The following is a 288,358-nucleotide window of genomic DNA, read 5'->3' on the forward strand; positions in this document are numbered from 1 at the left end:
TTGGACAAACTAAATTGTCTCTAAAAGGTGTAAGATTGATCCGTCTCTACCTACCCAGGATTTGTATAAAACTCAGGGGAGGTAGAAGGTGACCTCAATAAGCAAACAGCCTCATCAAAAAAACACGTAAAATAAAACACATCAAAAGATGAGTTTTCTGGGTAGGTAGAGATAGATCAATCTTACATCTTTAGAGACAATTTAGTTTGCCCAAGTCTACTGTAAATAGTGATGTTTCCTTACAGGTGCAATTAAGGGGTATATGTCCCCTCTGAGATATACTAATACTTTGCAAGAGACTGTCCACTTGGGGTTCTGGTAGTTCTTTGGAGCGGTGTTTGCAGTCTGGGTGAGCGTACATTTATCAAATGACCTATAATTAATTGTATGTATATATATATATATATATATATATATATATATATATATATGTGTGTGTGTGTTTTCTGTATATCTTTAATAGACCTTTATGTTCCTTATAAATTGGGTATTCTATGCTGTTGAATATACTTAATGTTTTTCTCTCTATTTGTATAAAGTGATATTGTACACACGGTTTATAATAAGCTCCCGAGAAAGCTATGCTGATGGCAAACCTGTAGAGCTGAAAATACCATGTACTATGACTGTATGAATGCTGATTTTTCATTTTTTGTTAATGTTTATTTAATAAAATTTAGTTCATTTTTGATTTTGTTTCAATTGATTAATTTGGCATCTTAAAACTCCAATTTTTGCACTTTATTACTACAGTTAATTTCACTGATGTGGGCTGATGAGGCTGTACTGATGGGCACTGATCAGTGGCAACCGCTCATAAGGGGTGCAGGGGAGCTGCCCTAATCCACGTGCTCGGCCCCTAATCTTCATGCAGGGTCCAAAAAGTCCAAAAGACTTAGCGATCACAAAGCATGCCATCCATATGCTGCAAGGGGCGTGCGGGAAGCGTGATCACAAGATGATGTCCAGGTACGCCCTTCCCCACAGGAGAAGCCCACGCTGTAGCCGTCTTTTAGCTATAGCGCGTGCAGGAAGTGGTTAAAATGGTTTTAAACCTCAGACAGGAAATATAAACAAAACATATCTATGTATTGTTTGTGCTTGTCTCAATCCAGAGCAGCAAGTGTAATTTCTGTCTGCTGCTTCATTGTTCTGCTATCTGTATGCATCACTTATGACACCAGGAGAAAAATGGTGATGGGGTGGGTACAACCTGTGATTGACAGCCTCAACCATGTACCTGTGTGCTGTGTGAAAGGTGTGTTCCTTCCCTCCAATCAGCTCTTAGAGCTCACCTCAACTGATGTAACGTCAGCTCTCTGTCCACTGCTTTTAAGAGCTAAGAGATCCTGTGTGAATTCTGCACTTTGAATGGATTTAAGGGAAGGACGCCTGTAGTTACACAGGTACAACTTACTGGATGTAGGAGGATTTGTTTAATCTCTGTGCATCACCCGAGGCCAGTCACTTCACTGGGTATATGTGTGCCCTGAATTCCACTGAAAGCAGTTGTAAAGCCTCAAAGTCAGCAATCCAGGTATCAGGAATGGTTCAAAGGATAAACAGGTAAACCCATGGTATGAGAAGCAGGATCTGTAGATTCCAACAAAGGAAGGGACATTTCAATGTAGAGAAATGTGATTACTGTAGATCTTAGGGAGATAGGTATAGTATAATATTAATTAATTAAAAAAGCAGCACGACAAATAGAACTTACATTGTAACTCTAAACAGAACACAGACACGTATTTAGTAGCAGTTAGTAAAGGTGCACTGTTGAGATTTTGGTTAAAGCGTTCAAAAACGGAAAGTGCATTGTATTGTCCTAGACTGGTGATGGTGAACCTTGGCACCCCAGATGTTTTGGAACTACAATTCCCATGATGCTCATGCAGTGTAGTTGAGCCAGAGTCACCATCACTAGACTGATGACTCTGGCTTTGACCCGGTCCTGAGCTCCGTGACCTTGGCCGCGGGACCAGCTGACCCGCCACTGGTGTCCCATGATTGGGTTACAGAGCTGAAGAATGAGGAGAGGTCTGTGTAAACAAACCTCTCCCCTTGCTTCCTACTGAGCCTGTCACCGATCGTCTGTTCCCTGTTATAGGGAAAGACGATCAGTGACGTCACATGCCAGGCCACACCCCCTACAATAAAAAAAAACACATAACGTCACACATAACCCCTCCCCGTCCCCTAGTGGTTAACTCCTTCACTGCCAGTGTCATTTACACAGGAATCAGTGCATTTAAATAGCACTGATTGCTGTATAAGTGACAATGGTCCCAAAAATGTCCAATGTGTCCGCCATAATGTAGCAGTCACAATAAAAATCACTAATTGCTGCCATTACTAGTAAAAAAAAAAAAAAAAAAAAAAAATTATAAAAATGCTATAAAACTATCCTCTATTTTGTAAACGCTATAACTTTTGCGCAAACCAATCAATAAATCGCTAATTGCGTTTTTTTTCACCAAAAATATGTAGAAGAATACGCATCGGCCTAAACTGAGGAAAAAAATGTTTTTTTTATATATTTTTTGGGGATATTTATTATAGCAAAAAGTAAAAAATATTACATTTTTTTTCAAAATTGTCGCTCTATTTTTGTTTATAGCGCAAAAAATAAAAACCGCAGAGGTGATCAAATACGAATCACAAAAAGGGGCCTGGTCCTTTGGCTGCAAATTGGTCCGGGGCTTAAGTGGTTAATACGCCTAATTTTGATTTCTCTCTCTTTATAACACCGATCAGCTATAACATTATGACCACTGACAAGTAAAGTGAATAATATTATTTCATTACAATGGCAACCTGAAATGGGTGAGATATATTAGGCAGCAAGTGAACATGTCCCTGAAGTTGAAAGCAGAAAAATCAGGCAAGAGTAAGGATATGAGTGCCAAACGGTAATGTCTAGGCGACAAAACTGCAGCTCTTGTGGGATGTTCCCGGTCTGCAGTAGTCGGAACCTACCAGGAGGGGTCCAAGGAAGATAAACTGGTGACAGTCATAGGCAGCCAAGGCTCATTGATGGATGTGGAGTAAAGGGCTAGCCCTTGTAACCCTATCCTAAAATGGAGCTACTGTGGCTCAAATTGTTAAAGAAGTTAAAGTGATCGTAAACCTTTGATTGTTATTTTTATTTAAAAATAAATAAATGTGTCTATATTTACCAGCTCTGGGCAATGGTTTTCACACAGAGCAGCCCCAATTCTCCTCTTCGGAGGTCCCTTGTCGGCGCTTCTGGCTCCTCTTCATCAGGTACCCGCTTTCCAGGGGGGCACCCGACTCCAGCTGCTGTGTCCATTGACAGACAGCAGGACTTAGCCCCGCCTCCCCACATCACAGCTTTTGATTGATGGCAGCAGGAGTCATTAGCAATCTGTCCAATGAGGCTGGTTAACTTTCCTTTCCAGGCAGATTGCTGAATGGAAGGGTCAGCCTTCATTATAACCACCTGAGAAAATCTGTGTACTAATGAGGAAAGCTACAAAATCTGCATCCTTTTATAAGTGTAGGTAAGCCATATCAAACTCTGACAGGGGGGGGGGGGATCTAAAAATGGACTTCAATCATAGGGTAGACATCTGGTGAATCCAGTAAGCCAATCACACAAGCAATAAATGACATTTCTGATGGAAATGCCCCAAGGTTGTCATATACCAGTAATGGCACACTTTGGCACCCCAGATGTTTTGGAACTAATTTCCCATGATGCTCCTGCACTCTGCAGTGCAGCTAAGCATCATGGGAAATGTAATTCCAAAACATCTGGGGTGTCAAGGTTCGCCATCACTGTATACTAAAGAATCGACATTTGACAATTTCAGAAAATGACAGCAGCTGTAAACTGAAATGGAAAGTACATTTTTAATAAAATACAAAATGGATTATGTAGCAATTATATAATGCATCTTTTAATGAAAGTGGAGTTTTCCCATTAAGCCCTTTCTTCCTTTTCGCACTGGAGTCTGCAGAGCATTTAGCAGGCATGAATGAAGGCTTGATAACCCCATTGCAGATGCCTCTGCCTATGGAGCCTAACGTGGAAACTTATACAGATTTCTTGGTGCAGCCAGAACTTAACTATTGTTCAGAATGAGCAATTACCGGATAAAAGCAAAAATATTAAAATTTTAATTATGAACAAATAACAAAATACTAGCTTGTTTACTCCTTTCTGATGTAAAATGAATTGTGTATTATAATTAAAAATGAAAGCAATCCAAAATTTCCATTTCAAATTCAGCCAGCAAAGCAGGGAATAAACAGTGATATCTTGGTTACAGTGAATTATTGACAATATTTATACATGTTGCACAGCACACATTCATTTAAGAAAATGCATGTTATCAGAAGTTTGTTGTTTACATTGCACTAATCCATTCCACCTGCTCAAATATTAGTGCAAATAATTATATAATATTTGTAATGCATCATTGCAGTCTGCCATTGAACATCGAAGGGTATCTTGAATGGTTCTGTACCCCGTTTGTTTGCCGTTATAAGTAAAACGTTATGAATTCATGCTTAGATTGCCGTAGTGGATCAGAAAGTGAAACACACAACCTTCACAAGCCACTTGACTAAGACTTTTGCAATTTATTTTAATTAACTTTGTGCAGTCATTGAGATAGACCTGTAAAATTAATCATGGAGGCACTTTGCTTTATGGCAAATTAACAGTACCAATTTCAGAGTCTAGATTTTTCTCATTAAAAAGAACCTTGTCAAAACATGATATGTTAAATAAAAGTCATGGGTCATGAAAAACACAGTATATTAATATTAAAGCCCAATTCCTATTGTTTTCATTTTCAATTTGTTTATCAAACCATCGCCAAGCTTTTTGCATAAAAACAAGTTTCACTGCAATACTTACCTCTTCTCCACACTGTCCCTTGCAGACAATGGTCTTCTTTAGGGTTTAATGATGCTCAGCATCATTCAACCCACTTCTTGTGATTCCAGGAGGTCCAGGATATGCCCCCTAGGAATATGTAATGAAGTCACCCTGGACTCATAGGAGAATGCTGTAGGGCAGTGTTTCTCAACTCCAGTCCTCAAGGCGCCCCAACAGGTCATGTTTTCAGGCTTACCATTATTTTGCACAGGTGATTTGATCAGTTTCACTGCCTTAGTAATTACCACAGCCGTGAAAACATGACCTGTTGGGGCGCCTTGAGGACTGGAGTTGAGAAACACTGCTGTAGGGAGCATTAATTACATCACAACATAAACAAGGTAAAAAAAGGATGCATCAGTAAAAAAGGAAGCTGGGCGGGCGTGGAAGGTTAGAGGGTCCAACTCTAATATATACTTAGGAATCCTGACGGAGAAACCGCAATTCCAGGTGAGTGAATTAGTGCGATCCGGATATGCTGGGTGCAAGCCATGGCTCACTAACCGATATCAATAGGAAAAGAAGAAAAGGCTGTACGCCACCAAAAACAATGCAACATAGTTCATTATCCCAACAAAAAAATACCTCCAAAACATAAAAATACCTCTCCTGGGTCCTGTGTCTTAGTGGCTGTCAATTGACTTTTTGTTGGAATAATAAACTACATTGGATCATTTCTGGCGGTGTGCTGCCTTTTCTTGTTTTCCTTCTAACAAATACTTGTTAAATGATTTGTGGGTGAATTTTTGGACCAAAAATGGCTAAATGGTTCCAATAGTTGCTAACTGTATTAAAGGGTTGGTCCACCCAAAAGTCATATTTAGTTACAAGTATAATTAGTCTCGTGTTGACTTAGTCAACCTCTCATTCCTTGTTCCTTAGGCTACAAGCAAGGAAGTAAAAGGTAAATCTTTTGAAAGGGACAGATGGAAAAAAAATTATATAATAATAATAAAAAAAGCCTTCCCTATTTTAACCAATATGGAAAATATGGCTTTAGATATACTGTAACATTGTAAGCCATTAAACTTTCTAAAGACAAAAAACGCATTCCACGCCCAACTAGAGAACGTAGAGGAAATTTGTTTATTGACAGAAAATGTTGCAAGTCATAAATGTGACAGGTATTTTACTGTTTTGCTAGCATTCTTTCAGTGGGCAAAGGAAAATATTGCACAAAAATACATGTGACAAAAAACAACAGAACAGCTAAATACTGTGTGTGTGTGTGTGTGTGTGTGTGTGTGTGTGTGTGTGTGTGTGTGTGTGTGTGTGTATATATATATATATATATATATATATATATATATATATATATATATATATATAGTAATAATAAAGTGATCAACACAATTTATACAACATTAAAATTAGTCAAAACAAATAAGGGTAGCAAATATAAAACATTCAAGCACTTTTGTGAGATACAGTCTTCAACAACCTTTACATTAATTCATTAGAAGTTTCAATATTACAGAAAAGGGATGGTATGGAAATTATTAGCAATTGGACAGAATCCCTCTCTGCCAATTGACTCTGCCCATGAGGACGCTTGTAAAGGGGATGACTGCTGTGGGTAATGACCATTACCATACAGATAGGGCAATATTCCCTTTTGTCTGTAGCCTTTTGTTAGTACTCTGTTTAGTAACAACAAAGCCTGAGGAATGCCCAGGAAAAAACACAAGCCTACTTGCCAACCAGCTCGCAGACAACCGAATTAACCTGTCTAGCAGTATGCGTTAAAAATAGGGGTTTAGTCCGCACTCATTTGCAAATGCATGCGTAAGCCACAGAGCCTCGTCACGGCACCCTGTTATCTGTGGTTCTAACACTAAAATATAAGTGTCCCCGCAGCGGAGGCACATGCATTCTGATGCAAAGGTGTTGGTGTATTGCTGGACCAATACAAACACAAACGTGATAACAAATGCATACGGACTAAACTGGTTTTTAACGCATACTGTTAGACAGGTTAATTCGGTTGTCTGTGAGCTGGTTGGTAAGTAGGCTTGTTTTTTTTTTCGTGGGCATTCCCAAGGCTTTGTTGTTACCTGTTTTAGCCTTCCAATGCCGCTTACTGCGATAGGCAGCTATAGATGAGGGCAGTGGCAAGTTTTTTGTTATCACGTTTCTGTTTATATTGGTCCAGCAACACACCAACACCTTTGCAGCCATTGTGCGATTTGCTGGGTGTTTGGTGTGCTCCGGTACCTTTAAGAAGGGGTGGGCTCTCCCTCAATCCACCTGTCCTCATTTATCCATCAGAATGCATGTTCCTCCACTGTGGGGACACTCATATTTTAATGTTAGGACCACTGATACCAGGGTGCCGTGACGAGGCTCTGTGGCTTACGCATGCGTTTGCAAATGCATGCGGACTAAACCCTTGATTTTAACGCTTACCGTTAGACCGGTTAATTCAGTTGTCTGCAAGCTGGTTTGTAAGTAGGCTTGGGTTTTTTTCTGGGCATTCCCCAGGCTTTGTTGTTACCTGTTTTAGCATTCCAATGCTGCTTACTGCGATAGCAAGCTATAGATGAGGGTGGTTGTAAGTTTTTTACTCTGTTTAGTAATTTATAGTACTAAAATATGACCAATAAAAAAGGTGCAGTCTGTTTTTAGTAACAAGCCAATTACAATTGCTTGTGTACTTGTGTAGCCCCAATGTTGTACGGTCATGTCTAGATTGAAAAAAAAAAAATTGTAACAATTTACTTATCAAAACTTGCCACACACAGAGTTAATAATATCATATGTTTCAAGGTACTACAGAAGGGAGAATAAGGGTCACATCAACATATAAATATATAACATATATATTTTTACACTGATGATCTGTGAACTTGTTAAGCAAAGGCAAGGGATCAAGCAAAACAGCCAAGCAAAAAGAATTTTAGGACCATATTCGGCAATAAAATGTTATGCATTTCTGATTTCTTGTTTTGTAAAAAACCAAAATAAAAATAAAATAACAAAAATTGTACATTTGCAAATATTAAAATCATGTCCAAAGATGGGGCAGGGGTAGGCAACCTTGGCTCGCCAGCTGTGGTGAAACTACAAATCCCCATCATGCATGTGCCTCTAGGAGTCATGCCTGTGATTGTTAGGGTCTTGCAATGTCTCATGGGACTTGTCGTTTCAAAACAGCTGGAGGGTTGAGGTTGCCTACCCCTGTGTTATAATGTCCATCATGTCCAGAGATGTGTTTCTCCCAATTGCAGTCACATTTTTGTTTATATGCTGCCACTGCTTCCTGAAAATACTGGTTACCTGACTGTCACGCTGACTCATTGGCTTCATTACTTTCCAAGTCCCCCACAGGTATGCAAATCAATAGACCCGATTTAACTAATAATCTTGATCCACATCAACGAATCTGAAAATACTAATGCCAACAATAGTCAGACAACTATCATTTCTTAAATAGGATTGCCTGTGACATGTTTCGCCTCATGACAGGTGCTCTTAAAGAAAAATGAGCAATACAGGGTCCAGTTAATAGTGGATTGCACATTGCCTGTTAATTCAGTCTCCATTTAATGCATTATAACGTGTTGCAGAAAATCCAACAAAAAAATTAATAAAAATGCATCATTCTCCCTGGACTCACAAATGTAATCTTCACTCCTGGCATAACAGTGTCAGTGACTGAGATAACACCCAAGGATTCAAAAGCAGATACACTATAACTTGTTCCAACCCATGTATAATGATTTGTATAAATAGTAGGCACAAAAGGCAATGCTATCTATAACTTCTAAAGTGATTTGTTTTTAAAGCAGAGCTAAACTCAAAACTTGGTTTGATAGGGTGGTTATGGCAATTAAAATATGCATAAACTAACCCTTCTATTGCATAGAGGACTATGCCAAGCTCTGTTTCCAGATCTCAGATCTAATCTTAACATGAGGTTGGATAGATCTAGTGCACCATCATAGATGGGGACGAAAACTCTGCTGTCAACAGTGTTTCAATATACAACTGCTCTGGCATTAGGACCTGTAAGCAGAACACCTTGGGGCCACCTGGTTAAGAAAAACAAAACCATCCCAGAAAAATTCAACCTGGCCAATCAATGCTCTTCTAAAGCTGGCCAGACTGTTTAAAAATTGGCCAGTTTGCCAGGGCCCAGCCGTGATTCGAACCATGTATGGGCAGGCTGATAGTACTCAAGTTGGTCAATGAATTCGGGTACAATCAGCCTGTTGGGTTTTTCATGTGATTATTGCCAGCAGGTATAGATGCTAGCAATCATCACTTTGTGTTCTTCTGGCTGGGATGGCTCTCCCCACTGGGAGAACACAATAGTACAGTCGTAGGGATTCACCCATGAACACTGACTGTGTTGATTCCCCCCATCAATGCAGACTGTGTTGATGAGGGAAACAAGTGATTTTCTTTATTGCAACCCATGGTTGCAGTAAAGAAAATCACTCCATCTATGGCCGGCTTAAGAAACCTGCAGCAGAGAAATTTCTGCCACAGTCAGGAAGAGTCCAAAAACATTCTGAATTTTCTCTGATGTTTGTACGCATCAGGATGGCTGCATTCAGATAAGTGCTCAGAATTTAGCCAATTCTTGACTTCCATGTTCAAATAATGAGTTTGAACTTATATAGCAGTATGTAGGTCCCCACCCTGAGAAAAGCAATTGTTACATGAGCAATCTGACATGCTGTGTTTTCTAAAAGCTACAGAGAAAAAGGGAAGGTGAGGAAAAAGGACCAAAAAAAGAGGGGAAGGAGAGGAAAAGGACCAAAAAAAGAGGGGAAGGAGAGGAAAAGGACCAAAAAAAGAGGGGAAGGAGAGGAAAAGGACCAAAAAGAGGGGAAGGAGAGGAAAAGAACCAAAAAGAGGGGAAGGAGAGGAAAAGAACCAAAAAGAGGGTAAGGAGAGGAAAAGGACCAAAAAGAAGGTAAGGAGAGGAAAAGGACCAAAAAGAGGGGAAGGACAGGAAAAGGACCAAAAAGAAGGGAAGGAGAGGAAAAGGACCAAAAAGAGGAGAAGGAGGAAAAGGACCAAGAAGAGGGGAAGGAGATGAAAAGGACCAAGAAGAGGGGAAGGAGGAGAGGAAAAAGGACCAAGAAGAGGGGAAGGAGAGGAAAAGGACTAAGAAGAGGGGAAGGAGAGGAAAAGGACTAAGAAGAGGGGAAGGAGAGGAAAAGGACTAAGAAGGGGGGAAGGAGAGGAAAAGGACTAAGAAGGGGGGAAGGAGAGGAAAAGGACAAATAAGAGGGGAAGGAGAGGAAAAGGACCAAGAAGTGGGGAAGGAGGAGAGGAAAAAGGACCAAGAAGAGGGGAAGGAGAGGAAAAGGACCAAGAAGTGGGGAAGGAGGAGAGGAAAAAGGACCAAGAAGAGGGGAAGGAGAGGAAAAGGACCAAGAAGAGGGGAAGGATAGGAAAAGGACCAAGAAGTGGGGAAGGAGGAGAGGAAAAGGGACCAAGAAGAGGGGAAGGAGAGGAAAAAGGACCAAGAAGAGGGGAAGTAGAGGAAAAGGGTCCGATTTGAGGGGAAGGCAAGAAAAAAGACCAAAGAGAGCAAGTCAGACAATTGTGTAGATCCTCCCACCTGGAAAACTGAACTGTGAGAAATATGGAGGTTGCCATTGTGGATCCAGATTTGCAACTATAGTTGCCTAGATGTATCGATCTCTTGGCTTCAATATTCTGAGGCCCTGACTAGGTCATGAAGTCAGAACTCCTAATCTACATTCTTGTTCTGGATGGGATGCTTCTTGAAACTCAAACTCTGCCATTTGATTGAAGTGTCATCTGACTAACAATTGATTTAAAATTAGAGGACTTAACAAGAGAAAACTGCTCATTAACATCTGTTCCTGAAGAGCTAGTGGCATTTTGAGTATTCTAAAATCTATATTCTGCTCCGCGACTGTGCTGAAAAAAAATACCACCCACCCAGTGAAAGATTCAATAAACAGTTTTTAAGCTACTAAAATGTATGAATCCCATAGCTGCCTGTTGGAAACTCTATTGGCTAAGGTTTTACACATTTTCTCAGTGATCTCCTAATAAACATGCCTTCATTCGGTTCAAAACCAGATAAAGGGGGTTATTTAAAGAGATTAATCAGTGGTTATGTTTAGAACGAGAATCTGTATATACAGCAAGTTTAATTGGAGAATACCCTTTTCAGGTCACATCTGGATAATTACAATATGGCCTAGGTGGAGGTTTCTGCTAATGTCAGAAGGCCACAGGTGTCTGAATAGGGAAGGTCTGTAAAAATGGGGCCGTGGGTAAGCATAAACCGAAAAACCTTATACCATCAATGTGTATTTAAAGTAGTCATAAATTGTAACTGCTGCTACTGATTGTAACTGCCGATACGTAAAGTGGTATTAAACCCAAAACCAAAAATGTAATATATTGCAGCTTACCAATCATTATATGTAGAGGCTACATTAGTTATTTTATTTAGCCCCCCACCCCCAGCAGATTTAGATACAACAACATTTAAGCCACACTCCAGCTCACACTTTATAAGCAGTTACAGCAAAGTTTTTTCCTTTTGGGATGAAAGTTTTACATAAAAGCTGAGCATTGTAAGCCCCTCTTGCCAGTGTTAAATGGTTGTTCCATCTCTAAACTGAAAACGGGAGAAAGCCTAAAAAAGGAAATGAATGTAGCCATAACATCTAAGAATTGTAAAACTACAAAATAATAAAAGGTTTGATTTGGGGTTTACCACTTTAAACCCACAAAATGGACCTTCTACTTAGCAACACCTCTCCAGATATGGCCCTGCTGTAGGTCTGGACTTTAGCTACAGCAGTGGAACCATGTAAGCACTGTTAAAATCCCGGAAGCTTCTTTAGGGAGAGCCAGTGATTGGATGGTGACCGCTAGGGGTGCTGAAATTAAATCGCTGCATCACGATTCTGGTGCCCCCGATGCAAACAACCGGAAAAAATTGGTTGCCGGGTGACGTCATGCCCACTTGCTCCGCCCCTCCTGGGAGAGCGCTCCGAGCATAAAGTTGTTAAAATGACTGTTTTAATAAATCACATCATAATAAACTGCCCAGCCCACCTCACACGTTTCTCCTGACGTCAGCGGAGAACCCTCAGCCCTGCGCGCTGACTGTAGCTATCAGAAGAGAGGTGGACGGGGCTGAAAATTCTCCGCTGACATCAGTGAGAGGAGAGAGGTGGGCCAGGCAGTCACTTGAGCGGTATGTATTATACACAAACTGAGAAATTAGGTATGAAGTTGAATATTTAAAAAAAAGCACATACAGCGGAGCACTTAATTGATTGTAACACAGGATTTATTAAAACAGTTATTTTAACAACAGTAAGTAGAGAGCAAACGTGTTTTACACCTCATGCACGATCCATGCTGACAGTTCCCTGGCTTCCCCTTTGCACAGTCCACTGTGTTAACTCCTAGTGTGCTGGAAGGTGCAAACAAGAAAGCCAGGGAACTGTCAGCACAGAGACAGTACCGGGTACTTCACAGGGCTGTTTGCCAGCTGTGGACTGTAATCCCTCCTGACATCCCAGCAACAGTGTGTGTGAGAATGTCTGTACCCTGTAGTGTGCCAGATTAGTGCACTTTTTAAGGGAGTGAGGGTATTTTTAATTCAAAGTAGAGTTTCAGTCAATTCTTTATTAAAAGTCAGCAGCTACAAAAAAAAAAAAAAAGTAACTTCTGACTTTAAATAAAGATACTCACCTGTCCCACAATCCAGCGACATGGCCACCCAAACCCTCCCTTCTCTCCCCCGCCTGTCTACAGTGCTGGCAATACTACTGTGGGCATCCGGTGGTGACAGCTTGCAGCTTCGCAGCCGGGTCTCACTGCCTTGTCCTGCACAGCCGAGCAATCTTCTGGGAACTGTGATGTGTCCTAGAAGATTGCAGAGAGGAGGGGTCGCCTATGCAGCCCAAGCGGAAATGGGAGCTCATCAGTAATCGTGATGCATCGCGGAATCGAAGACCAGATAATTGTAATCAAATTGAGACCAGTGAAGATGTGCACCTCTAGTGATCGCACTTGCATGCCCGACCCAGATGCAAGATCTGCAGCTGGACTGAGCCAGGGATGTTTTTTTTTAGAGAGGATACAAATCATATATTTGCAAATGAAAGCATATCCAAACATAGAAGCAAAAAATCAAACAAATTGCAGTTTGCCAATCCTTAAATGTGATGGTTGTATTCACTTGTTTTTTAGGCCTTTTCCCATTTATCTTCACGTGGTGATACTGCCAGCCAGTTGTTTTTTTCAACTTTAACAGACCAACCTGTGTAGCAAAAGTGGCAGTTGTATGGTTGAAACATACCGTTTAACCACGACAAGGCTCTTTGGAAGCACTTACAGTTGGAAGGAACTGCATAGCATGTAATAGTTAACTTGTTACCCAAAACCACAGATAGAAGAGTCTCTCTGGGGCAGGTCCAAAAGTAAATGTAAGATTTTTTTTTTCTGCATTAGCATACCCAGGTAGGTAGGCATTTGTAATAGGGAACCTGGTATACTCCTCTAATCCCCTCCTCTTACTTTCAAGAAATTTAAATTAAGTTGAAAAAGCTAAAACAGATCAAGGTAACTTATCACCAGCCATTTATATAGAAGTGATCGTGGAAAGAAGTCTTGTTCCTTTCAGTGGTTTTTGCAAGTGAAAGCTGGTTGAAATTAATAAAAATACAGTGTGACTGACCAGCAAAAAATCTATTTTTAAGTGCATTTAGTACGCGGGACGTTTTTACAACCTCTCCTGACCGATTTAACTTGACAGATAGTAATCCACGTTTAAAACGCCCATTTTGCCACGTTTACATGCCGCGTTTAGCCACGTTAGCGTTTAGAAACTTTTTTTTTTTAAATAGCCAAAAATCTCCTGTAAACGAAATGCGGCTAAATGTGAGTTACTGCATTTAGATGCGTTTGGCACTTGAAATGTCTCTAAACTCAGCGTCTGAACACATTTTTTTGCTTTACAAAGAAGGTCTCTAAACTCAACTGCCTAGAAACTACCCTGTTTACATGTACTGATAAGATAACAGAGGAGAGTTCAGAAGTAGTTGAAAAAAAATTGCCAACTGCTCCAAAACGTCAGTTTACCAGCAGAAATGTACATGAGGCCTTATGGTTCATGCACACTAGGCTTAAAAATCGCTGCTCCTATAGGAGCTTTGCGCTTTGCCTGTAGAAGCAGCTCAATGTTATCCTATGTGTCCACACACAAAAGGATGTTTAGCGGCATTGGTTTAGAGACAGAAAAAAAAACCCTGCTGGTTTGCGTTTTTTGAGAGGAGTTTTCTAGCACAAAGAAACAAAAAATAATAGCTAAATGCTCCTAAACGCTTGTACGAAAATGCTCTATATGAGATTTTTTTTTTTTCCTGGCAAAAGAACAAGCGTTTTTTCTAAGCCCAGTGTGCATAGACCCAAAATCCTTAAAAAGTATGTCTGGGTAAAAAAAAAATAGAAACTTATGCAGTGCATCTCTGCAATAACTTCTCAGTTTTAGGCAAGCACAGAAAAATATCTGTTGATGTACCAGAGTGGTGTGGTTCCTGCCCAGTGCATTTTGATAAACTATTCAACCAACCCTACTCTCACATCTCTACAAGAAAAAGGCCAAGTCCACATGCACACAGGATGTTCAAGCAAATCTTTCTGAACGTCAGGTTGTTGGCAGGCAAACGCGGCTTTAAAAACGGGCTAGTGCCAGCTTTTTTTTTTTTAATCATGTTAAAGTGCGTTTTTAAGATTTCAGCATTTTTTGTCATCAGAAAAACGGCTCTTGAACGTAATTTTTGGGCGTTCTGACAACAGCCCAACAACTACCCTGCTGATAAACGTCAAAAAAACGTCCATGTGTGCATGTACACATAAAATAACCGAGGGGAGTTTAAGGGCTGTTAAAAAAAAAAAAAAAAAAACCACGCCCAAATTTACAAAAACGTGAGTTTATCAGCTTCAGTGTGCACGAGGCGTAATTATTATATATATTATGTTATAATATAACACAGGACAAGCTCTGAAATTCTGACAGGTTTTTGTTTGCACGCAACAAAACAGATGTAACAAAGTCCTTCCAATGATATATTAAATAGACCAAAAAAGGAAGCACATCGGAGAACTTTATTGTTCAGGTTTACATACACTTTAGGTGCTGGAAGTTCCAAAGCATGTGATTAATGACTTCATACTCCCACCATACCCTCTGCACCCAATGTATAGGAATATGTGTACCTGACAGAAACTGATTTTCTAGGAAGCCAGACAAGATCTTTACAGCTGCTCTGGTGATCTTAATTTACCCTTTTCTTCTAAAAATTACTGGATGTAAACTTGTGGAACTTTATTGAAAGTCTTCAATCGCAAGACGGGCATGTGTGAGGTGTGCAGCTCTTTAATGTGTATATTATCAACCACGATAGTATGGGATAAACCTGGTATCTGCTGGCAGTGGACAAGAGGACTTACTTTGCTTCAAATGATAAAGTTGGAAGCAACATTTACTTTTTTCTATAAAGTCCAAACTGAGAGCAGACACCACAATGTGGCTGTTATATTATTTATTAGCCAAAAAGTATCTTTAGTGCCCCTCTCTAATACAGATTCTCTTTTCTAATTGGACCCAATTACATGGCTATGCTTTGCTAAAGCCAGTTCTCTGCCCCAGGGGTGATAGTGTAATGCCAAATGGAGGGGCCGGGGCTTAAAATGGTAAAGCGGAACTTCATCCAGAATGGGAAGTTCCAGTTTTTTGCATCCCCCCCCCCCCCCACCACATTTGGCACTTTTTTTTGGGGGGGGGGGGGGGGTACCTGGTTTCGACAGTTACCTGCTCCCATTTCCTCAGCAATCTCTGCGGACGTCCGGTTCCTCCAGCCTGCTGGGACATATCACAGGTCCCAGAAGACCACGGGAACATTCACAAAGCACAGCTCGACTAATGCATGCGCAGTAGGAACCAGCTGGGAAGCCACAAGGCTTCCCTTACTTAAGATGCCGACGCCTGAGACTGAAGAATCCGCTCAGGTGAGGACAACGCTAGATCCCTGGACAGCCAAGTGTCCTTATAGTAAAAGTTAGCAGCTACAGTATTTGTAGCTGACTTTATTTTTTCAGGGGAGCCTGGAACTCCTCTTTAAAGTGATATTAAACACGTTATACTTACCTGCCCTGTGCAATGGTTTTGCATAGAGCATCCCCGATCCCACTCTTCCTTTTCTTGGAGAACCCATATAGAAAGGCACTTTCTATGGAGGCAAGTGTGCGGGCTTCCAGCTGAGCTGTCCTGACTCTGTCTTTTGATGTAAAGTGTCTCAGCATCACCATCACAGGATTGGATTGACAGCAGCAGAAGCCAATGGCCGCTGCTCACATACACAGCATTAGATCCAGAATGGGCTGAATGATGCAAAAATATTTTTTTTCAAAATTGTCAGGGTTTTATTTTTGTTTCTAGCGCGAAAAATAAAAACCATGGAGATGATCAAATACCACCCACAGAAAGCTCTATTTGTGGTGGTGGGGGGGTTTGAGGACACAAAATTGTCAGTTAAAGTGACGTAGTGGCGCATCGCAAAAAAATGGCCTGGTCATTGAGAAGCCAAATCCTCCGGGGCTGAAGTAGTTAAGGTGAAACACCTTTGGGGTTTGGAACCACCTTAAGTCAGGTAGGGCACAGAAGAGGCTTTCTGGGTAATGAAAGGTAATCTAAGCATCTTGTAGTGGATCCTCTTAAATGGGATACTTTTAAATAGTATACAGGTTCCCTTCAAGCACAGTGTGTTTCATGTGGTACCTTCTTTGGGATCCTGGAACAGAAGCAGAGATCACAATGAAAACATCTAGCAATATCCTCTTCTTTCTGCTTTCCTGCATTTTGCACAAACCCACTGCATTCAATGGGTAGCCTGTAACAGCCAGACAGGTGTAAAGAGGTTACATTTTGCCTTCATTCTGCCTCCAACACACTTACTAACAAACAGATTTACTTAGAAGTACTATTTGGTCGCATCCAGCTGGACTTGTTCTGTAATGTTGAAAATGTTTCATCGCTCATTCACGCAACTTCCACTTGGACAAGTGAAAAAAGAAAACATGTTCAACATTACAGAACAAGCCTAGCTGACTGCAACTTACTACTACTTGATAATTAAATTACCTCGTTACAAAATACAATTCACAGCTATATGTGAAGGTTTTTTGTTATAATAAAGTGAAAGTTCATTCTATAATTACCATGAACATTAACCACTTGACCACTGGGCACTTAAACACCCTTAATAACCAGACCAATTTTCAGCTTTCGGTGCTCTCACATTTTGAATGACAATTACTCAGTCATGCAACACTGGACCTATATGAAATTTTTGTCCTTTTTTTCACACAAATGGAGCTTTCTTTTGGTGGTATTTAATCACCGCTGGGTTTTTTATTTTTTGTGCTATAAAAGAAAAAATACAGAAAATTCTGTAAAAAAATGAATTTTTCTTCATTTCTGTTATAAAATTTAGCAGATTAGTAATTTTTTATTCATAAATTTTGGCCAAAATTTATACCACTACATATCTTTGGTAAAAATAAGTACAAATTGGTGGATATTATTTGGTCTTTGTGAAAGTTATAGAGTCCACAAGCTATGGTGCCAATATCTGAAAATTGATCACACCTGAAGTACTGATGGCCTATTTCAATTCTTGAGACCCTAACATGCCAGAAAAGTACAAATACCCCCCAAATGACCCCTTTTTGGAAAGAAGACATTCCAAGGTATTTAGTAAGAGGCATGATGAGTTTTTTGAAGTTGTCATTTTTTCCCACAATTCTTTGCAAAATCAAGATTTTTTTTACTTTTTTTTTTTTTTTTTCACAAAATTGTCATATTATCAGTTTATTTCTCACACAGCATATGCATACCACAAATTACACCCCAAAACACATTCTGCTATTACTCCCGTGTACGGCGATACTACATGTGTGAGACTTTTACACAGTGTGGCCACATACAGAGGCCTAACATGCAGGGAGCGCCATCAGGCGTTCTGGAGCACCCGGGACAATTCTGACATTTCTCTCCTACATGTAAAAATCATCATTTATTTGCTAGAAAATTACATCGAATCCCAAAACATTATATATGTTTTTTTAGCAAACACCCTGGAGAATACAATGGTGGTCGTTGCAACTTTTTATCTCGCACGGTATTTGCGCAGCAATTTTTCGAATGCTTTTTTTTGGAAAAAAAACTGTTTTGTGCTTAAAAAAAAAACCACAGTAAAGTTAGCCCAATTTTTGCATAATGTGAAAGATGAAGTTACACCGAGTAAATCAATACCTAACATGTCACTCTTCAAAATTGCACAGGCTCGTGGAATGGCGCCAAACGTCGCTACTTAAAAATCCCCATAGGCGACGATTTTTTTTTTTTTTACTGGTTATATGTTTTGAGTTACAGAGGAGGTCTAGGGCTAGAATTATTGCTCTCGCTCCAACGTACGCAGCGATACCTCACATGTGTGGTTTGAACACCGTTTTCATATGTGGGCGGGACTTACGTATGCGTTCGCTTCTGCATGCGAGCACATGGGGACAGGGGCGCTTTAAAAAAAAAAAAAATGTTATTGTTCATTTTACTTTATTTATTTTAGTTTGACATTTTTTTCCCCAAAAATAAATTTTTTGATCACTTTTATTCCTATTACAAGGAATGTAAACATCCCTTGTAATAGGAATATGGCATGACAGGTCCTCTTTACAGTGAGATGTGGGGTCAATAAGACCCCGCATCTCACCTCTAAGCTGGGAAGCCTGAAAAAAAAAAAAAAAAAAAGAAGATTCTGGATTTGATAGTATTGGCGAGTCGGTAGAAGCACCGGAGGGCGGCGGGGGGGGGGGGTGTCTATGGCTGGGTATTGCAGGGTATCACCGACTATGGCTGGGTATATCAGAGTATGGCTGGGTATCTCAGAGTATTGCGTTGCAGAGCATTGCAGGATATTGGAGGGTGTTGCAGAGCATTGCAGAGTGTTGCACGGTATTGGCGGGTGTTGCAGAGCATTGCAGAGTGTTGCAGGGTATTGGTGGGTGTTGCAGAGCATTGCAGAGTGTTGCAGGGTATTGGCGGGTGTTGCAGAGCGTTGCAGGGTATTGGCGGGTGTTGCAGAGCGTTGCAGGGTAATGCAGGGTAATGCAGAGTAATGCAGAGTAATGGCAGGGTAATGCAGAGTATTGCAGTGTAATGCAGACTATTGCAGGGTATTGCAGGGTAATGCAGAGTATTTGCAGGGAATTGAGGGGTTAATTTTCGGTGAGCAGCAATGTGGGCACTGCAGATGCAGCCCACATCGCTGCTGACACCGATCTCTTCCCCCTCCGCTGTTCCGATCGGTACAGAGAGGGGGAGGGAGGAACCGGCGTCATAACATGACGCCGGTTTGTTTACAAGTGATCACTCCGTCATTTGACGGAGTGATCACGTGGTAAACGGCCGCGACGAGTGGCCGTTTACCGTGATCCGTGATGCGCCGGGTCCTGTGGACCCGGCGGTCACGGATGCTCTCGAGTGCGCGCCCCAGGGCGGAATTCTGGGAGGACGTCATATGACGGCCTCCCACAGTTAAGAAACCGCCCTGAAGCCGTCATTCGGCTATAGGGCGGTTATTAAGTGGTTAAAGACAGCAATAAAACATATGTACTTTGATAAATCAAATTTGACAACTGTCCACATACTGGTTGTCCCGCAATCAGCACAGGAAACCGCCATCCATTTACCAGCCCTTGATGCGATCTACGACTTGTGATTGTAACCTGGAAACATTTCCTCTGTGCCCATTAAGTGGTCAAAAGACATACAAGAGGCCCTGGCATCCACCTGGGCACTCAGGACCTTGTTGGGTCCCCTATTATTTTAAGCTAGGAAGGAAACAGTACTATGACAGAAGGTAGATACAGCCCTTACTCTAGCCCGGGGGGCAGCGTTCAGTAGATCACGGCCAGGTGACTGGTAGATCACGGTCTGGTCTTGACGATCTGCCATTCCAGAGCATCAGAGTGCAAAGCAGAGACACTACTTGTAAAATTTGAACTGTAGTAGGGAGCATGAGCCGCATAAGCCAATGCCTCCTCTGTAGCGCCGGCTCCTGTCCCATGTGTAGTGATACCAACTGCTCTCCACCTCTTATCCTAGAGGTCTCCACAGTGGTGCCAGCAGAAAGAAAGTCATCTTCAGATCAGTATGAAGCAGATTTAAACCCATGATTGCCGTGCAATGCATGTGATTGCAACACGGTAGTATGGCAATTAGAGGTTTAAGTCAGATGTGAGGAGGAGACACTGTGCCTGGTGATCTTTGACCCCCCCGTGTTGTTGAGGTAGATCTCCACCTCTATAAGGTTGCCTACCCCTGCTTTAGACTATAGAAAAACTCTTATCAATTCAGCGATCCCCTTGTGTAAAGACACATACTACTGTTTGGGTTGTCCAAAGAAATTCTCCAAGATATATGGTTAGACGCCACTGCTACCGTTACTTCATGGACTTCCTTGAAGTATACTTCACTCCTTTTATATCTGAGGTTGTCTGGCTATTTGTTTTATTGTGATGAGGATTCTGGCCTCCCCATTGTTAGGCGCTATAACATTCTACACTAGATCTGTGTGTTCCCTGTATTTTATTGTGATGGACATGTTTTACTCCACTTGCTGGACTTTGTGAACTCTAAAACACGTTTTGATGCCTTATGGGTAGACTTCAAATAGTTTGTTTCCTTCTTTTTTTTTTCCTTGTACTGATGTACAGTGGGGACGGAAAGTATAACCCTCTTAAATTTTTCACTCTTATATTGCAGCCATTTGCTAAAATCATTTAGGTACATTTTTTTGTCCTCATTAAATGTACACACAGCACTGCATATTGACAGAAAAAACACAGAATTGTTGACATTTTTGCAGATTTATTAAAAAAAGAAAAACTGAAATATCACATGGTCCTAAGTATTCAGACTCTTTGCTGTGACACTCATATTTAACTCAGGTGCGGTCCATTTTTTCTGATAATCCTGGTTCTGGGATGGTTCTACACCTTCATTTGAGTCCAGCTGTGTTTGATTATACTGACTGGACTTGATTAGTAAAGCCACACAACTGTCTATATAAAACCTTACAGCTCACAGTGCATGTCAGAGCAAATGAGAATCATGAGGTCAAAAGGAACCAGGAACTGCTCATCACATGCCCAATACAGTCCCAACAGTGAAGCATGGTGGTGGCAGCATCATGCTGTGGGAGTGTTTTTCAGCTGCAGGGACAGGATGACTGGTTGCAATTGAGGGAAAGATGAATGCGGCCAAGTACAGGGATATCCTGGATGGAAACCTTCTCCGGTGTACTCAGGACCTCAGACTGGGCCGAAGGTTTACCTTCCAAGACAATGACCCTAAGCACACAGCTAAAATAACAAAGGAGTGGCTTCACAACAACTCTGTGACTGTTCTTGAATGGTCCAGCCAGAGCCCTGACTTAAACCCAATTGAGCATCGCTGGAGAGACCAAAAAATGGCTGTCCGCCAATGTTTACTATTCAACCTGACAGAACTGGAGAGGATCTGCTAGGAGGAATGGCAGAGGATCCACAAATGCAGGTGTGAAAAACTTGTTGCATCTTTCCCAAAAAGACTCATGGCTGTATTAGATCAAAGGGGTGCTTCTACTTGTCAGGGCTGGCTTAGCCCTTCCTTCTCTGGGCTGGCTGCTCAGCTGTCAGCCAATTGCCAGCTCTCATCTCTCTCCACAGTTACCAGCTGTTCCTGATCATGCTCGTTTGACCTGCCTACTTAAAACTGTCCAGCTCACTTCATATCTGCCTTCGCCTTGGTCACATCACAAGAAACCATCTCCTGCGGTTCTGTTCAAAGACTGGATTGCTGACATCCCTTCTGGCTCCTTATCCTGCTTGCTGTTGCTCTACTTGGATCCCTGACTTCTGGCCTGACTGATTACCCGATCTGGTTATTGAACTCTGGACTGGCTGACTACTCGATCCGGTTACTGGACTCTGGCTATGCTTTGACTACGCTTTCTCTATTTACCTTTTTATTTAACCACTTTCCAGATCATTTTGCTGGCTTAAGACCAGACCACTTTTTGCGATTCAGCACTGCGTCGCTTTAACTGGCAATTGCACGGTCATGCGACATGGCTCCCAAACAAAGTTGATATCCTTTTTTCCCCACAAATAGAGCTTTCTTTTGGTGGTATTTGATCACCACTGCGTTTATTTTTTGCGCTATCAACAAAAATAGAGCGACAATTTTGAAAAAAAAACGCATTATTTTTTACTTTTTGTTATATCCCCCAAAAATATATATAAAAATTTTTTTCCCCTCAGTTTAGGTCGATACGTATTCTACATATTTTTGGTAAAAAAAAAAAAAAAAAAAAAAAAATAAAAAATAAAAAATAAAAATCGCAATAACCAATTATTGGTTTGCACAAAAGTTATTGCGTTTACAAAATAGGGGATAGTTTTATGGCATTTTTATTAATAATTTGTTTTTTTACTAGTAATGGCGGCGATCAGTGATTTTTTTATTTTTATTGTGACTGCGACATTACGGCGGACACATCGGACATTTTTGGGACCAGTCATTTATACAGCAATCACTGCTATACAAATGCAGTGATTCCTGTGTAAATGACACTGGCAGTGAATGGGTTAACCAGTGGGTGGCAGTATAGGGGTTAAGTGTTCCTAGGGGCGTGTTACTAACTGTGGGGGGCTGGGCTTTGTTTTAGTGAACACTGATCTCTGCTCCAATCACATGGAGCAGAGATCAGCGTCACTTGTTGCTAGGCAGAACGGGGAGATGCTGTTTATAACGGCATCTCCTCGTTCAGCCGCCCCGTGAGACGACCACGGGTATGCCCACAGCGATCGAGTCCCGACCGGCACGCTAACTCGCGATAGCAGGGCGGCATTTAAAACTGGACGTACTTGTACGCCAATATGCCTGCCCGTGCCATTCTGCCGACATACAACGGCGTGTGCCGGTCGGGAAGTGGTTAAAGTGGTTGTAAACCCTTACAAACCACTTTGACCTACAGGTAAGCCTAGATTAAGGCTTACCTGTAGGTCCAAGCAATATCTCCTAAACCTATATGGTTTAGGAGATATTTGCCTGAAAACGGGCACCGCTGTCTACGGCGCACTGAGCGCGGCATTTCGAAGAATGGAGCTGCCGCGCGTGTCGACTCCCGTGCGCATGCGCGGGAGTGACGTCATCGCAGCTTCGCCGAATGACAGCGGCGGAGCTGCGAGACGCCACCAGCAAGATGGATGCGGCGGACTACAGGGGACAGCGGCGACTTCGCTGGCTCCTGTGTCAGGTAAGTGACACATAATGGGCTACTATGCGATGCATAGTAGTCCATTATGCTTTGCCTTTGCAGGGAAAAAAAGAGGAAGTAAACCCATCAGGGTTTACTTCCTCTTTAATAAACAAGTGTGATTTAATTGTACTTCTGTCTCGGTCTGATTCATGGTTTCTGACACTACTAAATACTGAGCAAAGGGTCTGAATACTTAGGACCATGTGATATTTCAGTTTTTCTTTTTTTTCATAAATCTGCAAAAATGTCAACAATTCTGTGTTTTTCTGGCAATATAGGGTGCTGTGTGTACATTAATGAGGAAAAAAAATGAACTTAAATGATTTTAGAAAATGGCTGCAATATAACAAAGAAAAATTTAAGGGGGTCTGAATAATTTCCGTGTACGTACTTCGAGCCAAGGTATGTCCCGAAGGCTGTTTTGTAACTTTCTTCATTACAAACCAATAAAAAATAAATAACTAAATAAATAACTAGATAGCTAGATAATAATAGCACAGCGTCACTGGTAAACAGCTAGTAGTTTCTATTGCATACAGAATTACTAAAGCGCTGCTATGTGTGGTACATTAGAATGTGTTGGAGACACCCAGAACAGCTGCACCATTTAAAAAGTGATCTTGCGCTACTAAAGAAAGATTTGGCATATCCCTCGAAGAAGTCACGTGATCTGTGACATCAGTTCAGGTGTTGCAGTTAACCGGTAGTAGTGGTGAGGAGGATAGCCTTCGTAATCACTCTTGACAATTTTTATAAGCCTGCTATATACAAGATGATGTTTTTGTGAGTGGGCTACTGTTACTTTTAACTAAATCCACTTGTTTTATGCAATCTTGCGCTATGAAAGCATTTCTTTTGCTCCGAGTCCCTCCAGAGAAGAGCGGGTGTTTTTTGTCCAAGAAAATATAAAGAGACCAAACATAGCAACGCGGTCCTGCCAGGAATATCGATGATCAATTATCTTAAAGGCACGACTAGACCCAGTGGAGTCGCCCCCTAAGGTGAGCGGGCAATTCACCCGGTGGTGGAGGTGGTGTCATGCAACACTGAAGTTCATGATTTATCGTGAAGAAACACTTTATGAAATATTAAGTTTACATAAGGACTTAGACCATTTAATATTATTAATCATATATCATGGTTGGTAGGTCACATGTGTTGGCTTCATGTTGCTTATGCATATATGAATTATTGTCACAGCAGTTTCTATTGCGGATTGCTAGACAACCAGAGCATGGACAGATGTCAAACATGGTGTTATACATTTATCAAGGTACATGTGTAATATGGCTGTCCAATGTTCATAAAAATAATTCTGGAATGAACTTTTACTTGAAATATTTATTATGGTTTTTCCTCTCACGCACATTATAGAACAGAAAAAAAAATGTAGATCAGTTTGTTAAAAATTACTGTGCAATTCAGTTATATTAATGGCCAAATCATTCTGAAAACCACAGTCAACTACTTTTGAAAAAAAAAGGTAATCCACAAATAAAACTTTTAAAATATCTGATTATTATGTGATAACACCAGGTTTTGCCCACCAACAAACATACATACATACAAAAAAGAAAGCATCATTCATACAAGATACTAAGCTTCTGAGCATCTCCAGGACCGGAAAAACGTATAACAATTAGCTGTACAAATAAGTTAAATGTAGGGAAAAATACAAAGTGGCATGGGTATACTTTGTATTGGCTAAGAAAATACAATGCAAGTAAAATAATTTGAAGGATAAATTACATAGGACTGGATACTTTTCTTGCTTATGTTGTCAAAAAAGCAGTGGTAATCTGCAGTTATCAATGCAAAATTAGCTACAAAGCAAAACTGCAGCCAAACAGCTAAAATACACATGAAATAAGCACATATGGGCATCCCAAAAGTTTTAAAGATAGATAAATCCAAGAACAAAAAATTGAATATACTGTATTTTATCCAACCTTAGATGTAGTGGCTGTATTAGATATCATTTTCATTAAGTACAGAAAATACCTATTGATTTTTCCAGAAATGCAGTTTCCTTGTCACTCAGGCTCGGTTCACACAGTAGGCGGCACAACTTGCAGCGCCGCGACCTCAGTGGCGACTTGCAAAACGACTTCTGTATAGAAGTCAATGCAAGTCGCCCGAAGTCGCCGCAAAAGTAGTAAGGAACCTTTTTTCTAAGTCAGAGCGACTTGAGTCGCTCCTATTAGAACGGTTCCGTAGTACAGAACGGGGCGCGACTTGTCAGGCGGCGAAGTCGCCTGGACAAGTCGCCCCTGTGTGAACCGAGCCTTACTGTGAACTGAAAGCAAACATTTGATCTTTTCTGAGTAAAATACCAATCTCGTGTAAAGGAGATAAAGTAGACATGTTTGAAGTCCAGTCTGGATGACAACATGGATTCCTCCATAGATACAGTGGAGGAATAAGTGTAGCCTTCCAGTGACAGGAAGAGTATTATTTACAGGATTGGATCACCAGGTGTAACCAAACAGGGAAAACCTGAATACTTATGCAGCCACCACTCGTTGTAAGCTGCAATATGTAACTTTCTTGTGGTTGGGAGGTAGATTTGCTTTAGTCATGTTTTGCCACAAAGCACAGCCCTGCAGGTAACAGTCCCATTTCCCATTATACCTTTGCTGTATCATAAGTCACCCACTAGGGCACTAGACAATGATTCAGCATCATCACATTCATGATTTACTGTCAAATCTGCAGGCCGGTGACACAGGAAGCTGCGCATGATAAGAAAACTGTGGGGCCAATTTCCTAGCAATGTAGTGAGGCATGTTTGTGAATCACAAGACAGACTGCTGACCAAGATGATGACTAGTTGTGAAAAAAAAAGCATTTACAAACCCATACATTTCAAGCGTGTATTCAGCTGTTTGTCTGGAAGATCACTTTAATTGTAGCTAGTCTACAGTGCTGAAAAAAGGCAGCATTTGACAGACTGCTGTAGATTGTGGTATACTTCTGTTACTAAACATGCATAGGAAAATAATAATGCAACAAAACTGAGATCTTAGAACCCAACTCCACCCAAAAGAAGCATTTCAGATGCAGGAATCACATGCCTGCTCCTTACACTTCTCAGATGTTTCAAGGCAAAAACACCTTCATCTGAATGTTCAGGTGAATGTAACCATTACAAGTTTAAAAGGAGAAGTATAGCCAAAGCTATTTTGGCTATACTTCTCCTGTAGGCCACAGGAGTCCAGTTCGTCCTGCACTCCTGTGACCAATTTTCAGCCAATAGCAGGCTAAGGTCAGCTGCCGGCTGATGCCACTGAGCCGGTCCAGGCTCTGGAAAGATTCTGATCATATGGTCAAGAGCCACACAGAAACCTGGACCAGCACCTGGCTCAGCCTCTCAGCAATCTGCCTAGAGCCTGAAACAGCTGCCCCCACCACATCCACAGCCCAGTACTCCAGTGAGTGCTGGAGGTGAAAGCAGAGCTGCTGACAGTCACGGCTCTCTTCTCAGAGTGGAGGTTGAGAACTGAGTGATCAGCTGTGTTTGATCACTCAGTTCTCACTACATAGTGGGGATCGATGCTGCCCAGGTGAGTATACATTTTGTAATTTTTTTTGTTAACCCCATACTTCGCTTTTACACAAAATATACACAAAAAGAAAGTCGCACTCTCAGATACAAATAGCTGCTGGCAAAAAACAATTATAATCAATGAGAGTCTACATTACCACGCTAAAAAAAATTAAGAAAATAATATATGTGAAACATATAAATCTAAGTACACAGCTGTATTGCCAATGTCTCTAATGTAATGTATTCTTGCTGCTTTTAAGAAAAGACTGTAAATTGTAAAAAATAAATAAAATAAATCTAAGTACACAGTCCATATTCCCATCACATACATTCCTAGAATGAGCGCTAAAAGTACCTGGTGCTGTAGTGACTGCCAGAACCTGCGCAATAATGTAATAATGATTAAGAAAGATCACATCACAAAATAAAGTTTCTGCCTGACGAAGGGGACCTGCGTGCCTCCGAAACGTTGCACTACACTATTTTGTGATGTGATCTTTCTTGGATTAAAAACAGTTTGGACGAAATTGAAGATCCTTGGTGGGCTGGCAAATATCCACACTACAATACAAATCTAAATCACACCCCAATGACATCAGATGACAAAACGGGTACGGAGGAGTCATCAATCGGAGAAGTCATCAATCGTGAAGTTGTAATCCGGAAGTGACCAGTACGAATCCAGAGACCTGGTATTTTACTATGATAAGCTCTTGTTGTTTTTAATCATGTAAGTGGTTAGTACTTTTTAAATAAAATTGGATATACAGTTATTATGTTGGTGTTCTTTGTTCTCCTTACACTTTGTGGCTGAATACCTTTCCTTACTGGATGTGATGTTTTGGTGACCTTATGTGGAGACCTGGAGGTGGTACATGTTTCCCAACAAACCCTTTTACCCATACACAAGCCTAAGTGACTCTTTATGTACAAAAATTATTTACCAGAGTGAGTCCACTCACTCCGGTAAAAGTTCTATATATTTATGTGGTGGTACAACTTGGGGTTTGAAGCACATGGCTAATAGAATTTCGTTCACCATATTGCTCACAGGTTTAGACTTTTTTTCCCCATCTGCTTGGGACTGATACTCTTAAATTTAGATTTATAGGTTTCACATGTTATTCACTTTCATTTTATAGCGTGGCAATGTAGACTGGCATACTTATTTTAAATGAAAAGGTGCTACAATCCTGCAATGAATGGTCCACACTGTAGAAAAAAACCTAGGCTGCAGACGTGTGATACTTGAGGGAGAGGTCGGAGGCAAAACAAATGCCAGAAAACCTTCCCCACTAGGAAGAGAAATACAAGAAGCTTTAGGGTGCTTTACTTCTGGGTGTCCACCCAAAACTGAAAAATTGGTTTTGCATGGAAGCAGCCTTTAGAGCACAGAAAAAGTCAATAAAAAGTTTATTCTGAAAGAGAACATAACTAAATAAGAGTAGTCAATAAGCAGAGAACCCTCCCAGGCCCAGCTAGGAATGAGATTGATTACACTCAGCAGTCCATTTCTCAGACCACATACCACAGTCTGAAACTAAAAGGCGTCACAATACACAAAAACCTTTTTGTAAAAGTACTGCCATGTTAAAGGCAAATGTTCCAGCCACTCGAAAAATGAGTGTGTCTCACCGCTATAACAATCCGTTTTATAAGAACACAAAGAAAGTGAGGAGTGGTGACCATAAAGTTTTACCAATTTGTATCTTCCTGGGGAAAAAAAAAAAAAAAAAAAGCAACAAAGCAAAATCCCTTTTGCTGAAAGAGGCAGAGCCAGCAGCAAGTTAAATACGGCTGCACTACTGTTCTAAAGCCAGAGTAACTGAGCTGCAGAATTTAGAGCAACCTCTATATAGGAAGAATGTCCTGTGCTATTTTCAAGCCACACATTGGCATAGAATTTAATACAATCTCAGTATGCAGTTAGCTTCTCAGCTGAAGTGTCGAGCAAGGCGTGAAGATCTGTAGTCTGCTCTTAGCTGCACAAAGGAGTGAAGGATATTCTTGTCCAGGCAGGCCAGCTGCTCTCCAGAACACATTTGCTTTAAATTATCTGGGGCAACTACTAGAAGGTTGCAGAGGGAGTGCAGAGTGTCAAAAAGTTGCAGCACCACGGTAATCTGCAGGGTAAAGGTGGGAGAGTTTCTATTAATATACAAATGCCATGCACAGATCGGATCTAAAATACAAAAAGTCATTACAGGTGTAAAATGCAAGATCAGCATTTTTTTTTTGCATATGCTACATTAGATTGTCTCTTTATCCTGAGCCTGGACTTGATTCAGTTGAAAAATAATTTCCATTGTATTTTTCAAATAAACTCCCTTATATCTTTAAAGTGACTTTAAAGTTTCATTCAAAAACAAACAAAAAACATGTCATACTTACTTACACTATGCAGTGTTTTTTGCACAGAGCAGAATGATCCTCCTCTTTTCGGTTTCCCCGCCAGTGCTCCTGGCTCCTCCTCTTCAGCCTGTGCCCCAATAGCAAGCCACATGCTCTGGGGGCACCGGTGTGTGCTCTCTCCATGTCCCGCTCTGTGTCCACAAGACACAAACAGAGCTGCAGCTCGGCCCTGTCTCCTGCTCTCTCGTTGACTCACTGGCTGCGATTAACTCCCATCTAAATTGGCCTTAGCATGTGTATGCTTGAATGTGTGTTATGGAGCTTAGATTGTAAGCTCCTTAATGGCAGGGACTCATGTGAATATTCAAAATATATGTAAAAAAAAAAGTCAGTGCTATATAAATATCTGCAATAAATATCCAACCTACTCAACAGGACCCTAAAAACAAGCTATGTGATCTATGATCCATGTCTAGACACATTACTGTACAGAAACTGAAGCAAACCTTAAATTCCTTGGCACACTTCCTATACTCTGCAACATCGCAGATGGCAAGCATGCCTCCCATAGAGCTGTATGAGAACTGCTGGAGATGTTCGTAGATAAGGCGATGGAAGCGGACGCCCAACTCCATCAGCACTGTGTCCACATTCTTCCCATCCAAAGAGCTGCGTATCTTCTCTACTTGCTTCCGAAGATAAATGCAAACTTTGGCACAAGCCTGTTTGTAAATAAGAATTGCAGGGGCTTTGAGAACAGACAGGCAAACAGGATATACTAATTATATTCAAAAATATAAAAGATTATTTGCATTTTGTGAGGCTTTCCTGTAGGTAAAATTAATATCTCTAAATGGGCACCCTTTAGGAGATATTCACACTGGATGCAGCCGGTAAAGTCACTGGAGCATGTGCTCTCAAGGTCCGGCATAAGAAGTGACAGTGTCCCGCTGGAGGGCTTTGTTCTAAGGTAAGTATTTCATAATGTGCTAGTATGCAATGCATACTTGAACAAGGAGGTGCACCCTTACACCCCCGTGGCTTGTCACTCTGCCTGGAGGAGACACCGCTACCACCTCAGACTTCCTCTGCAGCTTCATAAGTCCATACATGACAGCCAGTTATGCCAGCCAGATGGCCACAGAAGCCTTCTCACCTGACACACCCATCTGCTTACCTAGATGCAAGTTATTTTATTATTGTTTTAAATAAATGACTTCCTACTTGTTTTGAGCTGGGCTGGTAAATATACATTTTTCTAACCATAGCACCTCGAAGCACTTAGCAGTTATAAATTAGTATCAGCGGATAATCCCTTTTTAGACTCAAAAGATGTGCAGTTCGTTGAGTAAAAACTTTTTCGCCTACTCTTCTGGCATCCTACTATTTGGAAGAGACGGGAAAATGCAATATCAGGTGTATGACTGCAAAACCAGCTGGGAGCTGTTGCTTACAGACATTTATATGGTTGCTTTAGTGGTTCATGAAGGAATCGGATTCATATTACTTTTTCAGACTTTCGAAGACCCAACACGCTTGTATGGTCAACCCTTTATTTAAAGTGGCTTTTTTTTTGTAAAATTCCAGATATAAAAAACTCACAGTAGTGTATTGTATGAATACATTATTTTCATCCTCTGGTTTGAAGTCCGTCTTTTTCTGTTCAGCAGCCAAGATCTGTTTCATCTGGCCAGCCATGCAATTTAGTGTCCTGTAAGTAAAATTTGGTATATAGAAACTTTTATATGGGAGAAAAAAAAAAGAAGACGTGTCTAACCTATAACATTTACATTATTCTACAGTTGTTAGCCTTCATAAAACCAAAAATGCAAAAGGGGAGGGTCCATCACAGTATCACAGGGAATGTTTTCATCTAGTGTCGTGTAGTTAGGATACAGGCTAATTTCACTTAAAAATATTGCATGCGATATTTAGGTTGCGACCACCACTGTTGGGCTCCATTCACACCTTGGCGCTGAGTTTTGCGGGCAGAATCACCGTGATTTGGAAACGTCTCAAATTGCGGGATGCCTTTGAGATCCTCACTATTTAGAATGGCACCAATTGTGGTAACACCCACAAACAGAATCACTGAACGCCCGACGCCCAAAAGAAATTCTTGCACTTTTTGGGCGTCGGGCATTCCGCGATTCTGCCTGCACATTTTTACCGCGATTCGTTGGGCGCAATCGCGGCAAAATCACGTCCCGGTTTTGGTGCCATTCAAAAATAGCACAGATCACAAGGGCATCCGGCGTTTCTGAATCGTGGCACTCAATCGTGTAACACCCATGTGTATCAGAGTCCATGTGCAAGTACACTGATATGCTGATAAAGTTCTCAAAGAAAAAGGAGAGTTTGTGCAAGATTGAGACAAATCCTCTTCACGCATATTCAAATGGGGATAGAAAGCATAAAATCACCAATACCTAAAATAATATGCGTTCTTACCAGCTTTAGTGAAGCCCAGGGCTCTCCCGCAAGGTCCACTTCAGAATAAGAATGTGGGCTGTAATTCAGTGCGGAAAATTGCTGCAGCCTGCCAGTGTGTTTGTTCCGGGGTCCTCCTATGACCGGCAGCCCCCCTGTACTAGAGTAGGTCCCCTAGAAATTTTTCACACGGAATTAGAGGGTGTGTGGCCAAATTCCTCCGGTGTCACATTTGACACCTTTCAGGGGAGGGGGGGGGTGCAGATACCTAAGACGGGTATTTGCACCCACTTTCAGGCATAGACTCCTGCAGACTATTCTCATTGCGATGCGTGACTAACGCAGTAGGGAACCGGAAAGTGAAGCCGCAACGCTTCACTTCCTGATTCCCTCACCGAGAATGGCGCCGGCAGCAGCCGAGAGTTGGCTCAGCTTCGGATGCCGACATCGCTGGACTCCAGGAAAGGTAAGTGTCCATTTATTAAAAGTCAGCAGCTGCAGTATTTGTAGCTGCTGGCTTTTAATACTTTTTCTTTTAGGTGGACTCCCTCTTTAAAGCGGAGGTCCACCCTAAAGTGGACCTTCCGCTCATCGGAACCCTCCCCCCCTCCGGTGCCACAATCAGCACCTTTCAGGGGGGAGGGGGGTGCAGTTACCTGGATAATCCAGGTAACTGCACCCACTTCCGGGATAGCTCTCTGCGGAAAGGGGCGTAACTTACGCCCCTTTCCGCAAGTGCCCGCCCCTTCCCGCAAGTGCCCCGCTGCCTGCGGGGAAACACACAGATCCCAGAGGCAGCGGGGAGCGTCCTTATTCCGCAAGCGCGATTCGCGCATGCGCAGTAGGGAACCGGGAAATGAAGCCGAAAGGCTCCATTTCCTGATTCTCATACCCAAGATGGCGGCGGCAGGACCCGACAGACGACCTAGAGATCGGCTTCGGGTGCCGACATCGCGGGCGCGCTGGACAGGTAAGTGTCACTATTTTAAAAGTCAGCAGCTGCAGTATTTGTAGCTGCTGGCTTTTAAAAAAAAAAAAAAAACAACGCGGAGTCCCGGCGGACTCCCGCTTTAAGGTGGTGGCGGCACGATCTGGAGACCCTATTGCTGATTTCATGCTTTCTATCTCCATTTGAATACGCAAGACGATTTGTCTCAATCTTGCACAATCTCTTTTTTCTTGGAGAACTTTATCAGCATATCAGTGTACTTGCACATGGACTTTGATACACATGGGTGTAACACCATTGTTCACATCCTATATATATGTGGTTATTAAAATAATCTTTATATTTTTTGATATATGCATATTTCATATGACTTGTTTTTAGTGTGACTTTTGTTCCTTTGATTTACTAGTTTTGGTCTGTGAAAATTTCTTGTACTACACAATCTTTTCACTGCCATTTGTTGTATTCCAAGTGCAGTTTTTGTATTGAGGCAGTGTGATTTATTTTTAACAAGCGTTTCCTCAGATCTGAAAAATAATTTTAAGGGTTTCTCAGGTGTAAAGAGATTGAGAAAGACTTGTCTAACCTGTCAATTCCGGTGTCCAGTTTCACTTCCATCTGCTCGATGATATCCTTCTTCTTCTGCAGACATTCGGTAAGCTTTGGAGAGGAGCTGTAAACACAAGAAGAATCACAGAATTAGTCTGATACAACAATCCATTTTAATTAATTTGGTAAAGAAAAAAAAAATAACTCCTACCTTATTAAAGGCATTAAATGATCATTAAATTGTTTATCAAACAAATGGAAAATAGTGTTGGCCTGATGTACCACATCAAAGAAATACAGGTTGGCATTCTTTGATTCGGGAGAAGGGATTGCTGGGGGAAAAAAAAAAAAAAAATCTTACTGATTGACGAAAAGTGAAATCTAATACACACTTGTCTAAATCTATTAATATAGCAAATTATTTTATAAAGTTGCAGATTTGAGCCTGACTGATGGCTCCATCACAATGTAGACAGTTTTTTTTTTTAAGGTACGATCATAAATAAGGCCTTTTTTTTGTGCTGTAACATACAGAAAGTGCCTACTTTTCTAGGGCATCTTGGGTAATTTTCCTGCTAGTGTCTATGAAAAGACACTGCAGTCAATCAACTTTCCCCAGACAGGGAGTGACTGGATAGGGCAAATATTCACCAATGTCTGCATGCATCTTTAGATCTGTTTGAAAGACTGAAACATCTGTCAATCAGATTGAACCTCATACGGGTACCTTACCCTCTATTGTAATACACCGCTGTTGCACTACCACACCAAGAAGTATAGGGAGGCAACTGACTGGAAAAGGTCTTCCACATGACAATCCCATTCTAAAATAAGTCTTTCAACTGTGAAAGTAGTAAATATATGGTCTACCACAACTGCCTTCCTTTTTACAACACCATTTACCACTAAATGACATGTCCATTTATTATTAAACTTTATTGGATGAAGCAGCTGCATGTGTAGGAGAGGAGCTGGAGGTCAGTTGAGCATATCTCTCTATAGCAGGGATATGCAATTAGCAGACCTCCAGCTGTTGCAAAACTACAAGTCCCATCATGCCTCTGCCTCTCATGCTTGTGGCTGTCAGAGTCTTGCTATGCCTCATGGGAGTTGTAGTTCTGCAACAGCTGGAGGTCCACTAATTGCATATCCCTGCTCTATAGTGTGCACTTGTCTCAATTAAGAGTACTAAGTATATTTAAGTGTAATTTCAGTCTGCTGCTTCGTTCCTCTGCTATTAGCATAAATCACTCCTAACAAGTTTTCCTGACACCAAGAGAAAAATGGTGACGTGAGGGGCCCTCAGCAGATTGAGAGCCTCAGCTCTATTTCTGTGTGCTGTGTGTGTGTGTGGGCAGGGTGATGTCATCACTTTCCTCAATCAGCTGCCAGAGTTCTCCTCACTGAGCTCTGCAGAGTGCAACTTCAACTCTCCGCCCACTTTTTCTGAACTCTCAGACATTCTTTAAAATTCAGCACTTTGAACAGATGCAGAGAAGAAAGGGCTGCAGATAGACAGGTACAACTTATGTAGGAGGATTTTTTTTCATCTCTACGTATCACCTGAGGCCAGTCATTTCATTGGGTACATGTAAAGGTTTACAACCAATTTAAAAAGGCAGCCTATAGAGGAGTTTTTTTTTCCAACCAGCGGGTTGAACAAAAAAAAAAAAAAAAAAAAAAAAAAAAAAAAAAGCTAACCCAACTCCTTCATCCACACATTCAACTTGGATGGGGAATCTTCCCCGCCGTGTCATTGTCTTATGATAGCGGGGAGACTTCCCTGCCATCAGAATACACTGATCAGCATTGCAGGCTATAGCCCGCAGCACTGATCAAATGGGAAAAATCTGACAGGGCAGTTGTACAAAAGCCAATCGGTAGACCAACTGCTGTACAACCACAGTGCCAACACATGGATCAAAATTTGGCCTGTCCCTGCTGAACAGATCAGAATTCAGTCGAATTTCAATCCAATATATGACCAGTTTTAGAGACAGTTGTCTCAGGCTATAGACAGGCAAAACTTTATGGACACAATGACAATGGCTGACACTCTTCAATGTAAAAGATCCTATTTTATATATACAAGTACGGCATATAGGATAGCATGGCTGGCTGAAACGTAGAATAGTTCTCCAGTAATTTTTTTCTGAATGGCTTACCCAGTGGTTTAATTAAAAAATGAATGCAGCTGCAATAACCACCTTATTTCCAGAACTGCCCCCACTGAAGTGGCACTGATGTCATAACATTGTTGTAAAAAGAATAGTATTCATGAGTATAACAAAAAAGAAGAAGAAGATTGGGGTACAGAGAGCAGGGGGTAGAGGGGGTAGGCATGTACAATTTGTTAGAGCAGCACAGCTCTAGCTTTTAACAAGAGCCCATGCTTTGTCTCTGTGGGACACGGCAACCAGCTCACTATAAACAGCATCCCCATCTGCTGCACAGTCACATTTCTTTCACTCCCCTGCCCCTCCCTTCACCCTGCAGAGAGAAAGCCCCGTGTAATCTCCAAGTTATAGCCCCCTGTACCCACGTGACTGTACAGATTGCCTACTAGCACAAGGCAGGATTGGGAGAGAATCACATGCTTCCCATAGATAGAAATACTGAGTATTTCTTTGCTTTAAATCTCCTAATGGACCTGAACCTATTGCATTGGTCTATACACTAAAATGAAATGATAGATCTTACCTGCCAAACCTATTTCCAAGGCGTAGTCAATGTGCTCAATGCATAAGTAGTCAACAAGAACTGAAAATATTCTAAAGGCATTTTTTGGAAGATCAGACGGATCTGAAAGCTAAATAAAAAATAAATAAAATACACATACCTGCATCAACCATTAACTTAAATTATCATTCCCCTGTGCACCTATTGCAGGGCTTTCTTGTCACTAGTCCTGAAAGTCGTGAGTGGGAAATATCTGTGGTAGTAGGCACAGAGAGCAATGCAAATCTGACCGTCTCTAAACCCTTCCCCACTCTATTCAAAACAAAATGAAGACAAACCAATTTGGCTGGTGTTGAGCTTTAAGATGCATAAAAGAAAATTACACCAGCGGTCTCCAAACTTTTTGGCACCAGGGCCCGGATTCAGGGCAGCCAATGTTCCCAGGGACTTGTGTGGGTTGATATTTCCGGAGTCTGACCTCAGTTCACCTTCACACTACAACCCCCCTTTATATCAGTGTCCACATTGCAGCGATGCGGGAACGCCGCAAATCCGGTGGGTTCCCGCATCGCATGCCTCCCGCCGGCAGTTCACACTGCCCTATGCGAACTGCTGGGAGTGTCAGTGAAACGTTGACACCCCCAGAACAGTTTGCATATCGCAGTGCGATCTGCAAACTCGGACAGGAATCGGATCGCATGGTGTGAACACCCATGTGATACGATTCTGCTGCGGACCAAAAAAAGGGTCCTGTGCGAGTTTGGAGCGGGTGCGATGCGAATTCACCCATACTATCTGTATGGCTGAACTCACATCGCACAGAGATCGGATGTGATTTGCACTGCAGTGCGGTGCGAATCACATCCGGTTCTCGCTGCCGCAGCAGTGTGAACCCAGCCTTAAAGTAGTCCAACAGTGTACAATTTTTCCAGGGACTGAAGGAGGTAGCGCTTGGGATATTCACACACTATATCGGTAGCCACAGTTCCCCTTCACATTACAATGTCCCTTTACAGTGCAGTCCCCTTCAGTGCCCCTTTACATTAATGTAACAGACTGCACTGTGATATAAAAGGGGACAGGACTGCACTGCAAAGGGGGCATTGTCATATAAAGGGAACTGCACTGTAATGATTTCAGTTTTAAAGGTGCAGTCCCCTTTATATCAATGTCCCCCTTTACATTATTGTACAGTGCCCCTTGCAGAATACCCCCCCCCACCCCTTCCTCTCCAACATCACACTGCTCCATTTCCCCCACCCCTTCCTCTCTAACATCACACCACCCCATTCCAACCTGTGCCTCCCCTGCACATTCCTACCTTTTTTGCGGGTAGCGGCAGTTTTCATCCTATCAGCAGGGCAGGTGGAGCTGTGGATCTGGACAGAGGGTGGGACCTGCCCAACTTATGTTACCAAGAGGGTGATTACTCCCTCTCTGTGCAGATCTGCAGCTATCAGAAGGGGACACAGAGGTTGAGTGGCACCTCCACACAGCAGCAGTTGAGCGGCGACCACGATCTGTAATAGTCCGGTCCAAGCCGTGGTTGCTGTTTACCTCCTGCTGTCCTGCCTGGTCATTAAAAGGCCACAGACTGGAACCGGTCTGCGGCTCAGGGGGTAGGGGACCCGCGCTTCACACTACTAGTTACAAATGACTGTCAATATTATGGTTTTACTAAAATATACCTTATGACATCTTTCAAAGGCATGCTTGGTTTCTTGCAATAGGTTTACCACCACTTCTTGCGCTAAAAATGTCTCGCCGTGTGTTTCTATACTCGATCCCAAAGGAAAAATTGAGCGCTGACGAAATTTCTCTTTCAGGTCTTGAATGCTGTTGCACAAGTTTACAAAGAATAGTTTTTAATAATGAGAAGATTTTGTAATCCAGTTATTTATATCACCTAGTAATTTATACTTTTTTTTTTTTTATCCAGCAGACAATAAGTAGTTGTCACAGTATAGCTGTCCATCAATAGAACAAATGTATATTTATAAACAGGGCACTCAATTCTTTCTATTATAAGATGTAAAAAAAATTGTTACAATTGTTTTGCTTTTAATACAGATTTCTGTTACTTTTTGGATGGATCCCGTCTGTAACATTAAATCTACCATAACAAAGCTCTTGTATAATTATTAAAGTGGAACTTTAGTCCTGCTAGATCAATTCAGGCTGGCCCCTTTTGCAGGTATAGCTATGTAAAACATTAAACATTGTTTATACTGTTTCAATTCCAGTAATACACTGGCTCACCCTGCTCTGCACATGCTCAGTTCTCCATTTTTAGGCACTGTGCCAAATATGTAGAGGCTGATCTGCTGACAGCCTAAAGATTACTGCTGTTCAGGGACTCTGGGCTTCAGCAAAATGGCTGCCTCCAGCAAGAAGAAACAGGAGCAATGCTGGAGGCAATTTACAGCACACACTCATTTTGGTAGCATAATTATTAACGTGGAATGTGTGTTCCTTGCTAAAAAAAAAAAAAAAAAAAAAAAAAAAAACATTTTTAAAGTTCTTATGGGTAAAGTTTCACTTTAAATAATTTCTTGATTCTACTGATGTATGTTTGTTTGTTACCTACCCTCCAGTTCCAATAGGCCTTTTTTGATGGTTCTTGGAATCATAATAGCGCTGTAAGATCATTGCACTTCGACTTCGCAAATAAGCAATTTCTACATCAACATAGTTTTCCAAATATGAGATGAAAATTGATTTGATCAACTTGGACAAAAAAGTCTGTTTGTCTGTTCCTAAATTGAATTCCATTAGCTTGCTAGAGAGACTTGTAGTTCTGTATAACAGGAGAAACAGAAAGGCATTAAAAAATATTGTACAAATCTGTACAGTACATTTAGTATTAGACGCTGAAGCACTAGAGAAACCCCCAGTGGTTTAGTAAAATATTGAGTTCCTTCTTACTACAGCCAAAGGATTGGCACAGTATGTTAACATACTGAGGAGTTGCCTTATACTACAGCTCAGTGATATGTCTGGTGAGTTAGCATTCCGACAAGTTATTTCCTGCTACAGCCATCGGTTTCAAGAACTCATGCAGCTGCAATTATAGATTTTGTCCCCAACACCACCTGTTGGTGAAAAATAGCATAGCACCACAACTACAAACATAAATCTTACTGACACTAAGCGCTAGTTTAAAAATAAATTATATTCAAATATGTACGTATGTTTACTCAGTATGTATACACTATATACAAGTAGTAATACACAGAGAAGTACCTTCTTTTTTTGAATCAAGTAATTTTTATCTTATTTTTTATTATTAAATTAAACATACATACAAATGTCACATTAATCCACGAAATATCCAAAAAATAGGAAAACACGTAAAAAATAAATAAACCTGGCACCTCGCTCCTTCGCCCTTCCTACCATGGACAACGCAAATTTACTCCATGTTTTACTCAGTTGTCTAAATTTGACAATGAGAGGGAGTACATTCCTGTCTGTGTATTCTGTGATATCTGATGTAATTACCACTCCCAAATATTTAAATGATGTAACCAGGACTATCCGATGAACCTGGCACGGGTGCTCAAAACGCACATCCAAGAGCAACATTACAGATTTGTCCCAGTTAATATTACATCCTGAAAAGGATCCATATAATTCTATTAAGGACATAAATACAGACAGGGATGGGCCTGTATCCCCCAGAAACACTAAGGTGTCATCCGCATAAAGGGCTATCTTATCTTCACCTGTTGATCTACGAAATCCAACAATATTTGTGGAGGACCGGATAGCCTCAGCCAATGGCTCAATGGCCAGAGCAAAGAGAAACTGGGATAAAGGACATCCCTGCCTTGTCCCTCTGGTCAATGGAAAAGAGTCCGAAACGCATCCGTTCACCTGTACCCTTGCACTTAGGGAGTCATACAAAAGTTGTATCCATTTGATAAATCTGGGACCAAACCCATATCATTTTAGACAATTCCACAAAAAGACCCAATCTATTCTGTTGAATGCTTTATGAAGTGATAGTATAGCTCTATTTCCCATATTATCTGTTGGGAGTTGTAGATTTAAAAATAGATGAGGATATTGTTTGCTGTGGATCTGTTAGGGATAAAACCTGATTGGTCACAATGGATTCAATTTGAATTGCATTTTGATAATCTTATCACCAATGCCTTTGCCAGCAATTTGATATCCGTTGATAACAACGATATTGGGCGATATGAGTCAGGATTACTCGGATCCTTACCAGGTTTCAGCAAAACAAATGATTACTGCTTCAGTCATAGAGGGGGGTAATGAGCCAACTTCCATGGCATAATTAAAGACATCAAGCAACTCAGGTAACAAAATATCCCCATACTTTCTATGCAGGCCATAGATTATGCTTTCCTTCCACCTGAAAGAAAAATGATTGATGCCCCTATCAACACAGACAGTGATGGTGGGGGAATCCCTCCTGCAGCGCTATTGTGTTCTGCTGGCTGATCGATAGATTGACTTGTGTACAAACAGGGTGCCCATACATGGATCGAAAATCAGCTGGTCCCTGCTGAACCAGACAAATGTCAATCCATGTATGTCCGGCTTTACTCTCCAGCCTCCTCCAAATATCCTAATTCTTTTTTTCCTGCTGTGATCTGACTAGGATGCCTACACTCATTCTTCCAAGGTCACATCTTATGAATGAATGTAACCATCCTCTCCTGCTTGTTCCCGAGCTAGACTAATTTGTTGTGCACTGCTCATTCCTAACAAATAGAAGTAGGGGGGAAATGGACAAAGGACATTACAAGGAGGCAGAAAAACACAGTAAGAAACAACTTCAAGAAAAATAGATCACATGGCCATTAAGCAGTGAATTTGAATGAATTGTTTTTGGAGAAGAAGGATATTGTTTAGAATCACTTTAAGGTACATTTATAGCCAAATCTTACTTTTTAATTTTGAAAACGATAAAGGAGGGTTTAAACTGCTGTCAGCTTTCTTCTTTTTCCATCTATGTTTTTTTTTTCCTTTCGCTTCCCGTCCCATACATTCAGCAGGAAGTGACAGGATTTTGCATCTATTTCTGTTCTAGAGGTGAGTGTTAGATTTACCTTTACTTTTCTGGTGCCATTGGTGATCAGGACAATTAAGAAAAGGGACTCTCCCTAATGAAGGCATAGAAACCAAAAAAAAAAAAAACCTTACAGTACTCATCCCCATGCCACCGATACCCAATATAGGCCAGAATTCTCCCCACTGACACCAATAAAGTGGCTCTATTCTTCCCAACACCACCAATGATGGGAAATCAATGATGAGCCACCATTCCTCCCAATGACACCAATGATGGGGCACAATTTCTGCCACTAGAATAATGGGGCATTCCCCCCGCCCCACTGATGTCAGGACTTTTTCTACTCCCAATGGCCACTGGCTGGCCCCTCTAAAGTCTGAAGGACTGTAAACTGCCCCCCCCCTTTTTTTTTTTTAGAAAGTAAATAGACTCCAGCTTTAAGGCATTATATATGGATGAGGGTCTTCTAAGTCAAAGCTTAGCAAAAAGACCATTTTAATGGATTGGAATACTGTTCAGATTTAACTTAATTGTTCCATCTTTTGAGAACATGCTGCACTAGAAAACTCACTTATGTTTTGCGGTGCTTGGTATAGAGCCCTGGTGCCCAACCTGTGGCCCTATGATGTGCGGCACTCGGACCTCACCAGTTTGTAGTGGAAGCATTACTTTGTACCAGAATCAGGTAACATGTTCCCAGTTTCATATTGTCTTCTGTAGCATATCTCCAACCGAAAATATAGCCAATGAATACAATAAGGATGAGGATACACTCTTGACATTACCACATTTACTGGTTTCATTAAAAAAAGTAAAAGAAAAAAATCTAATGCAAAATAAGAAATGAAGTCTTGAGTAAAATGATTAAGTGCATAATTAAAAAAAAAAGCTCAATTAGCTCAATTAGAAGTCCCAGCATGACCCTTAAATCTCTAATAGTATCACTTACAAGCCCGACTACTACACATAACTAATCAGAACACTTGGACCTTATAAAAGGCATAAAACAATTAATCAGACGAATCATTTGACATGTTGTTGCAGAATTATGTAAAGCTGAACTGCGGCAAACTAAATATACAGTGAGGAGAAGGAGTCATCCCTGTGCTCTACCCGCAAGTAAGCATGTTCAAAAAGGGAAGACTGATTACATTGTGCAAAGCCATAAACCCATGACACTTTCCTGACCCATTGTGCCCTTTCTTCTGCCAGTCTGACTGTTGCTGGGAATTCAGGTGCTGCCAACAAAACACTTTAATGAACACATACATGGCTTAAATTGTGTTTTTAATATTAGCCTTAAAAGATAAGTTCACTTTTTTTTTTTTTTAAAGAATGTGCATTTATATATTTTTTTTTACTAGGAGCTTGGAAAGCATTGCACCCGCAATCAGCAGATCACCATGCACGACTCCAGCAGACTTGTCAGTGTCTGCTAGAACTTCGTATGGTCAGGCAGATGCACAATGACAGGAAGAGACGATGAACTACCAGAGAACTCAACAGCACCTTGGTATTTCATTGTAAACAGTCGCAAAGGCTGATGGTACTTGTAGTTTCCCATTCACAGGACTGTGAATGAGTGACATGACCAGGTGGACAGAGGTATTAAAAAAAATAAAATAAGTGACAGTGAGATCAGGGAGAAGATGCCCGGCTCGGTGTCACTAGATGCAGCAGATTAGGGAGATGCTGCAGTAGTGGAAACAGGTTACATTTCCCACCCTAAAAACGGGTGGAACATAACATGTTACCAAAGGTGAACTTGTCCTTTAAAGTGATCCTGCCACTATAGTAAAAACCTTCCTAGCAAAGCTGTCGCTGTGCCCTCCTGAATACTACTCTAATCATGGACAATGATTCCTTGAATTTTAAGGGGAAGCCGTCACTTTCAGGAGTGTCAATCCTCTTGGTACATCACAGCTCTCACTGGTTCTTCCTGCTGACTTCCATGTCATTACAGGGGATAGCAGTGATGGGGAGGTCAACAAGAGGAACCACTGAAAGCTGCACAGGTGCAAAGAGACTGACACTCACAGAGAAGTCAGGTTTCCTGTTGGACTTTGAGAAATCATTCTCCATGAACAGAGAGGTGTTTGGTGGAGCAGACAGCAGAAAAGGTTTACATTCTACTTTTACTGGTACAGTATGGATGGGGAAAGTTTACTATAGTAACAAGGTCATTTTATATTCCACTTAGGGCCGGTTCACACAGCGAGGCGAGGCGAGGCGACACGGCTCGCCTCGCCTCGCTCCCGCAAGTCGCCCCCATTCAGTACTATGGAACCGTTCTGAGAGGAGCGACTCGAGTCGCTCCGACTCAGAAAAAAGGTTCCTGTACTACTTCGGGGGCGACTTGCATTGACTTCTATACAGAAGTCCTCTGCAAGTCGCCGCTGAGCTCCCCGCAGGTCGTGGCGAGGTAAGTCGGAGACGCCTCGCCGCGCCTCGCTGTGTGAACCGGCCCTTACACACTGAAGGGTGACATTCAGTGAATTACTATGCATATTAAAGGAAACCTGTGGTGCAAGATAAAAGCATACATACAGTGTAATCAAACTCTATTGGCTGCCGTCAATGCTCGAGACTGACATGTAATAACAATGAGTGACCACACACTATTGAAGTTTACAAATTGGTCCTGAAGGAGTTAATCATAAGATAGCAGCATATGCGCAAAATTTCCTCACCCAGTTATTTGAGAGTTCATTCATTCAGGAATAATTCACTGACTGATGTCAGCCTTGAGCAGTGGCAACAGCCAATAGGGTACTTTTATACTGTATGTATGTAAAAACGTTGCACAAAGTTACATGCTTACAGTTTACAAGCCTCATTTTACACAGGATCCTGCTACTATCATGATCCTGTTTAAAGATAAATGAATGGCCCTTAATGTTAGTGGTGCACCGAAATGAAAATTCTGGACCGAAACCGAAAATTCAGGATGCATTTGGCCAAAAAACGAAATATATAATTTATTTATAATTTTATTATATTTTTAATTAACATAATGAATTTAAATGAATATGAATTCATTTTCAGCCATTATCTGCACCTTTTTTTTTCTATTTTCAGTCAATGATTTTCCGCACTTTTGTTTCTATCAGCAAAAAACGCAGTATGATTTTCTGCACTTTTGTTTCTATCAGCAAAAAACGCAGATAACCCTATTTTCGGCCAAGAATTTTCGGCAACCGATATATCGCTACATCCCTACTAATGTGCTGAGTGATGAAAATCGCTCGACAGTCTCTTTATGGTAATATTCATTTTTCGAGAAACTCTGTTTCGGTACACTGCCTGCTGTCTCCATTACAGAACAATACAAAATATTGCAATCCACAACCACTTTTTTTTTTTTTTAATAAATGGTACGACAGTGTCCGCCCCTACCACTGTGTAAATGGAGGTAGAAAACAAAGTGTTCTCTTGAACACAGAGCGAGGGACTCTGGAATATTCATTCTGATTGGATAAAGGTGATTTTTCAGCTTTCCTGTGGTATTGTACTTCCTGAATTGTGGTCTGGAGATTGGAGACTTCAAAGAGCTTTGGGAAGAAATAAGCCTCCAACTCAGTGTCCAGGTCTTACTGGGGACCAGCAGGCTATGAGAATGTGTGCACAGCCTTTGAAATCATATGTTTAATAATAGACTAGGGCTCCAAGTAGGGCCGAAACAACTAATCGATTAATGGACAACTAATTGATTATGAAATTAATCGATTACCATTTTCATAATCGATTAATCGGCCAGTAACATAATGGGGTTAAAAAAATAAAAATAAAATGAGCCCTTTATAGTACAAAAAGAGCGAATAATCACTACTGTAAATATTACTTTCACTGTTCCACAGTAAAAAAAAAAATAAAAAATTAGATGTGTACCACAGCTCAAAGCAGTTCCTGAGAACACTGGGGTGATTGCTCCAGGTGAAGAGATCCGGGTGCGAGCCCCAACATGCAAGCAATGTAAGTAATTAGGAAACTCTGGACGGCCGCACTTCAAAGCTAAAACGGTGCCTTTATTCAAAAATTATCAGGAACACAGCAAGTGACATCACAGCAAAAAGGTAGTGACAGCTGACGCGTTTCACACTATGACAAGTGCTTACTCATAGCTTGTGAAGCAATGAACCCCTTACGGTAGAGATTTGTTCTTTTTGTACTATAAAGGGTTCATTTTCGTTTTTTTTAACCCCATTATTTTATTAAATGTCCTAGGCCTGGTTCACACTATGTTTTTTTTGGTGTGTTTTTTTTCAGAAACACACGACTGTTCATTTAACATGGTTTCCTATGGGACACGTTCAGATGCTTTTTTTTTCAGCCGCTGCGTATTTGGAAAGGGTCGAGGACTTTTTTCAATGCAAAACAGTGCTTTTTTTGGTTTAATATACTTTAACGGACAAACTGCAGAAAAGAATGTAGTGCATTTTTGCAGAAATTTGTATTTTTTTTATCAGCTCAACAACAAATTGGCCAAAAAAAAAAAAAAAATGCAAACATGCAAATCGCAAACAAAATCACATTTGAAAAAATCAAAACGCACAGAAGAAACAGATCAAAAGCAAACTGCATAGGGGTGCACCAACTGCACGGATCAATATTCATAGAGCAACAATTAGAAAATTGAATGAACGTTCTTAAAATTTAATTTTTTTTGAAGGAAGACATTGTTTTTGTATGGCCAGCATATAGTATATTACAGTTATGTTTAAAAATCTAACAAAAACAGCTTAACTCAAAAATTTGATCTCTGGGTCTGATGATATTTACCAGCTTCAGCCTTTAATAGTATATACAGTATATCTCTTCTAATAGTATACAGTTCATCTCTTCTGTATGTTATTCTCAGAGTGGATTCGAGATTTTGCTCCCTAACCATGTAGTTATATTAGGAGATATTTAAGAATAAATTGCCTATTTTTTTTTAACTTATTAGCTAAATTATACACCAAACATTAAAGAGGAGCTGCACAAAAAAAAAAAAAATATTAAAAGCCAGCAGCTACTAATATTGCAGCTGCTGACTTTTAATAATATCACACTTACCTGTCCCAGGTTCCAGCGATGTCGGCAGCAGATGACGAGCGATCGCTCGTCTCGCTGCAGCCACCGCCGCCATCCTCTGTCAGGGAATCGGGAAGTGAAGCAAGAGGGCTTCACTGCCCGGTTCCCTACTGCGCATGCGCGAGTCGCGCTGCGCTGGTTCCCCGCTGTGTCTCTGGGAACTGTGTGTTTCCCAGAACACAACGGGGGGGCGGAGCCATGCGGCGTTGGGCGGAGCCATGCGGCGGTCTGGCCGGAAGTGGGTGCAGTTACCTGGATTATCCAGGTAACTGCACCCCCCTCCCCCCGAAAGGTGCCGATTGTGGCACCGGAGGGGGGGAGGGATAATACTAGCGGAACTTCCCCTTTAGGGTGAAGAACCGCTTTAAGGTTATTAACCGATCAAAACAATAAAATCGACCAACTACTCGATTATGAAAATAAGCGTTATTTGCAGCCCTAGCTCCAAGTGGGAGACAGGAGGAGAATGCTGTGTTTGCTTTAAATGTCAAGTGAAGCTGAACCCCTGTGTGGAATGGTTTATTTTGTAACAAACTTTGCGTTATTTTGAATAAAAGTGGGAAAATCAGGCTGTAAAAATGCACTTTCTAGTTGGTTCTGAATTCTATAACAAGCTCTACACCATGGAGTTAAATTCCCCATTATCACAATGAATAAAAGCTTTCCGGATACCTTCGCTCAAGTATACACATTCATTTGCTTTCTTAAGTGCTTGCTGACAAAATGCTTTTATGTTTTTGGTAAATTGATACTAAAGCTTTATTATTTTAATGAACAAAAAAAAAAAAAAAAGAAAATCAAACATGCTATACTTTTGTACAAAGCAGCTTTGATCCTTCTTTTCTGGAGTCCCCTGCCGATGCCCCTGGCTCCACCCCTTTGGTGATTGTCCCCATAGAAAGCAACTTAGAATGCATTAAGGTAAAAAATCTTAGCCTTTACATCCACTTTATGAACTCTGTGTTTTGTAGGCCCCATTCACACTTATCGATTTGGAATAGCCACAATTCTGCCGGCGATCTCGAACTGCATGGCAATCGGTGTGTGGGTGGCATTCATTATAAATGGTACCTCAAACACCGTGCAATTTTACTGCAATTGTTGCGCAGCAGGAGCTTCTTCATGGTCGAAAACCATGCATAGGGCAGTCTATTGAAGTGAATGCGTGACACACGGAATCGCGTGAAAAATCATCCACACAAAACGTTGACATGCGAACGGGGCTTAAAGGAATGCCTAGTACACACGAATGTCGGGGAAACATCGGACGGTTCAATAAAAACTGGCCAACATTTGGTCAGTGTGCATGTCAGCCAGTCTGACAGAAGCCATCCATTTGGCTGGCTTCTGCCAGACGAGCATGCTGGGAAACCAGTAGCCGACCGGTTACTGATCAGCACTCTCAGCCAATGTTAGAATACAACAGCTCAGTGGGGGAGATCGTTGTACTAACGTTGGATTGTTAGTACAGCGGCTCCGACCAGAGCGGTCAGATTTTTTTTTTCATTCAACCCGCTGGGCTGAATGATATAGTAACTATAAGTGTGTACCAGGCTTAAAAGGATAAGTTCACCTTTAGGCCTCATGTACACTGCTGCTGGTAAACGGATGTTCAGAGGCAGTTGGATGCTTTTTTTCAGCTGCCCCTGAACTCATCCAAGGTTATCTTATGTGTACATGTACACAGATAATGTCATTTCTAGGCAGTTGCGTTTAGAGGCCTTGTTTTGGAAAGCAAAAAAATGAGTTCAGACGCTGAGTTTAGAGGCATTTCAAACTCCAAATGCTTCTAAACGCGGCAACTTGCGCTTTGTTTACAGGTGTTTTTCGTTCTTGGCTATTTTGGAGAAATAAAAATTCAAACGTGGTTAAACGCGGGATTGTAAACGCGGCAAAAGACGTTTTAAGTGTGGGTTACTATCTGTCAAGGTAAATCGTTCAGGAGAGGTTGTAAAAACGTCCCGTGTACATTAAGCCTTAGAAACAGGTTACAATATTTAGGGTGTAACAAGTAACATGCTCCTATAGGCCCACCTACTGCTGCCAGCAACCCCTGCCTCTGTGACCGTGAGTAGGGGATTATCTCCCTGCATCCGCTGTCACTTTCTGAAAACAGTGAGGCTATTTCGGCTCTGCTCACAGTGTCGTGTCATTCATTTATAGATTCCTGTGAATAAATCAATGAACTACAAGTACCCTCGGCTGCCAAGGCAGACAGCTTATAGTTCTCAATGAACTGTGAGGGCTCTGGTGAGCGCTCTTCTAGTTCATGGATTCTTCCTGGACTTCAGCGACTGTCTGCCCATATGGGAGATACAGACAGACAGCTAAGAGTCTGCATGCAAGATCTTGGCATTGCACCCATTAACTGCTGAATGCGGGTGAAATGCTTTACAGGCTACTTTTTTTTTTAAAGGTGAATTTATCTTTTAATGTGGTACTTTAGAAACACAAGGTGTGTTTTACATGTGTTGTTAACCCCCCCCCCCCCCCCCCATTTCTACCCTGCACATGTGAAACACTGACATATGTCATAGCACAGTAAATAAAATGCATATTGCATTTTTAGCTAATTTTTAACGCACGACGATTGACTAACTGAAAGTGACATTTATGTTTTGTTTTTTAAATGCATGTCACGCTTACCTGCTCTGTGCAATGGTTTTGCACAGAGCAGCCCTGATCCTTTTCTCAGGTCCCCTTCTGGTGCATCTGGCCCCTTCCTCCTGACAAAAAGCTTGCTATGGGGGCATCCAAGCCACTGCTCTGTGTGTCCATTCACACATGGAGTGAGGCTTGGCCCTGCCCTCTACTCACTGGCTTTACTGGCTGTGACTGACAGTAGCGGGGAGCCAATCAGGAGGGAGAGACCTGGGAGAGCTGAGGCTTTTGTACACATAGCTGGATTAAGATGGGGGGGGGGGCTGCTGCACACAGAAGGTTAGATGCCTTTGTGCACAGAATGCATGAAGGTAAAAACCTTGAGCCTTTACAAAACACTTTAATGCAGGTTTTTCAAGAAATCGCACAAAACATGGAACAGGCTGAATTCTTCAAAAATGTAACAATGCACTAATATGATGAGCTTCATAGATTATTAAGGGGACAATATTCCCTGTGGTTTTAGCATGCTGTGTAGTGCACAGTGCAGTTAGAACGCAATGGTGTGAATAGGTCCTTAGGCCTGAATAATCCAAGTGCTGAATCTGAACAGCTGGCTAACCAATCTGCGTTGAATCTGCACGATGAGCTTCCACTTTAAGAAGCAACAGAAAGTGGCAAAGCAACAAATCAGCAATGCAAACACCACCCATGTTATTACATATTCCAAGACAGCAACTTCAGATGTATTGCGCCTGCAGCCATTACCTTGATATACACAACCCCTCCCTTCCTCACCCCTTCATTCTGCAGTCAGATAAATTTACCAAACAAATCGATTTTTACCTTGTGTACAGATCATAGAGATTCTTAAGATACTGCTCGGCATCCGATTTTCTACATTCTTCCAGCTGCTCTTTAACAAAATTCTGGAGTAATAGTGGAGACATTTAAAGAAAAATCTTAAGACAACTTCAAGAAAACAACATTATCTGTGACCTGTAAAATTAGTCACAGGATGTGTAAACAAAATTATAAATGGTTATGTTTTCTTTTCATCTTAATGTAAATAAGCTATTCCTAATCTCATGCTTTTATCAAGCTGCCAGACAAACGACTAGCGATGAAGTCAATCAGAAATGAGAAATATTTCAAAACAGGTAAAATATGTACAAGGGATTAATGGAAGGCGCCCCAGGCATCCAGAATGGTGAATGTTTTGTAAAATATTACCAAATTCATCTGCTTAAAAGGCAAATAAAGCCCAATTACCACTTCAGTGTAAATCAGCGAAATACAATCTAGGTGCATCAAAACAAAGGCGTTCATTGTCTTGCAGTTTATTTTCTATATAAAAGCAGCCGAGTAGAAAAGCCTGTACCCTGCCAAGCATGCTGCAGAGAAGGACCCTTGTTTTGTGTGGAAGCAGTGATCTCTCTGCAAAGGTGTTGCATATTCCAACTAGTGAGCCAAACCTATAGAGCTGCAAATCAGCAGAGCTTATACACCCTGCTGATTAAAGAGGTTGTAAACCGCCGATGGTCAAAAACCCCAAAAAAACATTGCAAGGCAATGGCATAATGTGCTAGTATGCATTGCAGCTATGCGATTGGCCGGAGCTGCAATAAGATCACTCCCGCGCATGTGAGCGAGGAGTCCTCGGTTCGGGCACGAAGCTCCAGCAAGGTATGCCGGACAGTGACAGTGATGTCATTGGCTGTATGCAAGGTGAATATCTCCTAAATGGTGCACATTTAGGAGCTATTCATTTTATCTATAGGTAAAAATTACCAAGCGGTTTTATAACCACTTTAAAAGTCGGACCTCTGTATTGAGAGCACTGCTTCCCCACAAACAGCAAGGTCTTTCTCTTCAGCATGCTGGTAGGGTACAGACAATTCTACTCAAGGCTGTGGCTAATTATTAAATGAGTTTTAGGGGCACAGCATACACCTTCATTGTATAACATCAACATTGTAACAATACAATACAAATAGTTAGACAATCCAAAATCAGCCTACTTTAACAAAAAAAAAAAAAAATTTCACGTTCTGAGTTCTGCCCGTTTACTGGCCATCTAGTTCCACAACTTCCTGGATTCCCAGCATTCTTTGCCCTTTACTTTCAATTTCTAAAGACTACATACAGGGCCGCAGATATGGGGGTAGAATCAGTCCTACTGTACCAGTGTCGGACCAGCAGGGGGAACAGGATGTGGGCGGGAGAAGGGGTGATCGGTGGGTCGGTGGCAATTACAAGAACTGATCTATGATGTGTCTCTTACTGCAACAGCTAAAAGCTGGCTGTTTCTCCTCTCCCTCCCACCAGCTTTGAGCTGCTGCAGTGACACACACACACACACACACTAGATCAGTTCTTGTAATTGCCGCCTCCCCCTGCCTCACCTATCACCCTCCACGTCCCCCCTTTCCCAATCCTCAGAATGGAAAATGGGGGAAGGTGGCAGTAAATATGCCATTTACCAGTCCCTTCCTATTCTGAGTGAACACAATGAGTGATCGATACTGATTACTCACTGTGTTCATTAGGGTTGCACCGATAATCGTATCTGTGCAAATAATGAGCATTTGCAGGAGTAATTGTACTCATGCAAATTCTCTGATGCCTAATCTGATACCTCTGAATGAAGAAGTGTCCCTCCCGGAAGTCAGTGGGTGGAGAGTGAGTCAACAACTCACTGCTGGCAGCTAAGCTGGTCGGGGCAGGAACACGGGGCACAGCCGCTATGTTCCCAATGCCAGGTGTTCTGTCAGAATTGATGATCCATCACATTCGGTAACGGAAGGGATGTTATGTCAGAACACTGCGATGCCCACCTTGGTACACCCTGCACTCGGCCGCAGTAATCCTGCAGTCAGAAGGGTAACATCTTGTTACACCCGGCCCATATAGTTAGTGAAGCATCTGACTGCAGGCTTACTGCGGCCAAGTGCAGGGTGTACCAGGATGGGCGTCAAGGTGTTCTGACTAAATGGCACTTCCATTACAAAATCTGAAGGGTCGCCGATTCTGACAGAACATGCATTGAGCTTGGGTTCACACTGATGCAAATTTACAGCGGTTTTGATGCATTTAGGAACACACAAATCATGTAAAAAGCATAGTATTCAATAGCTTTGGTTCAAATCTAGGCGTTGCGAATTTGGTGCGAGAAAAAAAAAAAAAAAAAGGGTCCCGTGTCTGTAGACTGCGGGTGTGATGCAAATTCCTATGGTGCAGTGCGAATTTTTTTAGCTTCATAGGCTTTAATTGAACTTGCAGTAAACTTGCAGCACACAATTCACATGTCTGCAAATTGTTCACCGTCTGCCTCCTGAAATTCGCTGTAAAATCGCATGGCAGTAGTGTGAACCTAGGCTAAATCCTTCTTTGAATATTAGTGGTCTTATTATGCCAATTGCCCATAGTGCTGCCTTGCAGTGCCAGCCCATCAGTGCTGCCCATCAGTTCTGCATATTATTGTAAGTATTGTAATCAGTATCAGCAAGTACTTGAAAAAAAGTATTGGTACTTGTACTAAAAAAAAAGTGGTATCGGTGCAACGCTAGTCTTCATTCATAACTGAAGCATAGTAAATGGTTTACTATATTTCAGTTTGTAAATGAACAGGAGCCTCCGTACAGATTGTTTTCTGTTCAATCACTATCCAGTGCAGTGGAGGCTGCAGAGAAAGACTGGGGAATTTACACCCTCAGTCCCTTTCTTTGCCTCCGTTTAGACCCCTGATATTTCCCCAAAGCATTCCCCCTCCCCCCTCCCAACGGCATTGCAAAAAAAAAAAATAAAATGAAGGGCTCATTCACATGGTCTCTCTGGCCCATACAGTGTGAATAAGCAGTTAGTTTGTGCGGCTGAAGCCACCAGTTACACTATGGGAAGCAGCGGCTGCACGAACACAGTCGCAGGTCCTAATTTGATGGGTGTGAAGGTGCGGGTGAGTGGCCCTCAAATGTGCACTGTCTGTGTTTGGGACCATACACTTGCATCTACATGCCTGTCAAATTAGGACCTGCAGCAGGGATCGTACAAGCTGCTGCGTCCTCATAGCGTAACATAGGCTGCCTACACACAGCTCCAACCACATAAAAAATAAAACTTGGGAAAAAAAAAACCACACACACACACACACACACACACACACACACACACACACACACACACACACACACACATCACCCATGTGAATGAGCCACAAAACATCATTCACAGAGCTTTATTTATTAATTCAGTAGAGTTTTATCTTTTAGATTTAGCAGGGAAGTTTTTGTGTGCTTGTGTTCACTAATAATGATTTTAGAATATTTTTAGTGCAAATATCGTTTTAATATTTGGAAGTGGGGGTACTCATGGATACTCCTGGGACTGCGCACTGAGTAGAGCATTTTACATAATTTTAATAAGTATATAGGTACTCTTGCAGACAGCACAGCCAGGTTAGTGGTGACCTCTTTCTTTTTTGTGTTGGGGGCGGGGGTCGCCACCCATCAATTCAGTGCCTCCCCATAAAAAAAGACTGACCTTTTTGACTGAAAACACATACTGTAGGTTACACATACACTAGCCTACCCTGAAACCACAAAACAAAATTTTTGCTGTGTTTTGTGTTTACTTGCGGCAGGCGGTTAAAGGTTTAACCTCACCTAAAACGCGGCAGTTCTTCTGTACAGTGACACATGGGCTTATATGGAGTTGAGTTTAGAAGCTTTGGCAAAAAAACACCAAAAACTCCTAAACTTAAGTTTAGGAGATGCTAGTATACATGAAGCCTAAGGTGAATTTTTAATGCAGATTTTCTCTTGTCAGCAAAAAACAGCAATATACCATCTGTATGAAGCCTAAGTCGCCCTTAGACACATGCTGTCCCCCCCCCCCCAATTTACTGCTGCTATTTAAAAACATCTAAAAAGCAATAAAAAAAAACTGTTACATGTGTGGAGTGCAGCTTTAAATAAACCCAATTTTATCAAAATCCTTCTACAGGTCTATAATCTATAGGAAGTTTATAAATTCAGAAGAGTAGTTTCAACTATCAGCAAAAGTTAGATAAACATTGTGCAATTGTCTCCATTATCGGACTAGCTGGATCCTCGCCTTGTTGGAGGGGACAGGAAAAGGTAGTATGTCTGGGGATTGGAGAGTGGAGAGTGTGACATTTTATACAGTTCACATTTTACAGTTCCAACCTGAATATGTTCCCCATCAGTTAAGAAATATACCTGAATTTTCACTTCAAAAATGTTTTGTATCAGCTTGGCCAGGATAATTTCTGGATTGCTGAAAATGTTTCCAACTTCTTTGTTCACCCGCTGGCATAAGATCGCAGAGTCCTCAAAAATATCATTCTTCATGTACGCTCCCTAAAATACACACAGACTTTCCATAAGATAGCTATAATGACATAGGACTCCTCCAGTAAAATCTCCAGGTTTTCACCTTACCTCTTGACATTGGTTAATGTACACATCAACACAGTGAGAATAGCCCTAGAGGAAAGACAATAGAATAAACATGAGAAAAAAACAAACAAAAAAAAAAAAAAATAACCATGTTCAGACCTATTTAGGTTAGAAAAATGTTCTCTCGCCAAGAACGTGATTTTTGTATTTACTGTAAAACCCTTTATTTGGAGTTCATTAAGGGATGCAAGAAGCTTAGAATTCAGGAACATTGGGATACACTGCTGACTTTAGAAGGATCTGTATAGTGAAGAAAAAAAAAATAAAGAAAAGAATCCTCTAGTCGGCCAAATAACACTCATCCTGTGACTACGGCACCCTCATCGTCACAGTATGCAGAGATTTTCCAGCTAGGAACAACAAGCACAGCAGACAGAGTGATTATTACTGGGGTGAAATAACTCTGCAGGTCACCCTTTACACACACACAAACCGTAGCCAACACCATTGAACAAACACACACCTACAACACGCAGTATCTGTTTTGGATGGATGAATGAATGGATTAGAATTCTCGTCAGTTTGTATTGCTGTCTGTTCCCCCGTTAAGGAGATTCATCCCATTTGTCCTCTTTGAAAGTAAAAGAAAACCCCAAATTTTAGGTTGTCCCCTTAAAAGTAATAAAGGGGAAATCTTCCAATGGGGACACTAGTTCTGGTGACTGGGGGGATGCCATAAAGGAATTCCCTTAGGATGCGGGGGTCTCCTCACTTTCTGTTTGGCTATGGGACAGGAAGTAAAGAGAAAGCTCTGCACGGGACATAGATGTTGGGAAAAAAAAATAAAAAATCTGACAGAGGTTTTAAACCGGCCCCCTGCTTATAGCTCTGCTTTAAAGTTCTTATTTAGAGCATTTAGAGAATCAGCTTAACAATTTTTAAATATCTTTTTAATGAAGAATGGATAAGCAATGCAAGAAAAACATTTACCAAAAACAATATTAATAAAAACACAACAGCAATACACCAATAAGCAAGATTTTAAAAAAAAGTGGAAACTAGTTGAGTTTGCCTGGTCTTTGGTTTTGGAGTCCAATTCGCAGTAGAGCAAGTCTGATAATAACACTCACTGGCCCTCAGTACTGGCTCTTGTCATAAATGCAGTTTTGAAAATTAAGAGCTCTGAGCTGCAGATGCAAGTTTTTGTTGACACACCTGAGGGTGTCCCTAAGCAATTCTCACCCAATCCAGGAAGCTGAGGGATGGGGGGCAGGAGTGCCAAAATGTTAATGATAGTTCAGTGGCCACTCCCTCCCTCAATACCACTTCCCTAAATATAGCCATATTCCCAGATTACCATGTTTTTAGGGCTCTTTCACACAGGTGGATCCCCCACTGAGTCCTCTATGCACGGTCAGATGGAAACAAATCGCCAGTCCGGCTTCATGCAACACATGTCCGTTTACATCCGCCACTCCATAGAGAGCAAAGGATGGTTCGATCGGGTCTGCCTAAAAATACTGACAGGCTGACCTGATTGGTCTGCCCGGGTGAAAGGGGCCTTACAACCTGACAGTACTTCTGTACATTACACAGCAAAGTCATATTTGGCCTTGAGCAGATTGCTATTATCCTCTACACGTGTGTAAACACTTATCACCTTAGCTCAGAGAGAGCATTATTTAAGGAAATGGTATTATAATTAACTCTACATAGCTCATCTGTAGGTTAGTATAGGTCACTAACCCAAGACAGACGGATGTGTATTGTGGAACGCAGACAGGCATTTTACAATATTTAGCAGGCCTGGATTAAGAGACATCTTGCAAATGGCTCTTTCAGTGTAAAAATTTGCCATTTATGACAGGGCTCATTAAAGAGGAAGTAAACCCTGATGGGTTTACTTCCTCTTTAATTCCCTGCAAAGGTAAAGCATAATGGACTACTATGCATCGTATAGTAGTCCATTATGTGTCACTTACCTGACACAGGAGCCAGCGAAGTCACCGCTGTCCCCTGTAGTCCGGAGCCTCCATCTTCTTGGTGGATCTCGCTGCTCCGGGGCGGTCATTCGTTGGAGCCGCGATGACGTCACTCCCGCATATGCGCATGGGAGCCGCCACTCGCAGCATATCGCCATTAACTGTGGCGCGCTCAGTGTGCCTGCGCGCCGCTGTCTACAGTGCATGCGCCGTAGACAGCGGTGCCTGGTTTACAACCACTTTAACAGGCTGTATAGATGGTGGCTAAGCAGGATTCATGATCCTGGCAGAATTTTTAATGACCTTAAACTGCGAAAGGATTTATTATAGCCCGCTTGTCTCCAGCTGAACCGTGTTCTGGGGTAGATGTTACAGTAAATATGTCTTATACACAATATTGGATCCAAATCTTTTGTTGCCGACTTGTGCATCTCAGAGAAAATTTGAGAATTCAGCTTTAAAGAGCTGCCTGCAGAACTTTGCAAATCTAGGAGACGCATGTGCAACGCCTACAGACCCAGGAAGCACTCACAGTTCTGGTGGAGAGTGCTTCAACTAGAAAGGGTAGTAGAAATCTATCCTTAAAGTGGTACTAGATCCACATTTAAGGTGGTTGTAAAGTCAGAAGGTTTTTTATCCTACTAAATTCTATGCATTAAGATAAAAAGCCTTCTGTGTGCAGCAGCCCCTCCCAACACTTGCCTGAGCTGCCTCTCTATCCAGCGATGTCCAAGAGTGTGTCAGCCATCCGAGATTCTCCCTCCTGTTTGGCTGAGAGACAGGTGTGGTGCCATTGGCTGCTGCTGCTGTCAAAGTCAGCTAGCCTATCAGGGGAGAGAGGGGCGGGGCCAGGAATCCGTGTCTGAATGGACACAGGGAGCTGCGACTCTGCTCAGGTGCCCCCATAGCAAGCTGCTTGCTGTGGGGGCACTGTACAGGAGGGAGGGGCAAGGATTACAGAAAAGGGACCCAAGAAGAGGAAGATCAAGGCTTCCATCTATCAATCAATAGATGTGGTGGCTGCATTAGTTTTTTATTTTATTTATTTTTTTAGGTTATTTTCCCCCTCTGTTTTCACCTAGTGACATACCTCCTGTATTACAGTGCCCCATCGGCCACAAGGGACGATATTTAAAAACTGGAACAGAGAAGATTAAAGCTTTTGTACATTGCAGCCAATCAGCTTCCATGTTTATTTTTAGCGTAGGACAGAAAGTGAAAGCAACACACCAATTAGCTTAAAGTTCCTCTGTTTAGTGAAGTACCTTAAAGTGAAGCAACACTGCAGCCACCTCCCTCATCCGAGAGATCTCTCCTCTCCTCTGAGCACCAGTAAACTCCTGGATTAACTGGTGCTCCAGATCATGGTATTTACCTGGAAAATGATAGACTCATCATCAGCCCTGAATCAAACTCACAGGACATAACACACAGATTAAATCAGAAATACAAAACATACTTGCTATTTTTGACTTTACTTCTGCAAACCTGAAGGACAGAAGACATGATAAAAAAGAAGACCATTAAAACAGGAACGAAACATACAAATACAGGTCGTAGAATGTTTATGAGTCAAAACTACCCTTTTTACACTTTTTTTCTTTATTTTTTTTTTTTTTTTTTTACTTACACATTTACTTATTCTACATCCATAGGTTTTGATAACCAATGTACACTTATCAATAGAGGGCAATGGAAAAGGTTCACTTCCTCTCTTCAGTCTCAAGTGACAGCACAAGGTGCCTAATGATTGGCTTAAATTGGATTACATGGATCCACAGCCATGTGTAAGATACAACGAGCGAGTTTGGAGTTTACATGGGGCTCCCTTTCCCCCCATCCCAGCAGCTGATGAGCAGTGCAGAAGTGAGAAAAAGAGAAAAAAAAAAAAAAACACACACTTAACCACTTTCAGACCGGACCATTTTGCTGGTAAATGACCAGAGGTCTTTTTACACTTTGGCACTGCGCTGCTTTAACTGGTAATTGCGCGGTCATGCAATGTTGTACCCAAACAAAATTTGCGTCCTTTTCTTCCCACAAATAGAGCTTTCTTTTGATGGTATTTGATTGCCTCTGCGATTTTTATTTTTTGCGATATAAACGTAAAAAGACCGCAAATTTTGAAAAAAAATGATATTTTCTACTTTTTGTTATTAGAAAAATCCAATAAACTCAATTTTAGTCATACATTTAGGCCAAAATGTATTCAGCCACATGTCTTTGGTAAAAAAAAAAGTCAATAATTGTATATTTATTGGTTTGCGCAAAAGTTGTCACATCTACAAACTAAGGTACGTTTTCTGGAATTTACGCAGCTTTTAGTTTACGACTGCCTATCTCATTTCTTGAGGTGCTAAAATGGCAGGGCAGTACAAAACCCCCCAAATGACCCCATTTTGGAAAGTAGACCCCCTAAGGAAATTGATAAGAGGCATGTTGAGCCCATTGAATATTTAATTTTTTTGCCTCAAGCGATTGAATAATGACAAAAAAAAAATTTTTTTTTTTTTTTACACAAAGTTGTCACTAAATGATATATTGCTCACACATGCTATGGGCATATGTGAAATGACACCCCAAAATAAATTCTGCTGCTTCTCCTGAGTACGGGGATACCACATATGTGGGACTTTTTGGGAGCCTAGCCGCGTACGGGGCCCCGAAAACCAAGCACCGCCTTCAGGCTTTCTAAGGGCGTAAATTTTTGAGTTCACTTCTCACTACCTATTACAGTTTTGAAGGCCATAAAATGCCAAGATGGCACAAAACCCCCACAAATGACCCCATTTTAGAAAGTAGACACCCCAAGCTATTTGCTGAGAGGCATGTTGAGTCCATGGAATATTTTATATTTAGCCACAAGTTGCGGGAAAATTACAAACTTTTTTTTTTTTTTTTTTTTCACAAAGTTGTCACTAAATGATATATTGCTCACGCATGCCATGGGCATATGTGAAATGACACCCCAAAATAAATTCTGCTGCTGCTCCTGAGTACGGGGATACCACATATGTGGGACTTTTTGGGAGTCTAGCCGCGTACGGGGCCCCGAAAACCAAGCACCGCCTTCAGGCTTTCTAAGGGCGTTACAGTTTTGAAGGCCATAAAATGCCAAGATGGCACAAACCCCCCCCAAATTACCCCATTTTGGAAAGTAGACACCCCTAAATTTAGGGGTACACTAGTGAGACTAGGTAATAAATGGCGGGTGCCCTGAAACTATAAAAAAATAACTAACCAACCAGCGTCACCTGTAACAGTTATATGGTGATCACTGGTGAAAGGGTTAACTAGGGGGCAATCAGGGGGCTTTATGCGGTAGTATATGGGGGTCCCTGGCGCTATAAAAAGCTGCAGCGAACCTAAATACCTACCTGCCTAACTAGCGTCACCTGTGACACTAATACAGCGATCAGAAAAACGATCGCTTATTAGGCTGGGTTCACACTGGAGCGATGCGGGAACGCCACGAATGCGCGGCGGGTTCCCGCATCGCATGCCTCCCGGCGGCAGTTCACACTGCCCTATGCGAACTGCTGGGAGTGTCAGTGAAATGCTACTGACACCCCCAGATCAGTTCGCATATCGCAGTGCGATCTGCAAACTCGGATCGCATGGTGTGAACACCCATGCGATCCGATTCTGCTGCGGGCCAAAAAAAGGGTCCCGTGCGAATTTGCGGCGGGTGCGGCGAATGGCTGAACTCGAATCGCACAGAGATCGGATGTGATTTGCACTGCAGTGCGGTGCGAATCACATTCGTTCTCATAAACCGCTGCAATGTGAACCCAGCCTTAGTGACACTGGCGACGGGGGGTGATCACGGGGTTAAACCTTTATTGGGGGGGTTAGGGGGTACATTAGAACTAAAGGAGGCTAACTCTAACTGCCCTAACAGTTATTACAGTCACAAATGACACCAATGCAAAAAAAAATAAAAATGACATTGGTGTCACTGTGACTGGGGGGCAGGGGTGATTGGGGGGGTGATCGGTGGGTAAAGGGGGGGTGTGAGTGTGCCTGGCATGTTCTACTGTGTGTGTAGAGTGTTGGTGCAACTCACCGATCCGCTCTCCTCCGTGTCGGAATGAAAAATACCGACACGGAGGAGAGAATACATCACTTCCTCTCCTGTGTTTACATTACAGGAGAGGAAGTGATGTCACGGGGGATTTCTATTCGTCGGGAGCGATCGCGAGGGGGTGGCCATGAATGAATGGCCGCCCCCTCGTCCCGGATCGCTCCCGGACGAAAACCGACCGCCGCAGGCACCGGGCGGGGGCCCGATCGGGCCCCCGACCCGCGGGAGGCAAGGGACGTACATGTAAGCCCTTATGCCTGCCCGTGCCATTCTGCCGACGTACATCGGCGTGCGGCGGTCGGCAACTGGTTAAGGACACAGCGGCATTCTACAGCCACAGTGTGTAGAAAAACACTGTGGGGATCTTTGGAAAGCAGATAGTAATATTTGCCATCTGTTATAAATGGGACCCCAAAATATTTACATGCAACAGTTAATGGAAAACTTTTTTTTTCAGTTTCATTTTATTAGTCCAGACCATAATAATAAATACAGAAAGAATATCACTACAATTGCCTTTTAAATAGACAACTAATAACTCATGATAGACCTTCTTTGCCCTATTACAGCGAGAAAGGAGTCCTCAATGTTAGGTTTTGGCTATAGTGCTGGGAACAGCATTTACAGAAAAAAATGACTTACCGATCAAATGGCAGCTCTTGAGCAATTAAATGCAACTTCTGAATAATATCAGCTGCCTCTTTAATCTGCCAACAGAATACAAAAAAGTAGGAGGATTAAAGCGGTTTTGTACAGAAAATTGCAAGTTCATCTTATTCAAATGGCTTTGGAACATAGATGCAGTTATGACCATTGAAATAAAATAATATGCAGTATTTACCTTTTATTTTTAATGTTTATGCCGACTTCCGGGCTCTCCTCCCGTGGGAGTAGGCGTGTTTATCGGCTTCGCAATGGTCCCTGGGAAATTTCCCAGGAATCAGTGGGGGACACAGTCATGCCAAAATCTCGTGAGATTTCGGAAGGAGGACGCCGGTCACGTGACGAGGGCATGTCCGAAATTGCCATTTTGAAAGTGGGCAGGCAGCTCTATCTGCCATTACCACTATAGCACACGAGGCAAGAGGAAGGAAAACAAAGAGGACACTCAATGAGCATGTGCGAGATGGAGCGGTGGATGCTGGGAGCTCAGCATCATCACATCCAGGAAGTAAATGCCTGTGGGCTTCAAACGCCCACAGTGAAAATGGAAACCGCCGGACTGCTTTTTTAAAAGTTTTCCTTAGCAATGAAATCGTCACGCTGGGGGTTAAAAAGACGCCGATCGTGACTGCAAAGACACCGTAGGAATCGCCCACCAGTGACACAGGTAAAAAAAAATAAAAAAAAAATAAAACGGCAGCGGAATCCCGCTTTAAGTATTTCTGCACTCAGAAAACTGGATATATGACTAATAATAGGTGTCTTCAGTGCTCTTTGGATATGAATAGCTACCTAAATATATTCCAGCCATTCACTTTATACCATTACAGATGCTTTTTCTTTACCCGTCCCCTTTCTGCCTCCAAGAACCCAAGTCTGACCACATGCTGCAATCACTACAATCATGGCGGTTCTCTGTTATATTTTAGCTTTCTTTTTTTTAATACAGAGACTACAGTGCCAGAAGCAATGTGGAGTGCCAGTGTTTTGTCAGATTTGGCGACCCGTCAGATTTTGTAACGGAAGTGACGTTAAGTTGCCGCCATCTTGCTACAACCCACACTCCTCCAAAGTAAGGCTACAGAGAGAAGGGAAAAAACGGACATCTTGTTACACCCACCGGAGTTTTGCATTTTACACTTATTTTTAACAGTAAAGCAAGTTTATATCGAAATATATATATTTCGATATAAACTTACTTTATTGTTAAAAATAAATATACACACACACACACACACACACACACACACACAGTACTTAGAACTCTGACTGGTTAAAAGCAACGACAAGCTTGCTCATCTCATAGGTTTGCTAATCTGACACGAGTTCACCGCTTTTAAAATTCATCATCTAACTAATCAGACGGAGTTCCAAGTACTGGATAAGTTCTAAGTATGATATAAACTCGTTTTACTGTTAAAAATAAGTGAGAAATTTAAAACTCCAGTGGGTGTAACAAGATGCCTGCTTTCCCCCTTCTCAGAGTATCCTTGCTGTAGAGGAATGCGGGGTGTAGCAAGATGGTGGCAACTAAACGTCACTTCCGTTACACATTCTGACGGGTCGCCTAATTTGATGAAACGCCAGTAAGCCATCCAGGATAATATCTTTTATTTAGGTTTCTAATAACAGTTTTAGGTAGACAAATCCTGTTACTATGTGATATACAAGTTCAAAGTAAACAAAACATTTTCTTTTACCTTCCCTGATTGGGCCAAATCCTCCTTCATTTGTGTCTCGTATGACCCCCAGGCACTGCAGCACACAAACAGTGCTGTCAATCCAGAAATCAGTGGGCAGGACTATTTGTGACCAAGCACTGATCGACAACCTGCAGACAATGCTGATAGCCACGGCCCCTTCAAAACTCTCTCATCCCACTGTAGTGCAAGAGGGCACAGCCTACATGAGAGCGGTAACTATGCTCTGAATTCAGGAGCAGTGCAGCGTCGTTGCCACACCATCAAAGGAACCTGGACCACACTAATAGGCTCAATGGGTATTTAAGGCGCTTTGTAGAGGGAAGGGAAACCTATCAGTGCACTTATAATTAATGTGGTTGTTAAACCACCAATATATAATTACAGTATCCTCTCTGTTTATTCATGCAATGTCCCCCTGTGTCTGTGCCTTATAAAAAGAATGCAGTATATACCCGTTTACAGAGTGGCGATTGGCGCTCAGGTGACCCGCAATCTTTCTCCTCTCTCAGCCTGACAGCTGCAGAGGGTGGGGCCAAGGATCCCCCGTTAATGTCGGGAGGGGAGGAGGGGGGGGGGGGGGTCATACTGCAGGACGAAGGAGAGGACAGAGTGGATGACGGAGGCACATAAACTGACCATTGTGTCAGAGATCAACAGCCATCGTGGTCAGTTTACAGAGATGGCAGGATCAGCCAGGTATTTCAGCTGTTACAGGGGGGCAAATGACACAGCACAAGCACTGTGCTGTATAACATGCTTTAAAAAGGAACAGGATTTTTTTTTTAAGGTTAAAAAATACTTCAAGTGTCGTGGAACATTTTTTTTTTCAAATGGAAAACCAAAGTTCTACTTAAGCCCCAATGCAAACTTCATTTTTCAGCTAGTTTGCAGCTATGCCTAATTACATATAATCCCAATCTTTCTGGATTGTCCCTGTTAACATTTGTATGATCAGTTGCCCTTTTCTGCTACACTCAAAAGGACATGAGCTATACTTCTAAAGCTTGATACATGTGCAAATACACCTGTAAACCAACTGCTTCTATCTAAAAGCACTCAGCTTAAACTGTGATTCTAACATACACTATATTACCAAAAGTATTGGGACGCCTGCCTTTATGCACACATCAACTTTAATGGCATCCTAGTCTTAGTCTGTAGGGTTCAATATTGAGTTGGCCCACCTTTTACAGCTATAACAGCTTCATCTCTTCTGGGAAGGCTGCCCACAAGGTTTAGGAGTGTGTCTATGGGAATGTTTGATCATTCTTCCAGAAGTGCATTTGTGAGCTCAGGCACTGATGTTGGACGAGAAGGCCTGGCTTGCAGACTCCGCTCTAATTCATTCCAAAGATGTTCTAATCGGGTTGAAGTCAGGACTGTGTGCAGGCCAGTCAATTTCCTCCATCCCAAACGCGCTTATCCATGTCTTTATGGACCTTGCTTTGTGTACTGATGCACAGTTATGTTGGAACAGGAAGGGGCCTTCCCCAAACTGTTCCCACAAAGTTGGGAGCATGAAATTGTCCAAAATGTCTTGGTAAAGTGACGCCTTAAGAGTTCCCTTCACTGGAACTAAGGGACCAAGCCCAACCACTGAAAAACAACCCCACACCATAATTCCCCCTCCACCAAAATGATTTTCCTTAAAGTGGTTGTAAACCCTTACAAACCACTTGGACCTACAGGTAAGCCTTAATCTAGGCTTACCTGTAGTTCAAAGAAATATCTCCTAAACCTATATGGTTTAGGAGATATTTGCCCGAAAACAGGCACTGCTGTCTACGGCGCATGCACCATAGACAGCGGCGCGCAGGCGCACTGAGCGCGGCATTCTCAACGACGGAGCTGCCGCGCGTGTCGGCTCCTGTGCGCATGCGCGGGAGTGACGTCATCACAGCTTCGCCGAATGACAGTGGCGGAGCTGCGAGACCCCACCAAGAAGATGGATGCGGCGGACTACAGGGGACAGCGGCGACTTCGCTGGCTCCTGTGCCAGGTAAGTGACACATAATGGACTACTATGCGATGCACATTAGTCCATTATGCTTTACCTTTGCAGGGAATGAAAGAGGAAGTAAACTCATCAGGGTTTACTTCCTCTTTAAGCATTATGGGAAATGTAGTTCCAAAACATCTGGGGTGCCAAGGTTCGCCATCACTGCACTATAGTATTCTAATGATGCTCATTTGGTATTACATGATATAATGTGTGCCAAGTAACCACTGTGCACACAATCAACCACCAGCTTCAACTACTAACCAAAGACTGGATGGCTCTAGGCATCCATGTTCAGTATGCCAAATTCTGACCCTACTGTCTGATCACAATAAGGTTGCAATCACGCATGGGAGTTTTTAATCGCAGGCAGATTTGCCATGATTCTGCCCACGATTTCAAAACACCCAGGTGTGAATGACATATCGCAACATTTCAAATGTTACAATGACAAAATTGTTACAAAGTTTATACTTAAGTTCAACTGATAAATAATGTTGTACTTCTTGGCAGACTGGGTTTTTCTCTTCCTTTCTTTTGAGGGCTGTGGCTCCAGAAGAGCAGAGAGAATTCTTTGCATAGAAAGAATTGTGAAACACTTTAGTCAAGATTGCGATAACGATTCTTGACGGTTAATTGTGCAGGTCTAATTATAACCAAATGTTATTTTTTTAACACATACATATAGGATTACTTACAATAAGCTAGTCATTATCACGTATGGGGAAAAAAAAAAAAATAAAAACTAAAAAAAAAAAAAAAAAAAAAAAAAAAAAGAGCTTTCCTATAACTAGCTGCACAGGAAAGAAAAAAAAAAAAAAAAAAAAAGTGTTCTTTATTTGTATTATTGCAATTATTTTTTATTAAACGTCTTTCGTTTGTGAACAGAAATATAAATAAAGGTAAGCCTCTTTCAGTTTTAACGCACGGAGCCAACACGCCAAAAATCTTCTATAACGTTAATGTGCCATATGGGCTTGTTGAATTAAACATAATACCAGCTAGACAGCAAATCAAACATAAAAAAAAAAAAAAAAACACAAGTTAACAGCATTTTAAAGCATAAATAAATCTGTAAGCGCTCGGCGGGATAATATTGTAAACGCACACTTGTGAACAATTAAACTTTAACAAGTCAGTCTCTCAACGGCTGCGAGTGCGACCAGCACAAGGCAAAGCAATTAGGGCAACGCTGCTTGTCGCTTGCAATCACTTCACGCCCTGCTGGCAGCCCTTACCTTTTCAGGGTTGTTAAACACATCAGACTTCAGATTGCCATCCAGAAACTCATTAAAATAGGTCATCAGTTTTTGGGCCTCCACAGCTCGCTGCCGCGGAGTGTTCACCCCCTCCAACAGGTCGCCAAGATGACACACCTTTGTGGCCACATAGCTGATGTGCTCATCCAGTTCTTGAAAATGCTGAAATGCTATCTGAAAAGACAAAGATAATGCCATCAGGCTATCCTGCTGTGAAAATCATAAATAAAAGAGAGGCTCAATTAGAGTAACAATCAAAAGACTTTCTCATATTACCCGGGAAACATTGCAACTGGGCTAAAGTCCACTTAGCTTGCACTTACTGTCTGCATGAGCTCATTCCTGACAGGTCACAATAGACAACAGGATCGTTTTTTTGTTTTGTTTTGTTTTATTTTTTTAAAGAAAAGTTCTACCCTTTATTAAAAAAGCGGTCCCTGAGCTCTAGACAAGTGAGTTTGCAGAGGCTGGGAGGAGGTCATCAGTTTGCTGCAGGCAGAGGAATTCACTTTCTAAAGCTGGCTACACATATCATTTTCTTGTATAAATTGTTCTTTGGGCCTCATGCACACAGAGCATAAAAAAAAAAAAAAAAAAAAAAAAACCTAGCACAGTAGTCCATGCACACAAGGTGAGTAAATGGATAGCACACTAGGTTCTGGGTTTAAATCCCACCTGGAAAACTATGTGCATGGAGTCTGTAATGCTCTTCCCATGTGCGGGTGTTGGGTATCGGCGCCACAATACAAAATAAAAACAGTATGCCAATACTAATATATATATATATATATATATATATATATATATATATATATATATATATATATATATATATATATATATATATATATATATATATATATATATATATATATATATATATATATATATAGTTAGCACATTTTGCTACCACTTCGGGTGGCGCACTTTAAGCAAGTTTATTGACACACGTTTGCACTCTATTTTTCACGGTGTCCGATCACACACACAAGAAGATTCGTTCACATATGATTATTATGGACATTTCTGAGGGTTTATTTTATTGTGCACTTAGTATATACTTATGTTCTTCTCATGGTTACACAAGTGTTGTCCAAAAAAAAAAGATGTTGCCTGTACAGTATAATTGTGGTAGGAATATTAAATTATGAGTTTCTGGGAGGAAAGAAAACTGACGTGAATGGGTTTATGTGCTCCTTGCGTCTGCTATAGGAACTAAGGGAGAAATGAAAAGACGAAAGTTGGACAGCAGGGGATGACCAAAACAAATCAATCACTCTTGCATGGACCCATTTATGCCACAATGCAGTGTGATACAATGCATTTTTGTGGGTTGAGCTGTGTTATGTTAGGCAGGCCATTCATTTTGAACAGGCTATCAATGCATCCTAACAGACAAAAAAATTGTGTTTTTTTACTCACCGTAAAATCCTTTTCTCTGTAATTCACCGACCGACACAGCTCCTCTCTTAGACCATTGGGTTGTATACCTTTCCCTTTAGGAGACACTAGGCAAAGTTGTAACAACACTCAGAACTTTCAGTTGAACCCGGGGGCGGTCCCCTAGGTATCAACCCTCCACCCTGCCTTGCAGTAATCAGTACGTCAACAAGCAGTATAACAAAGATAAAAGGAGGGGTGGGCGCTGTGTCGGTCGGTGAATTACAGAGAAAAGGATTTTACGGCGAGTACAAAAAAAAAAATCCTATTTTCTCTTATATTCACCGATTGACACAGCTCCTCTCTTAGACCATTGGGACGTCCCCAAGCAGTGTCAAACGAGGGGTGGGAAAAACAGCATAAAAACCTCATCCACCATGGCAAGTGGGAACTAGTAAAACTGTACCCAGAAAACAATAGTGGGTGGAAACCTCCACCACAAAATCAGGGTACCCTCAACAGGAGTGACTACCCACAACCGCACAAAAAAAAAAAAAAAAAAACTGCGGAAGTAATGCAACAGTGCATTCTTAAAAAGGTACTGTGTTTTTATCGAAAAAAAAAAGAAAAAATATTGCATATTCAATTGCAACTATACAGCCGCCTGCAAAAACTTTGCAGCCAAACAGGCATCAGCCGATGCACTGACCTTGCAGAACTTGGTAAACGTGTGGACAGACGACCAGGTCGCCGTCTTAGACACCTGAGCGACAAACGCTTGGTGTCGGAAGGCCAAAGACGTTCCAGTTGCCCTTGTCGAATGGGCCTTAACCGGAAAGAGGGGCACCCGCCCCTTTAAGGCGTAGGCTTGTACTACAATCTGTCTGATCCACCTGGAAATGGTGGCTGATGAGACCGCCATGCCTTTCTTGGGACCAGCTACCGAGACAAACATCGAGTCGGACTTCCGAAAGGGAGCAGTGGTAGACAAATACACTTTCATAGCCCGAACCACGTACAGAGTGTGAAGTTCCACCTCCTTAGGGTGTTTCAGCCTAGGACAGAGAGATGGTAACACAATGTCCTCATTAATGTGAAAAGCCGAGACCACCTTCGTTAGAAAGGACAGTTGTGAACGCAACACCAACTTATCCTTATGGATAACCAGATAAGGCGACTTGCAAGACCAGGCCGCCAGTTCCAAAACCCTCCTGGCCGAGGTGATGGCCACTAGAAAGACCACTTTCTGGGAAAGAGTCAACAGAGGAAACTCCCTGATATTTTCAAGCAGCGGGTCTTGAAGCCTCGATAACACCAGGTTCAAATCCCATGGGGGTAACGGTGGACGCACCGGAGTGACTACATGACGAACCCCCTGAACAAAAAAGGTACTCACTATGAGTGAGACGCCAGGGGACGCTGAAAAAAAAAAGAAAAAAAGAAAAAAAAAAACAAAAAAAAAAAAGACAGCCAAAGCTGAAATATTTGCCCCTTAATAGTGCTTAACGCCATTTTCTGGTCTACTCCTTGCTGAAAAAAACAGCAGGATCCTGGATATGGAAAAAAAAAAAAAAAGAGCGTGGATGCCAACCTTTCTCTGCACACATGGAGATGTAGGCCGTCCAGGAACAATGATATATCTTCAGAGAAGAAAAATTTCCGTGCTCTCAACATAGTTGGGATCACCGAGTCCGACAGACCCCGATTCCTCAACACCTGGCTCTCAATAGCTGTGCCGTTAAAGCCGGCGATGGTAAAGTAGGATGGAGAATCGGACCTTGAGACAGAAGGTCCTCTGGTAATGGCAGTCACCAAAGAGCATATACCACCAGACGCACCAGGTCTGCGTACCAGGGACGCTGAGTCCTATCTGGGACCACCAATATTACTGGGATCCCCTCGGCTTCCACTCTGCGAATCAGATGTGGTAACAGCTTCAGTGGAGGAGAGGCATAGATCAGCTGGTACTGATCCCACGGAGCCACCAGCGCATCTGCCCACGGATCTCTTATCCTAGACATGAATCTTGGCGCCATCCGATTGAGACGGGGGGCCAGAAGTCCACGTCTGGTGTGCCCCACCTCAGGCACAGTAACCTGAATATCTCCGGATGCAACGCCCATTCTCCTGGGTCCAGCATCTGACGACTAAGACAGTCCGCCTGCCAGTTCTCCACTCCGGGAATGTAAATGGCAGACAAAACCAGTACATGTCGCTCTCCCCACCGAAGTATGTGAACGACCTCCCGTGCCGCGGCTGAGCTACTCGCCGCCCCCCTTGGTGATTGACGCATGCCACTACAGTGGCGTTGTCTGACTGGATCCTGATCGGACATCCTTGCAGTCTCATCCTTGCAGTCTCATTGACCATGTGGAGAGGCACAGCCTGATCGCTCTCAGTTCGATCGGAAACTTGGATTCTTCCGTCGACCAGAGGCCTTGAGCCGACTGAACCCCCATTACCCCCCCCCCAGCCAAAAAGGCTGGCGTCCTGTGTGATCACTGTCCACTTTAGAAATAGGAACGACTTTCTGGCCTGAATAACCAGGGACCTAAGCTATCAGATCAGTGATTCTCTGACTAGCTCACCTGAATCTGACGATCCAGGGACAACTGAGATCTGTCCCATTTTGACAAGATCTCCTTCTGCAGGACTCTGGTGTAGAACTGGGCAAACGGTACAGCCCCAAAAAGGAGACCACCATGAGTTCCAGGACTTGCATGCAAAAGCAAAGCGACGACCACCTGCTGTTCATCCGCAGTTTTACCGAGGATCTAAGAGTCTGCAGCTTGTCTGAAGGGAGAAAAACTCTCGCTTCCATCGAGTCTAGCAGCAAGCCTAGGTACTCCAAACGCTGAGTCTGTACAGTCACCAAGGTCTTTAGGTTCAACAGTCACCCAAATTCTCGCAGTCTGCATGGTGATCGCCACATCCTCCTCTAATTCTGAGGTGGAAGACGCTCTCAGGAGGAGATCATCTAGATATCACACAATCGTGACCCCACATTGCAGTAGCAACGCCAAAACCGGAGACAAAACCTTGGTAAAGACACGGGGGTCCGATGCCAGACCAAAAGGGAGAGCCACAAACTAGTAGTGGGCTTCCCCGACTGCAAATCGCAGAAACTTCTGCTGTCACAGGCACATGGGTATGTGTAGGTACGCATCCTGGAACTCCAAGGGCGCCAGGGAGTACCCTTGATGGAATGCAGCAACTACTGAGCGAATTGATTCCATTCTGAACCTCTGCACTTTAACAAAGTGATAGAGGGCTTTTAGGTCCAAGATTGGACGTACCCCTTCCTTCTTGGGAACTACAAGCATATTTGAGTAGAATCCCTGGAAACGTTCTGATTCCGGAACCGGTACAACCACCCTGCGACTCAGCAGGTCCCTTACTGCCCCCAAGAAGGCCTCCAGGCGAGCCGGGGATACAGGTATAGTGGAGATGAAGAATCTGTTTGGCAACCAAGAGAGAAACGATCTTGTAGCCTAAGGAAATCAGATCGCAGGTCCATTGGTCGAAAACTGAGGGGACCACTGGGCTGTAAACTCCCGAAGGCGACCCCCCACCCGAGACATGGGTGGGGACAAACTTTCATGCGGTAGCACTTATACTCGCAGGCTTGCGGTTCCAGGGATGTTTTTGTCCGTCCGTGGTCGTCCTGTCGGGCTGGGGACGTTATACCGAAGCTCCAGGCAGACTGAAAAGCCATTAGTGAATGGAAAAAGGGGCCCTTGCCTACGACGTGTCTCCTTAGCCTTCCTGGCCTGTGGGAGTAGTGTACTCTACCACCGGTGGCATTTTTACTAATGCCATCCAAAGAGGCTCCAAGGAGCGGAAGATCCGTCTGGGCTTTTTTTAGATGCCTGGTCAAAAGACCAGCAAAATAGCCAAATCAGGCGCCTCAGCACCACAGTTGACACTGAAGCCCTAGATACAGAGGGAGGGTATCCAGGGCCACGTCACAACGCACTTAAGGCCTTGCACTAGTTGGTCTGCTAATTCCGCGCAGACAGGAGAAGCCTGTTGCTCTCCCAATTTGCGGTGCAAACGTTTTTCCCGCTCAGTCAGTGTCTGTGACACAAGTGCGGATGCCAGTACTGGTCGCACAGCGGATCCCACAACCGCAAACAAGGAAGGAGCCACTGCCTCTGCCTTCCTGTCCGCGGGATCCTTAAAAGGCAGGAGTTCCCACTACCGGGATCATGGTTACTTATTTAACCTGGATACTGGAGGTCCACGACCAGAGGAGCTAACCACTTGTGAGAAGGCTTTCCTCAAAAGGGTAGCGCACTGCCATGTGTCTGGGGACCAAAAAGGTTTGTTGTGTGCAACCCCACTCCCTGTAAGTGAACTTACAAATAAGTCGGATACGGGAACACCATAGGTGAACATGCTGGCTTGCTGGACCCAAAAGGGACCGGTACATCAGCAGGGGGACCTACTGGCTCCTGAATCTTCAGGGTATCGCGCACAGCTGTGATAAGTGCTCCAACAAGCGCTTTGTCGCGCATGGACCCGGACGGAGACTCATCCTCACTGTCCGAACGGTCCTGGTCAGCGTCATCTGACAAGACAGAGCAGGGGTCACCAGCCTCAGCAGAGCCCGAGTCTGTGCCAGAGCTCTCCCCAGAGGATGGGGGGGGGGGGGGGGGGGAGGGGGGACAGGGGCCACCTTATTGCACCCATCTTCCCACGCACCGCCTCCATCTAGCAATGAACGAGTTGAGGACCGCCATCAGGTGTCCATGGGCACTGTGCAGTCTGCAGGTGACCCAGTTGCCATTGCCTGGACTTTGGGGGAAGAAACACTAGTTTCTGAGCCATGCTGACCCTATCCTGTCTGCCACCCGAAGGGGACTTAGGACAGTGACAGTCCCACCCTCCTTGCTGCCGCTGACTGAGGGGCTCATTCCTGCCGGAATCACCACCCTGGGGAGTTCTGCGCTGTCCACAAGTGGTGCCTGTAGTCCCTGAGTACGCCCAGGTACAGAGGTAACCAAAAATTGAGTTGATGATAACCGCTGGAACGATCGCTAAAACGATCAGAAAAAATGCTCAGGCTTCCATAAATTGGCCGCTCGGCGTCCAGTACACAGAGGGGAAACACAGGGAAAAAAATTCTGTGAGAGCACATGAGCCATGCTGCTGTCAGGGAATAATGAAATATGTTCAGGCTTCCAGAAAATGGCTGCCAGTGCCTTGAATAGGAATCACATAGAAAATGGCCACTGAAACAGTCAGCCTGCTCTGCCCACACCTAAAATGGCCGCCAAACATTGACATGAGGTAGATATAAAAAAAAAAAAAAAAACCTGCAAAGCCACAGCGCTGCACCATCCACATGCAGCATTCCCCCCCAAAGGGGGAGGGAGGGAAGATAGGGACAGGGGAGAGAAGATAGGGAGGCGAGGGGGCCCCTGAATCGACCTCCCAGGGAATGCCCAGCTGCTCAGCCCCATTAGAACAGGGAGAGCTGTACTTACCAGGCCTGAAGAGCTGGGAGACATTCCATTGTAGATCTACTCCTGATCAGTACAGGGTAGCTACTGGCCTCGGCATACTGCGCCCCGGAGCATAAAAGCTCACTGACCACCTCTGGAGCTGAGGTATGTCGTGGCCTGCCGAGCCGTAGGAGCGACCTGCACACGCTCGATGGCCGGACTGGGGAGACTACAAGGATAAGTGAACCAGCCTGTCACCCAGCCGGCTGTTGATAGAAGATCACAGGATCCCTCATGTTGCACAAAAAGCGAAGCTTCTGCATAAAAAATAAAATAAAAAAAAAAACTGACCTATGGGCCCGTCTCCATCACTAGTTAAATTAAAACGGATTACTGCAAGGGTAGGGTTGATACCTAGGGGACCGCCCCCTGGGCGGAACTGAAAGTTCTGAGTGTTGTTACAACTTTGCCTGGTGTCTCCTAAAGGGAAAGGTATACAACCCAATGGTCTAAGAGAGGAGCTGTGTCGGTCGGTGAATATAAGAGAAATAGGGCCAGCTCAGAGTATTTACATCTATGTGTTCTGGTGCACTGCAGTACACTGTATGTGCGCTGGGTTGCAATTAACAATAAATTGTACAATGCACTTAAAAAAAAAAAAAAAAAAAAAACACACACACACACACCCCCAACAGGTAGACAGAATCCAATAATATACGGTTTCTTATAAGAATGAAACTCTCACTTCATACGCAGCTCTTCACAGAAGAGCAACATGCACACCCAGGAGTACTAAGTAGGCCAGCAATGGAAAGGGACAAACATCTACTTATGTGGAGAAGCAACTCTGATGAACACCTGCACACACTTCACCCCTTAGCAGTAGATCCAGCTGATCACTCTGTACAATAACCCATGTGTAAGAGTGGGCAGCCTCTAGAAATGCTCACATGAGTGATCTAGCTGAAGATATTTTTTAAGTGAACTACTGTGGCTTCAGAGCATGTCCAGTGCTGACTTGGTCTTCCTAAATTATTATTATTTTTTATGTAAAATACTTACAAAGCTTATACAGCTTAGAGCCAAATACAATACAGCTCCCATTTGCTAACAAAGGATGCCCAGTTAAGACAAAGCCTTACGTTTCTGACACATCTGAGCGATACACACACACACATTTTTATATTATATACACACATACATAATTACCAAAAGTATTGTTACGGCTGCCTTTACACCCACATGACCTTTAATGGCATTCCAGTCTTAGTCTGTAGGTATAAATACTGAGTTGGTCCACCCTTTGCAGCTATAACAGCTTCATCTCTTCTGGGAAGGCTGTCCACAAGGTTTAGGAGTGTGCATGGGAATTTTTGACCAGAAGCGCATTTGTGAGGTCAGGCACTGTCTCCACTCAAATTCATCTCAAAGGAGTTCTATCGGGTTGAGGTCAGGACTCTGTGCAGGCCAGCCAAGTTCCTCCATCCCAAACTCCCTCATCTATGGTTTTTATGGACCTTGCTTTGTGCACAGTTGGAACAGGAAGGGGCCCTCCCCAAACTGTTCCCACAAAGTTGAGAGCATAAAATTGTCCAAAATGTCCTGGTATGCCTTAAGAGTTCCCTTCACTGGAACTAAGAGGTCAAGCCCAACCCCTGAAAAAAAAAAAAAAAAAAAACCCACACCATAACCCCCCCTCCACCATATGATTTGGACCAGTACACAAAGGTCCATAAAAGAAGACATGAATGAGCACGTTTGGGGTGGAGGAACTTGATTTGCCTGCACAGAGTCCTGACCTCAACCCAATAGAACACCTTTGGGGTGAATTGGAGTGGGGACGGTGAGCCAGGCCTTCTCATCCACATCAGTGCCTGACCTCACAAATGCGCTTCTGGAAGACTGGTCAAACATTCCCATAGACACACTCCTAAACCTTGTGGACAGCCTTCCCAGAGGAGTTCAAGCCGTTATAGGGTGGGCCAACTCAATATTGAACGTAGGTGTCCCAATACTTTTGGTAATATAATCGTGTATATACAGTCATGGCCGAAATTGTTGGCACCCCAGAAATTTTTCCAGCAAATCAAGGATTTCTCACAGAAAAGTATTGCAGTAACACATGTTTTGCTATACACGTTTATTCCCTTTGTGTGTATTGGAACAAAACAAAAAATAAATAAAAAAAAGGGGGGGAGGGGAAAAAAAGCAAATTGGATATTAATGTCACAAAATGCCAAAAATGGGATGGCCAAAATTATTGGCACCCTTTCAAAATTGTGGATAAAAGATTGTTTCAAGCATGCGATGCTCTTTTAATCACTTAATAACCTGCCCATAGCTGAATGACGGCTACAGGGCGGTTTGTTAACTCTGGGAGGGCGTACAGTGACGTCCTCCCAGAATTACGCTCTCGCACGCACCTGAGAACTTCCGTGACCGCCGGGGTCCTCTCACAGTGAAAGGCCGCTAATCGCGGCAGTTTACCATGTGATGGCTCCGTCAAATGACGGAGCCATCACATGTAAACAAACCGGCGTGATTTCCGGTTCCTCCCTCCCCTCTCCGCCCAGTGTGAGCGGAGAGGGGAGAGATCGGTGGCAGCAGCACTGTGGGCTGCATGTGTACTGCCCACATCGCTGCTTAGTGAGAGATCCATCCATCCATGCCCACCCAACCATACTCTGCATACTCATCCATTACCCAGCCATACCCTGAATACCCATCCATCCATCCTCAGCAATACTTATCCATCCATCTATGCTCAGCCATCCCATCCATACCCATCCATAATTAGCCACTCAATCGTACTCAGCCGTACCCGGCCATCCTCATCCAGTCCCAATCATGCACATCCATGTCACTACAGTGCCTCACAAAAGTGTAATAGATACTCAAATTAGATTTGAAACTTATGTGCCTAGAACTCCTGACGGTGCTCCCTGCATGTTGGTCCCCTGTATGTGACCAGGCTGTGGAAAAGTCTCACACATGTGGTCTCGTCATACTCAGGAGGAGTAGGAGAATCTATTTTGGGGTGTAATTTTTGCACATGTACATGTTATGTGTTAGAAATATTGTGTAAATGGACAACATTGTGTAAAAATAAAATGTGTTTTCATTTTCTTTACGCATTTTCCACAAACTTGTAGAAAAAAAAAAAAAAAAGACATGTTCAAAAGACTCAATATGCCTCATAGATTATACATTGGGTTGTTTTCTTTCCAAAATGGGGTCATTTTTGGGGTGTTTCCATTGTCCTGGTACTCCAGGGTCTTCAAAAGTGTAAAAGGTGGTCAAGAAATTATGTGTGTAATTTATGCTCCAAGAATGCCTGATGGTGCTCCCTGCATGTTGGGCCTCTGTATGTGGCCACGCTGTGTAAAAGTCTCACATATGTGGTATCGCCGTACTCAGGAGCAGTAGTAGAATGTGTTTTGGTGTGCAATTTGTGCTCTGCGTATGCTGTGTGTGAGAAATAACCTGCTAATATAACAATTTTGTGAAAAAAAAAGAAAGAAAATCTTGATTTTGCAAAGAATTGTGGGAAAAAATTACAACTTCAAAAAAACTCATCATGCCTCTTACTAAATACCTTGGAATGTCTACTTTCCAAAATGGGGTCATTTGGGGGGTATTTGTACTTTTCTGGCATGTTAGGGTCTCAAGAAATGAAATAGGCCGTCAGTACTTCAGGTGTGATCAATTTTCAGATACTGGCACCATAAGCTTTCACAAAGACCAAATAATATACACCGATTTGGGTTATTTTTTACCAAAGATATGTAGCGGTATAAATTTGGCCAAAATATATGAAGAAAAATTACTAATTTGCAAAATTTTATAACAGAAACTAAGAAAAATGCATTTTATTTATTTTTTTACAGAATTTTCGGTCTTTTTTTCTTTTATAGCGCAAAAAAAAAAAAAAACTGCGGTAATTAAATATCACCAAAAGAAAGCTCCATTTGTGTGAAAAAAAAAAAAAGGACAAAAATTTCAAATAGGTAAAGTGTTGCATGACTGAGTAATTGTCATTCAAAATGTGAGAGCACCGAAAGCTGAAAATTGGTCTGGTTATTAAGGGGGTTTAAGTGCCCTGTAGTCAAGTGGTTAAACTCACCTGGGGCAAGTAACAGGTGTGGGCAATATAAAAATCACACCTGAAAGCAGATAAAAATTCACTTTGCATTGTGTCATTGTGTGTCTGTGTGGCACACTAAGCATGGACAACAGAAAGAAGAGGAGAAGAGAACTGTCTGAGGACTTGAGAACCAAAATTGTGGAAAAATATCAACAATCTCAAGGTTACAAGTCCACCTCCAGAGATCTAGATTTGCCTTTATCCGCAGTGCGCAACAATATCAAGGAGTTTGCAACCCATGGCACTGTAGCCAATTTCTCTGGGCGTGGACAGAAGAGAAAAATTGATGAAAGGTTGCAACGCAGGATAGTCCGGATGGTGGATAAGCGGCCCCAAACAAGTTCCAAAGAAATTCAAGCTGTCCTGCAGACTCAGGGAGCATCAGTGTCAGTGCAAACTATCTGTTGACATTTAAATTAAAACTAAACACTATGGCAGGAGACCCAAGAAGACCCCACCACTGAAACAGAGATATAAAAAAGCAAGACTACAGTTTGCCAAAATGTACTTGAGTAGGCCAAAGTCCTTCTGGGAAAATGTCTTGTGGACAGATGAGATCAAGATAGAGCTTTTTGGTAAAGCACATCATTCCCCGAGTTACATCACTAACCTAGTCCCGAAAAACCAACCAAGCCGCTCTCTTCGGTCATCCCAAGACCTCCTGCTCTCTAGCTCCCTTGTCACCTCCTCCCATGCTCGCCTCCAGGATTTCTCCAGCGCTTCTCCCATCCTTTGGAACTCCCCACCCCAATCTGTCTGACTGTCCCCTAATCTATCCATCTTTAGACGATCACTGAAAACCCTTCTCTTCAAAGAAGCCTCTCCTGCTTCTAACACTGTTTTACTTCCTCCATCAGCTCATCCCCCACAGCTATTACCTTTTGCAACAATTGACCCTTCCTTTTTAGATTGTAAGCTCTAACGAGCAGGGCCCTCTGATTCCTCTTGTACCAAATTGTAATGCAACTGTAATGTCCGCCCTCATGTTGTAAAGCGCTGAGCAAACTGTTGGCGCTATATAAAATCTGTATAATAATAATAATTCTACTGTTTACCGAAAACGGAATGAGGCCTACAAAGAAAAGAACACAGTAGCTACAGTGAAATATGGTGGAGGTTCAATGATGTTTCTGGGTTGTTTTGCTGCCTCTGGGAGTGGGTGCCTTGAATGCGTGCAAGGCATCATGAAATCTGAGGATTACCAAAGGATTTTGGGTCACACTGTAGAGCCCAGTGTCAAAAAGCTGGGTTTGCATCCGAGATCTTGGTTCTTCCAGCAGGACAATGACCCCAAACATACCGTATTTATCAGCGTATAACACACACAACACACACACTTTTTCCCCCTTAAAATCAGGGGAAAATCGTGGGTGCGTGTTATACGCCGATCCCCATTGATTGTGAGCGGAGAAATTGCTGCCGAGACACACATACCCGAGTGTACTCGGCAAGGTTCGGCTCACAGTCTAGCCCAATCCCGCCATTGGACCCGTGTTATGTCCATCATAGGGCGGGACCGGGCGTGACTGAGCAGAGCCGAGTACACTCGGCTATGTGTATCTCGGCTCCTCTCCGCCCAGTCCCTGCGATCTTGGCGGCGCCAATTTTAAATGCATCCAGTAACACTTACAAGGCTGCAGATGGACATTGGGGCAAGGCTGCAGATGGACACTGGAGAAGGCTGCATTGATGGGCATTTAAATGTAAATGTTTTTTCCTTAATCTTCCCTCCTAAAAGTTTTTTTCCTTAAAATTCCCTCCTAAACTTGGGGTGAGTGTTATACGCTGATAACTACGGTACGTCAAAACACACCCAGAAATGGATAGCAACAAAGCGCTGGAGAGTTCTAAAGCGGCTAGCAATGAGTCCAGATCTAAATCCCATTGAACACCTGTGGAGAGATCTTAAAATTGCCGTTGGGAAAAGGCGCCCTTCCAATAAGAGAGACCGGGTGAGAGGTATAAGAAGCTTACTGATGGTTATAGGAAGTGACTGATTTCAGTTATTTTTTCCAAAGGGTGTGCAACCAAATATTAAGTGAAGGGTGCCAAGAATTTTTTACCAACCCATTTTTGGAATTTTGTGTGACATTATGTCAAATTTGCTTTTTTTCCTCCCTTTTTTTTTTTTTTGTTTTGTTCCAATACACACAAAGGGAATAAACATGTCTATAGCAAAACATGTGTTACTGCAATACTTTTGTAAGAAATACTTGATTTTCTGGGAAAATGTTGGAGGTGCCAACAATTTGGGCCACGAATGTACACAGAGTATATATGGGGGAAGAGTGCTGGTTATGGTCGTTAGTTGATCATTGCTCATGACCAACACAAGACATTTGTAAGGTTCCAACTAGTGGAAATTTGCAGGAGTTCGGCCCTTCATTAAAATTCAGGCAAATGGGAAACCAGAAAAATCACCCTCTTCAAGGAATATTCATACCTCCCAACTTTTTTAGATAGGAACGAGGGAAACCTATTGGCAATAGTATGCAGGCACAGGACACACCCCCTGCTATGCCAACTTAACCGGTTCCCGACCAGCACACGACGATGTACGTCGACAGAATGGCACGGGCAGGCATATTGGCGTACATGTACCTCCAATCTTCAATGCCACCCTGCCATCGGGAGCTTGCCGCCGCCGGTGCGCTCCCACGCTGTTTGGGACCCCCGTGAGTCCGGTTGCGGGACCCGATCGCCGCGGGCATACCCGCGATCATCTCACGGGGCAGCTGAATGGAGGAAATGCCGTGTAAACAGCATTTCTCCATTCTGCCTAGCAACTAGTGACGCAGATCTCTGCTCCATGTGATTGGAGCAGAGATCAGTGTTCACTAAATGAAAGCCCAACCCCCCTACAGTTAGTAACACACCCCTAGGAACACTTAACCCCTACACTGCCACCCACTGGTTAACCCCTTCACTGCCAGTGTCATTTACACAGGAATCACTGCATTTATATAGCAGTGATTACTGTATAAATGACAATGGTCCCAAAAATGTGTCAAAAATGTCCGATGGGTCCCCCACAATGTCGCAGTCACAATAAAAAAAAAAGATCGCTGATCGCCGCCATTACTAGTAAAAAAAATAAAATAAAAACGTATTAATAAAAATGCTATAAAACTATCCCTATTTTGTAAACGCTATAACTTTTGCGCAAACCAATCAATAAATCGCTTATTGTGATTTTTTTTACCAAAAATATGTAGAAGAATACGTATCGGTCTAAACTGAGGGAAAAAATTTTTTTTGATATATTTTTGGGGGATATTTATTATAACAAAAAGTAAAAAATAATGCGTTTTTTTCAAAATTGTCGCTCTATTATTGTTTATAGCGCAAAAAATAAAAACTGCAGGGGTGATCAAATACCACCAAAAGAAAGCTCTTTTTTTGGGAAAAAAAAAAAAAAAAAGACGTCAATTTTGTTTGGGAGCCACGTCGCACGACCGCGCAATTGTCAGTTAAAGCGACGCAGTGCCGAATCGCAAAAAGTGGTCTGGTCTTTGACCAGCAAAATGGTCCGGTCTGTAAGTGGTTAAAGGAGCTTTATACAAAAAAAAAAAAAAAAATATATGGATTAGTTAAACCCACAAGTACACTTTTTAACCACTACTATTCCTTTACACTGGCTTTTGAAATTTACCAATGCAGAAATTTGGAAACTGAATGAATAGTTTTGCACAGTGAAACACTGTTTGAATTATGCCTGTAGTGCATTTTATATAGAACTGTATAGATCAGACCAAAATGAGGAGGACAGAGGGACTGAGTTCCAAATCGGGGACAATCCCTCAAAGTCAGGGACAGCTGGGAGCTATGAAGACTGCCTAAGGCTCACGCAATGAGGATGCCAAGAAAGGAGGACAAATATAAGGTCCCTTGCTGTCAACAACTACAAGTTGCGGTAAAGAACACTGAGGGGTCAGGGCCATGTCAAGGGAGGGAGCAGTGGAAACTGGTCCCATTCAACTCTGCAACTTCAAAAGGTCCTGCTGGGGAGAGGGAATACGAAGGACCAGCATTATCCATGTATACTGTACAGAATTTTCTTGGGACACAGAAGAAATGCCTTTGTAGGCAAGAGCTCCCAGGGTGCAGTTCCCTACTAAGAAAATGAAGAGGAGACCCCAGAATCTAGAGGCCTGGTAAAGACACAACTGTGGAGAGTTGCACAATTCTGGATAAAATGAGAATCACAATTTTTATTGCTTAGAATAAAGACAATGATTCTCACGGCGCATCATCTTTCACATTATACAAAAAAAAAAAAAAAAAAAAATTTAACTTTACTGTTTATTTTTTTTGTTTTATTGCAGTTTTTTTTTTGTTTTATTTTCCAAAGAAAATTCTGTTTGAAAGACTGCTGCACAAATAAAGTGCGACATAAAATATTGCAACAACTGCCATTTTACTCTCTTAAAAAAAAAATTAAAAAAAAATTATATATATATATATATATATATATATATATATATATATATATACAGTGGTGTGAAAAAGTGTTTGCCCCCTTCCTCATTTCCTGTTCCTTTGCATGTTTGTCACACTTAAGTGTTTCGGAACATCAAACCAATTTAAACAATAGTCAAGGACAACACAAGTAAACACAAAATGCAATTTGTAAATGAAGGTGTTTATTATTAAAGGTGAAAAAAAATCCAAACCATCATGGCCCTGTGTGAAAAAGTGATTGCCCCCTAAACCTAATAACTGGTTGGGCCACCCTTAGCAGCAACAACTGCAACCAAGCGTTTGCGATAACGTGCAATGAGGCTTTTACAGCGTCCTGGAGGAATTTTGGCCCACTCATCTTTGCAGAATTGTCCTAATTCAGTTACATTAGAGGGTTTTCGAGCATGAACGGCCTTTTTAAGGTCATACCACAACATCTCAATAGGATTCAGGTCAGGACTTTGGCTAGGCCACTCCAAAGTCTTCATTTTGTTTTTCTTCAGCCATTCGGTGGTGGACTTGCTGGTGTGTTTAGGATCATTGTCCTGCTGCAGAACCCAAGTTCGTTTCAGCTTGAGTACACGAACAGATGGTCGGACATTCTCCTTCAGGATCTCTTGGTAGACAGCAGAATTCATAGTTCCTTTTATCACGGCAAGTCTTCCAGGTCCTGAAGCAGCAAAACAGCCCCAAACCATCACACTACCACCACCATATTTTACTGTTGGTATAATGTTCTTTTTATGAAATGCAGTGTTCCTTCTATGCCAGATATACTTGGATACACACCTTCCAAAGAGTTCCACTTTTGTCTCATCGGTCCACAGAATGTTGTCCCAAAAGTCTTGGGGATCATCAAGATGTGTTGTGGAGAAATTGAGACGAGCTTTGATGTTCTTTTTGCTCAGCAGTGGTTTTCTCCTTGGAACTCTGCCATGCAGGCCATTTTTGCCCAGTCTTTTCCTGATGGTGGAGGCATGAACGCTGACCTTAACTGAGGCAAGTGAGGCCTGCAGTTCCTTGGACGTTGTTGTGGGGTCTTTTGTGACCTCTTGGATGAGTCGTCGCTGCGCTCTTGGGGTAATTTTGGGCGGCCTGCCACTCCTGGGAAGGTTCACCACTGTTCCATGTCTTCGCCATTTGTGGATAATGGCTCTCACTGTGGTTCGCTGGATTCCCAAAGCTTTGGAAATGGCTTTATAACCCTTTCCAGACTGATAGATCTCAATTACTTTCTTTCTCAATTGTTCCTGAATTTCTTTGGGTCTCGGCATGATGTGTAGCTTTTAAGGATCTTCTGGTGGACCTTACTGTGTCAAGCAGCTCCTATTTAAGTGATGCCTTGATTGTGAACAGGTGTGGCAATAATCAGGCCTGGGTGTGGCTAGAGAAATTGAACTCAGGTGTGGACAACCACAGTTATAGTATGTTTTAACAAGGGGGGCAATCACTTTTTCACACAGGGCCATGATGGTTTGGATTTTTTTTCACCTTTAATAATAAACACCTTCATTTACAAATTGCATTTTGTGTTTACTTGTGTTGTCCTTGACTATTGTTTAAATTGGTTTGATGTTCCGAAACACTTAAGTGTGACAAACATGCAAAGGAACAGGAAATGAGGAAGGGGGCAAACACTTTTTCACACCACTGTATATATATATATATATATATATATATATATATATATATATTAGTTTTCAGGCAAAAATACTGATTTTAACTTGTAAGCAACAAGTGTCAAAAAAGGCTTAGTTTTTAAGTTGTTAAATTGACCTAAATTTACAGACGAAGTTCATTCCTTTGATCTAAAAGAACAAAACGTTACAATGTTTCTCTTTATCTCTGCCTGAGCAATGTTGTAAAAAAACTTGGCAGGCTGCCTGTTTTTTTTTTTTTGACAGCAGTGAGCAGAGAACGGCTCTGCACTTAATCGTAGAAATTCGGCTTTAAGATAGTGAGTGAGGTTGGATCCCGATCTCAATTTTTTAACGATTAATCCTGTAGCTCTACTGTGTATCAGCATAGTAAACATGGTGCTGGGCATATGAAATGCTTGTCATCTCCAAACTATCCCGTGAGCTAAAGTGGGTATTATAATGATTCAAAAACTAAGGAGGCCTGACATCTGGGGACTAACAGGCACCAACAATCCCTCACTTGTAGAAGTAGGCGTTAGCAGATCAATGGCTTCCCCACTTACAATGCGAGTGTAATCAGGGGATGTGATCCTTCCGCAAATCTCCTACTCTCTGGTAGAATCATACTATGGCCAACTGAGGCATTGTTACTAATAGTGTCAAGAGCTGGTCCAAAGAGAGGGTATCCCTCGAAGGGAAGACAAATCAATTCTTCCTTGGATGACGCAGGTAACCAGAGTACCCTATGCATTCATACAGTCGATGCAGAACACAAGTTCAGAGGTTTGTAATAAAACAATCACAGACGAAGCAGAAGGCTCTGGCCAATTGCTCTATATTGTGGTGACCAACACCAGTGGTGTTAGGATCCTCTGACACCTCCCTTGCCGGTGTTCGCAGGACACAGGAAATACAAGAACTGATGGGCCAGCCTAGGGTAGGCCTCTTTAAATTTGTGTGCTTGTGCTTCCTGAAGGAGGCGGAGCCTATCTCTCATGTGACTATTCTGGAAGATGACTTGGAAAAATATAGATTTACAAATTTTTCTTTATTTTTAGGAGCCTGGAAAGCATTGCACCAGCGATCAGCAGAGTCTCTGTAAGCCGTCTGCCCGTACATTGTACAGGCAGGTTCACACCGAGACAGGAAGAATCATGTATGTATTAGGCTGCCCTTTTCATGCTTTCCTTTTTTTCACCTGATAATCCTGAGAAAACACACATCTTGTGTTAACGGAAGCAGACATGGTTGTCACCCAGGCCAGATGTAAAACATGTCTTTCTTTCTTCATCACTAATTTATGGGCGTAGGAGGATTATTATTTACAGAAGGCTAGCAACAGTTCAAATAAACAAATGTTTGTGATTTCAGCTCATATCCAAAAAAGGTTACGTTACGTATTTCTGGCAAGATTACTAAGATTAGCGTTCTTGCTGAAAATATTCATAGCCTGCCAAAAAAAAAAAAAAAAAAAAAAAAAAAAAAAAAAAAGCAATGCAGCCACCACCTAAAGGACTAGAAAGGTGCAATACATTATTGCTTTTGTTCTTGGATTCAGAAATCCTTTCAAGTGATTCTAAAGAATTTTATAAAAAAAAATAAAAGATATTAAGTATAAAAATAAATTAAATTAAAAACAGATGTTATACTTACCTGCTGCTGAATGCAATGTTAGTGAACAGAGCAACCCCTCATCCCCTTCTGAAGTCCCCCGTTGGAGCTCTCCCCTCAACAAGCCGGCTGCTGTGGGGGCACAAGCATGGGCGCACAGCCGAGCTGTGTGTGCCGATAGACACACACACAGTGCAGCTTGGCCACACCCGCTCCCTACTCACAGGATTTGACGGACAGTAGCAGATAGCGGGGCATTTTTTTTTACTTAATGCATAGAATGCACTCAAGTACAACTAAAGGCAATACTTTCTTTTTTTCTTTTTGGACAGAGTGAAGATATTTTAGAACACCTGTCTGTTTTATTGCTTCCTGTGCCCTACCCGTTAAGAAGATTCACCCATTCTATTTGTCCCATTTACCATTATCACTAAAAGTGAAGGTAAAAGGAAAAATTCCACATTTTGGATCGTCACTTGAAAAGTAATAGGAGGGGAAATCTTTCAATGTGGACACTAGTTTTGGTGACCTGGGGGGCCCCCCCAAGAGATTCCGTAAATTTGCAGGGGTTTCCTGTGTTTGGCTATGGGACAGGAAGTGAAGGCAAATCTCTGCAATGAGACACAGATGGAAATAAAAACTGACAGGGGGGTGCGATCCTCCCTTAATCTATTCAAAATAATAAAAATAAAAAAATAAAAATTGCCTACAGTTCTACTTTAATGCAAAAACGGTTTAGGTGTAAGAACCACTTTTTATTTTATTTTTTTTTTATTTTTTAACAGAAGAGGTCTTTATTGAATAACATTTCATCATACAATCTAAGAACTCGAACCACTTAAAAATCAACAATAAACTCCTTTACAGTTACGTCCATGATGGAAATAACATCAAAAGGCTGCACCATGCTCCACAGGTCCTATTTTTAAAGAATTGTCTTTTGACTCACCTGACCAATAATGGATATAAACACCAATTTCATTTGGAAAGAGTAAGCTTCCTGCTTACCTGGTTGCTTTTCTGTAATTCTTGTACTTTTCTGGCAAATTCTTTAGCTTCTTTCTGGCACTGATGCTCTAATTTCTCTACCTTCCTCTGAATTCGCTCATCCATTAACTTCAGCTCTTCAATGTGGTTCACAAATTGGTCCAATAATCTGCAAAAGTGTAACATCAATCAACATAAACGGGGCCTTTATAATTAGGGGAAGAGAAGCATAGCAAAAAGAACAGTAATTCACAGCAACCAATCAAAGCTCATTTTTTCACTTCACTGACCACAGAACACCTACTCTCCCTTATCCAAGGATTACATTCTATATTAGCTTCCTGTAGTCTTATTGGAGAGTTGGGATGCCTAACTGTACATGCATAGTTACCTGTAACTGAGAATACTATCTTTGGGGAAAAAACACTTTTGTTACGCTACTGTAAGTTGCAAACCAGGGACAAACCGATATTAGAAATGTTGGCATCCAGTCTGCAATTGGTTATGTCTGCAGAATGGTTATGGTTTACTCTAGGGGCAAGGTTCTAGATCAGGGGTCTCAAACTGGCGGCCCTCCAGCTGTTGCGAAACTACAAGTCCCATGAGGCTTTGCAAGGCTGAGAGTTTTAAGCATGACTCCCACAGGCAGAGGCATGATGGGACTTGTGGTTTTGCAACAGCTGGAGGGCCGCCAGTTTGAGACCTCTGTTCTAGATGTACTTGGAAGAGGACTCAATGGATCTGACACCGATTGGTACAATTTAGAGGTATGGATTAGGAGGTTAAACCCAGTTTCGGGATTAAATGATCATTTAAAGGTTTGGGTTAATGTGAGAATTAAAGTGGTTGTAAAGGCCCAAGGCTTTTTACCTTCATGCAATCCCCACAGCCAATACTTAGCCGAGACCCATCTCGAACTAGCGATGTGCACGAAAGCAGGGGCTCTCCCAGGTCTCTTCCACCTAATTGGCTGAGACTACTGTCAATCACAGCCAGTGAGCCAATGAGGAGAGCGTGGGGTGGGGCCGAGCTACACTCAGTGTAAATGGACACGCAGAGCAGCAGCTCAGGAGCGAGCCTGTTCAGGTGCTTCCACAGCAAGCTGCTGGCTGTGGGGGGCACATGGCAGGAGGGAGGGGTCAGGACCGCCAGAGGGGAACCCAAAAAGAATAGAATCAGGTCTGCTCTGTGCAAAATCACTATACAGAGTAGGTGAGTATAACATGTTTGTTATTTAAAAACAAAAAATATCTGCCTTTAATATCACTTTAAAATTTCAGACTAGGTTTACAAATTTTGAAGCGGCCAAGTGATACGGGCTAAGTTTGCATGTCCAGGAATTCCTTTTCAAGTTTTGGATAGAGCAGAGAAGGAATAGAATAGATTTCTATCTGGGTCTTCGAGAGATTTTCCCCTCACATGTCACGGGTTAAAGGTTTTGAAGACAGGTAGTGAGGGCAAATCTGCACTGAACACGTCAAACCAAATTTTTTTATAACTGAATTTTAACTAATTCCCACCCAAGGTAAGTAATAGGATGTCCTTGACTTTGAGTGGGGATATCTGAATGATGCCTGCAGCTACAGGCATCATTCAGATATTGCCTTTTTTCAGCCAGCGATTCCCTACACCATAATGATCATAGCAGCTGTTCCACCACTTGAACGTTCTTACGGGTAGTGAGAGGGGACGTGCCGCCCCACCCACGTGTGTGTGTGTGTGTGTGTGTGTGTGTGTGTGTGTGTGTGTGTGTGTGTGTGTGTGTGTGTGTGTGTGTGTGTGTGTGTGTGTGTGTGTTAAAACATTTTCTCTTTCTTTTTAGCTTGACACTTTTATTACTATTACAAGGAATGTAAACATCCCTTGTAATAGGAATATGGTACGATCGGTCCTCTTTACAGTGAGATAAGATGTCAATAAGACCCCACATCTCACCTCTAGGCTGGGAAGCCTGAAATAAAAAAAATAAACAATCTCGGCTTCCTAGCCGAGGCGGCACCATTTGTTTGAATGCAGAGGTCCGTCATGACATCATAACATCGCACCCGGCCTCCGAACAATCACAGAGACTCCGGCAACCATCTGGTCAGGTGCGATGTTATGATGTCATGCCCAGCCTCTGCATTCAAACAAATGGCGCCGCCTCGGCTAGGAAGCCAAGATCGTTTATTTTTTATTTCAGGCTTCCCAGCCTAGAGATGAGATGTGGGGGTCTTATTGACATCTTATCTCACTGTAAAGAGGACCGATCGTACCATATTCCTATTACAAGGGATGTTTTAAGCGCCCCTGAAGTTTGGCACCATTCCACGAGCGTGACATGTTAGGTATCTATTTACTCTGTGTAACTTCTTTCACATTATGCAAAAAAATTGGGCTAACTTTAATGTTTTGGTTTTTAGCATGAAACGGTCCCCCCCCCCCCCCCCCCAAAAAAAAAATTACTGTGCAAATACCGTGCGAGATAAAAAGTTGCAACAACTGCCATTGTATTCTCTAGGATCCTTTCTAAAAAAACATATATCATGTTTTGGGGTTCTATGTAATTTTCTAGCCGTAAAATATATATATGAATTTTACATGTAGGAGAGAAATGTCAGAATTGGCCTGGGTGGCAAGTGGTTAAGCCAATTATACTTTTTCTTCCACAATTCCTGCCCCTTGATAAAAATTTTTTTTTTTTTTTTTTAAACGCATTTTGAACAAAAGCTCTCTTTTTATATTACATACCAAATGTTAAACCCAGTGATATCAGTGGGTTCCTGCGCTTCTGGCAGGGTGCTGTACATAGTACCACAAAAACATCACAGCACCCTGCCTCAGTACTCATCTCAAGAGCCCTCAGTCCTGATGCAAACAGTGGGCCGGGAGGAGTTTATCTAAATGCCTTGATGCAGGACACAACCAAACGGGAAGGGCGGGGTGTGAACCAAAATCTCTGGACTTACCCGGTACCTTACCCCGCCCCCCCAGTGATCAAAGATAAACACATTTTTCAAATCATGCCAAAAGTAATTTACTACATCCAGATTGATTCCCCTGTTTGGGGGTTTTCTGTTAAAAAAAGAAGATTGAATGTGGTGCCCCTTATACTTTTTATAGGTACTAGGGATAATGTAAATGCCTTGATTGGGGGGGGGGTCCGTTTGGAGGGGTTGGCATTCCCAGGCAGGCTGCATTTGCAAACAGAATACCTTTGGTAATGCCCACGTGATTCTCAGCCTCCATGTTGGAAGAACTGAAATGCAATGAAAGAAAAGGGTGGGTCAGATGATGCTGGGCTTCCTCCAGCCAGAAATGACATGGGCACTATCTAACTTCTATCTAGCAACTTCTGATGTACACTGCGAGTAGCTCACAGTGTGTTGTGAAATCAGAAAAAGCCATTTCAGTTCAACTGTGCAGGACTACAGGGGAGGCATAAGTTCTGCTTTAATATTTAGAATGACAGAATTTAAATGCGTTTCCCTTAATGACTCGCTTTCTAAAATGTGCACTAAGAAAGAGGAAAAAAAAAACAAAAAAAAAAAAAACACAACAACCACCCCAGAGCAGAATACAATATTCACCTAACTTTGGCAGGGCCCAGGCTGAGTAACATCTTTCAGAAATGTGTAACTTGTGATTACAGACCGGAGGAGTCTCAGGCTTTGCACACTTACAACCTAATGGAAGAAGTTCCAAAGCTCAGGCTTCTCGTCTGAGGGTTGCTTTTTAAATCTGTAATCTACAGAAAGGGCTGAAAGAGGAAACCCGACTAAAAGCAATTCAATTAGTGTTCCATTTTTAGTTATGTAGAAGTCACCTGACTAGCTGCTTTACAGAAATTGTGCCTCACAGTATAAGACACCCACTTTTTTGGATCGAATGACTCCGCTCCTCCTCTGGATCCTCCTCCTGGTGTTCGCCATGCCAGTCGCTCGATATATTCATCTGCTACAAACGGTTCCTGAAAAAAAACAAACACAGGAAGTGACTTCATTGTTATTCTGGGGCTAAATACACAGTGTGTTTTCCTATGCATAAACAAAAAGAACACTTATTTTTATTTATTTTTAAAACCTGATCCAAACGACTGTTAAATACGGTAACCCCTATTGCTGGTTTTCTTTTTCAATTTTTTTATTTTATTTTATTTTTTTAAGAGTTGCAAGCTCCTGCATTCTTAATAACCGATAATGTCATCAGTGAAGCCACAATTTCTGATCTGCATATTTGCTATGGGTCATGCCTCACCAAGCAGTGAAGCAAGAATTTGTACGACAGCCCAGAAATTTGTACATTTAAAAACCAGGAGAGTAATGGCTGCTATCATATTCTATGCTGGCAAGTACCCTTTAACCACTTCAGCCCGGAACAATTTACCCCCTTCCTGACCAGACCACTTTTTGCGATTCGGCACTGCGTCGCTTTAACTGACAATTGCGTGGTCATGCGACGTGGCTCCCACAAATAGAACTTCCTTTCTTTTGGTGGTATTTGATCACCTCTGCGTTTAATTTTTGAGCTATAAACAAAAAAAAAAAAAAATAAATAAAAAAAAAAAGCGACAATTGTGGGAAAAAAAAAAAAAAAAATAACGCATTATTTTTTACTTTTTGCTATAATAAATATCCCCAAAAAACTATAAAAAAACCTTTTTTTTTCCTCAGTTTAGGCCGATACGTATTCTTCTACACTTTTTTTTTTTTTTTTTTTACAAAAGAACACACAAGAAAAAAAAAAACCACGATGAGCGTTTATTGGTTGGTTTGCGCAAAAGTTAATGCCTAAAAAATAGGGGTTCGTTTTATGGAATTTTTACTAGTAATGGCGCGATCAGCAATTTTTATCGTGACTGCGGCATTATGGCGGACACATGGGACAATTCTGACACATTTGGGACCATTGGCATTAATACAGTGATCAGTGCTAAAAAAAAGTTGCATTGATTACTGTAAAAATGTCACTGGCAGTGAAGGGGTTAACCACTAGGCGGCACTGGAGGGGTTAGGTGTGTCCTAGGGGATGATTCTAACTGTGGGGGGGAGGGGGGCTGTGTGTGACACGTCACTGATCAACGCTCCCGATTACAGGGAGTGGTGATCAGTGACACTGTCACTAGGCAGAACAGGGAGATGCTTGTTTAAATTAGTATGTCTCTGTTCTTCCTCACCGTGAGACGATCGCGGGTATGCCCACGACCACGGTCACGGAGCTCCCAGGGGGCGCATGCGTGCCCGCAAGCCGCCTCTTAAAGGGCAACGTACAGATACATTAATCTGCCTGTATATGCCCTTCTGCCACAGTATATCTGCATGAGGCGGTTGGGAAGTGGTTAATATGAACAGCGCATGTTAAAGCCCAACTCCAGACTCAGCATTGGCACTATATGCAAATTTAAACTCTTCCTATTCATTTGGAGAGCCGATCCCCTCTCTCCTGCACCAGCCTATTGGCCAATAAGGCTATGTACCACAATGACTGGCCAATATCCACAGCTCTGCCTCAGCTACATCACTAGCCTAGGCTCAAAATACCAACTTAATTACCCTCTTCGTTCCTCTCAAGACCTCCTGCTCTCCAGTTCCTTCATCACCCCCTCCTTTATCCGCGTCCAGGACTTCTCCCGAGTCTCTCCCATCCTCTGGAATTCCCTAACCCAATCTGTCAGACTGTCTCCAAATCTATCTACTTTTAGGCGATCCCTGAAAACGTTTCTCTTTAGAGAAGCCTATCCTGCCTCCACCTAACTGCACTTCTATTTTCTTCATTTGCTCATCCACCACAGCTATTACCCTTTTGTATCACTTCACCTTCCCTCCTAGATTGTAAGCTCTAAGAAGCAGGGCCCTCTGATCCCTCCTGCATTGAATTGTATTGTAATTGTACTGTCTGCCCTCATGTTGTAAAGCACTGTGCAAACTGTAGGCACTATATAAATCCTGTATTATAATAATAATAATAATAATAATAATAATAATAATAATAATAATAATAATAATAATAATAGGAATATGCAGGTCAGAGCTCTACAAAGATAGGAAGTGTAAAATAAAATAAAAAAAGCGTATCCGTTTTGGATTCAAGGGCAACCCGCAACCCAGATGCTTAAGAACACATGTAAAGGGATATTATATTATTATTAATATACAGGATTTATATAGCAGCAACAGTTTGTGCAGCACTTTACAACATGAGATGCAATATGCAGGTAACTTAGGGTGTTTAAAGTAAGCCTACACACTTCTCTTGTATTTAGGAAATATTTGTTTATCCTGTTCAGCTTTATACATCATGATGTATTACACACTACAAATACATAGCGATAGGTATTGGACACTTACTACAAATCACAATAAAGCAAGGCAGTCCTGAGCCCATTCCTAACCACATAGGCTGTTATACTGTATTGTACAGTCACACCATGGAGTATGACATAAAATATGAGTCATGATGACTGGGCGATAAAACCATATCATTGTTCTATATGAACGCCTTTCTGTGATACTTTACAGTTCTCCAAGTGTACAATTTTTAGCAAGCACAATACATTCTTAGTTGGTTGTGGTCATGTGCAACTGAGCAGAAAAACACGACACGGTGACCGGGGAAATATTTTACAGATGATATTTCTCATGGAAAATATAAGGCAGGAACTATGCCTGGCACTGCAGCTTTGCCAATGGCTGTATCTGCAAAAGATAATAGATTGTATTTGCCTCACTGTTCCACGTTAACCGATTCAGCCCCGGAAGATTTTACCCCCTTCCTGACCAGAGAACTTTTTGCGATTCGGCACTGCGTCGCTTTAACTGACAATTGCAACGTTGCACCCAAACAAAAAATTGACATCCCTTTTTTTCCCCCACAAATAGAGCTTTTTTTGGTGGTATTTGATAATGTCTGCGTTTTTTATTTTTTGCGCTATAAACAAAAAAAAGAGCGACAATTTTGAAAAAAACAAACATTTTTTACTTTTTGCTATAATAAATATCCCCCAAAAATATATTTAAAAAACAATTTTTTTCCTCACTTTAGGCCGATATGTATTCTACTACATATTTTTGGTAAAAAAATAAAAACTTAATTGCAATAAGCGCATATTGATTGGTTTGCGCAAAAGTTATAGCATCTACAAAATAGGGTATAGATTTATGGAATTTTTATTTTATTTTCATTAGTAATGGCGGCAATCTTTATCAGGACTGCAACATTATGGTGGACACATTGGACATTTTTTACACTATTTTGGGACCACTGTCATTTATACAGCGATCAGTGCTATAAAAATGCACTGATTACTGTGTAAATGACACTGGCAGTGAAGGGGTTAACCACTAGTGGGCAAAGAAGGGGTTCAGTGTGTCCTAGGGAGTGATTCTAACTGTGTGGGGGGGGGGGGGCTTCAAGTCACATGACAGAACAGTGATCTCTGTCATGACATAAGCCAGAATGGCTTAGTGCAAGCTAAACAACCCCCCCCCCCTCCCCCAACAGCAGGTCGCAAAAAGCAGAGTGTTTGCAGGAACTGGATAGCATGGTACAAAATTAACCATGAAAACTGGTTGCAGTGCGATTCCAAAATTGCTGCATGCACATCTTTGGGGCGATGCGGTGCGATTTTAGCCCATTCAAAATGAATTATCTGCCAGTAACACACCTCCTTTCTTGTGGGTGACTATATTCACTCCTCCATGTATGGAGGAGCAAGGTAGCCAGCCTTGGACAGCAACATTGTCAGTCATTTGAGTGTTGGATGGAATAGTAGATTAACATGGACTTTACATGAAAACCTGGCTCCAGCCAACACTTTTTAAAGAAGAGCTTCTGCCAGTTTGATTAAAATTCAAAGTTTTTTTCCATAAATAAAAGCTGACCCCTGTCAGTGTGTGATAGTTCATCTCATCCCTACAACTGCCCCTTTTATAGGACAGCCGAGGGAAGGTGAAAATGAACGGACTTACTGGCTGGGTCACCCAGTAATAACTGTGTTACTGGGGGAGGGGGCGCTCAGAAAAACAGACTGCTGTGTTAATGTCACTGGGGAGGTTGTATCATGTCATTTTATTTTTATTTTTTTATTTTGGCCAGTGTCATTTCAGGGGCTTGAAAGTTCATTTGGGAGCCGACATAATCACTCTGGCACTTGTAAAATTTATCACCAGAGGCATGCCTGGAATGTTAGGCACCATTCACACCTAGGCAATTTGAATCACGGGCGGAATCGCCGGGATTTTACCCCTGATTGCAAATCGCGGCTAAATGTGGGATGTGTTTGCAATACCATTACTTCTTAATGGCACCCCAATCTTGGCGCGATTTTCCCCCGATAAATCACGTTGCAATCGTGGCAAAATCACAACACGTGAAGCTTGTCACTCAAAAAGGAGCATGACTTTCTTCTGGGCAACAGCGCCGGGTGTTGCGATTTATCGCACTGCGATTGGGGTGCCATTAAATTGATTGTAAACCCTGTTACACCACTTGTAGCTAAAAGCAAGCCTATAATAAGGCTTACCTGTAGGTACTGTGAATATCCCCTAAACCTTCACGGTTTAGGAGATACTTACCATATACGCTTGCTCCGTCATCATCGGCGCATGCACCCTGAAGGAACGGCTTGATCGTGCCATTTCTAAAGGGCCTGTGCCGTGACCAGACTGACGTCATCGTAGCTCCAGCCAATCACAGCGCTGGAGCCCGTGAACCCGGAAATAACTCCAGGAGACATGTCGGCGGTCACAGCGGTGTATGGGAATCGCTGCAACAGCTTCGATCCTCAGGTATTTCATAATGAGCTAGTAAGAGATGCATACTAGCTCATTATGCCTTTGTCTTGCAGGTCTTTCTTTTTATATGGGTTTACAATCACTTTAAAAAGTAACGATATAGCAAATGCCTCCGGCGTTTTGCAGGGATTTGGAATCACGCCGATTCCACCTGCGATTGAAATTGCTTAGGTGTAAATGGAGCCTTAATGTTTTGGGAAACAGATGAAATGGAACTAAAGTCACAAAGAAATCTTACAAGCAGGCAGATGAGGCATGCAGAGTCTCTTCTTCAATAAAATAAGTCTACCTGCTTGCAGTCCTCTCTACAGTACACACTGAGCAGCGCATAGACAGTTCACTTTACAGTTCTGCCACAGTACACGTGTGTCAGGGTGAATGACTCCTGCACAAGAGTTGTGTCAACATACGCCAACCAATTAAGACAGCCGATGACTGGCACCCAGAAGAAGTCCATTTTTTTTCTGGTTGGTCAGTGCAGTCATGTCAGTGCTGACCAGTGAGAACTACTCAGATCTGTCCCATGTCCCCAGGGAAAGAAGAGGAAGAACTGCACAGTTTCAACCCCCCACGAACCCTGCACCAAGCTGCATGGACAGTGAAATGGTTTTCACCCATGTTCTATTGAAAAACAACAGACTTGCTGGCTGGATCACCAGTTGAAAATAGAAGAAAGCCTAAAAAAGGAAACCAATGCAGCCATCACATCTGAGAATTGATAAGCTGCAATATAATAAAATGTTTGCTTTTGGGTTTAAAGTGGTCATAAAGGTGTTTTTGTTTTATATAACAAACACATCTATATTTACCTGCTTGGTACAATAGAATTGCACAGAGTGGCCCTCATCCTCCTCTTCTCAGGTCCCCCGCCAGCAGTCCTGGCTCCTCCTGGTGCCCGCAATAGGAAACAGATTCCAAATGGAGTGCCTGTGTGAACTCGCGACCCCCGTTGTTGTATCTATTGACACAGACAGCAGGAATTGGCCCCGCCCCTGCTTCCTTGTCACTGGATTTGATTGACAGCAGCTACTGGCTCTCAGTGCTATCAATCTGCCCAATGAGGAGGGAGACGGTGGTGAGAGACACTGTTCTTGTGCACGTCGCTGGATCAGGTTTAGGCAAGAATAAGAGGGGGGGGGGGGGATTTGGGGGGAATCCTGCAGCAGAAAAGGTTTTTTACCTTAACCTGTTCTCATCTGCACTATAGCTGATGAGGGCTACAGCGCAGGCCCGCATTGCCCGGAGGCCGTCAATAGACGTCCTCCCCTTTGCATGCTCCCGGTGCGCCCCCTGCAGGGCGTGTGCTGTGATCACCGAATCAATGAGACTCGGGTGATCACAGATAGAATCGATCCCGGCACCTTACCATGTGATCAGCTGTCAGCCAATGACAGCTGATCATGTGATGTAAACAGAAGATCGGTAATCGTTTTTTTTCCCTCTTCACGCTGACAGCGCGAGAAGAAAAAACAAAAACAAACAATCACCGACTTCAGTGTAAGGGACATCAGTCCCAAAGAGGCACAGCCACTTCATCTGTGCCCACCAGTGCCGCCTGCCAGTGACCACACAGTGGATATCAGTGTCCACCAGTGAATATTAGTGTCACCAATCAGTGCCAACATTCAATGCTCAGGAGTGCCACCTATCAATGCCTCATCAGTGTCACCTACCACTGTCAGCTATCAGCGATGCCTCGGTGCCCATCAGTGCAGCCTCATCAGCGTACATCAATGAAGGAGAAAAATTAACTGTTTGCAAAATTTTATAACAAAATATAAAACGGTTTTGTGTTTGTTTTCAAAATTTTCGGTATTTTTTCATCAAAAGTAAAAAACGCAGAGGTGATTAAATACCACCAAAAGAAAGCTCTATTTGTGGGGGAAAAAAATAAAAATGTAATTTGAGTACAGTGTAGCATGACTGTGCAATTGTCATTCAAAGCGTGACAGCGCTGAATGCTGAAAATTGGTGTGGGCAGGAGGGGGATTAAGAGTCCGGTAAGCAAGTGGTTAATCACTTCCTGCCCAGCCTATAGCAGAATGACAGCCGGGAAGTGGTTCAGTTATCCTGACTGGGCATCATATGACATCCAGCAGGATAAGCGACGGGGGCGCGCAGTGTGGTGTTTGATGGTGTGGTGTGTTGGTCTGACACACCGCATCTCCTATCACAGCTGATCGCAGTGTAAACAGGAAAGGCTGTGTATCGGCTTTTCCTCTGCTTGTGCTGACAGAGGCGAGGAGAGCTGATTGGCTGCTCTCCTGATGGGGGGGGGGGGCACTGATTATCAGTGCAGCCACGCCCCCTCCCCGAGGATGACCACCTATGGCCTCCAGGGAAGCCCATCTATGGCCTCCAGGGATGTCAATCATTGCCCATTGAGGATGGCACCAGCTCCTCTGATCCCTGCAACCCATGAGTGCCCATCTGTGCTGCATAGAAGTGTCACCTCATCAGTGAATGAGAAAACCTACTGTATAAAAGTTTTGTAACAGAAGCTAAGAAAAACTTTTTTTTTTTTTTTCGTTCTTTATTTGTAGCGCAAAAAATAAAAACCCCAGAGGTGATCAAATACAACCAAAAGAAACCTCCATTTGAGGGGGAAATTATAAAAATATAGTTTGGGTACAGTGTCGCACGACCATGCAAAAGTCATTTAAAATGAGAGAGAGTGCTGAAAGCTGGAAATTGGTCTTGGCAGGAAGGTGTATTGAAGCGGTTAATGCATAACACAGCCACAAGAATGCAGCCAGTGAAGTCTGGAAAGCCCATTGCATGCATGTTCAGTCAGTGAGTGTGTGGGGAATGCAGGGAGGATCAGAAAGAAAGACCTGCAGGCTGCACAACCCCTCCATAGATGAGTAAAGCCCCTGACATCGGTGTACACAGTGTCTGCTGTCAGTGTCCTCTCCCCTCCCCCCACTGACACACACACAGGCTTACCTCGAACAGGTCGGCGGTGGCGGCCATAGCGGCAGACACACACACAGCTCTCGTTGTCAGGCTCTCCGCTCTGCTCCGGGCCCCATGGACTGACTGCTGGGGCGGGGATCACACTGCTGCCATTCTCACCGGAAGTGGAGCTGACAGGGACAGGAAGCGGCGCGCACACAGCTGCTGACCTCTGACCTTCCCAAACCGGAAGTGGGGATCCGATCTGCAGAGACGGAGAGGGCGTGGCCGAGCACGTACTGGGTGAGAGGCGGCGAGCGGTGTTAAATTACTAAGGGGGGATTGTATGATAGGCACGCTCTTTCCGTAAATCAACCAATCCGCTGCAAGCTCGGAGACAAGGTTGCTCTGGGCTACCTGCGGTACTCGTGCTGCTTGTAGCACTGTGTGGAGAGACATACATAGGGCTGCCCTGTACTTCCTGTTTATGTGTGGGTCATGTGACTGCTTTCTGAGTCACTCAGCTAATAGGCAGATCTGACTTCACTGGCCTGGATCGTATGAGGTGCTGCAGCATCGGAATCAGTGTAAGGCTCGCCATACACCTTCCTTACAATCTGTATGATTAACTACTTCAGCCCCGCAACATTTCCCCCCTTCCTGACCAGGCCATTTTTTGCGATTCGGCACTGCGTCGCTTTCACTGACAATTGCGCGGTCGTGCGACGCTGAACCCAAACAAAATTGATGTATTTTTTTCCCCACAAACAGAGCTTTCTTTTGGTGGTATTTGATCACCTCTACGTCTTTTTTTTTGTTTGCTTTTTTTGCGCTATAAACAAAAAATAGCGACAATTTAAAAATATATATATTTTTTACTTTTTGCTATAATAAATATCCAAAAAACGAATAAAAAACAACAAATTTCTTCATCAGTTTAGGCTAATATGTATTTTTCGACATATTTTGATAATATTGTTTTGGGAAAAAGGTATAGTGTAAAAAATAGGGGATAGATTTATGGCATTTTTATTATTATTATTATTTTCTTTACTAGTAATGATGGTGATCAGCGATTTTTAGCAGAACTGAGACATTGCAGAGGACAAATCGAACACTTTTGGCACTTTTTTGGGACCATTGACATATATACAAAAAATGCACTGATTCCTGTATAAATGACACTGACAGGGAAGGGGTTAACACTAGTGGTGATCAAGGGGTTAAATGTGTTCCATGGGAGGTGTTTCTAACTGTGGGGAAAGGGGACGGATTGGGAGTACAAAGATATCGCTGTACCTGATCACAAGTAACAGACGATCACTCTGTACTTCCCTGTCAGAACAGGGATTTGTTTGTTTCCATTGACAGATCCCCATTCTGGCTGTCTGTGGAGTGATCGCGGGTGGCCGGCGGACATCGCGGCCGCTGGCCACGCACATCCGCTCCTCCTGCTGTGCAGCTGGACACGCACCTGCTATAGCTGTTAAAGGGACCGACGTACAACTACAGCGATTTACGGGAACGAGCCGACCTGCAGCCATTTAATGACGGCGACTGGTCAGCAAGTGGTTAACCACTGCTTCTGAGAATGTTAATTGCCTGGCTGTCATGTTGGCACATTAACTTTAATGCTTGATGAGTCCCAGAGCTAGGGCCAGTATAGAGATGCCTCTTTATAGCTTCTCCTAGGTCTTTGACTCTAAACCCAGGTTCACATTGATGTAATTTGACATGTCAAATCGCATGCCAAAACGGCTGGCTATCGCCGGCAATGGCATCGTCCGAACCGGAGCAGTGCCAACTTTGCGGCGCTGAACTGATTCCCAAAAGTAGTTTCTGTACTATTTTGGCAACTTTGAGTGCAATTTCATTAGACATCTGTTCAGAAACCCGCACAGATGTCTCTGAAATCCCCGCCGAAGTCAGACTGACATGCGGGTATGAAGTTGTGTCAGTTCAGCTGAACTCGCATGATTTCAATCCCACAGCAGTGTGTGAACCTGGAAAACCTGTGAAACCGCACAGACAGCTCAAAACCAAGGTGATCCTAAGGGCCATAGTTTATATCATTGCAGTGCAATTCAGCACAGTTAAAGTAGCGCATTCTGCATTTTTACGCTCTGCAAACACAGGTAATGCGCTTCAAATGCACTGCCCCATGCCTCTTTAAGCCAAGCCTAAAAACGTATTGTAAAATGCACTGCAAACCCATGCAAAGCGCACTTCAAACGCATGTACACATGTCAAAAATGCGCAGTTATGGTGGGAATGGGTCCTAAGGCCCCTTTCACGTTGCTCTGTAGCAAATTCAGTTTTTACTGCAACTTTGCGGTGTTTCAGATGCGTTTCCCCCTGCATTTTTGGTGTGTTTTTGGGCCACCTGCACCTGTGAAAAATGGACATGTGACTCAAAAACGCAAATCGCGGGTGCGTTTTGGCCACGATTTCCATTCTTTTTAATGGGAAGCTGCGGAAGTTGCAACATGCAGGACTTTTCAAAATGCACCGCACCCACAGCACAGTGGTGTGAAAAGTCCCATAGGATTTACAGGAGACATATCAGTGTGAAAGGGCCCTAGGGGCTGGTTCACACCTGTGTAGGTTGCAGTTTGCATATTTCAGGTGCATTTTGCATTTTTCAGTACATGTTTTTGATCCATTGATGTCTGTGAACAAAAAACCTTTCCATAAACTGCACAGATGTGAACGTGACCCATAGGAAACCATGTTAAATGGACTGTAGTGTGTTTCTGCAAAACTAAAAATGCACCTTAGGGTAAGTTCTGGCTGGGTTCACACTTACAGTCATCGCATGTGATTCGCATTGCTGTGCACATTGCATGCAATGTGTGTGCAATGCAAATTCTGCCATACTGTTTGTATGGCTGAAATCGCATTGTATTCCCACCAGAATAGTGCAGGACCTTTTTTTCGTTTTGTGAACCGATTTGGCGGTGTCAAAAGCGCTGAGGGAGGGGAGGAGGCAAATGAGCGGAGCTTCCTCTTTTGGGTACACAATCAAGTTTAGTTAATTTCAGCAGGGACTGGCCAAATTCCAATCTGTGTGTGGCTGGCCCCACTCAACTCAAGTCAATTGTTAAGGCCCATACACACGATCGGACTTTTTGACAACAAACATGCAAATGAGCTGTTTTAAGGCAACATCCAACCGTGTGTACACTCCATCGGACAAACATTTTCGGTTTTCATCGGACAAGTGTTGGCTGTGCAAACAGACAAATTTTTCGACAACATAAGTCCGAAGGAGCAAAGTCAGATCATGTGTACAGAAAACCATCGGAGTTTACAAATACGCTGCTCAGAACCAATGCAAAAGATCAGAAAATAATACAGAAGTTGACCAAAGGTTGCGGTAAAGAGCAGAAAAACCATGTGATTTGTTGAAAGTTGGCTGAAAAAGTCAGATTGTGTGTATGCTTAACAAGTTCAGGGCCAACGCCCTTTGTACAGAAATCCACGGGAAAGTTTGTTTAAAGTCCGATCGTGTGTATGAGGCTTTAGACTGACTTCTGTTGAATGGACACACTGGAAAACATTTGTCAAGCAGTGGATGCAGCCGCTGATAAGTGTATTCTGATAGTAGCAGGAGTGGCAGTCAGAATACAATGTCCTGGCAGATGGATTCCTCCATCCACCTTGTTTGTGTGGGTGGAGGAATCTGTTTTTTATTGGTCGCCCATCCCCCCCCCCAGTTGAATGAAAGAAAACAAACCGTCTGTGGCCAGCTGTAGTTAGTATCTGACAGAGGACAAGTATAATCCTACTGGGTGTCCCAACACCTGCTTGTTCCAGGTTCAGGACTTATCATGTATTGAAGGAAGAATGAAGATCAGGAATGAGCTCATGTTCCGACTAAGGATGAGGAGGAGCTCAGGCGCGTTCGCAAACAGCATGTTCAGAGCCCGACAGGAAGTCGGCACTGGGGAACGCTAATCACAAGCAGTGAGACATTTCCCAATCTCTACAGCCGTGCATCGGGACGATGTCTCACTGCCTGTGATTAGAGCTCCCCAGAGCCAACTTCCATTGCGGAGCGCTAATCACAAGCAGTGAGACATTTCCCAATCTCTACAGCCGTGCATCGGGACGATGTCTCACTGCCTGTGATTAGAGCTCCCCAGAGCCAACTTCCATTGCGGAGCGCTAATCACAAGCAGTGAGACATTTCCCGATCTCTGCAGCCGTGCATCGGGACAATGTCTCACTGCCTGTGATTAGCGCTCTGCAATGCCGACTTGCTGGCGGGCTCAGCACGTGCTGTTTGCGAACACGCCTGAGCTCATCCTTAGTTCCGACATGAGTCTGAACTCGCCTGAGCTATCCCGCTTGGAAACTATCAAAGCCCACAGCCAGTCATAGGCAGAGGCATTTTCCACCCCACAACTGTACATATGCACGCCCCTTGTGTATGTGTGGGGAATGCATCCACTGCCTATGATTGGCTGTTGGCTTTGGCGGAGCTGCGAGACCCCACCGAGAAGATGGAGGCTCCAGACTACAGGGGACAGCGGTGACTTCGCTGGCTCCTGTGTCAGGTAAGTGACACATAATGGACTACGATGCGATGCATCGTAGTCCATTATGCTTTGCCTTTGCAGGGAATGAAAGAGGAAGTAAACTCATCAGGGTTTACTTCCTCTTTAAGGCCTTGTTTACACTTGCATCCGCATTGGTAGTTCCCTTTTCAGAGGCATTTGACACACAGCGCCTGTGTTAACCATTGAAAGCTTGTGCATTATCCCTTTATTGCAGGGGTATGCAATTAGCGGACCTCCAGCTGTTGCAAAACTACAAGTCCCATCATGCCTCTGCCTCTGGGTGTCATGCAAAACTACAAGTCCCATCATGCCTCTGCCTCATGGCTGTCAGAGTCTTGTTATGGCTCATGGGACTTGTAGTTCTGCAACATCAGGAGGATTGCTTATTGGGTCACATTTGGTGGCAATGCTGCCTACCTGGCCATGTTAATTTGTGCTCCTTGGTTGGGGAGTTATAAAACCGCAGCTCAACCGACTTTCTTTTTACGACCCTACTATCCCCCCACCCACCGTTGGCTACACATGTAAAGGATGAAGATAAATCAGCAATTAAAGCTCCTATTTTCTGTACTTAACAGTTACCTTACAAAGATAATTACAGACCTCACATGAAGGCGACCCACACTTCAGGGCCCAAACACACTTGTTTATTGCAGCAATGCATGTATTTCTTCAGCGAACCTGCCCTACTGGAGTTCCCATGCCATTCGTTGTGATTAGCACCCAAGTGCACTGTACAGTAGAGCAGAGCACGGTTTGTTTTCACAAAAAAGGGTCATGTATCCATTGTCGTGTGTTGGCAGCCCTTTCATAAAGCCCCATCCATAATGAATAGACTGCCTTAAAGTGATACTAAACACACACTGTTTTACCACTTCAGCCCCGGAGGATTTTACCCCCTTCCTGACAAGAGCACTTTTTACAATTTGTCACTGCGTTCCTTTAACTGACAATTGCGTGGTCATGCAATGCTGTACCCAAACTAAATTTGTGTCCCTTTTTCCCACAAATAGAGCTTTCTTTTGGTGGTATTTGATCATCTCTGCCGTTTTTATTTTTTGCGTTATAAACAAAAAAAGAGCGCCAATTCTGAAAAAAACTTTTTGCTATAATAAATATCGACTAAAAAAGAAAAAAATTCTTCATCAGTTTAGGCCAATATATATTCTTCTACATATTTTTGGTAAACAAAATCACAAAAAGTGTATATTGATTGGTTTGCGCAAAAGTTATAGCGTCTGCAAACTATGGGAAAGATTTATGCAATTTTTATAATTTTTTTTTTTTTTACTAGTAATGGCGGTCATCTGCGATTTTTACCGGTTTTGCAACAGACAGATCTGACATTTTTGACACATTTTTGGGACCATTGAAATTTATACAGCAATCAGTGCTATAAATATGCACCTGTTACTGTGTAAATGTCACTGGTAGGGAAGGGGTTAACACTGGAGGGCGATCAAGGGATTAAATGTGTGTCCCTAATGCCGCGTACACACGACCAGACTTTTCGAGGGACTAGGTCCGACAGACTTTCGATGGAGTTCTGACAGAGTTCTGACGGACTTTCCGAATGAACGGACTTGGCCACACACAATCACACCAAAGTCCGACGGATTCGAACGTGATGACGTACGACTGGACTAGAATAAGGAAGTTCATAGCCAGTAGCCAATAGCTGCCCTCGTGTCAGTTTTTGTCCGTCGGACTAGCATACACACGATCACCTTTCGGGGCGCGCTCCCGAGTCCAGCATTTGCATCCATAGACACAAATGGCGGACTCAGCCCCGCTCCCCAGCTCCCCTGTCAGGGGAGGGCTGGCAGCCTTAGGCTTGGGGGGCAAGTCCAGTCAAGTGGCCCATTGACACCTTCCCAACCAGCTGCTGTCGTTATACGGCGGCAGATTGGCTCCCCTGCTACGTGGCGATGCCGGAGCAGATGCATGTGGCTGCGATATCCGCCGGCAACTCATGATTGCTCCTGAGAGAGCCAGTCAATGTAAACAGACAGATCCCCGTTCTGACAGGGGAGTTAGAGAGAGATCTGCTGTTCCTAGTGATCAGGAACAGCGATCTCTCTCTACTCCCAATCAGTACACCCCCCACAGTTAGAAACACCTCCCAGGGAACAAAATTGACCCCTTGATCGCCCCCTAGTGTTAACCCTTTCCCATCTAGTTATATTTATACAGTAGTCAGTGGCTATTTTTAGCACTGATCACTGTATAAATGTCAATGGTCCCAAAAAAAGTGTCCGATCTGCCCACTAAATACTAGGGATGCACCGAATGGGTTTTTTGGTGCCGAAACCGATACCGAAAATGAAAAATACACTAGGCCGAAAACCGAAACCGATACCGAAACAGCACCGATACCGAAAATGACTGTTTTTAAAAAATATTTTTATACAGGAGGTGGTCAGAGACTGGGGACATGGTACAGGAGGTGGTCAGAGACTGGGGACATGGTACAGGAGGTGGTCAGAGACTGGGGACATGGTACAGGAGGTGGTCAGAGACTGGGGACATGGTACAGGAGGTGGTCAGAGACTGGGGACATGGTACAGGAGGTGGTCAGAGACTGGGGACATGGTACAGGAGGTGGTCAGAGACTGGGGACATGGTACAGGAGGTGGTCAGAGACTGGGCACATGGTACAGGAGATGGTCAGAGACTGGGGACATGGTACAGGAGATGGTCAGAGACTGGGGACATGGTACAGGAGATGGTCAGAGACTGGGGACATGGTACAGGAGGTGGTCAGAGACTGGGGACATGGTACAGGAGGTGGTCAGAGACTGGGGACATGGTACAGGAGATGGTCAGAGACTGGGGACATGGTACAGGAGGTGGTCAGAGACTGGGGACATGGTACAGGAGGTGGTCAGAGACTGGGGACATGGTACAGGAGGTGGTCAGAGACTGGGGACATGGTACAGGAGATGGTCAGAGACTGGGGACATGGTACAGGAGATGGTCAGAGACTGGGGACATGGTACAGGAGATGGTCAGAGACTGGGGACATGGTACAGGAGATGGTCAGAGACTGGGGACATGGTACAGGAGATGGTCAGAGACTGGGGACATGGTACAGGAGATGGTCAGAGACTGGGGACATGGTACAGGAGATGGTCAGAGACTGGGGACATGGTACAGGAGGTGGTCAGAGACTGGGGACATGATACAGGAGGTGGTCAGAGACTGGGGACATGGTACAGGAGGTGGTCAGAGACTGGGGACATGGTACAGGAGGTGGTCAGAGACTGGGGACATGGTACAGGAGGTGGTCAGAGACTGGGGACATGGTACAGGAGGTGGTCAGAGACTGGGGACATGGTACAGGAGGTGGTCAGAGACTGCATGCATGGTACAGGAGGTGGTCAGAGACTGGGGACACGGTACAGGAGATGGTCAGAGACTGGGGACATGGTACAGGAGATGGTCAGAGACTGGGGACACGGTACAGGAGATGGTCAGAGACAGGGGACACGGTACAGGAGATGGTCAGAGACAGGGGACACGGTACAGGAGATGGTCAGACTGGGGACACGGTACAGGAGATGGTCAGAGACTGGGGACATGGTACAGGAGATGGTCAGAGACAGGGGACACGGTACAGGAGATGGTCAGAGACAGGGGACACGGTACAGGAGATGGTCAGAGACAGGGGACACGGTACAGGAGATGGTCAGACTGGGGACACGGTACAGGAGATGGTCAGAGACAGAGGACATGGTACAGGAGATGGTCAGGGACTGGGGACATGGTACAGGAGATGGTCAGAGACAGAGGACGTGGTACAGGAGGCATCCCCCATTGCAGCCAGTGTGCCCCATTGCAGCCAGTGTGCCCCATTGCAGCCAATTGCAGCCAGTGTGCCCCATTGCAGCCAATTGCAGCTAGTGTGCCCCATTGCAGCCAATTGCAGCTAGTGTGCCCCATTGCAGCCAATTGCAGCCAGTGTGCCCCATTGCAGCTAGTGTGCCCTATTGCAGCCAATTGCAGCTAGTGTGCCCCATTGCAGCCAGTGTGCCCCATTGCAGCCAATTGCAGCCAGTGTGCCCCATTGCAGCCAGTGTGCCCCATTGCAGCCTGTGTGCCATTTTGCAGCCAGCATGTGCACTGTGTGCAGGGAAGAGAGCCGCTTCCGCCGCCTGTTTGATCACAGCGCCGGGAACATCACAGCTTTCATTTCAATTGCTGTGTGTTCCCGGCCGTGCGCCGTCACACGCAGCCCCTCCCCCTTGTCCGGGCACTTTGATATACAGATCATCCATCCAATCCTGCGGATGTTCTGTCTATCCAAGTGCCCGGACAAGGGGGAGGGGCTGTGTGTGACGGCGCACGGCTGGGAACACACATCAATTGAAATGAAAGCTGTGATGTTCCCGGCGCTGTTAACAAACAGGCGGCGGAGGCGGCTCTCCTGCGCTATACACCCCCATGATGGGCGTCACCAGGGGCGGAGGGCGGGGCCACGCCCCATTTTCGGCTCCATTATCGGCCGTTTTTCTCTTTCGGCAAATTGCCGAAAAGGGCATTTTCGGCCGATATGTTTCGGCGGCCGAAATTTTGGTGCATCACTACTAAATACCGCTGATCACAGCCATTACTAGAAAAAAAAAAATGCCATAAATATATCCCCTATTTTGTAGATGCTATAAGTTTTTTCGAAAATAAATCAATATATGCTTATTGCAATTAATTTTTTTACCAAAAACATGTAGAATACATATTGGCCTAAACAGGAGTCTCCAAACTTTTCACACAAAGGGCCAGTTTACTGTCCTTCAGGGTTAGGGGGGAGGCGGACGGCGGTCAGTGTGAGTAGAAAACTGATGAAGAAATTTATTTTTTGGGGATATTTATTATAGCAAAAAGTAAAAAAAAAAAACATTTATTTTTCAAAATTGTTGCACTTTTTTTTTTTTATAGCACAAAAAATAAAGACCGCAGAGGTGATCAAATACCAACAAAAGAAAGCTCTATTTGTGGGGGGAAAAGGCATACATTTTATTTGGGTACAGTGCCACACCACCGCACAATTGTCAGTTAAAGCGATGCAGTGCTGTATTGCAAAAAATGGCCTGGTCGGGAAGTTACTAAATCCTTCAGGGGCTGAAGTGGTTAAACCACAGAATCAGCTCACCATCACCAGTGCCCATCAACTCAGTCTCACCAGTGCAGCCTGATCAGTGCTATCTCACCAGTGCAGACAGTGTCCATCAGTGAAGCCTGATCAGTGCCCATCAGTGAAGCCTGATCAGTGCCATCTCACCAGTGCAGACAGTGCCCAGGCATCAGTGCAGCCTGATCAGTGCCAATCAATGCAGCCTCCCCAGTGAAGACAGTGCCCATCAGTGCAGCCTGATCAGTGCCCATCAGTGCTACCTCACCAGTGCAGACAGTGACCAGGCATCAGTGCAGCCTGATCAGTGCTATCTCACCAGTGCAGACAGTGCCCATCAGTGAAGCCTGATCAGTGTCCATCAGTGAAGCCTGATCAGTGCCGTCTCACCAGTGCAGACAGTGCCCAGGCATCAGTGCAGCCTGATCAGTGCCAATCAATGCAGCCTCACCAGTGAAGACAGTGCCCATCAGTGCAGCCTAATCAGTGCCCATCAGTGCTACCTCACCAGTGCAGACAGTGACCAGGCATCAGTGCAGCCTGATCAGTGCTAACTCACCAGTGCAGACAGTGCCCAGGCATTAGTGCAGCTTGATCAGTGCCCATCAATGCAGCCTAACCAGTGCAGTGCCCATCATCAGTGCAGCTTGATTAGTACCCATCAGTGCAGCCTGGACTGTGCCTGTCAGTACAGCCTGATCAGTGCTTACAGTGCCCAGGCATCAGTGCAACCTGATCAGTGCCCATCAATGCAGCCTCACCAGTGCAGACAGTGCCCGTCAGTACAGACAGTGACCAGGCATCAGTGCATCCTGATCAGTGCAGCCTCACCGGTGCAGACTGTACATATTAGTGCAGCCTGATCATTGCCGCCACATCAGTGCAGACAGTGCCCAGGCACCAGTGCAGCCTAATCAGTGCCGATCAATGCAGCCTCACCAGTGAAGTGCCCATCATCAGTGCAGCTTGATCAATGCAGCCTCACCAGTGCAGACAGCGCCCAGGCATCAGTGCGGCAGAATCAGTGCCCATCAAAGCAGGATCACCAGTGCAGTGCCCATCATCAGTGCAGTTTAAATGCCCATCATCAGTGCAGTTTGATAAGTGCCCATCATCAGTGCAATTTAAATGCCCATCATCAGTGCAGTTTGATAAGTGCCCATCATCAGTGCAGTTTAAATGCCCATCAACAGTGCAGTCTGATAAGTGCCCATCAATTCAGCCTCACCAGTGCAGTGCCCATCATCAGTGCCCATGGAATGTGAGGGGGAGGGGGTCAGCTGGGGGTGTGTCTGTGTCTATCTCACAGCCAGGTCCTTGCCTTGCACAGTCTCTTCGAGGTGGGGTGAAGAATCTGTCACCTCTTCTCTGCCATTCCTCAATCCAGAGCTCGGCTCCAGTCCACAACCGATCAGGTCACGTGTGACGTGACGCACCGTCTCCCCTGGCATGTCATATGCCCTGACGACTGCCTCTGAGACTCCTGGGAGGTGGGAGTTGTAGTTTGCTGCATTGCCGAGTTCCTCCCACCACCAGGAACTCGAGCGCGGCCGGACTACAACTCCCAGAGTGCAGTGCAAAAGATGCCATACAGCCAATCGGCGGCCGCTGTTCTGTCATAAGGTTCAGAATTTGATAAGTTGGAATTTATGACAGAGCACCGCCACGGCCGTTTTAATGCAAAGGTAGGCGGCCTGGGGGGAAATTTCCACCCTGCCCCCCGGTCCAGCCCGCCCCTGTCCCCTGTCATTGGATTTGATTGACAGCAGCGGGAGCCAATGGCTGCGCTGCTATCAATGTATCCTACCCTGTGCAGAGAGGGACAGCACTTCTCCGGCAAGGGAATTATGGGGCTCAGGTATGTAAAGCGGGGGGGGGGGGGGCTGGTGACTGTCAGAAGTTTTTTAACAAGATGTATTAAGGTGAAAAAACATGACGGTTTACAACCCCTTTAAGCTTGTTCAATTAAGCTTTGACAATAAAATCTGGAAGCTGATGTTATGCAGATCTGCACCACATTTTGCATGCTTCAGTTTTAGTAAATAACCCCCAGTATGTCTCTTCTGCAAAGTTCCACTTTAAATAAAAAAAACATTGTTTCAAGATGCAAACTACTTTCTTTAATTTATTTTTTACAGAGTTACAAGTACAGCATACATGATTTGTGGATATTCCTTACACAATAATGCCTCTTCGTGGATTGTGGATCTTAAGCTACCAATCAGGGGAATGTGGATTAGTGAAATTCTCTAGGTAATGTTATTTAATATTGTATACATTGGTGTAGATGTTGCTGCACAATTCTGGCCTTTACTGTTTAGTTTTTTATTAATTAACTGAAGTGTATTTTTTCCAAAATAATTGCGTTTGAAAGACCACTGCGCAATACAGTGTGACATAAAATATTGCACCATATTATTCTCTAGGGTCTCTGATAAAAAAAAAAAAAATATATATATATATATATATATATATATATATATATATGTTTGGGGGTTCAAAGTACATTTCTAGAAAAATACTGATTTTAGCGTGTACGCAAAAGTGTCAGAAAAAGGTTCAGTCTTTAAGTGGTAAACTGCTGTCATCTACGGACAGAAGTTCATTCCTTTAATCTAAAAGAACAGAAGATACAATGTTTCTCTTTATGCCCAAGCAATGCTGTGATAAACTTGGCAGGCTGCCTTTTTTTTTTGACAGCTATCAGCTGTGAGCAGAGATCTCTCTGGGCTGAATTGGGAAAATGCTGTGTTAAGATTGCAGGGGGGGTAGAATTGCAATCTCGATTCTTTAACAATAAATAGTGCAGCTGTACATTGGTGTGTTGTTAAATACGCTGCTAAAATTCTGTTTGTAAAATGTAATCTACAATTTGTAACATGTGTAATGGCTGAAAAACCAAACTTTACTACTGACAGCACTACATTTCATTTCAGATTGTGAGAGAGAATAAAATCAGAGGGCTTATTCATTTCTTGTCTTGGTTTCAGTGGCAACAACAGCCGTTGAATCAGGAATAGTTAGTGAACATTTCAGTAGCCATTAATACAATCCTAAGGAACTAGGAGATTAGTTTAAAGTGGTTGTAAATCATTACAGTGAAGTGACTGTCCTCAAGTGATACACAGAGATGAAACAAATCCTCCTACGTAAGCTGTACCTGTTTATCTACAGTACTCACTTCCTCACTTCTCTATATCCATTCAAAGTGCAGAATTTATAAAGCATGTCTGAGCTGCATAGCACAGTGAGGCAAGCTATGAGAGTGGATTGGAAACTTGTCAGAAGTGATTCATGCTGATAGCAGAGGAATGAAGCAGAAAATACAAATTACACTTAGTGCTCTGAATAGAGGTAAGTACACACCATAGAGGGATATTCTTTGTTCCTATTTCATGTTTGTGGTTTACAACAACTTTAACTACTTGCCAACGGCGCTATAGTCGAATGACGGCTACAGCACGGTTGTCCAGCTCTGGGAGGCCATCATATGACATCCTCCCATAATCATGCCTTCGGCAGTGCATGGGCGGCATGCTTTGTGGTTGCTGTGTCCTCCAGAGACGGCTGATCACGGATTGAGGTAAAGAGCCAATCAGCTGGTTTTCGACACTCTTTTCTTTATGCTGACAGCATGAGGAGAACCGATAAACAGCTTGTATAAAAGGGGCAATGTACACTGATAATCAGGGCATTGATTATCAGTGTCCTGATTATCAGTGCAGTCCCATCAGTTCCCGCCAGTGCTGTCATTCAGCACCCATCAATACTGCCAATCAGTGCCTCCTCATCGGTGTCATCTGTCAGAGCCACCTACCAGTGAGAGCATCAGTGCCACCTATCAACGCTGCCTCGTCAGTGCCGCCTCATCAATGCAGTCTATCAGTGCCACGTCATCCGTGCCTCGCAGTGCAGCCTCATACATTAGTGAAGGAGAAAAAATATTTTTGCTAAATTTTATAGCAAACCATGAAAACTTTTTTTTTCAAAATATTCGGTCTTTTTTAATTAATTTAGAAAAAAAAAACCTGATTAAACACTTCAGCCCAAAAAATTTGGCTGCTCAATAACCAGGCCATTTTTTGCGTTATGGCACTGCGTCACTTTAACCACTTTCAGACCGGACCATTTTGCTGGTAAATGACCAGAGGTCTTTTTACAATTTGGCACTGCGCTGCTTTAACTGGTAATTGCGCGGTCATGCAATGTTGTACCCAAACAAAATTTGCGTCCTTTTCTTCCCACAAATAGAGCTTTCTTTTGATGGTATTTGATTGCCTCTGCGATTTTTATTTTTTGCGATATAAATGGAAAAAGACCGCAAATTTTGAAAAAAAATGATATTTTCTACTTTTTGTTATTAGAAAAATCCAATAAATTCAATTTTAGTCATACATTTAGGCCAAAATGTATTCAGCCACATGTCTTTGGTAAAAAAAAAGTCAATAATTGTATATTTATTGGTTTGCGCAAAAGTTGTCACATCTACAAACTAAGGTACGTTTTCTGGAATTTACGCAGCTTTTAGTTTACGACTGCCTATCTCAGTTCTTGAGGTGCTAAAATGGCAGGGCAGTACAAAACCCCCCCAAATGACCCCATTTTGGAAAGTAGACCCCCTAAGGAAATTGATAAGTGTCATGTTGAGCCCATCGAATATTTTATTTTTTTGCCTCAAGCGATTGAATAATGACAAAAAAATAATTTTTTTTTTTTTTTACACAAAGTTGTCACTAAATGATATATTGCTCACACATGCTATGGGCATATGTGAAATGACACCCCAAAATAAATTCTGCTGCTTCTCCTGAGTACGGGGATACCACACGTGTGGGATTTTTTGGGAGCCTAGCCGCGTACGGGGCCCCGAAAGCCAAGAACCGCCTTCAGGTTTTCTAAGGGCGTAAATATTTGACTTCACTCCTCACTACCTATTACAGTTTTGAAGGCCATAAAATGCCAAGATGGCACAAAACCCCCACAAATGACCCCATTTTAGAAAGTAGACACCCCAAGCTATTTGCTGAGAGGCATGTTGAGTCCATGGAATATTTTATATTTTGCCCCAAGTTGCGGGAAAATTACAAACTTTTTTTTTAATTTATTTTTTTCACAAAGTTGTCACTAAATGATATATTGCTCACGCATGCCATGGGCATATGTGAAATGACACCCCAAAATAAATTCTGCTGCTTCTCCTGAGTACGGGGATACCACATATGTGGGACTTTTTGGGAGCCTAGCCGCGTACGGGGCCCCGAAAACCAAGCACCGCCTTCAGGCTTTCTAAGGGCGTTACAGTTTTGAAGGCCATAAAATGCCAAGATGGCACAAACCCCCCCCCAAATGACCCCATTTTGGAAAGTAGACACCCCTAAATTTAGGGGTACACTAGTGAGACTAGGTAATAAATGGCGGGTGCCCTGAAACTATAAAAAAATAACTAACCAACCAGCGTCACCTGTAACAGTTATATGGTGATCACTGGTGAAAGGGTTAACTAGGGGGCAATCAGGGGGCTTTATGCAGTAGTATATGGGGGTCCCTGGCGCTATAAAAAGTTGCGGCGAACCTAAATACCTACCTGCCTAACTAGCGTCACCTGTGACACTAATACAGCGATCAGAAAAATGATCGCTTATTAGGCTGGGTTCACACTGGAGCGATGCGGGAACGCCACGAATCCGCGGCGGGTTCCCGCATCGCATGCCTCCCGGCGGCAGTTCACACTGCCCTATGCGAACTGCTGGGAGTGTCAGTGAAATGTTAATGACACCCCCAGATCAGTTCGCATATCGCAGTGCGATCTGCAAACTCGGATCGCATGGTGTGAACACCCATGCGATCCGATTCTGCTGCGGACCAAAAAAAGGGTCCCGTGCGAGTTTGCGGCAGGTGCGGCGGGTGCGACACGAATTCAGCCATACTATCTGTATGGCTGAACTCGAATCGCACAGAGATCGGATGTGATTTGCACTGCAGTGCGGTGCGAATCACATCCGTTCTCAAACCGCTGCAATGTGAACCCAGCCTTAGTGACACTGGCGACGGGGGGTGATCACGGGGTTAAACCTTTATTGGGGGGGTTAGGGGGGTACCTTAGAACTAAAGGGGGCTAACCCTAACTGCCCTAACAGTTATTACAGTCACAAATGACACCAATGCAAAAAAAAAAAAAAAAAAAAGCAATTGGTGTCACTGTGACTGGGGGGGGCAGGGGTAATTGGGGGGGTGATCGGGGGGTAAAGGGGGGGTGTGAGTGTGCCTGGCATGTTCTACTGTATGTGTGGTGTGTTGGTGCAACTCACCGAACCTCTCTCCTCGGTGCCGGAACGAAAAATACCGACACGGAGGAGAGAATACATCACTTCCTCTCCTGTGTTTACATTACAGGAGAGGAAGTGATGTCACGAAGGATTTCCATTCGTCGAGAGCGATCGCGAGGGGGTGGCCATGAATGAATGGCCGCCCCCTCATCCCGGATCGCTCTCGAAGGAATGCCGACCGCCGCAGGCACCGGGGGGGGCCCGATCGGGCCCCCCACCCGCGGGCAGGCAGGGACTTATATATACGCCCATATGCCTGCCCGTGCCATTCTGCCGACGTATATCGTCGTGCGGCGGTCGGCAAGTGGTTAACTGACAATTGCGCGGTCGTGCAACGTTGTACCCAAACAAAATTGACGTCCTTTTTTTCCGCAAATAGAGCTTTCTTTTGGTGGTGTTTGATCGTCTCTGCGGTTTTTATTTTTTGCGTTACAAACAAAAAAATAGCGACAATTTTGAAAAAAACACAATGTTCTGTACTTTTTGTTATAATAAATATCCCCTTTTTTTGTTTAAAAACAAAAGCATGTTTTTTCCTCATTTTATGAATTGATGTATTCTTCTACATATTTTTGGTAATAAAAATCACAATAAGCCTATACCGATTGGTTTTGCGCAAAAGTTATAGCATCTACAAAATAGGGAAAAGATTTATGCCATTTTTATTTTAGTTTTATTGTTTTACTAGTAATGACGGTGATCTGTGATTTTTATTGGGACTGCGACATTATGGCAGACAGATCGGACACTTTTGACACATTTTTGGGACCATTGGCATTTATACAGCTATCAGTGCTATAAAAATGCACTGATTACTATGTAAATGTCACTGGCAGGGAAGGGGTTAACACTAGGGGGCGATCAAGGGTTAACTGTGTTCCCTAGGGAGTGATTCTAACTGTGGGGGGAGGGGACTGTCTGGGTGAGGAGAGTGATTGTTGTTCATACTTAGTATGAACAACAGATCACTCTCCTCACCCCTGACAGCATGGGGATCTGTCTGTTGGCAGATATCCGCTCTGTCTCTGTGTGGAGCGATAGCTGTTGCCTGGCGGTCATCGCGACTGCCGGGCACGCGCATCAGCTCCGGCATCGCGCCGCACCCCTAGTGGTCAAAAGGTGAACCGATGTACAGTCGGTTCACCCAAGGGAGCCAACCTGCCACAATGCAACTGCGGCGGCTGGTCGGGAAGGGGTTAAATATTACAAATGATAAAAATTCATTAGGGTACAGTGTGGCATGATCACGCAATTGTCATTTAAAGTGCAACAGAGCTGAAAGTAGGATGGGGGTAAAAGTGCCCAGTAGGCAAGTGGTTAAAGTAACGGCATAATGCAGTTGGTCAGATTTACTATATACTGTACAGTTTCTCACAAATGTGAGTACACCTCTCACATTTTTTGTAAATATTTTATTACATCTTTTCATGTGACAACACTGAAGAAATGACACTACAATGTAAAGTAGTGACAAAGACAGAAGGAGAGCAGCACCATCTAAGTGCAGCATTATTAAGACATTTTATTCCATAAAAGACAATTGGTAACTCACAAGATGTATGAGATGTCAGTGCATGTGGGATTAATAATGTGGTTCTTCTTACTGGTGAAGAGGCAGCTGATGGGTCCAGGGACGCCGGTGGTTCCCAGCGCTTCCAGACACACAGGACAGCTCACAGACAGAGGTGGAAGTGACATACACCGCTGTCTGTTAGCCATCCTGTGTGCCTGGAAGTGCTGGGAACCACCTGCATCACTGGACCCCCTGAATCAGATGCCTCTTCACTAGTGAGAAGATCGTCTTGCCCACGAGCGAATGAACCACATTATTAATCCCACAGGCGCTGACATCTCATACATCTTGTGAGTTACCAATTGTCTTTCATGGAATAAAATGTCTTAATAATGCTGCACTTAGATGGCGCTGCTCTCCTTCTGTCTTTGTCACCACTTTACATTGTAGTGTAATTTCTACATTACTTATAGCCTGTCACGTGCTGACAGCCGTCCACAGTCAGTTTATCTAAGAACACTTCAACTGTCCTTGTGCCATAAATGTACCTCTCCACATGAACTCGATGTGAAAGAGAGTTCTTATTACTCACTCTCTCTTTATACAGCTGATCGAGCGCACATGATCGAATGTACTTTTTTCTTGAATGTAAAGTAGTGAGTGTACAGCTTGTATAGCAGTGTAAATTTGCTGTCCCCTCAAAATAACTCAACACACAGCCATTAATGTCTAAACCACTGGCAACAAAATGGAGTACACCCCTAAGTGAAAATGTCCAAATTGGGCCCAATTTGGGCCCAATGTCTCAGGTGTGAATGGGGAGCAGGTGTGTTTAATTTGGTGTTATTGCTCTCACTCCCTCATACTGGTCACTGGAAGTTCAACATGGCACCTCATAGCAAAGAACTCTGAGGATCTGAAAAAAAAAATTGTTGCTCTAAAGATGGCCTAGGCTATAAGAAGATTGCCAAGACCCTTAAACTGAGCTGCAGCACGGTGGCCAAGACCATACAGCAGTTTAACAGGACACGTTCCACTCAGAACAGGCCTCGCCATGGTCGACCAAAGAAGTTGAGTGCACGTGCTCAGCGTCATATACAGAGGTTATCTTTGAGAAATAGCTGTATGAGTGCTGCCAGCATTGCTGCAGAGGTTGAAGGAGTGGGGGGTCAGCCTGTCAGTACTCAGACCATACGCCGCACACTGCATCAAATTGGTCTGCATGGCCGTCCTCCCAGAAGGAAGCCTCTTCTAAAGATGATGTACAAGAAAGCCTGCAAACAGTTTGCTGAAGACAAGCAGACTAAGGACATGGATTACTGGAACCATGTCCTGTCGTCTGATGAGACCAAGATAAACTTATTTGATTCAGATGGTGTCAAGCGTGTGTGATGGCAACCAGGTGAGGAGTTCAAATACAAATGTGTCTTGCCTACAGTCAAGCATGGTGGTGGGAGTGTCATGGTCTGGAGCTGCATGAGTGCTGCCGGAACTGGGGAGGGAACCATGAATGCCAACATGTACTGTGATATACTGAAGCAGAGCATGACCCCCTCTCTTCAGAGACTGGGCCACAGGGCAGTATTCCAACATGATAATGACCCCAAACAAACCTCCAAGATGACCACTGCCTTACTAAAGAAGCGGAGGATAAAGGTGATGGTCTGGCCAAGCATGTCTCCAGACCTAAACGCTATTGAGAATCTGTGGGGCATCCTCAAACGGAAAGGTGGAGAAGCGCAATGTCTCTAACATCCACCAGCTCTGTGATGTCGTCATGGAGGAGTGGAAGAGGACTACAGTGACAACCTGTGAAGCTCTGGTGAACTCCATGTCCAAGAGGGTTAAGGCAGTGCTGGAAAATAATGGTGGCCACACAAAATATTGACACTTTGGGCCCAATTTGGACATTTTCATTTAGGGGTGTACTCACTTTTGTTGCCAGCAGTTTAGACATTAATGGCTGTGTGTGAGTTATTTTGAGGGGACAGAAAATTTACACTGTTATACAAGCTGTACACTCACTATTTTACATTGTAGCAAAGTGTCATTTCTTCAGTGTTGTCACAAAGATATAATAAAATATTTACAAAAATGTGAGGGGTGTACTCACTTTTGTGAGATATATATATATATATATATATATATATATATATATATAATTACAGTTAGCAAAGTAAAACTGAATAGACACAGTTTCCGTGTTTCTTGGGAAGGATTAGCAGTTCAGTTGATGTTATTTTGCTGGAATTGCTGTGTAAATGTAATTCTCTCTTGGTATCTTGCAGACGTTACCCTACTGTAGAGAAAAGAGCCAAAGGTTTTAATAAATCAAGCTATGCATCCATTCCAGAGGATGAAGACCTTTTGAAAGCATTGCTATATGAACTCGGTTTAACAGGCGATAATGAGAACTTTGTGGAATACAGGGATAACTGTTCCAGAATCACTAAAACCAATGTGCACTCGCTGACGGTTCCTGATGGGAAGCTTTGGCCCATCCTTGCCATTCCAGATGGTGACTTGATCCATGTGTGCCTACCTTTGGTGGAACAGTTACTGATACCCACCCCACCACTTATAAATATTAACAGCATCTCCGAAGCATTTGCTCTTCTGTACGGTATCATGCATTTCATCAACGCAAAACACAGCACAGAGGCAGACATATCATCAAAGATGGCCCAACTGCCACATCTAGTCACACGGGCCTGTCCGTTGGGTTCTCCCTTGGACACGAACCTTTCTGCCCTACCGGATAGTCTAAGCAGTATCTCTACAAACCAATCTTATAAAGCCCCAGCATGGAAGACCAGCAAACAAAAGGGGAAAGCTCAGATCGAAGTCTCCATCACAGAGAAAGTAAAGTCCACTCAGTATGATAAAGGTGATGACAGTGACACATGGCAGGTGTATGGGACAGTCTCTTGCAAGGTGAGTGTCTTTTATACAATATGCCTACAAACAGCTTTAGCTGCCGAAGAATTGTTCCTCCACTATCAGCATTAATCACTGCTGATAAGTTTTCCTGACACCAAGAGAAAAATTGTGACAGGGGAGGGACCTCCAGCTGATTGACAGCCTCAGCTCTGTTCCTGTGTGCCTTTCCGGAGGTGGGGGTGTCACTTCCTTCCAATCAGCACTCGGAACTCTCTTTACCGAGCTCTGCAGAGTGTAACTTCAGCTCTAACCCCTTATTTCCGACATCTCAGACAAGATTTATAAATTCTGCACTTTGAATGGCTGTAGAGAAGACTGCGGATAAACAGGTACAACACATGTAGGAGGATTTGTTTCATTTCTGTGTATCACCTGAGGCCAGTCACTTCATTTGCTATATGTGAGGATATACAGCCACTTTAAAAATCTTGTCATCTGTGACAAAAATGATCACATTGCAGGACCTTAGCAGACCACTAGCTATGTCACTAATGTGGTCCAAATAATTCCGTATAAGAATTTATGTTTGTTGGTTGATACTATGTGGAAGATCACTGCAAGAGGAACACCAAGCCAAAATAGATAAAAATGAATAGCCCTTTAAAGCCCAACTCCAAGATATTAGCAACCCCCTCCTCACCCCCCCTGTCACCCCATCTAATTAAAGTGTTACTAAACCCACAACAGTAAAATCAGTTTGTATATGCAGTAAAGCATGCTCGTTATACTCCCTGTAGAACCTAAGGGGTTAATCCTCAGCATTGTTTAAAATGGCTGTTTGATCCTGTCTCCTCTGATCCTCTCATTCTTCCACTGTCCCCAATATATTTCCTTATAATACAGAGCCAGGGGACAGGCTGCACATGCTCCGTTTTGTGTGTTTTCCAAAAAATGTTTTTTTTTTTTTTTCTTGGGAGGGTGCATGTGATCAGGACAGGGCCAATTAACACTGTCTATTAACACTGTCTGTTCCTGTCTATTGCAGCTGCAGATCAGCTAATGGGGGGGGCTATAGAAGAAGGGGAAGATAATTCCTGTTCAGAACAGAACACATCTGCGAATTAGATGTGTTCCAGCTGAAGATGATGTGCCTGCAATTCACACTGCACTGACTAGAAAATGCTCACAAACTTTGTGCAATGTGAAGTGCGGATGCAATGCACATATATGAACAATACCCACTGAAAACAACATGTTTTCAAATGTTCTGTGGTTTGGGTGCAGTGTAACCCGCATCCAATTCACAATAGTGTGAACACAGCCTCAGTGTCCTATTGGTGGAGGCAACACTTCCAGTCTTCTCCCATGGGCTCCAGAGGAACGAGAGCCTATGAGGGTGGTGAGGGGACCTGTACCCCATAAGATGTAGAGCAGGGAAAACTATCTGGTCTCCAGGGAAGGATACTGACTTTGATCCATCACACCAATTCACATCAGTGCGTTGATCTGCATTTTAGCTCCACTGTAAAACGCAGCTCAAAAGAAGAACATCTGAAAAACAATCATTTCCAGTGTGTCCGATTCCCACCATAATGCGGCACATGCATGTCAACAGACATCAAAATGTATGTCATCGGTTGTCAGTGCGGGTTAAAGCGCAACTAAAATGGATGCAAATGTACATGTATTCTCCATACATTTTAGCGCAAGTCACTGTGAATTGGCCCAGAGGCCTGGTTCACACCTACTGTATGCATTTTTTTAATGCTTTTTGTAGAACTGCGCTGCAGTTCATTTAACATGGTTTCTTATGGGATACGTTCACATCTATGCTTTTTTTAGCTGCTGCATTTTTGGAAAGCGTCTGGGACTTTTTTAAACACAAAGCAGTGATTTTGTTTGGTTCAATAGACTTCAATGGAGAAGCTGCAGAAAAGAATGTAGTGCATTTTTGCCGTGATTTGCGTTTTTTATTCTGCCTGACAACAAATTGGCCAAAAAAAATCATTAAAAATGCAAGTGTGTGCAAGAATGCAAAACTCACAGCAAAAAGCACTGCAGAAATGGATCAAAAACAAACTGCAGAGGTGTGAACCAGGCCTAATGCCGCGTACACACGATCGGAATTTTGGCCAGCAAAAGACCAATGAGAGCTTTTCGTCGGAAAACGCAACCCTGTGAATGCTCCATCAGAATTTAGAAAAAAAATAAAATTCTTAAAATTTGATAGTATGTTCTCAATTTTTCAGACGAAAAAACTTTCTGTCTGAAATTCCGATTGTGTGTCTGCAATTCCGAAGCGCAAATACTCACACATGCTCAAATTCAACTACGAGATGGAAGCTATTGGCTACTAGGTATTGAACTTCCTTTTTCTAGTCCCGTCGTACGTGTTGTACGTCACCGTGTTCTTGGCGGTCGGAATTTGGTGTGACCGCGTGTATGCAAGACAGCTTGAGTGTTATCCCGTTGGAATTCCGTCGGGAAAACCATCAGAACTTTTTCCGACCAAAATTCTGATCGTGTGTACACGACATAAGACTGAGGAGCAAGGTAATTGATGCACAATGAATTATTTTCATTCACTTCAAAATATAACATAACAAAAACAGTTTTTCCTGCAATATTCAAAATCAGTACAGAGGTTTTTCTTGTAGTATTTTTCCTGCCACTAGTTGTCGCCAGCTTGATGGCCAGAATCATTTAGCCCACTTCCTGTGAGTCCAGGTCATCCTAGATCCACCCCAGCCGGTCACTGGACAGTGAAAGGAGAATCGGCAAAGTGATGAGTTTGTCTCTTTATTACTATACTCTCTTTTTCTATCAGTATACTTCTTGAGAGCCTGATAACAAGTTATATTCAGGTGCTTACTTGCATTTAAAAAAATACATTTTATTATGTATTAATGATTACAGAGCTGCAGTGGAAGAAAATCCTAAATGTAACTATTCTTATAGGTTTGTATACTTATATACTACCTATTTTTAACCTGCTCTGGTCATGTGATCCTGCAGCTCTGGCTCCCCTGTGTCAGTAAGCAGCTGCTACAGGGGAGAGGAAGGAACCCTGTCAATGGCTGATCCATGGGAGCCTCACAGGGATCAGTGATATCATGGCTCCCGGAATCCACAGCTGTTGCCGAGTGCTTTCTTACACAGAGGAACCATACAGGATCACAACAGGAACAGAATGAAAATAGTTAAATACACAGATATAACAGGATAGGTCGGAGGACGGGGAGGCTTTTTAAAGCAGAAGTTCACCCAAAAGGGGAGTTCACCTTTAAGCATTGCTTCTCCCCTCCTATGCCACATTTGGCATGTTTTTTTTTTTGGAGGGGGAGCAGGTAGCTAGTTTTGACAGATTCCTGCTCCCACTTCTGCTCAGGTCACCTAGGGAACTCGAGCAGAAGTTCTCCTCTCTCCCTGCCTCCCTGCAATCTTCTCGGACATGTCACAGGTCCCAAAAGATTGCCCGATCATTCAGGAGGCACAGTGTGACTCGTGCATGTGCAGTGCGCACCCTGCTGTGAAGTCGCAAGCTGTCACAGCTGGGTACCCACACTCAATGCCAGCGAGGGTTCGGGCGGCCGCATCCCTGGGACAGGTGAGTTTGTGTTTATTAAAAGTCAGCAGTTACACTTTTTGTAGTTGCTGACTTTTAATAAACACAAACACGACTGGAACTCCGCTTTAAGAATAGTTATTGTTAGGGTTTTCTTCCAGTTTAAGGCCTCATGTACACTGCTGCTGGTAAACGGACGTTTAGGCTTCATGCACACGAGACGCCGGTGCAATCTCTGCTGGACAGATGTTTTTAAAAGCTGAAACCGGCGTTTAGAAACGCCCCTTTTGCCGCGATTTTACCGCGATTTAGTGGCATTTTACCGCGTTTGCGTTTAGAAGCGTTTAGTTAAGATAACATCATAGACCCTCCCCAAGCTAAAAAAAAAAAACTGTATTATTAACTATTTCAGACATTTTGTGAGACCAGAGTGAGTAGCAGCAGCTGTGAGAGCAGCAGTGTACTTGTATTTAGCGTGTCACTTGCCACGTCACCTGCCACAAGTTGTGGATTGTCCACTTACCACGTGACTTGCCACATCACCTGCCACATCACTTGCCACGTCACCTGCCACATCATCTGCCACAAGTTGTGGATTGTCCACTTGCCACGTCACTTACCATGTCACTTGCCACGTCACTTGCCACAAGTTGTGGATTGTCCACTTGCCACGTCACCTGCCAGAAGTTGTGGATTATCCATCTGCCACGTTACCGGACACATCACCTGCCATAAGTTGTGGATTGTCCACTTGCCACGTCACTTACCATGTCACTTGCCACAAGTTGTGGATTGTCCACTTGCCACGTCACCTGCCACAAGTTGTGGATTATCCATCTGCCACGTTACCGGACACATCACCTGCCATAAGTTGTGGATTGTCCACTTGCCACGTCACTTTCCACGTCATCTGCCACGTCACCTGCCACAAGTTGTCGATTGTCCACTTGCCACGTCACTTGCCACTTCACCTGCCACAAGTTGTGGATTGTCCACTTGCCACCTGACATGTTACTTGCCACAAGTTGTGGATTGTCCACTTGCCACCTGACATGTTACTTGCTGCAAGTTGTGTATTGTCCACTTGCCACATTACTTGCCACCTGCCATGTCACTTGCCACAAGTTGTGGATTGTCCACTTGCAATTGCAATTGTTTAAAATCATTTTTTCATGGTTTTTCATCATTTACCATAATTTTTAAGATTTTCAATGTAAAAAAAAATAGGTCACCTTTAAAAACGCTTATAAACGAAAACGCGGCAAAACGCGGTACCAGCGCTTTGCCGCATTTTGCATCTGAAGCGTGGAAAACTTTTGCATCTGAACCCATTTTTTTGCTTCTGAAAAAACTAGGTTAAACGCAACTGCATAGAAACAGCAAAAAACGAGACTGTGTACATGGACACATAGGATAACATTGAATGAGTTCAGGGGCAGTTGAAAAAAGTGTCCAACTACCTCTGAACACGTGTTTAACAGCGTCTCGTATGCATGAGGCCTTAGGTGCAGTTGGGCATTTTTTTCAACTGCCTCTGAACTCTCCTCTATGTTATCTTATCAGTACATGTACACAGGGTCGTTTCTAGGTAGTTGAATTTGGAGGCATTGTTTGTAACGCAAAAAAATACATTCAGAAGCGAGAAGAGTTTACAGGCATTTTAAGCGCCAATCACGGCTAAACACGGGAACTCACGTTTAGCCACATTTAGTTTACAGACATTTTTAATTTTTGGCTATTTAAATAAATAATTTAAAAAAAAACGTTTTTTAAATGCAAACGCGGCTAAACGCAGCATGTAAATACTGCAAAATGAATGTTTTAAGCGTGGGTTATTATCTGTCAAGTTAAATTGTTCAGGAGAGGTTGTAGAAAACGTCCCGTGTACATGAAGCCTAAGTTATGTCTTTGTTTTATCAGTCAGGAGTTTGGCTTTAAATGTGTGATGAACTGTGGGTGTGCATGTCACATGAATAAGGATCCTCACATAAGCATCCTGTAGCGTAGGTGCAAACTGTTTCTGACTGGTAACAAGCAGGGTTGCACTGATACCGGTATCGGCATTGATGCTGAGTATCTTTACAAGTACTTATACTTGTGAAAATCCGATACCCGAAACTGATTCTTTTGCGGTGCGATTTGAGCCCATACAAAATGAATGGGTTAAAATCGCACTGTAAAGAATCCCATGCGATTTCAACAGGAATGCAGTGCGATTCCTGTTAGAATCAGTCACATGATCACATAGTCGGTTATCAGTCACATGAGCACATGATCAATCATCAGTCACATGATCAATCATCAGTCACATGATCACATGGTCGGTTATCAATCACATGTTCGGTTATCGGTCACATGATCACATGATCGGTTATCAGTCACATGATCAGTTATCAGTCACATGATCACATGGTCGGTTATCAGTCACATGATCACATGATCGGTTATCAGTCACATGATCACATGGTCGATTTGGGCAGGAATCACACCGCATTCCTGTTGAAATCACTTGCTTTTTTTGCAGTGTGATTTGAGCCCATTCATTTTATATGGGCTCAAATCACACCGCAAAGGAATTGGTTTAGGGTATTGGAGCATTTTCATGAGTATGATTACTCGTGAAAATACTCAGTATTGGCACCGATATTCGGTGAAACCTTACTTGTTACCAGTCAGAAACAGTTTGCACCTCTGCTACAGGATGCTTATGTGATGATCCACAAGGGTATCGGTACTCGGTATTGGCGAGTACTTGACCGAAGGTATCGGTACCCGTACTCGCCGATAACAAAAAGAAAAACGGTATTGATGCAACCCTAGTGACAAGAACTGCTGGTAATGCTGACATTCAGATGGTCAGTACCTGGGGCCCTAATGGGCGTGCGGAAGTGAAATCCATGCCAGCAACGTGTCCCTCTGGAAATATATTGTGTTGTTTAGCATGTGTCTTCCATTGCACATTGCATTGTAAGCAGTTCCATTGATGCCGTTGTTCAGTAACTAGCATACTAGCTTCAATCAAGTGTTCTATGCTTTATTTTTCTTCCACTTGTAAGGCTTTTATCCCCAAACAGAAGTGGATCTTATTTTCCCTTGATGTTTATGCCATGTCTAATAGGCTATTAAGAACTGAAATGAGACAGGAAATTGCAGTGAAAATGGTACTTATTCCATCACTCAATACTGAATGGTCTATGAAGGGTTACCCAGTGAATCTATTCGCTTGACTTTATTCATCTTTCAAGCTGTTGATCATTTAAAATTTGAACTGAAACTCCACATATTGGGACTTGTAAAAGTTGTAAAGGTTCATTTCAAGGAGAACTTTTATTCACGTTTGCAATATGAAAACAAGAACAAAAGTAGTTACTGCAAAAGGAACAGGGCAGGATGGCAGGTGAGTGTTATGCCGCGTACACACGACTGAACTTTCTGGAGAAAAGGTCAGACAGAATCATTACGATATTCCGATCGTGTCTGGGCTTCATTGGACTTTTTCCTTCAAAAATTCAGACTGATATGAAATAAAACATATTTCAAATCTTTCCAACGGAATCAATTTCTATCGGGAAAACCGTTCGTCTGTATGCTGGTCTGACGGACCAAATACGACGCCCTGGGCTCCATTCTATTGAACCCGGACCCGAAATGTCAGATTCCTGGTCACCTGATGGCTGTGATAGCCCCTGACTGGCTATCACAGTGATCAGTCATTGTGAAGCTCGTCCCCATGTTTTATGTCTCTGTGAATGGATGTGAGAGATACATTGTATTTTTTTTCCTTGCAGCAAGAGAGAAAAAAAAAGCATGTGAAGAAAAAGAAAAATAATAATTATAAAAAATAAAATAAAAATACCCAGATCAAGGTTTGACATAGATCAGTGCCAGGGTTAGTGTGTGGGTCACAGTCAAAGGTTGAGGTCAGCATTTTTTGGACAGGATTATTTTTTTTGTAATTAGTGTTAAGCCTCATACACACGATAGGACTTTGTACAAACTTTCCCTTGGATTTTTGTACAAAGGGCATCGGCCCTGAACTTGTATTGCATACACACGGCAGGACTTTTTCAGCCAACTTTCACCAAATCATGTGGTTTTTCTGCTCTTTACCGCCACCTTTGGTCAACTTCTGTATTGTTGTCTGATCTTTTGCATTGGTTCTGAGCATGCCTGTTTGTACTTTGTACAAAAGTCCTATGGTTTTCTGTACACACGATCAGACTTTGCTCCATCGGACTTTTGTTGCCAGAAAGTTTGTCCGTTCGCACAGCCAACAAAAGTCCGATGTAAACCAAAAAAGTTTGTCCGATGGAGCATACACACGGTCGGATGTTGCTCCAAAACAGCTAATTTGCATGTTTGTTGTCAAAAAGTCTGATCGTGTGTATGGGCCTTTAGTGTGTTTTAGGTAGGGTAAACAAAAGGCAAAATGGGCATTACTGTTTCTGGGCTGTACTACAGGTACAAACGTCAACTAACATACTGTAATACACGTATGTGGCATTGCTGCGATCAGAAGCAGGGGAATTTACTTTGAGTTGTTTTTTGGTGGTAGGTTATTGTAGAAGCAAGAAATATACAGCTACATTTAAAAAAAAAATGTTTCACTATTTTGGGCCAGTTTTTCTTTGATAATAAAAAATCTGAAGATATCCATTACCATTTACCACCAAATAAATGCCCAATTTGTCCTGAAAATACACAAGAACAAAAAACCCTTTAAATGGGACTTAGTAGGGCATCCACAGCTACCATGGTAGTTGCTGATGCCCTACAAAGACCCATTTAGAAGGTTTTTTGTTTTTGTGTATTAGGTATGCGGGCCTCCCACTTCTCCTCTTAGCAACTAACCTCCTAATTTGTCCTGCAAAAAAAACAAGGTACCGTATATACTCGAGTATAGGCCGACCCGAATATAAGCCGAGGCCCCCAATTTACCCCCAAAAAAACTGGCAAACTTATTGACTCGTGTATAAGCCGAGGGTGAGACATGCCTGTCCATCCCTGTGTGTGTGTCCGTCCATCCCTGTGTGTCCGTCCATCCCTGTGTGTCCGTCCATCCATCCCTGTGTGTGTGTGTGTCCATCCATCCATCCATCCCTGTGTGTGTGTGTGTCCATCCATCCATCCATCCCTGTGTGTGTGTGTGTCCATCCATCCATCCATCCCTGTGTGTGTGTGTCTCCATCCATCCATCCATCCCTGTGTGTGTGTGTCTCCATCCATCCATCCCCGTGTGTGTGTGTGTCTCCATCCATCCATCCATCCCTGTGTGTGTGTGTATCCATCCATCCCTGTGTGTGTGTGTCTCCATCCATCCATCCCTGTGTGTGTGTGTCCGTGTGTGTGTGTGTGTGTGTGTGTGTGTGTGTGTGTGTGTGTGTGTGTGTCCAGCCTACCTGTGTCCCGAGCCTCCGTCCCGTGCCTTGCCTCCTTGCTTCCGTCCCGTGCCGTGCCTTGCCTCTGTCCCGTGTCGTGCCTTGCCTCCGTCCCGTCCCGTGCCGTGCCGTGCCGTGCCTTGCCTCCGTCCTGTGCCTTGCCAGGATCGCCGCTCTTCGTCGGCGCCTCGGCGGCCATTGTAAAATTCAAAAGCCGCGCCTCCGCCTTCGCCTGTGATAGGCGGAACACTGAATTTCCCAGCAGCCTGTGTTCCGCCTATCACGGACATCGTCTCATCCTCGTCCGTAGTACGAGGATGAGACGATGTCCGTGATAGGCGGAACACAGGCTGCTGGGAAATTCAGTGTTCCGCCTATCACAGGCGAAGGCGGAGCCGGAGGCGCGGCTTTTGAATTATAGAATGGCCGCTGTCTGTCTGCTCGACACGCTGATCGAGCAGGCAGACAGCGATGACTCGAGTATAAGCCGAGGGGGGCACTTTCAGCCTCAAAAAAGAGGCTGAAAATCTCGGCTTATACTCGAGTATATACGGTATAATCCACCTGGAAGCACAAAGTAATTGTGATGTTATGTACCGCTTTACTAACACATGTCAGTGTTACAAAATTGGGCTTAGGCATTAAGATTTGTTTTGCCCTTAGGCGTGAAGGGGTTAAGTGGTACAGAGAATACTTTTACAATGAGGGATGTTAGGCTCGAGAACCCATTTTTATCCTCCTTTGGAAACAAGGTATCGGGCTGCTATTTATCATATCTGGTAAAGTACCATGCGGGGACTGACTTTACACAAACACTGTACATTTACACTTTATAGCCAACTCTGGGCAGAATCGATTGTATTTATTTATGTATATACCGTATTTATTGGCGTATAACACACACTTTTTCCCCCCTAAATCAGGGGGGAATCGGGGGTGCGTGTTATACCCTGCTCTTTCTGTCCCCTTCTGCCGCTCTCTGCGGCTTCCGGGTATTTTCGTCTATCTTCGGCCATTCTCGGCGGCTTTCGGAAAGCTGAAAGCCACCAAGAACGGCCGAGTGTGGCCGAAAATAGCAGAGAACGGCTGAAAATAGCCGAGAACGGCAGAATGCGGCCGAAAATACCCGAAGGCGGCCGAGAACTACCGAGCACTGCCGAGATACACAGGACATCCGCTCTGTATCTCGGCGGCGCCATTTTTAAACGGCAAACACACTAACGAGGCTGCAAATGACTGACGAGGCTGCAAATGACTGGCAAGGCGGCAATAGAAGGCTGCAAATGACTGACAAGGCTGCATTGATGGGCATTTAAATGTACGTTTTTTTCCTTAAACTTCCCTCCTAAAAGTTTTTTTTCTTTTAAATTCCCTCCTAAACTTGGGGTGCGTGTTATACACCGATGCGTGTTATACACCGATAAATACGGTATGTATTTATTTATTACAGGTACTTCTATTTTTATACCTTGCTTTCATGTTTAAGAATTCCTTCTGCCATGGGGGACTTTGCGTGCACCCCATTTCTTTTCCCCTTTGGGCCTGACCACCACAGAATCCCATCCTCTGGGTTGCTTTTTAACCACTTGACCTCTGGAAGGTTTCATGACCAGGGAATTTTTTGCTATTCAACACTGTGCTACTTTAACCACTTGACGACCACCGCAAGCCGATTTACGTCCCTAATTTGGGGACAGATATCGTTTTATGGCAGCAGTTAGCTGCCATAACCCCAGTATCCCCGTGTTCGGCCGGCGGTTGGCTACAAGTTAAAAATGGTCTCTGCGGCGGATTCGGTGTCGGGAGAGGGCTCCCGACGCGATCCAGTGCCCTCCGTGGCTTACGGGAGCCGGTGGCAGCAGCGGAGGCGATTGCGTCTGTCTCCTTGCTAGGTATGAAGACGAGTGAGGGGAAGATGGCCCCCACCCGAAGTGATGTCAAAACGTCACTTCCGCCCATACTTCTTAAAGGCACATTTTTTTGTTGTCATTTTTTTCAAAATGAGCAAAAAAAATATTTAAAAAATTTTTTGTATTTTTTTGTATTTAAGTCCAAATATGAAATCTGAGGTCTTTTTGACCCCAGATCTCATACTTAAGAGGTCCTGTCATGCTTTTTTCTATTACAAGGGATGTTTATATTCCTTGTAATAGGAATAAAAGTGACACCATTTTTTTTTTTAAAACAGTGTAAGAATAAAAGGCAAAATAAATAAAATATACCGTATATACTCGAGTATAAGCCGAGATTTTCAGCCTCTTTTTTGAGGCTGAAAGTGCCCCCTCGGCTTATACTCGAGTCACCGCTGTCTGACTGCTCGATCAGCGTATCGAGCAGACAGACGGCGGACATTAAAATTCAAAAGCCGCGCCTCCTTCTCCGCCTCCGCCTGTGATAGGCGGAACACTGAATTTCCCAGCAGTCAGTGTTCCGCCTATCACGGACATCCGCTCATTCTCATACTACGGACGAGTATGAGAGGATGTCCGTGATAGGCGGAACACAGGCTGCTGGGAAATTGAGTGTTCCGCCTATCACAGGCGGAGGCGGAGGCGCGGCTTTTGAATTGTAGAATGGCCGCCGAGAAGAGCGGCGATCCATCGGCACGACACGGGACGGAGGAGGCACGGGACGGAGGAGGCACGGGACGGAGGAGGCACGGGACGGAGGAGGCTCGGGACGACGGCGGCTCGGGACGGAGGCTTGGGACACAGGTAGGCTGGACACACACACAAGGCTGCACGGACACACACACACACACACACACACACACACACAGGGATGGATGGATGGATGGATGGATACACACACACACACACACACACACACACAGGGATGGATGAATACACACACACACACACAGGGATGGATGGATGGATGGATACACACACAGGGATGGATGGACGGACACACACACAGGGATGGATGGATGGATGGATGGATGGACACACACACAGGGATGGATGGACGGACACACACACAGGGATGGACGGACACACAGGGATGGACAGCCATGTCTCACCCTCGGCTTATACACGAGTCAATAAGTTTTCCAGTTTTTTGGGGGTAAATTGGGGGCCTCGGCTTATATTCGGGTCGGCCTATACTCGAGTATATACGGTATACCGTATATACTCGAGTATAAGCCGAGATTTTCAGCCTCTTTTTTGAGGCTGAAAGTGCCCCCCTCGGCTTATACTCGAGTCATCGCTGTCTGCCCGCTCGATCAGCGTGTCGAGCAGACAGACAGCGGCCATTCTATAATTCAAAAGCCGCGCCTCCGGCTCCGCCTTCGCCTGTGATAGGCGGAACACTGAATTTCCCAGCAGCCTGTGTTCCGCCTATCACGGACATCGTATCATCCTCGTACTACGGACGAGGATGATACGATGTCCGTGATAGGCGGAACACAGGCTGCTGGGAAATTCAGTGTTCCGCCTATCACAGGCGAAGGCGGCGGCGCAGCTTTTGAATTTTACAATGGCCGCCGAGGCGCCGACGAAGAGGGCACGGGACGGAGGCAAGGCAAGGCACGGCACGGGACGGGACGGGACGGAGGCAAGGCACGGCGGCAAGGCACGGCACGGGAAGGAGGCAAGGCACGGGACGGAGGCTCGGGACAAAGGCTCGGGACACAGGTAGGCTGGACACACACACACACACACACACACACACACACACACACACACACGGATGGAGACACACACACACAGGGATGGATGGATGGATGGAGACACACACACAGGGATGGATGGATGGAGACACACACACACAGGGATGGATGGATGGATGGATGGAGACACACACACACAGGGATGGATGGATGGATGGACACACACACACACAGGGATGGATGGACGGACACACAGGGATGGACGGACACACAGGGATGGACGGACACACAGGGATGGACGGACACACACACAGGGATGGACGGGCATGTCTCACCCTCGGCTTATACACGAGTCAATAAGTTTGCCAGTTTTTTTGGGGGTAAATTGGGGGCCTCGGCTTATATTCGGGTCGGCCTATACTCGAGTATATACGGTATATTTTTTTTAAACACACCCCATCCTGCCGAGCTCACATGTAGAAGCGAACGCATACGTTACTAGCGCCCGCATATGAAAACGGTGTTCAAACCACACATGTGAGGTATTGCCGCAATCGGTAAAGCGAGAGCAATTATTCTAACCCTAGACCTCCTCTGTAACGCAAAACATGCAACCGGTAGAATTTTTTATTATTTGTTTTCACACAAATAGAGATTTCCTTTGGGGGTATTTAATCAGCACTGCGTTTTTTATTTTTTGCTATGCAAACGGGAAAAAAAATCAAAAATCAAATCAAATTTCTTCATAAATTTAGGCCAAAAGCTGTATGTTAATTGGTTTGTGTGAAAGTTATAGCGTCTACAAACTATGGTCACCAAATGACTGGTGTGGCGGTGATCAGGGGTACTGACTGGTGATAGTATGTTAAAATATATATATTGCAACTCAAGCATGTGGATAGGGCCCAGTTCCCCCAAAAACCCTCCTTCAAGCTGATCCAATTGAGGAACTCCTAACTCCAGGGGACCTTACTAAACCTCTCTCTATCTTATATAGTGCACTCCTAGGCAAGGACTCCCCCAAGATAGAGAAGCTATGGGAAATATGGCATAGGGACATACCATCACTAGATAAAGAGGGATGGGAGGACTGTCTTGACTATGGCCCTAAGCCAGGGGTTGACAAATTTGCTTGGAATCTAGGAGCCAGCTTAAAAAGTTAGGAGCCAGGTCCATGACGGCGATCCGGACCTGTCCCTGGCCTGACATGGAGACGAGTGAGGGGAAGATAGCAGGGACATTTTATATATTTTTTTCAAATGACAATTTTCTTTTCAATTGCATTTTAGTGTAAATATGAGATCCGAGGTCTCTCTGACCCCAGATCTCATATTTAAGAGGACCTGTCATGCTTTTTCTATTACAAGGGATTTTTACATTCCTTGTAATAAGAATAAAAGTGACACAACATTTTTTTAAAAAGTTAAAATAAGAAGAAAAAATAATAATTTTTAAACGCGCCCTGTCCTGCCCGCATAAAAAATCGGTGTTCGAACCACACATAGGAGGTAGCGCCGTGATCGGTAGAGCGAGAGCAATAATTCTAGCCCTAGACCTCCTCTGTAACTCAAAACGTGCAACCTGTAGAATTTTTTTAAACGTCGCCTATGGAGATTTTAAAGGGTAAAAGTTTGTCGCCATTCCATGAGCGGGTGCAATTTTGAAGCGTGACATGTTGGGTATCAATTTACTCGGCGTAACATTATCTTTCACAATATAAAAAATAATTGGGCTAACTTTACTGTTGTCTTATTTTTTTATTAACTAAATTATTTTTCCCAACAAAAGTGCGCTTGTAAGTCCGCTGCACAAATACGGTGTGACAGACAGTATTGCAACAACCACCATTTTATTCTCTAGGGTGTTAGAATAAAAAATATATATAATGTTTAGGGGGTTCTAAATAAAGGGAAGAAGAGGCAGGTCATATAAAACACTCAGAGGAAGCTTCATTAGCATTGCTGGTTTGTCATACCAACGGCGACCACAAGAGGGCGCCAGATTCCATAAGGAATCATAGGACCGCAGAAGGCCTCAAAGCCGCGGCCTAAATTTTCGGCCGCCGGCGGAACGGCCCGACGCGATCACGCTGGGGGGGTCCACAGAGACAGGATACCCCCAGCTGTGCTGCCCCAGGCGCGAGGTCGCTATTTCTAGTCGCCAATGCGACCTGGCGCCCGGGTTTTGTCGAGCCCTGCCCTAAGCTAGTAGTAGCATCTAAAGATAAACTAATTCAGGTTAAATTCCTCCACAGGATCTACCATACTCCTCAGAGACTCCATCGTATCTTCCCAGATAGAGACCCCATATGCCCTAAATGCAAAACTCAAATTGGTACTTTCTTCCATATGTTCTGGGACTGCCCCATCATTGCGACCTACTGGGCAGCGGTCTTTAGCTAAATCAATTCTAGGTTGCAAATGTCCATTCCAGCCTCACCTTCTAAAACTGCTAATTTCCTATCTTCTATTTTATGCCAAAAAGGAAATTCTCCTAAAATGGATTGACCCTCCCTCCCCGCCTGGGAAGCACAGATCAAGGCAGTCATACCCATGTGTAGGATTACATATGTGAATCGGGGCTGTCCATGGAAATTTGAGAAGGTACGGGCTCCATGGATATCCTCCTGATCCCAACCCCAATATCATATTTATAAGATTACTGGGGGAGTGAAATGGGAATACGGATGTTAGGGGACTTATCCTCCTTATTGTATTAGTACTTCTGCACTATGATCTGTACCCTGTCCACATCAGACTGATTTCTGTAAGTAACTATGTCTTCTTCACATGTAGTGTTATTTACTGTGTCAACTGGTATACTGTAATTTTTCCTTTTTATGACAATAAAGCACCTTTGTTTGTTTAGTAAAATGTCACCGTAGTGATACTGTACTACTCTGGGGAAAGTTGATTTTTTTTTTCTTTACACTTAATAACAGCTGTGATTACAAGTGATCTGGGTTTGGCTACAGCTAATTACAAGATTGCTGTCCCAGGTACCATGTGATAGCTGTGGACAAATCACAGCATCACAAAATGAGCTGTGTTGTTACTGAGATCATGTGATAACACAGTGAGCATGTGACATTCTGGACACTCAAAGCATTCGGTGATCTGCAATCCACTGTGTCCTGCGCACACATTGGTCCTGGAAGCAGCGAGCTGCACGACCCAAGGGTCGTGCCATTGCGCATGAGCCAGGCGATGTACAGGTACATTGCTTGGCCTACAGCTGTCTCCCAGCCACAGTAAAACTACTGTGGGTGGGTGAGGAGTGGTTAATATCTTATGGTCTGGTCGTCAGATATCTTTCACTGACACTTCAAGTGGTTGTGAACCCTTACAAACCACTTTGACCTACAGGTAAGCCTAGATTAAGGCTTACCTGTAGGTCCAAGAAATATCTCCTAAACCTACACAGTTTAGGAGATATTTGCCGAAAGACAGTCACCGCTGTCTACGGTGAATACGCCGTAGACAGCGGCGCGCAGGCGCACTGAGCGTGCCGCAGTTAACGGCGATATGCCGCGAGTGGCGGCTCCCGTGCGCATGCTCGGGAGTGACGTCATCGCGGCTCCGATGAATGACGGCGCCGGAGCAGCAAGACCCACCGAGAAAATGGAGGCTCCGGACTACAGGGGACAGCGGTGACTTTGCTGGCTCCTGTGTCAGGTAAGTGACACATAATGGGCTACTATGCGATGCAAAGTAGTCCATTATGCTTTACCTTTGCAGGGAATGAAAGAGGAAGTACACTCATCAGGGTTTACTTCCTCTTTCTGTTTCAATCTGTGCCCCTGAAAAAGAGTAAAACTCGAAATGTGTCAGAATTTGTGAATGTCAGCATATGAGTTTTTGATTTATGTCCAGCCTCTTATGGATGCACCGATACAATGTTTTTTATAGGGAGTACAAGTACTGGTACATTTAATTTAGTACTCTCCGATACCAATTACCGATACCGGCAACTGTTTTGTTTACACTTCAGCTGTCAGCAATGGTATAAATAAAGCATTGAAAAGTTATTTACAAATTTAATAAAAAAAAATTTTCTCTTAATTTTGCACATTTTTCAGTGTGAAGCGTGTAAATATATGTTACTCGTGGAAAAATATTAACAAACAAATCAAACAAATACAAAAAAAGTTTTCATTATTAATATTTCATAAAATAGAAGTGAACAAAATAAATCAGCAGGAAAATGATAACCAAATGGATAAGGAGAATAATAAATTAATATAGGCTGATTAGAGTAAATTAAGGGTTAGTAAGGGGTTAAATAAAGGAACATTTAATTTAACAGGTTGACAGGCTGCTTTAAACCGACTTCATCTGCAGATCGAAGTTCATTCCTTTTGATCGCTAGATGAAAAAACAGTAGGCTATAAAATGAAACAATGTTTCTTTTTATCTTTCTGTTTTAGCGGCTGAGCAATGATGTTGATAAACATTGTCCGAGCTGGGTTTTTTTTTTTTTTTGACCGCTCCAATTGCCTGGACTTTGTTTTTACACTTCAGCTGTCAAAGGGGAGCCCCACTGACAGCTGAATGAGTCATTGGTTTTTAAGGAAGCTGCAGCCCCCTGCTCCTTAACAACCGGTAATTTTTGGGTTTTTTTTTGTTTGTTTACATTTCAGCTGTCAGTGGGGGAATCCCGCTGACAGTTGAAAGAACCGAGCCTGAAAGTATCGGTTTCAGGTGTTGGAGCCTTTGCACGGGTAACGATACTTGTGCAAAATGCTTAGTATATTTTAGCATAATATACTATATTTGATTTTATTTATGCATTTTAATGTTACCATAATAAAGATGCAAAGTACTTTTATCTTCATGGTTATTTTGTGAAATTGGGTGCCTTTAAAGTCCTGCAGACCCACAAGATTTTGTTTTGTATACAAATTGTAGCACCGAGCACAACATTTATTTTAATTATTTTCATTCAGCCTTGCAGTAGCCCACATTTTCTAGCGCATTCTCTAATGCTGCCAGGAATCTTTAGCTGTAACCTGTTTACACAGTTTGCCAGTAGTTGAAATTTATTAACTGCATTCAGAGAAGCGTTGCAGTGGGCAGTCAAATGTGGAGCTAGTGAAGGGCAGGCAGATGTTTATGCAGGTGGTGGTCAATGAACATGGCAGGAGCCCGAGTCATTTCAGCTCTTCTCCTGCCGCTCTGTCTTTTGTTTATCTTTGTACAAGCAACATTAGCTCCAAGGGACCAACTTATTCACAACTACCTAAAATAATGACTCTTTGATTGCAGTCAACCTAAAGTGGCTCAAGGACTTATTAGCATGTACGGACCTATGTAAATCATTATTATTATATTTTATTATGCAAAAGGTACACTTGATTGATTTAATGCACATGTCCCGCAGGGGGTCATTGGAGACTTGTGCTGGGTAAGTGGACGTACGGATTAAAAGCCTCAGTTCGAACATTTAAACAGATCTAATTAACGTCATCATTTTTTTTTTCGTTTCAAAGTGTAATTTGGAAACAATCAGCCAAAATGTAATCGTCGGCTTGAATCTTCCTGCTAACGGCTCCCCTCTTCAGGATATTCTGGTACATCCCTGTGTGACTTCCATTGACTCTTCCATGCTAATCTCGAGCAGCGTGGCGGCTACTGATGACTCGGCATTCAATGGGCCATACAAATTTCCATTCATTCCACCCTTTGATTGGTTCCAATTGTGCTACTACACATCACAGGTAAACAGAATTGACTTTAATTTGCTGCATATTGTGTTTCTTCTATAAATGTGTTTTTATTCCAAAATAATGATATACTGCATATTCTGATATGTGCTAGCAAAATACAGTTCAGGTTTATTTGATTTCTTTAGGGAACCGTTTGTTAACCTATGGGTCACAACCCAACTTGGGTCGTGGACCTGTTTTGTATGGGTCGTGACCCGACATCAGCAATAGTTGCATATAAACCTACACGTCATAGTTGTAGAGCTGGGTTCTTTGACAGCCTACTGTAATGTCCAGCTTAGGAGCTTACAAAGAGTGTGGGGGGGATGGTGATCAGTGTAAGAGGGATGCAGGGGGACACAGGTGAAAGGTGTAAAGGGGGCAGATGATCAATGTGTTGGGGGTGTGGTGGGAAACGGGATCAGTGTAATAGGGGTGTGAGGGAACACAGGTGATCAGTGTAAGAGGGGTACACGGTAACACAGGTGATCAGTGCAATAGGGGTGTGGGGGGATACAGGTGATCAGTGTAAGAAGGGTACATGGAAACAGGTGATCAATGTAATAGGGGTGTGAGAGGACACAGGTGATCGGTGTAAGAGGGGTGTGGGGGGGGGGGGGGAATACAGGTGATCAGCGTAAGGATGGTACATAGGGATCACCTGTTGGGGGATATATCCAATTTGCCCAGATTTTATAAAATTTCTTGGGACAATTACTACTAGTGTAAGTTAGCTTGTATACAGGTTGGACATTATTAATTGCTGTCTTCCACTTAGCAATAGTGGGTGATTAGGGAGATTTCCATTTTTTTTTCTATATTTCTTGTCTGGCATAAAAGGCAGCATAAAAAATGAACAATTTTACATACCGATACACCACAAGATTAGCGGTCATACCCAGGAAAAATATAAAACAGAAATGCATTCATTTGAACCTTTTATATCTGCCTAGATATTATGTTTTAGCCGATTTGCTTCCTATACTGTATGCTTAGATAACAGTTCAGAGGTATTCACATATCTAAACATTCTCTTTTTTAAATTTTAGGTGCCAGTGCCTCCAATATTGGGTTTCTATCAGATGACCGAAGAGGGGCACCAGGTACAGATATCGGTTAAACTGAAGCTTCATGAGAGTATAAGAAATGTATTTGATTTCTGCGAAGCTAAGATTCCCTTTTTCAACAAGTAAGATATTGTAGTTTTTAATACGTATGGCATTTAGAACCTCAGGTATAATGTTTCTTATAGAACTACGACTTTGTTAAGGGGGTCCATAGACAGACAGACTCCCTGGAGCAACAGTTAATGAGACAGCTGCCTGTGTGCACAAGACCACCGGAATCAGCCATAATCATCTCCCAAATTCAGCCAGCAGATAGAGATTGTACATGTGTGTGTTCATTTCCCCTTTTCTCCATGGAAGGGGAAACTGATATCAGTCAGTTAAAAGATATTTTCCAGTGTGTTGGAATTTCTTTTAATGCGATTGTAGTCCTTCCCACAATCAAAATCCCTTATTAAAAAGGATCTGAAATGCTGAGGCTCTGTAAAAAAAGGAAGCAGAGAGCAAGGTACTATACACCAATATTGCCTATGATCTCCCAGAAGCTGATGTTTTCATCAATGACTTACCATTCCTTGGAGCTGCCCCTCTGATGACTGGTGGTCAGTTTGTGGTGGGGTAATATATAAAGGTTAAGTTCACTTTTTAAGAAAAAAAATGGCCATTTTTTTGCAGGTAAAAAAAATAGGATTTTTGTACTCACCGTAAAATCCTTTTCTCTGAAGTTCATTGACGGACACAGCTCCAGTAATCTTGACAGTAGGGTTTTTACGCCACCTGTAGGAGAGGACTAGGCAGAACATGTAATACATGTGAAAACAACAGAACTTTACAGTTCCGCCCAGGGGCGGTCCTTCTGGTACTAACCCCTCAGCCTGCTTCCTGCAGCTCAGTACGTCAACAAGCAGTATAACATAAACCAATAGGAGGGGAGGGTGCTGTGTCCGTCAATGAACTTCAGAGAAAAGGATTTTACGGTGAGTACAAAAATCCTATTTTCATTTTCGTTCATTGATGGACATAGCTCCAGTAATCTAGACCGTAGGGACGTCCCCAAGCAGTGTCATAACGAGGGGTGGGAACAGCAACATAACTTCGCCCACAACCAGAGGTGCTCCCTAACGGGGCAGTCACCATCTGAACCAACCGCATCAGAACTTGCGGTCAACATATGCATCAGAGTGCATTAAAATTCAAAAAGGTAACTTTTCTCTTAAAAGAAGAAAAAGTGTAAAATTGCAACATTACACGGCCATCTGCAAAACTTTACGGCCAAAGCAAGCATCAGAAGACGCGCTTACATCCACTTTGTAGAACTTTGTAAAAGTGTGAACGGACGACCAGGTCGCCACCTTACACACTTGAGCGACTGACGCTTGATGTCGGAAAGCCCAAGAGGTCCCAATTGCCCTGGTGGAATGGGCCGTTACAGGAAAGGGGGGCACCTGTCCCTTCAAGGCATAAGCCTGGACCACGATCTGTCTGATCCACCACCTTATCCCTGTGGATAACAAGATAGGGTGACTCGCAAGACAAGGTCGCCAGCTCCGAGACCCTCCTGGCCGATGTAATGGCCACTAGGAAGACCACTTTCTGAGAAAGAGTCAACAAGTGAATTTCCCTGATGGAGTTTTCTGAAGCGCCGACAGCACCAGGTTCAGATCCCACGGAGGCAATGGTGGACGCACCGGAGGGACTACATGCCGGACCCCTTGTACAAAAGGTGCTCACTAGAGAGTGAGATGCCAGGGGTCATTGGAAACAGACAGCCAAGGCTGATATCTGTCCCTTGATGGTTCTTAAAGTGGTTCTGCACCTAAAAAAAAAATATTAAAAGCCAGCAGCTGCTAATATTGCAGCTGCTGACTTTTAATAAATTGACACTTACCTGTCCCAGGGTCCAGCGATGTCTGCGGCAGATGACAAGCGATCGCTCGTCTCTCTGCTGCCCCCGCCGCCATCCTCTGTCAGGGAATCGAGAAGTGAAGCGTTGCGGCTTCACTGCCTGATTCCCTACTGCGCATGCGCGAATCGCGCTGCGCGTCTCTTCTGGTCCCCGCTGTGTCCTGGGAACTGTGTGTTTCCCAGAACACAACGGGGGTGGGGCTTTGCGGCGGTCTGTCCCGGAAGTGGGTGCAGATACCTGGATTATCCAGGTAACTGCACCCCCCTGAAAGGTGCCGATTGTGGCACCGGAGGGTGGGAGGGATCAGATTAGCGGAACTTCCCCTTTAGGGTGGAGAACCGCTTTAAGGCCAGTTTCTGGTCTACTCCTCGCTGTAGGAACAGCGGGATCCTGGAAACGGAATAAGTGCGCGGACGCCACCCCATCTCCTCTTACACATGGAGATATAAGCCTTCCACGTACAATGGTATACCTTCCGAGAAGAAGATTTTCGTGCCCTCAACATAGTTGAAATCAGAGTCAGACAGGCCTTGGTTCCTTAACACCTGGCTTTCAACAGTCATGCCGTTAAAACCAGCGACGGTAAAGCAGGATGGAGAATTGAACCTTGACACAGAAGTTCTTCTCGCATTGGTAACCGCCAAGGAACATCTGCCACCAGGCATACCAGGTCGGCATACCAAGGATGCCAAGGCCAATCTGGGGCAATCAGTATCACTGGAATCCCCTTGGCCTCCACTCTGCGGAGAAGACGTGGTAACAGTTTTAGCAGAGCAAAGACGTAGATCAGTCGGTACTGTTCCCACGGAGCCACCAACGCGTCTGACGCGTCTGCCCAAGGATCTCTTGTCCTGGATACCACTCTCCTGGGTCCAGCATCTGGCGACTTAGATAGTCTACCTGCCAGTTTTCTACTCCCGGGATGTATATGGCCGACAGGGCCAGTACATGCCGCTCTGCCCACCGAAGGATGCAAGCGATCTCCCGTGCTGCAGCCGAGCTTCTTGTTCCTTCTTGATGGCTGACATATGCCACCCCCGTGGCGTTGTCTGACTGGATCCTGAAGTCCCTCGAAGTCTCATCGACCATGTGGAGAGGCATAGCCTGATCACTCGAAGTTCGAGCACATTGATCGGCAACTTGGATTCCTCCCTTGACCAGAGGCCCTGGGTTGACTGAACTCTCAGTACTCCACCCCAGCCGGTCAGGCTGGCGTCCGTTGTTATCACTGTCCAATGCAGAGGTAGGAACGACTTCCTGGACCGAAGGGCCGGAGATCTCCGGCACCAGAGAAGGGAATCCCTGACTAACTGGCTCACCTGAATCTGTCGATCCAGGGATAATGGAGATTTGTCCCATTTTGTCAATATCTCCTTCTGCAAGACTCTAGTGTGAAATTGGGCATATGGTACCACCTTGAAGGAGGCCACCATGAGGCCCAAGACTCACATGCAGATGCACAGTGACGACCACCTGCAGTTCATCAACAGCTTCACTGCGGCTCTGAGAGTCTGCAGTTTGTCTGAAGGGAGAAACACTCTCGCTTCCACGGAGTCCAGCAGTAAGTCTAGGTACTCCAGGCGCTGAGTCGGCACAAAAACCTGACTTTTTGAGGTTCAACGCCCACCCAAATTTCTGAAGGGTTTGCATCGTGATCGCCACATCCTCCCTTAATTCTGAGGTGGAAGCTGCTCTTTGGGGCTTTAATGTCCAAGATTGGACATACCCCTTCCTTTTTGCGGACTACAAACAGATTGGAATAGAACGCCTGAAACCTTTACGTTTCTGGAACAGGCACTATCACCCCACGGCTTAGGTCCCTTACTGCCCCAAACAGGGGCTCCCGGCAAGCCGGGAGTAAGGTTATGCTGGAGGGGAAAAGTGTGTTTGGTGGCCAAGAGAGGAACTCTATCTTGTAGCCCGAAGAAATCAGTTCGTAGACCCATTGTTTGGACAGCCGAGCGGCCCACTGGGCTGCAGACTCCCGAAGGCGACACCCCACACGAGTGACGGGTGGGGGCAAACCTTCATGCGGGAGCACTTTTGCTCGCAGGCTTGTTAGGCTTGCGAGTCCAGGGACGCTTCTGTCCCTCAGTAGTCACCCTGTCGGACTGGGAGCGTTTTGCTGAAGTCCCTGGCGGACGAAAAAGCCTCTTTTGAGTGGAAAATGAGGGCCCTTGCCTGCGGCGTGGCTCCTTACCCTTCCTGGACTGTGGGAGCAAGGTGCTCTTGCCACCTGTGACATTCTTATTTATGTCATCCAACGAGGCTCCAAATAGCCGCTCACCAAGCAAGGGTAGATCCATCAAAGCTTTTTTAGCTGCCTGGTCCGCAGACCAGTGTAAGACAAAAACAATTCCATAGCTCAACTCATCTGCTGACCAACCAAATTAACCTGTCTAACCATCTGTTAAAAGTAGGGGTTTAGTTAGCACACATTTACAAACGCATGTGAAAGCTGCAAGGCCTCATCATGGCACCCTGTGTTGCTTGCAGTCCTAACACTACAAATTTATAAGTAATTTATAAGTGTCTCCACAGTGGAAGCACGTGCATGGAATGGATAGATGTGGGACAGGTGAGCCTGGAGGCTGCCCAAGCCCCCTTAAAGGAACAGGAGCACGCTGGACACCCAGCAAGAGCACAATGGCAATGAAGGTGCCCAGCGTGTCCCCGAACCATATCAGGCGCCGCAGCACCACTGCTGACACTGATGCTCTGGAGAGCAAGGGAAGCGTATCCAGGGCCGCGTCGCAGACGTACTTAAGGCCGGCACTAACTGGTCTGCCAGTTCCACGCAGACAGGAGAGGCCTGCTGCTTCTCCAATTCACAATGCAATAGTTTTGCCCACTCAGTAAGTGTCTGCAACACTAATGCTGTGGCCAGTACTGTCACGCCATCGTAAACGGAATGGACCACTGCCTCGGCCTTTCTGTCGGTTGGGTCCTTAAATGCAGCAGTCTTTTCTACCGGGATCGTGGTTACTTTGTTTAACCTGGGTACGGGGGGGTCCACTAGTTCAGAAGAGGATCCTGCTGTATCCTGAATTTTCAGGTTATCGCGCACAGCGGTGATAATTGCTCCAACTAGTGATTTGTCTTGCGCGGACCCGGACACAGATTCATCTTCACTGTCCAATCAGTCCTGGTCAGCGTCCTCTGACCCATCAGAGCAGGGGCCACCAGTCACTGCGGGGCCCGAGTGTGAGTCAGAACTCTTCCCGGAGGACGGGGGGCAGGGGCCATTTTTTACCACCTTTGCGCCCACACAAGACCTCCACCCTGGCAACGAACGTTTCAAGAAGCGCCGACAAAGCGTCCAAAGGCACTACACTGTTTGCAGACGAGCCGGTTGCAAATGCAGGGAGATCTGGGGAAGAAACACCAGTTTCTGATGCCATGCAGACCCAGCCGGTCTTCCACCCTTGGGGACTTAGGACAAGGTGCTCAATCCCACCCTCCTAGCTTCTGCAGACTGAGGGGCCCCCATCGCAGGACTCACCACCCCGACCGAGTGTTTCGCCATGTTGTTACAGGTGCCTGTGTCCAGTGTCAGCTCCCAGGTGTCCAGAGCATAAAAATGTGCTGTTCTGAGGCACAGGAACCAGCGCTGAGGAGAAAAACCGCAATGTGGCTACAGAAAAATGGCCTCCGGGTGCCCTGTATAAGGGACAATCACAGGGAAAATGGCTGCCGAACTTTGGGAAAATGGCCGCCGACCATGCTTTCCACAGAGACTCACAGAAAATGGCTGACAAGTAACTGTACACAGAGATAATGGCGGAAGACCGCACTATGGCGGCAGCACATACAGAGCCCACAGCCCAGGGACACAGACAGCCAGCACAGCCCCTAATCCAGGATCAGAGCCCCCCGGAGGACCCCTGGCTCAGGTACACACACCGCTCAGCAGCCCAGTCATGCAGCATCCCCCACAGGGGGGGGGTAAAGTAGGGACAGGGAGAGAAGAGAGGGAGAAGAGGGACCCCCTAATCAACCTCCCAGGGAATGCCCAGCTGCTCAATCCCACTGAGGCAGGAAGAGCTGTACTTAACATCCAGACAAGCTGGGGACATCCAATCACAGACCCACACCCGAGCAGTACAGGGTGACTGCTGGCCCACGGCACACTGTGACATTGGTAGTCCGGTCATATGTGTGCCTTGGAGCATTTCACTCACTGGCTACCCCTGGAGCTTGAGGGGCATGTCATGGCCGACCCAGTGAGTTGCTAGGGTCTGCACACGCTCGATGGCCAGGCTGGGGAGACTACAAGGATCTATATTATCCAGCCTGTCACTCAGCCGGCTGTTGATAGCAGATCACAGGATCTTAAAATCTTGCACAAAAAGCAAAAGTCCAGAAAAAATCCCCAGGAGCAATGGTCCCGGCAGCCTAGGTCCTTCTCCTTCACTAGGCAGGAAAAAACTGAGCTGCGGGAAGCAGGCTGAGGGGTTATTACCAGAGGGACCACCCTCTGGGCAGAATTGTAAAGTTCTGTTGTTTTCACATGTATTACATGTTCTGCCTAGTCCTCTCCTGAAGGTGGCGTAATAACCCTACGGTCAAGATTACTGGAGCTGTGTCCGTCAATGAACGAAAGAGAACATGTGTATTGGGTGGAGCTCTTTTCAAAAAGTAACAGCTGGCATGGGGAACTACTTCCTGTGCTGCTGTCACAGGGAGAGGGCAGTGGGGAGGGGCTGCAGCAGTGGGAACATGTTACATGTTCCACCCTAAAAATTGCAGGAGAAAGCACAGATCCACAGAATACATTAAGAATAAGCAGGGAGATACATGTAGTACAGGTCCTGAGGTACATATTCCTCTCCAGCAGGGAGAACAGTTGGCCGCGCAGTAGTGGCACCAAATCCCCTGAGAATAGTTGTGCAACAGATATACAGCTATGAGGCTTTAGGCACTGTCACATGCCAGGAAATGCACTTTTATTTTTCTAAAAAATGTAGATTTTTCAGGAAAGTTTTCATATAAACTGAGAGAAAGACCAAGTTGATCATCTACTCTACCATTTTTAACATTAGGGGTTTTGTTTGTGTTTTTTAAACTTTTTTGTCTGAGTATAGACCTATGTTTATCCTAAACATGTTTACATTTATTTATGGTTGATTAATTCGCTATTGGTGATTGAAGTCTGTTCCAAGCATTCACTACCTTTTTATTAAAATAATAGTTTTAATTTTATCTTTGACCTTTTCTTTTTCTGGGAGGGGGGGTACTGCTTATGCACTGCTAACATTTGTAGATACTTACAATAGCTTATGAAATCTTAACTATTTTGTTTCAGTTCCTCTTTAATGCAACACTAAGGGGGCATTGCTCTGAATGGCTGCTTTGCTTGTTTTTATCAGGACATGTTTGGAAAGCCTTCCACCTAAACAACGATAATAAATGTTTACCAACCTTTTTATGCAAAATCTTATTCAAGTCATCTTTTTTTTATATTTTCACACCATAAAGTGTTGGGGAATTGTTCAAAATAACTGTGGAAAGAGTGCACAGGTATTGTTGGAAACAGTCATTTCATAGTTTGTCTTTTATTTTCTATATCTAACTGAAAGCTACGGTTGTTTGGTTACCATGGGTCTACGTTTCACTTCCTTCATTTTTTCAGAATACCCTGTTATTTAAACACTAATTGTACCAGTTGTGGTCAAAATAATCATTATAGTAATGGTTGACGCCACTAATTAGTATTATTTATCATGCAAAATAGCCTGCCATCAATGTAACTATGTAAGGTAAATGTATTTTCATGGTTTTCTTTTTTTCTTTTCTTCCATATGCTCATTAAATTTTTGGTGTTTTTAATAATAGAGGCCAGATTAAGCATTTTGAACACAAAGCTAGTCATGGACAACTTGAATTATCAAAGGAGAAAAGTCGTCTGATCTGGGTGATAGGTACGTACTGACACACACTCTGTACAGTTACTATAACCATATATTTGCATTTATAGGACATATACAGGAAATTAAAAAAGAAAAAAGTTATGTTGCTCCTTTCTGTGAACTGGGACTTCTTGACAGAGACTCTTTGACAAAACGGTCTGGGTCAGAGGATGATGCACTGGATTCATGCTATTTACTCCCATCCTTCCGCTCAGGTAAAAGTGAATGGCCTTCTTTCCCCAGACCTTTGGGATCGCTAATGGGACGTGCTAGTGGTGTGCCCTCTCCCCTCTGATATTTATCTTAACTCTTGAGTCCTTTTTACATTCAGTCAGAAACAATCCAGATGTCACCAGCCTTCATTTAGATGCAGTGTTGTCCCCTAAGATTGCGGCTTACGTCGACAACTTACTGTTCTTTTTGTCCAATCCCTTGGTCTCTCTCCCGAACCTGCTCTTAGAATAGCAGAGCTATGAGGAATTATCCCTTTTTCTGATCAATTATTATAAATCAGAAGCATTGAATGTATCAATGGCGGATTCGATGACTACTCTTCTTGGGACTGATTTCCCCTTCAAATGGGCCACCTCCTACATAAAATGTTTGGCCATCTTTCTACGGAGTAGGTTGGAAGACATTATTCTACTTAATTTTCCTCCCCTTCTGATCGCTATTAAGAAGGACCTTATGTTGTGGCAGAACAGTCTGTTCTTCTGGTTAGGATGGTGCAATATAATCAAGATAAATATATTATGCCTCGTTTGCTCTACCATTTCTAAGCCATCCCAATACATATCCCGGAACCCTTCCTGCGGGCAATCAACCAGGCTTTTGTTACTTTCCTTTGGGCCCAGAAGCCCCCTTGCCTTGCACAGTCAATATTGCAATTGCCAAAATTGTTACAGGTTATGGCTTGACCAGATGCTACCCTTTATCATATGGCATGTCATCTGACTAGAGTGCTGGATTGGTGCCACCATGGACCTCTTAAACAGTGGGTACAAGTGGAACAGACCCTTTCATGGATTCGCTGGAATCGGTATTGTGGTGTCAAATGGATCTGCTCACTCTAGATTTCGTTCACCCTACAGTGGGGGAAACCTGGCGAGTTTGCTCTAAGGCATTCCGCGATTTCTTTCTTGGTCTGAGCCTTTCTCCGCTTACCCCCGTAGTCGGCAACCCTGCCTTCATACCCAGCCTGCATGACTCTAGAGTCTAAGACTTAAAATCTGCTGGGTCGTTTTAGGCCCGGCATTTTATTTTAAATAGACAATTGGTTACTAGAAAGAAAATAAGAAATGGCCCAATGTATGCCGAACTATCTTTCTGTCAAAAATTACAGCTGGCCCACTTTATTGGCTCTCTGCCCTCCCCAGATGTCTTCAGGAGATGCCTCACTACATTCAAGCTCCTATGCCTAGAGCAATCTGCATTGTGCAACGCGGTTTCTTAGACCTAACGATTGTTGATATTTCCACTGCCTGACTTCAGGCCTCCCTATATCGACAGGTGGGAATGAGACCTGGGGTTGAACTGTGTGGACAAACAGATGGAGAGAATTCTGTTTTCTTACAAAACCTCTATTTGTTCTAAACACCAGAAATCCGGGTTCAAAGTGTTGACCTGGTGGTAACATACATCGGTTAAGATCCAAAGAATCCTCCCTCGGATGCTTGGATCTTTTTGGAGGTGTGGCGAGGACTCAGGTTCTCATCAGAACATTTTTTGGTCTTGCTGTCTTCTACATTCATACGGGACAGAGGTCCAACATATCACCCAATACCTCCCCCCATTCCTCTTCTTTTTTTTTCCTCCCTGATTTCTGTTCTAACCCTTATTCTTTCTCTTCTATGCTATCCTTTCATTTTGCACGACCCTTGGGTCATTCCTTTTCTTCTTCTTTATAATAGCAGTGTCTACCGTGTAAAATGTCATAACCATTAGAGGTGCGCATCTTCACTGGTCTCACGTTTTGATTTCATTACAGTTATTCTGTCAATGATTCGATTACATTCTGTGATGTATGACGATTACTGCCCATGGTTTTCATCAAAATAGTCAAGCAGTCAGAAGAACTCCATTTTTTTATGTTATCTTCTCTAAAAAGAAGTGGGGCTGGGTAGCTGTCAAAACCAGATGCCTGCTCCCAGACAAGCGGACCTTCCCCTTTTGAGTGGAGCTCCACTGACTCCCTGTTGGCAGCTGGATTACGACATGTTGATATGTACCAAAAGTCTTATAGCTAAAAGACATAAGCTCACCAGTTGCCCCCTAAAAAAGTCCAGATTTTTACGCAACGCCTAGCCGAGTTTTATACACCTTCTCCAAGACAGCTGCAGATGCTTTCTTTTCCAATATCTCCCTATCTCGTATATCAAACTGCTAGTGTCCAGCCCTCAAAGATCCTATCTCAGTATGGCGAGTATATCTACTTGTCCAGAAAAAATAGGGCTTTGGTCCACAATTCCTTGGGCGGGTACATGGTTTATATGACTCCAAAAGGTTATGTGAAATATGCTGCCTTCAAATCATTACATTTCCCTATCATATATGGCACTAGTCGGGGATGCCCACTGCCCCCCCCCCCCCTTTTATTTGCCTTAGTTGTAGAGCCCCTTGCTCAGTCCATTCCAAAATCCCCAAGTACATCAGGCCTGTACAGTCTCTACGCCCTCTTGACCCAATTTAGCACAATTTCTGGCCTGCAGATCAACCCTATGAAATCCAAAGTCTTGGACATATGTCTGCCTCACCCTTGCTTTAAAATCTCCACAGTCCTTCTGATATCAATGGGAACCCCATAAACTGCCATATCTAGGAGTCTTTCTGAGACTACATATATGAAGCTACCCACCCCTCCTCCAGAAACTTCATACTCTACTAGACACCTGGAATATCCATCATCTCTCTTGGTTGGTCCATATTACAGCAAAAAAATGACATTACTACCCAACATACTTTATCTTTTTAGGGTTTTACTGATTTTGCTTCCTAAACTAGTGCTACTCCAGATCCAGACAAGTGTGATGTGCTTTATTTGGAACAATAGGAAACCTAAAATTTCTACTCGGGTTATGTATCAAACCAGACCGCAGGGTGGCTTAGGAGTTCCTTGCTTTTCAAGATGTTACTACGTGGCCCAACTGACTAATCAATATGCCAGCCAGAAAACCCCACTACGCATAGATATAGAAGCCCACAGCTGTGCCCTCCTACCTATCCACAAGTTATTGTGGTTTCTTTCTCGAGACAGGAATGGCCTATTGAACCCAATTACGCAACACTGCTCTTCTGGAACAGTAAGAAATACTCCGGCTGACTTCTTTCCTCCATTTCCCACTACTATCAATCATACATAACCCCTCTTTCCCCCAGCTTAGAGTCCTCCGTGTCTTTTTGCCACTGGATCAACTCAAAGATGACCTGTTCCACACCCTGCTAACTCTGAGAAGCTTTAGGACCTTTGTAGACTTCAGTCTTCATTACACCTACTGCAATCCAAACTATTCAGATATCTACAAGTCAGACATTAAGTGCTGTCCATTGTATATACATAGATGGCAGCCCGTGGCTTTTATTCCTTTTTGAATCTAAGTATAAAAATGACCGGCACTCAGTGGGATTGATCTCCCTCCCATACAATCTCCTAACCTCTAAATGTACACCCCACCCTTTAAATGTCTCTAAATTGGAATGGGACCTGCAGCAATTCATAGACCAATCCCATTGGGAACAGACTTGGGCAACAATGAAATCATGCTCTAGAAATGCAACAGCACTGGAGGCCAACGATGAAGTACTAGTTAGATGATGCAAATTCCCAAGTAGACTGGCACACATCTCCACTGATTCTTTGGCACACTGCTTTCGGGGCTGCCCTGTAACTGGATCCTTTTTTCCATATTTGGTGGTTCTGCCCATTGGCCCAACATTTTTGGCAGCAAATACATCAGCTTCATTTACTTTTTCGTCCACATTGAACCCACCCGAAACCCTACAAAAAAGACAAAATGAAAGGCGTGCACACCTACTGCATTACCAATGACAATTAAATGAATAATAAAATCATAAAAAGTGGGTACTCACAAAAGGCAACTCTCAATTAAGCCATAAAAATCACACAATGTATGAACATGTGCAAGACCATATCACAGGGTATAGCTGGCGCATTTCGGGGGCACACCCCTTCCTCAGAGCTAGGCTAATCAGGACCCCATAGGCAAGCGCGTTATATAAAATGATCAAATTTAAAATAATGAATAAAAATGGAAAAAAGCCCCCACCCCCGAAAGAGGCGGTGACAACAAAAAAATTATAAATATAATAAATTATATAGAATATGTCATGCAAATCAATTCCATACAAATCAATTAGAACTCAATCACTACATACAAGAAAATCTAAATACTAATATGAAATAAATATATATATATATATATATACAGTATCTCACAAAAATGAGTACACCCCTCACATTTTGTAAATAGTTTATTAGAAATTTTCATGTGACAACACTGTAGAAATGACACTTTGCTACAATGTAAAGTAGTGAGTGTACAGCTTGTATAACAGTGTAAATTTGCTGTCCCCTCAAAATAACTCAACACACAGCCATTAATGTCTAAACCGCTGGCCACAAAAGTGAGTACACCCCTAAGTGAAAATGTCCAAATTGTGCGATTCATTAGTGTTACAAGGTCTCAGGTGTGAATGGGGAGCAGGTGTGTTAAATTTGGTGTTATCGCTCTCACTCATACTAGTCACTGGAAGTTAAACCTAGCACTGCATGGCAAAGAACTCTCTGAGAATTGTTGGTCTACATAAAGATGGCCTAGGCTATAAGAAGATTGCCAAGACCCTTAAACAGAGCTGCAGTACTGTGGCCAAGGCCATACAGCGGTTTAACAGAACAGGTTCCACTCAGAACAGGCCTCGCAATGGTCCACCAAAGAAGTTGAGTGCACGTGCTCAGCATCATATCCAGAGATTGTCTTTGGGAAATAGATGTATGAGTGCTGTCAGCATTGCTGCAGAGGTTGAAGGGGTGGGGAGTCAGGCTGTCAATGCTCAGACCATATGCCTCAGACTGCGTCAAATTGGTCTGCATGGCCGTCCTTGCAGAATTAAGCCTCTTCTAAAGATGATGCACAAGAAAGCCTGCAAACAGTTTGCTGAAGACAAGCAGACTAAGGACATAGATTACTGGAACCATGTCATGTGGTCTGATGAGACCAAGATAAACTTATTTGGTTCAGATGGTGTCAAGCGTGTGTGGTGGCAACCAGGTCAGGAGTACAAAGCCAAGCGTGTCTTGCCTACAGTCAAGCATGGTGGTGGGAGTGTCATGGTCTGGGGCTGAATGAGTGCTGCCGAGACTGGGGAGCTACAGTTCATTAAGGGAACCATGAATGCCAGGTGATGGTCTGGCCAAGCATGTTTCCAGACCTAAACCCTATTGAGCATCTGTGGGGAATGCTCAAACAGAAGGTGGAGGAGTGCAAGGTCTCTAACATCCACCAGCTCTGTGATGTCGTCATGGAAGAGGACTCCAGTGGCAATCTGTGAAGCTCTGGTGAATTCAATGCCCAAGAGGGTTAAGGCATTGGTGGAAAATAATGGTGGCCACACAAAATATTGACACTTTGGGCCCAATTTGGACATTTTCACTTAGGAGTGTACTCACTTTTGTTGCCTGCGGTTTAGACATTAATGGCTGTGTGTTGAGTTATTTTGAGGGGACAGCAAATTTATAATGTTATACAAGCTGTACACTCACTACTTTACATTGTAGCAAAGTGTCATTTCTTCAGAGTTGTCACATGAAAAGATATCATAAAATATTTTAAAAAAATGTGAGGGGTTTACTCACTGTGTGTGTGTGTTTGTGTGTGTGTGTGTGTGTATATATATATATATATATATATATATATATATATATATATATATATAATATGAATTATTTTTAAAATTAAATCAATTTCAACTGCAGACTTTCAGCTTTAATTCAAGTACAAATTTTAGGAACTGCAACCATTTTTATGCACAGTCCCCCCATTTTCAGGGACTCAAATGTAATTGGACAAATGAATATCATAAATAAAATGTTCATGATTAATATTTTATAGAGAATCCTTTACTGGTAATGACTACCTGAAGTCTGCAACCCAAGGACATTACCAATAACTGGGTTTCCTCCTTTCTGTTGCTTTGCCAGGCTCTAACTGCAGCTGTCTTCAGTTGTTCTTTCTTTGTGGGTCTTTCTGCCTTTAGTTTTGCCTTCAGCAACTGAAATGCATGCATAATTGGGTTGAGATCAGGTGATTGACTCTGCCATTGCAGATTATTCCACTTATTTTCCTTCAAAGCTCCTGGGTTGCTTTTGCAGTGTGTTTTGGATCATTGTCCATCTGTACTGTGAAGCACCAATTAACTTTGTTGCATTTGGCTGAATCTGGACTGACAGTATATCTCTTAACACTGTAGAATTCATTCCGGCTGCTTCTGTCTTCTGTCACATCATCAAACACTAATGACCCAGTCCCACTGGAAGCCATGCATGCCCATGCCATCACACTGCCTCCACCATTATTTACAGATGACGTGTAGTTTGGATCATGAGCTGTTCCAAGCCTTCTCTACACTTTTTTTATTTCCCGTCATTCTGGTACAGATTATTCTAATGCCGTGAACACGCGGCCGGACTTTTCGACAGCAAAGGTCCGACGGAACGAATCCGTTGGACAGTTCGACCGTGTGTGGGCTTCATCTGACCTTTGCTGTCAAAAAAATCAGACAGACTTTAGATTTAGAATGTGTTTCAAATCTTTCCGACGGACTCAAGTCTGGTCGAAAAATACGTTTGTCTGTATGCTAGTCCGATGGAAGAAAACCGATGCTAGGGCAGCTATTGGCTACTAGCTATGAACTTCCTTATTCTAGTCCAGTCGTACGTCATCACGTTCAAATCCGTGGGACTTTGGTGTGATTGTGTGTGGCCAAGTCCATTCGTTCGCAAAGTCTGTCGGAACTCCTCTGAAAAGTCAGTCGGGAAGACTGTTGGAACTAGGCTGTCGGAAAGTCCGGTCGTGTGTACATGGCATTAGCTTCATCCGTCCAAAGAATGCTTTTTCAGAACTTGTCTGGCTTTTTTAGATTTTTTAATCTGGATTTTCTAGTCTTCAGGCTTAATAATGCATTGCACCTTGTGGTGAACCCTCTGGATTTGCTCTTGTGAAGTCTTCTCTTGATTGTGACTTTGGCAATGATATGCCCACCTACTGGAGAGTGTCCTTCACTTGTCTGGATGTTATGAATGGATTCTTCTTTACCATAGAGAGGATATTGCAATCACCCACCAGTGTTGTCTTCCGTGGACGTCCAGGCCTCTTTTTATGTTGCTGAACTCACTAGTGCGTTCTTCTTTCCTCAGAATGCACCAAACTTTATTTGGCCACTTCTAATATTGCTGCTAGCAAGCGCTATAATGGCCTTTTTCACTTGCATGGACATCTCCTTTGAACGCATTATGTAGATTCACAGCAATAGATTTCAAATGCAAATACCACACTTAGGCTAGGTTCACACCGGAGCGATGCGGGAACGCCGCGAATCTGCGGCGTTTTCCCGCATCGCATGCCTCCCGCCGGCAGTTCACACTGCCCTATGCGGACTGCTGGGAGTATCAGTGAAATGTTAATGACACCCCCAGATCAGTCCGCATATCGCAGTGTGATCTGCAAACTCGGACAGGAATCGGATCGCATGGTGTGAACACCCATGCGATCCGATTCTGCTGCGGACCAAAAAAAGGGTCCCGTGCGAGTTTGCGGCGGGTGCGATGCGAATTCAGCCATACTATCTGTATGGCTGAACTCGCATCGCACAGAGATCGGATGTGATTTGCACTGCAGTGCGGTGCGAATCACATCCGGGTCTCCCAGCCGCAGCGGTGTGAACCCAGCCTTAGAATCAACTCCAGACCTTTTACCTGCTTAATTGATGAACAAATAATGAAGGAGTATCCCACACCTGACAATGAAACAGCTTTTGATTCAATTGCCCGATTACTTTTAGTTCCTTGAAAAAGGGGAAATGGCTATTTTTAAGAGCTGTGATTCCTAAACCCTTCCACCGATTTGGATGTACATACCCTCAAATTAAACCTGAGAGTGTGCACTTTCAGCCCATATCCATCCAGAGTAAGAGTGATAACACAAAATTTAATAATCCTGGTTCCCATTTACACCTGAGATCTTGTAACACCATCGAGTCACACGACACCGGGGAGGTCAAATGGCTAAATGGGCCCAATTAGGACATTTTCACTTAGGGGTGTACTCACTTATGTTGCCAGCGGTTTAGACATTAATGGCTGTGTGTTGAGTTATTTTAGGGGGACAGAAAATTTACACTGTTATACAAGCTGTACACTCACTACTTTACATTGTAGCAAAGTGTAATTTCTTCAGTGTTGTTACATATAAAATATTTACAAAAATGTGAGGGATGTACTCACTTTTGTGAAATACTGTGTATATATATTTTTTCACCGTTATTTATATTTATATTTATACCCGATATATAGTTGGATGCATCATACAGATTGTCATAGCTTATCTACACCTATTGGTGGATATAAGGGGATAGGCGCAGCAACATGTGTGTGTGTGTGTGTGTATATATATATATATATATATATATATGTGTGTGTGTGTGTGTGTGTGTGTGTGTGTGTGTGTGTGTGTATATATATATATATATATATATATATATATATATATATAAAATATATATAATATATATATATTAGCTCTCATTGACTAACATTGGATTTTTACATGTCACGCGATTTGGGGTCTCACAAGTCAGATCCCAAGTTGTGGCAGTGTGAACCAAGCCTAAATGTACATGAAGTCATGGCCAATGTCTTTTTCAGGACAAAAGTTTCCAAAATCTCTAGAAATTTCTCTTACGGGAACTGTGACATTCAACTCAGAACAGCATCCCAATGACCCTGTGGACTCAGTCTGCGCTGGGAATACAGCCTATGTTAAAGTAAGTAGGTACAGTTAAATAATTGTGAATTGTGAAGTATAAAGATACATTTTAGGTACCCTTCCAGTGCTGGGATTGGGATTTTTTTAAATGTTATCTTAATCTTAATAAGGTGTCAGTCACTGTCACTGAAGAATCTTGCGTAAACTGGGGTTTTCCATTTTTTATTTGATTTTATTTATTTATTTTTACAATTCTCTTTAACCACTGTCCTGGTGGAGCTTACAAACTAATATCCCTTCCACAAGGAGAAAGCAACCCCTTACCCTCAATCCCTTCAAATGACATTGACATGGATTACAATAGTCACAGAGAAGCTACCTTATCTGCTTATATGCATTGTCTATGCTGGCATGGTCTGCCCCATCAGACATCAATTGCCCACAAGTGCACTTTAAATTGAGAAGTGAAACAGTTAGTTGCCAGTGTTGACCAGTTGTGCCTGCGGGTATACTGCTGGAGCATGAAATTTGTAGCTGGGCTTCTGGATATCCACTGGGCCCTAGGCTTTGGCAGAAGTCATAGGCCTGCAATCTGCTTTCAGGAGAAAATGTAATCATGTTGTAGAAACTTTATTAGGAATAACAAAAGAATGGTGGCACTGTCCTGCATTTTCACAGATGTCTTGTTTTTATCATTTATTATTTTAGCTTTTTTTTAGAATCCCTGACTATAGCCTCACAGGATGTTACACAGACCAGCATTCTGTCCAAGTCTTTTCATCTGCAAAGCCAAAAATTATAACATGTAAGAGACTTATTATGATTACTCTATGCATTTCAATTCTTGATCTTAGTGTGAATTGTTTATTAAAACTACATACTTTACAGTACAAAAGCCAAATAATATAAATTGGACTTAATGTATTTGCTTTTAGCTGATGTTTGTTTCTGTGGCCATGGTGCTGCTGAAGTGACCCAGTCAGTGGTCAACAAAATGACACAATCACTACCTTTTAAAGAAAGCAGCTTTATACATATCTGTCTGTTGGTCGCTTTGCAAAATTTCCCTCTGTAGCAGAGCGCTGATCCAGCTCCACACCTCTGGGTATGTAGAATAGCGTGTCCCTATTGTGTACTATAGGGGTCAGCAAGAGTGCAGTGATTTACTTTCTGCTGGCCAGAGAGGGAACCACAGCAGTCAACAAGGGGGCCCACTATTCAGTCAGCCATTGTTAGCTATTGGGCCGATCAGTATGTATGTAAATGCTGCCTTCTTTTCAAGATAATGCCTGTACACTTTTTTTTTTTACCCCCTTACAGAGTTGATTTAATGTAGGATTTGATGTATTCTTTTTTTTATTATACTGTATATACAATATAATAAAAAAAATAAACAGTTAATATTTACAGAGGATTCACTCAGAGGAGCAGAGGAGCACTCTGGGTTAAATAAAGCGACAGCACAGCAGTACCTGCCTGCCTTTTGAGTTTTCTCTATCTAACTGAAACCTCAGATGGAGCCATATAATAAGGGTTAAGATATCTGGGGTGTGAATGTTTCAGCATGAGCTATTGAGCTCTGTAGCCAATAGACTTTTTACAAGGGATACATAGGAATGCATTTAAAAAGGACCTGGATATGAGAGGAATTATTTTAAAATAGCTCATACTCATTTTAATATTAAAATGAAATGTTCACGTTCATCACAAATCTGTATACAGTATATATAGAGATATATATCTATATATATCTATATATATATACAGTACAGACCAAAAGTTTTGACACACCTTCTCATTCAAAGAGTTTTCTTTATTTTCATGACTATAAAAATTGTAGATTCACACTGAAGGCATCAAAACTATGAATTAACACATGTGGAATTATATACTGAACAAAAAAGTGTCAAACAACTCAAAATATGTCTTATATTCTAAGTTCTATAAAGTAGCCACGTTTTGCTTTGATTACTGCTCCGCACACTCTTGGCATTCTGTTGATGAGCTTCAAGAGGTAGTCACCTGAAATCGTTTTCCAACAGTTTTGAAGGAGTTCCCAGAGAAGCTTAGCACTTGTTGGCCCTTTTGCCTTCACTCTGCGGTCCAGATCACCCCAAACCATCTCGATTGGGTTCAGGTCCGGTGACTGTGGAGGCCAGGTCATCTGGCGCAGCACCCCATCACTCTCCTTGGTCAAATAGCCCTTACACAGCCTGGAGGTGTGTTTGGGCTCATTGTCCTGTTGAAAATAAAATAATGGTCCAACTAAACGCAAACCGGATGGAATAGCATGCCGCTGCAAGATGCTGTGGTAGCCATGCTGGTTCAGTATGCCTTCAATTTTGAATAAATCCCGAACAGTGTCACCAGCAAAGCACCCCCACACCATCACACCTCCTCCTCCATGCTTCACGGTGGGAACCAGGCATGTAGAGTCCATCCGTTCACCTCTTCTGCGTCGCACAAAGACACGGTGGTTGGAACCAAAGATCTCAAACTTGGACTCATCAGACCAAAGCACAGATTTCCACTGGTCTAATGTCCATTCCTTGTGTTCTTTAACCCAAACAAGTCTTCTGCTTGTTGCCTGTCCTCAGCAGTGGTTTCCTAGCAACTATTTTACCGTGAGGGCCTGATTCACACAGTCTCCTCTTAACAGTTGTTCTAGAGATGTGTCTGCTGCTAGAACTCTGTGTGACCTGTTCTCTAATCTGAGCTGTTGTTAACCTGCGATTTCTGAGGCTGGTGACTCGGATGAACTTATCGTCCGCAGCAGAGGTGACTCTTGGTCTTCCTTTCCTGGGGCGCTCCTCATGTGAGCCAGTTTCTTTGTAGCGCTTGATGGTTTTTGCCACTGCACTTGGGGACACTTTCAAAGTTTTCCCAATTGTTTGGACTGACTGACCTTCATTTCTTAAAGTAATGATGGCCATTCGTTTTTTTTTACTTGGCTGCTTTTTTCTTACCACAATACAAATTCTAACAGTCTATTCAGTAGGGCTATCAGTTGTGTACTGTATCCACCTCCTGCACAACACAACTGATGGTCCCAACCCCATTTATAAGGCTTGAAATCCCACGTATTAAACCTGACAGGGCATACCTGTGAAGTGAAAACCATTTCAGGTGATTACCTCTTGAAGCTCATCAACAGAATGCCAAGAGTGTGCGGAGCAACAATCAAAGCAAAAGGTGGCTACTTTGAAGACCCGAGAATATAAGACATATTTTCAGTTGTTTCACACTTTTTTGTTCAGTATATAATTCCACATGTGTTAATTCATAGTTCTGATGCCTTCAGTGTGAATCTACAATTTTCATATATATTTTCAAATAAAGAAAACTCTTTGAATGAGAAAGTGTGTCAAAACCTTTGGTCTGTACTGTATATATACATTATCTCACAAAAGTGAGTACATCTCTCACATTTTTGTAAATATTGTATTATATCTTTTCGTGTGACAACACTGAAGATATGACACTTTGCTACAATTTAAAGTAGTGAGTACAACTATACTGTTGTATAACAGTGTAAATTTTCTGTCCCCTCAAAATAACCCTAAACCGCTGGCAACAAAAGTGAGTACACCTCTAAGGAAAATTGTCCAAATTAGGCCCTATTAGCCATTTTCACTCCCCGGTGTCATGTGACCCATTCGTTTTGCAAGGTCTCAGGTGTGAATGCACAGCAGGTCTGTTAAAATTGGTGTTATCGCTCTCACTCTCTCATACTGGTCACTGGAAGTTCAATATGGCACCTCATGGCAAAGAACTCTCTGAGGATCTGAAAAAAAATTTTTTTTGCTCCACATAAAGGTGGCCTAGGCTATAAGAAGATTCCCAAGACCCTGAAACTGAGCTGCAGCACGGTGGCCAAGACCATACAGTGGTTTAACGGGACAGGTTCCACTCAGAACAGACCTCGCCATGGTCGACCAAATAAGTCGAGTGCACATGCTCACCATCATATCCAGAGTTTTTCCTTGGGAAATACATGTATGAGTGCTGCCAGCATTGCTGCAGAGGTTGAAGGGGTGGGAGGGCCAGCCTGTCAGTGCTCAGACTCTATGCCATACACTGCATCAAATTGGTCTGTATGGCTTTTGTCCCAGAAGGAAGCCTCTTCTAAAGGTGATGCACAGGAAAGCCCACAAACAATTTGCTGAAGACAAGCAGGCTAAGGACATGAATTACTTGAACCATGTTCTGTGGTCTGATGAGATAAACTTATTTGGTTCAGATGGTGTCAAGCGTGTGTCGCAGCAACCAGGTGAGGCATACAAATACAAATGTGTCTTGCCTATAGTCAAGCATGGTGGTGGGAGTGTCATGGTCTGAGGCTGCATGAGTGCTGTTGGCACTGGGGAGCTACCGTTCATTGAGGGAACCATGAATGCCAACATGTACTGTGACATACCGAAGCAGAGCATGATCCCATCCCTTCTGATACTGGGCTGCAGGGCAGTATTCCAACATGATAATGACCCCAAAAACGCCTCCAAGATGACCACTATCTCACTAAAGAAGCTGAGGGTAAAGTTGATGGACTGGCCAAGCATGTCTCCAGACCTAAACCCTATTGAGCATCTGTGGGGCATCCTCAAATGGGAGGTGGAGGAGCGCAATGTCTCTAACATCCACCAGTTCCATGATTACGTCATGGAAGAGTGGAAGAGGACTTCAGTGGCAACCTGTGAAGCTTTGGTGAACTCCATGCCCAGGAGGGTTAAGGCAATGTTGGAAAATAATAGTAGCCACACAAATTATTGATACTTTGGGCCTAATTTGGATATTTTCACTTAGGAGTGTACTCACTTTTGTTGCCAGCGGTTTAGGTATTAATGGCTGTGCATTGAGTTATTTTGAGGGGACAGCACATTTACAGTTATACAAGCTGTACACTCACTACTTTACAAGGTGTAATTTCTTCAGTGTTATCACATGAAAAGATACAATAAAATATTTACAAAAATATGAGGGGTGTACTCACTTTTGTAAGATACTGTGTATGTGTGTATGTATGTATGTATGTATATATATATATATATATATAGATATATATATAGATATATATATATATATATATATATAATATGGTACACCCGTTCAATTGCTTGGTAACACAAATTGCTAATCAGTCAATCACAATGCATCTAGACATGGTGAAGACAAAGCAAGCATCAGAATAGGGAAGAAAGGGGATTTTTAGTGACTTTGAACATGCCATGGTTGTTGATGCCAGACGGCTGGTCTGAATATTTAAAAAACTGCTGATCCACTGGGATTTTCGAACACAGCCATCTCTAGGGTTTAGAGAGAATGGCTTGAAAAAGAGAAAATATCCAGTGAGTGGCAGTTGTGTTTGCGAAAATGCCTTGTTGATGTCAGAGGTCAGAGGAGAAGACCACACCGGATGCCACTTCTGTCAGCTAAGAACAGGAAACTGAGGCTACAATTTGTGCAAGCTCACCAAAATGAAACAATAGGAGATTGGAAAAATGTTGTCTGGTCTAATGAGTCTCAATTTCTGTTGCAACATTCAGATGGGAGGGTCAGAATTTGGCGTAAACAACATGAAAGCATGGATCCATCCTGCCTTGTGTCAACGGTTCAGGCTGGTGGTGGTGGTGTAATGGTGCGGGGGTAATTTTCTTGGCACACTTTGGGCCCTTTGGTACCAATTGAGCATCATTTAAACACCACGACCTACCCGAGTATCGTTGCTGACCATGTCCATCCCTTTTTTGGCTACAGTGTACCCATCTTCTGGTGGCTCCTTCCAGCAGGATAATGCACCATGTCACAAAGCTCAAATCATCTCAAACTGGTTTCTTGAACATGACAATGAGATCACTGCACTCCAATGTCCTCCACAATCACCAGATCTCAATCCAACAGAGCACCTTTGGGATGTGGTGGAACTGGAGATTTCGCATTAAGGATGTGCAGCCAACAAATCTGCAGTAACTGCGTAATGCTATCATATCAATATGGACCAAAATCTCTGAGGGATGTTTCCAACACCTTGTAGAATCTATACCATGAAGAATAAAGGCAGTTCTGAAGGTAAAAGGGGGGTCATACCCAGTACTAGCAAGGTCTACCTAATAAAGTGGACGGTTAATATATATAATATATATAGTTGTAGAATATAGTATAGCGTATAGAGTTGTAGGTTAATTATTTATTGCACTGATTATAACACATATGCTGCTCCCAACATTGCTACAAAGACAGAGTTTGAAAGTCAGTTGACTCTATGTGGGAGGTTGAAATGGATTTAAATGTTGTACTTGGTACTCCAGTCCAGAAACTACCATCTAATCTTGTTTGACATCTTCTGTTTCAGCTCGTGAATTGATCTCTTCAGAATATTATATATGGAATTCCAAAGCACCAGCACCAGTTTTGTGCCGATCATTTTTTGATTGATTGTTCTCTGCTGTATTTGTAAATAACTAAACTGTCCAATAAAATACACTTTATCTTGTATTTTGGTGTCCTATTGGTTATCTTATATTTTTCTTCTTTTAGAAAAACAGTAAATGAATGTTTGAATGGGTTTAACCCCCCTGACGGTCTTCCCGATTCTGGCTCGGGGTGGAATTTTTGTACCATTAGCGGTAACCCGAGCCAGACTAGGGACTGCATCGCTGGATCCAGGAGGAGGTTTACTTACCTTCTCCCTCGGATCCAGCGTTGTCTCCCCGCTGTACGAGCGAGCCGTGTCTCGCTCGATCTATCACGGAGCCGATCTCCATTCCCTGCGAGCGTTGCGACGCAAGGGGACGGAGATCGGCGCCAAATTCAAAAAGTGAAACACACAGTATACATACAGTATAATGTATTCTTGCAGATTACATTGCTGTATGTAAATATTTCACCTCCCCTTTGTCCCTAGTGGTCTGCCCAGTGTCCTGCATGCAGTTTTATATAATAAAAACTGTTCTTTATGCCTGGAAACTGGAGATTGTCCATAGCAACCAAAACTGTCCCTTTACATCAAAAATGATTTTAGACCAGCTAGAAAACAGCGATAATAAATTGGAATCACTCGCAGAATTGAGCGACAGCGATTTTGTGGGGAGATCCGTCATCAAATATTGAAAAGTAATGACAGCGACAATTCTGCAACTGAGCAAATTTCAGTGTTTTTGATTTGATTACATTATTGAATCATTTTTATTATTGTTATATTATTATTTGGTATAATTATTTATAGTTATTTATTATATTATAATTTATGATTTCATTTTTTAAACTTTATTATACCCGGGATGTCTGCTAGACTCTGGTTTGGACAGATTTAAGAGAGTTATTCCTAAGAATTACAGGACTACAATATAAAACGCCAAATTTTCATGCAAAATAATTGTACCGCTTTTAGCACCTAAAATCCAAAATAATCGTACCGCCAGGGAGGTTAAAGGAGAAAGCTAGTTGAATAAAGCTCATCAGTTGAGAAAAAATGGTGTGTGTTTGTGTGTGTGTGTATATATATATATATATATATATATATATATATACAGTATAATGTTGAGCATATAAAATGATTTTGACTTCAACATGATGCCATGTATGTATAGGCTATTTATGCCTTCCACCTTCCAGGTATATTTGTCATAGCATCTGGGAACTTTGGTTTTAAATGAGAATTAGTCCACACCTTAACTATGTAGACTACACAGATAATGAATTGAAGAGTTTTGTGTATATACACATTGTCTGTGACTACAAAAGTTACAAATTAGAGAAAGTACATTGTTGGCTGCCATATGATTTTGGGGATTCCCTGCCATAATTTTTCAGGTTCTGTTTTCATCCAGCTAAGTAGTTCTCTCTATTCATGTTGCATTAACCAAACTGAAACCTCTTTCGGTGTATAGACTTGAGACCATCTCCAGGACCAATGATGTTCCTGAAGGACCTTCATAACTGTTGGGTGATTGGGTAGCATCTACTTAACATTCTGTGTTTGTGTTGGTTATTTAAATATTCAAAAGTCCAATCTGAACTGGAGGAGGTCCAGACAAAATGTATCCTTCCTGACTCTTAAATGATCGACAGTCTTATAGCTAAATACATTTTATGGGGCTATGATCAACTTGACTAGCAAACCATAGCTTGACATTAATAAATAAATCACAGACAGCAGCATAGTCATTTTAGTAAAATGTTCCATAAAAGACCACAAAAACAAGGTAAGTTTCTGTGTTTATTGTGTAGGTTTGGTTCCTTAGAAATAGATAATTTTTTTCATTGTGGCATAGCCATATCCTAGGTGATAAAAGGAAATTCGCCCTTGTGAACTTTGAATTGTAATTATCTAGATATTCAGCAGGTAGTGAGCTGCTTTTGCCTTTGGTGTCTCTCCAGGTTTTTTTTTTAGATGGCAACCTGCTAGAGTTCTGAGACCATTTTCACAATGGCATTCTTCAACAAATTTACCAGCTGTGTCGGAAGGCTCTGATGGATTGTTCACAGCCACAGATTTAATTTAAAACACAGCTAGTTGGACCTTACTACTAACAAACCCAATGGGTCCCACACATTTTTTAATCAAAACACAATGTGCATTGCGAATGCCATGAAACAGTTTTTGTCCCACATGGGGCATCTTAGTTTCCGGTACACAGTCGGAAACAACTGTCTGGTGCCATCTTCAGGATATTCTACTTTTCTTCTGTCTGCAGGACAATACAAAAAAACTTTTTTTTTTCATCCATTGTCCCTGTCACTCCACTGAAAAAGCTTTTGATTTTGTCTCAAAATCTGTCACTTTAAGATACATTTTTGAAGACAAGGTCTGTTTCCCCAGTTTGGTACATGACCTGTTTAATGTCCTCTCTGTGTCTGGGAACTCCTTAGTGTAATTAGCGACCTTTGAACTCGACAGCTAATCCCAAGCTAGTTTGTATTCCTTGCTCATCTTTAAGACCAGACCTTTCTTTTCTTCCGCGACCACTTCCACAATTAAAGAAGAAACAGCTGCATTTCAAAGGGATTCCAATTCCAAAACGCTTAATCGTGATTGACAAGTTCTTATACTAAGCTATACGAAAATAAAGAGAGTCCTTTCTTGGGTTAAAACTTCAATCATTTTCTATAAAATTATCTCAATATGGATTTTATTAATTTTCTTTGATAAAGATTCTTTGCATACATTTAACTTGAAAGATGCTTTGAGTCTTCAGTATGCCTAAGAGTTTCCTTTGAAGGCCTGAATGGTGTCAGGCTTTCATTTGTATCAGGAAATATTGATAGCGCAATGAAACCTGTATATTGGTGTTTAAGGAGAGACAAGGGGACTTTGAAGACTGCTGTTTAAGCAGGTGCATTGACATGCACATATTAGTTTAACAAGTTGGTTTGACAGCTGGTCAGTCAAGTGGATGATGTTGTATGTAAACTATCGACAGTAACCTATGTATTTCTAATTAATCAGGGCTTGTAAAGGTGCAGTATATATTTATTTTACATAACTTGAGGACAGTTGCCCTTTGATATAACTGTTATCAAAAGGTCCCCCCTTTCATAGCAACACTGTGTATGCTCACCTATGTCCATACTATGCTCATGTAATAATGCTACAGTCTAGTGTCAAGCCAGCTGCCATATATATGTTTTTGGAGTGGCTGTACTGCATATGTCTAAGGTTGTACCATAGACTCCTTACGACTTTCCAGGGCTTTGTTGTATGGTTCAAATCTGAACAGTTGAGTGTTGCTAAAGTTGGAAGAAGATCCTAGAGTAGTCATAGTGTTACGGGAAATAATTAAAGAAAATAAAAATGACCCATGAGACCAACTGTACCTGGCCTAGCATGCAATTTGCGCTATATAATAAATGTGCTCTATATAATAATTTGATATCTTAATCATACAGTACAGAATTTGATATTCATAGACCCAGGGTTATAGGCAGGTACCTTCAGGTGACTGGACACTGTCAAAACGTTTGAGCACACGGCACCTGGACATTCTCCTATAACCATTTCCTACTACTCAGTTTTTTACTAGTGTCCTAAAATAATGGACCTCTGCTCCCTTAGGCTTGGTTCATATATACTGTATGCAAATTGGATGCATTTTGAACTGCCATACACTTAACAAATTTGCACCTGAACCAGTGAACAAAACCACACCAGACTCCTATGAAAAATCTATATGAAATCATACCCGAACATATGGAAAAATCACTCTTAGCTTAATTCGTTTATTCTACTTTGGATTCTGCAATCAACCATTTAATCAACACTTTACTGTCGTCTAATAAAATAATAGAAGCAGTGTATTTAGATCCATGCAACCTTGTTAAAACCTTGGGAGCCAAGCCTTGACCTCTCATTTGGTGCAACACGTGTAGTTGGCTGCAGGTTGCTCTACGGTTCCAGGGCCATTGTCCATCCCTATGGAACCTAGACCCTAAAGACTCCTTTGTGGGTATGCCCACCATCTGTGGGGAATGGTGTGGGGAATATTTTCTTGGCACACTTTGTAGTACCTGTTGAGCATTGTTTAAACGCCACAGCCAACCTGAGTATTGTTGCTGACCATGTCCATCCCTTTATGACTACAGTGTACCCATCTTCTGATGGCTCCTTCCAGTAGGATAATGCACCATGTCACAAAGCTAAAATCATCTCAAACTGGTTTCTTGAACATGACAATGAGATCCATGTACTCCAATGGCCTCCACAGTCACAAGATCTCAATCCAATAGAGCACCTTTGCTATGTTGTGGAATGGGAGATTCTCATCATAGATGTGCAGCCGACAAATCTACCACAACTGCGTGATGCTATCATGTCAATGTGGACCAAAATCTCCAACACCTTGTTGAATCTATGCCATGAAGAATTAAGGCAGTTCTGATGGCAAAAGTGGGTCAAATCCGGTACTAGCAAGGTATACCTCATAATAAAGTGGCTTGTCAGGTAGGGTATTGCTTAAAAACCCAGTTGAGATCCATCAACAGCCTTGGCCTTATGCCGCATACACACGATCTGACTTTTCGACGGACTTGGTCCGGCGGACAATCCGACGGACTTTGCAGCTGAGGTCCACAGGACTTTCAAACGAACGGACTTGGCCACACACGATCACTCCAAAAGTTAGACGGATTCGATCATGATGACGTAGAATAAGGAAGTTCATAACCAGTAGCCAATAGCTGCCCTAGCATGGGTTTTAGTCTGTCGGACTAGAACACAAACGACTGGATTTTTCAACCGGACTAGAGTCCGTTGGAAAGATTTGAAGCAAGTTTTATTTCTAGGTCTGCCAGACTTTTGGGAAGACAAAGTCCGTGGGAGCCCACACACAATCGAATTGTCCGACGGATTCCAGTCCGCCGGACCAAGTCCGTCAAAGTCCGGTCGTGTGTGTACGCGGCATTAGTGTAATGCAAGGTAAAATCTGCAGTTAGAACTAAGTCTAAGTCAGTCACTGTTTAAAGACAAAAAGGTCAGTTAGGATGTTAATAATAATCCTTGGGTTTTAAAGGGATTTTTTTTTTCTCCTCCTGAGGATTACATTTTAAATTCGAACAAATCTGATTTAGGAGATGGTGAAAGTGAAATTGATCTATCCCTCGTGCAAACTTTCACAGTATTGCCTGTACTGACATCATTTAGATAGTTAGCAGTATTATCAGATTAAGGGCCATTGTATGTAGCCGTTGAAAAGAAAAGATAGCAAGAGCTAAACATGGGATGAATTTGGAACCTTTTAACCTGGCTGGAGTACGAAGGTCCCTGTTATGCAAATACCTTCAATCCTTCTCTAAGTTCAGGGGAAATCATTTTCTTGAATGACAGGTTTATTCAGCACGAATTCAGTTGGCGATTAATCCCCTCTTTGATCTAGGCTATTTCTCTTAACTACCAGTTACCTCGTTTTGACAAAGTGCATCTGAGATTATGGAGATCACTAGAATACTAGTAGGGTGTGCGTCTATTCTCTATAACCTTTTCAAAGCAATGGCCAAGGAATGTAATCTATTTTCAGCATTCAAAGCAAGAAAACTTTTTTTTTTTCTTTTTTCAGCAGAGCTAGTAAGTCAATGGAATAAGTTATGAAGTTTTGTGTTTCACGCTCAAAAAAAAAAAGGCACGCTTTCCTTTGAGTTAAGAAGATATATTGAAGTGGAAATTCTTACATATAAAAAGCATCACAATCACGTAAATAAAGTTAGTTAAAGTAAAACTAAACACACGCTATTTAATTTACATTGTCCCTTCTCTTTCTGTATATGGATGATGGCACTGTAATTATTATTTTTTTTTTTAAAACATCTAAGTACTGTAGCGCACCCCCTAAGGAGCCACAAGTAGAATAGGATCCCCCACCCTGCACAACCAGGCACAGCAAATTTTCACAGGCACTCAGAGTCAAAGAACAGTCCGTGACTTTGTTTTGTTTATTGAGGGAGGATGAAAACTTGGATAGGTCTTGGAGATTATGAGATGCCCATTTGACTTCAGAACAACTTCAGGGACAACTCTTTCTATATACAGTCTTATATACAGTCTCTACCGTGTTTCTCCCGAAAATAAGACCTAGCGTTATTTTCCAGGAGGCCTGCAATATAAGCCATACTGCGAAAATAAGCCCTAGTTTAAAATGCTTGTAAAATACTATAATTCACTCTATTACAGTAGTATATAATGTACAATGTGTGTGTTTCTGTAATATAATTGTGGGGAAGAGAGCACCGGCAGGTCACAGAAGCACAGTACATGGGGAGACCTACCCCAATAATAAGCCCTACTGTGTCTTTTGTTGCCAAAATTAACATAAGACCCGGGCTTATTTTTGGGGGAAAAACAGTATATATTCTCCACCTCTTCCCCCAGCACTCACTTCCTTGGAGAACTCAGCTGGCACACTGTAAAGGTCTGACAAAACCTCAGTCAGCTTAAAGCAAAAGCCTATTATAGGCAGGAACCCAAGGCCCCTTGTTTGTGTAGCAAACGTTCAGTGTCCAGTTTGCATTGCTCCTGTGGCTACTGATCCCAGCACCACCTCTTCAGGCACTGGTAACCTGCCTGGCTGCAGCTGCCCCTTTCACTAGCTCTCCAGGCTAATTTCTCCCCACAGTCCTCCAAACTGACACCAGCCCACCCTTCTGACTCTAAGGAGGCTGTGCTGACCTGCTCCTGCTGTCCCCTCCTTTCTCCTGGAAAGGGCTTCTTCTGTGTGTTTTGGGGGATCCTTACAGCACCTCCCCCCGACTAGAGAGAGCCCTCAAGGGCCACCAAAAGCCTCCTCAGCACTCCATCGTCCACCCGACTGCCCCTGCTATCCTGACTCATGCCTATTTATAAGGAGGCCTGCCCCCTGCCAGCCCTTTTGCTGGGAATTGGCTGAGGTCCTCATAAATATGCGTGACAGCCCCTCCTAGCTTCCACCCACTATGTCTAGAACATTCTCCAATGTTCCAGAGGACAGGGGAAGCTACAAGAAGAGCTGTCAGGATGAGTCACCCAGCCTCCCTGAGTCACTAAACCTTGACTCAGATTCACAACCCAGGCCTGGCTCTCAGCCATGCCGATTTGCCTAACTAACCACTAACCTATTTACACTAGTACACTAGCTAGAGTACTTTTTGCTAATGGATATACAGCTGTCACATGTACCAGATCATTCCCAGCCTGTCTGCAGGGAAACAGAAGCAGGAGAAGCTTTTAGTCCTCTGCTGCTGGTGTGTTCAAAATAATAAAAACAGCCTTTGAAATACAGAGTAAAACTAATACATATAAACTGTTTTAAATTGGCATACAAATATATATCTGAAATCAAATCTTTCAGATTTTTTGGCAATAACATGGTTTGGTGGATTTCTGCCAGTCACAGCTTGTGTCACACCCCTCCAGCCTGTGTCTCAGAATAAGAGGGAGGTGAAGCTTCCATTAATCTGGAAGAGGAGGGATAGAGAGGGCTGTCATTTACCACTGTGTATATGCCCAGATGTGTGACTCTTTAGTCACATGTTCTGCTCAAATGTGATAGGGAGGAAATGCTCAGCATAGTCTCAGGGCTTGTGCTCAGCCCTTCCTTCTCAAACCTGGTCCCTCAGCTGTCGGCTAATTGCCAGCTCCTATTCCTCCACAGAGACTCACCTGTTGATGATATCCTGCTCGTCAGTCCTGCCTACTTAAGCTGTCCAGTCCAGATGATCTCTGCCCTCACCTTGGTCACATCTCTAGAGACGCTCGCCTGTGTTCCTGTTAAAGACTTGCTTGGCTGACATTCCTTCTGGCATCAAATCCTGCTTGCTGTTCTACTACGCTCATCTCTGGCTCCATTGCTTTTTGGCTTGTCTATGTTTACTATGTTTACTCTGTTTACCTTTTATTTATTATTATTAAACTAGTGTGATTTAACTGCACTTCTGTCTCAGTCTAATTCATATTTTCTGACAGTAGGCGAAGGCCATGAATTCACAAGATGCAATCAATCCACTTGTTGGTAATATTTTTTCCCTCACCTCCCATGCCTCCTGGTACCGAGTTGGTCAGTGAAGATGAACTAATGCACCTAGGCTTCATGAGTCTCTCTGCGGATGAGAGAGCCTTTAGGAGGAGGGAGAGATTGTGCCTTTATTGTGGCCAGGCAGGTCACTTTTTGAAGTCTTGTCCTACCCGACCAGGGGACGCCCGAACCTAGAGGTCCTGTCATGGACAGACCTTGGGTGGCGTTGTTTCATCCCCAGTTATCCAGAAGGATAAGCCCCTTGTTTTGGTCACCCTTTCTTGGGCTGAGTCGTCCATCGAGATACAGGCTCTAATCGGCTGCAGGCCTGTTCATTGATGCTGCAATTGTTTTGCAGCACTTGATTCCGCTGCAGCTGCATGACACTCCACTTGCCATTGAGGCTCTTGACGGAAGACCTTTACAGCCTGCCCATGTGACTCATGAGACTATTCCGTTGTCCATGGCCGTAGGGGCTCTTCACCATGAGATAATCCAATTCCAAGTTATTTCCTCACCTAAGTTTCCGCTGGTTATTGGTTATCCTTGGTTACAGAGGCACAACCCCTCTTTTGATTGGCTCCATGCTGAGGTTCTCTCCTGGCCGCCACAATGCAGTAGGTAGCCACAGTACTGTGCACCAAGTGGAAAGGAAGGAGGAGCAGAAGGCGTGTGATCTGAAGCTTGGATCAAAAGAATATAGTTTTATTCATATATAGAAAAGATCAATGCATATGAAAGCATATAAAAAGTCTATGTATTCACAACAACATGGTTACAAATTATACACATACAGTTGAAAATGAAAAATTAGGCATGCCCATGCATTGGCAAATGCTACAGAGTGGGCTGACGCGTTTCAAGGTATCCCTCTTCATCAAAGCCTTGAGGAAAGAGAAGTAGTCTGTACAGTATGGTGGATCAGCATATAAATGAGTATTTGGTTGGGAGGTGTGTCACGTAGTGAGTGATTGATTCTCCTAGGTTCTAAAGCTGTCCATAGCCCAACATTCTATAAAGTATGAAGGGTGTGTTTTGTACGATTTTAGTGGGAATTCCATAAGCATCTGTCAGTTTGTACCTGCATCAAGGATTAAGGAAAAGTGTTTGAAGCCTGCATGCATCTGTTTAGGAATGGGAGGCTGTTGTTTCTGTAGGGTTTTGTGAGCATCTCATCCAGATTTTTGCCTTCTGCTAAAAAAAAAAAAAAAGGAGTTTGTGGCTGTCACCATACATGTGAGACATCAGCTGATTAGACACGATCTTGACAAAATTCAGGGAAGGCTCACAACAGTGGAGGACAGGGTCTCCGAGTTTGAGGACATATCCCAGGCACAGGGCACCCACATATCGTAACTCCGTGATCTGGTAGGATCCCTCCAGCACAGGGCCGACGACGCTGAGGACTGCCAAAGGAGAAATAATATCCGGGCGGTAGGACTGTTTGCTGAGGCCCTATTTAAAAAACTGCTCTCACTGTTAGATTTACCCCCCACTTATGTTGTGGAAAGAGCCGACAGGGTCCACACTGGAATCAGACCTCCAGGCAGTGGTGGGACAAGGTAATTCAGTGCCCAGGGCGAAGATGCCAAAATGTGCCCCCCCCTCCCGAGCTTGGGGCAGAGCTAGTTGAAGCATGTGCAGCACACCAAAACATATGTAATGGTATGGAGTGCACTGGTATTACACACACAAACACCCAATTTGATTGCTTTGATGATGGCTTGGTTTACAGCCAATAAGGAGTAATAGCAATAATAGCTGCCCAAGGGTGATTTCTGAAGATTGTAAATGGAGCTCAAGAACTAGCTGAAGCTGACCTTGGCTTCTGTCAAATGGTCCTGCTGGAAATCCTCTTTTGATCAGCGGGCTGCAGCGCTGATCATTGTATCATTGTATTCTGATCAGTGGAGGAGTCCTGCTGTCAGAGTACAATAGCACAGAGGGGAGAGGGGGGTTTCTGAAGCCACCTTTTTTGTGTGCATGTAGAGATCTATTAGTTTTTCTTCCAGCAGGCTGAACAAAAAAAAACTAATAGTGCATACTCAGCTTTAGACAATGTGTCAGGGAAAACATATGTCATTCTTAGTGCTTCTGCACATGAACAGTAAAGGTGAGCATACACTTTCTGATTGTACAGTTTCTGCACAATCTTGCTTCGATTTACTAAATCTTATAAGTAGTATCCAATCATACTGGCCCTTGTACTACATAGTTGGTGGTAGATCCAAAAGATATTATACAATCAGATTGTATAGTGAATGGTAAGCTGGCCATAGATGGATCAATGTTTTTGATCAGTTATTGTCTGATTGAAAAAACCTAAGCAGATTGTCAGAAACCATGAATAGACTGAGACAGAAGTACAATTAAATCACACTTGTTTATTAATAAAAATAAAAAAGTAAATAGAAAAAGCGTAGTCAAGCATAGCCAGAGTCCAGTAACCAGCTCGGGTAGTCAGTCAGGCCAGAAGTCAGGGATCCAAGTAGAGCAACAGCAAGCAGGATAAGGAGCAAGAAGGGATGAGATGTGCATACTAGGAGGAAGATCCAACGCGTAAGCCACTGGGTTAATCCTGCGAAGGATACAGAAAGGCCCTATAAACTGAGGTGCAAACTTCAATGAGGGAACACGAAGCCGGAGATTGCGAGATGACAGCCAGACCCTCTCCCCAACCTGGTAGGAAGGCGCAGGCAGGCGTCTGCGGTCAGCATGGAGTCTGTACCTATCATTAGCATGATGCAAAGCCTCCTGGACTTGTACCCAAGTGGAACGAAGACCACAGAGATGCTCCTCTAATGCAGGAATACTCTGCGGAACAAACAGGTCAGGCAACATGGAGGGTTGGAAACCATAATTTGCCATAAATGGAGACAATCGGGAGGCAGAATTCAAGGCACTGTTGTGAGCAAACTCTGCCCAAGGTAATAGGTCAGACCAGTTGTTATGATGGTCAGAAATATAGCAACGTAGGAATTGCTCCAAGGACTGATTGGCTCGTTCTGTGGCCCCATTAGACTGCGGGTGATACGCAGAAGAGAACGCAAGCTGGATTCCCAACTGTGCACAAAAGGCTCGCCAGAAACGGGAGACAAACTGACTACCCCAGTCTGAGACAATCACCTTGGGTAGCCCATGTAAGCGAAAGATCTACCGAGCAAAAATGGAAGCCAGTTCCTTAGAGATGGGCAACTTCTTAAGTGGAATACAATGACACATCTTTGAGAACCGGTCAACCACCATAAGGATAACAGTGTTGCCTTGGGAGTTGGGCAATTCCACAATGAAATCCATAGACAGATGAGTCCAGGGCCTCTCTCCATTGGGTATGGATTGTAGCAGGCCCACTGGAAGGTGTCGTGGAGTCTTACTCTGAGCACACACGGGACAGGCAGCTATGAAGACAGTAACATCAGCCCAGAGACTAGGCCACCAGAATTGTTGGGAAATGGCCCAAATGTGTTGATTCTTCCCAGGATGGCCAGCTGCCTTAGGAGAATGGTAAGTCTGGAGCACAGCAGTACGGAGACTCGCTGGGACAAAGCAGCGGTCACAAGGTTTATCAGGAGCATGGACCTGAGCTGTCAGCGCGAGGAGGAAAAATAGCCGATTACCAGCTCTGTTGTGTCACATGATCAGCTGTCATTGGCTGACAACTGATCACGTGGTAAGGGGTCAGGATCGACCCTTTGCTCCGATCTGTGATCAGGCGAGTCTCATAGACTCGCTGATCACAGAGCGCGCCGTGCGCGCCCCTCAGGGGGCACGCAGGCCGCTCGTGCACGGGACGACGTCAATAGACGTAGTCCCGGCAAAGCAGGTCCACGCTGTAGCCGTCATTCGGCTATAGCGCGGATCTCCAGTGATTAAACAAACAGCAGGAGATGGTTTCTAGTGATGTGACCAAGGCGAAGGCAGAGGTGAAGTGAGCTGGAAGGCTTTAAGTAGGCAGGTCAGACGAGCATCATTAGGAACAGCTGGTAACTGTGGAGAGAGAAGAGAGCTGGCAATTAGCCAACAGCTGAGCGGCCAGTCCAGAGAAGGAAGGGCTAAGCCAGCCCTGACAGCCCTGACACAGATTCCCTCATCCACACAGGTAAGGTGGATAGAGGAATCCTCTCCACTGAGACATTGCATTGTGATAGTGGTCAGAATACATTGATTAGCACTGCAGATCAAAGGAAAATTTTCCAACAAGCTTGTTTGAGAGAAGTTGATCATATTAGATTGACTTCTCTTTAGCAGGAATGGCCATAGATGGATTGAAACTCATCCAGTCCAGTCCAGCTCCTGTGTAAAATCCCTGTTGTTTTCTGATGCCTGGAAAGCTGGGGAAATTGGGGAGCACAGTTGTCTTCACAGCTAGAACTGTGATATCATGCCGGAAAGAAGGTTACCTGTTAGCTGTGTAGTGGCAGCCTCAGCAGCACAGAGACATAGGAGAGAGACACCACTCACTTTACAGTAGGACTGGAGAGGAGGGGACCCAAGGGAAAGGGCACATGAGGGGAGGGGTCACAACACAGAGTAGGGGTCACCTCCACATTGTCCAGAGCAGGGAGGAAAAAAACAGGAGGTGGGGGTTGGAACTGTTGATGTCACACAGACATGGGACACTCTGAAAGTAACAGTGATATAAATTAATGGAGAGGGGAAGGAGAAGCCGCTGTCCAAGCAAGTAGAGGAGCAGGAAAGCTGTCTGTATCTGGAAATATAGGAAAGCATTCATATGCTTTCCCAACCTCATGCGCCCCGCCCACTCCACTCTACTGTCACTCAGGGACTTGCACTGTGCAGGCAGGGGGTGGGTGTAGTGCTGCAATCTATCCTACACACAGGAACAAAGCCTCTCTCTGCCTACCCTGTTAGATACGTCGCTCGGCAGAACATTCTGTGCTGGGCGTGGTTACACCCAGCAGACAGCGCCCTCTTCCTCCAACTAAATCATTCCACCCAGGGCAGCTGCCCATCCCGCCCACCCCTAGTACAGGCCTTGCCTCAAGGAGCCTTCCCCAGACCCTTCCTGGTTAGGTTTCTGAATTACAGGGACATGACACTGGCCCAGTCCAGGAAAATTCAGGAACTGAAACATAAGAACGCTCGGGTGATGCTATTCCGTGATTTTTTGGAGGCCAATCAACAACGCCGCTCCTTTAATGATGTACGAGATGACTTTGAGAAAAGGAGGTACAACATAGCATGCTATACCCAAACAGGCTCAGGGTCCAATACAGAGGCAATGTGAAGTTCTTTGAGAATCCCGCAGAAGCATGTGACTGGCTGAATAAAGAACTCTTCTAGTTGTGGACTGCCTGGCTGCACCTAACTCATCCCAGGAGGTCAAGATGCCCAGAATTTCTGATGCACCCATTGTGCTTGTTAATTATACTTCCACTTATACTCACAGTCTAATATTGGACTAACACAAATGTATGGAAAGAGTGTCATGCCAAACTGGTACGCTAACTAATCAAGCCTCTATGCGCGTAATACCCAGGAGGCAACACACCCAATCAGTATACGGGGATGGACAAATCCAGTTCAGTATTGAATGCCACTAACATCTCGAATCTGGCACCTCAGTGGGGCTACGTCGCTGAAAACTGATGGCCACTCTCTTTTGGACACCTTTTCTTCACCCCTGACTCTTGTTATTTGGCTTTTGGGATGAAGCTACATGCCGGAACTTTTTTTGTTTCCATAGGTTTCGTTTATGGTATAATAATGGGGGGGGGGGGGAGTTTTTTTATTATTATCACAGCTCATATACCTGAAATTACTTTGAGATGTTTTTTTTGCCAGGTTGGGGACATGCGAGTAGTGTCACCATTGAGAAGGAAGGAGAGGTTCTACTATGTTACTGTAGAGGTATATTTATCAGCGAGTGTGATCATGGCGGATAAACTTAACATTGTGTCTTGGAATGTTAGGGGCCTGAACCACAAATTCAAAAGAGCCTCAGTATTCCAATACTTAAAACAGTCTAAACCGCATATAATTTTCCTGCAGGAAACGCATCTCAATGGCAGCAGCGTAATGACTCTACCCAAGCCGTAGATTCAGAGGGCTCTACACTACACTTACTCCACCTTTTTCAGAGGGGTTTCCACACTTATTAGTAGAGCAATTCCCTGTACCATTCACCAAGTAATTTTAGACCCCGGGAGGAGATATGTGGCGGTGGTGGTGGATGTGTATTACTGTCAATTATTGGTAAAAATATATACCTCCTCTATTCCAGGCTCAGTTGCTATATGACATGCTAATTCGGCTGGCACAGTTCGTGCACCTTCCCATGTTTCTGATGGGAGACTTTAATGCTGTTCTGGATGCGGCATTGGACTCTTCTAATCCGAACAGGGGGAGCTCGGCTGACTTGAACAGATGGGTCTCTGTGGCTGGTTTGGTCAAGATATGGCGATGGAAGCATCCTACAGAACAATGCTTCTCTCGCATATCAACGGCACACAGATCCTCAGCCAGAATTGATCTGGCCTTTGGTAATGCTCAAATTTTACAGTAGGTGCGGGGCATTGAATACTTTGGCAGGGGGACTATCGGATCACAATCCTCTCTCTCTTGCTCTGTCCTTTTTGTCTGGAACAAGGCAGGGAGGATGGCGTCTTTCACCCATTTGTTTGCAACATGATCAAGTGGCTCCCCAACTGGAGAAAACAATTAAAACATACTGGACCAGGAATGTTAATACATCAGACCCACCTGTGGTTTGGGATGCCTTCAAGGCGGTTGCTAGGGGTAAATGCATATCCGCCATCAAGACAGCATGCAATAATGATAATGAGGAACTTACCAGTTTGAAACAGAGGGAGGGAGTGCGTGGAGGCACATGTGGGGTCCCCTACGGGGGCCTTCTATGAGGCTCTACTAGAAACACAGAGGCACCTATCCTTGCATATCAAAGGGCTGACAAGCTCGGAGATAACTCAAAGAGCGCATACTTTATTTACAGAAGGGGGTAAGAATGGGAAACTCCTGGCTATGATGGTGTCGGATCACCACCCAACTGCGCCTATCCCAGCTATTAAAGATAAAGGGGGAGCATTGGTCACTGATTCATCACTCATCATGCGGGAGTTTATTGATTTCTTTTCAACCTTATACCCCCCATTCCAAAATATGACTCTGTAGCATTAGACTCGCTACTAGCAAAGTTGCATCTCCCAAAACTGTCTGAAGAAGACTGTAACATGCTAGTCAAGGCCCCAGAACCAGATGGTTTTCCCGCAGATATCTACAGATCCAACGTAAAACAGCTAGCTACTAGGTTCCACTGGTTACTAGACTACTGCATAGACAACTCCTCCCTACCAAACTAAATGCTGGAGGCATATATGATCCTCTTGCTGAAACCAGGAAAAGACCCGACTGACTGTGCATCATATTGCCCCATAGTCCTTTTAAACACGGATCTAACGATCCTAACTAAACTGTTAGCAACCAGACAAGTTAGTTATACCGACCATAGTCAGTATGGATCAGATGGGTTTCATGCCAGGGAAATCAACAGACACAAATTTAAAGGGATTGTAATGTAAAATAAAAGAAAATAAAAAATAACAAACATGTAATACTTACCTCCACTGTGCAAGTCGTTTTGCACGGAGTGGCCCCTAACCTGCTCTTCTGGGGTCCCTCGGCGGCTGTCTCGGCTTCCTCCCGCAGGTACTTCTCACATTCATGCGAGCTCCCTCGCATGGTAAGAAGCACCTGTGGGCGCGCTCCTGTGATACAGCCGGCGGCTATAGCCACTCACTATATCACACGGCCCCGCCCCGACACGCTGCGTCATTGGATGTGATTGACAGCAGCGCGAGCTAATGGCTGCACTGCTTTCAATCCATCCACTCCAGCCAATCCGTGGCCAGGCTGAGCGGCGAAGAGGGTGGCGGGGGCGAGCATGGGACTTTCGAAGGGTCAGGTAAGTAATACGGGGGGACTGGGGGTGCCAGCAGTGTGAGATGTTTTTTCACCTTAATGCATAGAATGCATTAAGGTGAAAAACATTTACCTTTACAACCCCTTTAAGGAGACTCTTCACCCACCTGCAACTCCCACCTACTGACTCAGAGACCAGAATTGTAGTGTCATAGAAAAAGCCTTTGATTCTGTTGACTGGATGTTCGTGTTTAAGGTTATAGAAGTTATGGGATTTGGGCCACAGTTCAGCAAATGGATCTCTATGCTATATAGGAACCCCAAAGTGGCCATTAGACTAGGATTGGCGGTGTCTGATTTTTTTGAGGTGGGCAGGGGCACCAGACAGGATTCTTCGTTGTCCCCTTTTCTGTTTGCCCTGGTGATGGAGCCCCTGGCCACCACACTGAGATCTTCCGGGGACGTACAGGCAATAAAAGTGGGTACAATTCACGAGACTTTGTCTTTATACGCTGATGACTTGCTCCTGTTTCTCAATGACCCGGGTGACTCAGTAAAGGCGGTCCTGGTAATCTTAGACTAATTTGCTAAATTTTTGGGGTTAAGGGTGAACTGGAGTAAGTCGTCGATTCTCCCACTGGACGTCAAAGCCAAAGTGAGAGCTGATCCAGATCTGCCACTGAAACGGGTTACGTCTCTCAAATACCTTGGGGTGAAAATTACAACGAATGTCCATGAGTACCTGTCCCTGAATTTACTTCCACTGCTGACCTTCCTCAAACAGAAGGTGCAGGCCTGGTCCAAATTGCCGCTGTCCTTGCTAGGAATAATTAGCCTGCTTAAAATTAAGGTCCTTCCAGTAATCTTATACTTCCTACGACATGTGCCGGTGTGGGTACCAAAGTCATATTTCAAACATATAGACGGAATTGTTAGCTCTTTCCTCCGGGCACCTAAACCCCCCAGGATAGGAATTAAAGTTGCAGGAACCCCGGGATCGGGGAGGTCTGGCACTACCGGATTGGCACAAACACTATCTGGCTGGTCAAATGGTGTTTGCCCGAAGGTGGTTATTGACAGATGATGGAAACAAGGCCACAGTGCTGGAAGCGGCCCATCTGGGGTCCTACGAAAGTTTGCGCCTAGCTCTTTGTAGTCGCAAATCTGACTTGCCAATGACATTGACAATGAAGGCCACTATTAGGGCATGGGGAGTAGTTGTGAAAGTGGCATGTCCTAACGATCAGGGGATTTCTCCATCTACCCCAATATGGATGAATCACACATTGTCCCATTTCTATAACCTACCAGATCCCATGATCTGGGCGGTCAAACGTTTAAAGACATCACCACATTATTTTCAACTCAGGCATGCCTTCCAGACACAGTTTGGAAAGACGAGGGTAGAATCCCTGCCCTCGGCTCTTGAATCCCTGCTCTCAGTGGAGGACTTGGATAAGCTTCTCTCGATAACATACAAGGAACTCTTTAAAACAACACCGAAGGCAGTGGCCAATTGCAGGAGTAGATGGGAGACCGAAGTTCCTGACATACAAGGAGAGGATTGGGATGACTTATGGACTCAGCCCTTCAAACACCTAGTATCAGCTAGGGACTGAATAATCCAATTTATATTCCTACATAGGAGCTATTATACGCCGGCTAGGTTTGCTAAAATATATGGTAATGGCTTGGTTGAACGCTGGAGATGTCCATTCTCTCCAGCCAATTCTAACCATATATTCTGGCAGGGCCGGTGCTAGACTATTTTGCACCCTAGGCGAGACCAGCTACTTGCGCCCCCCCCCCCCCCCCCCCCCCAAAAAATGTCAATAACTTTAGCACCAGAACTGGTCCAGGTGGACAGGAGAGGGGGTGCAGCCAGGTGGGGGGAGGGATATAGCCAGGTGGACAGGAAAGGGGGGGTGCAGCCAGGTGGAGGGATGGAGTGAGGTGGACAGGAGAGGGGAGGTGCAACCAGGTGGGAGGAAGGATGAAGCCAGGTGGACAGTAGATAGGGTGCAGCCAGGAGGAAAGGAGAGGGGTGCAGAGGGGTGCAGCCAGGTGGACAGGAGAGGGGAGGTGCAGACAGGTGGAGGGAGGATATAGTCAGATGGACAGGAGAGGGGGTTCAGCTAGGTGGAGGGATGGAGCCAGGTGGACAGGAGGGGGTAGCCAGGTGGAGGGATCGAGCGAGGTGGAGGGATGGAGCCAGGTGGACAGGAGGGGGTAGCCAGGTGGAGGGATCGAGCGAGGTGGAGGGATGGAGCCAGGTGGACAGGAGATGGGGTGCAGCCAGGTGGAGGGAGGATATAGCAAAGTGGACAGGAGATGGGGTAGCCAGGTGGAGAGATAGAGCCAGGCGATGGGATGGGGCCAGGCGAAGGGATGGAGCCAGGCGGAGGGATGGGGCCAGGCGGAGGGATGGGGCCAGGCGGAGGGATGGGGCCAGGCGGAGGGAATGGGGCCAGGCGGAGGGAATGGGGCCAGGCGGAGGGATGGGGCCAGGCGGAGGGATGGAGCCAGGGGATGGGATGGGCCAGGCGGAGGGATGGAGCCAGGGGATGGGATGGAGCCAGGGGATGGGATGGAGCCAGGGGATGGGATGGAGCCAGGCAGAGGGATGGAGCCAGGCAGAGGGATGGAGCCAGGCGGAGGGATGGAGCCAGGCGGAGGGATGGAGCCAGGCGATGGGATGGGGCCAGGCGGAGGGATGGGGCCAGGCGGAGGGAATGGGGCCAGGCGGAGGGAATGGGGCCAGGCGGAGGGAATGGGGCCAGGCGGAGGGAATGGGGCCAGACGGAGGGATGGGGCCAGGCGGAGGGATGGAGCCAGGGGATGGGATGGGCCAGGCGGAGGGATGGAGCCAGGGGATGGGATGGAGCCAGGGGATGGGATGGAGCCAGGCGAAGGGATGGAGCCAGGCGGAGGGATGGAGCCAGGCGATGGGATGGGGCCAGGCGATGGGATGGGGCCAGATGGAGGGATGGAGCCAGGCGGAGGGATGGAGCCAGGCGGAGGGATGGAGCCAGGGGATGGGATGGAGCCAGGCGGAGGGAGGGAGCCAGGCGGAGGGATGGTACCAGGGGATGGGATGGAGCCAGGCGGAGGGATGGTACCAGGGGATGGTACCAGGGGATGGGATGGAGCCAGGCGGAAGGAGGGAGCCAGGCGGAGGGAGGGAGCCAGGCGGAGGGATGTGGCCAGGGGATGGGATGGGATCACACACCAAAGATAAGCTCTGACTGTAAGCCTTCATCCCCAGCGCTTCCCCCCACCACCTGACAAGTTCTTACCTTAGTGCACTTCTTTCTCGCTTCCTCCACACGTCAGGCAGCGGGCGGCAGTCCGTGTCACGTCCGGGGAAACCTCCTTCAGCTCCACCCCCGTTCAGCTGATCTATCCCCCCCCCCCTCCCCCGCTCCAGCGGCGGCCGCGGAGAGGCTGGATGAGCTGCAGGAAAAGCTTTGCTTTTTGGTCCTCGCTCCTCCAAGACAAGTGGCCCGGCAGCCTCGGCCCTGCGTTTGTCCTATAGCTAGTCCGGGCCTGGGTGGATCCATGCCGCCCGCCCTGCTCCTCCAATGGCTGCACATCAACCAGGGAGGGAGGCGGGGCGGCCAGAGAGCTGACACCCATGGCTGCTGGACATCCGCATGGTCATCCCTGGCTTAGTCCGAAGGGTGAGATCTGCCTGCTCCCCCGCCCAGCAACTCTGCAGCCGGCCATATGGAGCCACCTCCTGCTACAGTCTGCACCACTCGCCAAGGGGGAACTGATCCTCTGGAGCGGACCAAGGCTGTGGCTGCGCCCCTAGGCGGCAGTGCGCCCTAGGCGACTGCCTAGTTCGCCTAGTGGGAGCGCCGGCCCTGTATTCTGGCTATGCCCCCACATTCAACGTTTCTGGAAGGAGATCAATTTGTGTATTTCTTATTTTCTGACCCATACCATTGACTGTGAGGGTGTGTTTGTTGGGACTGGTGGAGGAGGTAGTTCCAACGAGGGCACTGAGAACACTACTTACTATCCTACTGTTCTATGGTAGGAAAGCCATACTGCTTAAATGGAAATATGCAAGAGCCCCAGATGCGATATTTTGGAAGGGGTTGGTAAACTCCATGTTGCCTTATTATAAAACTACCTATAGGGCTAGGGGAAGTGGGAAAAAAATTGAAAAAGTGTGGAAGGCCTGGTATGAGTCTGACAGCATGGTGTGCTAAGGTTGAGCATCCTGGGGTGCCACATCATTGCAGGGAGGTGACGGGATCTTATGATACAGGAAATGGCAAGGGCAAGATGGTATCGCATATATTGTATAGTCAACAGTACGATAACTTGAACCTAATATACGGAAGTCTCACTTCAGTGTGACTATAAGATAGAATGATCACCTGGAAGGGGGAAAAATATAGTTTATAAACACAGTATATATATATATATATATATATATATATATATATATATATATATATATAGTGTCACAGTACACTAAGCTGTGACACGGCGGGGGGGGGGGGGGGGGGAATAAGGGCGGGATATAGCAAGAGATAGATGACTATGTTAGTCAGGATATAAACGTTGGGCCCTGTGTGGTAGCAGTTTTGTATGGGTGACGGTCATGTTGACACAACAGGTATTGTATACCTTATTGAAAAACAAGTTTAATAAATAAATAAATTTAAAAAAAAACTTGCTTGGCTGACATTCGTTTTGGCTCCAGATCCTGCTTGCTGTTCTAATACACTCATCTCTGGCTCCCTGGCATTTTGGCTTGTCTATCCGTTCCAGTTCCTGAACTCTGACTATGTTTTGACTAAGTTTACTCTGTTTACCTTTTTTTATTATTATTAAACTAGTGTGATTTAACTGTATTTCTGTCTTAGTCTGATTCATGGTTTCTGACACATAGGAACTGACTGAAAGCTGAACACAATGACAACATGGGACAAACAAAAAATGGGGGAGAGCTACTAGGTTCAGGTCTGGTCACTGACCTGCATTGCAACAGAAACAAGATATACCTGTGCTCAAATCTCAATAGCTTGTATATGCATATAATCTATCGGGTGCTAAAGGGGTGTGACCACATGTTACCACTGGAAATTTTGGATAACATATTTTGTGTCTGTTTGCCCCCTGGCATTGTGTCCACCGTAGCATATGCATTGGCAGAGCAGAGTAGGATTGGTCATAAGAGGGATTACACAAAGACTCACCCAAGCTCTACGCATTCTTTGCATTAAGGTGAAAAACCTTCTGTGGTGCTGCAGCCCTCCGAGCCCCCGTTTTACTTACCTGACCCCGATCTTCCTCCGACCGGGAATGAGCACACCAGCACTTGCTGGTGTCGCGTGTCCTAATGAGATAGATTGATAGCGGCACAGCCATTGGCTTCCGCGGCTGTCAATCAAATCCAATGACATGGGGGCCAAGTCCTGCATTCTGTGTGAATGAACACAAATGCGGGACTCGGGAGCGCGCTCGCAACTGGTATCCACCAAGGAGAGAGCTTCTCCAACATGGACACTCTATGCAGGGAGGGGCCACCAGCGCTGCTGAGGGACCCCAGAACGGGAGGATCATGCAAAACAAACTGCACAGTGGAGGTAAGTATGACATGTTTGTTTAAAAAAAAAAAAAATAGGGTTTACAGCCCCTTTAATGTCTAAACCGCTGGCAACAAAAGTGAGTACACCCCTAAGTGAAAATGTCCAAATTAGGCTCAAAGTGTCAATATTTTGTGTGGCCACCATTATTTTCCAGAACTGCCTTAACCCACTTGGGCATGGAGTTCACCAAAGCTTCACAGGTTGCCACTGGTGTCCTCTTCAACTCATCCATGACAACATTACGGAGCTGGTGGATGTTAGAGACCTTGCGCTCCTCCACCTTCCCTTTGAGGAAGCCCCACAGATGCTCAATAGGGTTTAGGTCAGAGAGACATGCTTGGCCAGTCCATCACCCTTTCCCTCAACTTCTTTAGCAAGGCAGTGGTTGTCTTGGAGGTGTGTTTGGGGTCGTTATCATGTTGGAATACTGCCCTAATGTCCAGTCTCCAAAGGGAGGGGCTCACTCTCTGCTTTAGTATGTCACAGTACATGCTGGCATTCATGGTTCCCCCAATAATCTGTAACCCCCCCCCAGTGCTGACAGCACTCATGCAGCTCCAGACCATGACACTCCCACCACCATGCTTGACTGTAGGAAAGACACACTTGTACTCCTCACCTGGTTGCCACCACACACACTTGACATCATCTGAACCAAATAAGTTAATCTTGGTCTCATCAGACCCCAGGGCATGTTCCCAGTAATGTCCTTAGTCTGCTTGTCTTCAGCAAACTGTTTGCGGGCTTCATGTGCATCATCTTTAGAAGATCTTTCCTTCTGGGATGACAGCCAAGCAGCATCTTTGGGGCGGTTTGGGAGTGCTGCATACAGCGCTCCCAAAGCCCATTGAAATGAATGGGCAGCTCTTGCAAAGCGATTTGGAAGTGCTGCAACATGGGTGCTTTTAACCCCTTCTTTGGCCTCTAGCGGGGGTTAAAAGCACCCCACTATCTGCCAAATAGCGCCGCTTTAAAAGCACTAAAGCGCCGATATACGCGCTTTAGCGTTAAGACTCAGGCCGCGTACACACGCGCGGACTGTTTGCCCAATCTTGTTCGTCAAACAGTTTCGGCAAACAGTCCGCTCAAAATTTGCATGAGCGGACTTGCCCACACACGAGCGGACTGTTTCAACGAACTGTTTGCCAAACAGTCCGCTCAACTTTTGAAATGAACGGACTCGCCCACGTAAGGCGGAGGCAAATCCGCCCATTTCGAGCGCGTGTACAGGTAGGCGGGGCCCGCGAAGGAGACGTCGCGGGCTCCGCCGCCTGGAATGGGCTTAAAGGGGAACCCCAACGCCGAAAAAAATCGGCGTGGGGGTTCCCCCAAAGTCCACACCAGACCCTTGTCCGAGCACGCTACCCGGCCGGCCAGGAAAGGGGGGCGAGCGAGCGCGCCCCCCTCCTGAGCCGTACCAGGCCGCGTGCCCTCAACATGGGGGGGTGCCTTGGGGAAGGGGGGCCGCGCGGCCCCCCCACCCCAAAGCACCTTGTCCCCATGTTGATGAGGACAAGGGCCTCTTCCCGACAACCCTGGCCGTTGGTTGTCGGGGTCTGCGGGCGGGGGGCTTATTGGAATCCGGGAGCCCCCTTTAAGAAGGGGGCCCCCGGATACCGGCCCCCCACCCTATGTGAATGAGTATGGGGTACAATGTACCCCTACCCATTCACCTGTGAAATAAAGTACAAAAAAAAACAACACAGGGGAAAAAATATTTTATTGCACAGCTCCGGGGGTCTTCCGTCTTCGGGGGTCTTCTCGCCGGACTCCTCCGCTATCTGTGTGTAGCTCTTTTACTAGCGGAGGAGTCCGGCTTTCTTCCTCCCCGCCGCCGGCCTCTTCTCCCGACTTCGGGGGTCTTGTCCCCCTCTTCGGTTCTTCTGCCGGGCCACCGCGCCTTCTTGTAGCTCTTTTACAGGCGGTGGCCCGGTCTTCTGTCGCCGCTGCCTTCCGTTCTTCTGTCGCCGCCTTCGGTTCTTCTGCCGGGCCACCGCGCCTTCTTGTAGCTCTTTTACAGGCGGTGGCCCGGTCTTCTGTCGCCGCTGTCGCTGTCGCCGCCTTCCGTTCTTGTTCTTCTTCTTGTTCTTCTTCTCCAGGCGATGTTGACACGTCGCTCCCTCCGGCCGGAATGCCAGGGACACGCTCCGCTGCCACTTATATAGTGACAATGGGGCGGTGTCACATGGTATATGTCACATGGGTTGGTCACATGGTGACCCCGCCCCCTTACGATGTCATAGTCCCCATGTGACATCAACCCATGTGACCAACCCATGTGACATATACCATGTGACCCCGCCCCATTGTCACTATATAAGTGACCGCACAGCGCGGCTCTGGCATTCCGGCCGGAGGGAGCGACGTGTCAACATCGCCTGGAGAAGAAGAAGAACAACAAGAAGAAGAACAAGAACGGAAGGCGGCGACGGCGACAGCGGCGACAGAAGACCGGGCCACCGCCTGTAAAAGAGCTACAAGAAGGCGCGGTGGCCCGGCAGAAGAACCGAAGGCGGCGACAGAAGAACGGAAGGCAGCGGCGACAGAAGACCGGGCCACCGCCTGTAAAAGAGCTAGAAGAAGGCGCGGTGGCCCGGCAGAAGAACCGAAGAGGGGGACAAGACCCCCGAAGTCGGGAGAAGAGGCCGGCGGCGGGGAGGAAGAAAGCCGGACTCCTCCGCTAGTAAAAGAGCTACACACACATAGCGGAGGAGTCCGGCGAGAAGACCCCCGAAGACGGAAGGCCCCCGGAGCTGTGCAATAAAATATTTTTTCCCCTGTGTTGTGTTTTTTTTTGTACTTTATTTCACAGGTGAATGGGTAGGGGTACATTGTACCCCATACTCATTCACATAGGGTGGGGGGCCGGTATCCGGGGGCCCCCTTCTTAAAGGGGGCTCCCGGATTCCGATAAGCCCCCCGCCCGCAGACCCCGACAACCAACGGCCAGGGTTGTCGGGAAGAGGCCCTTGTCCTCATCAACATGGGGACAAGGTGCTTTGGGGTGGGGGGGCCGCGCGGCCCCCCTTCCTCAAGGCACCCCTCCATGTTGAGGGCACGCGGCCTGGTACGGCTCAGGAGGGGGGGCGCGCTCGCTCGCCCCCCTTTCCTGGCCGGCCGGGTAGCGTGCTCGGACAAGGGTCTGGTGTGGACTTTGGGGGAACCCCCACGCCGATTTTTTTCGGCGTTGGGGTTCCCCTTTAAGCCCATTCCAGGCGGCGGAGCCCGCGACGTCTCCTTCGCGGGCCCCGCCTACCTGTACACGCGCTCGAAATGGGCGGACTTTCCGAGCGGGAACAGTCCGCTCATTTCGAAAGTACAGCGGACAGGCCCACACACGGGCGGACTGTTCGCTCAAACACAGTTTCAGCGGACAGTTTTTCGGAATTTCCGAAAGACTTTGTCCGTCCAACTGTCCGCTGAAACTGTCCGCTGAAAGCCCACACACGAGCGGACTGTCCGCCCAAACACTGTTCAGCGGACAAGGTTGGGCGAACAGTCCGCCCGTGTGTACGCGGCCTCAGGTGGCCCAAGTGTGAAACGGGAATGAGCATAGACTTTTTGCTAAGGAAAGTGTAAGGAAAGTGAAAAAAAAAATAGATTTTTGCTTGCACGTGATAGCATGTTGAAAATCAGCAGAGCTTCACCTCTCTCACTAAGACCCCTTTCGCACTGGGGCACATTGCAGGCGCTACAGCACTAAAAATAGCACCTGCAAAGAGCCGCGGGCTTTCACACACTGGAGCGGTGCGCTGGTAGAACAGTAAAAAAAAGTCCTGCTAGCAGCATCTTTGGAGTGGTGTGTATACTGCTCCTTCACCACTCCTGCCCATTGAAATGAATGGGGCAGCGCAGCTGTACCATCAGCAAAGCATCGCTGCAGCAGCACTTTGCGGGGGTTTTAACCTTTCTCAGCCGCTAGCAGGGGGTAAAACCTCCCGCTAGCGGGTGAATACAACACTAAAACGACGGTAAAGCTGCGCTAAAAATAGTGCCGTTTTACCGCCGGCACCCGCACTGCCCTAGTGTGAAAGGGGCCTGCAGAGTGAACATCTTATTTGCCTTTTCCCTGTGTGTATATCATCATTTTTTTTTCTTATTAATATGTAATTGTGAACATAAAACAGGCACAAGCGAATAATTACTTTTTTTAAATATAAATGTCAATGTATAGAGGATGGGGTGGACTGAATCCTCTCATCTAATGGTTCTATACTGCGCTTCATTACATGGGAAAGACAGCTATGAGCCCAGAGAGTGGCGCCTAAACCAATGAGAACAAGGGTCTATATTTTCCCAAACCATTTAAAAAACAAGGACATTATATGCAAAAGGTAAACATATCAATGAACCAGTGACACGCAACAGGTCATGAGTCAGTTTATATTTTCACATTAGACTAGAGTGAATGGATTTTAAATGGGGACATTTTTGAATACTACAATTATTCATGAAAAAATCCACAGCAAAGATGTACTTTTATTAAAGTTTTCCTTTGTAATTCCATCATTTCATCGCCCCAGCTGCAGGTGCTCCCTATCCAATTCCGAGTCACGCTGGAACTGCTTATGCATGTGAAACTATAGACTGTACACGCAGCCTGCCACTCACCTTCCTGATTCAACTTATTGTTTCTTCAAGGCTGCAAGGGAAACTAAAGATGGTTGTAACAGGGAGAATTACTCAGGCAAATTAAAAGACATTTCTCCTTTTACATGGCTCAATAGCAGCCGTGAACATAAAGCTTTACAAAGCAAATTGCTGTTGAAAAATTCTTTCAACGCCACTTTGTGACAGCTTCTCCAATGCCTGCTAAGCGGGAGAGAGTAACTTTTTTTTTCTGTTAACAATTTCATAAAAAAAAAAAATGAATATATAAAATATTTCCCAGCGCAAGTACCCAACATCACTGATAATATTTGAAAAAAAAATATAGCAAATAAAAAAAAATATTATATAACATATCATTTTGTAAATCATATATAAATCCTGCATAATAATAATAAAAACAACAACAACAATACACAAGAAGATTTAGGGTTGCCTGGTCAGAGAGGACACCACATCCCAATTTTTTATGAGGAACACATGAAAAAAGGAAAACTGTGGGACTTTTAAGGTGTCAAGAAATGAGAAGTGTAGTATGTTTAATTATAAAAAAAATATACTTTATTATTTGTCAATAAAAATTATTTTCATAAAAATCCCTTGTTGCGTGTCAAATTCAATTCATATATTTGTACAGACACTACCGATCTACGTGTTTCGCTTCGAAAGAAGCTCACTCAAAACGAAACATGTAGAGCGATAGTGTCTGTGCAAATATATGAACTGAATTTGACATGGATAGAATTTGGATGTTTTTATTGACAAATAATAAAGTATATTTTTTATAATGAAACATACTATACTACACTTCTCGTTCCTTGACACCTTAAAAGTCCCACAGTTTTCCTTTTTTCATGTTTTCCTCAACAATAATATACAACACAAGCCATATTATAATGTAATGTTAATTCAAATTACTTTTTCATTTCAAACTAAAGTGCTATCATTTTCTGTAAAATTCAATGCAATATGGGAACCTGGAGGCTTCCGTGCAATGTTGGTCTACAGAACGCCCCCAGATATATCACTGCCTGTTTGTGTGATTGGCTTACTAATTTTCCTAGAAGTCTGGATTAAGCTACAAGTCAGATTTTTGAATTTTAGTTTTGGTGAGATACTCCCCAAGGGTTAATTACTTCTAAAGGAATGCAGACATGGCAATGTTTCTCATCAGAACACTGTGTGCACCAGGTGATTATATGAACCAGACCCTCCTATTTAGAACAAGTATGCACATGGCATGGTCAAACAAACAGCAATTTCTTTAGCACAGAAACATATGGGATTCTGCTACAAAGTCCCTGCGATGTACATTGATAGATCTATCAGGAACTGGGTGCTGGATGCCAAGTTCTGGACTCCCCTGGAGGTGAGACAGGAGGAGTGGGGCACAAAGTAGCACAGGTCGCCTACAGAGTTGCTAGCAGATGGACTCAGGAATACTGCTGATGAACAGAGTCTGCAGGCAGGTGGCACCTGTGAGATGCGACAGGTCTGTAGAATCACTAAGACAGTAGGATAGTCAACACAAGTCAATATTGGAAACCAGGTGGGAAGCAGAGCAGGCAAAGTCAGGTGGAAGCTGAGGTCAAGCACGAGAAGCAGGCAGAGGGTATCCGTTAGACAAGCCGGGGTCAAGGACTGGAGACAGGCAGGAGACAATTCGGGAACAAGCTGGGTCAGAAACTAGGGATCACATGATGCAAGCAATCACAGGAACACAGGTAACAAGCTGACGACCAATCACCAATTTCAACTACTGACAGACTTCCTTATAAAGGCCCATGAGAAGTGCTGGTGAAGATGCTAGGTCCTAGAGTCCTTCTCCTGCCCTGACAAAACAAGAGAGGTTTTTTTTTTTAACAAAAACTTTTTACACAATAGTGGAGTTATGCTTTAAAAAATATTTGACATACATATTTGCTATACAAGCCTTTGTGTAGTTTAGTGTTAATAAAAATTACAGACAGCTATGGATTTCTAAAACTTGGAAAAAAATGTAAACATGCCTTCTATGCATGGGTATCTGCATGGAGCGAGAGGTAGCTGTGGATTTGGTGTGCAAAGTTGATGTTGTACCACCTGTGGTTAATTCTGGGATAGGTATGCTGTTGTCATGAAAAGGTCCACCCGTTGGTGGCACTGTTGATCTCTTGGATTGCAGTACCAGTGTCCACCAGCGGGGTCTTCTAACACCCAGAGCCTGTAATGAGAGGACCTACCTCCTGGTGGCACTGTTGGATACTTGGACTGTAGTACCAGAGTCCACCAGCGGGTGACGGCAGTGTGGAGCAGACAGCATCTTCTGCGCTCAGCTGTTACGTGAGGTTAATCATTGGCAGTCTTATAAATACCCGGCAAGCCCTCACATGCTTGCCTTGGTATAGCTCTCTCCATGTGCCCTGACCTTGTTGCCTGTACTCGGACCTTGAGCCTGCATCTACCTGACCTGATCCCTCCCGATACTGAGCCCATCCTGGACCTGTCCCTCTTGTCTCCTGTTACCTAAAAATCCCTGCTCTGCAGCCCATCCATCCGTCCTCTCCCTCTCCTGCTGGTTTCCCATCCTTACTCATCTACTGATTCCCCGTGTATGACCTCGGCCTGGCTTTTATTTACGACTCTGGAATTTTCCATTTATTGTATATATTACTTGTTGTTTGTGGTTGGTAGTGCACTGTTGGTTTTTTTACTTTCTTATCACTTATTATAATAAACACTATTGTTATTTCACCTACATGCGTTTTGGGTTTCCTCTGTGCAGTCCACACAGTCTGGTCTACTAATTCCCTCATAGCTGTATCAGTATCCGAGTGTTCTTCGATTGATCAACTTGGTACATTCAGCCTGGCCACACATGGTTCGAACCCTGTCCTTTGTTATATGTCACAAATGCATTGCACCTCTTTGGTCCTGAAGTAACTTCAGACCAGGCCAAGATGAATAACAATAGACATTCTTTACTGAAGTTTTTTAAAAAGTAACAAACAACTCACACAGTATCTTTGATAAACATCCCTGTACATGTTCCGTTAAGTACCCTATAGATGTTCTCCTGGTACCCCTGAATGCCTATGAGTAGATTGTAAGTTCCCAGGAGCAGGGCCCACCTAAACCTCTTTTATTGAATTGTATTGCTGCGGTTTTGTCTACCTCTATATTATAAAGCACTGTTGGTGCTATATAAATCCTGTTTGAGCTGCACGATTAATTGTTAAAAATCCAGAACGCGATTCTTTCCCCCTTGCGATCTTAACAAAGCATTTTCCCGATTATATGCAGAGTTCTGTGCTCAAGTCGACAGCTGTCAAAAAAAACAAAAAAAAACAGGCAGTCTGCCAATTTTCACAACATTAGCCCTTGTACACACGATCGGAGATTCCTATGGAATGTGTCCGATCGGAACGTTTTGTCGGATATTCCGACTGTGTGTGGTCTGCATCGGACTGTTTCCGTCGGAATATCCGTCGGACCAAATTTTCCAACTTGCCAGAAATATTTTCCGACAAAATGCTCCGATCGGACATACTCCGATCATGTGTAGAGAATTCCGATCGGACAAAGTGCCACGCATGCTCAGATCAAATTCCTACACCAAAGCTATTGGCTACTAGCCTGAACGTAGTCCCGTCGTAACAAAAAAACTTCATCACGCTCTGAACGATCGGATTTTCCAACAACTTCGTCCGACCGTGTGTATACAACAGTTTTGGACAAAATCCGACGGACAAAATCTGACGGATTTGGTTGTCGGAATCTCCGACCGTGTGTACAAGGGCTTCCTCAGCCCTTGAGCTAACTATAAACATTTTAATGGAGGAGTCGGCCAGACAAACCTGCAGGACTGAATATAGAGTACAACTGTAAAGTTGAACATGCTTCCTTGAGGTTTAATGGAATGGTTTAATGGAAAATCTGTTTCTTCTCTTTTAAATTTTTTTTTATATACTAAGTAACATAACCCATCAGTTTAGGATGAGCTACAAGTACCTGCTGTGAAGTTCGGTTTTAAAGTCATTGTAAAGCTTATTTTTTTAAATTAAAATAATAAACATGTTATAAACATTTTAATGTTTTCTTTATTTAGATCAAAGGAATGAACTTCGGACTGTAAATATGGGAAGTTTAACCACTTAAAGCAGGGTTCCACCCTAAAGTGAAACTTCCACTCATTAGAACCCTCCCCCTCTCCGGTGTCACAGTTGGCACCTTTCAGGGGGAGGGGCACGGGAGTCTATGCTTCTTCCTGTCCCGGCGCACTGTCTGCTGGGACACACACGGGTCCCAGAGACAGTGCGGACCATTCCCATTGCGCTGCACAACTCGCGCATGCGCATTAGGGAACTGGGAAGTGAAGCCTCACCGAGAATGGCGGCGGCAGCAGCCGAGCGATCGATCAGCCTCAGCTGCCGACATCGCTGGACCCCGGGACAGGTGAGTGTCCATTTATTAAAAGTCAGCAGCTGTAGTATTTATAGCTGCTGGCTTTTAATATATTTTTTTTCCAGTGGACTCTCTCTTTAAAGCAGAGTTCCACCCACTTTTGAAAGGTGGCTTAAACTAAAGACCACCCCTCGATTTTGGATATTTAAATTTTTTTTTCTAAAGTACCTCTTTCTGAAGTACTGAGTATACTTCCGTTCAAGCCAGGCCACGGCGCAGGATGGCATGTCCCCTTTGGTGGTGCTCCCCCCATCTTCTGGGACCTGTGTGTCCCCCAGAAGACAAGCTGGCTATTCACAAAGCGTTGCGCGGCTTGCGCATGCGCAGTAGGAAACTGGCTGTGAAGCCGCAAGGCTCCACTGCCAGTTTCTCTAAGCCCTTGTACACACGGTCGGAGAATCTGTCGGAATGAGTCTTATCGGACCGCGTCGTCAGATAATCCGACTGTGTGTGGTATGCATCGGACTGATTCCGTCCGAATCTCCGTCCGATCCAAATTTCCAACATGTTGGAAATATTTCCCGACCAACTGGGCCGGACGGACCTAATCCGATCATGTGTAGAGCATTTTGATCGGACCAAGTGCCACGCATGCTCAGATCAAATTCCTACATCAAAGCTATTGGCTACTAGCCTGAATGTAGTCCCATCGTAACAAAATTACGTCATCACGTTCTGAAAGATCGGATTTTTCGCCAACTTGGCCCGACCGTGTGTATGCAACAGTTTCGGACACAATCCGTCGGACTAAATCCGACGGGCAAAATCCGACGGATTTGGTTGGCAAAATCTCCGACCGTGTGTACATGGGCTTAGAATGGCAGCGCCTGCAACAGATCCGATGGATGGATTGGCTTCAAGGGGGCCAACATCACGGGTTCCCTGGATAAGTGTCCTTATTAAAAGTCAGCAGCTACAGTGTTTGTAGCTGCTGACTTTAAAAAAAAAAAAAATGTTTGTGGCTGGAACTCCGCTTTAAAGACTAAACCTTTTTCTGACACTTGTCAAGTTAAAATAATTTTTTGCTAGAAAATTACTTAGAACCTCCAAACATCATATATATTTTTCTAGCAGAGACCCTAGAGAATAAAATGGTGGTTGTTGCAATATTTTATGTCACACTATATTTGCGCAGCGGTCTTTCAAATGCATTTTTTTTTGGGAAAAAAATACACTTTAATGAATTTTAAAAAAAATGAAACAGTAGAGTTAGCCCAATTTTTTTTTTTGTATAATGTGAAAGATGATATTACGCCACAAGAATCGTGATCTTTATTCTAAGCAAAAAAATTGTGATTCTAATTTTTCCCAGAATCGTGCAGCTCTAAATCCTGTATAATAATAATAATAATAGTCAAACCCTAAAAAGGTGTGAAAGTCCTTAAGTCCATTTAGCAGTAGCAAAAGTCCATTTCCCTGGAACCCAGACTGGGTTCGCACAGGGGGTGGTTTTCCATCAGATTAGACGACCTGTCAGAATGTGTAACGGAAGTGAAGTTTCGTCGCAGCCATCTTGCTACACCCTGCACCAGTCCACAGTAAGAATACAGTGAGAAGGGGGCAAGTGGACATATTGTTACACCCACCGGAGTTTTGTATTTTACACTTATTTATAACAGTAAACTGAGGTTATATAGTGTAATACAGTACTTAGAACTCCGTCTGACTGTTTAGATGTTGAATTTTAAAAGCAGCAGTAAGCCTGCTCATCTCACAGGTTTGTTATATGACAGAGGTGTGCTGCTTTTAAAATTCAACATCTAAACATTCAGATGGAGTTCTAAGTACTGTATTTCACTATATAACCTCACTTTACTGTTATAAATAAGTGTAAATTGCAAAACTCCGGTGAGTGTAGCAAGATGTCCACTTGCCCCCTTCTCACTGTATCCTTACTGTGGAGGAGTGCGGGGTGTAGCAAGATGGCGGTGATGAAACGTCACTTCCGTTATACATTCTGACGGGTAACCTAATCTGACGGAATAGTGGTTAACTGCAAGAAGTAACTCACATCTTCAGCAGCATTTTGCTCCTTGAGTGGGGAGACCTGGTACCATACCTCCGGCCGTCTCACTTACTGGAGCTCCCCTAAGAGGTGGATTCCTCCCTTTTTATATGTTTGCCCCAGCAGAGGGCAGTACTTCCCCAAAAAGCCCAGGAAAACCTGACCAGCATTTTTAACCCTTACCTCCTAGGGAATACCATACCAGCATGGCAAGCACAACCAAACAGTGCAATCAACTCACTTTAGAATATAAGTTTTTACAAAGAAATGAAAACAAAGAAATCAAAGCCATAATAGTCAAAAACATATAAAAACACACAATACAATAAACCCATTGGGAGCACTTGCTTACAAACATGCCGCATGCGTTCTGAACGCAGATCACGATTCAAAGAGCAAAGCAGATGTAAACGATCCCTAAGGGTCCATTTTACAGCTTTACACTGACAACTGTGTGTCAGGTAGATAGAGTATGTGGCAGCTTTGCTGCAGTAATCAACTCGGGCAGTAAGAATCGCACAGCTAAACATGCCGCAGCACCAAAACTGAGCCCCATTCACAACGTATGCAGAAATATAAATAAGCTTTACCACTTTTGGAAACATATGAGCCCTAAGACTACTTTGTCATGAATTGACTTTTTCAGCTTCCTTCTCGTACAATGAAATCAATGCCTTTGTTTTAGATTACCCGGATTTATTAATACTTCTTAAAGGTAATTACCCCTAAGACACAAAGGGAAAAAAGGTACTGCATACTGTTCCTTTTGTGTCTGTGCCTAAGGCCACATTAAATGACACGTTATTTTGTACTTTTTAATTTACAATATTTTCTAACATTTCCAGCGCACTTATTTTTAGCTCTTTACTCTCGAATGTATTGAAGCTGATATAATTACACCTTTTAATTCACAAAAGACATGTATTTGCCTATTTGTCAGAAAGCTTTTTCATGCTGGCATGCTGTTGCTATGACAAGACGACTTTGAACGCACAGTGGGTAAAATAATGTATACTTCCCAGCAACCCTAACAAATGAATGTTAATTTAACCAGTAAGGTAAAAATAAATTGCAGTGCCCCTTTTTCATAATAACAATAATCTGCTAACTTATATAGGAAAGGCAGTCAAACCGTAATATAATGTTGAAAATTAGAAAAAAAAAAATTACATGTTGGAGGAGTCGGCCAGACAAACCTGCACGACTGAATATAGAGTACAACTGTAAAGTTGAACATCCTTCCTTGAGGTTTAATGGAAAATCTATTGCTTCTCTTTTTCATTTTTTTTTATATACTAATGCCGGCCATACACGGTTCGAATTTCGAAAGAATTTTCTTTCGAAAATCGTATCTAAGAATTTTCGTATGAATTTCGCACCATTAGTGGGCTGCAGCAACAGCCGATTTTCGTGCAGAAATAAAATTTGAGGAATCGGACATGTTGGAAATTTTTAGAAAAACGAACGATTTTCTAATCAATGATGGGAGAATCGTGCGAGAAACGTAAGAAAATGTACGGAGATAAAAGAAAATGTACGGAGATAAAAGAAAATGTACGGAGAGAAAAGAAGATTCCCAGCCAAGAAAATTCTTTTCTGTAGCAACATGAGGTGAAATTGAAGGCTTGGTCGGCCGAATTTCGAAAATCAATGGTGGCATCATCGGATCACAAAAAAAACGAATTTTCTGATTTTGAAAAGAAAATTCGTTCGAAATTCGACCGTGTATGGCCTGCATAAGTAACATAACCCATCAGTTTAGGATGAGTTACAAGTACCTGCTGTGAAGTTCGGTTTTAAAGTCATTGTAAAGCTTTTTTTTTTTTTATTAAAATAATAAACATGTTATACTTAACTGCTCTGTGCAATGATATTGCACAGAGTGCCCCTGAACCTCTTCTTCTGGGATCACCTGCCAGCACTCTTTCTCTTCTTGGTGCACATCCAAAGGAAGCCATTTTCTGTAGGGGGCGCACCTATGGGGTCGCTCCCGAGCCAGGTTGTGTGCGTTTATTGACACGCATGGACTGGCTTAGCCCTCAGCTTCTTTGAGCAGCAAACTTCAGGTGTTTTTTAGCTCCAATAAACTTCAATGGAAATGCCCAGAAAATTGTGCGTAAGTGCACATAATTCTATGTATCAAATGTGCCTCCAACATTGCAGATACACAGCTATGAGGCTGTGAGCTCAGGAGTACCTGGGCTTACTCATACTTTATACCAGTTAGTGAATTACTATTTTTCAGGAGGGATTTAATACAAAAGGAAATTTCTTGAGGGGGGTGTTTAGGCACAACTAACTAGATATCTAGATGTTGGATACAAGAGCTTCCCTTTTGGAGTTCAGGTCTGCTTGCCTTTGTTCACCTTTTTTAGTAGAATTTTAGTTTTTATAATCAAATTAAGCTTTTGGTATTCTCTTTTGCTCCCAAGCCATTCCTATCTTGTTTGCTCTCATTTACCTTCTCCCTGACCATGCTGAATTTACATCCTCTCTGGTGTCAATTAAAAAAAAATGCACTCTTAGGGCTGGGCTTCCTTTAGCATCCATGTGTACCGGCAGATGTAGATGGATAGGGAGTGCCTGATGTCCAATGAAATGTAATTCAAGAGGTGGATTTAAGGTCTTTTATTGAAACTAGCAACAAGTGATCAAGCCAACGTGTTTCAGGGGAAAATGACTTCCCCTTCCTCATGGCTGCTGCTGTTTGTTGATGTTGAATGGGAAAGTATCTGCAAGTGTGTCTGTGACACCAAGATCGGAATGATCTGTGACTGTAGCATCCATGTGACATTTCTGTGAACTGCAGAGCCTGTAGGGGAAGTATATTTCCTTTGATTCACTCCCTTATTCAAATGACGAAAATATTTCTTCTGCCCTTCATAACTGCCTCCCCATTACATCACTGCCAGGAAGAACAAGAAATTGCTGTGGTGCAGTGATCAGGAACATGGTACTACCCCTCATTACATTACCACCAGGGAGAGGAACCTGTGGGCAAGGGTGGGGGGGGGCAGGGACACAGGACTGTCCTTTATTACCCTTGAGAAGGAGGGAAAGAGATCTATGGGTTAGAGAGATGAGTTGGAGCAGTGGGCAGACATGCAAGTGACATCAGCATGCAGCAGTCTCTCCAACAATTAGGCCATCCCGCATTGTGCACAGGACACCTGACTTGATTAAGACATTTTTGTTCATAAGGTAATTGATGGCTGTGATGGGCCTTGCTAATATAAGAGGTACTACAATATCTTTCTGGCAAATACAGTAGTTAAGCTAAATATAAAAAAGGTGAACTAAGCCAAGTAGCACCTATAGATCTTATACATATTTTTTGACTCCCAAAGAAGCATTAAAACATCACAAAAAATACAAAATACACTTATCTTACATAATCATAGAAATAGACAGCTGGTAACTCGAAGCATCCACATGCGAAAACCTTTACTTGCTACAGGATAAATACAAGGTAAAAAACGTACGCGTTTCGACCCACAGCCTTAGTCATAGCATATGACTAAGGCATATTATTACTTCAGCCTGGGTGCTTGGAAGACATTCACAGCTTGTGCACTGAGATCTCACCTCCCCTGGAAATCCAGATTAGCTTTGCTCTTTTGCTGCATACTTATCTTACACCCTGGCTTCCGCTTATGGCACCAGACGAGGACCTTAAAATGTAACAAGAAGACATTTCAGCATAGGGCAGAAGTGTCTTCTTGTAAGATTTTGAATCCACAGCTTTCCAAAAGACTAAGAAAGCCATATTATAGGGAAGCCAGGAAGTAAAGTAAGTATATTTTTCGTTTTGCTCCTAATGTATGACTTTTGTGTAGCGCTACCCCTGCAGGAGCCGCTAGTAGTATTGAGTCCTCTGTACTGACCTTGGTCCCTCTGACACCTCAAGTTACACCACTTTGAGCACTAAGGGTTAAAAATGTCACCACACTTTAGGGTCACCCTGAAATTAAACTTGCGACTCAGTAGTAAACAACTGTGTGTATTGTCTCTTGAAAACAGATAAAGCAGAATATAAAAATGCCAAATGAAATAGCACAATACTCTGATGTTACTCACACATATGAGTAGAAGCTAAACTGGACTTTGATGCAATAAGCATAAACTGTATCTTTCCCCACTGTATGCACAGTGACTAGAGTATGAAACTAACAAAGCTTGAGGAACCTGGTTGCCAGTGTGCACTCGTAGTAAGGGAGCTAGGTCTAGGCTCTTGGTAGATGTTAAAATATGCAAAAATAGAAAGGATGTGCTAAGAAACAAGTAAACTATATAAAGATATTTTGAATTCAGCCTTCTGTCGGCTGCTGGGGCCCTTGGACATGTTGGCATGCTTAGATGGTAAGTGAAGTGGCAGTGAAGTGGCAAAGAAAGCAAAGGAGTTTCTAGGCACACGGGTAAAGCAATTCAAGCAGTACTGTATGTATCTGTGTATAATATGCACAGGTGTATAACATGCCCCCCAATTATAGGAGGGATGTTTAAGGAAAAAAAATTAAATTTTAACCAGATTTGGCTGCTGAATGACCGGGCCATTTTTTGTGATTTGGCAATGCATCATATTAACTGACAATCGTGTCGTGCGACTTTGCACCCAAACAAAATTGACGTCCTTTTTTTCCCCGCAAATAGAGCTTTCTTTTGGTGGTATTTGATCACCTCTGCAGTTATTATTTTTTGCGCTATAAACAAAAAAAGAGAAACAATTTTGAAAAGAAAACACAATATTTTGTACTTTTTGCTAAAATAAATATCCCCATTTTTTTTTTTAAAGCAATTTTTTTTCTCTGTTTAGGCCGATATGTATTCTTCCACATATTTTTGTTAAAAAAAATCACAATAAGCGTATATTGATTGGTTTGTGCAAAAGTTATAGCGTCTACAAAATAGGGGATAGATTTATAGCATTTTTATTATTATTTTTTTGCTAGTAATGGCGGCGATCTACAATTTTTATCGTGACTGCGACATTATGGCGGACACATCGGACAATTTTGACACATTTTTGGGACCATTGGCATTTATACAGCAATCAGTGCTATAAAAATGCATTGATTACTGTAAAAATGTCACTGGCAGTGAAGGGGTTAACACTAGGGGGCAAGCAAGTTCCCTGGGAGGTAATTCTAACTGAAGGGGGGGGGGACTGAGGAAGGAAGTGACGGATCGTGGTTCCTAGCTTATAGGAACACATGATCTGTTACTCCTCTCAGAACAGAACAGGCATTTGTGTGTTTACACATACACACTTCCTGTTCTGTCCCTCGTGATCGTGGCTGGTGGTCATCGTGGCCGACGACCACGAGCATCGACACCCCAGCAGTGCAACGGGCGCATGCGCTCGCCTGCTATCCTCATCCCGCGAGCCGATGTATAGCTGCGATGGTTCATGGGATCGTGCTGACTTGCCACAGTAAAATGATGACGGCTGGTTGGCAAGAGGTTAAATAAAGGACTTTGAAGCAAAATTAGAATCAAAGCTCATGAATGCACCCTGCTCAGTGCCCATCTGCAGCCTCTAAATTGACCAACAATGCAGCCTGTTCAGTGCCCATCTGCAGCCTCACCTTTCCCATCATTGCAGCCTCACGAGTTTTGGATTATCCCTGCTGTCTCCAAGGGAAGAGGAGGGGCGAGCGCCGCTGAATTACACAGAGCCGTAATCTCCTGTGTACCCGGTGGTCCGTCACTCACAGCCACGCCTCCTGGCCTTGCTCATATGATAGACAGAACAGTGGCCCAATGCGGGGCTAGGAGGCGTGGCTATGAGTGACGGAGCACCGGGTACACAGGAGATTGTGACTCTATGTAATTCAGCGGCGCTCGCTCCTCTTCCCCATAGACAGCAGGGATCGGTGTATAACATGCACCCACAATTTTCCCCTGATTTTAAGAAGGAAAAAATGCACTGATAAATACAGTAATTAACAAAGAGCTTGCAGGTGTTAACTTAGAACAGTACAGACTGGGCTTAAGATTAATGGTTTAGAAGATACATAGATGGACTTTGAGCTTCCCAAGGATATGTTCAGTGTGAACAACCAGACAAGTGGTGTGTCAAAGACCCATTTACCAGCTCTCCGGTCAGTGCAGGAAACTAGCTGTGGAGGGGCACCTCTGGCTTGAATGGTATTTCAGTGCATTAGTAGTAAGAAGACCCGGCAACACTACTCCTTGAATTGTCGTTTGTTGATACATCAGAGTGACAGTAAAACAATAAACTTGACGCGTTTCGGCAATAGCCTTAGTTGTAGCTGGACATTTCTGTGCATTGTTCTCTGGCAGCTCCCTGATTGAGGGACAGCTGGAAGAGTTCTTAAAAAGGATCCAGCCTTCCCTGGTGCAGTACCACATGGTGACAAACTTAGGTTGCTGCTAAGTACAGTGTGCGTGGGTCCCCCTGCAGCAGGTCTCTCAGCAGAATCTGTACAATAGCAGCCGCTTGCAGATGATCTGCAGAACCCAGTGCAACAATCTGCTCATAGCCGCTCTCCGGTGCAACAGGCCCCACCAGCGGCTCAGCAACAAAGTAACTTTTGTGTCCCTCTTTTTAGCTCTCCAGCAGCAGATTCTTCCTACTGTCATGGTTGGTGGCAATCCACCCCAAAAAAAGCCCCTGCTCTTTCCTGGGATTTCTCATTCCTATGTCCCCTCCTGCCTCCAGTGGCATTGGAACTTGTAGTTTTCTCTCTATGCAGCTTTATTGGCATTGCTGATATTACAAACTACATCTCCCGGCATTCAATGTTCTGCCTCTGTAATTCAAAAGCACAGAATGCCCACAAGCGCCATCTTGTGGCAGAAAAAAAGAAGCTTTCTCAGGCAACTTTCACAATAACAATAATCGTAAAGTGATATTAAACACACACACTGCTTAATTTACATTTTCCCTTATTTCCCTTATTTTGTGGAAATAACATGGTGTGGGCATATATCTGCCAGTCACGGTGTGTCTGTGTGTGGCACTACGCTCCAGTCAGCCTGAGCTTTGTTGGCGTTATCCTGGTTAGTTTCAGTTTCTTCCACTCCCAAGGTTAGCTTCTGTTTGCTACTGTTGAATATATTGGGTTATTAATTTTTATCCTGTCCTGGCCGATCCCTAAGGGGTTTATGCCAGTGATTTGGTCTGGGGAAGAGGTCTTTTACAAGTTTTCGTTCCCTTACAGGATGTTGCCTGGGGAGGGTATAACACTAAAAAGGTTCAGTCTTTGTCTCAAAAAAGCCTAGTCTGCAGGAGGGAGACAATGAAAAAAAGAGAGTTTGTTTCTTAGCTACCCTCTTGGGTCAGGGGTGTTCTAAACTAGCCCGGAGAGCGGTTTGAAAAAGTCTTGTTCTGTGGCAGAAGCTGAAGAAACTCAAGGAGAAATACAGCTGTATTTCTCCTATGGGTCACATTTTGCATTCCTATGACCCATTTTTAGCAAAAGCCCGCTGTCGTTTGACGTCTTAGAGCCAGTCCTGGCTAGGGCGGGATCTGCTCACATGCTTGGACCAGCACCCAGTTTAATCCCCCCATGAGCCGCTGAGAGCCTGAGCCGCCTGCTCCCACCCCCTCCACAGCCCAGCGCTCCAGTGAGTGTAGGGTGGGGTGGGGGCAGAGCAGAGAGCATTGACTGACAGTCACCAGCTCTCTGTTCAGGGAGCCCTGAGAACCAAGTGATCAGCAGGGTTTGATCGCTCAGTTCTTAGTGTTAGAGGTGTCGGGAGACAGATGCAACATCAGACCGATCCTGCATCCACCTAGGTAAATATGAATCTTGAACAAAAAAAATCCCACACATCTCTTTTTAAGGTAGTCTGTGCCTACAGAGCTCACATTAATCCATGGCAGAGACATAACGTTACTAGAAGATAATAACCTAATTTTAACATGGGGGGGAAATCTAAAGTAAAAGCATTTTTTGCAATGTCTGCTTGAACCTCTTGCAGATTGGCCATTGTACATATACGACCAGTAGGGATGAGCTTCGTGTTCGAGTCGAACGTACGTTCGACTCGAACATTGGCTGTTCGGCCGTTCGGGGAATTCCGAACGTTTGGGCCGTTCGCGTCAAAATTCGAGTGACGCGCGCGCGGACCACAATGCACTGCGGTGGCGCAGTGCATTGCTGCCAAGCATGCACTGTGACCCCGCATGCTTGGCCAATCGCAGCGCCGGCAGCGAGGAGAGCCATGATTGGCCACAGGCATCCTGCCTGTGGCCAATCATAGCTCAGGCTGTGTAGTGCACGCCCCACACTATATAAGGCCGCCTTTGAGGCGGCCTCGTGTAGTGTGTTACTTAGCATCTGAAGCAGTGGGTGTTCTGTGTACCTTCAACACAGTACACACCAATCGTTTTGGGCTGATTTCCTATCTTGCTGCTGTGTAGTGGTTGTTGTCTGTGCCCTGACTGCAGTATACACCACTATATTCACCTCACCTATATAGCTAGTGATCTAGCTTTAACCACTTAACAACTGCCCATTGCCGATTAACGGCTTCAGAGGGGTTGTTTAACTCTGAGAGGCCGTTAATTAACGGCCTCCCAGAATTCTGACCTCGCGTGCCCCGAGGTGTGCGCACTCGAGAGCATCCGTGACCGCCGGGTCGCATCACGGATCACGGTAAACGGCCGCTCATAGCGGCCGTTTACCACGTGATTGCTCCGTCAAATGACGGAGTGATCACTTGGAAACAAACCGGCGTCATGTTATGACGCCTGTTCCTCCCTCCCCTCTCTGTACTGATCGGTACAGCGGAGGGGAAAGAGATCGGTGTCAGCAGCGATGTGGGCTGCATCTGCAGTGCCCACATCGCTGCTCACCGAATTTAACCCCTCAATTCCCTGCCAATACTCTGCAATACCAGTGCATACTCTGCAGTACCCTGCCATTACTCTGCAGTACCCCGCCATTACTCTGCAGTGCAGTACCCTGCCATTACTCTGCAGTGCAGTACCCTGCCATTACTCTGCAGTAACCCCCATTACTCTGCAGTAACCCCCATTACTCTGCAGTACCCCCCAATACTCTGCAGTACCCGCCATTACTCTGCAGTACCCGCCATTACTCTGCAGTACCCCCAATACTCTGCAGTACCCTGCCATTACTCTGTAGTACCCCCCAATACTCTGCAGTACCCTGCTATTACTCTGCAGTACCCCGCCATTACTCTGCAGTGCAGTACCCTGCCATTACTCTGCAGTGCAGTACCCTGCCATTACTCTGCAGTACCCCCCATTACTCTGCAGTAACCCCCATTACTCTGCAGTACCCCCCAATACTCTGCAGTACCCGCCATTACTCTGCAGTACCCGCCATTACTCTGCAGTACCCCCAATACTCTGCAGTACCCTGCCATTACTCTGTAGTACCCCCCAATACTCTGCAGTTCCCTGCTATTACTCTGCAGTACCCCGCCATTACTCTGCAGTGCAGTACCCTGCCATTACTCTGCAGTGCAGTACCCTGCCATTACTCTGCAGTACCCCCCATTACTCTGCAGTAACCCCCATTACTCTGCAGTACCCCCCCAATACTCTGCAGTACCCGCCATTACTCTGCAGTACCCGCCATTACTCTGCAGTACCCCCAATACTCTGCAGTACCCTGCCATTACTCTGTAGTACCCCCCAATACTCTGCAGTACCCTGCTATTACTCTGCAGTACCCCGCCATTACTCTGCAGTGCAGTACCCTGCCATTACTCTGCAGTGCAGTACCCTGCCATTACTCTGCAGTACCCCCCATTACTCTGCAGTAACCCCCATTACTCTGCAGTACCCCCCAATACTCTGCAGTACCCGCCATTACTCTGCAGTACCCCCAATACTCTGCAGTACCCTGCCATTACTCTGTAGTACCCCCCAATACTCTGCAGTACCCTGCTATTACTCTGCAGTACCCCGCCATTACTCTGCAGTGCAGTACCCTGCCATTACTCTGCAGTGCAGTACCCTGCCATTACTCTGCAGTACCCCCCATTACTCTGCAGTAACCCCCATTACTCTGCAGTACCCCCCAATACTCTGCAGTACCCGCCATTACTCTGCAGTACCCGCCATTACTCTGCAGTACCCCCAATACTCTGCAGTACCCTGCCATTACTCTGTAGTACCCCCCAATACTCTGCAGTACCCTGCTATTACTCTGTAGTACCCCGCCAATACCCCGCCAATACTCTGTAATACCCTGCCATAAATTGCCATACCCAGCCATACTCAGAGATACCCAGCCATACTCGGTGATACCCTGAAATACCCAGCCATAGACGCCCCCCACCCCTCACCGCCCTCCGGTGCTTCTACCAACTCGCCAGTACGATCAAAGCCAGAATTTTTTTTTATTTTTTATTTCAGGCTTCCCAGCCTAGAGGTGAGATGTGGGGTCATATTGACCCCCCAGATTTCACTGTAAAGAGGACCTGTCACCCCATATTCCTATTACAAGGGATGTTTACATTTCTTGTAATAGGAATAAAAGTGATCAAAAATATATTTTTGGGGAAAAAAATGTCAAACTAAAATAAATAAAGTAAAATGAACAATAAAAAAATAAAATAAAAATTAAAGCGCCCATGTCCCCATGTGCTCGCATGTGCCACACATGTGAGGTATCGCCGAGAATGTTAGAGCGAGAGCAATAATTCTAGTCCTAGACCTCCTCTGCAACTCAAAACATGTAACCAGTAAAAAAAAAATTAAAGCGTCGCCTATGGGGATTTTTTAAGTAGCGACGTTTGGCGCCATTCCACGGGCATGTGCAATTTTGAAGAGTGACATGTTTGATATCTATTTACTCAGCATAATTTCATCTTTCACTTTATGCAAACATTGGGCTAACAAGTGGTTAATAATAGAGCTTGCAGTCAGTAGTGTTAGGAGATAGTGCGTGCTGTCTGCGTGCTCTGTACCCAGTACATACCGCTATAATATAGGGCAGGCCCCTACTTTCAAACATCCAACTTACAAACATCTCCTACTTGCAAACGCAAGGAGACAGCAGCAAGTGAGATGAAAAAAGATGGACTACAAAACAAATTATACAGGGGTGATAACCCTTCCCTATGTTTTCCAAAAAGCTTAAAGATAGTTTTTTTGACTGGAGCTACACTTTAAAAATGTACCGGTTGAAAATGACAAACAGATTCAACTTAACACAACAAACCTACACAGTCCCTGTCTTGTTTGCACCGCCTGTATACTGCTGTTCTGAGTATATAGGGCCTGGGGGCCACACGCATTTCCTTTTTTTAATATGGGTACGGGGTTCCCCTTAATATGCGTACAAGACCCAAATAGGCTGGTAATGGGCAGGGAGGGCTACCCATGCCATGTTTCTCAATGATTTTCAACCATATTGCAGGAACCAGATATAACATTAAAACCGCAAGCAGTTTTAAATGGTGTTATTTCCGTTTAATGTCATTTTGTGCAGGGACTGTTCTAAACACGGGAAACACGTGGCACTTCACAGGCATACTACAGACACCCCCCAGGCACCATATTTAAAGGAATATTTCACTTTTTTTTTTTCACTTTAATCGTCATTAAAATCAGTGCTCCCGCCAAAACGGCAGTTTTTAAAACTTTTTTTTGCAGTGACCCATGTCCCCTGAGGCAGGAGGCAGGTCCCCAAACCCTTTTTAGGACACTATCTTGCATATTAGCCGTTAAAATTAGCACTTTCCAATTCGAACGTTCGAGTCCCATAGACTTCAATGGGGTTCTAACGTTCGTACCGAACGCGGGGGTCGTTCGCAAGTTCTGGTGCGAACCGAACCGGGGGGTGTTCGGCTCATCCCTAACGACCAGTCTGCTTTGCCTGTTCTGGTTATACATACCATTACATCCTCTGGAAACTGCACTCTTCTGCACACCTGCTCATGCACAGTCCTATGATCACATAGGACACAGCAGATGACAGGAAAAAGGTCCAGAGCCAATAAGAGTGGCTCTGTACTATATGATTGCTATGACCAATCACAGCATTACAGAGCAGCAACACATTGCTGCAGCTGGCAGCCGTGTCTCGCTTACAGGATAGTGATCAGGAAGCATTGTTTGCGCCCACAAACTGACCACCTTCCAATACCAGTGTAATGAATTAGAATGCCAACAGTATAACAAAACACCCCCAACTGCCATTCACTCCTTTCCAGTATATATCAGCCCAAAACTGCTTATGATCTGACCTGTATATTAACAGGTCAACTTTATGTGACCTGTACTGTAACCTCTTCACCTCCTGATCCCTCTGTGTTTGAACTGTACATTTAATGTATCTAGTGTGCTATTACTAAGCTCTGTGCTTTAACCTTCTAAATACTGACATATTTATTCATTTCTAAAAAAAAAAAAAAAAAAGAGGAAAAAAATTAGCTCATCTTGGGGTGTCTACTCTCCAAAAAGAGGTCATTTTGGGGGTTTCCATACTGTCCTATTTTTATTTGCGTTTTTTTTTTAACGTAAAGAAAGGGAAACTTTTTAACTTTTTTTTTGGTTGTTTTTTTCTTTATATAGTTGAAAATGAAATCTCCAGTGATTAATAAATATCACCAAAAAAAGTGACTGTATATCTGTCTCAAAAAAATTTAAATAAAGTTAATTTTGGTACAGCTTTACATGTAATTGTCAGACTATCAGAGTGCTAAAAATGGAATAAATGGCCTAATAATGAAGGGGGTGAAACATGCCAGTTTTTAGATAGTTAAGAAAGTTAGAAAATGGTCCCTGTAATGAAAATGGTTTTCTGGAAAGACCATTATTTCTATTCTTGCAAAAACAGAATTGTAAAAAAACATTACACTCTGGTTTCTGAGTAAACAATGCAAGATCATTATTCTTCTATTATATTAAATATCCACAGGTAAACTGAAATGGCACTAATATATATTTTTTTTACTCTATCTTAATTCCCTTTTCCCCCTATGCTCTTGAAGCAAGCCACTAAAGCAAATCATTGCATGAAACTTTTAATGTTTCTCTCTTTCATTTTCTCATCAGGTAAATGGTATAAAAATCATAGGGTTTAATTGTGGGGAAGATTAATTGTTCCCCTTTATCTTGCACTCCCCACTCCATGGGGACTAATACAGATAAAATGTTACTTTGAGCTTCCTCACACTCTCTTCATTAAGCTAATGGAACACTTTGCTCTCATTTTCCTAGCAGGGTGGCTGTAGGAGTACAACCTTGTAATTGTTGCTCTTACAGTAATTGAAGGTGGTAGGTGTATTTGTAATCTCATTGTTTCTAGTATGGGGTACAGATGTATTTATGGTCTACCTGGTTTCTTACCATCCACTGTAAGTTACCATTATCTGAAGTTTCACACTGACACATTGCACAAACCTTATACACCTCTGTGCTGCTTAGAATTGCAGAGTAGTGCTTACAGGAACAAAGCTTTGTGCAGTTTTACATACCAGCATAAAAAAGGCAAAATCACAAAGCAACTGTATAGTTGTAAACTATTCCGGAGAACTCCAGCAAATAATTCTAAGCCAAAATTTATTAGCAAAGCACAAATTTACTAATATACACAATGTAAAGCTAACTACAATCAAAACTTTTTTATACAAAAAGTGGGGTAGGGTTATGACAAATTATATTTGCTGGGTGCATCCTTGTTGGAAAGATTTACCCTCACTTCCTGTTCTGGTATCTGATGGATTCAGATACTGCAACAAATTCACCTTTAGCACAGTGATAAGGGCATAGAACATCTCTCATCTTCTTATTGATCTTTGTGTCTTCCTGCCCTGGTGACATCCACATCTTCTCATTTGATGTCCTGATGTCAACAGGACAGCAGTTAAGGGAGAAATCTTCCCATAAGAAAACAAGAAAATGTAACATAGTTCTTTATTACCTGCCGTCCCCAGCAGCAGGGGGCGCAGGGTCCTTTAACTCTGTTACCTACAATCCCCTGGGCCTCTGAAATATTGAATACCCCCAGAGGATATAAATTGCAGCTCCTTCTTGCTTCTTGTGTTTAGTGCCCTGGTTCCCAACCTGCAGCCCTTAGACCTCAGCAGTCCGTAGTGGGAAAATTGATTAAGGTAATAGCATTGATCTCTTCTAGCCTCATGTAATACAGTTGTACTCATAAGTTTACATACCCTGGCAGAATTTGTGATTTCTTGGCCATTTTTAAGAGAATATAAATGATAACACAAAAAACATTTCTTTCACTCATAGTTAGTGTTTGGCTGAAGCCATTTATTATCAATCAACTGTGTTTACTCTTTTTAAATCATAATGGCAACAGAAACTACCCAAATTACCCTGATCAAAAGTTTACCTACCCTGGTGATTTTGGCCTGATAACATTCACACAAGTTGACACAAAGGAGTTTGAATGACTCTTAAAGGTAACCATCCTCACCTGTGATCTGTTTGCTTGTTATTAGTATGTGTGTGTTAAAATTGTCAATGAGTTTCTGGACTCCTGACAGACCTTTGCATCTTTCTTCCAGTGCTGCACTGATGTTTCTGGAGTCATGGGGAAAGCAAAAGAATTGTCAAAGACTCTGCGGGAAAAGGTAGTTGAACTTTATAGAACAGGAAAGGGATATAAAAAGATATCCAAGGAATTGAGAATGACAATCAGCAGTGTTCAAACTCTAATCAAGAAGTGGATAATGAGTGGTTCTGTTAAGACCAAACCACGGTCAGGTAGACCAACTAACATTTCAGCCACAACTGCAAGGAAAATAGTTTGGGATGGAAAGAAAAACCCACAAATAACGTCAGGTGAAATACAGGACTCTCTGAAAACATGTGGTGTGGCTGTATCAAGATGCACAATAAGGAGGCACTTGAAGAAAGATGGGCTGCATGGTCGAGTCGCCAGAAGAAAGCCATTACTATGCAAATGCCACAAAGTATCCCACTTACAATACACCAAACAGCACAGAGACAAGCCTCAAATCTTCTGACACAAAGTCATTTGGAGTGATGAGACCAAAATTGAGCTTTTTGGCAACAACCATAAATGCTACATTTGGGGAGGAGTCAACAAGGCCTTTGATAAAAGGTAGGGAGGTGGTTTTCTAATGTTTTGGGGATGTGTGAGCTACAAAGGCACAGGAAATTGGTCAAAATTGATGGCAAGATGAATGCAGTATGTTATCAAAAAATACTGGAGGAACATTTGCATGCATCAGCCAGGAAGCTGCGTTTGGTATGTACTTGGACATTCCAACATGACAATGATCCAAAACACAAGGCCGAGTCAACCTGTCATTGGCTACAGCAGAATAAAGTGAAGGTTCTGGAGTGGCCATCTCAGGTTCCTGACCTCAATATCATTGAGCCACTCTGGGGAGATGTCAAATATGCAAGACAGCCCAAGAATTTACAGGAACTGGAGGCTTTTTGCCAAGAGTAATGGGCAGCTTTACCATTTGAGAAGATAAAGAGCCTCATCCACAAATACCACAAAATACTTCAAGCTGTCATTGATGTTAAAGGGGGCAATACACAGTATTAAGAAATGGCGTATGTAAACTTTTGATCAGGGTAATTTGGGTAGTTTCTGTTGTCATTATGATTTAAAAAGAGTAAACACAGTTGATTGATAATAAATGGCTTCAGCCAAACACTAACCATGAGTGAAAGAAAAGTTTTTGTTTTATTCATATTCTCTGAAAAATGGCCAAGAATTCATAAATTCTGCCAGGGTATGTAAACTTATGAGCACAACTGTATGTTTGTGATTTAGTATTGTCTTCTGCAGCATATCCCCAGCCAAAAATGTAGCATTTCCACACTCTCTGACCCTCGTATCCTTTATTAGGTCTTCTTCTCTAGTATTACATATATTGAGCAGGGGCCATATTTGAACATAACTGTTCTAAATAAAAATAATATACTTCATTAGCTGCTAATTATGTCCCACATAATTTATGGTCTCCTCTCCATTTTTTCATTGCTGTGATCCCTTTTACTGTCTTAGACTTCAGCTTAGAAGTGATGGGGACCCCACTGAAGAACAATAAAACGGGTTAGGGAAATCTACAAAGGTGTTACTCTGGGGTTTCCTGTGACATCACTGACTGTATCACCATAACTAGTATTAGTTCAGATAATGTGATAGAGATAAAGTAAATAATGTACGGTAACCTCTTTGGATTTGCTTTCTTATTGATTACATGTTAAACTTTATCAACGACAGTGATTCCTCCCCTTTTCTCTGTGTAATCCCTTTTCACAAGTCACTTCAGATCAAGTCTATCAGACAATAAGATTTTTATTTTTCAAAACATGGGAAATGCCTCTCTCTATTCCTATTTGCTACAATACTATGGAACTTTCTGTCCTTTCTTATAAAACATGTCACAATCCAAATTTTCCTTGCCTCGCTCAATATGTTCAAATATTAAAGTGATCTTGTTTAACCTAAAACATTGCCTAACCTAACAATATTGCATTAGTGCAGGCACTTTCTGGTGTCTTCCGCGCCATGTGTTATTCTTCAAATCAGGTTTATTTGTCTCTGTGGTGCCTCGTGGAATTTGGGTACATGCTGTCTATAGGCACTTTGACCTGTTTAGGACTGCATGTATTGCTAAATCTCAGTGGCCAGTAATGGGTCAGACATTGGACTGACATTTGGTAGGTTTTAGCACTGGGTGGTTGTGACATTAAAGCTGACTTATGCAAAGGTTAAGGACTGGCTTTTAGCCTTGATTTGGCTTCACAAGGGAACATAAACTGATTTCAAGGCTAACGCACAACCTTGCAAAGTCAACTATGTGCCTTAACCTTATTGAGCTTTATTGTAATCCTAAACAGTTCCACCATACATCCATATTACATCCTTAGTCATTAACATCCATATTCATCCATAGTACATCCATAGTCATTAAGGATTAAATACAAATTTGTAACCAAATATTATGTTTATCTAATTAACAAAGGCAACCATTAAAAAATAGTAACTTATCTCTCAGAATGTTCATAATGCTTTCAAAATGTCCCATATGTTCATTCTGCTGCAAAATGGAGATGGGGATGGGAGGGTCTATTTTAGTGTTTGCATTCAACTGCTCTCTAATGGTCAGGTAACTAAATGGACTATTCCTACAAGCATTCTAGTACTTGCTGTAAAATTTGTCACAAGGGCGACAACGCTGCCCTTAACTGGCAGGATTAATGAGTGCATTTTTGACTTTGTCGGGTACTATGGGGAAAACAAAACATTGCAGTATAGACCAGTGATGGCGAACCTATGGCACGCGTGCCACAGCTGGCACGCAGAGCCATCTCTGTGGGCACGCGAGAGGGTCCTGGTTCACGGTGGGGAGAACATGGCATCAAACAGCGGCGAGGTGCAGGAAATTAACTGCACGAGTGAGTGGGTGGGTGGCTCCGCAGCCTCCGCGCGGACGGCTACAGACCTGAGAGCACGCGAGGGAGAGAAGCAAGCAGCCGCGAGGTGTGGGAAACTGTCTGCATGAGTGAGTGGGCGGCCCCACATTCTCTGCGTGGTAGGCTACAGGCCTGACAGCACGCATGGGAGGGAGAGAAGAGCTTCACTGCTTCATTGTATGGCTGAAGAGGGGCGCAGCATCCCTGGCGCCTTCCGGAGCTTGGACTCCTCAAACCTCCTTCAACAGTGAGGCCCGGAGAACAGACTGACCGTGGGCCCAGAAGACAAGGACAGGCGAGAGGCGCAGGCTGTGAGGGAGCTGCTGGATGGAACAGGGATGGAGACAGGTACCGGGCACAATTATACACTGAATACCTGCAGACAAAGACTGGGGCAGGGAGGCAGAGCAGGGATTGCAGATAAAGGACAGAGCTAGAGGTCTCCCTTTCTCTCAGCTCTCCTCTTTTTCAGCCCCCGTGTCCCCCTCTTTCTGCTCCCCCTCTCTGTGTCCCCCTCTCTCTCTGTGTCCCCCCTCTCTCTCTGTGTCCTCCCCTCTCTCTCTGTGTCCTCCCCTCTCTCTCTCTGTGTCCCCCCTGTCTCTCTGTGCCCCCTCTCCCTCTCTCTCTGTCCCCTCTCTCTCTCTCTGTCCCCTCTCTCTCTCTCTCTTTCTCTGTGCCCTCCCCTCTCTCTCTGTCCCCTCTCTCTCTTTGTGCCCTCCCCTTTATCTCTGTCCCATATCTCTCTCTCTCTCTGCCCCATCTCTCTCTCTCAGCATCTCTCACACTCCTCCCCCTCTGTGTTCCCCCATCTCTCTGTCCCCCCTCTCTCTCTGCCCCCCCCCGTGTGTCCCCCCTCTCTGTGTGTGTCCCCTATCTCTATCTGTCCCCCCTCACTCTGTCACCTCTCTCTCTCTCTGTTCCCTCTCTCTCTGTCACTGTGCCCTCCCCTTTATCTGTCCCATATCTCTTTCTCTGTCCCATCTCTCTCTCTGTCCCATCTCTCTCAGCATCTCACACCCCTCCCCCTCTGCCCCCCCTCCCCATCTCTCTGCCCCCCCCTCTCTCTCTGCCCCCTGTGTGTCCCCCCTCTCTGTGTGTGTCCCCTATCTCTATCTATCTGTCCCCGCCCACTCTCTGTCACCTTTCTCTATGTGTCCTCTCTCTCTCTCACACCCCCCTTTCTCTCTCTCTCTCACAACCCCCTCTCTCTTACACACACCCCCATCTCTCTCACACACCCCCTCTCTTTTGCTCAGCACCCCTCTCTCGCGAATTGCCGTGTTGGCACTTTACAACACAAAACCAACTTATTTATTTCAGTTTGGGCACTCAGACTCAAAAAGGTTCGCCATCACTGGTATAGACTGTTAATGTTGCAAAATATATTTTTAAACAAGTGACTCTACTTCCCCTTTAACCCAAAAACAAGAACATTATATTTTGCAGCTTAGATAAGGTGCTTGCATCTGAGGAGGCAGCCATAATTGCCATCCAGGCTGGAGTACAATTATGTCTACCTTTGGTAAAACAAGATTGTTTTGCTATCTATTCAGCTCGCCAAAAGTGACAAGGACATCGCATTTCTAGTGGGATCAGCAGGTATTTCCAAATTCGCTTGATAAAAGAAAACGAATGCAACCTCCACAATTAAGGACTGATCAGGTGCAATACAGTATATTATTTTTTTTGTTTATACTCATATTTTTAATCAGTGAAAAGATCAGAGCAATCATTGAAAAAAAACATACCTTAGACACAGCAAAACACTTCTCTTAATTTTATAGCCTCACAAGCGTCAGTTGCTCACATTTGAACAGATAGAAACAACAGTAGCTACACACAGAAGACCAGAAACCCTCCTTCTCACAATGATTCCATCAGGAAAGAACATTCAGAATGCCATGAGGGTAGCATAACCAACAATCCCACACTGTTCTGTGACTAGTGGTACTATACAGACTTTGCTTGGTGATTTCTCAACTGCAGTACCCTCTGAGAGTAAAAACGGAGAAACCCTCAAATGACAGGCTCTCCTCAAGGCTCTCACTGCTTATCTCTTCCTAACTTGATGATAACTGGAACCTTGGCATGCTGTCCTCACTGGGAATACCCCACCAATCACAGAAAGTACAGGCGAAAAGAACTGGCCAGACAGGGAATTCCTTAAAGTGGTTGTAAACCCTTACAATACACTTTGACCTACAGGTAAGCCTAGATTAAGGCTTACCTGTAGGTCCAAGAAATATCTCCTAAACCTACATGGTTTAGGAGATATTTGCCGAAAGACAGGCACGCGCACGCACCGTAGACAGCGGCACACTGAGCGCGGCACCGTCAACGAGGACGCAATGCACGGGAGTGACGTCATTGCAGCTTCGCCAAATGACAGCGGCGGAGCAGCAAGACCCACCGAGAAGATGGATGGGCTGGACTACAGGGGACAGTGGTGACATTGCTGGCTCCTGTGTCAGGTAAGTGACACATAATGGATTACTATGCGATGCATAGTAATCCATTATGCTTTACCTTTGCAGGGAATGAAAGAGGAAGTAAACTCATCAGGGTTTACTTCCTCTTTAAAGCTCAAGTAAATCTTCAGTTTAACTCAGCTAAAAACATTCTAAATACATTAAAACGTGTGCAAGGTTTATGTGTTTTCTTTATAAAGCAGCCACAGTCCGAGTAGAAAAGCTAGTTTTCTGCCAGAAGCTTTAAAATGGGACCTTTTCTCTTTGTGGGGAAGAATTGCCCTACTGAGTCCAACCTGTAGATCTGCAATCAGCAACTCTCATGCTCCCTGCAAATTGGAGAGCTCTGACCCCGTTTTGTGGAGTGTTTCCAAATCAGCACCAGTATGACCAATGACAATTTCAGTGACCCATTTTTACTTGTGTTTGTACTGTAATTGAAGTTTCATTCACAATTAGGTCTCACTGTTTAAAGAATAATATTGTTAAACTAGGTTTGCTTTAAAACAGAACTCCAGGTTCTGATGACTGTATCTTAAATAAAACCCTACAGTATTAAAATAAAAAATGCAGCTTTCACTGCAGTACTCGTCTTTGATATAGAGCTGTCCTTCATGGAAGGTTCTCCTGCTTCTGGTTTTCAAAACTGAATGATGGCCAGCATAAATGAACAAACGCCCTGTGAGCTGAGGCCAAGTGGTACACAATTTAAGAGAAAGGACCATTCACTGCCAGCAAGTAAGAAGAGGAAATACCTTTCTCAACTGGAAGATAAGTTTGATGCTTGGAATAGACTTTCAGCAGAGGTAGTGAGTCCGCCAACAGTAAGCGGATTCAAACATGCTTGGGACAAACATAGATATATACTCAATATATACTCAATGCTGAGAAATACAAGCAGATACTTGCCATATCACCAGGGAGGTGTGTGATTGACCCCAAATTTATTCTGCAAAAGGAAAATGACCCCAAGCACATAGCCAATGTCATAAATAACTATCTTCAGTGTAAAGAAGAACAAGGAGTCTGGAAGTGATGGTTTGGCCCCCACAGAGCCCTCATCTCAATATCATGAAGATGTCTGGGATTACTTGAAGAGACAGAAGAACTTGGGGCAGCCTACATCCACAGAAGTGCCAGGAGTTAATAACAGTGAGCCCTAGGGTAGAGCCATCAACTGCAGATACCGGGAGGGGCTTTGCCAAGGGAATGAGAGTAATGCCCAATTCAGTAGCCAAAGACTGCTCCATTGAGTTCCCGGCTGCCCCAGAGTCCACATATGCAGATACTTGATATGAGTTCAGGGCCCATTGAATGGAAACAGGTAACACAGATTAAGGGAAATTGAAGAAATTCAGGTTCTGCTCTAGATCACCTCCCTCCGAGGGACCTAAACCTGAGAGTTTTCCTGGGCAGACAGGACTTTAATATGTGACCATCAGCTCTGCAGAAAAGGCATATGCTGAGTTTGAGGCGACGTGATTGCTCTTGTGGCGTGAGACATGTTTGACCTAATTGCATGGGTTCTTCAGATGCCAGCATAGTTGTAAAGATGACCCACTTCTTACGATCTTTGCGCTCTCCGGACAGTTTTGGTCAAAATTTTACTGGGTACGAGACCTACTGCTCAGAAGAGGGGGTATTACCACATGCTCTATCTGCAGTATATCAGTTATTGATTATGCCATCTGATGACTATCTGCTGCCATGCCTTAGTGCATGGGAGACAGATATCAGATACAAGTTCACAGCACGTCAACGTCAATACATTATTAGGCTTACACACAGGTCCTCTATAAGTACTAAGATACAAGAGACAAATTTTAAAGTTTTTACCAGATGGTACCACACTCCTGTAAAACTGCAAAAGATTTATCCCTCCTTGTCGGATCGGTGTTGGAGATGCCAAGAAGATAGGGGAACAATTCTCCGTATCTTCTGGCTATGTCCAAAATTAGAATCTTTTTGGAAGGCGATCCAACAAGTAGCTCAAAATTTCACAGAATGTTTAATTCCGAATGACCCGGCTCTCTTTTTGCTCCATGCAACTAATATTTCAAGTAAAATTTATAAAAAAAACAGTCCTTTGTCATCTTTTTGACGCTGCTAAGGCGGAAATCTACACAAACGCCATCTATAGGTATGTGGTTTAAAAAAGTAGAGTAAATTAAGAAAATGGAGGACTTAATTCTGACAAAACGCCACCAAAAGGAACAATACATTAAGACATGGACACCATGGAACATGTATATCTTTTCTAATGAGGGACGGACCCTGTTTGAAGGCAATATGGTAGACTAAATAAATGTAAATTGAGTAACATCTTGAGGGGAGAGCATTTGCCACCTCCATCTCCTTTTTATTGGAGGGGGGGGTGGTCTCTCCCCCCCCCCCCTTTTCTTTTGTTTTTTTCTCTATCCATTTTTTATACGTTTTTGTTGTTTTTTTTTTTGGTTTTATTAAGTTTGGGAAAATTTGAGGCAAGAAGTACAGGGACACATATGGCAACAGGGTATAACTTGATGGAACAGATACCTAGGTATGGAGAAATAGCATAAGAGGGTCAGGTGACCACTGGAAAGGGTAGTTATGTTCATTATGTTACATATATATTTTAGATGATGTGATTTAGATGAACGATATAAGTTTGATTTTCTATTTTTATATATCTGAAGAAAATGTGTTTTTGTATTTTATGAAATAAATAAAAGATTAAAAAAAAACACAGCTGATTGATAATAAATGGCTTCAACCAAACACTAACCATGAGTGAAAGAAAAGTTTTTTTTGTTATCATTCATACCCTCTGAAAAATTACCAAGAAATCATAAATTCAGCCGGGGTATGTAAATTTATGAGCACAACTGTGTATATACATATATATATATATATATATATATATATATATATATATATATATATATAGGGCAGAACTGGACTTTTTCTGTTGGTCACTCTTCTGTGTTTCCAGACCAGCCAAAGGGGCCTTGAAAGAAATTTATATCATAAACTGGATTTCTGCATTAAAATAGAAACTATAGAGGATTAGAGGAAGAGGGAGAGGTATGGTTACTTTTCAGGTTTCCATACTTGAAACAAAATCAACATTTATGAAAATTGCAGTGTTTTTACACTGTCCCTAATACTAAAATATATCTAATTTATCACATATGAGTTATCACACTTAATTGTAAATTATTTTTCTTCAAGTTTTTTTTTTTTTTTTGCCTCATCATCACTGATGCTCCCAAAGATATTACTCCAGGTGCAGCAAAGTATTTTTAACTGCATATCAACCACTCCACTCTCTTTTGCACTAATATGATGAAAACATCACATTATCATCTCCATTTCCCAGCGTATGACTCCGTCAGCCATTGTCGTCACTGTATTGCAGGTTTCCATGGCTCCCTATTTATCTTTTCAAAGCTTCTTGGTTTTTTCCCGTCATAGGGTTGCTTTGCTCCTTGCTAGGACCCATGGAGTCTGCTCTGCAGGTCAGCTTGGCACCTATTATAAAATACTGCAATTGGAATTGACTCACCAATCACTATGCCACGTCTTCTTTTTCTCTACTGTTTGTTATACCTAAATGCGTATGGAGATGAAGATTGAGCCATTATATAACCTGGATGACAACCTGTGCTTTGGCCAATAGACTTAAATAGTGTAACCTTGTCATAAAATGTAGTGTTGGAAAGATTGTCGCAATGGATGCAAAGCAAGGCTGCAACATCTCTTCCTTCTCTTGTAATTGGGAAAATTCTTCCAATTTATTAAATTACTTATTCTTGCCATCAAGAACTACAAATGATAGCACAGAAGAATTGAAGTATGGTTCAAGGTCCCTACTACATGGATTTCTGGGAGTGTTCATCATAGTGATGTGTATTACAGCCGCAGTAGGTGAGCCTTTTTTGATTGTCATATGGATTTTCACATACTAACGTTTTTTTGGGGTTTTTTTTTGTAATGGTTGACAATAGGCTTTCTACGCATAGGCTCTTGAGCCAATGTATGGGCAGTTCTCAGCCTGGCAAAGGCAGAGCCTTTTTAAATAAAGTCAGAACACTGAACTGCTTCAAGCTGCTAAACTTGCATGGCTCATCTGGGGTTTGCATTTTTAGTTATTGTAGGCCCCCATAATTTTATTGGAAAATAAATTATAAAAAAATAAAAAAGAGGCTTTGTAATCATAATTTCTATTCCAATTTATAAAAAAAATATTGCATATATATGTCCTTAATTTAAACATTTGCTTTGATATTAAATACCTTCACTGTTTGAACCTTGTATTAGTGGTTACAACAAGCACAATGTTTAGTATTTTCTTTATATATTTAATATAGGCCAATATGCAATATTGCATAGCCTTATGTCATGTCCTATTTGCCATGTACTGTATTGCAAGCTGCAATATATATATGTATGCACACACATGTTAATTAATTTGATCATTGAATCAGCTCTTGTAGCATTACCCCTGCAGGGGCTACAGATGACTGGCTTCCCTATTCCCACACAGCCAGGCGACAAGAATTTTCCACTTCCATCTGCACACAAGGAAAATACTTTGAGCTTGGTTATTGTTGTTTATTAGGGGTAATAACTTGGATGGCGAATAGGAATTATGGGATACCCAGCGCAATTGGAACAATAACAGGGACAACTTCCTCCTTTTACATGCTCCAGAACTGTCCTCCTTTTGAATGCTGACAGTCTCTGATAATCAAAGTCCCTTAGAAAGTAGCACAAAGTGTTACAGACTGCATACCAGAGTATCTCCAATTCCACTGTAGACACTGATCCCAGCACTACTGCCTGCAGGAACTACCAGCCCACCCGGTTGCTCCCAAAATCTCTCAGGGCAAGGGAAAGGAAATTATTAATCACAAGCCTTCCAGAAAGGCTTTCTACATCAGGCAGTCTCCCCCCTTGTGAACCCCTAGGTGTACTGATGTACTCACACTGTCCTCCTTGCTCCCACTGCTTCTTAGGCAAGACTCCTTTCAAACCAAGCTACTGTCAGGGCCCTCTTAAGCCACCCCAAGCTCCAGCCTGAGGCAAAGCCCCTCAGACCAGAAGCTTCCCTCTAAAGCCACTGACAATCTCCTCAGCATTCCATCTTACACCTGACTACCCTGCTGGCATGACTCATCCATATTTAAAGGCTGGCTCAGCCACCCTACCAGGCCCACTGCCTGGGGATTGGCCAAGCTCCCCTAAGTGTGCAGATCAGCCCTCCTGGCCTCCATCATTTAGCTTCTAGAAATTTCTCCAAACTTCTAGAACCAGAGACCTGCCTGTACGAGTCATCCAGCCTGACTTGCAGTAACCCTGACCCAATTAGACTCACAAGTTAACTATGAGTCAGAATATAGCTTTACCTACACTGACACTAGAAGCACACTAGAGAGTGCTACATCTTATCACACTTCTTTTGGGGTTTTAGTAAAAGCGCTAAATACTGCTGTGACAGCTTAAAGTGGTTCTAAAGGCTGGAAGCTTTTTACCTTCATGCATTCTATGCATGAAAATAAAACACCTGCTGTGGGCAGTGGCTCCCCCAATCCTTACCTGACTTCCCTCCGATCCAGCAATGTTCATGATAGCCTTGGCTGTCCCAGGACTCTCCCTCCTTATTGGCTGTGACAGCAGCGGGCGCCTATTAGCTCCCAGTGCTGTCAATCACAGCCAGTGAGCCAATGAGGAGAGAGTGGGAGGGGTGAGCCATGCTCTATAGGTCTTATGGAGCAGCAGTTTGGGAGTGAGCATGCAGCGGTGCACACAAGGCAAGCTGCTTTCTCTGGGGCACTGCTCAAGGGGGAGGAGCCAAGTGGGGCTAGCTGCTCTGTGTAAAACCACTACACAAAGCAGGTAAGTACAACGTGTTTGTTATTTTAAAAAAAATAAAAAATTTTAATACCACTTCAAGGTAGATGTAAATTATAACTGCGCTTACCCATATGACAAATTCTAGTGAAAAGAAATAACCCCTAAAGGTTATAAAAAAAGTAAAAAGTAAAAGAATAATAATAACCATAACATGTGAACAAAAATACTGTGTATACACTATAAACAGTTACAATCTAGTGAAAAAATATGTATACAATATAAATTAATGAATAAATAAATAATAAAAAATATATTGAAATAGTTATAAATTCATGCAACCCATAAAGTGCATTAAATATACAAACAATCACAGGCACCATAAATGATACACAAAGTGCTCAAAGAAAATGCGTAAACGACAGTTTCTCATAAGAGTGTAGTCATAAACGTGACAGTCCAATAAGCGGAAATATTTCTCCAAAGGAAATCCAGTGCAGGTACAGTAACAAGCCTCCTTCACCAACACCGTGCTGATAAATAGTAAGAATGCGCGCTTACCAAATCCTAAATCAAATAGGCATATATTATCAGGGATCTCAAAGGGTCATCACACCGGGACACCAACTCATCTTTCCACACGGTTGAGCCATTCCTGATATCAAAGGACTAGGCACTCACTGCCGTCTAAACAGTATCCAATTCACAACGCATCCAATTCACAACTATGCAAGTTGACCATCATCCTATGGAGCCGGTTCACGTATCTCCATTGTGCCTGAAGAGCGGGTTGCACAGGAACACTGTGTGTATTTGGCTCAGTTTCAGGGCTGACTTCAGGCAAAAATTCAGCCCTGATTCATCTCTGAAACAGAGAAAAGGGACGCACCAGATCCCTGCTGCGATACGCATCTGTCGGAGGTGCGAACCCAGCTTAAAAGCTTCAACAAAGCTTGCTGAAAGCTCTGCAAATGCTTTGTCAAAGCTTGCTAATCACACCAATTCTATACAAGCTAAAGAAGCCCATGCCCCCAGTGCTCCCCCCCCCCCCAGGCCCATTACATAACATGCAGTGTCCACCTCTTCTTCAGGTCTTCTCCTGGTGGTGGGCGTTCCTGGATTTGTTCTGTAAATGAAGGTGGCCATGCTGACACCTCTCCAGTGGGCTGGGTGCTGATGTCTTACACAAACAATATGTCCCCAGTCTTGTGGTTTGAGTGGGGGCTCATTCACACTGCCCACATGCTACATGCACAGTTTTAGTTGCAGTTTGCTGAGGCGAGTGATAAACTTCATTCATGTCTCTGCACAGCAGCAAATCCCACTGCTATGGCATGACAGTCGGCGCCTCTTAATGTGCTGTGGTAAATGGTACATGTCTGCATTTTACTGCAGCTAACCACACCACACCTCTCGGTTGTGTTGCAGTGTGATTGGAACACATAGAAAACAATTGTGTCCTGGTAATTGCTGGCATTTACCCAGCGCAGACAAATGCCAGTCACCACACTAAGTGAAAACGAGCCCTGAGACTAAGCCTCATTCAACCCAGAGGACTAATGACATTTTGTAATAAAAAGTACTGCAGGGCACAGCTCCGAATTGACCTCTGCTGGAAGTATATGTTTATTAAAAAAAATACTAGATTTAAAGCTGATTTAAGATTTTGGTGATTGGGTTTACATACTGTACAGAGGGTAATTATGTTTAACAGTTTTACATAGTATATGTCCAAAGACCAAGATATAATATGTAACAAAATAATAATATTGACATAGTAGAATAAAAAACATGCAAAGTTGCCTAAAATATTGGATCATTATATTATTAAACAAACAAAACCTAAGGCCTTGCCTATTAGTCAGTATGAACTAATATGTATGGTTTTATATTAATAAAAAGAACAGAACATTGTTTTTATATTAATTTTAAAAAAAAACAGACAGTTAAAAGAAAGAAAAAAAAGAAAAACATTGTGCAAATTTAACTAATATCGTACCTAAGGCAAGCTGTGTGTATAATGCAAAAAAAAAAACCTCACCAAAATACACAGGACATATGTAGCACCCTTCACTGGTGCCATGCACCCTGTTTCTTATATTGCCATTTCGAGGCTGTCAAAACGACAGCCAGGACTTGCTGTATTAACAGAGCAAACAGCTCTAGCCATCACTGCCAAAAAAGAACCTTCCAGTCTGTTTTAAAACACTGCTAGTGAACAGTGTTTACAAACAGACTGGAAGGTTCGTTTTTGGCAGAGCTGTTTGCTCTATTAATACAGATTCAGGCTATAGCTGCTGGCTGTATCACGGGAGCGCGCCCGCAGGTGCTTCTCACGATGTGAGGGAGCTCGCATGAATGTGAGAAGTACCTGCGGGAGGAAGCAGAGACAGCTGCCGAGGGACCCCAGAAGAGCAGGTTCGGGGCCACTCTGTGCAAAACGAGCTGCACAGTGGAGGTAAGTATAACATGTTTGTTATTTAAAAAAAAAAAAAAAATACCCTTACAATCCCTTTAAGTAATACCACAGTTAGTCTCCAATATAGAAACCCTTAGCATAAATGTAAAAGCTATTCCAAAGGGGGTACAGGAGCTGAAGTGGTTAAATAGCGAATAAATGATTTCATGACTTCACAACATGAAACATGTTCCTTGGCACTTCTTGGATTTAGTCCGCCTGAAATGATCTTTTACAGGATACAAATACATTTTAATTTTTTCCCATAGGAAATCTTCTGGTTATTGTTATAATTGTAGCAACAAAACATTTCCATTCGGTGACCTCAATCTTTCTGATTAACCTGGCCATCAGTGATTTTCTTGTGGGCACTGGAATAATGCCATTGGTGGCTACTTCGGTTATATACAACAAATGGTCCAATCACCAGGTAAGATTAGGCAATTTTTCAGGTACACGTTGTATTGGGTGGACCATTATTTACTAATGATGAGCAGAATGATTCAACCAAACCACAATTTAGTTTAGATTGAAACAATAAACTGGAACTGAATGTTTGCCAGTGATCTTTGAGTTACTAGGAAATGTGTATGAAGTGGAAAAGTGGTGTATGTAGCATATGTTATAATGAGTAGAGGCATGTGCTGTATAGAACACACAGGACAACACATAGGAGTGAAGCCATATGGTGTATTACTCATACTGCAGAGTGGCATATAGAGTGCCATGTAGAGACTATAAATCAAAGTACAATATGCACAGTGGAATGGTTTGACAGCGATCACAACATTTTCAACATTTTCTTAAAACAAACATTTTTGAGTGACATTGATTGTTGTCCAACGTCAAATCACTAAAACCGGAGACAATGCTTAACCACTTGCCGACCGCCGCACGACGATATACGTCGGCAGAATGGCACGGGCAGGCCTATGGGCGTATATATAAGTCCCTGCCTGCCCGCGGGTGGGGGGCCCGATCGGGCCCCCCCCCGGTGCCTGCGGCGGTCGGCATTCCTTCGAGAGCGATCCGGGATGAGGGGGCGGCCATTCATTCATGGCCACCCCCTCGCGATCGCTCTCGACGAATGGAAATCCCCCGTGACATCACTTCCTCTCCTGTAATGTAAACACAGGAGAGGAAGTGATGTATTCTCTCCTCCGTGTCGGTATTTTTCGTTCCGACACAGAGGAGAGCGGATCGGTGAGTTGCACTAACACTCTACACACACAGTAGAACATGCCAGGCACACTCACACCCCCCCTTTACCCCCCGATCACCCCCCCAATTACCCCTGCCCCCCAGTCACAGTGACACCAATGTCATTTTTTTTTTTTTTTTTTTGCATTGGTGTCATTTGTGACTGTAATAACTGTTAGGGCAGTTAGAGTTAGCCCCCTTTAGTTCTAATGTACCCCCCTAACCCCCCCAATAAAGGTTTAACCCCGTGATCACCCCCCGTCGCCAGTGTCACTAAGGCTGGGTTCACATTGCAGCGGTTTATGAGAACGAATGTGATTCGCACCGCACTGCAGTGCAAATCACATCCGATCTCTGTGCGATTCGAGTTCAGCCATTCGCCGCACCCGCCGCACCCGCCACACCCGCCGCACCCGCCGCAAATTCGCACGGGACCCTTTTTTGGCCCGCAGCAGAATCGGATCGCATGGGTGTTCACACCATGCGATCCGAGTTTGCAGATCGCACTGCGATATGCGAACTGATCTGGGGGTGTCAGTAACATTTCACTGACACTCCCAGCAGTTCGCATAGGGCAGTGTGAACTGCCGCCGGGAGGCATGCGATGCGGGAACCCGCCGCGGATTCGCGGCGTTTCCGCATCGCTCCAGTGTGAACCCAGCCTAATAAGCGATAATTTTTCTGATCGCCGTATTAGTGTCACAGGTGACGCTAGTTAGGCAGGTAGGTATTTAGGTTCGCCGCAGCTTTTTATAGCGCCAGGGACCCCCATATACTACCGCATAAAGCCCCCTGATTGCTCCCTAGTTAACCCTTTCACCTGTGATCACCATATAACTGTTACAGGTGACGCTGGTTGGTTAGTTATTTTTTTATAGTTTCAGGGCACCCGCCATTTATTACCTAATAAAGGTTTAACCCCCTGATCATCCGGCGGGTGTCATTTGTGACTAATAACTGTTAGGGCAGTTAGGGTTAGCCCCCTTTAGTTCTAAGGTACCCCCCTAACCCCCCCAATAAAGGTTTAACCCCGTGATCACCCCCCGTCGCCAGTGTCACTAAGGCTGGGTTCACATTGCAGCGGTTTATGAGAACGGATGTGATTCGCACCGCACTGCAGTGCAAATCACATCCGATCTCTGTGCGATTCGAGTTCAGCCATTCGCCGCACCCGCCGCACCCGCCACACCCGCCGCACCCGCCGCAAATTCGCACGGGACCCTTTTTTTGGCCCGCAGCAGAATCGGATCGCATGGGTGTTCACACCATGCGATCCGAGTTTGCAGATCGCACTGCGATATGCTAACTGATCTGGGGGTGTCAGTAACATTTCACTGACACTCCCAGCAGTTCGCATAGGGCAGTGTGAACTGCCGCCGGGAGGCATGCGATGCGGGAACCCGCCGCGCATTTGTGGCGTTCCCGCATCGCTCCAGTGTGAACCCAGCCTAATAAGCGATCGTTTTTCTGATCGCTGTATTAGTGTCACAGGTGACGCTAGTTAGGCAGGTAGGTATTTAGGTTCGCCGCAGCTTTTTATAGCGCCAGGGACCCCCATATACTACCGCATAAAGCCCCCTGATTGCCCCCTAGTTAACCCTTTCACCAGTGATCACCATATAACTGTTACAGGTGACGCTGGTTGGTTAGTTATTTTTTTATAGTTTCAGGGCACCCGCCATTTATTACCTAGTCTCACTAGTGTACCCCTAAATTTAGGGGTGTCTACTTTCCAAAATGGGGTCATTTGGGGGGGGTTTGTGCCATCTTGGCATTTTATGGCCTTCAAAACTGTAACGCCCTTAGAAAGCCTGAAGGCGGTGCTTGGTTTTCGGGGCCCCATACGCGGCTAGGCTCCCAAAAAGTCCCACATATGTGGTATCCCCGTACTCAGGAGAAGCAGCAGAATTTATTTTGGGGTGTCATTTCACATATGCCCATGGCATGCGTGAGCAATATATCATTTAGTGACAACTTTGTGAAAAAAAAAAAAAAAAAAAAGTTTGTAATTTTCCCGCAACTTGTGGCAAAATATAAAATATTCCATGGACTCAACATGCCTCTCAGCAAATAGCTTGGGGTGTCTACTTTCTAAAATGGGGTCATTTGTGGGGGTTTTGTGCCATCTTGGCATTTTATGACCTTCAAAACTGTAATAGGTAGTGAGAAGTGAACTCAAAAATTTACGCCCTTAGAAAGCCTGAAGGCGGTGCTTGGTTTTCGGGGCCCCGTACGCGGCTAGGCTCCCAAAAAGTCCCACATATGTGGTATCCCCGTACTCAGGAGAAGCAGCAGAATTTATTTTGGGGTGTCATTTCACATATGCCCATGGCATGCATGAGCAATATATCATTTAGTGACAACTTTGTGAAAAAAAAAAAAAAAAGTTTGTAATTTTCCCGCAACTTGTGGCAAAATATAAAATATTCCATGAACTCAACATGCCTCTCAGCAAATAGCTTGGGGTGTCTACTTTCTAAAATGGGGTCATTTGTGGGGGTTTTGTGCCATCTTGGCATTTCATGGCCTTCAAAACTGTAATAGGTAGTGAGAAGTGAACTCAAAAATTTACGCCCTTAGAAAGCCTGAAGGCGGTGCTTGGTTTTCGGGGCCCCGTACGCGGCTAGGCTCCCAAAAAGTCCCACATATGTGGTATCCCCGTACTCAGGAGAAGCAGCAGAATTTATTTTGGGGTGTCATTTCACATACGCCCATAGCATGTGTGAGCAATATATCATTTAGTGACAACTTTGTGTAAAAAAAAAAAAATATTTTTTTTTTGTCATTATTCAATCGCTTGAGGCAAAAAAATAAAATATTCAATGGGCTCAACATGCCTCTTATCAATTTCCTTAGGGGGTCTACTTTCCAAAATGGGGTCATTTGGGGGGGTTTTGTACTGCCCTGCCATTTTAGCACCTCAAGAAATGAGATAGGCAGTCGTAAACTAAAAGCTGCGTAAATTCCAGAAAACGTACCTTAGTTTGTAGATGTGACAACTTTTGCGCAAACCAATAAATATACAATTATTGACTTTTTTTTTACCAAAGACATGTGGCTGAATACATTTTGGCCTAAATGTATGACTAAAATTGAGTTTATTGGATTTTTCTAATAACAAAAAGTAGAAAATATCATTTTTTTTCAAAATTTGCGGTCTTTTTACGTTTATATCGCAAAAAATAAAAATCGCAGAGGCAATCAAATACCATCAAAAGAAAGCTCTATTTGTGGGAAGAAAAGGACGCAAATTTTGTTTGGGTACAACATTGCATGACCGCGCAATTACCAGTTAAAGCAGCGCAGTGCCAAAGTGTAAAAAGACCTCTGGTCATTTACCAGCAAAATGGTCCGGTCTGAAAGTGGTTAAGAAGAAAAAGACAAATGACCACTAAAGGTGCGCATGCACAGCTGGCACACAGATAGGCATGATGAGTATGTGACATCTATGTAAGAAGAAATATATCACAGAGAGCTGACATTTTCTATCATCTGGACATGTCTTAGCATTAGTGATGGACGAACTTCCGACGGGACGTTTCGCGAACGCGAAACGCGAACGGACACAAACGTTCGCGAAAACGACCGTTCGCCGCGGGCTCCATTGACTTCAATGGGAGGCGAATTTCGCAAACCTTTAGGTCGAATTTGCGGCCACGGGGTAATTATTAGGGGGTAGCACGTAGTCCCACCACCTGGACAATAGCATAATACATGTATGAGGTGAATTTGGGATCGATAACTACAAGCATTTTTTTTTTATTTGGGAAATTGTTCTGACAATTCAGGACTATGGAGCTAATGAAGGCAATGGAGGAGAGGGAAGGTCAGGGACCAGGGTAGGCAAACAAGAGGGTGCAGGAGATACAGAGCACTGACAGCAGCACCGTAATACAGAGCACTGACATCAGCACCGTGACATACAGCGCTGACAGCAGCTCCGTGACATACAGCGCTGACAGCAGCTCCGTGACATACAGCGCTGACAGCAGCTCCGTGACATACAGCGCTGACAGCAGCTCCGTGACATACAGCGCTGACAGCAGCTCCGTGACATACAGCGCTGACAGCAGCACCGTGACATACAGCGCTGACAGCAGCTCCGTGACATACAGCGCTGACAGCAGCTCCGTGACATACAGCGCTGACAGCAGCTCCGTGACATACAGCACTGACAGCAGCTCCGTGACATACAGCGCTGACAGCAGCTCCGTGACATACAGCGCTGACAGCAGCACCGTGACATACAGCGCTGACAGCAGCTCCGTGACATACAGCGCTGACAGCAGCTCCGTGACATACAGCGCTGACAGCAGCTCCGTGACATACAGCGCTGACAGCAGCTCCGTGACATACAGCGCTGACAGCAGCTCCGTGACATACAGCGCTGACAGCAGCTCCGTGACATACAGCGCTGACAGCAGCTCCGTGACATACAGCGCTGACAGCAGCTCCGTGACATACAGCGCTGACAGCAGCTCCGTGACATACAGCGCTGACAGCAGCTCCGTGACATACAGCGCTGACAGCAGCACCGTAAGCAGCCCCAGGAGGAAGTCAGCACAGCACAGGGATGGTGTGATCCCCTCATAATAAGAACCCCCAGGAGGAAGTCAGCACAGCACAGGGATGGTGGGAGCCCCTCATAATAAGAACACCCAGGAGGAAGTCAGCACAGCACAGGGATGGTGGGAACCCCTCATAATAAGCAGCCCCAGTAGAAATATGACACCGCTCAACCTCTTCAAAGAGGAGGGTAGGGGCATATAGTACGGTGTGCTTTTTTGGGTCAGGGAAGTGAGCCAAATGAATTAAGAAGGTCTGTGTGCTTGATTCCAAAAATTGTTTATAGACATATACATGGTCTACTGATCACATGTGTTGAATTCCTCCGAGATCCATGCCTCATTCATTTTTAGAAATGTGAGGTAGTTAACACTGTGGTGAGCTAGGCGAGTACGCTTATCGGTCACAATCCCCCCTGCTGCGCTGAACGTCCTTTCGGACAGGACACTGGATGAGGGGCAAGCCAACAGTTCGATTGCAAATTGGGCAAGCTCTGGCCAGAGGTCAAGCCTGCCCACCCAGTAGTCTAGGGGTTCATCACTCCTCAGAGCGTCCACATCGGCCGTTAACCCAATGTAGTCGGACACCTGACGGTCTAGGCGTTCCCTGATGCTGGATCCGGATGACACCTGTCGATGGGTCGGCTGAAAGAATGACCTCATATCCGAAGTCACCAACACATCTTCAAACCGGCCTCTTCTTGCAGGCGCTGTTGGATTGGTACCCGCAAATCCTTCTCTGGGAGTGGGAATTGCTCCTCTGCCAGCGCACGCAAAAGCAGAATGCAGCATTTCTCGAAGCAAGGCCTGGAAGTGCTGCATTCTGACAGCCCTCTGCGACGGCGGTAACATTTCCGCCATTTTGTGTTTGTACCGGGGGTCTAAGTACGTTGCCACCCAGTACTGGTCCTTGACCCTCATGCTTTTTATACGGGGGTCCCTATTAAAACACTGGAGCATGAAGGCCCCCATTTGCACTAAAGTGGAAGCGGTGTGGTGGCCTGGCTCCTGCTCATCATCCAGGATAATGTCGTCCTCTTCATTCTCCTCTCCCCATCCTCGCACAACAGGGATCCCAGAAAGGTTTAAAGCATGCTCTTCTTGCTCCTGCTCATCCGCCCCGGCACCATCCTCCTCTGACTCCTCATCAGACTCCTGTTGTTGACTTGTCTCAGATAGAGTAGCCCCCCCTGGGAATTCATCCAGCATTGCGACTTCCTCATCTTCCCGCTCCTGCTCCTCCACAGCCTGATCAATGACACGACGCAATGCACGCTCCAGAAAGAAGGCATAAGGTACCATGTCACTGATGGCGCCATGGCTGCGACTGACCAGTTTGGTGATCTCCTCAAATGGCCGCAGAAGTCTGCATGTGTCGCGCATGAGCAGCCACTGGCGCGGTGAAAAAAAACCCAGCTCCCCAGAACCGTTTCTTTCGCAGAGTTCATACAGGTAGACGTTAACTGCACGTTTCTGCTGGAGCAGCCTATCAAGCATATAGAAGGTTGAGTTCCATCGCGTCGGGCAATCGCAAATAAGACGTCTGACCGGCAGATGGTGTCGCCGCTGAATGTCAGCAAGGCGAGCCATGGCCGTGTAAGATCTTCTGAAATGGGCCGAGATTTTCCTTGCCTGCCGCAAGATGTCCTGGACCCCAGGGTATTTGACAAGGAATCGCTGCACGACCAAGTTTAAGACGTGTGCCATGCACGGCACGTGCGTGATTTTGCCCTGTTTCAATGCGCTAAGCAGATTGGCACCGTTGTCACACACCACTTTACCAACTGTCAAATTGAGCGGTGTTAGCCACTCATCTGCCTGTGAACGCAAAGCTGAAAGGAGTGCCGGGCCAGTGTGGCTCTTTGCTTCCAGGCACAACAGACGCAGCACGGCATGGCAACGTCTCACCTGGCATGTGGAATAGGTTCTGGGGAGCTTGGGCGGTGCAGTGGAAGAGACGCTAGCAGCGGAAAAGGAGGAGGCAGCTGAGGAGGAGAGGGAGGAGGATGGAGTAGGAGGAGGAGAAGAAGAGTCAGGCCTGCATGCAATCCGTGGCGGTAAAACCAAATCTACACGGGTGCCACGGGTTACATGCTTGACGGCCGTCAGAAGGTTCACCCAGTGGGCAGTAAAACTGATATACCTTCCCTGCCCGTGTTTGCTAGACCACGTGTCTGTGGTCAGATGTATCTTGGCACCGACACTGTGTGCCAGAGATACATTCACTTGCCGCTGAACATGGCCATATAGCTCTGGGATGCCCTTCTCTGAGAAATACTTCCTTCCTGGGACCTTCCATTGTGGTGTTCCAATGGCCACAAATTTGCGAAAGGCCTCCGAGTCCACCAGTTTATATGGCAGTAGTTGGCGGGCTATGAGTTCTGACAAGCCAGCCGCCAACCGTTGGGCAAGAGGGTTATCCGGCGTCATCATTTTTTTACGCTCAAACATTAGGCCCACGGAAGCCTGCCTTTTTGCAGAAAAATGTGAGCTTGGCGTGATGGAAGGTGGAGTGGAGGACAATTGTGAGGAGAGAGGAGAAGGAGAAGTAGAAGACGAGGCTGGACGGTGAGAGCCTGCAGTGTGGCTTTGTGTGTTCCGTTGCTCCCACTGGGCTCGGTGATGGCTGCTCATGTGCCTTCTTAAGGCGGTCGTCCCTAGGTGAGTATTGGGCTTACCGCGACTAACGCGTTGACTGCAAAGATTGCAGATGGCAACGCTATTGTCAGCAGCGGACACGTTAAAAAAAGCCCACACTGCGGAGCCATGTGCCGGTGTCCTGGGAGCGCCAGATGTGACCGTACATGGTCGATGACTCGCTCCTGATACATTTGCAGTCTGCTTTGTCCCTGCTGTGCAATGTAAGTCATTGCTGCTTCTCCTCCCTATCTGCTGGTCCATATCTCCCTCTGAACTCCCCTCCTCTTCCTCTCTTGTGGGCACCCACGTGACATCACTAGACACGTCATCATCAACGTCACCTTCCCCACCGCTATAAGTAGAGTAGGCAGCAACACCGGGGACCAACCTCCTCCTTGGGCTGATCTGGGTACTGGCGTCAGACTGCTGAGTAGCGCTTGTTGCTACCTCCTCTTCCTGATCCAATACCAAGAGTGGCTGCGCATCAGAAATGTCCTCTTGATATGGATCGGAAAATAATTCCAGTGACTCAAGCGGAAGGTATGTGGTGGTGGTGGTGGTGGTCGTGTTGTTGGTGGTAGTGTCTTTGGGGGTGCACATAGCAGAGAGTGAAGAAGAGGGTGCAGATCGAGAGGATGAGGAGGGTGCAGAAGAGTAAGGCTGAGCGAGCCACTCAACCAAGTCTGGTGCATCCTTTAAAGTAATTGAACGCACCTTCTGCAACTTCCCACTTTGGCTCAAGCCTGTTGCTCCTGCCCTACCCCTACCACCCCTGCGGAAGGGCCTGCCTCTTCCTCTGCATGTCATTTTTTAAATGACCCTGTGACAAAACTCTTAGTCCCTATACCGCTGAAGGACTGCTGCAGTATAGGTGAGCGGTCAGCAGTGGTGCACGTCAACCCTATCTATTGTGGACCGATAGCGGTCCTTACAGAACAGCAGACTGTACCGCACTCAAGCCTATGTACCGTAGCACCCTATACCAAGTTACCAGTCCTTATAAGAACTTTTGTGGACCAAGCAGGTTGTGTATTAGTGTTTAGCAGACTGTACGTCAGTCCCTATACCGCTGAAGGACTGCTGCAGTATAGGGCAGCGGTCAGCAGTGGTGCACGTCAACCCTATCTATTGTGGACCGATAGCGGTCCTTACAGAACAGCAGACTGTACCGCACTCAAGCCTATGTACCGTAGCACCCTATACCAAGTTACCAGTCCTTATAAGAACTTTTGTGGACCAAGCAGGTTGTGTATTAGTGTTTAGCAGACTGTACGTCAGTCCCTATACCGCTGAAGGACTGCTGCAGTATAGGTGAGCGGTCAGCAGTGGTGCACGTCAACCCTATCTATTGTGGACCGATAGCGGTCCTTACAGAACAGCAGACTGTACCGCACTCAAGCCTATGTACCGTAGCACCCTATACCAAGTTACCAGTCCTTATAAGAACTTTTGTGGAACAAGCAGGTTGTGTGTTAGTGATTAGCAGACTGTACGTCAGTCCCTATACCGCTGAAGGACTGCTGCAGTATAGGTGAGCGGTCAGCAGTGGTGCACGTCAACCCTATCTATTGTGGACCGATAGCGGTCCTTACAGAACAGCAGACTGTACCGCACTCAAGCCTATGTACCGTAGCACCCTATACCAAGTTACCAGTCCTTATAAGAACTTTTGTGGACCAAGCAGGTTGTGTATTAGTGTTTAGCAGACTGTACGTCAGTCCCTATACCGCTGAAGGACTGCTGCAGTATAGGGCAGCGGTCAGCAGTGGTGCACGTCAACCCTATCTATTGTGGACCGATAGCGGTCCTTACAGAACAGCAGACTGTACCGCACTCAAGCCTATGTACCGTAGCACCCTATACCAAGTTACCAGTCCTTATAAGAACTTTTGTGGACCAAGCAGGTTGTGTATTAGTGTTTAGCAGACTGTACGTCAGTCCCTATACCGCTGAAGGACTGCTGCAGTATAGGGCAGCGGTCAGCAGTGGTGCACGTCAACCCTATCTATTGTGGACCGATAGCGGTCCTTACAGAACAGCAGACTGTACCGCACTCAAGCCTATGTACCGTAGCACCCTATACCAAGTTACCAGTCCTTATAAGAACTTTTGTGGACCAAGCAGGTTGTGTATTAGTGTTTAGCAGACTGTACGTCAGTCCCTATACCGCTGAAGGACTGCTGCAGTATAGGGCAGCGGTCAGCAGTGGTGCACGTCAACCCTATCTATTGTGGACCGATAGCGGTCCTTACAGAACAGCAGACTGTACCGCACTCAAGCCTATGTACCGTAGCACCCTATACCAAGTTACCAGTCCTTATAAGAACTTTTGTGGAACAAGCAGGTTGTGTGTTAGTGATTAGCAGACTGTACGTCAGTCCCTATACCAATGAAGGACTGCTGCAGTATAGGGCAGCGGTCAGCAGTAGTGCACGGCAACCCTATGTATTGTGGACCGATAGCGGTCCTTACAGAACAGCAGACTGTAACGCACTCAGGCCTATGTACCGTAGCACCCTATACCAAGTTACCAGTCCTTATAAGAACTTTTGTGGACCAAGCAGGTTGTGTGTTAGTGATTAGCAGACTGTACGTCAGTCCCTATACCAATGAAGGACTGCTGCAGTATAGGGCAGCGGTCAGCAGTAGTGCACGGCAACCCTATGTATTGTGGACCGATAGCGGTCCTTACAGAACAGCAGACTGTACTGCACTCAGGCCTATGTACCGTAGCACCCTATACCAAGTTACCAGTCCTTATAAAAACTTTTGTGGACCAAGCAGGTTGTGTGTTAGTGTTTAGCAGACTGTGCGTCAGTCCCTATACCGCTGAAGGACTGCTGCAGTATAGGGCAGCGGTCAGCAGTAGTGCACGGCAACCCTATGTATTGTGGACCGATAGCGGTCCTTACAGAACAGCAGACTGTAACGCACTCAGGCCTATGTACCGTAGCACCCTATACCAAGTTACCAGTCCTTATAAGAACTTTTGTGGACCAAGCAGGTTGTGTGTTAGTGATTAGCAGACTGTACGTCAGTCCCTATACCAATGAAGGACTGCTGCAGTATAGGGCAGCGGTCAGCAGTAGTGCACGGCAACCCTATGTATTGTGGACCGATAGCGGTCCTTACAGAACAGCAGACTGTACTGCACTCAGGCCTATGTACCGTAGCACCCTATACCAAGTTACCAGTCCTTATAAGAACTTTTGTGGACCAAGCAGGTTGTGTGTTAGTGATTAGCAGACTGTACGTCAGTCCCTATACCAATGAAGGACTGCTGCAGTATAGGGCAGCGGTCAGCAGTAGTGCACGGCAACCCTATGTATTGTGGACCGATAGCGGTCCTTACAGAACAGCAGACTGTACTGCACTCAGGCCTATGTACCGTAGCACCCTATACCAAGTTACCAGTCCTTATAAGAACTTTTGTGGACCAAGCAGGTTGTGTATTAGTGTTTAGCAGACTGTGCGTCAGTCCCTATACCGCTGAAGGACTGCTGCAGTATAGGGCAGCGGTCAGCAGTAGTGCACGGCAACCCTATGTATTGTGGACCGATAGCGGTCCTTACAGAACAGCAGACTGTACCGCACCCAAGCCTATGTACCGTAGCACCCTAGACAGACCAAGTTACCAGTCCTGATAAAGAGCTTTGTGGAACAAGTGAGTTGTGAATGATTAGCAGACTGCAGCAGAAGGGCAGCAGTCAAGTATAATATTCTTTCTATATTTGGAAGAAAGAATATTATACGTGTACAAGCCTATTACCGTACCACTGATACCAGTCCTGAAAAGAACCTTTGTGGAACTAATAGTAACAGCAAGTCTTTAAAATTATCCTCACTGCCTGACACACTGCTTCCTGCCTGTCCCTATACAAATTGGCAAAAAAGAGTAGGCTGGAACGATTAGCTGGAACAGCTCTTTTGTGGACCTGATAGTAACAGCTAATGATGATGATGATGATGATGATGAAGAAAGACTAATCTGGCTGAGCTGTCCCTAAAATAGCAGCATACAGCGCTCTGTCCCTTTATCTAAACTGACAAAAGAAACTCAGGCTGCTGACCTAACACCTATACCAGTCCTGAAAAGAACTTTTGTGTACCAAATAGCTAGCGTTTTCTCTGTCCCTACTCCACACAGGATCCTTTCCCTACAGTGACAGAAGAAAGAATGTAAAATGGCCACCGGATCGGGTGTATTTATAGGTTAGGGGGAATGTCCAAGTGTCCATGAGCTGTCATGTCTCAATTGGTTGTCCTGTAACACATGATAAACGTGTCACGAAAGGTTAAAGTTCTTGTATACATTAAACACGTAAGTCCGCCGGGGCGAACGACGGAAAAAGGCGTTCGAACCCGCGGACGGCGAAAGTCGGAAATTCGCCGCGAAACGACCGCCGGGCGAACCGTTCGGCCATCACTACTTAGCATTGTACATATCCTGCAGCTTGTTCTTGTCCTTCAGTTTCCTCCCCATTTCTCTTGCCTCGTGCCTAGTAGCCATATTTATATTTATTGCCATGGAACCGGGCATACACTTTGCACTTTGGAAATTTCAAAGCCATAGAACCTGGATCCCAAAAACGAATCTGCACTTTAGTTGCTTCATAGAAAAACACACACATCAAACCTGGCACCCTCCAAGCCACCACAAGGTGATCTGTAACCATCCTTCAAAACATTGTGGACTGAAGTTGTTTTCACAGTATTGTGAAACTACGCTTATACATTTTAGCTTTTCAATCTAAAGCCCCATAAACACTATCAAATTTTCTGCCGATTTTTGTCTTCAGATTTACCAAAACCGTGTAGTGCAAGGGCCTGCCTGATTGCATACAAATTGAAACTCCTAAGGTTTGACCTCATATTAGATGGTTTTGGTAAATCTGAAGGAAAAAATCAGCAGAAAATCTGATAGCATGTATGGGGCTAAAGGCCATGACTAAGATCAGAAAGTCTGAAAAACATTTAAGAGTAGTTGTTTGTATACTGAGTCTCTTGCTTCAATAATATAATTTCAAATATATACATTGTAGATACTGTATGTGATGGTGTTTCTTGCAATATGACATTTTATTTTGCTATGCTGTCTCATACATGCACACTTTATTTGTGTAATCTAACACGTCTTGTAATGTGTTGCAGTATTTGTGTTCATATATGGGATCGGCTTTTGTGGTATACTGCACATCCTCTGTGCTGACATTGTCCGCCATTGCCTTGGACCGATACAGAGCCATTATAGACTGTTTTCAATACAGCACTCAAGCAACAATGAAACGAGCCATCAGTACAGTCATATGGATTTGGACTCAAGCCATCTTTTCTGGATTCCCACCTTTAGTAGGTTGGGGCCAGTTTAAGTATCTGCCATCCACATTCAGCTGCTCTGTGAACTGGGCACACAGTCCTACTTACACTGGCTTCATATTGTCCTGCTCTTTTCTACTGCCGACATGCACCATGGTCTTTTGTTACATCCGCATTGTAAAAGTTGCAAGAGATCATGCCAGACGTATACACAACATTGAGTGCCAGCTCCAGAAAAATGTCAAAGGCAATACAGCCTTTCTGGACAAAATATCTCTTCAAAATGTTGATAAGATTATAGCAGACCCTGACACAGATGGCTCTCAAAAGAGCACTGATGCATCCCGTATACCAGTTTCTGGGTGTTTGCCAAGCAAGAAGCAAGATATATTTGCAATGTACAACACACCTGGAAAAGAACACAATGGCACCTTCCGCTTGTTTTTAGTTATTTTCGTTTTCTTTTGCTGCTGGGTGCCATACATCATTGTCTGCATTCTACAATCCATCTCAAGTCAGCAAAAGGGTCTCCCAGCACTGGTGGAAACCATTTCTGCCTGGTTAGCTTTACTGAACTCAGCCATCAACCCCCTTCTTTATGCTCTCTTGAGCAAAAGGTTCCGAAGAGCTCTTTATGGTATAAAACGAAGAACATTTTTCAAAATGATTTTTTTCTTACAAAATTTGCTTGCAGTAGTAAATTATGGAAAAAAGTCTTCAAATGTACAGCCCATCCAACTGCCAAGACCTCAGACACATGTGAATCCTTGGGACAATCGAATACATGTGCATAGTATCTCCATGTTTAGTATTGCATCATTTGCAGAGACTGGTCTGGAAGAAGAGGGCAGCATTCCTATTAAATTTAATAGGGTGGGATCATCTGCCATTTGGCGATCACAAGTCAATGCGAATTGTTCTGATTTACACCATGAAAGTCTTCTGTTCAAACCAGAGCCTCTGCTGAAACAATATTTGGACATCCCTTGCCTACCGTTTGAGCCACTTAGTTCTTGTCCAATAAAAGAAGAAAACAAAATTGACTCTCCAGTATTTGTATTTGGCAATATTACCATAAAAATCAAAGAAAGTAACTACGTTTGTGAGGCAGAGTCCTAAAATTGTGTGGACAACAGTATTATTGTGACTGTGTAGAAAAAAACAACGTACTTAAAAATGATAGGACTTTATTTCTTCAGCTACAGGATCGCCAAAGCTATGTTCTTTTCATCCTTAAGATACACAAAATAATTGACAAAAGATACAGATTTTGATGCAATAAAGTTTGGGTAAATGTATTAATTTGCTACATTCTGCAAGCTTCTGCAATATCATTTTCTAGAACACACAGAAAGATCAGATTTACACCAATTGTAGTTCAGTGATTATTCAATAAATGGTGCAAATGACAAAAGGGATTTATGGAGAGTGGTATCATAATGGCAACCAGGGCTGAAATCACGGGGCCTCACAGCCCCCCAGCCAAAAGGGACTGAGGACCTAGATTTATTAGTCCCTTTCTCTGCAGACTCAGCAGCATAGATGAATGAATAGGAAATGCTCCGAGGCTTCCTGCTCATTTTCACAAACTGAAGCATAGTAAACACAGTTTACTGTACTTCAGTGATGAATGGACACAGGAGTGATTGGTACAGACTGCTCTCTGTGTTCATTCAGGAAATGAGGGGGCTAGTAAAATACATATTTACTAGCCCCTTCCCCCGTTCTTTATCCTGAATCACTCCCCTGTGTGCCTGCTAAAGCTGCCAGTGCAAGAGGAGAGGAAGGAAGTTGGAAGCGCTTCGGGGGAAAGGGGCACGGACAGTAGATGGAAGAGGAGCATGTGCTAGGACCAATCCCCTTGCAGAGCAGCAGAGGGAGAAAGAGGAGGAGAAACTGGTAGAACTGCATGTGGAGACAGAAGAGGATTGGTGTTTGCCCAAAGACAATACTGCTGGCCCTACTGCTCAGCGGGTGCCTGGGCCCCCCTTTTGAACTGGGGGGCTCAGTACAGGAGTACTGGTTGTACTGCCTTATCAGTGGTCCTGATGGCAGCCACTTAGATTTCTGCATACATTTTTCACTTGGACTATGAAATACCCGATAGCATACCTTATCAGTTTAATTCTAACTCTCAGGCCTCGTTCACACCATACGTGCAGAAAAACTGATGGAAACTAATGCACAGATTTCACTTGCAGAGAAATTTGTTTACATAAGTTTTCATGCGCAATTCAATGAGTTTATACACGTTGCAGATTTCTGCGCAGAAAAATCTGCACATGATACTAGTGTTGTGGTGTGAACAGGGCACATAGAGAACAATTGTTTTTGTTGTGCCCTTGCAGAACGTGTGCAGAAAAACTGACATCTTTGCACCATGATGTGAATGATTCCTAAGTTCTACCCATTTTTCTCCACGACCATAGTGTCACTTAAAGTGTAACTAAACCAATCGATTTAACATTTTCAAAAAACAGTTACATTCTTAGCACGTGCCAGGAATGTGGCCCAACTTTGTCCGTCCAACAGTTTGAGCGAACAGTCCGCTCAAACTTAGCATGGACGGACATGGCCACACACGACGGACGAACAGTTTGCTGAAACCGTGCGCGATGACGTGAACGGCACGTACGACGGGACGAAAAATACGACGTCCTATACACTGCAATGCAACCTTCCGACGTGGAAATCCTTTCTGAGCATGCGCGAGACTTAGTTGGCCGAACAAGCCTACACACGAGCGAACAGTCCGCTGAAACCTTGTTTCAGCGGACAGTTTTTCGGAATTTCCGTAAGACCTTGTTCGGCCAACTGTCCGCTGAAACTGTCCGCCGAAGCCCCACACACGAGCGGACTGTCCGCCCAAACACTGTTCAGCGGACAAGGTTGGGCGAACAGTCCGCGCGTGTGTACGCGGCCTAACATTGGATGTTCTCTCAACCAAACTGTTAAACCATCAAATGGCTGGTGTCATAACTGATCACATGTGCAGCATTATCGCAGTTGAAGATCAAACAGAGACCAAGATGGCAGCTTCCTTGGATGAAAATGATAGGAGGGTTTAGTTCTGCTTTAAGAGTTGCTGAGATGAATAAGACACATTTAAACATAATACACAAATATTCCCCCTTCAAGTGGGACTTTAACGGCTCAAAAATTATATTTAGCTTAAAGTGGATGTAAACCCCCATTTTTATTTTATTTTTTTAATTAAGGCTTACACCTTTTACAGAATAGGGTTTCATGTCATCTTTTCCCAGTCTTGCCACAAAGAGTTATTCTAGCTCTAAGAAATCCTCTTATATTTTTTCAGTGAGATAAAAACGGACAGGCAGAAAAATAGGAGTCTGTTTCTACCCCTTGCTGTGAGTGTCAGGTGATTTACATATCTCATGCACAAGCCTGAGAAAAACATTCTGTGCACTTCAGATCCCCTCCTCCTTTCTTCTCCAGCTCTCCCAGGATTGGCTGCTCCACACCTCAGCATGATTAGGCATGCTGAAGTCACGACCTTTCTGGGTTTTAACTGGATGTTAGTGATCATAGCAAAAGTTCAGTGTAAGAAATACACAGGAGAAAATGCATGTTGACTTGGGGAGTGTAGAGGTGGGCGAGGAGTCTACTGACATCACAACTCCACCCACTGAGCACCGAATAACAGACCCACTCACAGAATCGGCAGTTTTTCGGTTCTCATACCAGACAGAGGAGAGACATTTGACAGGTAAGCATTAGGGATGAGCTTCGAGTTCGAGTCGAACGCATGTTCAACTCTAACATTGCCTGTTCACCTGTTCACCGAACAGCAAACAATTTGGGGTGTTCGCGACAAATTCGAAAAGCCGCGGAACACCCTGTACAAGTCTATGGGAGAGATCTAAAGTGCTAATTTTAAAGGCTTATATGCAAGTTATTGTCATAAAAAGTGTTTGGGGACCTGGATCCTGCCCCAGGGGACATGTATCAATGCAAAAAAAAGTTTTAAAAACTGAAGTTTTTTCAGGAGCAGCGTTTTTAATAATGATTAAAGTGAAACATTAAAAGTGTAATATTCCTTTAAATTTCGTACCTGGGGGGTGTGTATAGTAAGCCTGTTAAGGGGCGCATGTTTTCCGTGCTTAGAACTGTCCCTGCACAAAGTGTCATTTCTGCAGGAAAAAAAGTCATTTAAAATCACTCGTGGCTATAATGAATTGTCGGCTCCCCGTAATACAGAGAACAGTCATTGAATGTCATTGATAAAAAAAAAAAGCGTGGGGTTCCCCCAAATTCAATTACCAGGCCTTTCATGGTATGGATATTAAAGGTGAACCCCATGTCAAATTTGAAAAAAAAATGACATGGGGCTCCCCCCAAATATCCATACCAGACCCTTCAGGTCTGGTATGGATTTTAAAGAGGAAGTAAACCCTGATGGGTTTACTTCCTCTTTGTCTCCCTGCAAAGGTAAAGCATAATGGGCTACTATGCATCGCATAGTAACGGCGATAGTGTGCCTGCTCGCCACTGTCTACGGCGCATGCTCCGTAGACAGCAGTGCCTGTCTTTTAGTAAATATCTCCTAAGCCGTGTAGGTTTAGGAGATATTTCTTGGACCTACAGGTAAGCCTTAATTTAGGCTTACCTGTAGATCAAAGTGGTTTGTAAGGGTTTACAACTACTTTAAGGGGAACTCCACGCCAAATAAAAAAAAAATGGTGTGGAGTTCCCCCTAAAAATCCATACCAGACTCTTTATCCGAGCACACAACCTGGCAGGCTGCAGGAAAAGAGGGGGGACGAGAGAGTGCCCCTCCCGAACCGTACCAGGCCACATGCCCTCAACATTGGGAGGATTCTTTGGGGTCCCCCCAAAGCACCTTGTCCCCATGTTGATGAGGACAAGGGCCTCATCCCCACAACCCTGGCCGGTGGTTGTGGGGGGTCTGCGGGCGGGGGGCTTAGCAGAATCTGGAAGCCCCCTTTAACAAGGGGACCCCCAGACCCGGCCCCCCCTGTTTGAAATGGTAAGGGGATACAAAAGTACCCTTACCATTTCACAAAGAAAGTGTAAAAAATAGTTTAAAAAGACACACGCACCATTTTAAAAGTCCTTTATTAAAAATAAAAAAAAGATTCCAGCAGTGGTAATCCACTCATGCTATCCAGCGACAGATGATCATCTCTCCGGGGTCCAGTGATGGCTGATCTGATCCAGTGATGGGTGATTTCTCCCTTCAGTGCAGCGCATCCATCCTCTGTCTCCACCGGAGACACTGCGGGAATCCCGGCAGCCTGACACTTCTTATCTGAGGAGGGCGGGGCCACCTGTCACCTGACCCCTCCCCCCTCTGTTGCGAGGGGAAAGCTGGGCTTCCCCCGTGACGTACGGGTGACCCCGCCCCCCTCTGATGAAACGGAAACCTGCATTATGGATGAGAGTGGGTTTACATCCACTTTAAAAATATATAAACTTTTATTTTAATCCACATAAAATGTATTGATTTGTACATGTTGTAATGCATTTAAAAAATCAGTGGGATTGATACAAAAGGGTACACATATACATATTTGTATATATACTTATTTATACATAGTTCTGCACATGCAGAGATCACATGAATGTTTCTGATGCGTTTCAGAGACAAATAGCTCCTTCAAGGTTAACTCTGCAAGCGGTATAGTATGATCTACAGTAACATCAAGGTATATATATACATAAATGGCATAGAAAATATATACAAGATCCAAGAATCCAGGACAGACACAAATACCACTCCTGTTGAAATTCCCAACACATCACCCCTATTTAAACTGCACATTACTGGCTGCTCATTGTGCTCTCCGTCCTGCAAGTATACTGCTTGAAACTTTATTTTATCCTGGCATACCTTGCGATTCAGGTAAGCAGGCTGGGCTGACTTTGTCAAGTCCCGATAAACTTTAAGACCCTCATTAAATACCTTATGTGACCTAACTATGGTACTTTCATACTTGTTTGGATTTGTTCATAATATACTTTCTCGTTCCTTTTTTTTTTTTTTTACTTATTACATATTTTGTTTGTTATAATAGTAATTTGTCTTAATACCTTCTGGGCAAACCAAAAAATAAATAAAATACTCTTATACTGCCCCCAGTCTTTTATCCTCTGTAGTACAGATCCCCCATTTTAATTGTAACCAGGACAGTATAGTCCATCTGGATTCCTTGTATTAGGTCACAACATAGTTAATGGTGGTATGTGCACTAAGAAGAGTTTATTATATAATCCTAATTCACAGCCTTTAGATATAACTTTAACTTTTCGAGGAACTGTCCCTGATTTGGAGGAACTGTCCCTGATTTGGGGGAACTGTCCCTGATTTGGAGCAATGTTCCTCTGTCCCTCATTCCTCCTCATTTGTCCCTCATTTTGGTCTGATCTATATAGATGCATATAAAATGCACTTTTTATCAAAAAGCGTTTTCCAGCACTAAACCTTTCATCTGATTTCTAAATTGCTGCATTTGTAAATTCCAAAAGCCAATATAAAGGAATAATAGTGGTAAAAAAAAAGCACTTGTGGGTTTAACCAATCTTGTTTTTTGTACAATCTCCTTTAAGGGGTGTGGCGAGGGGTGTGTCCTATGCCTGCATTCTTTTGCCGATAGGTGTCCCTCATTCCCATTTCAAAAAGTTGGGAGGTATGACTTTAAGATCTACTAAGAATCATGTCCACGTTTCCCCCTTCCTTTTTTCTGGCACCAGGTTGCCTCAGTGCAATCTCCGATTACGTATGGGGGTTGAGAAATCTCTACCTTTCTGCCCCTTCCTCTTGACGGGGTGAGAATTTTAACAAGAGTGGTGGTATTTGTGCCTTTCCTGTTTTGATTTTATGAGAGATACTATTTTCTTCTCTGGGTACTGCTCTGTGAGTATACAGTAATTTTCATTTCTTGGATCTTGTATATATTTTTTATGCCATTTATGTATGTTCTAATATACTTTGATGTTACTGTAGATACTATACCGCATGTATAGAGTTAACCCTGAAGGAACTATTTGTCTCTGAAAAGTGTCGGATACATTCATGCAATCTCTGTATGTGCAAAACTACAGTATGTAAAAATAAGTATATGTGTTCTGTACCATTTTGTATCAATCCTACTGATGTGGGATTTTTTGAACGCATTGCAACATGTACAAAACAATTCATTTCATGTAAATTAAAATCAAAGTTTATGCATTTTATGCCAAACACCATTTTTTGAGCCATTAAAGTCCAACTTGAAGGGGGAATATTAGTGTATTGTGTTATATATATAGGGATGTTGGCCAGTACAATAGTGAACTTCTGATTTTGATTATATCTTTAGGTTTACAAGTTTTACAAGTCAATATCTTCAGCATGAAGTAAACAAAAACTGAATATATGTTCTCCTCCCCTCCATATAGTGCTCAGCTGATTGTAATGGGTTTTTCATAAAGTGAGACCTCACAATAATACATTTTACAGGGTGTGATATCTGGAAAAAAATTAAATTAAAAGTGCCTAATAATTTTTTTTTTAGCTGCCAATGAACTTTTCATTACAGCAGGTGATGAAGTTTTAGAGGTAAAGCTGATGATATAGAGGTGCACACTTATTTAATAAATTCTCAGACAATCATTCATAGTATAAATTATCCCAGGAATTTTCATAAAATTGGAATGCCTACATGTACATTTGTAAATGTTAATGATAGATTATGTTAATTTTTACATTTGGTGGTTTATTAAGTACCAATCAGAGAGTACCATACTGCGAAGATCTGGTTCCTCCTAGCTCTTATTATGTTTTCTCTACTTTCTGGATTATCCTTCCTATGTACTGTTCTCCTGGTTTCTCTTTGTGAGGGGTATGTCTCTTTTTTCTGTCTTACGCCCCCTCTCTGCTCCACCTAGTCATACTTGTGTTATTTGTAGTCTGCCTCCCCACTTGCCTGTTGCTGCATCATTGTCAGATCAAGCCCTACTTTGAGATACCTTATTACATTTTTAATTTTTCTTGTTTTTTGTGTCTGTGTCATAAACTGGATGTGACCAGAACTGTGTGACTGCGACAGAGTAAACCAAACATAAGTAGGTGAAAGTAAGTGATTTTAAATACGATAAATTCATATAATGTGGATACACCACCAATACCAAATAGAGTGATAAAACCAAATAACAGTGACAACCAACCAGTATATATAACAAAGGGGATACCAAAATCGTGGTCAAGCCAGGCCAGGGTCATAAACAGGAGGTCAGCAAATGAGGGCACAATGAGAAAGGGATCAGGTTGCAGGACAAGGTTCCAGGGATGCAGGAATAGACAGGATCAGGTACAATCAAGGTTCAGGATCAGGATAACAGGCAACAGGATGCAGGTCAGGGCTCAAGGCACTTCAAGCTGGGCATCAGGCATTTCAGGTCATCGAGCTGGGTAGCAGACTCTGGGTCACCGAGCTGGACGAAAGGCTCCAGGTCTTCGAGCTGGGCAGCAGGCACATCAGGCTGGGCAGCCAGCATGGGCACATCAGGCGGGGCAACAGGCACTCAAGCGGGGCAGCCGGCACATCAAACGGGGCAGCAGGTACATCATGCTGGGCAGCGGGTACTTCAAGCTGGGCAGTGGGCACAGGCACTTCAAGCTGGGCAGCAGGCACTTCAAGATGGACAGTGACACATCAGGCTGGACAGCGGACAGTGGCACATCAGGCTGGACAGCGGACAGTGGCACATCAGGCTGGACAGCAGACAGTGGCACATCAGGCTGGGCAGCAGAAAGTGCTACATCAGGCTGGGCAGCAGATAGAGCCACATCAGGCTGGGCAGCAGACAGCACCACATCAGGCTGGGCAGCAGACAGAGCCACATCAGGCTGGGCAGCAGACAGAGGCACATCAGGCTGGGCAGCAGACAGAGGCTCATCAGGCTGGGCAGCAGACAGAGGCTCATCAGGCTGGGCAGCAGACAGAGGCTCATCAGGCTGGGCAGCAGACAGAGGCACATCAGGCTAGGCAGCAGACAGAGGCACATCAGGCTAGGCAGCAGACAGAGGCACATCAGGCTGGGCAGCAGGCATTGCAGGCCAGGAAACAGACACTGGGACTTCAGGCTGGAATGCTGGCTTTTCAGACTGGAATGCTGGCTCTTCAGACTGGAACGTTGGCTCTTCTGGCTGGAACGCTGGCTCTGACACCTCCGGCTGGAACTCTGGCACCTCAGGCTAGAATTCTGGAACCTCAGGCTGGAACAGATTGGTGGGTGTGGAGGCAGGTTGGGTAAATGGCAGGATCATTTTGTTTGGGAAAATCTTTTGTTTTTTCTTTGGTTTAGCCACTGAAGTTCTGTAGGTGGGGGGTGCAGCAGACTAGAAAGGAGGATTGGGATATGGCAGAGAGGAGATAACAGCAGCTGGGGGAAGTTCTTGTGGATTAGTAGGCAGCTGAGAAGAGGCAGGTGGGTTGAATGCAGGATAGGTACAGGGAGCAGAGACCGGATATGAGTATTTGGTTGGAAGCAACGTATACTGGGCTGCTACTGGGTTTGGCATAGGTGACAGGGAAACAGACTTTTGGGCAGGCAAGTGTCTGATGGCAGAGGTGGTTTGTTGTGGGTTGGCTGAGTTTGGTTGTAACATAACAGACCATGCTGAGAGTATTGTTTGGACAAAGAACAGATCACATGCTGCCTGTCTAACAAGGGTCTGTACTGAGTGAATACATTCCATAAGCTTCTGCTGAAGAAAAACGGACTATTGCTCAAAAAAACATGCGGAATCATCCTCTAACAGCCACACCAGAGACTCCACCTGATCAGCACTGAAAGGGGGAGAAAAATGATAACCGGTCTTTGGAACACAGGACAGGGCTAGCTCAGCACATATTTGGATCAAAGGCTGCACATCCCTAAACAACATACAGCCCTGGTCAACCAGGGAGTGGGCCAAACGGATGATCTCAGGCAGCTGGTCCACTCTTTCAGTGTCTGGCGGAGATACTCGCCACTCTCTGACGCCAGCAGAGCATAATAAGAAATCATATTAGGATTCATTCCAGCAAAGCCAACAGAACCGAGATGGCTAATCTGTGCAGCCACTTCTGGTCAGGGATGGCCTTGGTTTCTGTCATAACCCGGATGTGATCAGAACTGTGTAACTGCAACAGAGTAAACAAAACATAAGTAGGTGAAAGTAAGTGATTTTATTAAGATAAATTCATATAATGTGCATACACCACCAATACCAAACAGAGTAAGAAAACCAAATAACCGTGACAACCAACCAGTATATATAACAAAGGGGATTCCAGAATCGTAGTCAAGCCAGGCCAGGGTCATAAACAGGAGGTCAGCAGATGGGGGGACAAGGAGAAAGGGATCAGGTTGCAGGAATGCAGGAATAGACAGGATCAGGTACAACAGGTTCAGGGTGCAGGAATCAAGGTTCAGGATCAGGATAACAGGATGCAGGTCAGGGCTCCAGCACAAAACCAAGGCAAACATGTGAGTGCTTGCCGGGTATTTATAGATCTGTGATTGGCCTCAAGTGACACCTGATTGCAGGAGGTGCTGTCTTCTCCACAATGCCCGGATCCATCCGCTGGTAGACGCCAGTACTGCAGCCCAAAGACGACATAAAATTAGCAGGGAAAAGCTCTCCTGACAGTTCCAAACTGCCAGGAGACACCTGCTGGTGGACCTCAGTACTACACACCAAAAGACAGATATTACCAGGGGATGGAACCCAGTCTGTCTGTCTATGTTTGCCTTGAGCTTTGTCCCTGTTGTATGTTGGTCATTCTGATATGTTTCAATTCACTTCTATTCTATCTATATGTCCTCTGTAGCTTTTATACCAGTTTTTCTTAGTAACCCAACATGTCTGTGCACAGGCTGTTTTATAAAGGTGCAATGAGCTCCTTTTACCTTTTTTTTTTTTTTTTACCTATCATTTTATTATTATTATTACTATTGTAGCTGTAAACTGATGGTTGAGGCAGAGGTTACTCTGACATGATGTTTTTAAATGCGTTTGTGTGTACATTATGTTCATGCGCTAGGTGCACATAGTAACTGTGATAGTGCTGTCATTAGGCAATGCAGATCACAGGGAAAATGCACAGAGCCAGTCAGAGTGTCTCTGTGCCTTGTGATCCTTGTTAGCCAATCAGAGCAATCGCAAGTGTAAACATTGCCTATTTTTGCAAACATTCAGCCCCCCCCTCTTCATCCACTGACCAAAAATGACTGTGGGATAGTTTTATTTTAAAGATAAGGATGTTAACATGTCACTGACAATCAATGATTGGTGGAGGGAATTGGTTTTACAATGGCACTGACCATCAATGACTGGGAACAAGGGCAGTGTTATTGAACTGGGTACACAGTTTTGTTGAGTTTTAGGTTCATTAAAATGTTATTGTTTGTTTTATCATGTATATAGACGAAAAACAAAGAAAATAAATAAAATAACAAAAACAGGACCAGGTGCCTGACAATAGGCCTACTGGTCTAATACAGAGCATTACATAAAATTATCACTATAGTGCAATTTGTTGGGTACAACTTGGTGACTTGAGGTTGCTTCCAGAGGTATATTCACCAACTTAGTGTTCATTTTATGGTTAAACACAGGCTCCATCGGCCCGGACGACCCAATGGGATCCTGCTGCATCCAGCAGCCGAGGGAGAATATTGTAATTTGGCTAAGCAGAGGGGATTTTCAGAACCACGGAGACAATGTATTTTCAACTCTCATGAGTGGTTGAAAAAACCGTGCTGGGAAATCAGAATACATACAGTTTCATGTCTTGGCTATCAGGAGCCCAGGAAGGATAGTTAGAAGGGAAAGAAGAAGTAGTAAAGAGGGTGGAAAGCTGCCGGGGAAGAGAGAGGTAGGGAGGGGGGTAAGGGAGGTGTGCAGACAGCGAGTCTCCTCCCAACGGTTCCATTGCTCCCTGGGTATGAAAGCATGATCCAGGGAGTGTAGAGTGTCTCAGGGAACGTTTCCTGTTGAAAGTCTAGCTTTCAGTTTGTCTGAAGTAGAGTAATGCCTCCAAATACTCCAGAGGAAGGAGAATTTTGCATGTTTGTCTAATACTTTAGCCTGCATCTCCTCCATTATCATGATATTGTTCATCTCTCGTACCCATTCTACAAGAGAAGGGGGATGGTGGTTTTCCAGTGTCTAGGTATTAGTTGCTTCCCTGCACTGAGGAAGTGGTTAATTTTTTGTGATTTGACAGTACCAGGTAATGTGGAAAAGAGGGCAATAATGGGTGAAGGCGCAAGCAGTTTGCTGTATATTTCTGAGTAGATCTGGAAGATTTGCGTCCAAAATGGGAGGATTACGTCACAGTCCCACCAGATGTGCCTGTACATACCTTTAGTGGAGTTGTCGCAGATGTCGGGGGGTTGAAGGATACATGATCTTGATGTTGGTTGGCACTTGATACCACCTTGATACCACCTTGATACTAGTTTGTAGTTTTTTTCTTGGGTGTAGCTCAAGATGGATGATTTATGAGTAAAGAGATATGCTTTACCCCACTCCGCCTCTGTTATTTTCATTTTTTCACTCACTTCACTTTTCATTTTCATTTTTATTATGTCATTTTTACTATTTTTCCAATTTTTACCTAAAAACAAAAAATTCTCTCCATCCCATGCCGAACTTACATACTCTCCCTCCCCCCACACTCCGCTTCCTTATTGTTTTATTTTGTTTCACAAGATGACTAATGTTTTTGTTCCCAATAATGATCATCAACCTGGCCTGTATTTGGACTTCAACGCTGGTTGGCCAAAAGTTACCTCCCCGTGACACCGCCCCTACCCCTCCCCTCTTCCACTTCACTCCATATATAAACACGGCCAGCAATGGCTGCATCCAATGCCTGATGAAGGAGCATGCATGCTCCGAACACGAGTGCTGTAGCTACGCCCCCGATCTCAAGCGGCTGACGTTCTCCACCTGCTGATGTGCTCATTGTAGGACACAAACACCCCGGAGCAACGGACGCCACTGGAAGCGACCGGGGTCTGATCCCCTACTACAGCCCAGCAAGACACACCAGATGATAGCTGAGGACGGCCATGGAGATCTATTATGCCTGTTTTTATCTACTCAAATGTGAGTGCACATCTTTTAAATTATAAATAAAGCCATGTTTTAATATTCATACTACTCTCAGAGCGGCGCTCCTCTACCTCTCTTTTCTCCTATGTCTCTCCCAAGTTCCTCCGACCAGGCTGTGGTGTACTTAGGTAAGGTGTCTTGTGTGTGGTCTAAGATCATCTTGTAGATAAGTGATAGGCTGTGGTGCGAGGCTGCTGAAAGTATGCAGAGCTGTTCAAAGCTAGTCAGGGGCCTATGAACCTGTTTGGAGTCATAGAGTTTTTTACAATAGGATGTCAAGTGCAAACGTGTAAGCGTTTTGTTGAGTTTTAACACATGCATTACTTTGTGCATTGATGTGCCTGGGTTAGGGCAACTTATTTGTTTGGGGGAATTATCGTAACATGGCCATTTTTTGCCTAAATACTTCTGTTAATACAATGCCAAGCTACAGTTTTTTTTTCAAGGAAGCAACTCTTATGATTATGTATTCGAAATAAAATATAGGCCAGTATTATATATATATTATATATATATATTACATTCACAAGGTTTTCCCTAGAAAACTGGTGCTATCAGCATTCCTACCTAAATATAATGGATTTAATATACCGCAATCACATTGATCTATTTTCTTGTGATGATCTATTAGGCATTCCTGTGGCATACTAAGCATTTGCATTGTGTAAAAGAGATTATTTTCTGCTTAATCTGCTGAGGATAATTGTGCAAAAGCATAGTCTGAAGCATGTCAAAATATTTGCCATATAGACATGAATGGATTATATGCTGCACAGTTTGACTCTAATTGATGAAGCTGAGCCTAGATAGCAAAAGGTAAAAGCTAACTAACTAACCTATTATAATGGGAGATATACAAATATACATGTGGCTTACTGTGTATGTTCTTTTCTGTCGGTACCTTCAGGTAAGTGAGAAAATTATGATAACCTACTAAAAAACAACCTCATTGTACCAGAGACCACCTTCTGCAGAGTGAATGCACTAAGGTGCGAGGGGGGGGGGGTCCTGATATAAGGGGGAACCTTTCTATCAGTGCCCCCTTACATTATTGTATTCACTCCCTCTTACATAGGTGACCCCCGACCCCCTCAGACTGTCCTGGCAAAGCTGTCACTGACCTCCTCTCAGGTGCACCATGCAGGGCTCAGTCAGTAGGTTCCACCTTGGTGGCTCTGGTTTTATTCTATAGTCTCCTTTCCCCAGTCCACACATAAAGTAGAGAAAACGAAAAAATATAATTCAACATTCAAGTGAAATTAATAAATAAAACGAAATACATTAAATACCAATAAATGAAAATTGATATTAATGATTTTAAATTAATAGATATAAAAACATATGTATGAAAAAAAAAAAAAATATATATATATATATATATATATATATATAATAAATAATAAAGTGGACAGAGTCCCAAGTGATAAAGGAATCTCAATTGAAATCCAAATAACACGGCAAGCAAATCGTGCAATCAAAAGGCTTATGCAGTCATGTTGGGATCTTGAGCGAACGGGCGCCCGCTTGCCAGCCGTCATACATGCTGTTTTTATCCCATGTCTTCTCCCTGGCTTATCATCGGGTATGTATTCCTGACCTGCTGTTTTGCTACGTGTGATCTACTACTGGGACCCTGACGGGTAGTGTTTGTGAGCTGTTGATGCTTGCCATCTGGTAAGCGTGTACTCTTTGTGGTGTTTGCACGGAACTTTTATCACTTTATTATTTATTATTTTTTATATATATATATATATATATATATATATATATATATATATATATATATATATATATATATATATATATATATATATATATATTTCATACATATATTTTTATATTTATTAATTTAAAATCTTTAATATCAATTTTCATTTATTGGTATTTAATGTATTTAATTTTAATTATTCATTTCACTTGAATGTTGAATTATAGCTTTTTTTTCACTTAGAGATGTATGTAACGACTAAGGTTATTTTTACAATGAGAATAACTAGCACCAGCACAGCTATTTTTCTTTTTCTCTACTTTATTTTGTGTGTATCATGCTTAGTAGCTGCTGCTATATATGTTTATTCATTTTTCACTAGGGAATTAGGAGCGCAGTATTTTTACCCTTTTCTATCACAGTCCACACATGTCTGACTTTTCCCGTGACCCTCATCCTGGCAGCACTCCCACTCTTGACTCCTCTCCAGACTCCCCCTCAGAAACTGCACACATGATAAAAGACAAGAGATGGGCAGAGATTGTGGACATGGTACAGGAGATGGTTAGCGGCTACAGACATGTTACAGGAGGCGGTTAGTGGCTGCAGACATGGCACAGGAGGTGGTCAACGGCTGCAGACATGGTACAAGAGGTGGTACAACAGATGGTTAAAGGATGCATATTTTTATGTCTGCCACCAGAAGCGGTGTGCCACTTGCCACCCAGAGCCTACCACAAAATGCAGTGTGTCACATTCCACCCATAGCCTGCCACCAGATGCAGTGTGCCACTTGCCACCCAGAGCCTGCCACCAGATGCAGTGTGCCACTTGCCACCCATAGCCTGCTGCCAAATACAGTGTGTCACTTGCCACCCAGAGCCTGCCACCAAATGCAGTGTGTCACTTGCCACCCATAGCCCGCCACAAGGTGCAGTGCCACTTGCCACCCAGAGCACAAGGTGCAGTGCCACTTGCCACCCAGAGCCTGCTGCCAAATGCAGTGTCACTTGCCACCCATAGCCCACCACCAGATGCAGTGCCACTTACCACCCAGAGCCTACCACCAAATGCAGTGTGGCACTTGCCACCCGCAGAGCTTCATGCTGGGACCTGTAGTCCCAGCATGAACCCGATATCATTAACGATATGTCTTTCTCCCATCCCTGTTCCAAGGGTGTCATTGCATCTGTCATTGTCTCATCTATCAGTGTCCTCTCCTCTGCTGCCAGCTTACACATCTGCCATCCTCTGCACAATGCACTGCAGTAGTCCATCTGCATACTGCCGGTCCACCGGAGAAGATTGAGAAGGACGTGGGCAGAGCAGTGCACTAGGCCTGGAGGAGGAGCAAGCTTATCCTCGATATGGTCTACTATGTCCCCGAGATCCTGGACATCCTAGTGCAACTGGTGGAGGCAAGATGATTTCATGCTGAATTGTAAAGATGATCTTATGGCAGTAAGCATACTTTAAGGGTATTTTCACACTGGGGCGGTGAGGGCATCAGCAGTAAAGCGTCGCTCATACATTACCGCCCCGGTGTGCTAACGGGGCGTTTTAACCCCCAAGAAGGTGTTAAAAAGGGGTTAAAAATGCCCTTGTTGCATCGCTTCTGAATCGCTTTTCAGACGCTTCGGAAGCACTGCCTATGCATTCCAGTGGGCAGGGGCAGTTTGGGAGTGCTGTATACATCGCTCTCAACCAGCCCCAAAGATTCTGCTTTGAGGACTTTTTTTCCCGTGTGAAAGCACTCAGGCTTTCACACAGGGGTGGCTTCAAAGGCAGTTTTCAGGCACTTTACAGGCACTATTTATAGCACTAAAATGCTTGAAAACGACCTCAATGTGAAAGGGGTCTTAAGCATGTTTCCAAAGATTGGGAGGTCTGAGGTGGAGAATGCAGCACAGGATTCCTCAGCAGGCTGGGATTCAGGAGCTGTAAGCTGTTGTGAGCCTGTCTCCATATCTAGTGAATATAGTGCTTCATCCTGGGAGTCCCTGTGTGATCTGGATTTAGCAGGGATCCTGGTGGAAGGCATAAAGGCTCCTGATAGCGGTGGGCTGCTGTGTGGACAAACTTGGAATTCTCTCTGTATGGGCTTCATGCTCACAATGTGCTTCGGAAGCTTGCCTGCTCCTCCTTTGGGGCCGTCGCCATTTTGACGAAGACCAGTAGGGGGCCTGGAGAAAAATTCGGCCTGCTTACCCAGCTGGGGCTGGTCCCGACGCCTTTGTGGCTAAGTGTGGAGGCGCCCGCAGCTTGGGAGACCAAAACCTCCATGTTGTTGTGTGTAGGGGCTCTGTGGGAAGCAGAGATGGCCATATCCCAGCGAGGTCCCCATGCCCCCGAGGAGGAATGCAGGCGCCTAGCAACCAGTTAGAGCAGTGAGCCAATGGGTGGTGGATTCACATACAACCATTCTCGGCTGGCCCAGGAGTCCACCAGGACAAGAGACCGCGGTGATATTTAGGTAGCGGCTTATTTAGGTGGCATCGGGTTGTGGCTGCTAATAGGGAAAACATTCCTGTTGCGGAAAAAGTGCAGGATCGTCGTTCCCATGCGTTCCCGCAGGACTCGAGCCCTGCATGCCCCTAGAACATTTTACACGCCACTCTAATGCAAGAAGGTGCTAATTTTGTCTAGGAAGAACATCAAAAGCAACTAAACTTCCTAGATTCTTTGAACATGTATGCTTTCTCCCAGCTTCCTGACTGGTCCCCTGAAGGTGTTTCTCTTCCCTGCTCTGTTGGTTGCAGACACTCTGACTTCATCACATACAGTGTAGGATCAGCAGTCCTGCATTGTAAGTAAGAATGCTGCTGGGCCACCCACAACCCAGAGTGTTGGACAGAGAAGAAGTGCGTCAAGGGATAAGCTAAGTATAGTTGCTTTTTCTGTTCCCTGCAGATGAAACAAACATTTAACCCTTGCAGTGCTGGAGGAACTCCATTGCAAGGCCCCTAACACATGGGCGTCTGATCAGGTCCACCTGTACGTTTTTCAGGCAGACCTGATTGGACACTCCATTCACCTCTATGGGGCAGCGGATATCAGCAGTGACATGTCCACTGACACCTGCTGCTATCTGCTCTGATCCTGTCTGCCAAATCCAGATGGATGGTGGCCCCCTTTTCCATCAGTCTCGCAGATGGTATCAGATGAAAACGAACAAGTGGTCCATTTTCATCCGATCTCCCCATAGAGGAGCAATAATTATATCAGTGAAGGTGTCCCTGTAAGGTGCCACATCCAAATTGACTAGACAGAAGGAGGCATTCCCTAAGTGGACTTTTAAGGCACTAACATAAGTTGTAGAAAAAACATATTTTTTCTACAAATTATGTTAGTGCCTTAAAAGTCCACTTAGGGGATCCCTTCTTCTGTCATAGAGGAGAGCAGGACTCTGACAGGTCCATCTCTGTATAGTTAGAGGAGACGGACCTGTCATCTGCCTGCTTAGCAGGGATTAGGGAATTGATCCCTCGCTGAGCAATGTCGCTTATCAGTGGCCATCAGTGCCACCTATCAGTGCTCATCAATCCTGCCTATCAGTGCCACCTCTTAGTGCTCAATGCCTATCAGTGCCCACCAGTGCCGCCTATCAGTGCTAATTAATGCCCATCAATGCCACCTATCAGTGCCACCTATCAGTGCTCATCAAGCCCATCAGTGCCGTGCTGCCTATCTGTGCCACAGACCATTGCTCATCAATGCCACCTATCAGTGCTGCATATCAGTGCAGCCTTTTCAGTGCCCCCTATCAGTGACCATCATGCTGCCTGTCCATGGTACAGATCATTGCTCATCAATCATTGCCTGACTGCATTGTGCGAAGTGTAAAGTTTGGTGGAGGGGGGATTATGGTGTGGGCTTGTTTTTTCAGGGGTTGGGCTTGGCCCCTTAGTTCCAGTAAAGGTAACTCTTAAGTCGTCAGTATTCCAAGACATTTTGGACAATTTCATGCTCCCAAATTTGTGGGAACAGTTTTGGGATGGCCCCTTCCTGTTCCAACATGACTGAAGCAAGGTCCATAAAGACATGGATGAATGAGTATGGGGTAGGGGGAACTTGACTGGCTTGCATAATGTCCTGACCTCAACCCAACAGAACACCTTTGGAATGAATTCGAGTGGAGACTGTGAGCCAGGCCTTCACATCCAACATCAGTGCATGACCTCACAAATGTGCTTCTGGAAGAATGGTCAAACATTTTTATAGACACACTCCTAAACTGTGGACAGCCTTCAATAGAAGCTGTTTTAGCTGCAAAATATAGGCCTACTCAATATTGAACAGACTAAGACTGGGATGCCATTAAAGCTCATGTGCTGTTGAAGGCAGACGTCCCAATATAGCATATGTGTATTTAACCAAGGTATAAGCATGAAGTTCATATGTCACTTGCTGGTGTTCTCTTTGAAAAAAGGACACTTGCAGCAGAGTTCCTCCAGCACTGCAACAGTTACACGTTTGTTATTCTTGTTTCTATAAAAGCCAACAAAACTGCAATTTTTATGTAGCAAATTGTAAATATATTTATGTTGTAATGTTACTGTAACAATGCAGGCCACAACTTTTAGCTTTGCACTTGGTCCCTCAAAGCTTGCCTGGAGTTTTAATGCTTGTATACTACAAATTCTGAACACAGCTTCCAGAAAATAATATTCTTTTAATCTACATAAAAGTATGAGATTTAATTTACAAAAAAAAAATATTTTAAGAATTTCTGAAGCCTGTAAGAAAATACATGAATAAAATGCCTTATGTAATGTCATCATTGTAAAGCATTGCCTCTCGTAGGTGTCCGTTTATGAAACTGTGAACAATGGTAATCCCAAGGATCACCACTGATCACAGTCCATAAACAGTTTATGAAACAGAGATGATCGGGAGAGAACATGTTCTCCGCCGATGATCTCCGCATACTGAGAATCTGTAATTGACTGACACAGAAATGGACAGTTAATGAAGCTGTGACCTCAGCACTTCACTGGCGACCTGAGTCAGAATTCCCCCGCCCGATTCACCAGCTCAGAGGTGGAGAATCGGTAGTGAAGTGACAATCCCGGGGGAAGGAGGTAGATTTTTGACTTCCTCCTTCCACGTTCAGACCCCCAAGACAGTAACCATGTCCCCCTGCCATGTCTATGTGTGTGTATATATATATATATATATATATATATATATATATATATATATATATATATATATATATATATATATATATATATTTCCTGGACCTCCCCATGTCAGCCTACTATGGGTCAGCTCCACCCCCTCTGACCCCTCCAGGACCACCTTTTTCCTAGCCCATAAAGGGCGGCTGTCAGCCCACACCAGTGTTCTTTTTTCGTCATTGCTCCGGACGCCTTTTAAAGTTTATATTTATTTATTTATTTTATTTTTATTCTTTTTTCTCCATCCACCATCCATTCAGTTTGGGTTCAGCCTCTCACGGATCAGAAGACCCCCCCCCCCATATAGGCTGTAAATCTCCTGAGGAAGTGGGTTCCCTTGGTGCTGGGATAATAAGGTGCAGTATAAATGACTGTGTATTACTGGCAAAGGTCACTGGCAGTATAAATGACTGTATATACCTTCGTTAGGCAGGTGCTGGCACTCTCTCCTTCCATGTTTTTGTGTGTTCTGGCAGTGGTTTGGCTCGCTGGGACTTGTAGTTCACCACTTCTACAATGTATTCCTTTCAGGAAGCTCAGAGTTGAGCAGGTGAGGACAGAGGTAGCTTCCTCTTGGATTACCTAGCAAACACCAGAATGCTCGCTGCTGATTTGCAGCAGGCTCTGTCCTCTAATCTCAGCCTCCAGCTGGTCAATCTGCTACTCTGCTCTAGTAAGTCTGATTTCCAGGACTCTCATTACTTACTGCTGTGTTACTTGTCTGTCAGGGTGTTTTTATTATCCTGTGCCTTTATAGGTCTGGGGAGTTTTGCTTGCCTGCCTAGCTGCCATAGCACTAAAGATTCGGATGGAGAAGTTTTTTTAATTTTTTTTATTTATCTTTATTTATTTATTTAAAAGAGCGCACATCCTCTGTTTTACAGAGGGAAGGGCCCAGTGTGAGCTAAGCACCCGCAAAGAGAATCCTAATCAGCATTCCAGCCTCAAATAAGTAAAAAGGGACTAGACATGACAAATCAGAGTCGCATGCAACTGGATAGATGCCTGTTGTCACAGCATTCCAGATCTCCCTCACCCTTAGCTCACTTTAGTCGCTCGGACCCAAGCCAAGAGAGGTCCATAGAAAGCCTCTAGAAAGTGCAAATCCGGGTGCAGACAGAGAATAGGATCCTCTTCTTCAGATAGGTTTTCATCGCCAGGCCAGGCAGAAGAAGGATCCTGTTGGGCTTAATCAGCTGAGGTCATCAGAGGAAAGCGTGTATGTGCATCTTGCTTCAATGAGGCAGCTCAGGACAATGCTGCGAAAGGATGCCAGGTTAAATCCTACATTAAGCACGCAGTCAAGGAAGGGTTAAACAGTGTTTCAAGGAATCCTGTTCATCCTGCTGTATCTTCAGCATCTGCAGAGTCAGATCATGTGTTTTCAGTGCGTTTTAACTCTGACGTCAATAGCGATTCAGATCCATCTGAGGCGAGATGGTCTCGGAATCGCATACATTTGATTTTTGCACTGGTTCCCCCCTTGGTGGAGGTTGTTAAGGATGAAGTGGCAGGAAGAATTGTCCCCTCCAAAGAAACAGCAGAGATTCTACCCGTATTTAAAGAAATCTTTACCTTCCTTCCCATTCATTTCTGAAATTAAAGAAGTATTAGACAATGAGTGGGCGGGGCGAAGCTCAATGTGCATAATAGAGTATCGAAGCTGTAACCCTTGGGACACTACGCCTAAGGTGGATGCTTCATTACCTAGATTTGTCTGCCACATTCCGCTTCCACTGGAGAATTTGGTCTCCTTTAGGTATCCTATGGATCACTGAATAAACGCAGACCTAAATACCCTGTTTCCCCAAAAATAAGACCTAGCATGATTGTCGGTGATGGCTGCAATATAAGCCTTACCCCCCAAATAAGCCCTACCCTGTTTCCCCTGAAAATAAGCCCTACCCTGAAAATAAGACCTACACGGACTTTAACAAGGGCTTATTTGTGGGGTAGGGCTTATATTGCAGCCATCACCGACAATCACGCTAGGTCTTATTTTTGGGGAAACAGGGTAGGTTGTATAGTTTGGCCGAAGCAGCCTGCAGGCCGGCGGTAATGCTCACTTTTGTGGCAGCAGCACTTGGGTTGGATTTGCACTGTTTTTTGGTGCTTTTTGCAGTTTTGCGCTACCGTTCATTTTCCATGGTCTCCTGTGGGACATGTTCTGTGGTGTGGATCTGTGGAATGCAGGGAGCACTGGGAGTGCATGAGTGTGAATCCAGCCTTGGACTGTGGGTAGCGAAGCTGGTGAATGGATGTTCAGATGAAAGTCTGGGAAGTGGCAGTTCTTCTCTTTTGCAGTTTTCAGGACTGCTGTAGAGTTTGTGGCTGAAGTGGCTGTTGACCAGGTCAGGGAGCCGGTTCAAAAAATGACAGCAAAGATAATGGCTCATTCCATCACAGCCCGCAGGGCCTTATGGTTGAAGCATTGGTTGGCCGATAAGGCTTCTAAGCACAGTCTATGTTCGGTTCCATTCAACGGGAAGCTACTCTTTGGGAAGACTTAGAATCAGCAATTCAGTGGGTTTCTGGCGGCAAATCTAGCCTAATCCTGCAGCAGAGAAAAAGACAACAGCAGCTCTTTCGGTTTAAGGCCCCATTCACACCTGAACGTAGCATTTTCAGGCAAAAAATCGCGCAATTTTGCAGCGTTTTATCGTGATTTTACAGTGATTTTTGCCGCGATTTTGTGCAGGGCAAAAGGTCACCAATGTAAAAAGAAGGAAAACGCCCAAATCTGCCTGATTTGAGTGACGAAAAAGGGTCCAGAACTTGTTTGATCTTCAGGCGTTCGGCTTCAGGCGACATGGAGTGGAGATGTGAACCATCTCCATTAAGAATAATAGATTTTTTTCCCCTCCAGCATTTTGTAGCTTCAGGCTTCAAGCTGCAAAACGCTCAGGTGTGAATGGGGCCTAACAAAAGATTCAAAAAAGGATTCAGCGAGGCCTGTACTTACAGACAGTTTTTCATGGAAGGGAGCCGGTTCAACCTTCCAGAAACCTTCCAAGCCCAGGGCCAACTAAGCTTCTAAGGCTTCAAATAAGTCTTTCTGAAGGTGTCTCCACTTAACCCTCTCAAGTAGGAGAAAGATTAGCCTAATTCGGGGGGGTTTGGGTGGACAAATTACAGGATGCCTGGATTGTAGCCGTCATTTGATCACGTTATCGTGTTGAGTTCAGAACAAGGCCCCCTCACACCTTGTTCATAGAAACTGGGCTTCCTACAGATGTTTGAGAGAATGTATAGGGGAGCTGTTGGCAGCAAGGGCTATCAAGGGCACGAATTGGGACAAAGAGTATGTTTCCCTCTGTTTTTGGTCCCAGAGGCTTCAGGGGGTTTCGGACCAGTTTTTGACCTCAAAGTCCTGAATTCTTTCATGAAGGTTCCACCATTCAAAATGGAGTCATTGGAAACGATCATTTCAGTTGTGGACTCAGGAGACTGGATGGTTTCCTTCGATTTGGCAGATGCGTATCTTCTTGTTTCCATAGACGCATCTCACCATCACTTTCTCGGGTTTTCTGTGGAAGGCTCTCATTTTCAATTTTAATGTCTCCCATTCGGTCTCTGCACGGCTCTGAGAATGTTCTCAAAGCTACTGTCTGCTGTTGTTGCGACTTTCAGGGTCAAGGGAGTGCAAATATTCCATTATCTAGATGACATGCTACTTCTGGGTCCGTCAAATGAGCTCCTTATACTTCATCTGAATTTCACCTGCAAAACACTACCCCGTTTCGGTTGGTTGTTCTACTTTCGGAAGAGCCAGATGCATCCGACCCAAATGTTGGAGTATTTAGGAGTACAATTCAACATGGATCAGGGTGGTGTTTCTCTTCCTCAGAGGAAGGTCCAGAAGATCCAGTCTTCAACAAAAGCAGTGATAGCCAGGTCTTCTATGATGGTGAAGGAATACATGTAGTATCTGGGGGTTATATCAGCCACAGTTCTAGTAGTCCCATGGGTCGGTTGGTGCAGAAGGGGGTTTCAATGCAACTTTCTTCTTCAGTGGGATCGTCACTCCTTGTTCCAGAAAATCTATCTGCCAATTCCGATAATCTGGTCCCTGGTTTTGGTCAGTAGCTCGCAATCTTTCCCACGGAGTTCCGTTGAAGGCCTCAGAACCAATAGTGGTGATGACCAATGCCAGTCTGGCAGGCTGCGGAGCACACTGCCTGGGACAGCAGGTTCAAGGCCAATGGAAGTTTTGTGAATTTCCTGGGATTGAATGCTGTCAGACGCGCTCTCTTAGCGTTCCAACCTATGTTGTGAGGTCGAGCTGTCAAGATTCTTTGGATAACATCTACGGTGGCTTATGTGTCTCAGGTGGCATGTCAATCTTCCTATGCGCAGAGAAGAATCTCGATTCTCTTAGAGCTTCTTATTTCCCAGGGCCTGGGAATGTTTTAGCAGATCACTTGAGTCGAGGCTTTGAGGATCTCAACGAATGGGGCCTGAATTGATAGATCTTATGACATCGGAGGAGAATTGTCAACTGCCTTGATTCTTCTCCCGGACCTGGCATTCAGGTGCATTGGGTCAGGGTGCTCTGTCCAGGTCTTGGAACTTCCCCTTGGTTTATGTGTTCCTGCTGCTTCAGCGAGAAAGGATCACAGCAATAGTAGTCTTACCTTACTGGCTCAGGAGCCGTGGTTTCCTCTGGCTTGGAGGATGAAGTTGGGCTCGCCAATCCCACTGCCTCCTTGTCAAAATCTCCTTCTGCGGTGTGGGGCCTGACACCCGAACTGCAGGAGGAGGAAGTTAATTACTTGGAAGTGAGAGGGAAGCTTTAACTGCCTTGGGTCTCTCGGGCAGTGTAGTGGAGACATTATTACAGGCTCAAAAGAGGTCCACGAATGTAACCTCTCCAGATCTGGAATCCTACAGAAAGGAGTTGAGACCTTGGATCTCCTTCAGTATCTAACATTTTGGAGTTTCTGCAGAGTGGTCTCTAAGGGTTAGCTTATAATTCCCTGAAGGGTCAAATCCCCACTTTGTTGGCCATGTCATGTACAAGATATGCTTTACATCCATTGGTGATCTGATTTTTAGGGGTAGCCATAGAAATCAAACCTCCATTGAAATCGTTTTTTCCAAAAGAGGACTTAACACTAGTCTTGGGAACATTACTGGCTCCTCCATTTGATCAAGCTTTCTCTTGTTCATTATTTCTTTTAACAGTTTTTTGTTTTTGTTTTTTACTAGTCGTTGCCCTGGCCAGAAGAGTCTCCGAGTTGTGCGCCTTCTCATCTAAAGAACCATATTGTTTGGTGCTCCCAGACAAGATAGTCCTTAGGCCGATACCAAGCTTACTACCTAAGGTTGCCATATAATTTCGTATGAACTGGGAGGTCCTTCCCCCAGACTTTCCAGCGGATACAGCTGATGATGAGTGGAGTAGGTTAGACCTGGGCTCTGCGGTTTCAACCTACCTGAAATGGACTAAAAGCAGATCAGCTGTAGTTTTTCAAAATGGGGCCTAAAAGGGTATGCAGGCAACATCCACAGTTGTGTCTTCCTGATTTGTCTAAGACCATACATATTGCATACAAAACGCTGGGCCTTCCTCCTCCTTCAGAGATCAAAGCACATTCGATGAGGGGTATGGCAGCATACACAAAGGTCGCCCCTGAGGTAGTTTGCAGAGCAGCAAGCTGGAGCGTGCCCAGCACCTTTTATTAGGCATTACAGGCTTAATTTGGCTTGTCTGCCTGAGGAAACATTTGTCTCTATGGTTATTACGGTGGCTGTCGCCCAATAAAAATTTGAGTAGCATTGCATTGAGGGTTTGGCTTAATTTTTGTCTTCCCTCCCTTTTTAATATTGCTTGGTACATCCCATAGTAGGCTGACATGGGGAGGTCCAGGAATAAGGAAAATTGTTATCCATACTTCCCGTAGTTTTCCTTTCCTGGATCCTCCCCATGTCAGCCGGAGGATTCCCACCCAGTTTATCCGTCACGAGGCGGGTATTTTTTGAACACTGGTGTGGGCAGACAGCCTCCCTTTATGGGCTAGGAAAAAGGTGGTCCTGGAGGGGTCAGAGGAGGCCGAACTGCCCCATAGTAGGCTGACATGGGGAGGATCCAGGAAAGGAAAATTATGGTAAGTATGGATAACAATTTTCCTTAATATATATATATATATATATATATATATATATATATACACACACACACAGTGGAACCTTGGATTACGAGCATAATCCGTTCCAGGAGAATGCAGGAGATAATTTGTTCCGCATTGACGTCTAGTGCATGCAATACCACGTGTGGCCAGAGGCGGGGCCGCCAGAGAGCCTCGGAAATATTCGAGGGCAGCTCAGCTGAGCCTCGGAAACAATCAGGAATGGAGTATTTCCAAGTGTTTTCGAGTGATTCCGAGTATTTCCAGATGGCTCCAGACCGTTCCGAGTGTCACCAGTGCCCCCACACCTCTGGCCAAATGCGGTACTGTACATTTTGCAAAACAACACTCGCAAACCGAGTCAGAATTAAAAAAATAAAAGTTGCTTGTCTTTCAAAACGCTTGTTAACCTCGTTACCCGTAAACCAAGGTTCCACTGTATATATATATATATATATATATATATGTGTGTGTGTGTGTGTGTGTGTGTGTGTGTGTGTGTGTGTGTGTGTGTGTGTGTGTGTGTGTGTGTGTGTGTGTGTGTGTGTGTGTGTGTGTGTGTGTGTGTGTGTGTGTGTGTGTGTGTGTGTGTGTGTGTGTGTGCATATATAGTATAGGGGGACAAATATTTAATTAATAGGTGGGAGGTCTCCTCCAGTAATGTCCGTGTACTGAGCAGTGATAATTTATCACTGCTTAATAAACAGACATCTCTGTTTTCAGTAAATATCTGGTACTGTAATCTCGTTATTTCTCGTGAGATTCTAGTATCAGGGGGCGTTCTCCAGTGTTGGAAGCATTTGTAGATTGCTTCACTCCTCCAAAGGAGAAGCGATCTACTCTGCTTCATATACTGGCACAAAGAGGAGAAAGATCTCCTTTGAGAATGCCGGAGAATGGAGCAGTGAAAAATTTTCACTGCTTCATAAAACAGACACCGTAGTCACTTATGTTTGTGTAAGGTAAAGGTGTTGTCACAATTATCTCACAGGCCAGCTGATAGGGAATGCTCCCAATTATGCTGATGTCAGTATTTATCATCCAGTGAACTAGGCATATAATTTAGTGTACAGAAGGCAGAGAGCTCAAGCTGAGTCAAATGTTCCTCTAAATGATGAAGAAATTTCATTCATGCAGTGAATGAATTAATATGCTTGTTATTTTTTTTTTGTTATATAAATAAAGCAACGCACAAGGATTGTACTTTTAAATATATATATATTTTTTATTCTTTATTAAAATTGCTTTTCTTGCTAAACAACAGTTGATAATTAATGAAATACTAGGGCTTTTAACTGCTCCTGGGCTCACATTAGTTTCCTGTGGTCTTACATTAGCGTTGCTTCTAATAAATAGTGTATAACAAAAATATGGATTATACTTACCATTTATGCTGTTTCCAGTTGCTCAACAACAGCTTTGCAGCAAGACTGTTTTTGACCACCTATTCATGGACAGGAAAATAGGGTGGATAAAAGATTCACCCATTCCCCTAACAACCAATGTAGTCCCAATAATTAAACACAACCTACTATCAGCACCATCCAAAAAAAACTATGGTTTTATTTTTTTCATACTAGTCTCATTTTCTCAATTTACCTCCTTGGGTATCTACCTGAAATATAAAAAAAAACACAAGTATGTCAAGTGCCATTCTTGTCATAGAGCTGCCTATCCATAACACTCTACAACATAAACATCAATCAACGCTGTAAAACTGAATTAACAAAGGGTCCAGTACCTCCCATCCACATCCTCCTAACCTCATGCAACATTTAAGACCTCTCTTCATATTTTCTCAAAAAGTTTGACGATGTCCTTCAAATGATTAAAGGAAGACACAGCCTTGGCAAAGAAGTCAAGGTTGATTTTTATAGTAACTACTGTATATCTCTTAGAACAGTTAAATATGAATCTCAGATGAAGAGAGCCTTAAACCACCTTGAAAAGACAAATATCTGATGGACAATTCCTCCCTGGTTGAGATTTCCTCTAATGGTTTATTTGAAGCCAACATGGTTCCACTGAGAGATCAATTCAGATTTGAATTGGGTGTAATTCACAAAAGTGTATGTCTGGGCAAAATTAACTTTTTGTATTTACTGTAAAATCTGTTTCTTGAGGTTCATCGAGGGACATAGGACTGTAGTAAGTCTTGGACATGTGGGCTATACTGCGGGACACCTGGACACTGGCAAACAAAAAATAAATAAATAAGCCCCTATATAACCACAAATGCAACCATCATGCAAGCTATGAATAAGACCAATACAACAGAAGAGCAGGACCTCCGTCCCTCAATGGACTTCAAGCAACAGACTTTATGATAAGTACAAAAATCTTATTTTCCTTATTGCCTATTGAGGGACACAGGACTGTAGTAAATCTTTTGACATCTGTGACATTCACAAGCAGTCCAACTGAGAGGTCTGCAAAACCAATAAGAAAACCAACAAATGTAGAAGCTAGAAACAATGTCTGAATGAAATACTGTAATTTCCTTTGTAATATCCCAAGTATTGCACCCTGGTACGCTAGATAAGGGCAGAAAATCCAATAAGAGAAAAATGGGGGAAACCTACCAGCAATACAGCAACCCACACCTCATCCCGAATATGTACAGGAAAAAGAGTAAATGCCCCAGGGACTGTATGGGTGGGGTTGGATAAATGTTAACCAGATAGAAAAAGTAGAAAAAAAAAAACTTTATTCAATAAACATGAAATACATTGGATAAAAGCATAGAGTCCAGTAAATCTCCTGAAATATAATAAAGAGGAACTCTAAAGAGTGAGAGCACCGTCCAATACATTCAGGATACCCAACATGTTTGAGAAATAATGTTTATATAATTCCTTCTTCAGGGGATATGAAGAAATACTATACTATCATGAAAATAAATAAATACAAATTAGTAATATATGAAAATATACATGCACATAAACAAGAGACAGAAATATAAAGAACATGGCGAATGATCAAAGACAAGAATCAAAAAACAGAAAACACTTACTAAGAAATGTTCAAATGAGGCAAGGATTGGCACGAATAATGGAAAATTGTTAACAATACTCACTGTAATTTTCCTTTCCTGGTCCGTCCTCAAGTCAGAACATTATGGGTTAACTGTTCCTCATTAACCCTCACGACCAACTTCTTCCAAAGTTATAAATCCCTGTCCTCCCCTCCCCCTCATGTTCTTTTGTAGTGGCGACAGGCCACTTAGGGAGGGAAGCAAAGTTGTGCTGACGTGAGGACAGACCAGGAAAGGAAAATTACCGTGAGTATTGATAACAATTTTCTGTTTTCCTGGTCATCCTCCCGTCAGCACACTATGGGATATACCAAAGTCGATATAGGATGGGAAAGAAACGACAAAGACTCTTCTAGTTCCATGCTTAACCACACTTTTAATTAATTGATCAAAGGATTCGAAACTACTGCCGCTCCAAACGTCGAAGAGCTAGCAATGGCTACATCTAGTTTGTAGTGCAAAAGCCTCACAGGAGCTCCAGCTAGCAGTCCTGCATATGTCTTCCACTGGGATCTTTGCCACGGATGCCCAAGAAGCTGTCATCCCTCTTGTAGAATGATCCCGTATAGTCTGCGGAGGAGCAAGGCCCTGTTGCTTGTATGCCAAGGAGATAGTCCTTGTGATCCAGGTGGCTAAGACCCTTGATGGTGCTGCCTCCCCCTTCTTTGGTCCCGAAGGGAAGATGAACAAACTATTGGATTTGCGTATCTGTTGTGTCTCCTGAAGATATGTTGATAACAAGCAGACCATATCCTGAGGTCTCAAATCTTACTGGTTTGCCTGCTCTGGAGGTTGTGTAAAGCAAGGTAACACTGATTCCCAGTGTACATGAAAACTTGACACTACCTTAGAGGCTAGAGCTGAAGAGGGTCTCAGGATCACTCTCTCCAGATAAATAATGCAGAATGGTTCTTCACAAGATAAGGCTGCCAATTCCGATACCCTTCTGGCTGTTGTAATGGCCGTCAAGAAGACCAGCTTGATTGTCAGAGACCCCAGTGTGCATGAGTCTGCCGGACTGAATGGGGGCTGCAACAGCGCTTTTAGGACAGTGCCCAAGTCCCAAGTTGGGAAGAGGTTCTTCCTTTAGAGGCCATACTCTTATTGCGGCTCTGAGGAATTGTTTTTTCAAAAGGTCCTTAGCCCATCTATGTTCGGTGAAGCAGGACAGGGCTGACACTTGAACTTTAACTGAGTTGTATGCCAAGCCTATAGTTGGTTTTGTCTGTAGAAATTCGAAAATATTTGCGATACCCAGAGTTAATGGGGAGAAATTATGCTGTAATGCAAAGTCCACAAATCTCCTCCAGATCCTGGAATATGTGATATTTGTTGTAGACTTAGTAAGGTAGCAATTACTTCCTCTGAGAGGCCCTGTGCCTGCAGTCGGACCGATTCAACAGCCAGGCCGTCAGCCACAATCTCTGCGAATTGGGGTGCATCCATTGCTGCTGCTGTAACAGATCTTTCCTGAGGGGGAGGTGTACTGGTGTGGCTGATGCAATCTGCAGAAGCAGCGGAAACCATGGCGTCCTGGGCCAGAAGGGTACAATTAAGATGGCATGCACCTCTTCCTTCTCGATCTTCAGTAAGGTCCTCATAATTAATGGGATGGAAAGAAAAAAGGAACTCTAGGGGAAACAGCCACAAGATCGAAAAGGCGTCTTGGGCTATTGCCCCATTGTACCTGAACCTTGTGACAAAATCTGGATCTTGAGCATTCTCTGGTGTGGCCATAAGATCTACACTGGGTGTCCCCCTTCTGGTGAAAATTGGTTGAATATAGCCATTCTCCCTGGCTAGGAAATCACAGGCCGTCCACTATCTGGTTTTGACTGCCTGGAATGTACACTGCTGTTAAATATTCCACATGAGTCTCTGCCACCTGGAGTAATGCCAGACTCCTGGTTCCCCCCTGTCGGGTGATATATGCTACCGCTGTCTGGTTGTCCAACAGAAGCTTGACTCGAGCTCCCTGAATCATCCCCTTGAATGCCCTCAGGGCCATGTATGCTGCTTGAAGCTCTAGTACATTGGAATGTCTGGTTTCCGTCAAGCTCCACGTGCCTTGAACCTGCTTGCCGAGGCAGTGAGCCCCCCAGCCCTAGAGACTGGCATCCGAAGTAATTACAATCCAGTCTCCCGGGCTGAGAGGCATGCCCCCGCGACAGGGTTTCTGGCAAGGTCCACCAGTTCAGACTCTGTTGGATTTGGTACCCAGATCTTCTGGTCCAGTGACTGGCCGTTCCATTGTCACTGGAAGGATGTCTGGAAAGCTCTCATATGGAATCTTGTCCAAGGTAATGCCGGGATAGCTGCGGTGAACATCCCTAACATTGTCATGCAGTCTCTTGCCAACAGTGTCGGAGCCTCCATTACCCTGTAGACACAGGCCTTTAGTTTGGCTACTTTGCGATGTGGTAGGAGAATCCGACCTGACTGCGTGTCGAACACCATGCCTAAATACTCCATCCGTTGGGGAAGAATGAAATTGCTCTTCTGACTGTTTGTTTATTAGCCATCCAAATTTGAACAGGATCGCTATCACCTTGTCGCGTTGTAGTGTCAGCGGTTTGCTTGAATGTGCCACGACAAGAATGTCATCTAAATAATGAAAAATATTCCCTCCAATCAGAAAAATGCTATAGTTTCCAAAAGGATCTTGGAGAAAACCCTGGGAGCTGTGCAGATGCCGAAGGGCAGACATCTGAATTGATATTGTCTTTCCTCTATTGTGAATCTGAGGTACCTTTGATGTTTGTAGATTGGGACATGTAAGTAGACAACTGCCAAATCGATCGAAATTAGCCAGTCTCCTTGTTGAACTACAGATGTTATTGTATATATTGATTCCATCTTGAATCTTTTGGGCATGATGAAAAGATTTAGGGACCTCAAGTCCAACACTTGTCTGAGCTCTCCGGATGCTTTGGGTACTAGGAATATTGGAGAATATACTCCCTTCCCCTGGCACCCCTGTGGCACTGGTATAATTGCTTGTTTCCGAGATAATTCGATAACGTATTCCTGCAGGCACTTGCGTTTCTTTGGATCCTGTGGATAATGAGTTTGGACAAAGATGCTTGGAGGTTGCTTTCCAAATGTTATCTTGTATCCATGTTTGACCATCTGTCAGGTCCAGCGGTCCTTCACATTTGTTGCCCATTCCCTTCAGTGTCTTGCCTTACCGTCAAAAAGTATTTTCCGACTTTTTCGCCGCCTGTCCTGCGGTCGACTTCACTTTGCGCAGAAAAGAGCTCTGTGTACCCCTCCATTGCGGTCTGTTGTATTCTTGGCCTGGTCTGTATGACCTGGCCTCGCGGCCCCTTCTGGAACTGACCCGACCAAAAAGATTGCTGAGGTCTGAGGTAACAGGCCTGACTTTCCACCTGTAACCCGCTTGATTGTCTCCTCCAGGGTCTTTCTGAACAACATCTTACCATTGTATGGAAGATTGCATAACGCTTGTTTAGATGCCGCACCTGCGGTCCAATGTCTGAGTCATAATGCCCTCGGTCACTGAGTGTGCCATCAATCTCGCCATTAATCTTACCAGATCAATCGAAGACTCCCTATTATAAGTGCTCCTCATGGCACCAATTAGGGCCTTCAAATAGGGGATGTTTGCTGTGGGGATCACCAGCTTCACAAATTCCAGTAATTGATCCAGCGCTGCCTTCTTCTTTGGTTTATTTTTATAAAAGGGGTGGTTTACCTGCCACAGACAGGGTAGCTCCCTGTACATATCAATGAATATGGGGATAAAGTCCTCATCATTGAATAGATCCATTTTCTCTGCAAGACACAACACAAGACAGACCCTAATATCAGGCGGATCTCTCCTAATCTTGACCCAATATAGGCCTCAATCTATAAACAGTATAGGCCACTGATGCACCAACTTAAAATTGTACCTTCGTTATAACGATCATTGCTTCCCTTACTACTTCCTCCGCTCACAGATCGTACGTATGATGCAAGCATGTTCCTCTTTATATACATTGCGCATGCGTGAAACTTCGTCCGCCCCTGACATTCTTTCTAGTCTATTCCCCACCCCTTGTCTTTCGGCGCAGTGGGAGAGCACATGGTGGAGAGACAACAGGTGCAAAGACAAAAGGCCGGAGCCCCGAACCTCCCAATCCTGGAGGAGATTGAAGGCCTCAATTATGGCCTTTATAGAGATGGTGGAGACTAGGGATGAGCCAAACACCCCCCGGTTTGTTTTGCACCAGAACTTTCGAACGGACCGAAAATGCATGCGAACTTTAGAACCCCATTGAAGTCTATAGGACTCAAACGTTCGAAATAAAAAGTGCTAATTTTAATGGCTAATATGCAAGATATTGTCCTAAAAAGGGTTCAGGGGTGGACAATCGGTACAGTGTCACTGATGCATGCACTGTCACTGCTCACCATCCTTGTGGCCCCCTCAAACGGTGACAGGACAGAGCATGCATCCCTGATCATGCCCCACTGGCGTGGTGAGAAAAAAAACCGAGCTCCCCTGACCCTGTCCTGGTGCCGTATTCGCACGGGTACTCATTGATGGCTATCTACTGCGTGTGCAGCCGATGCAGCATGGCCAACATTGAGTTCCACCTGGTGGGCATGTCACATATAAGGCGGTTCTTGGGCAGGTTCAACTCCTTTTGGAGCTCAGCCAGCCAAGCACTGGCATTAAATGATCAGCGGAAAAGGAAAACAGACTTTCCTGGAATGCCTCAGGACATCCTGTAAGCCTGGGTACCTGCCCAAGAACCGCTGCACCACCAAGTTAAGCACGTGAGCCACACAGGGCACATGGGTCAGTTGTCCCTGTCGGAGGGCGGAGAGGAGGTTGGTGCCATTGTCGCAATCCACCATCAGGGCCATCTTTAAGGCAGGGCAAAAGGGCAGCTGCCCTGGGCCATGTCATTGTTGTGGGGCCCAAAGCAGCTGCCTCATACTTGCCAACTATCCCAGTGTAAATTCCCTTGTCCCTTGAAGTTTTGTCCTGATATCTCAATGTGAAGTGCTGCTACTAATGCTGCCCAGCTCTGCCTTATTGTTGTGTACAGATGACTCCCCTGCAAACCCTGTGTTTACATGTAAATAATCTGCATTCATATGTAAATAGTGGTGGCATTACTAAGTAAATAGTAATGCTGGCAGCATTGATATGTAAATAAAGGTGGCATTCCTATGTGTATTATGCTCCCCTGCAGCGAGGAGGTGGAGATGATGTGCTGTAACCTCTAGAAACCAATCAGTGAGCAGTATTACTTAACAGTAATCTCTAGCAACCAATTAACAAGCAGAAATAATTTGCTGTAACCTCTAGCAACTAATCAGTGAGCCATAATGTGTGCTATAACCTCTAGCAACCAGTCATTAAGCAGTAATGATATGCTGTAACCACTGGCAACCAATCGCAACTGCTGCCTGATTTGATACAGTAAATTGATTTTAAGTCTAGCTGCTATTTATTGTATGTCCCAGAGCAGGTGAAGAGCAAAATTGCATGGGGGGGGGGGGGGCCAAGAAAATCATTGCCCAGGGTCCAATCAATATTAAAGATGGCCCTGACCACCATTCCTGGCTTAAGCTGGCGTGGCGTCAACCACCTCTCGGCCTGCCCCTGCAGAGCTGACAAAATATCTGCCCCAGTGTGGCTCTTGTCCCCCAAACAAACCAGCGCAAGCATGGCATGGCATCTTTTTGCCTGTGTACTTGCGTAGCCCCTTGAACGCCAACGGAGCACCGCTGGTTCCGAGGACAGAGCACTGGAAGAGGCCATGGAGGAAGAAGAAGAGCAGAGGGTGGAGGAGAGAGGTGTGTCACAACCAGTAGTAGCATTTTGGAGGCGTGGTGGTGGAACAACCTCCAACACTACTGCACCTTGTCCTGCATCCTTCCCAGCTGCCAGAAGAGTGACCCAATGGCCTGTGAAAGATAGGTAACGTCCCTGTCCATGCCTGCTGGACCATGAGTCAGCGGTAATATGCACCTTATCACTGACTGCCCTGTCCAGCGAGGCATGGACATTGCCTTCTACATGCCGGTAGAGAGCCGGAATTGCTTCCGTGAGAAAAAGTGGCGTTTGGGGACCTGCCACTGAGGAACCGCACATTGCACAAACTCACGGAAGGGGGCCGAGTTTACCAACTGAAAAGACAGCAGTTGAAGTGCTAGAAATTTAGCCAAGCTAGCATTCAACCGCTGGGCATGTGGATGGCTGGGAGTGAACTTCTTTCGACGATCCAGCAGCTGGGGTAGGGAAATTTGCCTGCTACAATTGGACGTGGGTGTACTGCTAGCAGAGTGCCCACAAGTACTTGGCTGTGACACACATAATTCTACACCTTCATTCCTCTCAGTGCAGGTTTCAGAGAGAACTGAAGGCCTAGTGGGGGTTGGAGATCCCAGCTGATGAGGAGCAAGGAGAGGTCCGCTTTGTTCTTTGGTGTGGGTCTTTGAGGTACGCTTGCCAACGAGCAGCATGGCAGGTCAGCATATGTCTGGTCAAGCATGTGGTGCCCAAGCGGCTGATTTTTTGGCCACGCGAGATACACTTGAGACATATGTTGCAAATAGCAGCGGTGCGATCTGATGCACTCGTCTCAAAAAAGGCCCACACCAAAGAACTTTTGGAATAACGCGCAGAGGCAGCGCCCTGTACAGACGGAGCTCTGCAGTGTGATTCAGTCAGTGTGCTGCCCCTAAGCTGGCCCCCGGAGGGCATCCTGCCTCGTTGGAGATGTGCCTCCTCCTACTCCTCTCTCCTATCAGGCACCCACGTGGAGCCAGTGACCTCATCATCCCCTCCCTCTTCATCACTGGAGCAAACCTGGCAGTATGCTGCAGCTGGTGGAACATGACTGCCAGATTGCTGACCTTCTTGAGCATCCCCTCTCTCTGCACTCACGCTACTGCCTTCCTTTAGCTGGGTATCATCATCAGAGCCTTCAAAACACTGGGCATCCTCCTGGAGCATGTACCCAACACTGTGCTCAAACAGTTCGGGGGACTCTTCAGGAGGACATGGTGGGTCTTGGGAAGGAGTGACTGATGATGACATTGAGACGAGGGAAGAGGATGCGTTGGCAGTTGCTTTGCTAGTACCCTTAGCCTGGGTGAGAGAATGAGGAGGATGAAGAGGGCTTGGTAATCCACTCTACCATGTCTTCGGCATAATGCGGCTCAACACGTCCAGCTGCCGAAAATAAGGACAAACATGACCCATGGTGTCACGTACCTAGTGGTGAGCCCGGAATGCAGAAGGAGACCTCTCTTGCGTCCCCGACTCACGGCCCCTGATGATGGTGACAGGAGGCACGGGAGTCAAAGGTAGCACGAGTGCCTGGCAGGATCAACAGCCGGTGGATGGATCAGGCTGACTTCAGGAACTGTAGCTGGACAAGCAGGCCCCAGTGGCAGCAGACAGGAACCAGTAGACAGCAGAAGACCAACAGGAACAGGTGGATCACTCAGGGGCAGGCACACAGAAGAGTCAGGCAAGCCGGGTCAAACCAGACAGTCAGTACAGGAACAGATGCAGCAGGCAGAGGCAGGAACGTGGAACAGGCTGGGTCGGTAACGGATGAGCACGGATGGACCAGAGGATGAGACAGGTGCAGAGTCGTAGACAAGCCGGAGGTCAGAGGCAGGCAGAAGGCAGGGAAGGTCAAAGGTCAGGCTGAGTCAATACGCAAACAGATCAGATTCAGGTAATAGTCTCATGAACGCTGTAGATCAAGCAGCAAGATCAGCAGGGAGAACTGGGTTTAAATAGCCCACCTGGCGCCGGTAACCGCGCCTCCGGATGCCGAACCGGGCCATTTTCTCAGGATGGGATCTCTTGAAGGCTTGTATCAGATGCTTGGCATGTATGTTGCTTTCAGGCTCCCATGAGTTTTCCTCTGAACCGTACCCCTTCCATTTAATGAGAAATTGGACACAGTTATTTCTCTTCCTGCAATCCATTATTGCCTCCACTTCGAACCCCTCTTCACCATTGACCAAAATAGGAGCAGGGGGATCTGTGGCTCATCCTGGGAAAGGATTAGAGATGGCGGGTTTCAGGAGTGAAACTTGAAAAACGGGGTGTACCCGAAGTGATTCTGGTAGTTCCAGTTCGTAGGCCACCTCATTGATTCTCCTCTTGACTGTGAAGGGACCCAGAAACTTAGGGCCCAATTTCTTTGAAGGGCAAGCGAGTCAGAGATTAACTGTAGACAGCCAAACCTGGTCTCCAGGTTTCAGAATCAGTCCCCCCCCCCTGTCTGTTTTTATCAAAAGTCTCTTTGTTTAGCGCTTGTGCTCTGGTCATGGTTTCCTGCAACAGTTTATTGTTGGTACTGAAAAAATCCACAGTCTTGAGAACGGCTGGCACAGAACAATTTAGGAACAGAGTTAGGTAGAAATGATGGGTGGAAACCATAATTGGCAAAAAACGGGGTCTGCTTGATGGTAGAATGGATGGAATTATTATAAGCAAACTCGGCCAGTGGCAACAGAGAGAACCAGTCGTCCTGAGAAAAGGAGGAAAAGCAGCGAAGATACTGCTCAAGAGTCTGGTTAGTTCTCTCTGTCTGCCCATTTGTCTGAGGGTGGTATGCAGAAGAAAAAGATAGCTCGATGCCAAGGGAACTGCATAGTGCTTTCCAGAAACGAGAGGTAAACTGCACCCCCCTATCTGATATGATGTTGGCTGGAACTCCATGAAGTCTGATGACTTCCCTGATAAAAACTTGTGCAGTTTCCGGTGCCGATGGTGTTCCTTTCAAGGGGATGAAGTGTGCCATCTTGGCCAGCCGATCCACTACCACAAAGATGGCCGTATGGCCTTCTGAAGGGGGGAGTTCAACAATAAAGTCCATGGAGATTAATTTCCAGGGTCTTTCTGGAGCAGATAGAGGTTTGAGCAGGCCCCAAGCCCTGGCCTTATTACCCTTTTTGCGATTACAGATGGTAGAAGACTCCACGTATCTTTTGCAGTCCTTTGCAACTTGCGGCCACCAGAACGTGCATTGCACGAGGTCAGATGTCTTGGAGACACCGAAGTGGCCGGCTAGTACATGGTCGTGGCAGAGCCCGAGTATGGTGGCCCGAAGATTTTCTGGAATGAAGATTTTGTCCTCAAGCCAGAACAGACCGTCTTTCGCAAGCAGCCTTGCTCCTGCAGGAGGGGGGTCTTCACTGGAAGCTTGCTTAATCCGACTTAAAAGATCTTCCTGAATAAGGAGAAAGTTTTCCGCCGACAGAATAGTATCCGGAGAGGTAGGTACTTTGGGATCATTGAACATGGACAATGCGTCCGGTTTGGTATTTTTTGAACACAGTCTGTAGGTGACATGGAAGGCAAACCTGGAAAAGAACAGCGCCCACCTGGCTTGACACGGCTTCAACCTTCTAGCAGATTTCAGGTAATCCAGGTTTTTGTGATCCGTATAGATCAGGATCGGGTGAGCTGCTCCTTCCAGAAGGTACCGCCACTCCTCCAAAGCCGCTTTTATTGCTAATAGTTCTCTGTCTCCAACATCATAGTTTCTTTCAGGAGCAGAAAGCTTGCGTGAAAAGAAGCCAACAGGGAACAGAAGAGACTTGGGGTCTTGTTGTTGTGAGAGTACTGCCCCAACGGCAACTTCGGATGCATCAACCTCCAGAACAAACGGGAGAGCTGGGTCAGGGTGTTTCAGTACAGAAGCGGAGGCAAAAAGTCTCTTAAGGGTGTCAAAAGCAGTTTGGGCTTCGGGAGTCCAATGAAATCGAACTCCCTGCTTGGTCAGCTGGGTAATAGGTGAGATGATGGCTGAGAATCCTTTAATAAATTTCCGATAAAAGTTCGAAAAGCCCACAAACCGCTGAACACCCTTTTTATCCACAGGAGCAGGCCAAGGATAGCGGAATTTTTTTGAGGGTCCATTTTAATGCCCTCAACAGAAATTATTAGTCCCAGAAACTGTATGCTCTGTTGTTCAAATTCACATTTCTCAGGTTTTGCATAAAGGCCATGCTGACGGAGTCGCTCTAACACACACTTGACATGTTGACGATGGCTACTGATGGAGGCAGAAAAGATCAAAATGTCATCCAGGTAGATGATGACGAATAGGTCCAGGAAGTCTCTGAAGATGTAATTTATAAAATGCTGGAAGGTGGCAGGGGCGTTGCAGAGCCCAAAAGGCATAACTAGATATTCGAAATGTCCGAATCGGGTGCGAAAAGCTGTCTTCCATTCGTCACCCTCCCTTATGCGGACCAGATTATAGGCCCCCCGTAGGTCTAATTTAGTAAAAATGACTGCTGCCCCCAGTCTCTGGAAAAGTTCCGGCACCAAAGGAAGAGGGTATCGGTTTTTAATGGTCACCTTGTTTAGTTCCCGGTAATCGACACATGGCCGAAGGGTATGGTCCTTCTTTTCCACAAAGAAAATGCCAGCTCCTGCAGGGGATGTGGAAGAGCGGATGAATCCTTTCTTAAGATTTTCATCAATATAGTCCTTAAGTGCTGCCAGTTCCAGTTCAGTTAAAGGAAAAATTCTCCTAAATGGTACTTCGGCCCCAGGGAGGAGCTCGATAGGGCAGGCGTAGACCCGGTGAGGGGGAAGAGTCTCTGCACCTTTCTTGCTGAAGACATCCATGAAGTCATGGTATGCCTCTGGAACTAATTGGCGAGCTTCCGTATCCAGGCACATCAGAGCTGTGGGCTGGTTGGAAGTCCTTGGTAGAAAATTTTGGAATCAATAAGGTGAAGGAAAGGTAACATCTCTGGTAGTCCAGTCAATGCAAGGGTTGTGGGCCTGGAGCCAGGGCATTCCCAGGATAACAGGAAACAAGGGTGAAGTGATGATGTCAAGACATAAAAGATCATGGTGAAGATTGAATATGCTGGCAGAGATGGGGATGGTTTCCTGGGTGACAGGACCAGACCGGATGGCAGATCCATCGGCAAGATGTATCAGTAGTCCTTGGGTCTTTGAGCGTAGTGGTATGTGGTGTATCGCTGCAAAAGCAGAGTCCATAAAGCAGCTGCATGCTCCCGAGTCAACAATAGTGGGAACCTGGATGTTCTTTCCGGGGAGCTGCAACAAAACGGAAAGAGCAAGATGAGGGGAAGCGTTGGTGATTGCAAGGACTTGATCAGCAGAAGGAGGAAGCCACTTACGGATCTCTGTTGGACAGGCTCCCCACAATACATGCACAGATCATTCATACGGCGACGCTGACGTTCTTCAGGTGTGAGCGTTGGTCGTAGCAAACCCAGCTGCATAGGCTCTGGCACATCAGTAGTAGGAGTAGACTGAGCTGGTGGCATAGTACTTGAGTAACTGGGCACTCTCGGCAACATCCAGGTGGGCCTTGACGGACCTGCGGCTCTCTCCGACCTGCGTTCACATAGGCGCCTGTCAATCTGTATGGATAGATTGATTAATTCATCCAGAGTATGAGGAACCCCTACACGGGCGAGTTCATCTTTAAGGGGATCAGACAGACCCAACCGGAACTGGTAGCGGAGAGCAGCATTGTTCCAATTGGTGTCTGCACTCCAACGCCTGAACTCTGCAACGTAGTCCTCTGCGGCCCTGCGACCCTGCTGTAATGCATGGAGAGCGGCTTCGGCTGTTGCTGAGAGCTGATGGTCCTCATAGATTCGGACCATCGCGTCAAAAAAGGTGGTCAGGTTGGAAAGTTCGTCAGCCTTTTGTTCAAGAAGGTGATGTGCCCATATCTGGGGTTCATTCTGGAGTAAGGAGATCACAAAGCCCACTTTGGTGGCTTCCAAAGAAAATGTCCGTGGCTGAAGAGCAAAGTATAGCTTGCAGGAGTTGCGAAAGGCCCTGAATTTGCTGCGTTCACCAGAAAATCTTTCAGGCGCGGGCACTCTAGGTTCAGGGGGTAACATCACCACTGCTGGTGGAGCAGGCATGCTGGCAAAGGCAGATGGTGACCCCTGGGTAGTAGCTGGCGGAGAGAGGGCTTGAACACGTTCCTCCAAACGGGAATAGCTTTGTTGAATACCTTTAACTGCCTGGGTCAAACCTGCCAAATGCAAACACAGTTCATCCAAAGGAGAGGCTCCCTGCCCGGGCTCCATCATGGCTGCTTGATACTGTCACATACCTAGTAATGAGCCCGGAATGCAGAAGGAGACCTCTCTTGCGTCCCCGACTCACGGCCCCTGATGATGGTGACAGGAGGCACAGGAGTCAAAGGTAGCACGAGTGCCTGGCAGGATTAACAGCCGGTGGATGGATCAGGCTGACTTCAGGAACTGTAGCTGGACAAGCAGGCCCCAGTGGCAGCAGACAGGAACCAGTAGACAGCAGAAGACCAACAGGAACAGGTGGATCACTCAGGGGCAGGCACACAGAAGAGTCAGGCAAGCCGGGTCAAACCAGACAGTCAGTACAGGAACAGATGCAGCAGGCAGAGGCAGGAACGTGGAACAGGCCGGGTCGGTAACGGATGAGCACGGATGGACCAGAGGATGAGACAGGTGCAGAGTCGTAGACAAGCCGGAGGTCAGAGGCAGGCAGAAGGCAGGGAAGGTCACAGGTCAGGCTGAGTCAATACACAAACAGATCAGATTCAGGTAATAGTCTCATGAACGCTGTAGATCAAGCAGCAGAGAACTGGGTTTAAATAGCCCGCCTGGCGCCGATAACCACGCGCACGCGCGCGCACAGACAGGTGACGGACCACTGTCCCCAGCCAGCCTTTCCTGACACATGGCCATGTGCTGATGAGGATGCAACGTGTCCACGACCAGCACAGTTCTGTAGACACAAAGCCTGCTTGCCCTCTTTTATTGGCTTGTGACTGTCTGCCTCTCCTTGTTGGCCTTCCAGACATAGTAATGGCCTACAGGGAGATGGGAAAACCAGCAATCGGGTAGTGTATATTGTGCTGGAGGCACACAACACCCACTAACTCCTGCAGATGCTGGTGATAGAAATCCAGCAATAAAGGGTAGATACAGGTGTACACTGTGTTGGAGGCACATAACACCCATTAACTACTGCAGATGCCTGTATGTGAGAATACCAGAAATAAAGGGTAGATACAGGTGTATACTGTGCTGTGCTGGAGGCACACAACACCCACTAACTCCTGCAGATGCCTTTATTATACAACAGTAGCAATAAAAGGTGGATACAGGTGTATACTGTGCTGGAGGCACACAACACCAACTAACTCCGGCAGATGCCTTTATTATAGAACACCAGCAACAAAGGGTAGATACAGGTGTATACTCTGCTGGAGGCACACAACACCCACTAACTACTGCAGATGCCTGTATGAGAGAACACCAGCAATAAAGGGTAGATACAGGTGTATACTGTGCTGTGCTGGAGGCACACAACACCCACTAACTCCTGCAGATGCTTTTATTATACAACAGTAGCAATAAAGGGTAGATACAGGTGCATACTGTGCTGGAGGCACACAACACCCACTAACTCCTGCAGATGGCTGTATTAGAGAACACCAGCAATAAAGGGTAAATCTAGGTGTATACCGTGCTGTGCTGGAGGCACACAACACCCACTAACTCCTGCAGATGCCTTTATTATAGAACACCAGCAATAAAGGGTAAATATAAGTGTATACTGTGCTGGAGGCACACAACACCCACTAACTCCTGCAGATGGCTGCATTAGAGAACACCAGCAATAAAGGGTAGATAGAGGTGTATATTGTGCTGTGCCTGTGGCACACAACACCCACTAACTCCTGCAGATGCCTTTATTATAGAACACCAGCAATAAAGGGTAGATACAGGTGTATACCATGCTGTGCTGGAGGCACACAACACTCACTAACTCCTGCAGATGGCTGTATTAGAGAACACCAGCAATAAAGGATAAATACAGGTGTATACTGTGCTGTGCTGGGGGCACACAACACTCACTAACTCCTGCAGATGCCTTTATTATAGAATACCAGCAATAAAGGGTAGATACAGGTGTATACTGTGCTGTGCTGGAGGCACACAACACCCACTAACTCCTGCAGATGCCTTTATTATAGAACACCAGCAATAAAGGGTAGATACAGGTGCATACTGTGCTGGAGGCACACAACACCCACTAACTCCTGCAGATGGCTGTATTAGAGAACACCAGCAATAAAGGGTAGATAGAGGTGTATATTGTGCTGTGCCTGTGGTACACAACACCCACTAACTCCTGCAGATGCCTTTATTATAGAACACCAGCAATAAAGGGTAGATACAGGTGTATACTGTGCTGTGCTGGAGGCACACAACACCCACTAACTCCTTCAGATGGCTGTATTAGAGAACACCAGCTATAAAGGGTAGATACAGGTGTATATTGTGCTTTGCTGGAGGCACACAACACCCACCAACTACTGCAGATGGCTGTATTGGAGAACAAGAGCAATAAAGGGTAGATACAGGTGTATACTGTGCTGGAGGCACACAACACCCACTAACTCCTGCAGATGGCTGTATTAGAGAACAACAGCAATAAAGGGTAGATACAGGTGTATACTGCGCTGGAGGCACACAACACCCACTAACTCCTGCAGATGCCTGAGAAAAGAACAAACTGTCCCTGCCTATCCTTCTCTGCCTGCACGCTGGAACACACTACACAAGGCCACCGCGCTGGCTGCCTTATATAGTGTGGGGCGTGTACTAAACCCCCTGAGCTATAATTGGCCACAGGCATCCTGCCTGTGGCCAATTATGGCTCTCCTCGCTGCCAGCGCTGTGATTGGCCAAGCATGTGGGGTCACAGTGCATGCTTGGACAATCAGGAGCCAGCAATGCACTGCGATGGCGCAGTGCAATGTGTGCCGTGAGCACCACACAAATTTTGCACGAACGGCCCACAGAGTTCTGGCTTTGCCGAACGGTTGAACATGCGTTCGACTCGAACACCAAGCTCATCCCTAGTGGAGATAGTGGACGTCTTCAAGAGGGCCGACTATGATGGGAAGTATGGACCACACCCAAACCCAAATGTGAGAAAGGCCAAGATCATGACTAAAGTGTTGAAGAGTCTGCACAGGAATTTTGGGGTACGGCATTCCAAGGATCAACTGAGGAAACGATGGTTAGACTTCAAATTGAGGGAGCATGATCAGTACAGAAGAATCAAGAGAGTGCTGCAAAAAAGTATTTTGTCGTGTGTTCCTATTTTTCTTCTTAACGTCTGTGCTGCTCCATGTGCTTTTCTTTACTGTTGTAAATTTTAAAATGGCAACGTTCATGTTCCTGGGCACAGTAATCGGACGTAGGAAACATCATTCATTCGCCCACTTATAAGATGTTTTAGGCAGATACAAGTTAACTACATTTGTTCATGCCTATTTGTATTAAAATAAGTTTGTTGTCTAGATGGGTTTGTAAATAAAAAGAAAAGCAAACTTGATTCAATGTAAGGAGAGGACACTCTGCAGCTGTTTACACATCTGGACGCAGGAGCACTAGTGTGGGACACCAGAATCAAACTTTTTAGGGTGTCCCACACAGGTGCTCCAGTTGATACTATAGGGGCGTCTCCATGTGTGATACTTTAACAAAAAAGGGTAAGTATTCCAGCTTTAGAAAGGAAATAAAATGCCATCACGGGATATCAATGTACGCGTTTTGTGGGTGCAACCCCTTCCTTCCAGCTCAATTAGGTGAGAGGAAGGGGTTACACCCCCAAAACATGTTCATTGATCCCCCATGATGGGAGCTAGCACATGTTGACATTAGACATGGGATCAGGAGGGAAATCCCCAGTTTGAATCCAAATTTGTGTGCATCTTCAAAATGTGGCTTTTACAGGGGTGACATCACCCCATCTGATGAAGGCAAATATCAACACAGTTTGGACATACTCATGTCTCATATTGCCTTCACTTTGTCTAAGTTGAACTTTGTAAGTAGTGATGGCCGAACGGTTCGCCCGGCGGTCGTTTCGCGGCGAATTTCCGACTTTCGCCGTCCGCGGGTTCGAACGCCTTTTTCCGTCGTTCGCCCCGGCGGACTTACGTGTTTAATGTATACAAGAACTTTAACCTTTCGTGACACGTTTATCATGTGTTACAGGACAACCAATTGAGACATGACAGCTCATGGACACTTGGACATTCCCCCTAACCTATAAATACACCCGATCCGGTGGCCATTTTACATTCTTTCTTCTGTCACTGTAGGGAAAGGATCCTGTGTGGAGTAGGGACAGAGAAAACGCTAGCTATTTGGTACACAAAAGTTCTTTTCAGGACTGGTATAGGTGTTAGGTCAGCAGCCTGAGTTTCTTTTGTCAGTTTAGATAAAGGGACAGAGCGCTGTATGCTGCTATTTTAGGGACAGCTCAGCCAGATTAGTCTTTCTTCATCATCATCATCATCATCATCATTAGCTGTTACTATCAGGTCCACAAAAGAGCTGTTCCAGCTAATCGTTCCAGCCTACTCTTTTTTGCCAATTTGTATAGGGACAGGCAGGAAGCAGTGTGTCAGGCAGTGAGGATAATTTTAAAGACTTGCTGTTACTATTAGTTCCACAAAGGTTCTTTTCAGGACTGGTATCAGTGGTACGGTAATAGGCTTGTACACGTATAATATTCTTTCTTCCAAATATAGAAAGAATATTATACTTGACTGCTGCCCTTCTGCTGCAGTCTGCTAATCATTCACAACTCACTTGTTCCACAAAGCTCTTTATCAGGACTGGTAACTTGGTCTGTCTAGGGTGCTACGGTACATAGGCTTGGGTGCGGTACAGTCTGCTGTTCTGTAAGGACCGCTATCGGTCCACAATACATAGGGTTGCCGTGCACTACTGCTGACCGCTGCCCTATACTGCAGCAGTCCTTCAGCGGTATAGGGACTGACGCACAGTCTGCTAAACACTAACACACAACCTGCTTGGTCCACAAAAGTTTTTATAAGGACTGGTAACTTGGTATAGGGTGCTACGGTACATAGGCCTGAGTGCGTTACAGTCTGCTGTTCTGTAAGGACCGCTATCGGTCCACAATACATAGGGTTGCCGTGCACTACTGCTGACCGCTGCCCTATACTGCAGCAGTCCTTCATTGGTATAGGGACTGACGTACAGTCTGCTAATCACTAACACACAACCTGCTTGGTCCACAAAAGTTCTTATAAGGACTGGTAACTTGGTATAGGGTGCTACGGTACATAGGCCTGAGTGCGTTACAGTCTGCTGTTCTGTAAGGACCGCTATCGGTCCACAATACATAGGGTTGCCGTGCACTACTGCTGACCGCTGCCCTATACTGCAGCAGTCCTTCAGCGGTATAGGGACTGACGCACAGTCTGCTAAACACTAACACACAACCTGCTTGGTCCACAAAAGTTTTTATAAGGACTGGTAACTTGGTATAGGGTGCTACGGTACATAGGCCTGAGTGCAGTACAGTCTGCTGTTCTGTAAGGACCGCTATCGGTCCACAATACATAGGGTTGCCGTGCACTACTGCTGACCGCTGCCCTATACTGCAGCAGTCCTTCATTGGTATAGGGACTGACGTACAGTCTGCTAATCACTAACACACAACCTGCTTGTTCCACAAAAGTTCTTATAAGGACTGGTAACTTGGTATAGGGTGCTACGGTACATAGGCTTGAGTGCGGTACAGTCTGCTGTTCTGTAAGGACCGCTATCGGTCCACAATAGATAGGGTTGACGTGCACCACTGCTGACCGCTGCCCTATACTGCAGCAGTCCTTCAGCGGTATAGGGACTGACGTACAGTCTGCTAAACACTAATACACAACCTGCTTGGTCCACAAAAGTTCTTATAAGGACTGGTAACTTGGTATAGGGTGCTACGGTACATAGGCTTGAGTGCGGTACAGTCTGCTGTTCTGTAAGGACCGCTATCGGTCCACAATAGATAGGGTTGACGTGCACCACTGCTGACCGCTGCCCTATACTGCAGCAGTCCTTCAGCGGTATAGGGACTGACGTACAGTCTGCTAAACACTAATACACAACCTGCTTGGTCCACAAAAGTTCTTATAAGGACTGGTAACTTGGTATAGGGTGCTACGGTACATAGGCTTGAGTGCGGTACAGTCTGCTGTTCTGTAAGGACCGCTATCGGTCCACAATAGATAGGGTTGACGTGCACCACTGCTGACCGCTGCCCTATACTGCAGCAGTCCTTCAGCGGTATAGGGACTGACGTACAGTCTGCTAAACACTAATACACAACCTGCTTGGTCCACAAAAGTTCTTATAAGGACTGGTAACTTGGTATAGGGTGCTACGGTACATAGGCTTGAGTGCGGTACAGTCTGCTGTTCTGTAAGGACCGCTATCGGTCCACAATAGATAGGGTTGACGTGCACCACTGCTGACCGCTCACCTATACTGCAGCAGTCCTTCAGCGGTATAGGGACTGACGTACAGTCTGCTAATCACTAACACACAACCTGCTTGTTCCACAAAAGTTCTTATAAGGACTGGTAACTTGGTATAGGGTGCTACGGTACATAGGCTTGAGTGCGGTACAGTCTGCTGTTCTGTAAGGACCGCTATCGGTCCACAATAGATAGGGTTGACGTGCACCACTGCTGACCGCTGCCCTATACTGCAGCAGTCCTTCAGCGGTATAGGGACTGACGTACAGTCTGCTAAACACTAATACACAACCTGCTTGGTCCACAAAAGTTCTTATAAGGACTGGTAACTTGGTATAGGGTGCTACGGTACATAGGCTTGAGTGCGGTACAGTCTGCTGTTCTGTAAGGACCGCTATCGGTCCACAATAGATAGGGTTGACGTGCACCACTGCTGACCGCTGCCCTATACTGCAGCAGTCCTTCAGCGGTATAGGGACTGACGTACAGTCTGCTAAACACTAATACACAACCTGCTTGGTCCACAAAAGTTCTTATAAGGACTGGTAACTTGGTATAGGGTGCTACGGTACATAGGCTTGAGTGCGGTACAGTCTGCTGTTCTGTAAGGACCGCTATAGGTCCACAATAGATAGGGTTGACGTGCACCACTGCTGACCGCTCACCTATACTGCAGCAGTCCTTCAGCGGTATAGGGACTAAGAGTTTTGTCACAGGGTCATTTAAAAAATGACATGCAGAGGAAGAGGCAGGCCCTTCCGCAGGGGTGGTAGGGGTAGGGCAGGAGCAACAGGCTTGAGCCAAAGTGGGAAGTTGCAGAAGGTGCGTTCAATTACTTTAAAGGATGCACCAGACTTGGTTGAGTGGCTCGCTCAGCCTTACTCTTCTGCACCCTCCTCATCCTCTCGATCTGCACCCTCTTCTTCACTCTCTGCTATGTGCACCCCCAAAGACACTACCACCAACAACACGACCACCACCACCACCACCACATACCTTCCGCTTGAGTCACTGGAATTATTTTCCGATCCATATCAAGAGGACATTTCTGATGCGCAGCCACTCTTGGTATTGGATCAGGAAGAGGAGGTAGCAACAAGCGCTACTCAGCAGTCTGACGCCAGTACCCAGATCAGCCCAAGGAGGAGGTTGGTCCCCGGTGTTGCTGCCTACTCTACTTATAGCGGTGGGGAAGGTGACGTTGATGATGACGTGTCTAGTGATGTCACGTGGGTGCCCACAAGAGAGGAAGAGGAGGGGAGTTCAGAGGGAGATATGGACCAGCAGATAGGGAGGAGAAGCAGCAATGACTTACATTGCACAGCAGGGACAAAGCAGACTGCAAATGTATCAGGAGCGAGTCATCGACCATGTACGGTCACATCTGGCGCTCCCAGGACACCGGCACATGGCTCCGCAGTGTGGGCTTTTTTTAACGTGTCCGCTGCTGACAATAGCGTTGCCATCTGCAATCTTTGCAGTCAACGCGTTAGTCGCGGTAAGCCCAATACTCACCTAGGGACGACCGCCTTAAGAAGGCACATGAGCAGCCATCACCGAGCCCAGTGGGAGCAACGGAACACACAAAGCCACACTGCAGGCTCTCACCGTCCAGCCTCGTCTTCTACTTCTCCTTCTCCTCTCTCCTCACAATTGTCCTCCACTCCACCTTCCATCACGCCAAGCTCACATTTTTCTGCAAAAAGGCAGGCTTCCGTGGGCCTAATGTTTGAGCGTAAAAAAATGATGACGCCGGATAACCCTCTTGCCCAACGGTTGGCGGCTGGCTTGTCAGAACTCATAGCCCGCCAACTACTGCCATATAAACTGGTGGACTCGGAGGCCTTTCGCAAATTTGTGGCCATTGGAACACCACAATGGAAGGTCCCAGGAAGGAAGTATTTCTCAGAGAAGGGCATCCCAGAGCTATATGGCCATGTTCAGCGGCAAGTGAATGTATCTCTGGCACACAGTGTCGGTGCCAAGATACATCTGACCACAGACACGTGGTCTAGCAAACACGGGCAGGGAAGGTATATCAGTTTTACTGCCCACTGGGTGAACCTTCTGACGGCCGTCAAGCATGTAACCCGTGGCACCCGTGTAGATTTGGTTTTACCGCCACGGATTGCATGCAGGCCTGACTCTTCTTCTCCTCCTCCTACTCCATCCTCCTCCCTCTCCTCCTCAGCTGCCTCCTCCTTTTCCGCTGCTAGCGTCTCTTCCACTGCACCGCCCAAGCTCCCCAGAACCTATTCCACATGCCAGGTGAGACGTTGCCATGCCGTGCTGCGTCTGTTGTGCCTGGAAGCAAAGAGCCACACTGGCCCGGCACTCCTTTCAGCTTTGCGTTCACAGGCAGATGAGTGGCTAACACCGCTCAATTTGACAGTTGGTAAAGTGGTGTGTGACAACGGTGCCAATCTGCTTAGCGCATTGAAACAGGGCAAAATCACGCACGTGCCGTGCATGGCACACGTCTTAAACTTGGTCGTGCAGCGATTCCTTGTCAAATACCCTGGGGTCCAGGACATCTTGCGGCAGGCAAGGAAAATCTCGGCCCATTTCAGAAGATCTTACACGGCCATGGCTCGCCTTGCTGACATTCAGCGGCGACACCATCTGCCGGTCAGACGTCTTATTTGCGATTGCCCGACGCGATGGAACTCAACCTTCTATATGCTTGATAGGCTGCTCCAGCAGAAACGTGCAGTTAACGTCTACCTGTATGAACTCTGCGAAAGAAACGGTTCTGGGGAGCTGGGTTTTTTTTCACCGCGCCAGTGGCTGCTCATGCGCGACACATGCAGACTTCTGCGGCCATTTGAGGAGATCACCAAACTGGTCAGTCGCAGCCATGGCGCCATCAGTGACATGGTACCTTATGCCTTCTTTCTGGAGCGTGCATTGCGTCGTGTCATTGATCAGGCTGTGGAGGAGCAGGAGCGGGAAGATGAGGAAGTCGCAATGCTGGATGAATTCCCAGGGGGGGCTACTCTATCTGAGACAAGTCAACAACAGGAGTCTGATGAGGAGTCAGAGGAGGATGGTGCCGGGGCGGATGAGCAGGAGCAAGAAGAGCATGCTTTAAACCTTTCTGGGATCCCTGTTGTGCGAGGATGGGGAGAGGAGAATGAAGAGGACGACATTATCCTGGATGATGAGCAGGAGCCAGGCCACCACACCGCTTCCACTTTAGTGCAAATGGGGGCCTTCATGCTCCAGTGTTTTAATAGGGACCCCCGTATAAAAAGCATGAGGGTCAAGGACCAGTACTGGGTGGCAACGTACTTAGACCCCCGGTACAAACACAAAATGGCGGAAATGTTACCGCCGTCGCAGAGGGCTGTCAGAATGCAGCACTTCCAGGCCTTGCTTCGAGAAATGCTGCATTCTGCTTTTGCGTGCGCTGGCAGAGGAGCAATTCCCACTCCCAGAGAAGGATTTGCGGGTACCAATCCAACAGCGCCTGCAAGAAGAGGCCGGTTTGAAGATGTGTTGGTGACTTCGGATATGAGGTCATTCTTTCAGCCGACCCATCGACAGGTGTCATCCGGATCCAGCATCAGGGAACGCCTAGACCGTCAGGTGTCCGACTACATTGGGTTAACGGCCGATGTGGACGCTCTGAGGAGTGATGAACCCCTAGACTACTGGGTGGGCAGGCTTGACCTCTGGCCAGAGCTTGCCCAATTTGCAATCGAACTGTTGGCTTGCCCCTCATCCAGTGTCCTGTCCGAAAGGACGTTCAGCGCAGCAGGGGGGATTGTGACCGATAAGCGTACTCGCCTAGCTCACCACAGTGTTAACTACCTCACATTTCTAAAAATGAATGAGGCATGGATCTCGGAGGAATTCAACACATGTGATCAGTAGACCATGTATATGTCTATAAACAATTTTTGGAATCAAGCACACAGACCTTCTTAATTCATTTGGCTCACTTCCCTGACCCAAAAAAGCACACCGTACTATATGCCCCTACCCTCCTCTTTGAAGAGGTTGAGCGGTGTCATATTTCTACTGGGGCTGCTTATTATGAGGGGTTCCCACCATCCCTGTGCTGTGCTGACTTCCTCCTGGGTGTTCTTATTATGAGGGGCTCCCACCATCCCTGTGCTGTGCTGACTTCCTCCTGGGGGTTCTTATTATGAGGGGATCACACCATCCCTGTGCTGTGCTGACTTCCTCCTGGGGCTGCTTACGGTGCTGCTGTCAGCGCTGTATGTCACGGAGCTGCTGTCAGCGCTGTATGTCACGGAGCTGCTGTCAGCGCTGTATGTCACGGAGCTGCTGTCAGCGCTGTATGTCACGGAGCTGCTGTCAGCGCTGTATGTCACGGAGCTGCTGTCAGCGCTGTATGTCACGGAGCTGCTGTCAGCGCTGTATGTCACGGAGCTGCTGTCAGCGCTGTATGTCACGGAGCTGCTGTCAGCGCTGTATGTCACGGAGCTGCTGTCAGCGCTGTATGTCACGGAGCTGCTGTCAGCGCTGTATGTCACGGTGCTGCTGTCAGCGCTGTATGTCACGGAGCTGCTGTCAGCGCTGTATGTCACGGAGCTGCTGTCAGTGCTGTATGTCACGGAGCTGCTGTCAGCGCTGTATGTCACGGAGCTGCTGTCAGCGCTGTATGTCACGGAGCTGCTGTCAGCGCTGTATGTCACGGTGCTGCTGTCAGCGCTGTATGTCACGGAGCTGCTGTCAGCGCTGTATGTCACGGAGCTGCTGTCAGCGCTGTATGTCACGGAGCTGCTGTCAGCGCTGTATGTCACGGAGCTGCTGTCAGCGCTGTATGTCACGGAGCTGCTGTCAGCGCTGTATGTCACGGTGCTGATGTCAGTGCTCTGTATTACGGTGCTGCTGTCAGTGCTCTGTATCTCCTGCACCCTCTTGTTTGCCTACCCTGGTCCCTGACCTTCCCTCTCCTCCATTGCCTTCATTAGCTCCATAGTCCTGAATTGTCAGAACAATTTCCCAAATAAAAAAAAAATGCTTGTAGTTATCGATCCCAAATTCACCTCATACATGTATTATGCTATTGTCCAGGTGGTGGGACTACGTGCTACCCCCTAATAATTACCCCGTGGCCGCAAATTCGACCTAAAGGTTTGCGAAATTCGCCTCCCATTGAAGTCAATGGAGCCCGCGGCGAACGGTCGTTTTCGCGAACGTTTGTGTCCGTTCGCGTTTCGCGTTCGCGAAACGTCCCGTCGGAAGTTCGTCCATCACTATTTGTAAGTTCCTGAGTTGTGTATGTTATGCTTTGAAAAAAGGATATTTACAATCTGAAAAAAAAAAATACACCAAAGATGTTGGTTTGTTCAAAACCCCTTTCTAACGCATATGTGAATGTGCTTTGAGTAAATTGTTTTCTACTCAACAATAACAATGTGTGGCTTCTTCTTTCAATGCTCAATAGCAATTTTTGTAGTAAGTTGGTGTTTACAGTGACAATGGGGGTTAGTTATTAAAGGCAAATTCACTTTGCACTACAAGTGCAGTGTCAGGAAAGGTTCCCTCTGCTGGTAATATCGATCATTTGGCGTGCAGTACTGAGATCCACCAGCAGGTGTCTCCTGGCAGTTTGGAGCTGTCAGAAGAGCTTTTCCCTGCTGGAATTATGTCATTGTTGGGCTGCAGTACTGGCTTCCACCAGCGGGAGTATCCTGGCAGTGTGGAGCAGGTATCACCTTCTGAAATCAGGCATCACATGACTTTGATAGCAGAAATCCCCGGCAACTGTACACACACCTTGCCCTGTTATTGTCCTTGTGCCCTGACCTGCAGCCTGTTTATCTGTTAGCCTGATCTTGATCTTGATCTTGATCCTGATCCTGATCCTGAACCCTGATTCCTGTATCCTGGACCTGTTTGTATCTGCTCCTGTAGCCCTGGATCCTTGCCCTGCAGCCTAATCCCTCCACCTTGTTCCCTGTCTGTTTACTCCTGCCATTAACCCAACCTGCCTCCACACCCACCAGTCTGTCCCAGCTTGAAGTTTAGGTGCCAGCGTCCCAGCCTGAAGAGCCAGAGCCAGCGCCCCAGCCTGAAGAGCCAGAGCCAGCATCCCAGCCTGAAGAGCCAGAGCCAGCATCCCAGCCTGAAGAGCCAGAGCCAGCATCCCAGCCTGAAGAGCCAGAGCCAGCGATCCAGCCCAAAGAACCACAGGCAGTATTCCAGCCCGAAGAACCAGAGGCAGCGTTCCAGCCCAAAGAACCAGAGGCAGCGTTCCAGCCCGAAGTCCCAGTGTCTGTTTCCCAGTCTGAAGGTGTGTTGCCATTTCCCGGCCTGCGGTGCCTGCTGCCCAGCCTGATGAGCCTCTGTCTGCTGCCCAGCCTGATGATCCTCTGTCTGCTGCTCAGCCTGATGAGCCTCTGTCTGCTGCCCAGGCTGACGTGTCCCTGTCTGCTACTCAGGCTGATGTGTCCCTGTCTGCTGCCCAGGCTGACGTGTCCC

The 288,358-nt window shown here is 44.4% G+C and overlaps 3 protein-coding genes across 4 annotated transcripts; 2 read left to right on the plus strand and 1 right to left on the minus strand.

The window, feature by feature from the left end:
• Nucleotides 1-24,780: 24,780 nt before the first annotated feature.
• Nucleotides 24,781-97,144, minus strand: EXOC5 (exocyst complex component 5). Its single transcript, XM_077464436.1, has 18 exons — nucleotides 97,002-97,144; nucleotides 89,139-89,233; nucleotides 85,306-85,453; nucleotides 65,594-65,788; nucleotides 60,633-60,697; nucleotides 57,366-57,394; nucleotides 57,172-57,281; nucleotides 53,967-54,011; nucleotides 53,745-53,885; nucleotides 49,354-49,436; nucleotides 38,377-38,586; nucleotides 37,478-37,625; nucleotides 35,811-35,919; nucleotides 33,322-33,442; nucleotides 33,148-33,234; nucleotides 30,785-30,893; nucleotides 29,689-29,904; nucleotides 24,781-28,953 (listed from the first exon to the last, which is right to left on the minus strand). Exons 1-18 carry the CDS (start codon nucleotides 97,026-97,028, stop codon nucleotides 28,765-28,767), a joined length of 2,127 nt encoding a protein of 708 aa, XP_077320562.1. The 5' UTR covers nucleotides 97,029-97,144; the 3' UTR covers nucleotides 24,781-28,764.
• On the plus strand, nucleotides 97,108-159,989 carry AP5M1 (adaptor related protein complex 5 subunit mu 1). Of its 2 annotated transcripts, none has more exons than XM_077464438.1 (9): nucleotides 97,108-97,253; nucleotides 108,779-108,893; nucleotides 116,768-117,413; nucleotides 135,404-135,631; nucleotides 136,669-136,808; nucleotides 144,428-144,513; nucleotides 153,437-153,555; nucleotides 154,206-154,302; nucleotides 159,847-159,989. In XM_077464438.1, the coding sequence occupies exons 2-9, from the start codon at nucleotides 108,826-108,828 to the stop codon at nucleotides 159,927-159,929; spliced, it is 1,467 nt and encodes a 488-aa protein (XP_077320564.1). In that variant the 5' UTR covers nucleotides 97,108-97,253; nucleotides 108,779-108,825; the 3' UTR covers nucleotides 159,930-159,989. The 2 variants fall into 2 exon arrangements, with proteins under 2 accessions (XP_077320564.1, XP_077320563.1); XM_077464437.1 differs by lacking the exon at nucleotides 97,108-97,253 and adding an exon at nucleotides 97,380-97,537.
• Nucleotides 159,990-215,856: 55,867 nt separating this feature from the next.
• On the plus strand, nucleotides 215,857-235,699 carry LOC143942098 (5-hydroxytryptamine receptor 1B-like). Its single transcript, XM_077463395.1, has 3 exons — nucleotides 215,857-216,280; nucleotides 220,934-221,094; nucleotides 234,221-235,699. Exons 1-3 carry the CDS (start codon nucleotides 216,085-216,087, stop codon nucleotides 235,502-235,504), a joined length of 1,641 nt encoding a protein of 546 aa, XP_077319521.1. The 5' UTR covers nucleotides 215,857-216,084; the 3' UTR covers nucleotides 235,505-235,699.
• The last annotated feature ends 52,659 nt before the right edge of the window (nucleotides 235,700-288,358 follow it).

The sequence above is a fragment of the Lithobates pipiens genome, unplaced genomic scaffold (assembly GCF_037356315.1).
Source record: "Lithobates pipiens isolate NorthernLeopardFrog02 unplaced genomic scaffold, aLitPip1_a1.2 Scaffold_30, whole genome shotgun sequence".
In the NCBI taxonomy this organism is placed as follows: domain Eukaryota; kingdom Metazoa; phylum Chordata; class Amphibia; order Anura; family Ranidae; genus Lithobates; species Lithobates pipiens.

Excerpts from the sequence above, each read along its gene's own strand:
- EXOC5 (XM_077464436.1), bottom strand. The coding sequence starts at position 97,028 with ATGGCCGCCACCGCCGACCTGTTCGAG. Across the intron at positions 85,454-89,138 it reads GAGTCATTCGATCCAAAAAA|ATTATTGGACCAATTTGTGA; the intron begins GTGGGTGTCTTA and ends ACACTTTTGCAG. Across the intron at positions 53,886-53,966 it reads ACATTAACCAATGTCAAGAG|GGAGCGTACATGAAGAATGA; the intron begins GTAAGGTGAAAA and ends TGTGTATTTTAG.
- AP5M1 (XM_077464438.1), top strand. The coding sequence starts at position 108,826 with ATGCCTCTTCGTGGATTGTGGATCTTAAGCTACCAATCAGGGGAATGT. Across the intron at positions 108,894-116,767 it reads GGATTAGTGAAATTCTCTAG|ACGTTACCCTACTGTAGAGA; the intron begins GTAATGTTATTT and ends GGTATCTTGCAG. Across the intron at positions 153,556-154,205 it reads GGAATACAGCCTATGTTAAA|CTTTTTTTTAGAATCCCTGA; the intron begins GTAAGTAGGTAC and ends TTATTATTTTAG.
- LOC143942098 (XM_077463395.1), top strand. The coding sequence starts at position 216,085 with ATGGATGCAAAGCAAGGCTGCAACATCTCTTCCTTCTCTTGTAATTGG. Across the intron at positions 216,281-220,933 it reads GTGTATTACAGCCGCAGTAG|GAAATCTTCTGGTTATTGTT; the intron begins GTGAGCCTTTTT and ends TTTTTCCCATAG. Across the intron at positions 221,095-234,220 it reads ACAAATGGTCCAATCACCAG|TATTTGTGTTCATATATGGG; the intron begins GTAAGATTAGGC and ends AATGTGTTGCAG.